This window comes from Ptychodera flava, chromosome 4, assembly GCF_041260155.1.
Source record: "Ptychodera flava strain L36383 chromosome 4, AS_Pfla_20210202, whole genome shotgun sequence".
In the NCBI taxonomy this organism is placed as follows: domain Eukaryota; kingdom Metazoa; phylum Hemichordata; class Enteropneusta; family Ptychoderidae; genus Ptychodera; species Ptychodera flava.
The window spans coordinates 44,023,503-44,311,860 of record NC_091931.1 but is presented as its reverse complement, the minus strand read 5'-3'; the positions used below and the strand labels follow the sequence as shown (position 1 = coordinate 44,311,860).

Below are 288,358 nucleotides of genomic sequence, written 5' to 3'. Positions count from 1 at the left end.
TGTATGTAGTATGTAGGTATGTATGTATGTATCTGAGGAAAGAAGCAAGCGTGTCTTTCCCGTTTATTTTCCAATGCCTGCAGTTAGCAAGCTGTGCGCACGCTATCCAAAAGTGTTCAAATGGAAGCTCCTCGGGAAACCTTTGAGAATTACCAAAACTGGTGAGGCTGTTGCAGATCAGTTTAAGACTTTATTTTGTAAAATTAGAACGGAAAGCATTTCTAAGGGCGAGATTTCCTGTTTCTTGATAACTTGATAACTTTAATCGTTACACTAGGATTTAATGTGGCAACGGATTTTCAGAAGAACTTAAAGTCTGCTTTTTAATTATTCTAAAGCTAAACCATTTTGAAATGACAAGAAAGAAGGGATCCATTGTTCGTTTTTGTAGAAATTCACCAATTCTCTTTTCCACGAGGTCATACAAAGAATAAATGGCGGTTGGATCTCAAGTAGGGGTAATATAAATACGGAGAATACTTTTAAACAAATATTTGAGCGGCTTATCCCAATTTGTTTTCTTTATTTTCAGGAAGAATTACATTTTTCCTGCGTTGAGTACCACGCGCATGTGTTTAACTCATTCCTTTGCGGAGGCACGTATTACAGGAGTTAACGGTTGCTTTATGCATGTAGAATTCGAGAATGCGAGAGAGTACATGCACAGCTCAAAGTTGTGACAAGGCCTGTTTAGCTATCTTACAAACCTGTCAGTTGGTCCTGACTCGTCTTTGTGTTTGTTTGTTTCGCCAACAGGGAAAGGAAAACAACGGAATCTTGAAAATTTGTTCAGTGCAGGTTGTTGACCTGCACACGGTCCTCTGACGTCAAAACTAGACCTATGGCCAGGTGAATGACACGCGTTTTCGCTAGGCATCAATCCCATGGTCTCCCAATTCGTACTCAAGTAAAAACTCGTGCCGTTACCACTTATGGACTTCAATCGATCATTCAATCTGCTTGTTCGCTGTCAGGGTCCGGTCAGACAACATGATGACCTATCGAGGCTAATCCTAGTATTCGTCAGGAGTGACAGCCACTTGTTTGCTCATCACCATTAATAAATGCATGCGGTCACAAGGTAGCTTAGATTGGAACAATATTGCTCATCAATATTTATGGTTGAGCTCTAATTGAGATTTGACGCGCGCAGAATTTGGCAGTATATAAATGTTAACTTGAATGAGCAGGGTTTTTTTGCTGTTCGAACCAAATGATCATTCCTTCAGAGGTTTTATTTTATAGTGTAGTGTATTCACACTCAAACAATGATTGAGATATGGTCTGGTGGATTCTCTCATAGTTGGCGCTTGAGATAACGTGGTTAAGGTTGAAATTTCTGACCTCGTCAAGATGTGCAAACAGATCATTGTGTCATCCCATAGAAGTCATGTTCACCGGATTGAATAGCCGAGACCAGCAAAAAGAGAATCGCGCTTATCATGGTCCTTCCAAGTTGACAGGGAATCCGGGTTTGGTGGTTATACGAGACGGACTTGTCTACACGCTGAAAAGGTTTGCCACTCCGACGATTGGGAGTTACGATATTTACCGAATGCGTCCATTTATGGACATACTACAAGACATGGAAGTACCACAAGACTTCATTAACAGTCAAATATCACCTTCCTGTAACGCCATAAGCATGTTAAAACGCCCGCCATTCGTTTTTTGCACACGACCCGCAATTTAAAACCGCTATGTATTTCAATTCCTTGCACCTTCAAGGGAGAAAAATATACTTTTAAATTTTTTTCTGTAGAATGACGTACCTTATGCTATGATCGACGAACTAAAACAATAACAAGGGGTCCGCTAAAAAGTAAAGTTTACTATGCTTTTCGCCGAGGGTTATAGTTGGTTGAAGCAGTAATTACATCACCTATGTCTCATGCTCAGTCTGTAAAATTGAATTGTCAACATAAGGAGCCAAAGGGTTTATTTGGTGGCGAATCTTTCAACCTGTTTCAAGATTATGACATTTTGGATGATGACTTCAAAATAAAACAAACCTTTACACAAATATAGTCTAAGAAAACGCATAATAGACTCTTTTTTCCATAAAACATAAGATAAACACACTAATACACATAATTGTGACCAATACAATCATAGGAACAATACAGGAAAACATAACCGTGCGAGATAACAAGTTTATCTAATTTATTTCATCTCCGATGAAGTTAGGAAAATACTTGTAGCGCATTCGGTTTGTCAAGACTATATTCTCTCCACCTCTACTTTCTATGATAAAAACTCTTTAGAATGCAGACGGCTAGGTTAAATTATAGACAGTACCCCTCTATGTCTATGGTTAAAAAAGCTTGAAAAAATTCTACACGTTAGCTAGTGGCTCTCTTTACATCACGTGGCCATTACCCTTAACCGAAAAAAAGATTATTTTGGTGCATGTGTGAACACAAATCAACCGCACCTTTTTCATCGGAGCGTGACTACACTGCATTTCATTTTTTGATAAGTTGACCTTCAAACGACAGGACAAGCTTGTCTGGACTTGATGTTGAACACTTCACAGGGCCATGCATGGACTCGCTAAACGCTTTCCAAAGGCATAGACGTGGCAAACTGAACGTTTATATATCTGATAGGTGAATTAAGATAGTATGCACCTCGAAAGTGAAAGACTTAAACTTTCGCTGAAACTTTCCTCAAGGAATCTTTCAACCATTCTATTTCAAAATCAAGAATAAAAATTGAGGGCCATCGTGCAAATTTTGGTACTACAGGAACAGATAAGCCAAGATTTACCGATATTTAAAATTCAAAATGACAGCCATCACTGTTTTAACTTCATGAAAAAAAAAAAAAATTCTGAATTTCGCAAAACTAAGCAGGTGAAAAGTTTTCTTACACGAAGAGCTTTAAAATGAACCCCCACAAGTGGTAGATCAGAAAAGAATGGTAAAAGTTTGAGAGTCCGAATATCTGTCCCCTAGGCACGTTCTACCCTGATATTATCGTCGAACGAGTACACCTTACACTGATCCATGGGCAGATGAGATATATCGTCCGGCTTAAACACTTTCCTCACAAAGAGAACTTTTGAGTTCATCGATCGTGAGACCAGAAATTCCATCAACTTAATGAGTTGGGTACGTATATAGAAAGACCCGACTCTTGTTAAATCTATAATATTTTTTAAAACATGGGGGGGGGGGCAACAACGGCCCATCTGTTATAATACTAATCACAGAAAATGCTATAGCCACTGTACTGTATAGCTTACACCGTTCTCACTCTATTATAGGCACACAAAAAAGACTAGAGCAACCTTTACCGTACTACCGCTATTTCTTGCGCATAATGTAACTTTTTGCCACTCTCACCACTAGCACTGATATTTTTACGCTCATTTCCCTTTTATGTTCTCCTACTAACATAGTACGCACCTCGAAATTGGGAGTCTTAAGCTTTTGCCCAGTCTTTCAGTAAAGAAACATTATAAACCATTTCCATGAATAAAAATCAGTGGTCACCGAGCAAAATATGGTACTAGGGAAACAAAGTACCCAATACTTACCGACACTTTAATTCACAATGGCTGCCATCCCTGTGTTAACAATATGGGTAAAAATAAAAATGTTCGCTTTTCACAAAAATAAGCTGGTGAAAATTTTATCCACTCCATGAGCGTCAAAATACGCCCAATCAAGTGATAGACCAAAAAGTGTTCTAAGGTTTGAGTGTCGGAATATCCGTGCCCGAGGCGCATTCTATCATATTTATTTGTTTACTGTGACCTTCTATATAATGCCATCATATACTATTAAATCGAATAAATTAAATCAAATGATTTGAATACATTTTTAACATTTCCTGCTTTATAATAAATATTATGAGCTACTCTCAACCCAGTTGATATACACGTACAGCGCGGCATATGCGACCATCCACTCGTGACGTCATCAATCCATGTAGGAGACCTTAAGTCCAATGGACAGAGGTAACCCACATAGTGTTACACTGTCCTGACGTTAACCCGGGCGTCTCTTCACAGAGAGATAGCACAAAGAGTTTGGAATTTTATTTGCCGCAAAGTAAATTACTCGGGGTATTTGAACGGGTCATTCTTGACATAAGTTTTTCACCTTAGAAAGGGCGTTAGCCGTTCAATGTTCTGATCGGTTTACTTTTTATGTACTTTTTATGTACTTTTTTACTTCAAAGGAACATAGAATCAGTGTGTTTCATGCAGTCGAATTCTATCCATGAATTGCAAATAACCCGGGGCCATAACAGGGATATTTGTCGTTCTGTTGTTCGTTTCTAAAAAGGGACATCTGGTTTAAAAAGATTGCATGTACGATTGTGTCCACTGTATGTCCCCTAAAAGTCCATTGACTACTCACCTAGGCCCCAAATAAGAAAATGTTGACATATCTATAAAAACCGAAACGGCAATCTTTTACATAGATATGCTTTCCCTTCAGAAATTTGAGATAAAGTTTATAATGAATTATAGTATACAAACTAAGCATTAATGGACGTGTATAAATAAAGTCTAACTTCGAATAAATACAAAGAATTCGAAAAGTTCTCTTAGCTCGACCACTATACAGCCAATCCAGATACATTGAATCTCTGATCTCCAAATCTCGACATCATGTAATTTCTTTTCACATTGTCAGGCTGAGAGTATTGGTTCAATTCATCCAATCCTCACCCTTAATGTTACTCTATACCTGTGGTGTTCGGCTCATTAACTCTTCATCTCTACATATCTATTTCACAGTTTCAGTATTGGCGAATAAAATGACGAATCTCGAGGCCAACATCGTGACATCTATTCTTAGCAATATGTGAGGTTTGTTGGGTGGACAGTACCGTGGACTTGTGTCGCTACTCCCATATTTGGAGCAAACTCTTTGGTTTGTGTTGGAACCAATCCAAATGAGTGAGATTTTTGGTTAGCCGTAGACTAAAACTATAGAAAATCAATTGTATTCTGCTTGAACAGTTATGTATATTATGGATATTGCTTGACAAAACGATTTTATCAGCCTACTTTGTCATTCCATGCCATGAATATACCAAAGATGCTGTAATGACCGTCAGTGGCATTGATGATTTGGTTCGGAATACTTTTTTCTACCCCTCCCCCTCCACACACCCCTTAACATACACCCGGCTACAATCTAACCTCCCTCCCAAATCAACCAATTCAAATAGTTGTTTTGATTAAATGCCTGAACTATTAGCGTCTGATTGACGTTAGCCGTACATCCAAAATTCCATGCTCATTGTATTTTCAGTGACAGTTAGCCACGGTAATTGAGATGAATTTTCTCAATACTTTGCTAGTCTACTGTTTGATTCTTAAATTTAATGTTCCCCAATAGCGTTAACTCAAGGAACTGGGGCTACTTTGGATTTGAAATATTGGTAAATTCGGCCAATTTGTTTCTGTAATACCAACATTTTGATGACGCCTAATTTCAGCTAAATATTCTCGATCATCAAAGAATACAGTTCAAAGTTTCCTTTGGGAAAGTTTTAAGGACAAGTTCAATGCCTTTACTTTCAGGGAGCGTGTCCTACCTTAATCAGACATTCACACTGGCAGCTACAGATACTTTTGGGTCATAGAAACTTTTGTACACTGCTTTTGTAAATGCATGCTATTGACACTTGTTCGAATTAACCACTGTTAGAAACCATGGCAGGTTTCAGAGTTAAAACAGTGCTCTTCCTAGCGTAACACTTTGCTCCTTTCATTCTGTCTACAATAATCGCAGTTTTTTCAACATAACGCCAGGTAAGACAGATAAACAGACACCTCTCCAATATATTCGAGGTTTTTTCCGTCAAATACGGTTTCCTTTGGAAATTGACGCTAAAAAACTTACATACATGAAAATCGATGTTAAAATTCGCAGTACACTACCGAGTCCTTGTATTAGATGTGCAGGATGGATATTTCATAACTGTGTTCAAAACATGATTTCTATGACGGTGTGTAGTGTAACAAAGACATGTAAAAAATGTCCGTGCTTTCTCTGGAGAAAATTGAGGATGGATACTGAAGGAGTAATTATTATTAATATCATGTCTGTGAAGATTCCATTGAAGTGTTGACCCCTCCCTTTTTGTGTCCTGGAAGTTCCCTGTCCCTCCCTTTTGTGTCTTGGAAGTTCCCTGTTTTCAATCCCCTGCACTGTTCCGCTTTCACAGTTATCAATAATTTTCGTTCTCTCTCTCTTCTCTCTCTCTCTCTCTCTCTCTCTCTCTCTCTCTCTCTCTCTCTCTCTCTCTCTCTCTCTCTCTCTCTCACTCTCTCTCTCTCTCTCTCTCCATAATTGCCAAGCCCCGCTTTAGTCTCCCCTACATGTCCACATCATGTCATTCGAATAATATGATTCATTGATTGACTGGCGCTTCTGTAACGCATATACTGAAAGTCAATGGCCCTGTCGTTTCAACTCTCGTTTAGTCAACTTGTAAATTGATCAGCAAACTTTACGGCGGTAGCAGTCTAACACCTAAAAAATTCCGACCACAACGTATTCTGTTGAAGTAAGGGTTGGAATCATAGTGCGCCGGACCGCCGATACCAAGAGCAACGATATTAGCGATCTGGAACTTGTCTCTAGTGGCGGGCGGTGACTCGCAGAGCTATTCGTGACCTCGATCGAGGTAACCTTTTATAACGGCGAGCAGCTCTCTGAAAAGGCGATGAACTATGGACTACTCGAAGAAGAAAAGAAGCCCGATTTCTGTGTATAGAAGGGATTGAAAGGCCAGAAAAACAACACAGCGCATATATGGTCTCTTTCTATGGAGCAGCCATTATTTTTTTGCGACCTGTCTCCAAACAAGGGGATTAAATAATCGCTTTAATGCTGCAAGGAGTGCCAGAGATAAGTCCTTGAAAACCATGACAACGTTAATTACAGCTCCGTTAGAGGGCCATCACATTGTTTTTCGCTGTTATTGTGAGAGCAATATTTCTTTGCCACGAATTAAAGAATTGATGTGCAATCATTGTTTTGCGCAACATGACCGTACTCCCTCCTTTGTTCTGGAATGCCTCAGCGGCGACACGGTTCCCTTGTGAACGTCTCGTAGTCAGGTTTCCACCTTTTCTGACGGCCGATATTTCCTGCCCGAGAGAAAATTTTACCGTCTGTACTTTTACACCTTCCGAACTTTTACCTACGCAATGAAACGCGAACACATTTTCAAGAGTTTTAAGGTCATGCGCTTTCTCTCAAAATGCATCCCTATGCCTTTTGTAATACGCACATTTTAGCCGTGATTAAGTACACTGTGTGTGACAATGCTCTCGTCAGTACACCAACACGTCATCTTCAGAACATTGCCAGTGCCAATAACCTCCATTGACACACAAGCCATAAAAACACATACACTCCTCGGAAGCTTTCCTTTTACAGACACTTTGAAATATGAACAGTGCGCCGACGGTAGAAGTTACACAAATTAGAAAAAAATGCTTAGGGTGACTTTAGCTTTGTTGGCTTAACAATTCAATTTGTCATTGCAGGTGACTTTCTCGGTTACCGTATAATTGGCAAATAGAATACCCGCAGGTTGCCATATTAAAGGATCAGACACCTGTAGGAGTAGTGCCTCCGCCAGGAATCCGTGGACGATCTATCTCACCAATGTTCAGAATTAATGGGTCCAGTAAGATGAAATTGATGCATAATCTGGTCCTTTTGACCAAGGTAATGCTATTCTAAACACACTCTACTCCAATGAAAAGATGTCAACGATGAACACTGAATTGACAAGCCAAGCGAAGACTGTATTCATCCGCGTCCTCCCTCGTTTTGTTAAACTATAGACCGTTATGTCAACGTTAAGCGTTCAATCACGTCCCCTGCTGATCACCTTTTGAAGATGTCTGGACCTGTACCGTCACCGAAAACCCTTTCCCATCGACAACTAGACAACGGCACATCATCCATCCTCATGAAAAAAAAACATGATGTCACAAGTTCTGAAAAATCCACTTTGCCAATCAATGGAGCAAGAGGACGTGATCTGCGATACGTCACAACTCACCCCGGCGAACTAAGGTTGTCATCTCTCAAACCGTAACTGAATATCTCAAACAAACATTGCCCCACATGACGAAGATATTACATTTTACTGATGTTTTCTTCCATAAGCTATTCTGATCATTATGTTTATATCATTCTTTACTTCATCATTTCCACCAACAGATGTAACAACACATTTGTCTCAGATGATGCTGTAGAAAACATCATATATTGGGGAATCACGTTATTCTTTGTGACAATTCTAAGACAGAACTGATGGTCAAATTATTCTGTTTTCACATGTGATGAAACTCAGAGCTCCCTTGCCTGAAAGAAGTTACCAAGTACCAACATTAGGTTGAATATTTGTCTTTACTAGTTTTTGTCGTATTCGTACCTGCATGCAGACTTGGTTGGGTCATTAGTGTGATATGTTCATCAGAGCGTCAAGGGTGGTGTTTATGGGACAGTCACAATAAATGGGACTTTGAAAAACCTGGATTTGGAGCAGTCCTAACGATTCTCATCAATCTTTGTGCGAAATGGATGGGTCGAAGGTCTTCCTTCATGTCTTGTCACTTATGCAACGCTCTATTATAAATGATAATATGGTGAGCGCTTCAAGGAGTCCATTTTGTCTTATGAAGGCCAGATAACAGGGCACCTGGAGCTAAGTTTCTTGAAATGTCTATACCGTTATGACAAGCACAGGACCAAACGTGCCTGGCATCATTGATGCCACCTTGCACGTTCTCCATTGAACAAATGGTTATATTCCCGCCTTACAGTTAACAAAGTTACCAAACTAGATTTCACTCCCCCCACCTTCCTCCTCCTCCTCCTGCCATCCCCGAACCAAGTCGATGTTCGCACGTTTGGTTTAATCTCGGTCGAGCCGCTCAGTTGTATTTTCTAATTCTGCATTCAAAATAAGAACCACCATAGCAGTAACTTTAATACTTTAATTTCAGTATCTATTCTCGCCTTGTGTGCTTAAATTATCCCCTGCTTTTCAAAGTACAGCGTTGAAAGGCTTATTATACAGCTTTACAGCATGCACTACCTGTCTGTACAGGCCATACAAGTTGTCGACAACTCGGCTCGCATAATTTGAAGTACAGACTTCGGATTGCCGACAAGTTGATGTGTATACTCTGTGTACTATTTACAGTAATCACCATCGTATTGTAGCTAGATTAAGGAACTTTACTGGATTCTGATATAACCACTACCTCTTCGACACAGTCGCCATTTTGGTCTTTCTCTGTCAATATTCGCAGATTGTCAATGATTTGTATCATTTGTCGTATCAAAATATAGAGGACTGATGAAATCCACGAAGGGCACGTTTCTTTATTGTCTATCTGAACCTCAATCGACATCTGTTTCTTGTCATCATGCACTACCGTACAACACCGTGCGCTTCAGACACCGTATTCAACTTTACGTCATGAATGCATGCGTCCTAAAAGGGATAGCGTTGGAGCTTGTCAGAGACTATTCGAACTAACCACGACAGACTACTCTGAACATTACAGACTTTGACAATTTTTCACCCCTTCAAACTACCTCACAACACCATACTAGCAAACATCCTTTCATACAAGAAGAACGGTCGCATTTCATGTCATCGGCATCACACTGCAATCAAATGGCGCCAAATCGCTCTCGACCACACCACGTATTATACACCAATAGCTACATGTACTTTACACAGATAATTGTACGTAGTAACACTGTACTATCTTTAGATGCAACACTTGTGAAGAAGAGAAAAAAATACAAAATTAAAGTATTTCACTTTTGTAGAGAGACCGTGAAAAACCAAACTCTTTCTTTAAAAAACACGTTTTCGTTGTCACTGCTTTCGCTGGTGGAGGGAATATCGCAGAGGTCGGCTAGCGGGGAAAAAAGGAAAAAGGTTTTATAATCGCGGGTTTTGAATGATAACCTCCCGCTTCGATGATCCGTCAAGCGTTTCCCCTCCAAATAGAAGATTGCATAATGACGCGCCAAATTTTACAAAGCCTACTACAGACACACTAACTTAAACGTTGGTTACGTTTGAGTGATTCTGTAATATGTAACATCATATATCATTTATTTTGAGTCATAACGGATATGTATCGTGAAGAGTCGCCCTATTCTCGAATATTTTTTTGTAATTTGGTGCACTAGTATATAGTCACCATCTCAACATGTCAGAACTCAGTGAAACGTTTTCTCCCATAAATTCAGGTACTTCGTACAAAGGCATCATATCGAGACAGTGTTATCACAGGGGACCCAGAAGTCTGGGTGTTGTTGTTGTTGTTGTTGTTGTTGTTTGTATTGTTGTTTATGATTATTAGTCAGCCAAATTCAACGAGCACAACCATTGTGTTGTTGTTTCAAACGTAATGCCGATGTCCTAAGAAGCACTACGAGGACGCTATCATTATTTGATCCGATGCAACTCTTTCCAAATGTTCACTCTCTTCATATAGTGTATAAGTAAAGGTAGAACGCGTACCTTGGGAGAGAGTTGCATCTGGTCAAATAATGATATCCTTGTAGTGCCTCTCAGGACATCTACATTACGTTTGAAACAACAACAACACAATAGTTATGTTAGCTGAATTTTATTGGTCAACAACAACAACAACAACAACAACAACAACAAACAACAACAACAACATGACTAATAAACATAGACAATAATACAAACAACAACAACCATATTTCTGGGTTCCCTGTGGTGTTATAACCATCCATCGACATTTATGGGTAGTTCGCCTGTCGGAGGCAGTTAGTTTCAGCTGTTTGTTTTGCGCGTGACAATTTAGATGATACGGTTGATACTGAGCACTTCGGCAACTTCATAACTACATTTAGCGGTGTTTTTTGTTTTCACATCTTACGCCAAAAGTTTTGAAAAATTCGGGTAAAGTTGCCATTTGTAACCCTCTTGGACAACGTGGTATGAGAGTGTAATTCTGTACTTGGGAAAAATACAGCTATCGAGAGACGTCATGGGTGAAAACTCCCATGAATGGGAAAGAACAGGTCGAACGCCTGCAGTGAACGGAGTGAAACTTGTTTCTACAACTTTTCTCTTGGGCAAACAAAAACGCACGGAGACTGGTCTGTTTACGTTGTCGGTAATGGGATTAATGGCCAAATAAAGATCACTTAAAATATGCTGACTGCCCCGAGGGCCGCGTTTTATTAACTACCTGCCTGAGTAGTGATCCTGTTCAAACCTGTGGCCTTCGCATGTCCATTCGAACGATGCATGGTCGCTTTGTTATGACTGTCGTCTGATCGGTTTGATGTTAAAATAATTGGGTCCCTCCCCCACATCTTGTCTTTCGTAGCTAGCTGCCAAGAATAAAGTTGGCGAAGCAACGATTGTTTAACTGTTCAAAATCGAGAATTTTGTTTACACTGACGTCATCAAAATTTTAGCATTGAAACCTAAACAAGTTACGGCGATAATAAAAAATCTTCAGAAACACCGCTTTAAAACATTAAATTTGTCAGTTGTAGACCAATCATGTCGGTGGTTTAATTCTAAAGAAGAAGCATGCGTAAAATAATGGTCCGGATTATTCGCGACGTATTAGGAAAACGACCGACTTTGACTGTCGGCACTACACCCAGTATATCTAACATCAGTGATAATTTTGACTTGCTTGTATTGAAATATTAAAGTTGTAGTAAGGTAGCACGTCCGTGTAACTAGTTTCAACATTTAAAATGTAGAGGTACCAATGGCCACATTGGAAACTCAACGCAATAGTCACAACGTTTAACTCATCCATAACGTGATGTCTTCTAGGAAAGTTTGGAATATTATCAGTCTAAGCACAGACAAGGAAAGAATTTTTTTTTTGTCTGTGGTCGAAGCATGTCCGAATAATAAGCCCGAAGACGTCAAGAAATGCAGACAAAATGCCGCCACAGTCTGCGTAATTGGTATGTCGATGAATGTAACTGATGCTTGTATCGAGTCAAGTGATGATGATATGTTTTGCAGATACATGTAATTACCTAAACGCTAATCTGTACAAATATCGCAAAGTACAATGGCTTTGGGTTAAACGGCCCACTATAGACGCCACTGGGGGCAAATGAGCATGCAGTCAAGCAAATATTTCATTTTAATGGCCATAGCGATATGATTAACCATACTTGGTCGTATCACGACATGAATTAATGTGAATTACGAAGCACTAGTTTATTGTGGTTGTCAAGTTTAAGAGGATTATTTTGTGTATGTTTTAACCATGATTATCATTTTTATTTGGCGATCATTTTGACTGTATCATGAAATAAATTGACGCGCACATTGTGTGCTCCGCGGTACTATCCTTATTATACACAACATCAGAAGATAGCGCTAGTGGAATGTCAGGCTCCTGGTTGCCAACCATGTACAATTATGACGTCACTCTCTTTGAGCTCATATTGGATCATATGGCAAAATAAGCGGCTCATTAATGTGTTTGCAGGTGCTTATTACTTGACGATGCTTGTTCGTTTTTCTTACCATTTCCTGCGTACATACAAGTTCGTAAATTCTTTCAAAAGTCGATACGTACAAGTAAATTAGCTTAGTAATACTAAGATCGATCAAATTGGTCATTGTGTGCCTTTTAATTTTTTGTAAGGATCCAACTTCAAGTTTGATGACATTCTCTGACACGTCTCGATTTAATAGTTTACCAGCTTCACCTGCCTTGTAAGGCAGCTTCATTATGTATTCACTTACATATTGAGCAATATGCAGAATTCGTGCACATTTGGTAAGGAGCACAGACATTCACAGAAATCGCACTCGTAAAGATTCCCGCACAGAATCAACGTTGATAATTGTTGTCCGCTTACATGACGGGTTCCGCTTTCTCTGTTTTTCTGTAGCAGGACAATTCTGCCTCCAAGGGTTTGGCAAGTAGCCACATAACTTCAGGCAGTTGGTAGTCATGTGAAGCCGATAAGAGTATTTTTGGACGTTTTTGTGCCAAAAGGCATGAAAGTTAAATATACTGTACCTAAATGCGGGACGTAGTACCTTGCCACAGAAAGAACATCGTCTCTTGTTGGAGGTGATGAGAAATGTTGCTCATTTAACATCCCTATTATTGTTCCGGTTTGTTTTTTCTCTTCATCCATTCTCGAAGGGATCATTTTCCACAACATGTCCAGGCAAATAAAGTTTGCATAAGTTTGGGATTTTCTGTGCACGTGATCCTGAATAAACGGGCTATTAGGAACCATTGTTTTGGTATAACCCACCTTGAAAATTGAATTTTTATATTCTTGCTCAAAGTTTACCAAGGGAACTTGAAAGCTTTCATTTCATAACCAAGAAAATGGGTCTTGGATCACATCTGTGCGGTTATGCTATGATCAAAATATGTAAATTACGTCATATTTTCTGGTATTTGAAATTCACACCCCGATGAGCGAAGGATTGTAACTGTGAAGTTTACAAAACTCTTAAACTTGAGGCATTTTCAATGAGATTCAAAGATAATTGGACTTTTTCTGACGATCTGTATTTAGTTGCTTTATAGCGTTCTGCATGCAAGCCATGGTGGGTAAGAGTTTCAGGTGATTGACCCATAATATCAAAAGGGGGAAACATAAAATATGCAAAGACCTTCCAACGACGGCCTATTGGCAGCCAATTCACATCAATGATGCTTGAATGCATGCAATGCAGCCAGAATTTCTCGTTCATTTCTCAGTCATCGTTCGTTCAACAGTCCTTTTCAACGGCATCCTTGAAGTTCGATGACGTCAATCGTCGGGTGTTCTACGTGAGACCGCAGAAAGGAAGAATGCACGTTTTACACCCTGCCTTTGCTAAACGCTCTCTAAGGAGCCACTTGAATACATCTTCTGGTTTTTGTGATTTCCCTCAAGTGACCCTTGCCCATTATCGTTTCTGCAATCTCAGACATTGTAGTCAATCTTGTCGATTTGGGGAGAAGCTAATTACAGAAATTTAAAGGGGAAGTTGTACTTGGTGTCCGTTCAAAAACAAACATTTTGACGATTTAGAACTCTGCTGATGGACGGTGTAGTTCAATGGGTGTAACGACCGTCCTAAAGAGATGTATTGTGCATTTGTGCGGGGTCCTCAGAATTTCAATCGGTGACGCGCGTTGGCGAAATTAGCCATCTGTCTCACGGGAAGGAGCCTTTACCTGTCAGCGTATTCATCGACACGTTGGCAAGCTGATTTTACAATCACGGGGTTACATCTTATCGCATGGCCTCAATTAAGCGGTTTTTTCTCCCCGCCGACTGTGGATTTTCACACGTTCCATGACCGTCACTAATCGCCTAGTGGTCGAGTGACTCATCAAAAAATAATTCTCTCGCAAAGCAGAAAAGTGCAGCCATCCGAAGAGAGTACAGCATTTCATAAAGGCCCCTTGAATCCACTCAGTTATCACCTAAGCAACAGGGTCGACTGTCAGAAATTATTGTTTGATGGATGTGTGTGTAACACAGTTATCCGACCTCGTTTCAACTCTCACTTTGCTTTCATTTACTTTGCGTGAGTTGTCAGTCACCGTCCACACCACTCCTTGAAATGGTCAGGGCCTTGGCGAATGTCTCACATCTTCCACCATTCCTCAGAGCATGTGAATCATTCTTTGTGCAAGTGACTGATTAAAAACAATAGACTTTTATTCGTTCAAACATGCAGATCGGAGTCTGACACACAAGACATACAAAAGTGGGCAAAGAGACAGCCAGATATACGTCGCTACACAGATAGACACATCTGTAGACAGAACTTAGAATAGGGTAAGAAAAAATGGGAAGGTGGGGACAGGTTTGGATGGACATAATATCATTGATCTACAAAGTGGGAGCATGAGATGGATCGATTGAGCAAAAGGACAAAGCCTCGGAAGGGTATACAGTATTGTGACAGTACTCTGAGAAATGAATGCAAACATTCAGACTCAGGGAGCGCCCCGTTATTATGGCATGGGTGGGCTGGCAAGTTCTTCTTGTGCCTATTTCAAAATAAGTTAACACCAAATTCGATAAAAACAAATTGATGACTCTCTCAGAATATGAAATAAGTTTCATAAAGCCCAGCGCTCTGCCTTGCTAGATTAAATTAATACTTCGTCATCATTTTTGTTATTTGTGTTGTTCACAGATATGTTGTTATATGAGCAGTATTTAGCGTGGAGTAACTGTCTGTCCTTGCGTTTGAAATAAATTGAAGTCTGAAATTGAATTGAATTTTCAACAATACAATTGGTGCACCAATGCGCATAAACTCTGCTGATTATACCATCAGCGGAAAAGACTCTGTTGTTCTTCCTGGTTTAGTTAAATATGCTGTATCTTTTGGCTATTTTTTAGAACTTTTGTTTTGTGGTTTCCCTACACTTTCTGCATTGAATCCCTAAACTGTAATTTAATGCCAAGTATTTAGCATATTAACACAACCTATATGAGTATAATCTACATTGTTATTGTTGAAAATTGTATTCAAGTCCGGACTAGAATTCATTTGTAAACAATAAACAATGATCACTACACACATACAAGCTGTGTTGACAAAAAGAATACTCGAAATTTCAGCATGACAAACGGATTAGGGTCAGACACGGTAGTTGATATACAGAAGCAGAATACTGAAAAACTTGCCACAAGTTACAGCTTATGTCCCTTTAATTCCATTTTACGTTATCTCGGTAGGTCCAAAAGTTCTTCATTTAACATTTGTGCTGCAGCCAATTTCATCGAAAACGGTATCATCATAGTTTTCATCAGAGTATATCCCTGACTCTGATACATTGTGTTGCAGAGTTTTCTCTTTGCTTCCCACTTTTCCTGAGTACATCATCGCATGGCAATCTTTGGGAGAGAGAGAGAGAGAGAGAGAGAGAGAGAGAGAGAGAGAGAGAGAGAGAGAGAGAGAGAGAGAGAGAGAGAGAGAGAGAGAGAGAGAGAGAGAGAGAGAGAGAGAGAGAGAGCTATGTCAAAGTATCAAGCTCCCTACTGATGGTGGGAGGGAGAGTACTCTGATCTCAGCATTGTGACGTCAGAGGAATTCAGTTTACAATGTATTTACGTATTTACTGTTTATTTAAAAAGAGTTGCGGTTGAAAAACATGTACCTCAGATCTATAATTCTTATATTTCAATACTTATGCTGACAGTAGAAACAATGAGAAAGATACTTTCATCTATATATTTCAGTTTAAGTTCTTGAAGTTAAGAGGTCTGCATTGACCACATAACATACTTCAGCCAAAGGCTGCCAAGAGACCTTTATTTCGATGCTACTGACACGGTTTATGGCAAGACCCATCCTTATAGATTAGGCAAGCTGTCAACAAGATCGGTAATACTCGTATCCAGAGTAACGTTATATGACGTCAGAGGACAACGTGCGGTGCGGTCCGAAAATTATCTCATTGTCTCGGAATATTCTGTACCAGAAACAAGGCTTTTTGGCAGAATAAATATTTTTTGAAAAAACGAGTGACTACCCTTTGTTTGTTTTTGAAAGAAGTGACATTCTTTTTTCGTTTTGTTTTTAATTTTCAGGTGAACACCCCCCCAAAAAACAAACAAACAACAACAACAAATAAAACAGCCTGAGCGATTTGGATGCGGTCCATCGCCAGACATAATAACTGAAGCCCCCTTATTAAGGACAACTGGCCAATAGCTTACTGCGGTGGATCATTTGAAGCATTGGTAAGAACAGTAAGGAAACTGTCATTCCTGTGGATAATAGGATCTACGAATTTCGGAAACCTCATCCGGAAATATTTATTTTCACTGTAGTAAGGTTAGAAAGGAGACAAAGCACGCTAAGTAAGCAGATTTGCTGACGTGATATTGTTAATGTTTAACTTCTTTAAAGCATAATCGTCTCTATGATTTTTTAAAATCCTCTGCACGGTAGTTATTCTGTATTCTTGTTGAGTTATGGAGGGGCTATTCTGTAACGTACTTCCTGTAATTTAGGTTGTGCTCTTGCCGTTTTTAGCAAAACATTTCCCTTTTTCATTTCCCTTAGTAATTTGGTAAAATATTTCCCTGTTTAATTTGGGTTAACATATATCTTTTCATCGGGTAAAACATTTCCCTTTCTCATTGAGCAAAATAATTCCCTTTTAATTGAGTAAACATTTCTCCTTTTACACTTCCCCGTGTTTTTGTATAAGAAATTACGTTACGGCAGTAAAATAAACACACTCAGCCAGTCTTCCCTCTTTGCCTATGTCTCGATGTAAGTTTGTTTTTCTGCCTATTTTTCTGTCCTCTTCCCTATCTCAGCCCCTTGCAATCCCTTTGCATCTGTCTACCTGTACTTCCGTCCGCCTCCGTCTGTCTGTTTGTCAGACGATCCGTCCGTTCGTCCATCTTTATGTCTGCCTTTTGTATGTCTGTCTATCTATCTCTATCTCTCTCTCCTCTCCCCCCCCTCTCTCCTCTCTCTCTCTCTCTCCTCTCTCTCTCTCTCTCTCTCTCTCTCTCTCTCTCTCTCTCTCTCTCTCTCTCTCTCTCTCTCTCTCTCTCTTCTCTCTCTCTCTCTCTCTCTCTCTCTCTCTCTCTCTCTCTCAGATCATTCACATTCACAATACAACCTGACACGCCATTAAACCTTCCAGGTGTCAAAAACTCCCACGATGACACACTGGTCCTTGTTTTGAATCTTGTACCACTATAAAGTAAATTAATCAAGCAATTGAATTTCGACTTCAATTAACACCTACTCGCTCTAAAAAAGACGCCCTGATCCCTTTATTGAAACCTCAATTTAGAATCAAACAGGTGTCATAAAGTAGTGCTCTCAAAGAATCGCCATTCAAACAAAAACAACAAAACCGACATGTCTGTACACCCCAATACCATGGTAACCATCAAACCACACTTGCCAACGTTTTCGCTTTTAATTAATATAAAAGCACGAATTCACTGAATTCGCCGAATACCGTCGTCTAACTGATTTTATATTACTTTCAAATGGAGGACTCGTCTCTTTGATGTTTCAAGTCTTATCGCGTGTGGTTGGTTTGCCGGGCGGCGGCTGTCGCCTTTAGACATCCGCCAGCTTTGACACGAACGATCGCGGCGACCCGAACACACCGAACCTTCGGGCAGGACACCCGCCTCACCGTACGGCACGACCACACGACGACACCCGGTGCGAGCGTCACGTTTCCAAGGTGACAGTTCAAACATCAGCCTGCCTGGAGCAACGTAAATCTCATAACCACTATTACGGCAACGCTTTCAGATACAACAAAGAGCGAGAGTAATAAAAGTGGACGGGTCAAATTCGACATGATCGTCTCTGCTCTGATAGCGCGCGCTTTTGACAGGCATTATCGTAGCTGAATTGACGTCGCTACGACACCACGGTAAGCACGCATACCACAGTTAGCCTCCTCTCTGTTCGACTTCACTCGGGAAACGTTCAGTGTGGTACCACTCTCTACAAAAATACCGCCCGAACTTAGTCGAGGCCCCCTTCTTGCAATACCAATTTACATTTAATCTTCAGGAGTGCAGGGTCAACGTTAATCCTGTATATTTTGGCTAAACAAAGTGGCAGAACGCATCAAATTAGTTGGGTCAACAGACTGTTTGTCCTTCTCACCGTACAGCTCCATCCACCGGAACAGACTATTTTCATTCTCATTTAACGATGAAAGACCGGTAAAACCGGCTTAGAACATACGGAATTTCGCGGTTTGCGTCATTGCATGCCGGTTGACAAGTTCGGAACCTGGTAGGCCAATATGTCATTGTGCATTCACCCGCGACAATCCGATCGCTAAGATACTTCGCCGACTTTCATGTTACGTTGTCGCCAAAAACAAACTGGCAAAATTAGTACAGTTATGTTTAGTTTCATATATTTACCTCATAACTGGGAGAATAGGTCTATAATATGATATAAAGTGTAACGCAGGTGCAGGGTGGCGTAATTGACATAGACTTACGAGTGGATTAGAGACCTACAGTGAATGCCTTTCAGGGTTAATTTGTTCGGATTAAGCTGTGTGATGACCCTAAACATTCCCTCGTTTATTGACTGTTGTTTTGCTCCATCGGCTGATGACACACATAAACCTTTCGTATTCATTTTCCCTTACATGCAGTACAAAGAGTACCAATGTGATAATATTTTGATATTCTTGGTCATCCTATACTACGAAATCGTCCCAAAGGCAAACCGGTTTCAAAAGTTAAATTGAAGAAATTGGGGAGAGCGAGAGAGAGAGAGAGAGAGAGAGAGAGAGAGAGAGAGAGAGAGGAGAGAGAGAGAGGAGAGAGAAGAGAGAGAGAGAGAGAGAGAGAGAGAGAGAGAGGAGGGGGGCAGAAAGACAACTTCAACTTCTGTGTTCACACCTCCCTTCCAGCATGTTGAAACACTCACTAGTCAGTTTGTAAACACAGTGTGCATAACTGTGATGTACCCTGTTATTGTTGACATTTGACTTGCATTAACATATCGGACTACAATTCACTTGTCAACAATAACAAATTGTAGTTTATACATGTACAGGTTGAGTTGACAAGCTGAATACTGTGTATCTCAACATGTTGTGGAGAGTAGAACAAGTAACTTTAATAACATACATAACAAAAATGGTGAAAAAGTCAAAAGTTACAGTTACTGTCCCTTTAAGCTAAAGATTAGACTTTGACTGCACAAACAGTGTATAATGTTTTTCTCAATGACTAAATGATTTCCCAACGTCCGGCCATCTTATTGTGATCGTAACTGAATCCAGTATTCTGGTATAGTCTTATGAAGCTTACGCATCTAGACCGTTCTATTCGGCAACTACTTCATTACATGACGTGCCATAGATACATATATATCTATGAAACCACCGGAAGATTTAAACTGAACATGCCTAGAGTCCGAGCGAAGATCCGCAGCCGCCCTTCATTAAACGGCCCGGTTTGAGTCATGCAGGCGCACCCGAAATTGAATTTTTAAAAGCTGAGAAAAAACAGGAATAAGTAGCAATAAGACGTTACAAGCGTAGGAAAGGTATAATTAGTGATGCACACTTTTTTAATATTGCATGAAGTCGTAACATCGACTAGATGAGTATTTCGGAAGAAAACGGTATTATAAGTAATATTTTTTCCGAAGTGTTATAGTTACATTTTTGACGAGAGCCTCTTTAGTACTTCACTGGCCATTAAGCACCAGATTTGCCATAAAATAGCAGAGCGTTTGCTAGGTTCGGTCATCGGAGCCGACATCAAGAGAGAATAAGCGGCCGCTGTTATTGAATGACTAAAACTTTCCGTTCAATGTCGGTCGTTTTCCCCTATCAATTCTGTCCAAAGTGCTCGAGGCACAATGTCTCTGATAACTATACACTGGTAATAGTCGTCAGGATTACAACGGGTTGACCTTTCTGAAGATTGTAGCATAGCTCACTTATGTGACGTCATCAAAAAGCTAATGATCAGTACTCGAACTTTTTAACTTTGAAAGATGAGTTTTCAGAACAGTCAACATGCATTCCTAAATTCTTTATTATGTTCTTTGTCGCACCGTATTAGATACGTTGCAGTGGTAAATGAATAAAGGCATTACATGAGCATGCGCAACAAACGGCGTGACCATGTCAAAGTATATCTTTTTCTATTTTTAATGACATGAAGGAGTTTGTTTGAAAAGTCTTGAGACATTTGTATACTTGGTAAGTGTGCAGAATAACATCTCAATTATCAATTATTTCATTAGCTTTGCAACAGAGCGTCGACTCTCTTGCAACTGTTAACACAACTTTGTTGTTATCTGTTGAGAGATACCAATCCTTGGCCTACTTATCGAGAACCATTTATTCCAGAGTGATGAAAACTATCAGCGATAGCCGGCACGGAAACAAAACGAGTTAACTCCTCCATTGTCAGATGCCCCTTTTTCATTTAATCAGCGCTGGTGTCGGCGGATTAAGTGTATCAGTATTACAAGGATGGTGACTCGGATTGCAGGTTCCTCTGTCGATGTAATTCTAGATGTGCACGGTCTTCCACACACCTAAAGCACCTTTAATAAGGTGAAATTCTATTAAGTTCCAAAGCCCGGTGATTCAGTGACAAAAGTCGCATCATACACCCGAGCGAACCAATCTGTCTCCACTTCAGCGTGAAATGGTTTGTCTTCCCCACGGTATTACAGAGCCTTGGGCGGAGGGTTCGAAATCTGTGGACCGTACATTCGATGACCGTTCTACCTTGATTGACGGGTGCACATAACGGTACAAAGTAGCACGGGAGAAATCGCTGTCTTTTTGTGTAGGACCTATGTGACTGATATTTTTCTTTAAAAGAACAAAGGAAGACAAACTTTGCATATTTCATCCTAAGAAATCTACCCACCTAATCTTGTTGTGAACTGTATCAATAGTTACTAGTGACGAGATAGTGTAGACCTTGTTGAAGCTGCGAGATTTAACTTTGAAAAGCGAAACCTGCAAAATTAGCCTCCTTGCAATTTTTTCGCGATTCTCATTATGTTCGTATGATCACTCATTTTCTAATCCCCTTGGCATTGACAGAAGTTTAAATTTACAATCAAAAGTGAAAGTGTGAAAGTTCAAAATTGATCTCGTCCTTCGAGGAATCCTTTCCCATCGTGCATTGCTTTGTACCGCGCTCGTTCAACGATGACCTCGAATACTCAGCACAGACGGTCAAAACCCTGGCGTCTGGAAAATCAACAGGTGGTTGACGCTGATCAGCGGCGAGGCTTGTTTGAGGAAGGGAAACAGTAAGTTTACAAGTAATCAAAAGTGACTAGTCCGCTACAGCGCTCAGATCAACATGTCGTCAAGTTTGTTGAACATTGCCGATGAAGGGCGAAGCGAATCCTTTCAAAATTACACAAGCGAAAAATTTGGAGAGTCCTCTGTTCACTCTTGTAAGCCAAACATACTTTATTCTAATCAATATTTACGGTGGCGTTCCTGTCTGCACTCAAATTTCACGGTCTGCAATTCAATGTCCAGGAGTAGAATGCCCTTGGAGTGTAGAAAAATATACCTTGATGAACAAAATCTGGAGTGAAATTAATTTATTGGAACTTACGGAACGTTTAAAAGAGATAGTAGCGGATCATTGTGAAGTCATGTGTGCCCCACAGACTGAGAAGCATCGAACTTTCAAGGCAGTATATACCATGAGCTAGACTTTTGGTTCAAGGATACACTCTGTACAGCTAGGTTATGCCGATTTGACAAAGCAACCTTTGAGATAGACTCGCAGCTTAGTGGTAATATACTAGATTTGGAGTTTATGTTGTTGTCGCGGCGAGAACAAGTCGGGTCCCGTTATCTCGCAATATGAGTGATGACGTTATGATAAGTTAATGACTGTTGTTTATTCATACCGGACTACTAAGTGTTCCCAATAACTGCACGTTAAAATGCTTCGGAACAAACGCATGTGTTGCCTTCCTTGATAAATATTATCAGTTTGCAGTGAAGTTACAACAATAGAGGTCTAACGTATAGTCAATATCGCTTTCATCGCGTACATTTAGAATATATGGGCATATAACTGAAACATTAAAGGCAAATACAAACATACATAACTCCCCTCTTTCCTGACAAAGACCAGGCAAGTAAACTCCGAATTAAGAACATTGACGTCAGATGAATTGTTTGACGTTAAGTGAGTTTAAAACGATGAGAAAACAGAAGTTTACTTCAGAAGAATTCAACTGAGGGAGGGAGCGTACTTGGACGCAATACGTTGTGGAGCATATCACTCCGTATAAGGGTCAGCGCTGTTTGTGATTGCATTACGGTAGATACATCTTTGGCGTTATTGAATGAGTTGAATCTTGCACACTAGACCAATGTCGATTTTCTCCATCAAAGGCATATGCACGGGACATTTCGGACTTTGGGACCTGCGCAGTCGAAGTTTGTTTTTGCCTTCAATTTCGAACCCATGTTAGGAATAAGGTATCATCGTCAAAAAAATTCAATGCTACAATCGCAATACTCCGTTCGTTGTAGTAAAAGTAAACAGCGAAGAAAAGAGTAAACAAATATTGAAGCGATGTTCTTTCTAAAAGAATGATGGATAAACCGCAGTCCCTCCACCACTACAGACTTAAAAACTAGACTTATCAGCGCTACCGTTCCAATCAGTCGAATCGTTCCATATTTTCTTTTGAACAATGATGAAGGTTAAAGCTTGCGGTGGACATCATACTAAGCGTGATCTAAATATTGAATGAACCGATATGAAACTATCGACGCGACTTTTACGCAAAATAATCGTACTGAGGTTTCCCTATAAACGCCTAAATGGCCACGGACCTGATCCGATGTGTCGTCTAGCCTCCACAAATACATAGCGTGCCTAGAGAGCTAATATGAGATCGATGGACGGAGACTTCTCCTTTCTTAAAGATTTCCCTCCGATCATAAACAGCTGAGTAACTGCACTGTGTCAGGCAAAGATGAACACTGCGAACACATAAAAACTGCAGATTGGGGTTCAGTATACGGCTCGCTGCGTGCCAACAAATCAAGGTGGGTCCTTAATTTTTTTTTATCCGCTGGTTTTATTGGAACCCGTTGGTGCACAGCTGACGCGCGGCGTGAAAACGACAAAACCTCTGGACACCTTCTTCGGAGATAATGAAGGATATCTTCGGTAATATATTTGTTGAACGGTCCGGCGAACATTTCCAATAAAGACGTCTGGTGGCATACAGCAAAAACTTGGGATTCATTAACAGTGCTCTATGTCGACTTCTTATTTCAATGAATTCAGTACCGACGCCATGGAGATACGGACAGTCTGTCACGCCAAAATGAGCAATGTTTTCGTCAGTTTTGAAATCGTTTGGATGTATCTACAAAAGTTTACATCAACAAACTTGAGATCGCTTGAAAGCAACAGAAGGGAATCCTAGCGCGTATATGTCCAAATCATATTGACGGTATCTTTCTTGCTCGGGCTAAATTCGATGCGACTTTTGTATAATGTGCTCGTTTCATTGTCGGTAATATGCTAAACATATATCTCCAGATGGTCTGGATGGAAAAACGTGAATCAAAAGGACGGTAAATTTATTGATGGTATGTCTAGATCACCATGGCATGAAGCGGCCAGAAATCTTTTTTCCATAAAATCTAGATCTAATCGACATCGTCTGGGAACACTTTGTATCTGTGCGTATTTCGACCCTGATTACCAAAATTTAAATCGGGATTTGAACAATTACATTTAGTTTTGGGATAAAGCTGTCCAAGTGAATGCGGCACGCTTTGTGCTGTGTCGACGTTTGTCCCTCCTTTTCATCTGCCGGCATATCACTTTGAAGTCGAAAGCACGCCAAAAGTTTGGCTTCCAAGAATGCTGCCTCAATTTCTACCCACGTTGCGGGTCCTACGGCAGCAGCTTTCGTCGGTTGTAATATACATATACGCATTCGCACTTGCGCGTCAATTAGTAAATTTGCATGTGTTGTTTTCTCGCTGCCGGCGACCTCTTTGAAGTTGACATGCAAGTAGCAACTGACACAATGCAATTTCTCTCATCCCTGGTTTCGTATCCCAGGGACTGGTGTCCTCTGGTTTGTTTCTGTATGGAAATATTTGTACTTGGGTATTTCGCAAGTGAGGTTTAAGTACACAATTAGCATCGGTGTGACAATTAATACAGACATCAACATATCGGTAGGGCGAACAGATGCTGACACCGATGCATGTAACAATCCGTTCGTCAGTAATTCGAAGGCTTACATATCAAGACATGTCTTTGTGGTAATCTTATACTTCTTGTCTATTGTTGAACCCAGGTAGACATTGTCTCGCTGATTGTCATTCTCAAAGACGAAACATTGTTGATTCATGGGGTGTTGTTTTGGAAACATGGCCCAAACAAAGCAACCTGTGAAAATCACGGCTTTCAGAAAGTTAATTGAATTTAAAATCTGCCTGTACATGTTTTAGTTGTGTGTGAGTGTGAGATGGGAATATCTTCAAATTAACCGATCCATATTTTAATACAAGACTGCAACCTCTCACGTCAACGTAGTGGGTAGAGGGACACAGAAGTTTCACAAGAGAAAGTGGAATCTGTTTTAAGACTTGCCACTTGGAAAGGAACAAAGCATCGCCTCTGTTGTAAAATTGGAAAACAAAGCCAAACACACTTGAAATCTTGAGATTTAATTCTGCTCTGTTTCCACCGACGTCGACACAATGAACGGATATACAGATTTCCCGGGAGCGGTATTAAAAAAACTCGCTCACCATGCTCCACTCCACTAAGGGATTGGTTAAATGGGAAATATATGAAACTGTGCCTCTAAAATGCACTCTTGGCAGCTTGAATTACGACAATTTGCAATCAGCAATGCTGGAAGCACAACGAACGCATATCGCATTTTGTCCTGAAAGTGCAAATCTTTCGATCATGTTGTGAAAATCCAGTAGTTAGGTTTCCAGTCAGCACCGTACCCGCATGGTTCAGATTTGTACATTTATGAACATTGAATAAAGTTTTCCTTACGAGTAAATCGGTGTTAATTGCTAGGGAAAATATTATCATTGATTTGACTTTTAATAACGGGGTACACTTCAGTTCTTTTATAACCGAAAGTGCCGGCACTAAATTTGCAATATATTCGGTACAGAGTTTATTAAGAATCCCGCGACCTCGAGGTATGCGTGCGGGTGTTTATGGATCGGGAAAATTTCAGGTCACGGTGTTTGTACCCCGTGTAGCGTCCTTTGTGTCTGGCTGAAATCCGCCGATCAGAGAAAGGGTGGAAAAATTACAACCTCAGCGACAAGACTTGAAAATAGGCACTAATGACTGCAGAAAACTCTTGGATGATAAATCAATTTTCTTACGAAAGTCAGTCAATAAAGTTACAATTACATCAAAACGAGTACTTTGTTCCAGTTTTGGAGCTAACTGCAAAGGTACGCTTGTCGTTGTCGGGTTACCCGACATTGGGAATTAATATATTGTAGCTAATCTAGCGACGTTTTAGTCCAAAGTTTCATCGAAATTATACAATTATCTAACTTCTTCGCTTTGTAGTAGCATTGCACACACTATTTAGGATTCGAAATATGAATCGACCCTCAAAAGTCTACTGGCCACTTTTTGTACGACGTGTATTCGTAGACACTATTGGGAAACTGTCCTTTTTCATGGCTCAAGTCACAGGGTGTTTTGGCAGACCGAACGCCCCAGAATCAGCGTATGTCTGGTCCTTGGTCATTGACGACATAATATATAAGTGTATAACTTTACAGACACTCACAACAAATCGGTATCATCTTGTAAAGTACACGTCACGTGATCATAGCAAACGATGTCAAAGTAAATATCCGCATTAAGCAAATGTTTGTTATTTTTCGGTTCACTGTCAGGGGAAAACCATTCAATCTTCCTCGTCTTGTTAGTGGTGTCTGGTCACTGCCTTGGGCTAATCTGTTACCGAAGAAACCGTGGAAAATGATTGGATTTTCCTTAATTTGTTTGACGTCAGCATGTTTCGTCATGCTGCCGATGCCAATGATAACACCGACTGTTGCACAGACAACGGGAATGCCATAAAATTCGCTTCAGTTTAGTTTGAAACCTTTGAATGTTCTCAGGCTGTAGACAGTGACGCAGAGAGAAAGAAACTACTGCTTCGAAAACCATACAGATGTGAAAATAAAACCGTCAGTCACATCGTTTGACATGTTTGAAAACTGAACGGGTTGAATTGACTAGTTCTCCTTAATTGAATATTCCTGTCTACCAATCAACTTACTTATACAATAAGTTGTCTAAGAACCACAAACAGGACAGGTGGTGGTACCGCCGTCTATTGAACGGCCAAGCCAAGGGACTGTGAAACGCATCTTTTCGCGCGAGACCTACACCTGCCTGTGAAAGATTGTGTATAATAATTTACCCTGATTAAGTTTAAGATGACCGTTATTAAAGAAAGGTAATTAATTTGAAAACACACAGAGAACTACAACATGAAATAGATTAATTTGATTCACCGGACTTCGTCGATTTCTCACGGGTCTTCATAAACACACTCTCCTTTCATCCAAAACCACGAAATAGGGCCATTACGCTGCGCGGTAAACATTGGTGACGACAACCCGTACTCTTTAAAAATCGCACAGAGGCCACCCTTGTTTTGTCGTACATTCCAGGCTTTAAAATAAGGTATTTGGCAGGGACGTCAAAACTTGCTCAATTAGCACGACTTCGCCACGTCATGCAGCAGACACAAAGGAAAAGTAATAAACGCGTGCAAGGTAGCGGGTGGCTTGGCCCTCATGTAGACGGACACCCATGTACATGGGCGGAAAGATAATAAAACTAAGCTATTTTTGAGTCTGAAAACAACTTTCGCCTTTTCTTCGATGTCTGTCCAATTCATTCCTTTGTTTTTTCCCAAACTTGATTGATCAAGAAAATAACAAAAGTTATAGACCTTCCAGCTTGCATATTGAGATATTTTACAACCGTGTTAGAAAAACATACAAAGGTTACAGACATTTGATTGCAGTCAGGAATTTATGTAATGAAAATTGAACACAAAGCCATGTGTTTTTTCGGCGTTGTTAGAGGCGAGCCAGACAATTATTTATGATAAATGAACCTCTCCAGTATTCTAGTTAATAACAGGTGATGTCATGTTGGAATCCGAACACACACATCGCTTCATGGCCACATGACAAAGCCAACGTCACAGACTGATTGTGTGACGTCATGCACATTTATATCCACTGAAGCAATTTTATGATCTGAGTCAAAGAAAAGAAAATTCCGTTTGTTGTTCGTTTCTCTGCCTCTCTACTGCATGTTTCAAAAACAGCACTATTTGTGTCGCAGTTTAATGAAAGCATATTACAATGTAAAAGAAGGCAAATACGTAAGGCGGCAAATTAGCAACGAAATGTTAACGAACGTAATCCGGGGGCAATCAATTGAAGTTCGCATACATACGACAGTTGTCGACGTGTGGTGTCATGTCGGTGAGCGACAGCTTACAAGGAGAATAATCCCGTCGATGATCTTAGGGGAGACAAACGCACAAACACATGCAGATGGATATCTACCCATAAATGTTAGTAACACACGTCATAATATACATTAGATGATGTAAGAATTTCATTACTTCTGATTTTTTCGATTTCTTCGGAAGACTGTTTTAAAGGATGAAAAACAAAAAATCCAATCCAATTAATTATTTTTTTTCACGTATTTATAAATCCATCCTGTACCTAGCAGCAATTCTAATGTTAAAAACTGTTTCTCATCTGCCTAGAAATATATGCCAAATACGATATGAATTTATAGACAGCTGCAAGAGAGTTCACTTAAACTTCAAAAATTTGCATGTGTAATTCCAATCATGAAGTAATCAGAATTGCGAGTTAAGATGGTGTTCTGGTTGTATCATAACCGGATTTTGTATCCATTTGTTCGCTTTTTTTTCAAAAACTTGAAATCAGTCTATTTGTTCTGGCTGAATTAAATATCACAACTCTGCCTAGATTTCTCTTTAATAGAAACAGCCTCCACCGCAATAACGTTAAAGTCGAACGCGGTTTGAGGGCAGATATATTCAGACAATTTCTTGACAATACTTTGATAATATGCTGCTTGTGTGGATTCGTTTAACGCCTGTGGAGGAAATAAAGTTTGCACTGTGTTGTTGTTTTGTTTCTTTTGGTGAAAATCGAAAAAGAAATTTTCCCCGTAGAGTTAACACAGGGTATAGCGGCCTTTTTGAATTTTCAAATGTCGGGTAAATTTCGAAAATCATACTTTCTAATCCCAAAATTTGCATGATGACCTCTGATTTTCATTCTTGATTATGATAGACAAAATTTTAGTTTTCCTTGTAAAAGGATTTGCAAAAGCTTTAAACGCTTTCTTTAGAGAAACATGTTTGCTTTAAAGGAGTTGTGTAGGAAAGTTGAAAACTAGCATCGCATTCGGTGACGAAATCGCATCGAGGGGAACCACCACACTGCTAAAACAGTCAAACCCAACGGGAAACCAACACTGATTGTAAAGAAGCTTTTCAGATCATCAGTAAACTATGATATGTTCAAACAAGTTCAAGCACATACATTTTGTCCAATCTAAACCGTAGCGCTGTGAATTCATTACCTTTAAACATGGCAAATGATCTGAAAATGGACAGCCAGGGTGTTGAGTGTTGTGCAAACTAATCATTGTTCGTCACAAAAGACTTCAGTTTTTCGAGGCATGGCGTTTCCATTTTTCCCAGTCACAACTAAAGGTTTCATTTCTTTGGCGTGCAGTCACCGAAAAACTTTGCATCTGTTCATAGGGGAAAAGATCGACAGTTTCACCATCTTATTTTGAATTTGCTCGGGATGAACACAGGCCTACGAATGCTAACGCCAGTACGGTGTGAGCAGGAGAGTATAGCCTCACTTATAGCAAAACTCAAACATTTTGATTTTGGATTTGTTCGCCGAACCCTTTGTCAGAAAGAAGGTCGCTTAGTTTACCGTCGTCAAAGGGAGTGCTAACTTTCATACCAACATTTCTTGATTTTGTCGTGAACCTGTTGAATCTGATCATAATTTAATGATAAATTTCTTTCTAATATTGTGCAACTTCGTCGGTTTTTTCTTGCCAATGTCGATTTCTGATTTCTTTCTTTATGCGGGAAGAAGTACAGCTTTATTTTAGAAAAACTACAACTTTGAAAACAAAAGCTAGTGATCATATTATTATACGTTGTTTAGTATGTCTCAAAATTCTTCAAAATTACTCTGTTAAATCTCGGTTTTTTTTCTTTGAAGTCTTGAGTTATAGATCTCAGTGCTTTCATTTGTGATGAATAAAAAATGTGTGATTTCAGAATACTCTATTTACATACATTCAACGTAGGTTTTTCACAAAAAAAATAACTGCTCTAACTCCAAACAAAATTTTAGTACAACATTTTACCAATCTTTATAAATTTTTCAGCAATTGTTTTGATAATTTTGGACCAAATGGACATCACATTTCATTGGCTAAGGTTTTTTATCAAAATTTTGGCAAAAATGTGAAAAAAATAACTGGGGTGTATGTAACAAAGGCCATAAAATTTGACTTTGGCGCCAAAAGGGATAAAATCTCCACGACACAATATTTACATAGCTAGTAAGGTAGTTTAAGGATTTTTGCGAAGTGTGCCATCGCAGCAAAATATTCTCCAAAAGACTGTCTGTTCATCAAATGTGTGCACACACCCTCCCTCTCTGCCTTTTCAGTGTGTCAGGGAGATCGGAATGCGCATGGGGAATCCTGCTTTTTAACATCGCCGTGACAAAGGCATTCTCCCTTACGCACAGAAAGAATGCCCCCTTGTACTGTACGTGGGTATCTGTGGTTTCATCAACGACGGCAAGGGAGAATGTACACACTTTACTTAACAGAGTATGAAATCGGGCGAAAAAATAACGAAAATGGTATGTCACGTTGGAAACAAATATGTAAATCTGGCAACAGCGTCTATACTGGAAATGAAAAATTATTGTACGGCAATAAATCACCCTGTCTTGTAATTTGTTTTGCCGCTCTTTTCAACCCAATGATTAAGATACATGCAGACGTAATACAGGGCAAGCAACCTAGGCGGGAGATAATAGAGAGTGACAATTTTACGGGAAATGTTTACCCGCTGATTTCATCTCAGGTCAAATGCGTACGCATTGAATGAAATGGAAAATGTCGATAATGTCCATGATTCTAAATTTGCTGTTTGGCAGCTTTATGACATTCAGGTGATGAATTTTTTGCGAAGGTCGTCATTAAAACTATAATAAATCGACGTCTGCATTGACAGAGGGCGTCGCTGGTTGGGGATCCGAGAAACCATGGCGTTCGGTTTCTTATCGAGGATGTAGACGGAGACAGCTCTTTCCCGATTAATTTCGAGACAGCGAAAGATTTATCATTTAATAATGTTTGAATCGCTTTTGTTGTAGAAAATAAGTACAATAATGCTCCTTCCTAAAGTATGTTCAGATACAAAGTACTGTCTTCCTAAACACAACTGATTTGTGTACACTATGCGATGTCGTTGTTGATAAATGAATTCTGGTCCGGACTAAATGCACTTGTCAACAAAACCGTCACACACACACACACACACACACACACACACACAACACACACACATACATACATACGGCTTGAACGCCGGACATTTCGACATGATTTTGAGAATAGAGCCGAAACTGTGTTTTTAAAATAAAAAAAATGCTGACACATACACCAAATATCACTGTTACCGTTTTTTTGGTGTTTTTTTAGATTTGAGCTCGACACCCGATTGACTAATGGAGTCTGGCGCGCCACTCCAAAGACATTGAGTTTCGGAACTGCCATTCAACGACAGTTACTGCGGAGCATGTTTTGTGGTTTCAATGTTTAGAATAGCAAAGACTAGGGCACAGGGTGAAATGTGAAGCAATAAAAAGCCTTGCATGTGTACGTAACTTACGATGACAAGAAAATTAAACCGAAGCATACCATAGAATCAAACCACTTCACAAAACCACACACAAACATATTGTAGTGTTCATAAAAGATAATTGAATTGCTTTCTTATTTCAAAAACACAGCATGACTGTGAGAAATTGTCGGTGATACAAATAAAAAAACAGGCTATCAGAACAATTTGTTGAGGAGGAAACATAACAGTGTTCGAATACTGAGTCCCTCCCTTTCTCAATTCCACAAACAATTAGATTTAATTGCGACCACTTTGTGATATTGTTGTAAGGGAAATTCACATTTGCATCGGCAAAGTCCCTCGAGTCAGTGTCTGTATCTTGTTACATTTCAGCGCTGCCCCCTTTCTAAGTTTGTATGATGACACAATAGCTCTGTCCCTGGCGACCCGTGTCCACAGAGAATCTACATTCAACTACGGTTCCACTCGGGTTCTTGAGAAACCTCATTACAAACGTTTAACTAAAGGTCTACGCCTCGACAAATAATTTATGTAAACGCAGCGCGCCCCGCTGCCGTGGTAACCAGTGACACGTCGCCTTGACAACTCCGTGGCCACTCTTTGCCCTATTGCACCATTAGAGCCGTGACAATCATGTTTGATAACTTGCGTGAAGACGCCTATTCTATATGAACGGGCTTCATCCTAACTAATCTGAGTAAGTATAACTTATAAATCTAAATCGCAAATCGTTTTATCAAACTAAGTAAAATCATGAACACCAAATCTATTTAACACCTTAGAAATAATATCTGCAAGAATATACTAAAGTTAAAATAATTGACTGTATGATGAAATTAAATTTTATCTTTAAATCAATTGGCAATGTCTTATAGAAAATATTACCAGCATGTCAGCAGTAAGAGTGACTATGGGCACTCGATATTCCCGGCGACTTCAAATCCCCTGTCAGCACGTCCATTTACACGCAGATCAATCGACACAATTGACAACGATATTTGGAAATCGTGGTATAACAGTCAATTTTCATATACTGGAGTCGAACAACTTTATACTTCATTCATTCTGTGGTGACATCTTGTGTCAGAGTCCGGTTCGCTCTGGCATTTTGCCCGAAGGTTTTCGCTGGTAACTGTCCGATGTGTTTGTGAGCAACTAGTTGTGTGATTTTTGGTCATCAGAGACCACAGACTGGAAGAGTCCATTTCTGGTTAAAGTTTGTCCGTTTCGACCGTTGCCGTCTGGCCACTGACCGGCGTATTTCTGGGCGAATGCCTGTGGAAACGCTGGTAGACGCCCAGTCACTGAGGAACCGGTGCTGAGATCAAGAATATCGGTCGATGGTTCGCTACCCAGGCCATGTGAATAAAAGTTGGAGTTTTCGACCTGTCTCACACAAGAATTGTTATCGTTCAGTTGGCCGTTCTTTGGATAGACGAAATTTGACCCTTGTCGTGTTTCCATATCTCTGTCCGAAACTTGCTCTTGCTGTAGGTAACACGGACTCCAGGACGATGGTGACGGTGCAGACGGTGCCGCCCCCGTTATGTTCTCGTTGTTTTCGAATGTTTGGTGGTGGTGGTGGTGGTGGTGGGACGATATTTGTTCCTCATGCAGGATTACATTACTGTGGACCACAGAACCGTGGTCTTCCGTCCAGTTTGTGATCAAATCGCCAAAGTCCGGTACAAGATAGTCCAAGTTTTCAGGGATGGTTAGCTCCGGACAGCCTTCCTCACCCGAGTCGATCATTGCTGCGACGTGGATGTCCAACCCGCCAGCACCATCCCCGAAGCAGTCCCTCTTGGGTTCGTTGAAGAACGACATCGGGAGTTTTCGCTGCCTTAACGGCACTTTCTGTGTGTTCGCGTTTCGCCTGGCCCGCCGGTCCGTGCAGCAGTCCTGGTGCAAGGTTCTCGGATCGAAGAGCGCTGCTAAAGACTTATTTTGCAGACCTGCCATGGAAGCGTCCTTTCTCAAGTGTTTTGGTTTGTGCAATACATTCTTATACACGTCGCCTTTCAAAGCGCTCTGGGGGTTGATCTCTTTTGTATCGTGGTCCGTTACTTTAGTTTGCAGTGAGCATCGCTTGATTTGCTTCTGTAGGTACTTTCTGTGGTTCACCTTTCTTTTCGATTTAACTGGTTTGTCCAAGGCCAATTTGATATTGCTCGACGCCATGTCAACAAAGTTCAGGAGCGAGTTTGTCTTGGATTCATCGGTGGGCCATCCGTTAAGGGAAGCCGAGCGATGGAGCAGTCCCGTCACCGGGTAGCAAGGCAGATTGGCTACGAATGCCATCTCTCCTCCGGAATTCATTCCTCTTCTCTCCGATCAGTTAGAATGACACAAAGGTAATATAATACTGGAAGCCACAAAGCCAATTTAGTTTTGTCTAGCGTTTCGCATCATCGCATTCTCTCCAGTGAGCGATGTCTACCCTTCCTGGTCGCCTTGCTCTTGCGTACGCCACTTACGGTCAACCGGTTGCTGGTCTCAGGGAGAGCTCTTGTCCGTTATTGCTCACTGGCCAATCGATGGCCTTTATGTCCTAGAGTGGACGATACAAGTCCATTTGATGTATTAACGGACAAAAAAAACAGCGAGAGACCCTCGTTTGTCAGATAGCGGTGCGGTAGGCGGGGCTTATCCACCGAAAACCCAATCATCGAGTTGTCCCGGTAATGGGTTGCCGAACAAGTGGTGTCTAACCCGTGATTGCTTTGTGTCTATTGGTAGACAGTGCAAACATCGCCGCCACGCTGTCACTGGATCAAACGGACAAGTCCGTGCTGCCGAACACATGACCTCCGTTAATTAAGGAGATCATTGTGTCAGTTATATTAAATCCAGCACAAAAACCAACACAAGACAATGAGAAGTCCCCACCAAACACAGATTGAAAGGGGAGCCAAATGATAGCGGAATGCAGCGGATCACGTACCGAATCCGAATGAAGGAAAGAAAAGTGTCAGCCAGGGTATTTCTTCAAAGACCGATCTCTGACAATCTCGACTCGACAGATGGATTTCAACACATGTGCAAAACACCAGCGTATAGTACTACTACGAACTTCTGACAAAATTTTGAAATAAACGAAATGTCACCACACGTGAATACAGTGTACCCTGAGGTCCTGCTAGTGTCACTCGTTGAACAGCTACAAACACGAACTTTTGGCGTATTTCGTGGCGTGTGTGTTTTCATTTTATTCAACAATGGGCGACGCATGCTTCTCTATTAGCCAGAGACAATAGATCAATGTCGCGCTTTTCAGGTTCGGATATACAAGCTACCAACGTACTTCAGGCAATCTCGATCCAACAGGTTGTATGACGTGCAGAGGGAGACCAAATCGTCATTCCTGCAGGATGAGAGCGAAAACTGACCCGTGTCATCGCTAAAAATGATACTCCACCATCATCAAATCGATTTACGTAATCAATTCTGTACAGCACAGTTTACTTTCGCGGGACAGATTCACCGATTACGTCAGTCCTGTCGCGTTAACTTTTTTTGCTTTGACGCAATGTAAGGACCCACTTGGCAAACATTATAGGGATTAGCGAGTCAAATAGTTTCAATGTTGACTTAAAATTGACGTCACTGCTTGAATAAAATAGTCGTTTTAACTGACTCAAACACCCTTGGATATTCTGGGGGAGTTATCTCGCGAAAATGTGAGGTTTTTTTAATTATCGAGTACATGGTTGACCAACAAATTCAGAATGAAGTAATGATACGTCATCAGCGTTGATGATAAATGAAGGAGCCACTTCTGAACGCGGAATGAAAGGTCACGGTGGGCGCGGCGTTTTTATCAAAAAAGACTCTTGAAAAAGATCGTGGGAATTTCAATCAAACTTTGAGGTTTTGGATGAAGCAGACGCGTAGCAATTTAGCATTTTCATTCGGCATCCCTGCAGTTCATCATTTAACTGGTATTTAATGGTATTATATATTTTTAATTCGTCATTTTCCTGCACGATGATGTTTTAGAAAGAAACTGATCAAAATTTAAGATCATTCAGTGTGAAGTACGTTGTACGTATATCCCTTCACGAAAGGAACGAGATTAATTAATAAAATTGCCGGATTTTGTTTCCACGTTTACAAAACAATTTACAAAATTACACTTATATGCAGAAATCGTAGACATATGCTGTATAGCTTTTTATATTGGATTGATCAAAATCTAATGACCTTGCATGACCCAAGAACAACTGGCGACTGAGATAACATACGCACATTCGTATGCACTTGTGTCTTCTCTGTTGACGTCATCACTAACCTCAAGAAACCTTGAAGAAGAATCTTGTTTTTTTTTTTGTCGTCTCTTCTTGTTAATGACCAACCTGGATGAACACTGCTCACGTTTCTACATGCGTTCAAAGGGGGCAAAAACCTTTAAGAATGTCGACATCCACGAAGTTTTACAGTCAATGAAAGAATAAGAATAAAATGTGATTCGAAAAGGACAAATGCCACGTGCGGCTCACTGCACCTCTAACTTCTTATACTTGAAATGAAAATAGACTCCCTAGGGGTATAGTCGCGGATCCATGTTAATACTGCACATATCGAGATTTGCACGTACTTTGTGTATACACCACAACGAATGCTACACGTCATTGTTCACAGGACAATGACAGCAATCTTTTTATCGGCACACATACAATCCCTACAATTTCTTACGGCGACATAGAGTTGTTTCCTTCCTCCCATCTGCCGGAACCTGTGAAATTTTGTAGCTTGTAGGGTATTTAGAGCTGAATTTCAACCGATTATATATATGACCTAATAACGCCGGCATCAGAACCCCACTTCAATGGAGTCCCGTTTAATGGCACGTCTATTAGACGTATTTACGCCGTGTTTCTAACCACTTACGAAGCTCAACAGTCAAAGGTCGTAAATACGTCAATTGATTAAGGTGTTTCTCGGCCACCTTTACAGCGTCTAATTTCATCCAAATTGTCCATCCAGAGATATATAAAAAACCCATCACACTACATATCGAAGGTCTTCATAGTGAGCCATTAGTTTCGCTTCACAGATTTAACGAGTGTTATCACTTCTGTATCTCTAAGGTTGAACTTGTTCAGACTCGCATCTCCGTTGACTGGAAAATATAAACATCGCAGCCAAGACGCGAAGAGAGAGGGACACAAATATACACTGAGGATGAGACAAATTTACACTTAGGAAGAGATATAATGGTCACGGTTGAAATCTGTGTTACTGGATATTGAATAATTTGATCGTTGTGTTGAGTGGATGAGTTCTATTCAATTAAGAAGCGCACCATATGTTCTTGATGCGAAAGGGGGTATGAATTACGACCGGTACAATATTGTTGCGACACAGAAGGGAAAAAAGCAAACGACTGGTGTTTTCATGATTGATAAGCTCGTGGCATGGAAGAACCACGGAAAAAAGTTGTTTTGAAAACACGCGGGACCGTTGGATGAAAACGCCATCAATTGATCAATCGCTCTTCGGTCAGTTTTGCCCTACGTGTCGTTCGTCTGTATACTTGGCAAATACAACCAAATACAACCACCTTTAGCAGCAAACCGTTGCTTTCCCCTCGAAGTTTTTGCACATACTTCATTCAAAACTTCCGAGAGAAGGCTTACGACCAACTTCTTGTTTTTTAATAAATGGAAACGATGCAGTGAAGGCGTCTGATGCTTTTAAAACGAGTTATGCGGATCGGAGACAGCGTCAGGTTTAGGAATAAGTCCAACAAACGGAAGATGTCTTCTCCTGCAGTCTAGAAAAGTATTAGTGCTGTTGTCGAACTATCTTTTCTGGTTTATTCAAGGGTTTTGATGTAGTTGTTGATTTGTTGTTGTTGTTATAATTACAACCCTATTCGTGCTCATATATTTATTATTCTACTCTCTGTAGAGATTCTGTTGTTCTGCCTTCATTGTTATTACTGCAGCATGTGACGTCTATAGAACAAATATTTACAAGCACGGAAACACAGCCATGCATATCTGAAATATCAAAGCAGATTCACCAGTATTGTTTGTAGGTCATGACGTAATAACAGTAAAACACATTAAATAGACACGGTTTAAATGCGAAACGTGCGGTAAATAACATGTCCAAAATAATCTCACTTTTCCTAAATTTTAATACAAATAGAAATAAGTTCTATTCAGTTTACTCTGAAACATAAGTCTCCAGTGAAGTTTAATTCTAGAATCCTCAATTATTCTACGTGATGGACCCTACAAAATTGAAAGAGACTCTGTACATTTTATCATTTACATGGCCATATCAGACAAAAGTTTACAAAAGTAAAGAAAAATCATAATTTAATCGACAGGGAAAGAATGGAGCGCTGTGAAGCACGGGAATGATAAATGTAATGTCCAAAATGTCGAAATATCATATTAGCACTCAGCCAAACAATAATCAGTAAGTACATATAACAGGTGTAAACGTTACTAATATGGCGATATCTTTAAACTCTGTTGGTATGTAATCACCTTATAAAGCGGCCCAAGGTTAGCCCCATATTTTAAAATAGCGTTACTTATTGATATTTTCTTTCTGAAAGTTTGTTCTTAAGGTAGAACGCACCTCGGGGACAGACATTCGGACTCTCAAACTTTTACAATTCTCTTCTGATATACCAAATGTGGGGGTTCATTTTAAAGCTCTTGGTGAAAGAAAACTTTTCACCGGCTTAGTTTTTCGAAATTCGAAAATTTTATTTTTCTCCATAGAGTTAACACAGGGATGGCGGCCATTTTGAATTTCTAATATTGGTAAATCTTGGGAATTGAAAGATTCATTAAGGAAAGTTAGAGCAAAAGTTTAAGTCTTTCACTTTCGAGGTGCATACTACCTTAAGACCAGCTATCGGGGGTTTATCGTGTTTTACTTCATAAGGCATGTTGAACGCTTCACATCAAGATTATTGATAAGACACGTATGTTAATAATGTACATGGCAACCGTGGTGAAATAGCTCTATAGTTAATTCCGACACATTGATATGTATAGTATGACGATTTAATAAACTATGCGTATGGAGAGAGAGAGAGAGAGAGAGAGAGAGAGAGAGAGAGAGAGAGAGAGAGAGAGGAGAGAGAGAGAGAGAGAGAGAGAGAGAGAGAGAGAGAGAGAGAGAGAGAGAGACGCTCATAACAAAGTATCCCCACACACGTAGAAACTATGAAGATATATGTCGGGGATAGCCAACCTTCCTTCTTGCTTTGAAAGACGAAAGCTCGTCTCTAGGTCAAATGATCCACTCATCAGGGCAATTGAAGACACCGAAGGAGACAGTCAATGATCTTTCTATCAGTCAATAGAAAGGGGAAAAAACGCTGTGGACAATTTAGGATAATAAGGGTACAATAGGTGAAGAGATGACAATACCATCCAATTGTACTATCGTTGGTCATTTGATACGCCTAAGACATACACTGTGTTAAGTTGTACATTTTAAGTTCGTCGTAAATATCAGGTCGTACCCTGAAGGTGTTTTCTGAAGCAAGTTTGAACAGAGTCCGCTGTCTTTAGCCCTCAGGGCATGCCAAAGGGATATATAATAATTAATGATAAATCACCGTCTTCGACAAACTAACTGTTTGCAATAGGCGATCTTTTGAATTTCTATTTTTGGCAAAATGACAAGCTTTGAAAAGAGTTTCTCACATCCTCATGGCTTGTTCGGTTTCTTCAGTGAATGATCTTTTAGCGGAGGGGTCCCGACATCAGGTCAATTAGTAAGTTGGTAAAGTTACGGGGTTCTGACCGTAATAACGAAAATCCAACACTGATGTCAACCCGAAACAATGATTCTATTATCAGCGGGGTTTCTAGGGTAAGGCATTGCCCCCTTGCAGAGCGATTGTGGATAAGGACTGCACTATTTGTTGCCATTTCAGGGTGACGTGGAAACATTTTAATCGATAGTTGAAACTTATCGCTTAATTTTCAAGAATTTTGAATTATTCAACTGTTTTCTCGTTGTTTCATTGGTAGGAACAAGACAGGGAACGATGATGCAGCAAGTCGAAGCAACGAAATCGCCGGGAAGCATTAATATAGACACTGTCCTTAGGTTTGGTGACTTGTACAACATTATGGCGGAATCACATTACGGTATTTAATGTGTATTGTGTCTTTTTCAATCTTCTCTACGTGCCAAATATTTTCACTGAATAACATTGCAATTATCGGCCACTTATGCGAAAATATGGCTGCTTTCAACGATAGTGCTGATAAAAAGATGCAAGAAAATATGTTGATTTACCAATTTCTCGTCGTCTTTGATATTTTGATATCAACGATAATAAGGATTTTTAATATTTTGTCAAATTAAAATAATGTTTTCACAAATGCAATCATCCGAGGAAGTTCAAGTCATGATTTTTGTAGATTTGAAAGTGAAATACCTTTGTTTTATTTCCTTTCAGTGCAATTCGCGTTGTATAATTCAACATTTGAAAACGCATCGGCGTCATGTTGCGCGACGATACTGGATATTTTAATGAGAATTTTATCAATCACGAGTTTTATGCGAGAGCGAGCAATATGCTCTTCAATTTTCGCTTCGAGCGCCAAGGGCACAGATTCAAATATGGCGTTAATAAAAATGGGAAATAAAACAAAATATGACATCTATGTAACAGCTTGAGGTATTTTACAACAGCTTGGGACCCCGGAAATATATCGTAGCGCTGGAATAAAGCGACATTTTCGTATTATGAGGGAGAAGGAAGCTGCCGCTTTGATGTTTTCAGGGAATTTTTAAATGTACGCAAGCTTCTTACTCACAAATGGTATGTGTTACTTTTATCGAGGTATATTGAATGTAAACGGACCAAACAGGATTAAGTATCTGACGCATAGCGTGCAATATCATGTATCAACTCTAAAATTGGCGTGCGCATTGATTGCACACAAAACTGGCTCCAGGCATATGTAAGGCACATTTAAAGGGACACTAGAAATCTAATTGTTAAAATTAAAAAATCCAAACGCTTGAAGTTACGTTTAAAAACTGCCTCTACTCATTTTTACCTGTTTGCCGTATTTTTCCCCTGTCCTTCCTGTGTCTGTCTTTCTATGTCTGTCTCTCAATTTGTGTATGTCTGTCTGCTTGGCTCAAAATCTGCCTGTCTGTCTGTCTATAGCAGTTAGTCTGTTGGCCGGTCTATCTGTCTCAGCTTGCCTACCTGTCTGTCTGTCTGTGTCTGTCAGTTGCATTGCTTCGTATTTCGCTTACCGCTCTTTCTACCGCCTTAAAAAAATCCGCCTTGATTATAGTGTCAAGGACGATTAGGGCAAGCGATCAAGAACCCAGTGAACACGAATTAAAACGAATTCACTGAGTAGAACATTAACCTACTGACAATGTCTGGTCGTTGGAAGGCTCTTTAGGGATGAGTAGAGCCAGTCAGTGTCGGCTATAATCTTATTAAAATGAGATTTTGAGATGTATTCGCTCGTCACTTTTTACTCTGTTTTGAACTTTCACTTCAAGTCCTCGCCTCTCTTTGAGGCAACGACCGATCTAAGACAAATACCAAGGGTAAAACGAAGAGGAAGAAATAGAAACAGTCTCACCAACATCTGATTTCGAAAAGATCGCATTTGGAGCCCCTAAATGTCAGCACCAACATTAGTTTGGTTAGACTAAGTAATCCTGGTTGCCTATTGTTTGCAGATGCTGCACGCATTAAGTATAGTGCATTATTATTCCGTGGTCTATCAAACTTGTGAAAAAGGAAATGTTCGTTCTGCAAAAATAAAAACAAAATAGAGAAAAATAAAATAAAACTGAGATCCTGCACCAATACAAGGACCGCTGGGTTTACTCAACCCTGATATTAGAAAAGCGAGGTGAGTCAGTAACATGTAGCATACCACGGATGATAGGAAATAATTGCTCACAAAGAAAAAAATACTCCATTACTATCATCATTACACCGGGTTAATTTCCTTGATATGCGTATCCTAAGTTAAGTGACAACAGCGAAACTTCTTCATTTTGTATTGAAAGAATGAATGAGGGAAAACAACACTAGCACTCCGCTTCTTTAACAGTGTTCAGAAGCGCGAAGTCGTGGAGGCCTTTCAATTGAGAGACAGCAAGGACATCTCACCGTTTGACAGTAGAGGATCGAACCAAAACAATAGAAAACAAACAAAAGAAGTGTCTACGGAAGTAAACATCGTTCATCTTGAGTAAACGAGATAACAATGAAGATGTGACGTCCTGAAGAGCGTTACTTGCAAATAGAGCCTCAACAACAGCAAAATCTGATCAGCACTTAGTCATACCTGGATTTGAGTTCACCTCCATCAAATTAATAAGAGTTGCTGTTCCTTCTCATATATGAGATATGCTTATTTGCAATCAGTATCTTGTCAATTGGTAATTTTTCGGTGATGATTGAAAAAAGGCATCGTTGCATACACTACAATGCTGACACATTTTCCCTGTATAGCTATGGCGACCAAAGCAGCACGACTTAATTCAAAATCAGCTGGACGGCGCAGAAATAAACTGAAACTGCTATTTTATGTTTTGATTCATTTCTTCATCTTAGAGTCTGAGAATTGTTTGTTTTCAAATTTTTGTGCATGTACTTGACCGAATGTTCATTTGTACAGTTCCAGTGGGCATTACTTTGGAAATAATTATGTTTCTGCAAACTTGACGAGTGAACCCATTTCAAAAGTGATAACTATAAAATCTGCACTTCTCTCAGAAAGCTACATATCACGAAAATCTCGTGAAAAATAGTCAAAACTTCATGATTTAGCTTCATTAAAGGTCATGCGAGGTCATGTTAGCGCCTCATGTCGTTTCGATCTCACTGCTAATTGAAATTTAACAGAATATATGCCGATAATGTCGAATAGTGCTAGTGTAATTGCGTGTGCAATTTAATTGGTGTTTAAGAAAAACACCCCGAGGAGTTGTAGCGTCGACATCTGATGCTAATACAGTGGTAAATCCATTTCATGGTGACAGAGAAGCACATTGCTTGCCCAACACCCTGGGGGAATACCAGCTGTACCGCAGATATAGAACAAACAAGCGGACGCGGACTGACCAGCGCTCGGGCAAGTCGTGTACCTCATTAGGCCACTTCAAGTCCTCTACGGGGATGGTTCATTGGCAAGCGTTCAGTGACATTCATGGCTCACTGACATTCATGGATCACTGTTCAACTGCAAAAACATTTGACATCCACAGCGATGTCTAGACAGCCTTCGAAGGTTTTGCCAAAATGTTACATTTATAATAGTTAGCATAAAAATCTCCCCAAAATATTGGGTATCTACTGATTGCAGTGATCTGACCCAGCGTTTGCTGTCTTCTTCCAAACTTAGCGACTAAACAGTTATTTTTTTAGTCAGCTTTTATTAGAAAAGTTCTGCTGAACCATATTCATTGCGTTCACCGAGGTCTGTGATCCAAATTGCTTTGTCATAGCCTAGCTTGCCGGACACGTACGGTACGCTGGCCGCTGGGTGTACGCATTGCACATAAATACTGAACCGAGAATAGTTGTTCGTCCTGTGCTATCTCTGTGTAGATTTTACGAATTTCAAAGTAAACGTATAAGTTTTAGGTCTGAGTAAATTTGGAGAATGTGGCCAGTGAGTCTATCGTATCTGTGTTGAGCTCAGTTGAGCTTAGTAACTACGTTTACTATTCTCTTGTTAAGTTAAATTCTTGTCCCGTCGAAGACCCTCCACACAACCCTAGGGTATACTTTATAAACTGTGTTGTCAAACTAAGCATATCACAGGTCGTTAGACAATTTCTTTTAGCTGTGTGTTTATCTTTTTAGCCCTTAGGTATATGCCGACCGGTTTTGGTGATTACAGACAATTGAAGAACGTACTACGACAATGAAGCTATTCATAATATGTCAGTTAATATTTCTAGTTTCTAAAACTCGGCTAGTTATCGATGATCACAGAAGCGGGCATATAATTAAAAATTAATATACAATGTGCTGACTGTTAGATCTCTACGGAAACCTGAACTTTCTCAGCTGTACCTTGAAATAGAAAAAAAAACACGGTTGACAGATTCAGTTGAACCAATCAAGAACGAGGCAAGAAATAGCAACAGACAGGAAGAAAAACGACAGATCTGAAGGCAACAAAGCCTCGGGAAAGATTGCTTTATGGAGTGGACAAACCAACAGAGCGTGTTACTTTCGACGCATTCGGTTCGGTGGTAGCGATAGCGAACGACAGCAACATGGTTTTGTGTTTTTGTCAAGTCACAGATACGATCGCGTGGATTACATTCTTCTATAAAATGATCGACGATTGTTCACGGTATTGATGAGTGGATATATTTGTTGACGATTGGATTGATGGCTTGATTAACGATCGAAACACAGACGATGGTTTTGATGGTGGACGGCATTTGAACGAAGCAACCGCGGACACGAACAATTTACGAGGTAACTTTCGACACCACGTACACAGCAGAAAAATAAACTCATGTTTGCGAATTTTCGGTCAACACGGACGCCAGGACCGAGCCTGAGGAAGCAGAGATAAGTTAAGAAGGTGGGTATTTTCTATAAAAATAATTTCGTGCAATTGAACGGTCAGTTTTCACCTGCGGCGCGTGAACAATTTACATTCCATGGTGCGTTAGTTCTACTAGGACTCAGGTGTGTCAATATACCGATGACGTCAAACACAGCTACACGCACTTTCCTTAAGTAGAAACAGAATAAGCTTTATTTGAAAGATTTTCCAATAAATTCAAATTTGAAGGAACGACCCGAGTAGAAGTTCGACCACATTGGCATATAAAAGACAATACATAGTTTTGGAAGTAGCCGAAAACGCCTGATTTTGGTGTTTAGTTTTGAAATTATGCGAGACGGAGGTTAACGCAAGCACTTGTAAACTTTCATATTCTGTAGTACGATTATTTGCGTCTTAATGTGTAGAACTAGTTTCATTGTCTCAATAAATACATAATCGGTTTGATTTATAATGTTATACGTACATGTGAGTTGATGGAAGAAAGAAACAAGGAAACAGAGACAGAGAGGGTATTGAAATAGAGATCGTTTGCAATATTTTGCGTTATATTTCTTTCTCGAGTCTACAAGTTCACGTTCGTTTTGGACCTTGTTGCATCATGAAAAGTCAAGTCCTTGACTCAAATACCTCTACCAAATAACATACAATTTCACCCCAAAATAAAGAAAGGGTTGGCCAGACAAGACAAGACACAGAGCGTGCTGTTTTCTCATACGTCCCGTGATTCGTCGTTGGCAAGTTTGGATGACTGGACACTCCTGGGAACATTTTCGGCCAGTGGACTGACAATTTTCCGCATGACTGTAAACGGTGCCACGCTCCACAGAACGTCGGCGTCTCGCCCCGATATTTATGAGTTACCCTCGCAACCACTGACTGACATTAAGTAAACAAAAACTGAAAGTAAGGTTGTAATTACCGACTAGTGCAACAAACAAACATGTTTATATTTTGTGTTTTTTCTAAACTTTCCAATTTAAGCGATTGGATGGAAAAACCAGTGCACAGCTTGTTTCAGTAAAATTGGATTTGTTTTATTTTTCGAACAAAAATTGCATTTTGAGTATAGAAATCAACGTCAAGCAGAAAATATAATAGTAGTTTGCCTGATTATTTCATTTACACTTTGACAGCTGTCTTATAAGATCTTGGGAAAAGAGATCGATATTGTTCAAAGTTTTACAAGAGACAAAAGAAAAGAATGGCCGGTGTGGTACGGGAATGGAGGCGTTAAGTCGGCCAAAAATAATCAGCGGAAAGTTAAAATGTGCATGAAATGGACATAATTACGTGTGGTAAGAACGGTCAGGTGTTTCTTGGCGTCTGGGAACTTTTAAAGAAACCGAGGTGTTAATTTTCCGCTTGATCGTTGACCGATGATATGGGTGGGACCCCGTGACGCTCTCCCTCTGTTCGCGGCGAATTCAAAATGAGAGAGGTACACTTCACGCAAATAAATTGTGAATGGAAAAAGAGATTGTTTGGGGAGTGCGGGAGGAAAGAGAAAACAAAGAAGCAGCAAGACTTATGGAAAGACAGGAAGAGAAGACGACAGATGCAGTGGAAAGAATGCCTAAGGACAGATTGGTCTAACAAGTTGGGGAGCAACAGAGCGTTGCAGTAAAGTCCTCTGTGAGGTCTCAGAGAAAGCAGAATATCTTGTGATCGTTTTGTTTACCAGATGTACAGAATTTGTATTCTTATTAATCAAAATATCATCGGTAATCAGAAAAAGGGGATAGGAATCACAAGGAGGATGCTTCGAGAAGTTGGTGTTTGATGGATAGGGATTATCGAAGGAAAACATGTGAGAGATTGACATATTTATGAGAGGTTCAAGTAACGATTGTGATGATATTTGGCAGAGTAAATTGAACTTTTACACTTCAGTTTACCGCTAAATTCAAAAGCACACTTAAAATCCAAACATTTAAGTAGTGAAAGGCTATTTTGCGCATCTTTGTACGAATTCTCTCGAGCCTAACGCCATGTGAGTGGAATGTTGGCTCATAAAAAGGGCAGGCGCTTGACGGGGATATTAAATTGTTTATTTTGTGCTTTTAGGAAAACAAACTTATTTATGTGCAGATTCAAATCGTGGTCGCATTGGCCTGCTTCATGGACGACGATGTGGAAGCCTGACTCATCGCTGTTGCTAGGAGCAGCTGGCGACAACGATGGCGCGGGTGATCGGATCATCTCAAAGACGACTCTACAATGTTTTTCGGGTGTTCAATATACTGTGTACGAGTATCTTTTGTTATAAAGTGACATGGTAGTTCACTCTACCTCGTTTTGATTACCAAGGGACCAGAGTGATTTACTCCATATCACAGGCATCAAAATACCTCCACCGGCCAGCTATCGCATGACGTATGGTTGTGGCGTGCTCTACCCCGGTTACCAGGACGCCCGTCCATCATGTCGACTCCTATTATTCACTCGCAGTGTCACAATTCTCGTTTATTTTATGGATGACCGCTGTACTGTTTATGACCCTCTTTACTCGAGAACAGAATCGCCCATTTTTTCGATGGTTCCTGCCCACTGGGTCACGCGCCTGTAACGACAACCAAGTGGAAAATTGTAGACTCGTAAGTGATGAAAGTTCCCATACCTATCACTCCACATCACGTATACGTTAAAAACTTAAGCATTCTGTGATTTACCTTACAATAACAGCATTCTCCTGTAAGGAACCAATGGGGGTTAACTTTTTGTCAACGACAATACATCGGACGATCTCTTTAACCCCGTCTGCGTCGAAATTTCCCGCTTAAAAATAAAGAAAAAGTTCGTTATACACTTTTCGACAAAGTCTAACTTTTGTGGTTAAAATAGCAACAAACATTCTTACTACCGTGACTGTCATAAAAATCAGAATTTATTGAATTGAGAGAAATTTTGGAAATCGTTTGTAAGAAACGTCTGGAGATACATATTAGCAGGATGATTGATGGATTGCAGTCGGCGCGAAATATCACACATTTCTGGCAATATACGCACTCGTATATGCCTTCAAGTAAACTTACATGATTATTTCCCACTCGCAATAGTTTCATCGCAAAAAAGTGCCCTTCTTATCCTTAAATATCCTGAAGGATGAAACCTCAGTTCTTTTCAAATGTAACATGAAACCAGTTATTTCCTTTTTCGGCGGTGAAAAGAAAATGTAAATTATCTGACCCAAAACAGCAATGGTGAGTTTTCGGAAACAAAAGTGAGAGCAATCAATCTCCGAAAAAATTCAATAGGCCTTCAACAGTTGTACACTGTTGATGACAGCTATTTTAGGCGCGAATCACACCAACCTCTCAAACTTTTCACATTTCCCATAACATTTGAACTTTCTTCTCATATTTTGATATAATTCCCGCCAAGGGAGTTAAATTGCGCAGAGACGTGCAGACCGCGTAAAAAAATTGGCGCCCAACTCCGCCCTGCCATGAACACTCCGTCCTGGCACTCCCCATGAGTTTTATGTATTGTCATTTCGCAGCACCTAAAATTTTAACGTTCGTTTCTTGTACAATTTTATGCAACTTTCATGAAGAGATGCGGGTTACGACATCCGGTTTAGTCTATTGCAAAGAGGAGCGTCAAGACATTTAACGTTCGTTTTAAAGAATATAGCCTCAAAAGCGAAAGAAATATTCGTTTTGTTGAAATTCTTTCTTTACAGAAACTTCCCGATACATTTTACTGCCACGAAGACACGTCTTACATCTTGTAGCGGTAGACTTATACTTCCGGACGGTCGGTTTTTTGGAGTTTCCGCTTGAATGATAATTCTTTTGAGCTCATCATAGTCATCGGCAAGATTCGCAAAATGTTAACCGAACGGTGCAAATTTCTGAAATATGAACACTGTTTACGACGGAGGGTTACATGAAACTGTTTGACGCACGATTGTCATGCGTAGGAGTACACGACGACGGTGATTGAGGAAGCTTCAGACTTATAATTATCTATGGAGTAGCTTTGTTAAGTTTCTCGTCGCTCCCTCTCGCTCCTTCAGATCGAAATAACACGAAAGATTGACCGGAGAGACATCTTTTCTCCTGAATACGAGAGTAGCTGGCATAATCTTAGCTGAGTCGAAAAGATACAGGTAAGTCTACAGCAGAATTGGCGGCGTCGCTCAACGCAAACTACCACTGGGAAAATGGCCGATGATCGGCAATTGTGTCTCTACGCGTTGTGTGGATCAGAACGTAGCAGCAAACTTTGTAAAGTTCAGCTCTTATTTCACGTTAAAAACGTTCACAAATTTTTCAACAAATTCGGATCATAGATAGGGAGTGCGAATAACGTTCTAGTAGCAGCAAAATTTGTAAAATTCAGCCCTTATTTCACGTTAAAAAATTCACAAAATTTTCAAAAATTTCGGATCATAGATAGGGAGTGCGAATAACGTTCTCAGTTGCGGCCAGATTCGTTGAACCGGAGACGAAACTATATCGTTATCTCTGTGTTATAGGTCAGGAAGCGAACCGCGTCAAAAAATCGTAATTATCGGGCTTACTAGAATAACATCCTGTAAATCGGCTGTCATATGATCCTGAAAATTATCCTCAAGGTACGGACACACAAATGGTGAAACTCGTCCGTTAGGAACTCGGAGAAAGATAGTCAAATTATATCACCTATAAATGACATAATTATCTGAATAATGTACTGAGATGTTACTCATTGGAAGTAACGTTTGTACATCACATAGGAAGGATAAACGTGTAGTATACAGTGATGGAATTCGATAGAAAATGCAAAGTACTTCTTCATATGTGAATTTGAAGTCTAGAATCGGAAATGTTTTAAGTGGAAGTCGTCCATTACTTTATTTCAATTGTTGTCGTACCGCTTGATCTATCGATTATTAAGAGCTGTGCACACTTTAAAATGCGCGATATGTAAACCTTCTTTGTCGTCACATTGAGAATGTATATGGGATTATTATAACGAAATCTCGGTATTGAGTTAGACACGAGAATTGAGGTTCAGCATTACAGTGACTCACAGTGACATCCTGGCCCTGTCAATTTGCCCAGACACCAAGTGAAACTTCTAAACTCAAACGAAACGAGTCGTTATCTGCTTAAAACAACGAAATTCAGGTGTTAGCATGAATTTCAGCTTCTGTTTCTTGAAAACATCGTTAGATTTCAATCCAAAAGAAGGAAAATTTTGCTATTTTTGTCCGACTACAAAGAAAACTGGAATTTCTGGCCCAGGTCCTGTGCGATGACATAAACACCCAAGATGGCGTCATGACGTCAGTCCTTTCTCGGCCGCAAATATGTTTAAACTTCGAATGCAAAAATCCTTCTTGAATGTTTATCACTGCATAGTGTACACATGACAGAACTGGAACTCATCTAAATTCACAAATCAGCTAAGTTCATTGTCACAGAGGGAAATGATTCGCTTGGGTTGGCCAGATGTTCATCTGTCCATGGTTTTGGCAAGGCCATGCAATGCCATGCTATTTTGAACACCATCGAAAATTTCAGACGATATCAACGAATCTGGTGTGAGAGTTAAGATCAACTGCTCGTTCATGTAAACGGGAAATCTAACTCGCCAAATATTACTAACGATGACAACAAATGACCTTTCGTTAGAATAATCCGGACGTTTCGCCTAATGACGTGTCGGAGAGATGCTAAAATGACAAGGACCGAACAGAGTAAAGCTTTGCTTTTGTTTGGCTATTGAAAATTCCGCAGACCAAAAAGATTTATACGGCTTAAAACATAGTACCAAATTATTTGAAATCTTGTTAGTAACACGATTGGAACTAATTTGGGATAATTGGATGGCGAAGTAATGTCGATTTAATCTGCAAAATGTAAGCTCATCTGCTTTTCTTTTTAAGTTACACACTTATTTTTATGACCAACTTGTAAAATTGCAACATTCAGCTATAGGACACCTAACAGTTTTGAGAAATTTGAAAAATATGGAGACCCAATTATCCCAAATCGTGTTTAGTTTGATTAAGAATTTTGTCCTCGTGGTTGTGACTCAGACTTTCCGCCTGTTGAGAAATAAAACTCTACCCGTCTTCTTTCACACCGATAAACGATCGTTGTATTTTCAGTTTCACACATACAGTTGCTCGCACAAAACCTAAATCCACAATTCACAAAATGCTGACAGTTGAAGTCGATCTTAACGCTCGCCTTTAAACGAGACAAAATGATAAAATAATAGAATACGTTGACAATGATTGAAATATATTTTGGAAAATTTGCTCAGCCTGTTCAACAGTTTTTATAACATCATGCATTCAGAAAAAATACAATAAATATTCTTTGGTACTGTTGTTGTTCTATACATGGTCGAAAATTTTTGAAATCGGTATACGGTAGTTTGAATACATATATCTACTTTTTAATAAATGTGATCTTGCATTTTGATGTAGCATGACCTTGAATAATACTTTGTCCAAACCAACGAATTGAACAAACACACCGGATATACACGAGACGACATTTTGTGATCAATACCTGAGGTACGGTTTTTGCAGTTTCTGTAAAAAAAATGTTTATCATTTAGATGTCAAATTCTACATCCTCGCTTTGCCCTCGATATGAGCTCTTGATGATATTCATTTTACATCTCAGTATAAATTAGCTTACATACCTTGAACTGAACGGACACAACACGCGAATCTTTTTGAAGATTCTAACGAACCAGCCACTCAGTTTTCAAATAACAGACACCAGCAGCTCGCGATTAAACATCGTTTGCACTAGCGTGGACACCTGAGATCGTAGAAACTGGCTTCTTTCCCGCCCTGCTAATTAAACGTAAATGCACATCAGCACTATGCTAAAATGGTGGATTCTAAAATAATTCGCATATAGTGACCATAAACCTTGAAAATGGTGTAATTTTCTCCAGCACATGCTACGACACTGTTAATTCACCAACCTAGGTCATTGGGACAACACCCATTTTGTACAGGGAACACATTTCTACCCGCACTAGTAAGATGCTATTAGCGATTATTACTTTATTTCACATCCAAAACTTCAGCTTGCTAAGACTTTCTGTGCATTAATCCTAACATATCCCAAAGTTGGAAAATAGTTTTGCTAACTCGATCATTTAACCATTCATGAGTAAAGGAGTCCAACATGATCAAAATAGTTTACATACAGACGTTAACGCAAAGACTCTTCCCATATACGGTGTTTTCATCGGAATTCAAAACAAAACAAAACAAAAAAACAAGCTGTATTCGGCCGTATTTCGGAGAAATCATTTCTCGAGATTACGCTTAAAGGTCAGAAATCAGTGTACTACATGTACTTGTCACATTATGATTGATGTTTTTGACAACTGATCGATGATTTTTGACAATTACATAATTAAAGCAGGGGTCCGGTTGAGTGCGTTCTCGTTGGAAAGATGTGCAGTATCTGAAAAGACTTGCAGTATTGATCTCTCCCTATGTCACATAACTCACGCTCCATTTAACATATATATGAGCATTTTATCATTGAATAACTTTCTCTCGGCACAGGATATTTAGCAACGGTGGAAGTAAACCGTTTCACAACCTCGTTAAAGGAGTTCTGTTGGTTTACAACGTTAAATTATGTACTGAGAGTGGTGGTGACTTTGAAGAATTGTTCCGAACTGTTCAGCAGTCTCGTCTTACATAGATCAAGCGGCCACACGGTTCAATTTTGCTTTAAAAGAGATGAAATGAAATTCCCAAACCAATACCAGGCTGCAGCACTCTCACTTGTGCACTCTGCTGGGCTTTGTGATGCAATTTGCGAGTTTAAAATGTAATGCATGAGTTTTTAACTGCCTTGACTGAACAATTGCAGAGTAATGCGGTGCCGAGCACCATACATCACGATAAATTGTATATTCAATTGCCAGTTTGGATGGGAGACAATGCGATTGGCATTTTGAGGGGCGAGGTTCTTGACAAGAGCTATTCTGGATACGAAGTGGTATCCGATTAAATTTTAAATTGAAGACAAAGAGACCTCTGAATAGCAAAATCATAACGGTAAACTTGACAGACAATGAGAGAGCTGGCAGGAATGTTTGCCTGTCACCTTATGATGGCCGGAATGTTAATGTATTATCGTTTTGTCTTCTTTCTGGTTTACATAGAAATTTAGGCTGTTGTATCATGGAAGCAGAACAAATAGACTGACATAGAAATAAAATAAGTTGTGGTTGCGACTTTGTGTTTTCGTTTGCGATTAAAAATACCACAAGTTTGATATTCGGTCGAATTGGAGACGTGCGGCTTTTAATCTAAAATACGTCGTGTATTTTCCACAAAAGACGTTACGTTCTGTACTTTGAAGGGTATATGTGCAATGGGATACCACATCTTCGCCTGGCAGAACAGACTAGGGTAAGATGACAGGAGTCATTTTGTACTACGAAAGATCCGAGGAACGGTTATTGTGTGCCAATGTCATCTTACAATCGAACAGGCAGCCATGCACGGAGTGCCAACCGCGCCACACTAGCCCTGCATTGACACCTCTATATCGAAATTACTCCCAAAGCCCGTGCAACATCCATTGCTACATTTACGGTCATACTTTGAGCATTTGGTCGATAGTGGACGTCGGCTGCATTAACTTGTGAAAATATGAATGAGAATAATCGTAGTGGAAACGCGGCTACACGTTAATCAAAGAGGTTATAGCGACAGTCCGGTTAGTCCATAATTTGACTAATTCATTGCTGTGTGGTCCCAGCCAAGATGTCGGCCCTTACACGTCTAAAAATTGAACACCGAGTTGCCTCTTGGAAGTTGTAGGCTGGGAACGCGGATAATTCAAGGAACGGATTCTGAACGGGCATCCTTGGTTTGTCAATCAGAGGACCCAGGAATTCAGTAGGAAAGAATAAAGTCACTTTACAATAACGTAAAAAATCGAAAGTCAAACTTGCATTTTCGCACACACTCAAAAACTACTCCCAACAAACATGTCCGTTGCGTCTCCGTGAAAATTTAATATCGGACTTGAAAAATTAAATGTCGGCGTTGCAAAATTGCCAGTATATAAAATACCCATAAGATGTACATTTATATATAATATGTATATACAAACTTGAATAAAAATACGATAATAGAGATTAAAATATGAACAAAGCACACATCATGGTTTTTCAGGTAAACGAATAAATTGAAAATATACATGCCAAAAATGTTTACAGCACAAATATCATACAATGAAATACCAAATTGTTAAATCTTCTTATTACTTAAAATAATACAAATAAATGCTGGATTTTAGCACGTTATTTTCACGAAGAAAAGAAGAAACACCAAGCTGTGTTCAACGAAACGAGGTAAATATACGTGTTTGAAGTGAAATAGTGAAAGTGACAATTGAACGACTGATGCATGGTGAAAACAAGGGGAGTATTTCACCCTATCCGAAATCCAGTAAGTTCCACGACAAAATGAACAATATAGGGAATTTTTAGAGTGTTCAATTTCAGCGCGAAAGTTCAGACAGCGCATTCATCAGGTTGGAGGTTGTGTTGAAAACATGCCATGTTTTGCAGGCTATATTTCTATCACTCATGCTATACAGTACACAGTTTGCATTGACAAGATGGGCGTAAACACTGAAATCCTTAGAGCACCTTTTTTCACAGCGGGAGGTGGCGGTGACATCATCAAAACCACTTGCCTATTATGTTTTTTTTGGAATTGCAGAGACGTAAACCATAAATGCAACAGCCACTTCGATGAAAATTTCACTTGTCAGATCAATTTCACACTGTCTGGATGACTTTTTTCTCTCTTGTCAAATTTCACAACCACCGTGTGTTGTAATAATGATTGTGATAGAAAATGAAATCAACATGGTTTTCCGGCAACATTTGGTGAATAGGGAGAGTCCGTCCATCAGCTGGGACCGCCGACAAAAAATCCCAGCAAGTGCTGTCTTTAATGGCAATTGTATGCAGGCACATGAAACCTGCATTTAATGAATTACCCACACCCGCAAATAATCTAAGAACGAGTTTTAAAAACAGAGGGGCAGGGCGTTTTAGAGCCTTTTCTATGCGATGTGTAACTGCTATGAGAAGAGATGGGGACCTCTCGCCACCTTGGCAACATATTGTGCGGCAGTCATTGGCTGCATTGTGCGGTATATTGTATCTGATATTTGGACGTGAAGTGTCCACTCTTAAAGGTGGTTATAACTCCATACAGCAGCTGCCATCATTGATCACTATTAAACATCCATTACACTGCAACTAGCAAATCTGAATTTCCTTTTAGCAGTGCCTGCCTCAATCACTCTCCATTGTTAAACTTTGAGTGAGTCACCAATGGAAAGTAAAATACCTCTTGCCCGTGCCTAGCACCAACTCAGATGTCGCTGGCTTTCCAATCTCTCCCCTCAACTCCTCGACTCTCTACTTAATTGAGAACACTTTGGCTGGTTAGGAGATTACAAACATAGGTGACTGAGTGGCTAATAAATCTTACTCCGCAAGAAACTCACATGAGGACATGTCCAAACCAGCTGGGAAATGTAATATGGAGCTCGTATTCCGCTCAAGGCAGGTGTTACAGGGTAAACTATACATAAGGAAAATTAGGTGGTAATTAGAGGTTTAAAAATATTAAAATTCTGAAAACAACAAAAAACATGACATACAAAAATAATGCAGACAAAATTTGTTCCTTAGAATACGATAGAATATATTAAATTAGGATAAATATGGTTAAAAATAATATCGTTCATATTGTGTTGGGCGTACTATTGTGTCCAGTGGATAGAGAGACTACGGACACAGCTATTTCACTGACACTGATAATTAGCATTAAGTTTATTTGTAGGCAGGATAATGCTCCTCACCTTCTCTGAAAACTGTTTATCTTTTGAGCATGTCATGTCATGGTGTGTGTATGGGGGGGGGGGAAAGAGCAAGGAGGTGATCAAGGGAAAGTCTAGTGTGTGTTAGTGTTGGCTATGTATCTAATGGCCATGTTATGGTTAATATGAAATAATACTGTCACAGAACTGTTCTTTTGTTGGACAAGGTTTGCTTGAATCAATTCCTGCAAGGTCCTGTGGGTTGTGTTTAAACAAATTTCTCTCTTTCTCTCTTTCCATTTTTTGGACTTTGTAAAGCCAAGAAGGATTTTTTATCTTACAAATTGATATGCCATTTGTGTATCAAAATCTCATTGTGACAAATGAAAAAACATAGGGCCAAAGTCCCTGAAGCTACTATAGACATGGATACAAAATTAAGTATTTCCTGACTGTATGAAATTATCTCACTAAGGTCATCCTATGGACAAGTAAACTAAATATTAAAGCTGTCTGACCAGCGGTTTTGAAAGAACAAGCAACTCAACAGTTGACAGAGCTCTGTTGAGTTATGTAGAGAATAACCTTTTGTGACACATGTATTGATGAAGAAGGTGGATATCTTTGATTAACATCGTGAGTTCTGTTTAATAAGTTGAGACTGTACATACTCAGAGAAAGGACACTGAAGAGACAAAGGTTTGAAACTTAAGAAGTTCAAGGTCATCAAAAGCATTATAAGGAATCATGTTACACTTTCATTGCACTGTTTACACAGATTGCATAATGCTATAAATAGCACGAGGAATCTTTACAGCCCAGCTTTACCATAAAAACCTATCACTTTGACCACTCTTTAATTGACCACTCTATTTTTTTCCTCAAAAAGTAATTTTATTTTATCCTTACCAAGTCAACCATAAATGGAAATTAGAACTTTCTCTATCTCTATCTCTATCTCTATTGACTATTTTGAGCAATTTCTTTTAGATAACATACAGGGCACAATAAATGACGGTTCAGAATATGTCAAAGTTGGGATTCAGGAAAGTTGCCTTTCTATGTTTTAATCCTCCAAGATGGTAAGCATTTCACTATGAACTGTCAAAAAAAGTTGAACTTTCTGATAATTCTACACTAAAATTATTTTGGCTTTGATGATTTCCTAATTAATTCAATTATTTAAAATCATATTAATTATTTTTTTCTGGGTGAATTGATAGGGTTTATACAGTACAAGAATTACATACAATGTAAGTCAAATTTTGACCAAAAATGACAAAAAATTCCTTAAAAATACAGATTTGCATATTTCATCACAATTTGAACAAGTCTAAGTTGGGTTACCCCTAGGGACCTGTATACCAAATAACAAAGCTGTCTGACCAGCGGTTATGAAGAAGAAGATTTTTTACCAAAAACAACTTTTTTGGCATTAATTTGCCTATTTTCAACAATATCAAAAAATTAAAAAAAATAGTTTCTCAAAATCGTATTTTTCATCTACACAACAAATATCAAATCAGTAAGTACTGCGGTTCTCAAGATATTTGAGTGGACGGACGCCTCACAAACGGACATACATACATACATACATACATACATACATACATACATACAGACTGACGACGGACGCCGGACGGATACCCATCCCAATAGCTTCTATAGACTATAGTCTATAGTAGCTAAAAATGCACCATCAAAAATAAAATTAATGTATAAGAAATTGGTTTGAACTTTTCAACAAATCAAGGTGAGATATTGAGTTTGCTACACACAATACTGAAATCCTGTTAACAAATAGATATTCCATAATATATACACAGATATTCCATCTTGCTTTAGCTATACTAATGCTTTACCAAAACCTGTGAAAGTATTGTGGTTAGATTTTACACTAATTATTTCATGGTAAGTTCACTGTTAATGCTGTGTAACAAGCATGGACCATTTTGTCAAATTCCTAGAAAATTGAAAACCAAGGCAGATTCCAATGTAAACACAATAAATATTGTACAGTATGAGGCGCTATTGGCAAAATAGCATGATAGATTCATGTGATAAAAGTTTGTAATTTTTTCAAGATTCTTGAAAGGCATATTCTGTCCAGCAGAGGCAAGGTGAAGTGTTTTATCATCAACTTGATCAGTGTCTTCAATGCTGTCACCCCTATATCCTTATACTTGGGTCCAGCCACATCCCATTACAGACACTGGGGCTCCATGAAATCTTGGTGGCAATGGGGGTCAGCCTTTGGTAATTTTCAACCATTTTAAACAGACATTCATAGAGACTGCATAGGTGAGTACAACATACGACATAATGCAAATTATATCAGATGGTCGGCCAATCAAAAAGTTGATATGTAAATAGAATGTTGAAAAAGGTAAATATACTCTGATTGGTCAACACAAGTGTATCAAGATAAGGCAACCTTTGTTTCAAAGGATGATGGCTACCTATTTTGCAACATTCTCAATGTTCTCATCATGGCTGACAATATGGCCGCCATGTTCTGTGCTTCTTTCAGTAGTAACTTCATAGCCGGGTCACTCAAACTTTTCCCGCAGGCCTCTTCCGCCGCTTTCAGAGTTTCACCAAAATTATTGGCGACATCTTTGACCTGAAACAGAAGATACGGGATATGATTAAGAAAAAATGGCTTAGTTGAAACATTAAACACAGACCTCATCCAACGTTTCATTTTTCAAAAAACTGTGTGACATTTGACAGATTTTTTCCAAATTTGAAAGAAATGAAAATGTAAAAATAAATCAGCATTTTGTCTAAGTACATATCAAAGAATACTTTGTTTGATACTTTCAGGAATTTACAACAATACCTGTATAACAAGCAAGAGTAAGTCTAACCCTAATTGATACAATGTATTCCCTGGGGGGTATAGTAATATATTATATTACCCTCTACCGTTGAAACATGTATCTCTATGATGAGAGAAGGAGTCCATTTTGCTTGGTTTAGTTTCTGCTTGAACACACCGGGACAGTTGGCCAGCCAGGAGTCATACTGTAAATTTTCCCCGCCAAGACAATGGGCAGGCCTTAAATTGTGACATCATTGCAGCAGGGGGGCTGACACCAAGCACAAAGGTGGTACAGTTAATTTAGGTTTTAATTTACGCCCCTGACTGGCAAATGGGCCGTGTCCTAATCTTGCCACTTCTACTGTAATGTACTCAATGCAACCCGCCTGTTTTTTTTCTCTTGCCAGGTGGATTGTGGGAAGGCTGTCACAATATCTGTCATGGTCATTCTGTGTTTACTGTTCTCCATCTCTCTTTCAATCACAGGGTGATTTGAAATTTCCTCTGTCAGGCAGACTGCGCCTGATTGATTGAATTCCGTCGTCTGTGTCTATGAATTTCATCCGGGAATATCCACAGGAAAAGATGACACCGATTGCGGCATCACCCAGCAACGCGGTGATGGAAGAGGTATTCCGCTGAGTTATTTAATAAAAGGGGATCATTGTTGCTTACAGCTTGCTTAACTACAAAATAATAGCTATTTTTTGACCCGGGGACACAAGGCACTCTATAGAACCCAAACTGATAAAGGTGTCCTTGCAAAGCTTTTTTCTGAATGAAATATAAAAGGAGAGACAAGATAGAGCATGACAAGGGAAATGGTCAATGACACCTCCACGTCTTCAAGGTCGGAATGATCGACATTGTTGGAAAGAATTCAATGTTCACCATCATTGTCAAGTGGGGTAACTTTGAGATCCAATAAAGAATCGGTGATAAATTGATGGGAGGGATGGAATGGAAAGGGGCATGTCGGGAGGGGGGGGGGGCTGGTGATCAAATAGATAGACCTGGCTGGTTGGCTTGGTTTGTCAGACACTATAAGCAGTGAGTGAGGTGCTGAAAAAAAATTGTCCAACCATGGTGAGGAGCACTGAATATCCGGTAGATAATGTGTTTTTTCACTATTGCTCTAACCCTTTCACTTCTTTACATTAGTTTATCCCTGAACTTTTAAATGGAAAGATTGGACTTCCACATTGCAAAGTGGGGGTGGAAGGGTTAAAGAGACTCCAGACAGCTGACATGCAGCAACACACATCGGCATGGAAAGATTTGTACCTGAGCAAATGTGATTTGACTTCTTCCTAGACATTTTGAAATGAGTTCACTAATGTTGAGAGAATAAAGTCTGCCTTTTATGTCTACGTTTGCCAACAATATCTCAGATTTGAAAATTAACTTTCAACAGGCAGCCTTGAAATGTTTCAGTGAGAAATATTTATTTAAGAAACAGGCTTTCACTAGTTTGCTTTGTTGCTTGACCAATAGAATCATACATGAGTGCAACAGACTGGAATTTACACTCAAAGAAGTTGAACATGTGTGAGACAAAATGATGTCACTGTCATGGCTATTTTAGTTTCAGACACTGAATTTTGCTGACCTTTGTCTTTAGAAAAAGATACTTTTACCAAAGCAAACATATTTACCTGCAATACTTTAATCAGAAGTGATAATATTGAATCATGAGGTAGCAACCTTCTCTTGTTTAACTTTCTCATGCCAAGGTACACAACAATGGAATCCCTCCTCCCATTGTGCAATCAAAATATTTTCCAGAGCTTAAGGAAAGTTACATAAAAAGAAAGAAAGAGAGAACAAAAAAGAGATACAAGTTGTTGAGCAAACTGAAACGGCAAATATCAGTGCTCACTTCTCTGGGATTACGCTTTCTTTTGGTCATACTCACAAATGCCACAAAAGGCACAGCTTAGTGGATGGAATGTCAGTGCATTGTGATGGGTCGGGGTCACTAGGGTCGTTGCCCCTAGGGATCATTTTCACATAAGGCGGGTGTACATGTGTTAATTTAAGATAGACACTGATTCATATCAATATCTGTATTGTGACTGGTCAGTCACTACAACATGTTTAATTTCAATCACATGAAGCTGTAAAGTTTCATTAATTCAATCTCATCGGTTTTTTTCTCCGTCTTTTACAATTTATGTTTCAGTTTTTTTCTGTCACTTCCCAACATGATTATCACAGGCAGAATGAGATCAAGTAGAAAAATGTCCACACTGCAATTGCTGCATGCTAGTCAATGGTAGATCCCTACCTCCCGTACAACCCATGCAAAAAATAAAGAACATTGATTAGACAACTTGCTGAAAGTTTATCAATATGTGAAATAAAAGTGAATGGCTTTTTTCTGATATCTGTTCAGAGGGAAAACACAGATATGTTCATTAACAAGGAGAAAGAAACAAGGCCTAATATCATATTTGTTTTCAATAATCTATTACAAGCCGTAATAGCTAAAATTCTAATTCTTTTTTGAATTTTCATTTCCATTTGACCACCACCTAAACGTCTCACTGCCTCAGTGTTCTAAACCCATTTCTCTATTTGGAGCTTTAAACTTAGACAGCGTAGCTTCTGCTCTCATTGGTGTAACTTTGCTTTTAATGCGATAGAACTGGACCAAACCATTGTGGTGAAAGGATTATTAAAACTAAAACTGCTTGCTATGTTATGTTTCATAGATGTAGCAGTTGATAGTATATTATGGGTTGGCAGTGGCTATGTTGACATATTAAGGTTAGTTCAATGTGTAAATTGAACACAATTGGAACTAATTTGGAAGAATAGTATATAGTAGTAATGTTGAATTAATCAGCAAATTTAAACTCATCTAGTTTTCTTTCTTTGCAATTCACTTGTTCTTGTGATATTCCAACTTTCAGCTATAGGGCATCTAACACTTTTGATAAATTTGAACAAAATATCCTTTTCTCCCAAATTAGTTTCAATCGTGATATCGCTTCATTTTCTTATTTTTATGGCTGTAAGATAAGAGATTTGACACAGAGCAGCACAATAGGTTTTCCACCAACACATTCTAGTCCCTGAACTTTACACTTCATACACACAACAAACTGCTCAGCTGGTTTCTTGCCTATTTGCTAACTGATAGATGTTTGGGCTGTGACTCACTTCACCATAATCCTAGGTGTACCCTGCAAAAAGACTGTTATGCCTCCATATATAACTACCAATGCATGACGTGACACAACACCATTCTGCAGCACAGTATCACATGCACTGTACCAGACTGACATTGTTGATTGTACAGTACTGTTCAATATAAGTGTTGAGTATTTGTCGTTATATGCTGTAATGCAGCACCACTGAGCTTGCTCATCTCATATTCTACTGTAGTGTACTGTAGTGTGTGTCAGTCCCTTTCTCTATGTTACTTTAGATTATTGTACAAAGCATGCTGTCAAGTGTCATATTTGTGTGTGTATGTATGTATGTGTGTGTGTGTGTATGTATGTATGTATGTATGTATGTATGTATGTATGTATATTATATATATAATATATATATATATATATATATATATATATATATATATATATATATATATATATATAATATAATTGTATGTGTTCATGTATGAATATATAATTGTATATGTGCCTGATGTGTATACACAATTATACACACTTCCACCACACGCATATATACGTTTAGATATGTAGATAGATAGACAGATAGATATGAAAGATGCAGGGCTGTAATGCTTGAGAGTTCATGTTGTACAATAGCCAGCTAAGAGGCACCAGAGCACTGCATGAGTCCTAGGCTTCCTTACATTACACAGTACCATACTTTTATACTGGACATAATTGCCAAACTATAGTAAGTGGCTGCGGTTTTATCAAGCTGAGAGTATTATTAGCCTAGAAGTGGCTGCTCCTTTCTATAGAGAGATGTTTTGAAAAACCCACCCACTGAGATTGCTGCACAAAGATATCTTCAAAAGTGGAATCATCAAAAACTCGTTAGACTCCCCCGGACAAATTGAGGTGACTCTCATCTGAGCACGATGGACAAAACCTGCCTGGGTCCTTGTCGTGGCAAACATGTTTGGACCCTTGTCACGGCAAAACACGTTTGGCTTGAGACAAGTTGGGCGTTATTGTCACTTTGAAAGGGTCTTTCTGGACGTGGGGTCATGTGAGAGCACATAGAAACACTCTGAGGTGTAGACAGAGTGTCTCGAGATGCTGAGATCAACTTTGGGTTTTTCACAAAAGTTGCATAACTCCGTTCAAAATATGCTGTTGTCAACAGATCTATACCGGGGACAGCACAGAAGCTTTTCACAAAACATGTACACCATCCATCTTGGATATCGGCACGCATATACTTCGGGGATTATAGCAATATTTGATTTCAAAAATGTCCATGCACAACGTGCTCGCTAAATGGCAACCTTCGGGTTATCAACTTTTCTAGTGTTTGCCTTTGTCAAACTTGTTACTGGCCACTTAACATAGTATTTTGACAGCGTTGCTTTTCTGCTTGTTTGTTCGCAAACACAGACCAACCAAGGAACACCTTGCAAATTTCAACAAAGCAATGAAATTTAGACATTTTACTGGTCATTCCGGATAAATCATGAAAAAGTCCATGCACTGAAATTCTGTTTTGCCTTCTTTGACAAGATACAGGGGAAGAACTTGGCAAAATGGTGCGGAATGTTTTTCAAAGTATAATGCAGATTAATTTGAGTGTTGTATACACACACTGGCATTGTTGGCACATCAATGTGGGTTTACTGTACTTCTTTGGATGACGTCTTTCGGTCAGTACAGACTCATACCCACGGTCCACCACGATGAAACATGCCATGGAATCTATTGCAACTTGTAGGGGTGTATTGAAGAGCAATCACAGTGTTTGCTGACAATGTTTAGCTGTGTGTTTTGGATTCTCCTGTATTTCAAAACACAGTCCTTTACAGGCGGAAATCTGACAAGTCAAGGAGATAAAAACCCTGGTTTGCACACATCCCACAGCTGTCAAACAAAATATGCCCGTGTTCTGTCTTTTCATACGGCAATGAATGAAACTGACAGATTCAAACTGCACTGCATGTCTGCAACTAAAAAAACACCGTACAAACTGCTCCAAATACGCGTCCCTTTTCATGAAAGTCACTTGCGACACTTGGCATTCGTTTGCTTTGAACTCTAAAGAGCTGAAGTAGGGCACGTTTTAATCTGACAATCAATTTGTACGCTGCATCCGCCTTTCATCACATCTGTGAATTGAAAAATTTAGCAAGCCAGGATAATTTGCCAAATGCCCTCCCCCTTTTACACAAATGAACAAAAACTGCTGAAAGAATTTATCACACAAAGAAGTTGACATGAATTCTTTCAGTCCAAAAATTCAATCTGCTTTGCTAGTCTGGTTCATTCTTAATGAATAGGCTGTGGAACAGTAATCGAATGTTGAACCAGTAGAAAAAAAATGGTGATTTTTTTCTCCCATTCAATTCATTCGCTGGCCTATTCATCAACAATGCCACTGTAATTTCAAATACAAGAAAGCAAGTCCTTTGTTCTTGTGGCTTTTTTACATTTTTTCACATGTAAGTTTTCTTTTGACGATAAGACACATAAAGAATCTTGTTTCATAGACTTTCTTCTTTGTGGTTACACACTTGGTCTGAAGAGATACTAAAGACACCAGTGTTACACTTGAGCATTCCGACTGCAGTAGAATTGCATTCACTAATTGGCTTTTTTCCCTTTTATTTCGAGAGAACACTCTCAATAGCCAAGGAATGAAAAGTCTGTGACAAACATTCCGAAACCCTAACACTTTCTCTTTTGCTACACTTCATGAGTTGTAACCAGTCCTTGCCCTTTCATATTCATCATTGAAAAATGTGCCACCTAAAATCCAACAAAAGTTCAGAATAGTTGAAAAATTTGCCAAAATGGAATTTGATGACTAACAAAGACCTGTAAAAAGTATAAAGTGTTTGTATACAGAAAATGTTCTATACACGTATAAAATTTCTCTGTTTCTCAAAAAAAAAATGCAGAAAAAAATCAACACAAATATGAGACAGCCATATGACCTACGATGAAGATTTGTTCAAAAATGACAAATTGTCCCTGAATTGCAAATATGCATTCCCCCATCCTCACCCCCAAAATCACACTTTACATTGACTGGTATCATCCCTGGGATTATGTTCAAACCTAGTTTGAAAGCTGTCGGACAATTTGTATCATAGAAGATGACTTGAACTGAGAAATAAGAAATGATGACAGATGATGATGGACAGCCACCTGGCAATGAAATATCATGGTAATGTTTACTGATAATACCATTAGAATTATGTTGAGATGATTGCATGCGATGGAAAGTCTGTCTTTTTTTAGAGTGTTTAAACTACTTAGACATGAATAGAGTTATATATTTACATTTAATTATAATTTTCTTCCAGTCCTAAGAGATCTGATATGATGAAACATAACATTCATCCTTCATTGCCATGCAATTGTCACAAAAACATTCTACATTTGATTGCAGTAGACGTAATCTGATACTGAAATGTTTGCAAGTGAGTGTAGAAATAATATTATCAATATAGATTTGGAAAACTCAGCCTTTATTGTCCATGGTTGGTTGAACTTGACAGAAATAACTTAACTGGATAGAAGTGAGGAAAATACAGGATAATACTGGAAGATTATGCCAGAATTATCTTGATTTGGGTGTGGTATGGCCTGAATTGACAGTCACCGATCACAAAGCAAAATAGATTGTACATGTGTATTGATGGCATTAATGTCGGCTTTGATTTCTTGTTGCCTGGGAGAACTCTCAAAAATCCAAAACAGAACGACAAGCATGGCAACCTGGCAAGAATTCTTGTACTTTGTTGACCAAACACTGGGTCACAAGTAACTCCTCTTTACTTGTGACTGAGAAATGTAATTGCTTTTACATCAAATACCAACAATCCCTCCTTTTATATACGCTTGGTAAACCGCTTGTGTGTTTGTGTGCATATCGCGTTTCCAGTTGTTCCACAGGCTCCATGCCCAATTTTTTTTCAGTCACGGCAGCTTAGATAAACTTATTTTCCTTTGTTTGGGTGCACTGAAAGGGGGAAGGTAAACTTGTCCACTTGTTCTGTGGCTTTAGGTTTCGTTGGGTGCCACCCTCAAGAAGCCATTCACCATTTTCAGTGTGTGTGGGACTGCACTCTGAGTGGAGACATGGGACTGATATTGACACAAAGTTGTAGGGTCTGGTTGAATGATAACTGACCCTGAAACAGAGGTGACCATTGAACAAACTCCGTATTCCAAAGAGTGACTCAACAATAATGCAAGGTTGGCTGCAAACATGTTTTCTGATTCTCGTCAACTACCAGCAGTTTCACAGTATGCCACTGCTTTATGTTGAAAGTCCAAACTTGAGCGTATCACTTAAAAAGAACTTTAAATCTTAAAATGAAAATATCAAAAGTTCTCTCAACAAAAACAGTGTACACGCAATGTTTCAAATAATTTTTATAGAAACCCAAGCAACACACAGGTAGCTTTACAATGGCAATTTAGTGAGGCAACACTGCTGAAATGCGACTTGTACCTTATCTCTGCATACAGAATGTGTGCATTGAGAACAATACAGTTTCTCCATTATGATAGGGATGGAGAGTTTTAACATAATGTGTTCTGTCAGATCATAGACAGTAGAGAAACATTACTTTACTGTCTATGGTCAGATCTGCGAATCAGAGACAAAGCATTATCTTTCCAAAATTTTGTTTCTAGTTTTCTGTTTTCTCTCTTCCGACACCGTTCTTCATTTAATATCTGTGGTAGATATTTACATACACACTTAAGTACTGGAACAGAATTGAAATCTTAAGTTTCAGAATATTGTTTATCAGTCAGTGGAAAAGTGAAAGTGACAAATTATTTATTCTTTTGTAAATCTTTCTTCTTTCCACTATACACTTTATTAATTTCTATTTACATGTATGTGCCTCTTAACTTCAACATCAAGTCAAAACTTCCTGTAATCTGCACTTTTGTGATAATTTCTATCAAAAACTTATAAAATTTTGAAAGAAAGTAAAAGAAGGCAACAGTTTGCATGACATAATCTTTGAATTCACTTATCCACTTGTTAATTTTGACCTAGAGAAAAGTATCACTGACACAAAAAGCCAGACAAATGGTACCTTTTCTGGACAGAATGACATTTGTCTTTTAAGATTTCTAAAAATACAGACTCCTGGTTCTGAAGACTTTAAGAAGACGTTGACTCCCGGAGTTTGGAGACAGGAATTCACTTTGTACAGAAGTCGATGAAGGCACTCCATTCACTGCAAAGTCTGTCTATAGTGTACTGTCAGTTTATGAGACATTCATTGCAACTCTCCAGAGACACCTGCATGCCTGTACGCAACACAATTCTCACAGAGAACACTAAGGACTCAGCCATGACATTTTTGTGAAAGAAAATAAACAAGCAAGACCTACACACCTACTAAGTGATTTTCCTGACAATGCAAAGACTGTGTACTGAGTTGTCTAAATAGAATTACACGAACCAAAAACAACTCTGAAAATTTCTAAAGGGCTTGACAGTTACCGCTGACCAGGGACTTGTGTCACCTGTAACCAGCAGTTTAATTTCTACTATAAATGTCTTGACACTCAAGTTTCACGGAGGCATAAAAGAGCACTGTTTTTACATTTATTTTACTGTGCCCATAAACTTTTTTCAAACTTATGATGAAATTGCAAAAAATTATTATGTTGTGCACACAGTTTAAATTTACTCAAAACGAGCAGTGTCAAAATCTAAAGACACTGAGAAAAATTTATCCTCGTCATCTGCAACTTTAATAAATGAAAAATGTTTACATTGAATGATTTGACACAAGTGCAAAATTATTGGCGCTCAATGTCAAAAACAAAATTTTCTATTGTTTTTAGCTGGAACTGCAAGATAGTTCAAAGGTTAAAGTTCAACAAGTTTGGGGACATATAGGACTTGCTGACCTTAATGCAAGTTCATTCACTGGCCAGAATGTTCAATTTAATGTCCAATGCAGTCATTGTTACTCTTCTGTTTGTGTTTTGCACAATGAATTCACGATTGTCACCATGTTGTTTTTTTAAGAGTTCGATGTGCTCTTTGTGTTGCACAAGAAGAAAAGTTTAAACTTTTGAACTCAAAAAACAAACCAGCAGAATGTACTATGGATATGGACTTCCAAAACAACAAAAGTTTTTCTTTTAGAAAATCTGAGGGCGAGAAAGATCGAGAAAAGAGACTTGAGAAATACTGGCAGATTAGAACTTGACAGGCTGTTTTCTTTGAGAAAATTGAATTTTTCTCCCACTTATCTTTACAGAAATCTGTGACTGGTATTTACAGCATCACCGTTGGCACACCCAGCCCTTGGGAAATGGATTGACATGCCTTGACTGTAGGATTAGCTTTGTTGATTTCCTACGATGGTCATGTTAACACTGCTTCATTACTCCACAACAAATAACGGATGAAGACTGACACTGAGCCAATCAAATTCTGTGACTGTACGTCAGAGTTTTGAAGACCTGCTTCAGTCTAGCAAATCTTGAATAAATTCTTAATCTCCCTACGGGAAAACTGTAATTTATTCTGGTACACATATGCACACACTAGGTTAGTCAGACTTTTAGACACAGCTGATCAAACTGAGTCTTAATTACAGCATGTTGCAGAGTACATGTCTGCTACAGGGTCCTCAACATTTATTAGTTTGGAAAAAGGAACTCTTTTTTTTCAGAACAAACCGCTTCCCAAACAATAACCGAGAAAATAGCCGATTAAATGTGGACAGGTAGTCCAAAATTTAATAATATAATGAGAAAGTTTTGATAGAACGTGAAAGTGGTTAAAGGCCGTGTAAGGCGTCAAGGATTGTCTTGCCAGGAAATTTACTTAGATTACAATGTCAATGGAAAACAAACGGCTATGACACCTCCATAATCCTCTTACAGACTGGAACAAACTCGATCCCTAGGATTTCGTCCCCTACCTTTACCCAAGGACAGGTGGACCACTCAATAAATACAATGCTAATGGCCCTCGGAGGGCTGGCAGTCTAATGGGTCTGGTGGTGCAGGTGAAAGGTGAAGTCAACAGACTGGCAATTCTATGACAACAGAGGGAAATATCTGTCCCATCCTGTCAGCTCTTACGCTTTTCTGTCTTTATCATGGCTAAACGACAGCCTCAAGATCAGATTTGGTCAATTTACAGAAGGAAATCTAATGACTTTCACAAATATGTGTATGAGTCATGAATATATGTACACATATGGTGAAGGTCCATCAGAGATGGGATGTACACATCCAACTATGGTGTAAAACCCTGCAACACTGTCTCTTAAAGTTCTGTTTTCAAAATATTTTCTAAGTATGGGTATTATTGATAGAATACTCAGCTACCAAAAAAAAAGGATCCATTTCTGGTCCTTGACATTTTGGCAACAGTGATGCAGTGATGCAAATTTCTGTTTTTTTTAACCACTGTGGTATGAGATGAATGATTTCTGTTCCTTTCTTAGCATTTGATGTGTGTGAAGGAACGGCAGTTCACAACACAGTCTACCAATTTGATGATATGATCTTGTGAATTATTTACCTTGTATGTCAGACTTTTGTATGGCAACACTATAATTGTCAGGATTTTGTAAAATATCACCAATGAAGAAAAAAAAAACCAAGACATGATGCACAAGTCTTGAAAGGATATGGGTGATGACAAGAAACACAATCTAATTTGTTAAACTTACTGATATTTTTTCTACAATACGGGTGCTCAATTAAGATAGGAAACAATTTCTCATTTACCCACTTGGTGGAAATCTAATGTCAAGGGTGATAGCAGAAGTGTATGGCAAGGGGCCAGGGTATATGCACAGTGTACGTACGGAAGTGTAGATATATATGTCCTTCGTGTAGGAAAATATTTCCAGTAGAGGTGGCAAATTGTGATTGTTAGATGCCAAACAACAGGAAGAAAATCACTGATGGTGTATTCTGCTTTCATGGATTAGAAATTCTTGATGAGAAAATAGCGAGACAAAATATGTGAATAGCCTGTCAATTTGTTTAGTGTCAAGCTGAAAATGAACACACTGTGTGCGTGCCTGTCTCAGCACGGCTTGGAAAGAATGCTTTCAACGTTGCTTGCTTCCCTTACTTTGTGGACTGTGATTGTTAAGCCTTGCCATGTTCACTATCAAACTGGCATGGAATTTCCATGTGAATACCAGAGTTAAGTCGGTGAATGTTGTACATCAGCCATGGAAGTTGTTGGTCTCTGACGTCTAAACAATACAAGACTTAGTGTACTTACCTTGGACGCCAGATGATTTGCTTGACCGTGAGAGCTCATGATGGCCATGGTGTTGTGGCATTCCACAAACAGTCTGGCCAGAGTGTGCATACTCTTGTTGACAGCGTGAATGAGTTTCTCCTTGGAGTGGGCCGCGCTGCTCACAAGCATCTTGGCATTGGAGGCAAATTCCTTGGCTTGGTCCATTAGCAACTGTTTGTGTTCATTGAAAGATTCCGTGTCCGGTTCCTCTCGATCTGATTCCACATCCGTTGTGATGACGGCATCCAACATCATATCAAGGTCAGAGATCAGCACAGCCATATCTTGCTGGGCCCTCTCAACTGCATCCTCACTGGTGTACTCCCGGTTTTCAATCTCCTCAGCTGTGCTCTTTGGGGATTTTCCTTCAATTTGCGACTCACTTGCTAGGATGTATGAGCTGTTGTCCAGAGGCAGGCTATCTGAGTCTGAGTCAAGCGGAAGAAGGATGTCACCAGCGGAGTGTTTTGGGGAGTGAGGAGGGGAGCTATCAGGTAGAGGAGGAGGTGTACCTGGAGGTGAGATGTCTTTCTGTGGTGATGGGGGAGGTGAATCTCTCCGTTGTGGGGGAGTAGTTGGTGGTGGGGGAGGAGGAAATTTTGGTTTCATTGGCGCAATCCGTGGAAATATTACTGGTTTGGGAGGAGGTGGGGGTTTGTCGAATGAACGTCTCCGAGGCGGTGGTGGTGGTGGTTTGTCTTTTGGCCGTGTAGGTGATGATGGCGCCTTTTTCTCAGAAGTAGAAGTTGACGACACAAAGACAGGGTTGCTTATTGAGCGACGCAATGGCGGGTGGATAGGAGGAGGTTCCTGTTTAAGTTGTGGTTTTGGTGATGACTTCCCAGTGCTGCTATCTACAGATGCACTTCTCTCCACCTTCTCATACCTGTCATCAGAGTCCTGACCCACGTTTGCGCTGGTACATAGCTTGAATGCTTTCAGTGGGCCTGGTTTCTTCTCACTGCTAACACTTCCAGGCATAGTTCCACTTCCTTGCTGCTGTCCGCTCACTGGTCTAAGTGCACTCCTGGTGAATGGGAGGGTGGTCCGAACTGATGGAGATCCTTTGTTCGTTGGTTTTGCAGGTATTGGTGGTTTGATGGGTGAGGATGAAGAATTCTGTGAATCATCCTTCAATGACTTGGTTGGGGTTGTTGGTGCACTGGCAGGTGTATTATCAGGACTGACTTTTGAAGTCCCTGTGATCCCTGAAAACATGCTGCCAAATGTGCTACTCCTTAGCATGGGTCTTGGCGGCTTGTCACTGTTCAAACTGCTCTTGTCCTTTTCTTTGCCTTCGTTATCTGACTTCACCGTCGGGTTGTAAAACAGGGATGAGCTCCCGAACAGAGGATTACGATTCCCACTCCTCCGTGATGAATCGAAACTCCATCGTAGTGATGATGCTCTCCTGACAGGAAACAGATCATCTTCACCATCCTTGGCTTGTTTCTTATCACTTCTATCCAGTGTCTCTGAACTTCCATAACTGCGTTTGGATTTGATGAGCAGAGGTGGCGATGCTGGAACCTTAATACTGTCATCTGTTTTTGACTTTCTGCCGATATTATCGTCTGTTTTTGACTGTTTGCCCATGTTATCGTCTACTTTTGGCTGTCGGCTGAAATCAAAGGAGAAACTCTTCCTAGTGAAAGACGGTGATACATAGCCACGTTTCTTGGGTTTGGTTTCAGGCACAACTTGTCCTTTAGCTTTCAGTGTCTCACTGGATTCAGATTCTTGAGGTTTTGCAGTGTCTTTTTCTGAGCTAGTAACAAGTCCAGGTAGCACAACTTGAGTCTCTTCCTCACTTTTCAAAATAACATCTGCAGAATCATCGGCAACATTTGGTATGTTGACTGATTTCTCTGAGCTTTCAGCAACATGTGCGGAAGCATCTAATTTCATGTCATTTCCCATTTTGTCATCACTGACTGTTTCAGTGACTTCATGGTCAAGAGCATCGACCTCAGTTTCTTGGTCATGTGGGCTATCCAGAGAACTCTCGAACATAGGTGGTGGTGGAATGAATTCCCTGGATGCAGTGCATTCGTTAAAGTCAAACTCCATTGGAGGAGGTAGGACAACGCTGTCACTGATGTAATTGTCATTGTCTCGTGGTGAGAGGGGAGGTGGTAACTCCACTGAACTGAAGGCTGCATCATCGCTAGGCAACAATGGTGGTGGGATTACGATGCTGAGGAGTTCCTCATCAACAAACTCAGATTCCGGAGGAGGAGGGAGAACAATTGCTAATAAATCACTGTCCACTGTTCCTTCAGAATCCGGATGGGAGAGGTCTGGATCTGGCAGAACGGAATGCTCAGATGAAGAAATGGATATGCCATCTTTCCTTTCAAGCAGTTTAATAAAGTCAGAAGGGGAGTGACTTTGTTCAACTTGTTCATTGCTGTTGTTGATTTCAATAGTTTCTGAAGAGACAGTCTCATTCCCTGAGTCAGATTCCACATCATCATTGCTGTCTTTGCTATTAGCTTTTTCCAAAGCATCAATTGCAGCCAGCTGTGCACCGTGTTCCTCGTCCTGTTGCACTGCCGGAACATCCCCAGGCGGGGGTAAAATCAAATGCTGGATTTCAGAGTCAATCTGATTTTCTTCATCCAGCATTGGAGACGGCAAGTCAATGACAGACACTGGAATATCACTGGGATTGTCTTTGAAATCCACAGGTGGCGGGGACATTTCTGTGGTTTCTACAACACCTGCATTGTCTGGGAAAGGTGACGGGGATACTGTCAAATCAATAATGTCTGTATCAGTGCTTGTACTTTGGATACTCTCCTCAACGTCAAAGTTGTCAGTTTCACCCTCCTTCAAAGCGCTGAAATTCAGATTTATTTTTGGTCGAGGGAGAAGAAGCGAATCTCTGGTAAATAGAGCTGTCCTTCTGGGGCTGGAATGAGAATCTTCCCAGGAACTATCACTGTCTTCACTATCAGTCTCATCATCATTTTCATCATCATCATCATCATCATCATCATCATCATCATCATCATCATCACCATCCTCATTTCCTTTCACTTCCTTGTCCTCCTCATCATCATCGTCTGTGGTTTTCTCCCAGCCGCCAAATTCATCACTTGTATACTTGTAGCTAAGCAACTCAATCCCTTCCTTTGGAAGAACATTCTGCATCGTCTCCGTGGCAACGGAATCAGTGACGTCGTAATTCCTACCAAAGTCAAACTTGAAAATGTCGTCCCGGGATAGTCTATTTCTGGCAATGGAGACGTGAAGGTTGATTTTGTAGTTGTTTCTGTTCCATTTGAGTTGTCTGTGATATCATTGATAGAAGTGATAGGTATCTCTTCCACATGGGAGTCAGTAGTAGAAGCACCATCTCCAGCCTCTTTACCGGACAAGCTCATTTGCATACAACTGCAAAAAAAACATGGAAAATCATGAAGTGTTACAGACATGACATACATAAATCTCTCAAAGAATTGTGTAATAGTTGCCTTTCCTAAGCAATTCTCAACTTTGATACACCATTGAAACAAGGCAAAACTCTTTAAACAAGGCAAAACTCCCTTTTTCCTCTGTTTCACTCGACTAGTGCAAAAAATAAGTGGTTATAACAGAAGTTGAACCAGGGTCTACAAGATGTGTAGGTCTAAATGTGTTGTACATTCTGTAACCAAGTAAAGCCAAAAGTTGATAATAATTTTATTTTCAATCAAGTCTGTAATATGGAAACACAATTTAAATCCTGGGCTTCAGGTGTCTATTGGTCCAGCACATAGAGATATGTTTTGTATCATTTAATTGGCAATTCAAAGATTAGAGTACGAATAAAGTGAAACTTTATTTCATGAACTTTTTTACTTTAATTTTCACATTATGCAAAATCAGTCCAAAGCATGTTCAAAATACCTAGATATTAACATGGTTTGTGTTGACTAGTGATTTCAGAAAAAAATCTTCAAACTGGCCATTGTCCATGAAAGGAGAAACAAGAATATTTTTTTAAAAATACACAATGAAAAAGCTTTCTGTACATGCAGTAAAATTATCATTTCTTATTATATTGCCAAAAAGATGTAAAATTCTTCTTTTTAAGGCCAATGATTTCAGCAAAATCTTTCAAAATGGAGGCGTTGTCATAAGCTTGAAAACTGGATGGTATAGAATCACTAAATTTATCTTTTGATATTTATTCTTAGGGGAGTTTAGATAACAAAATTAGTTCTGATGATCTTATGTAACCATAATACTATATTGTGGGGATTTTGGCCTAAATTTAGTCAATCAATCGATGTCAAACTTCATTCTTACACTCAAGTGTGTGATCATACTGTAGGTGTGAGAACTTTTACAACAAACACTGTAGCAATTAGTTTTTTACACAAAGTCAACTACCAATGAATCTTGATAACAAAATCTGATTAGATCGTACCAACACTATAAAGTACAAATGCATAAACTTAAATTCTTCCACTATGATGATAAAATTATTACATGGAGAAACTTAAACTAATTAAAATGTTTTCTTTAAACATTTCTATTTTCTAACATTAGGACAAACTTAACAAAAAACAGAATTATTGCATCTGAACACAATTTTAATTCAATTCTTTTCTTACTGTCCATGACCTTACATGACCTGTCATTATAACAAACCTGTCAGCTGAATTTGGCACAACCTTGCAGAATTTTCAGTTTTAAAAATCAACATGTTTCAAACCAAAAACAAATGAATATATAAAATTCAAAATTTTGCGAAAAAAATTCAGTGTTATTGGGATAGTCAGAACCACTGATGCAAAAACCTGTCTCTAAAAATAGATTTTTGAATGAAATTGGCGGCTTGGTTCATAGTCAGATATATATTAACATTCACTGATTTCAATAAACTTCTAAAACTTATGATGCATACATCAAATGAAATACTAAAGAAAATCAATCAAAACCTTGGAAATCACATCATTAAAAAACAATTCTAGATTTTCAACAATATCGTTTTAATGTCTGTAGAAAGGAAGCAGCTTTCCTTCTTATTATTCTCAATGAGCAGATGATCATAAAAAGATAGAAACAGCCTGTGAACAAAATTGAAAAATATTTTTCAACTCATTAAAAAAAACTGCTGACGGCAGAGAAGAAAGACTTGAAATGAAATGTTTGGGGTGTGCCGGTGATGAGTTGGGTCATCTGACAAAAAGATGGATGGGAGTGAACATATGGACATCCTTGCAACAGTGATACGTCATAATTCATATCCAACGGACACACAAAAAACAGCAAAATGGAGACTGTGGATGGTGACAGGGTCTATTCAAGCCAGCCGATGATTGATTCAGTCTTAATATGGTTGGGGGATCTCAAAAGGAGCCTGGCCTTCCGTTCATGATTCTGAAAATCAGAGGTTCTGATCTGCCTTTCATTTTTGGATTCCGGTGATGCCACTTTTCAAAGAGGCCAACATTTGCCGTCCTTTTGTGATTTATTGGAAATTTAATTGCTCATTTTGCCCAGCATATGATCTTTGAAAACAACGTTTCGCAGGGAAAAAAGAGAAACATGTAGTCTTTGAATGCTTTCTGATTGATGGAAACCGTATGTGAAGGTTGCAGTCTGACTGATACTACGTAGTGAATTCAGAAATATTATCAATATGGCCTCTGAACACATCTCTGCTTGGAGTGGTAGATTCCCTAAACTTGAGGAAAGAATGCATTTACATGACAAATGTCTCGCCAAGGTCTGGAATTGAGGGAGGCGTGCAAAATACCAGAGTTTTGTAGCAGTCACAACACCAAGCATGAACCAACTGTGACTTTTGTTGGTGGAAATAATTAAAAGAAAGATCCGCTTTAAAAGTGGGCATAGAGGGCGCCAATCAAATTTCCAGTTAAACAATGACCCAAACACATGAATACAAGGATCTCTGAAACCGGAAAAGTGCAGGTAAAAGAATGCAAGAAATACCACAACAAAAGATAAACAGAAGTATAGAAGTCATTTAGTAAAGTGAGTCAAACAGGTAAGCAAAAGAATTGCAGAGAGAGATAGAGAGAGAGATAGAGAGAGAGAGAGAGCCGACAACAGTCAGAGAGAGAGCGAGAGAGAGAGATAGGTTGGGTCAAACAGTCTTGCAAGTCTGCCCAAATTATCAAGTAACATAAAAGCATTTAATTTCAAACATGCAATATAAGAAACTGACAAAATTTAGAAATACGTTACTGAAATGAAGATAATAAATTTCACACCAACCTGTTGAGGAAAGAAGTGTCATCTTGATACTGCGGTGGTCCCATTGTAAAGTCTGCTGTGTGTTCTCTTTCCTGAGTTTTTCTAAATTTGGGTGCCTTGACCTCCTCGTTGTCTGAGTACATGTCATGATTCCGCAGTATCAGCTGTGAGACCAGGTCAGCGGGATAGCTCCACTCAGCCGACTGCACTTTGTGTTTCCCGAAGAAAACTGGCGCTGTGATGGAATATAACAAAAGATATGCTTTTACAGCCTTTAACTAATTGTGAATGATTTACCTGCATTTTAAAAATAAGCAGGCATTTGTGGGTGGATGTTATGTGTGTACAGCCATGCAGCTGAGGAATTTTATTCAGATTGTCTGCTGACTGCAAATTGTCTGAAGTCTCTCCCTCTCTTCAACATTCCTCTATCTGTCTTGGCACTGTAACAAAACCATAATTATATTAAGGTAGAATGCACCTCGGGGACAGATATTTGGACTCTCAAACTTTCACAATATTTTTCTGATCTACCACTTGTGGGGCTTCATTTTAAAGCTCCTGATGTAAGAAAACTTTTTACCATTTTAGTTTTTTGATAACCGAAAATTTTATTTTTCTCCATAGAGCTAACACAGGGATGGCCGCCATTTTGAATTTCAAATATTGGTAAATCTTGGGTAATTTGGATCTCTAGTACCAAAATCTGCATGGTGACCCCTGATTTTTATTCTTGATTTTGAAAGAGAATGATTGGAATATTCCATGAGGAAAGTTTAAGTCGTTCACTTTTGAGGCGCATATTACCTTAAAACAATGTCTTACATCTAATAACATAGAAATCCCACTTGAATGTTACACATCATTTTATACTGAACAGAAAACAACTTCTGAAATTTGAAGTTTCTGTTCTACTCATGAATATACACAAATTGTGGGAAAAGAGCCACAAACATGTTGCCATGACAACAGAGGTAACTGCAATGTGTTCTTTTGTATATCTATTTGAATAAATGAGCATCACTGAGGATGACTGTAATTCTGCAGATACATTTACTACACTATAAACTTGTAGTTGTATACATCACTGACACAATGGGACTATTAAAGTGTACAAAGAAAAAATATGTTCTCATTTCACAAAGACGGTGTACTCATACAGAATTGAAGATAGCAAAACCTGACCAGCCTAGTAATATGCTTTTAAGATTTTAAGCACTATGGAATATGAATTTAAATGCAATTTCATTCATTTTATAATTGTTTTGTGTTTCAATGGAGAATAATATTCAGAGTATAGACTCATAATTGTATATGCAAGAGTGCTTTGACTTGCAGTAAGAAAATGTAGCAACAGAAATGGTAAGAGAGACAACATTATGCAGTTGCATTACGGTAGCTAAATACTTTCAAGGCATTCAGTGAATCCAAACTTTCATAGCTTTATTAAAATTTACTTGCATCAGCATTGCTTCTCTCAGGACAAAATATGAAAATACCTGATGTAAGAGAGAATTGAATGTTGAACAATTAAAAGACATTTTTGTGATTGCAGGATAATTTCATCAAATTCCTTTCCCTGCCAATTGATAATGTTTTCACAAATCCTATGTGGTAGCCGTAATGGCTTCTTTTCATAATGAAAAGAAAAAAAATTGCTTTGCTCTATCTAAATTAAAATTTTTTACGACAAATTTTAAAAAAGAGACACATAGGCACCAGATGCAATTTACGGTTGCCATGACAACATTAATTGATACAGAGAAATGGCCTAATCATGGCATGTTCATGTAGATTGCAGCTGCAATTGAATAATTCAATGAAAGTCTCAAAACACAGGTGAAAGCCATGACAAATACATATTTATTATCCTGACTTAAGTATGTCTAGCAGTCTCTAGTGTTCATCAAATGTCAATTTCATCACAATTTTGCCCATTTCCTCTTTCTTCGATCAATAATATTTCTTAACTTTGAAGCTATCTCGAAGATTTTCTGAATCTCTGAAAATCAGAATCTAAGTGATGAGAATTACAGAATATATCATGGTCCCTCCGTGAATATACACATGAAATTGTTGATTTTAAGAACAGAGAGTCTCTACTGAAGGTAATATGCATGATGCATGTTGAAAAATAAATGATAAACCTTTGCCTATTCATTCATAAATGAAATTTTAAACCATTCTCTTTCCTAATCAAGAAGAATAATTATGCAAAAGTTTGGGATCAGAGAAACACACGACCTGAAATTTACTTATGTTTGAAATTCAAAATGCCCACTATAAGCTGTGTTCACTCTCTGCAGAAAAACTTAATTTTGATTTTCACACAAAAAGAATGGGGCCCCATCACAGTAAAAACTTCATTTATTCCAAAGGCATCAAAAGTCTAAAAGATGTCCCTGAGGCACTTTTACAATAAATTACATAAATCTTCACCGTAAAAAGAAAGCAGAACTTTTAATGTTAGCTTAATCCAGACTAAGTGTAAAATCCACTGACTCAATAGTTTCATTTCTTGATCACATAAATTCTTATGTGGCACCACCATTTTTACAAAAAACCCTGCAACTAAATAAATAGTTTACTGTAAATGACAAATTCCTAAATTGGAGACTCACTCACTGAGACACTGAAATCACGTACCATCTTGTTCTTTTGACAATTGTTTGTTTTCTGCAGAAGAGAGCAGAGATTTCTCCTTGTTGACAAAAAGTTTGTAGTAACCATCGATGAGACAGGCAAAGTCTTTGGCTTCATCCTCTTGCATAACTAACTGTACAGACTGGAAGTATAAATGAAAGAGAAAAATTCTAGTTGAAATTCTGGTCTACATTGTCCAGTCTACTGTTTAGTCCAGCAGTTACAGTCTAAAAATTCTTCATTGCAATAAGAAACTCAAAAATATACAAAACGATCTGCATGAAAATGTATAAAAAATCAAAGACCTTTTAAAATGTAAATAAAAACATACATATCGAACAATGACAATCTTAATTTTTACTGATAATTCTTAGAAAAACTAGTTCTCATTAAATATTAAACTAAAGAGTTTCTTTTTCCATTCTCTATTATCATCTCCTGATTTTCTTGCACCCCTATCAATATTTGGAATGACCCAACTGCCAATCTCACTGTACCTTCATTTCTTCTATATTAAGTTTTACACGCTTCTGATTATCTTCTGTTGGATATATGTTGAGTGATGTCACATGATCAAAATCAGCCAATAGGGAGACCACATTGTTCTTCACATTGATCACATGACTGATACCATTCTTTGGTCCAACCAGGAAGGTTACGTCAGATCTCTTAAGATCCTCAGACTACAAAATAAACAAAAAAATATGACATTTTACCAACTGGAAATAATGAGTATTCTTTGTTTGTATTACAGGTAATAGCAAAATGGTTTTGAAATGTTTCTGTTCTTAAATAATAGTAAACACAAACTCATTTGCTGCAATTTCATTGTCAGAATAAATCTTTTATTGCATTTCATCCCAAAATACGCATAGCTTTCCACAATTTGAAGCATTATATCAAGGTACTAAAAAACACCTTCTTGAATCAACGCATTTCAAAATAACTCAAATCAATGAAATATCATTTCTACTGTATCAAGGATTGATATCTTGGAATATAAGTTTCGTGGGTTTGTAGTCTACACTGGTTTTTTTAATTATTTTTCATCTGAACAGTTGAAAAAAAGAGCTGCATAAATTTATGTAACATGTTTAGTCTGTAAATACCTTGCTTTGAATAGAACATTTCATTCATGTCTTAATAATTTCAGTTTCGTGTTTTTAATATGGTCTTTATTGACAGACAGGAATCACATGATGAAGAGTGCTTTTTCTTGTGTTGTATGATAATGAGGATTTTGAACATGCAAAATTGTAATGAACATTTCAAACAATTTTTGCATTAACAAGCCATTAATCATAATGATCATGATGTACTCACAATAAGAGTTGCATTAAAGAATCGGCCTCCATATGTCCTTAGTTCACTCACTATCTTCATGTAGTGAAGTTTTGCTTGCATGGCGGTGAGATGCTGTTATGAAGGTCAAGTTCAGATATTTTAGTGTCATACAGAAGAGATCATCGTCACCACCATCACATCATCATCATCATCATCATCATCCTCATCATCATCATCATCATCATCATCATCATCATCAATATCTCCATCATCATCATCATCATCATCAATATCATCAACATTATTATTATCATCATCATCATCATCATCATCATCATCATCATCATCATCAATATCACGATCATCATCATCATCATCATCATCATCATCATCATCATCATCTCAATCATCATCATCATCATCATCATCATCATCATCATCTCCATCATCATCATCATCATCATCATCATCATCATCATCATCATCATCATCATCATCTAATCATCATCATCATCATCATCATCATCATCATCAATATCTCGATCATCATCATCATCATCATCATCATCATCAATATCTCGATCATCATCATCATCATCATCATCATCATCATCTAATCATCATCATCATCATCATCATCATCATCATCATCATCATCATCATTATCATCATAATCATCATCATCATCATCATCATCAATATCTCGATCATCATCATCATCATCATCATCATCATCATCATCAATATCTCAATCATCATCATCATCATCATCATCATCATCATCATTGTCAGCATCATTGTAATCATGATCACCACATTCTGATTGTCATTATTATTACCCCCTTGACCACTATTGCCAATGTTATGTACAAATCCTATTGCAAACACAACAAAGGATCTTGCCAGACTTTCCCTCACTCCAGATATACATGTATTGTAATTCGTTATGACACCAAGGTCGTCAGGGGGTTAACAAGAAACTACCCAAGTTGAGATAATCCGACCTTCATTGCTGTCTCAGTCCTTACCTTTTGTCCTGGAGCAGTAAGATTGTGATTCAACTTGATGTAATGATTAATAGTTCTTCTAACGTCTTTCCTCTTGACTCCTTGTAAGACAGACTCTGGCAGAAACCTCTCAAGACCTGATTCTTTTCTGGATAGGAGGAGAAATCACATCAGAAGTCAGTCTTATGAAATTTAATGATAAACGTTTGCAGTTTAACTTAATCTCCGCTGAAACTGACACTACTGAGCAACTTTCCTTTCCCTGATATTGTCTATGTTCAAACTCACATCATAGATCCTAAGTTCATTTGGCCAAACTCATCTGATTTCTGAGATAGCATTGAAACTTATGATACACTGTGTAGAGGGCCTGAAACAGTTATTTTTGAAAAGTATCATAAGGAATGTTCATTCAGTTTAGCATTTATACAAATTAATAGATGTGTTTTGTTTTCTCACGACCACTGAAATAAATTGTTGATATACCATACTTGAATACTGTTGTATAAAGTGTCAGTTTAGTTTGGTCTATGAATTATTTGACAAAATCAATCCTACACATTGTGTGGATTTTTGATTTTGAAGGCAATGCATCCTGGTCATAATATACATAGTAATCTTCCAAATAATAGATCATGGAGAGATTTATTGGTCATGGCGGAAATTAATTTCATTTCATTTTCTATAAAGTCTATGACATTCTTTTTAAAATGTCACCGATAGTTTTATGATCTCATTTACAACTTTCTCAAGGAGGGTTGCTAGATTTTATGTGAAAAATGCCATTAACTATTTCCTGACTGTTTTGCATATTTTTATAACGCCAGTGACATTTTCTCTTAAAGTGTCTCAGATTTTTTTCTGGTCACATTTCAACTTTCTCAAAGATGTTGCTAAGAGTATTTGTCAAATATTGCTGTTATGTTTTTGTGTGACGACTGCAAATTCTCAGCTTGTTGAATATATCCTTGGAAGGTAAGACATGCATGTCTTTTTCTGCATATGCATGTATGTTGGTGCGCTGTCTCACTTTTCTGAACTCTGTGAGTCAATTTCTGAACTACCTGAAATTTCCTTGAGTCTGTTATCAGTCCATGTAGTCTGCAATATTTTCATGCAAGGCTGAAAAACCACTGGGGCAATACTGAGCAATTTTACAAATCACCATAATCTTAGGGGGTCAAGTTGCTTCAAAGAGCTAGAGGGACCCCTAAGAATCTCTGATTTTTTGTGATAGAGATTGGGCCCAGTGTTCTTATGTTGGTAGTATCTTTTCATATTTAGTGACCCTTAAAAGAGCCATTTATTATGTGTATGACATCAAACAAATTTGACGACATATTTTGAACAAGGTGGCATACATCACACTTTTTCTGCATATATATGCCAGTGTTGCATCAAGATGGCACCCAACCCAAATTTCTAATGAAATTACATCTTCTGGACCCTGAATGCTTACACAAAAAAATATGATATTGACATGTATGGGTCTCTTATAGTGTGTGCTTATGTTTACTGGTCTTTGTGGACGTGTATGTATCTATATCTTACAATGATCAGCTTTACTTTACTTACTCTACCAACTTAATGGATACTTTGGCAGTCTGTTTGCTACTGAGGACATGTTCTTGTATTTGTAATGCTGCAAGTCGTATTGCTGTCTCATATTTCAGTTCAGAGCCAAATCTTCCCTCTACCACATCATTGCAACACTGGGAAGTAAAGCAACAAAAAATAGACAATTATATTATAAAACAAATACACAAATAGGACATACTTAGAAATTCCTTTGACAAATACAATACTATTTCCAACCATCATGTAATATTCTATCACTGACCAGAAAGTTGGTAAATGTTACAAGGGATATTGGCAGTAACTTTGGGTGATATTTTCACTATTTCATTCAAGTATTAATCACATACATTTTCTTTTTCTCCATAAAAGTATGTTAAAATACAAAGTACAAGCCTTCCCAACACAATGCATTGTTTACAATACTCAATGTTGTTGTCAACAAATGAATTCTGGCATGGAATTGAAATTCAGATGTCAACAATAACAGCGGACATCACATACACGTACAGACTGTATTGACAGGTTGAATATTAGGTATTTCAACGTGGCTTTTGTGGTTGAATAAAATACTAGATTTCATGAACAGAACCAAAAGTACTGTAAAATATCTTACACACTACTGTTATGGTCAATACATTTACATAAACTATATTTTTATTATCTTACATGCTTTTTACACACTGATTCTGCTAACCAGTGATTTCAGTCAAATCTTTTTTCTTACAAACAATTAATCTTGAAGTCTCTCGGTAGTTGACGAGTTTTAGTACTGAATTTTTTCCAAAAGTAGAAACACTGTGAATAGTCAGCAGGAAATATGGTCAATAAATATGATGGAACAAAGCTATTTTTACTGCTTTGTGAAGATTTTATGAGTAGAAATACAGTATCCTTCTATCCATCATGCATAAGAACAGCTATATTTGTATGGTATGCCATCTGTTTTTGATAGAACTGTACATGAAGAGAATACAACTGCTAATAAAAATGCTCAAGGCAATTGAAAAATTGTCTGTTTTAGATGCAAAGAATTACACTTACCTGTGTGTAAAGGTAATCAAAGGCCATGGGATCTGTCCGCAACAGATCAAAGGCATCTTTCGGAACGAAACTTACACGAAATAAACATTTCCACTGATGAGAGTGGGGTCTTGCTGAAATCTACAAGAAGATTGTTGGCAAAGATAACATTTCAGAAACTTGGGACTGCTCTACAAGTCAGGGAAGGGAGGAGATACTGAGACTGATAACAATACAGAAGACAATGACAAATACTCGTTGCAAATATTTCATCGTAAACAAATTCAAACTGTTTTCGATTGCATAAAAATGGACATCACGATGGTATTTTCTCTAAGAATCACATCAATTATTGACTGGAAACCTACCTTCTGTAAACATTCTTGCTCCTGGAGAAATGACATGTTTGATTTGGACGGAGAATTCATATCTTGTACAAGCAGAGAGAAATGTTCCATGCACTTGATTCCTAATTTTTGTTGAAGAATACTCAAAACATCCTGAAAAATAGACATCCGATAAAATTTTTTGATTTGTGTTTAGCATACAAGCTGTCACCTGAGAAGAGCTGGAACTTCATTTATGGCAGTGCGCCCTCTATGAAATTATACATTATTATTTTGTTTTTTGCACTTCTTTCTGGTTTGCTGGTGAATAGTGAAGTTCAAGCTAAACAGAAAGTTTACTCTAGTGGAAATGGCTAAAAACTTTCACCTTGTGAGACCAAATACAGGATGTTTGAGGATACTTACCCTGACTGTGGTTTTGCGATCATACTTGAAAGATTTTGTTTGATGATTCTCAAGATAAACCTTCAATACACTCGGAAGGTAGAGTAAACTTGGTTCTGATTTGCCCTGTTCAGGAATAGAAACAATACGTCGGTTAGAAATATATTCACAGAGGTTTCAATTGTGTCTCTGAGTTGACAGTATGCTGAGCTCCATTTGCTGAGTGAGATGCATTTTCCAGATATTTTTTATCTGTTTAACGCACACTTTTCTGACTTTGCTCCCAAAACCACTAAAAAAGCTTGGTCTTCAATTTGATAACACAGCATTTGCATGTGTAGTAGCTAATGTTATCGTTGAAAGCCAAGTTCAGGTCAAGATGATGATTAATATGTCAACAAAGTAACATTGCATATTGCAAACATTTTGTTGTGTGCATAAGGTTTAATACGGTGTAATAATGTTTGTCCTTCCATGTACTTCACAGAAAAGAGGAAAAAAATATACTTGTTTTTTAGGACAAAGATGGATGAAAATATGATCAAACGTCCTTTACCCATCAACTCTGAAGAGATATGCTTGTGTGAAAATGTAGAACGCATTAATGACAGTTGTAACATGATTGGAACTAATTTGGGATAATTGGATAGTATAGTAATGTTGGTTTTAATCTGTATAATGTAAGTGTATGTTATGTAAGACTTGGTGTAAATGTAAATGTAAGCTCATCTGCTTTTCCTTTTTTGCAATACACTTGTTTTTTATGGGTAATATTGCAACATTCAGCTATAGGGCACCTAACACTTTTGATAAATTTGAACAATTAAAAGATATCTTATTTTCCAAAATTAGTTCCAATCATATTTTTTTTAGAAATGGTGATGGGTTGCTTTAAAATGATGGATGGGTCTTTGAGATATATTTGATTTTTGTTGTTGATTTTGTTTACATCATTATCTTTACTCGTTTTTGCATCTGTCATGTTTCAGACGGTACCTATACTTTTTATGGCTGAAAACTCAACCTCATACACAGTGGAATGTGTGATTTGAGGCAAACAGGCACCATCAACAGAAATGTACTTGATTAAATCCATTCTTGCATGGATGGATAAGAGTATATAGAGACCGTGGAGTCTAGACATTAAATTACGGTCCATTAACAAAATGCTGCTCTCAATTGAGAGTTTTGTATAACCACAGAGTACTGCCGTTAGTACTTCAACAATATCAATGTACACACACTCAGTCAAGATTCAGTTCTCTTCTGTATGCTGGGCTGACAAATGATTGCACTATTGCACAAAGTGCCAAAGCTTGAATATCCAATAAACATGGCAAACCTAACATTTAGTCATCAACCATTATATATAAGCTAAAAAAACGGACTGAACTTGTAAATGTTTTGTTTTTTTTCCAACAGGCTCACGAGCAAAGCTCTGGGGAATGCCCTGCGTTTAAAATAACTGCAGAGGCGTAATCTCACATTGCCGATGAGATTGTTGGACTTCTGACTCACAGTGAAAGCTGAAAGAAGAGCAAAGAACTCTCAAGAGTGGCCAGTCTCTGGTGAAATAGTAGATGATTTAAACCTGGAGAGTTCTTTGATGGGAATATAAAGTTTTATTGATGAAACATTGCACACACTCACACACACTGATCTCTTATTTCTATTCCTTTGTCAACATTGAATCTTAATGGCTCTCTGTGTCAGTGTTCTGTCGAGTGATTTGTCAAACTATCTAGTATAATTAATCCCTCCCACATTGTAATATGTCCACTTTCTCTATATTAGTCTGACCTTTGAAAATCTCCTGGGTTTTGCTAACTTTCAGATTACGAGAAGACAGAATTCCCGTACAAAATACTTGGATGACATCAAGAACAATTTCAAAACTGGAAGATCAATATTCTATTCTACAAATGTTAGCAAAAAACAAGCAAACAAACAAATAAATATTTCAAATAAATAAATAAATAAATAAATAAATAAATGTATGAATTAGTAAATACATGAATAAATGTATTAATTCATTACTTCATTAATCAATAACACAAAAAACGCTCAAGGATGAATTACCAGTCAGTGGTTAATTACGTCTTTAAAAAATTATGCATGCTGATGTGCTGTAGCTCATTTTTAACTCAAAATAGAAAATGCTGTTTATTGACTTGGAATTTTTGAACTTTTTGAGGGGATAAATGTCTTTTGTTAGTGATCACAAGAATTATTAATTGTGAATTTTTGATTAATCACAGCAATTTTATTTTAGTTATTGAGGCTGCATTAGATGACTGTCATTTCAGATTATCAAATGATTATTATGACCAATTCTCTCTTTGCAAGTTCAAGCTAGACTGTGATGTATTGAGATATTGGGAAAATAATTATGTATTTCACGATGACAAATCTAATTTGTAAAACTTTTCCATAATCCAATCATAATCTGAGTATTCTATTAATATCTCTTTGTAGCTTTCTACTTCAGCTGACAATTTCAGAGGCAATGAATGAATTTTGCTTATACTTATTTTTAATACACTTTTGTAATTTAGCATATGTGCAGGAGAAACAGATTGGCTCTTTGAATATTGTTCTGATGCATGTGTACTGTACCTGTATATTCCAATAATATTTCTTTCCTGAAGTAAAATTACATACACTTCTTTAACATTAACGTTAGAGAGGACTGAAACTTCTTATTCATTTCTTAAGACTTTTTAAACACAATGTAGATAGGAGATTCACCAGTATTATACTTTTTGACCAATTTTTTTCGGAGGAAAACAAGGTTTTGGGATTCACAAATAACTGATAGTGAAATGAACTGTATCCTATAAGTTGGAGCCAATCTTGATCAGTGTAATGCTATTTTGTTGGTTCTATTATTGCTAAAACTTGCAGTATTGTATTGTTCACTTGTAATAGGCAATAAACAAGACTTTGAGTATAGCCTAGGAACTGTATCTGCAGAGTATTTCAGCAAGGCCTGGAGATTTATTTGTATTATGGATGACAGATCAGGAACAGCACTTTGCAAATGAATGCAAACATGGACAGCAATCAGACTGTGGAACCAAAATAAATGGATTAAAAGTCAGGCTGTTTTCTACTGGAAAAGATTAATCAGGAAATGGCAGGGTTTTCCATTTGTATATCAAGAATTGATTCTGTCAAATCACATGTGGCAGTTTCTTAAACCAAACAGAGGAGAAAAGTTTCCCCAATGGAGCCGCTGATTGTAAGACTTTTAATCAAGATGATGTGATCTATTCGTTGAGAAATTCTTGAACTAATCTACATGATCAACGCATCAATTGTGGAAGTCACTACATTCACGGCACTACAACGCCATAACATTCCTTTTATCATGCCCTGGTCTACCTAATCAATCTAAGCTAATAAAGTTTATTTTACCAATGCACTAGAGTTTTTCTAATTGGATATTTCACCAACGTGCTAGACTGTTTCTTATCTGTTACTCCACTGATGCATTAAGCCAAGAAAAATAAAAAGTTTGTTTCTCATCCTTGCACGTGTCAATTCCGACCTGCCGCATCAACCTTGTTTTCTGCTCATGAGGAAATACAATGAAAAAAAACCTCAAAAATATGCAACGATAGTGCATAACACAGTGCACACAGTATACAAAAATACTAAAGCAACACTGCTGTGTATTTATCTTTGCGTGCATTCCTATGTTGTTTTCATGTTTTTTTTGTGCGTTCTTGATCGTTGAAGAATAAAAAATAAATTGAGAGAAAAAAAACGCGTCACCGCATCATTTTTGCAATATGTCTAGGATGAGAAACAAACTTCTTATTTTTCTTGGCCTTAGACTTTTCTTATCTGTTATTCCACTGATGCGTTAGACTTTTTCTTATCGGTCGGTTATTACACTGGTGTGCTAGACTATTACTGCTCTGTCAGTTAGACATGAAAGCATCTTGTCCATCTCAATGATGGCTTTTGACAGCTCTGACATTGGAAATCAAAACATATCTGATAAACACCTCTAATGATCCATGCGTGCAATGGGTATAGGCAGCATATAATGCTTCTACGGACTAATATTTCTTCAATAAATAATTCCACATTTCCGTGACAAATACTGATGTTGTGATTTGCTGCTGTATGGTACTCTAAGCTTTAACAAACACACTGTCCTTGTTCATTGATTTTTCAGCACTTTTGACAGTAATGTCAAAATAACATGACTACAGGATGCTGTAGATGAATAGACACAACGGAACACTGTCTGATATTTTTGAAACCTCAGTGATTTTCTGCCCACGTTTCTCTTTTAAATGAATAGCAGAGTAGGCATACTGCAATAATGAGTGACTGAGCAATTTCATTTTAAATGGTGTTCTGACATTTGAATCTCGCCATGGGAAAACTGCAAAATGCATGTTTTGTTATATTTCATGATGATGATAAAACACGGTTGAACAAAGTGATATGCTCTGGTGCATACGTCCATTCTGCCATTATTGTTTAGTTATTTATTATTTTAAATTTTCAATTTTAATTAAATTTTAATTTAATTTTATTGATTTATTTACTTTCTTTTTAGCTTCCACACATTTAACTACCAGTATTGGCCTTACTTTGCCATAATGTTTAACTGTTGGTTTGGTTTTGTATTGGTGTGTGTTGTGGTAGGTCTGTCTTTTGTTGTATGGTATCAAGGTGTTTTGATGTTTTGTCTTGGAAGAAGTACAAAATAATAACAAAATTATTTACTGACAAAATTATTCACCAGAACTGAACGAGAACACAGTTTTAATGTGGCCAACCTTTCAACAATGTAGACAGAAGTTAACTTTCCATCATGTGTCCAGAATAAACCTTGACTTGATTTTATTTCAGGTTCTGATGAGACAAATTTAGCTTTCCTACATACACAGATGTACACCACTGCTGGCATTACTCAGGCAGTCCACATGATTCATGCACACTGCTCAAGGTCAGCTTTAAATTTCAGAAAAAAAACAGCTGTTTGCTGTATGTTAAATGTCAGAACCCTGAAAACTGGCAAAAATTCACCGTGTGTAAATATGGCATTGCATATTTAGAATACAAATATGTATATTCTGTGATTGATTTGCAGAGATACCTAACACATCAAATTTTGACTGCAACTTTACCATATGGCTATGAAGGTAGTGAACAGGTACACAGGGTAGTTTCTTTTTCAAATGGCATTAAGCTAGTGAAATGTTGTCATGGTTACTCGTTCCCCTGAGTATGCAGCAGTGTTTTATAAAGAGCAGTAAACGAGTAAATGTGCCAGGTCCCCTCAATCATTTTTACTTTGGTTTCACAAGGAATATGAATGTTTTTATCAAGGATGGTCAGTATACCATGTAAATGATGCCAGCGTTATGACTGTCAGAGATGATTAGCAGGTATACCAGTATGTGTACCAGGGTTCCTGTTATAATTTTTATTACGGTAGAACGCGCCTTGGGGTTAGATCATCAGACTCTAAAGTTTCTACGATTCTTTTCTGATCTACTACTTGTGGGGGCTCATTTTAAAGCTCTTGGAGAAAGAAAATTTTCACCGGATTGTTTCTGGAAAAATCAAAAATTTAATTCCCCCCCCCCCCCTCCCCCGAGTTAACACAGTAATGGCGGCTATTTTGAATTTCAATATTGCTAAATGTTGGTAATTTTTTTCACTAGTTCCAAACTTTTTTATTGTTGATATGGTAAGAGAATGGTTTAAAGTTTCATTTAGGAAAGTTTGAGCAAAAGTTTAAGTTTTTCACTTTTGAGGTGGTAAGCTGGTAATGGTTACCATGCTTCCTGAAAAGTTACTACAGTTCCTTTATATATGTAAACATGTTGTTTTTAAGGATGGTAAGCTGATAAAGCTGGCCGAGGTTTCTAAATTATTTTATAGGGCTTCCTTTAGGTATATGAACATGTTTTTGTTAAGGAACTATGCGTCTTGAAATTGACAAACAAAAACTTTTGCTCCAACTTCATTTCCTTTTTGAAATCACGAATAAAAACCTGGGGGTCACTTGGTAACTTAAATACTATGGAAACAAATTACCCATATTTACTGACTCTTGAAACTCAAAATGGCGGCAACCTGTGTAACTCTACTGGGAAAAATTAAAACTATTGATTTTGACAAAAACAAGCCGTGAAAACCTTTATTTATTACATGAGCTCTCATAAGTGGTTGGCCAAAAAGGTGTTACAAAAGTTTGAAAGTCTGAATATATGTAAGCCAAACGCGCACCTCCAATTAGCTGTAACTATTGAAGACTTCTTTAACTATTTTTTTCTCTATGTCAATTGCAAATTCCTGTCCCACTCCCCAAAGTCCATTGAAACAGGTACTATTTAGAATGTCAACACAGCATTTATATCTGTAAAATGCATTGTTATTATTGACATTTGTATTCTAGTCCGGAGCAGATATTACTTGTCAACAATAATAAATTAAATATAGTCAACACATGTACAGGCTGAGTTGAAATACTGTGTATCTAAACATGCTTTTGGGAGTAGAACAAGAAATTGTAGTTGACATACAAAAACAAAATGGTGAAAAAGGGGCAAGGTTTAACAGCTACTGGCCTTCTGAGGGTGTTATATGCTTTTTCTGTTTCAAGGGTTTCCTAAGATATACCAGGTCACCCTCAGATATATAATCACAGTCATGCATTGTTGTAGAGTATACGGAACCTTTCAGTGTAGCTTCCAACCCAATCATGTCCATAGACTACCCTTGAGAAAAATGTTTGGCTTGATTGATTATTTCACATCTGATGAATGACAGCTAGAAAAGTATAAAGTCTGAAACATTAATATTTGAAGATAATAACTGAGATACAATTGTTTCACCAGTGCTTACTCCATGAAATTATGATATCTCAGATTTTTTGCAGCAGGTTTCTTTCATTGGCGGCTGACTGAAATTGGTGACTGCATCAGTCAATAAAATGACAAAAAATATTATTTCAATTTGAATTCTTGCATTGGCAACTAGGTTGGGATGAAAATGCATCAAATAATTTTGAATTTAAAGCCTTTTAAATTAAATTAAATTACATTTAAATTAAATTTTACGCCATATTTGAATTGTTAAATCAATTTTGAAAATATCAATTTCTTCTAGTACTTTTCTTGCTAGTTCATGTAGCATCAATTTTGGCAATTCAGTCAATTCACTATGACATCTTTCCTGGTAAATGCAATTCTTGATTACATCATAGAAAATGGTAATCTCGCAACCATGGTTACAATGGAGATCTGAAAACACCAATTTATACAGAGCATTTCCGACTTCATGATGTGTGTTTATTTCACAGCTTTTTGACTATTCAGAAATGTCTACTTGCCATTTTCCAAGAATTCTCTTCAACCTCTTCAGTAAACCGCACCCGTGACGGATTGTTTTTAAGTTTCAACTTCTTGGAAACACTAAGCAATGAAGATTTCCTTCCACTTGTCTTGTCTTTATCCATGGATGGCTGAGCTACAGTCAGATAAATGAACTCCTTGCATGACCTGTACATAGACAAGACAAGAAACAAGTCAGAATTTTGGCAGATATTGCTTGCCTAATTATTTTGTCAAATTTTATGCTTTCCTGTCTGACTCCAAGAACTGCATATGCTGTAACTTTAATGATGCATTTTCCTTTATCTCTGTTGTTTATAAAATAAAGTTTCCAATTCTACTCCACGAATCATGTAGAAACGTCTGGTATTCAACGTGTGCATATACTCTCTGTATGTTTGTACGGTCCAATGTCAATGTAAACCACTGAATTTATTCCAGACTAGACTTCAATTGTCAACAGTAAGCACATTGTACACTACGCCTTGTGTCTGCAAGGCTAATGCTTTGTATCTTGACATACTTCAGGGAGAAAAACACAACAAAGTATCTCTTTTATTGAACAAAAATAATGAAAGTACATGTATCATCAAAAGTTGCTGCTATTTGTCCCTTTATTTGTCTAATTGCAATATTCTTATACTGGAGTGAGGAGAAACAAAAGAAAACAAAAGAATTTACATGCTGATCCCTGATTTTGTCAATAAACAATTTCAGGAGAATGAGGACTACTTCTGGATATCAACCTATGATAATACAAAATATGAAATACGAATCTAAATGTAGCAGTAGGCCTGGCTTTGTCTTTGTATGTTTGTTGGTTTGGCGGGTGAGTGTGTTTGGGTTTTGGTTCCTCTCACCTGACTTTACCAATGATATAGTCCCTATGTAGCATCTTCACGTCTTCGTCATTTATTTTCAAGATTTCATCGCCGGCAAACAGCTTACCATCACATGGTCCATCTAGTGAAATTATTAATAGACATTAAAAAATACCGAAATTGCTAAATAGACAACTGATGGCTGAACAGGCTCCGAATCACAAAATGTGATCAATTTTGACGACAAAGTTTCTAATAACTACTCATGCAAATGGTTTTGTGCCCCAGCAGCTCTTCTATTCTGACAATCAGAGGCAAAACAGGGTATTTTTCTACTGATTTCAAGTTATACAACAAAAGTACATGCTACACAAAAAATAGTAAAAGTTTTAACTCCTCACAGAGTGTTGCAAGAAATTATGTGTTCCTAGTAATCTTGCAACTGTGTATTTTGTTAGAAATTTTCTTCATATGTGTCTATTCAGAAAGATGGTAAATATGCAAATTAAGCTACACAGTATGCAAATTACTAATTAATATGCAAGTCAAACAGACAAACTTTACAACTACTTATTTATTGTCAGTATAACAACATATATACAATATTTAGCACAATTAAATGAGAACGCTTCCAACTTTTGTTGTTATGAGTAATTACCTACACAACAAAACATATCAGTATTAAGCTTCCTTTACTACAATAAAAGAACATGGAAGTAATTTCTCTTTACAACTTGATGGAACTTTTAAAACTACCTTTTTATTTCCACATATTGCTTAGTAAAGTATGTACCTTTCCCTCAAAGCTAGGAATTTATTACGTCTTCTGAATCTCAGATCCTTTACTTTTACATGCAAAGCTACCTGCTGATAAACACGTTTACAGTAATCCTCCAAGTCCTATTACAAAATAGATGAGATCACCCACACATTCAAATTAAGGCCCCGCCTACACCTACCTTCCGTAACTGATCTGACTATGACAGGCTTTTCACTTCCCGCAACAAATCCGAAACCAAGGATTGGATCTCGCATCAATTTCACGGATCTTTGGACAAGGAAGAGGTCTTCGTCCTCCCTTGGATCATCTCTGGTTGTACTGTACGTGAGGTGGCTACAATAAAAAAATCGAAATGATTTAATAACTGCTAGAGAAACAATTCATCGTGTTCCTGTTGTGATGTTCACTTTCACAGTTTGCTCCAAGAGCTTAATTTGAATGCCTTTCATCACAAAAAATGAATTTTCTTGCTTTAAATACCATTTTAAACATCCACTGATGTCCCCTGACATTTTGTAAACTTTTTCTCTCCAAGTTTTCAAGTACATCAAAGTTGAAATATTAACCTTGATGTTGTCAAACTTTATTTAGCCGAAAGCTTCAACCCTGAAACTTTTGGGCATGGTAAAACTGGGAGTGTCATCACTGAAGGAGTCGGAAAAAGATGAAAGAACAAACATTTCTGACATTTTACCTATAACACAGGAAAGCTACTCCCGGCAAGGTTATTGTTAATATACTATTACAAACACAGAGAATGTCTCAATGTCTCGGTTTCCATGGATATGCAGAGCAAATGGGAGGAGGATTTTGAGAGTGATAAATCTTTACAAAAAGCCATGATGTAAGCCATGTTTTAAATAGGGTATTTGTTAATCTGATAGGATATTAAAAAAAATATTTTCAGAACCCATTTGATGCAAACTGAAGTTATTGGCAACAGAAATGAAGCAAAAGTGATGAATGTGGCTTGAGTATTTTGAAAGTAGAAGTGTATAACTGCTTTGTGTTGAATGACAATGTGGTCAAAAATAGGTTATGATCATTATAAATCACAGATAACAACTGAAAACCTAAGATATTGTGAATTAAAAGAACTTTTTTAAACTGAGTCTCACCCTATTTATAAGAAACACTGTTTGGTTTGATTTTATTTTTCAGCTATTTAAATTTATGTTTTCCCGATGTGCTTGCAAGGGTCCACCATATTGGTCAAATGTTGTTTGTTATGCAATGGATGTTACTATGGTTAGCAGATATTGTGAAATATATCATTCCAAATGAAGACAAAGTGGTCTAACCTATAATCCTAGAATGTTATGTTATGTACCACTGATTGACATTACTGCAGAAGTGACATCAAACTCCTTATTTAGTAATGTTGATGAAAACTTCAATACTTGTGCACCAGTCACAGTTAAAGTAAAGTGTGTTTTGCAGTTCAGACACAAACCGTAAATCTTGCTTGCCTCAACTGAAATAGATATGGTAAACACAACCTGATTTCATATATTATATCCTTCTTGCAGTATATTGGTCAGGCAGTTTATCAGTATAAATCGCCCTGTTTCTGTCCAGAAGTCTCTTTGACGTAAGGTACAGACCTGTGTGATGCTTTCCATTAGACTTGAATGATACGGAAAGAAAACTCCTTCATGTAAACAGGATTTCCATTATGTCCCCGTGATTATTAAACTCAAACTGACAATATTTTAGTGACAGATGAGCTGAGTGAAATTCTCAGCAGGATTCCTCACTTTCTTTCACTTCGCTGTTTTAATAGAACATCAGACGTCAATTACTGTATGTCATCTTTTCTGTCTGCTAACAGATGATTGATTGTTAAAACCATGCACCATATCAGAACATGCCAAGTAATTCACTTTTGTCATTGCCAAACAAACCTTTATACCTTAAGGCTCATAATTTGTCACAAAGTTATGTTTTATGTTGCAGTCTGAAACAAGGGAAAGCGCCTCAGGGACAGCTACCTATTCAGACTCTGAAATTTTTTCAATTAATTGCGGATCTACCACTTATGGGGGACTCATTTCAAAGCTCACGGAGCAAGAAAAATTTTCATGGACTTAGTGTTTTGAAAATCAAAAATTTTATATGCCATAGAGTTAACGTTGGGATGGTGGAAATTTCGAATTTCAAATATCAGTAAATGTTAGGTAATTTGTTTCTCTAGTACCAAAGTTTGCACGGAAACCTCTGATTTTTAGTCCCCATGGACAAAAGTCCAGGGGACTTATAGATTTGGTCATGTGTATATGTCCATGCATACATCCGTGCACACAAATTTCTCAGAGATGCCTATTGATTAATTTCTTTTAAACTTGATAAAAGGTCTCCCTATGTCATCCATACACACACTGATTTGTTTTGTGTTGCAATCCAATATGGCCGTATGACCGCCATTTTGTTTCCTGTATTTGATGTCTACAGCCAATACTCAAACACTAAAGGTTTAACCAATGTCACTCTAGATGCCACAGACATGCGCATGCTTCTTTGTTGTGATTGCACAAAGAGGTGGGGTACTTGTTCGTTAGCATTGGGGTTAGAATTGAGTCAGGATCAATTAGCCATGGATGTTTATTCAGTCAGACACCTTAGTTCCCTCAAAATAACACAACATATTGACGGGTTATCACGTTGACCTAACCAAGCTGTGTAGATAGGAAGATGAGGTAGGGTCTAAAATCTATGATTACAAGTATTTGCTGAACTTTTTTCAGACATTATAATCAGACCCAATTGTGTTCACCCTCATTAAAGTCACAGACTCTGAGGTAGTCTCGAAATAATGAAAAATGACTGATATCCAGGGCTCGAAATTAGCGGTAGTCCCCGCGCCCACAGACTACCAACTTTTCTCCGGGCTACCAAAATCCATGAAATGGTAGCCCACATGGACTACCAAAGCCTGGGACCTGAAATTCAGTCAGTACCTCGCATGCAAAGTCTGGTCCGCCACTTTGGGACAAGCTAAATGCAGTCAAACCCAGCTTGACACAGAAAGGCCATGCTTTGACTTTGTATGCAAATTACGAAGACGACCGGCCCTGCCGTGGAACTTTGCAACAAAAATTAAATATCTGAACTGACGTACTTGAATGACAGGCACAGGAAATGATGGCCGATGAAAACGCATTTTCGTTGCATTTTGATCATAATGTATCAACCACAGAATCCAAAGGGTCATTGTTTTAGCCCTGCTACAGTACTCTCAGTACTGAGAAGGTCGTGTTGTTGTCATGACGATTATCAAACTTGCATACACCTCTGACAGCGAAACGGGTTGTCAATAGGTCACCAAAACTTTTGAGTATCACTATCGTCCATTATACCTGTTTCCTTTGGCATTAATGGTGTGCAAGTATTCACATCAAATGACTAGAAAATTCACTTCATGGGCAGAATCTTGAAAAGAGCCCTTTCTTGTCTAGTTAACGAAAAACGATACCCCTGAACTAAAATATGCATGGCTACCAGCCTATGTCACAGGGCTACCAACTTCAGAAAATGGTAGCCCAAATGGACTACCAGGGAAAAAAAGTAATTTCGAGCCCTGATATCATAACAGGGTTGACATATTTTGAAAGGGCACTTCATGACAAAACCAAAATTACGGCACAAGTCAAAAGTAATTTTGGGATGAGACATTTTAAAATATACTTGTTACATCCAGTTGTATTTTTTTTTTTGCAGTCCATAATGTGATAGCATAACCCATCTCTACATCAAATTTTAATCAGATTGTGTCAATGGGTACTGGCAAGTGTCTAAACACATGCAATGTTCAGGAAATTCATGATAGACAAGCCATTGTAGAAAGCTATTACTTTCCTCTTCAGTATTTGACAGGCAATGCTTGACTTGCTGAATTACTTTAATTGCTCTGAAACCACGCATTCTGGCTGAAACCCTGGATCTAAAATAAGCTTTCAATCCAATTTGTAACCTGTTCAACCCTAATTCCCTGTAAACACTTTAGCAATCACCACTGCTAACAACGGGGCTGGGCTAAACCATTGTGATAAAAGAGTTATATTGCACTTGATGCTTTCTGAAGTTCAAGTTTCTAACTCTTTCATATCTAATTCTTAGATCATACTAATTACTTTATATACAAGTACAATAGAATTTGATTTTGGCCAAATCAATCTCTCTAGTTAAAATTTGATTTCAAGTCCACATAGTCAACTGTCAAATTGTTGGTAGTCTTAATAAATCAGTTGGTGGCAATTTTATAATGCGACTGATGCGACTTGATTATTGCATATTTCTTATGCATAACGTAATATTGCAATTTCATTTGTTGTCCTGAAAAAATTAGCTGCTGCTGGAAAGCTACAAGACAGGGAAAGTCATAGACAAGTTTATAGTTCCATGCAAGTTTGTCTATTGTGCTATTATGGGTAAAGAGTTGAATCTATGAATGCATATTGCACACCAACTGACAATGACACTTGCTTGAATCGCTTTTGATTGAAATAATAAATCATCCGTATTGCTGATAACCTGCTTGATGAGTGCTTCAGGGAACATAAATCAGTGAAATTCATGATTCTCAGAGACACCCAGGGTTCTCTAGGGGATTATAATAGTTTGGCCAACCATAACACAGCTATTTGCAAATTATGTATTGTTATGCAAATTGGTGGTCCTCTGAATTTCCCAGGCTGCAGAAACACTAACACTCCTGTAAGCATGCATTAAATTCTACACATTCATGGTGATGATAGGATATCATTTTGATCTTGGTCTACTTTACTGGAATGCCAAAATAAATGTGCGAACTCCTTACTAAACCACCGTTACCCAGTAATTCAAAAATAACGGAAAATTTCTTTTCCTCAATTACAAATGCCCAAGGAAATGTATCATGACACAAGGTATGACGGAAAAGAGGGAGAATGAACTACACAAGCAGGCATTGTAGCGGACAATCTCATGATACAGCCAACCTTGTGGGACCGCATCACACCATGAAATGCATGGTACCTGATTCTTGCCTGCCAACAGCAGTGTCTATAATGAGTGGGCGTCACAGAAGGTATTGCCATGACGATAGCTGGTGATATCTGATTCACAATGCCATAAGCGGAAGACATCATGGTACCAATTTACTCAATGAACCCTGTGGTGACAACATATGTCACCTCCCTGTTACTGTGTTTATTTTGTAAATCATTAGAAAAACAATGCACTGATGAAATTGACAAAATCAAGCAGCATTGCAAGTGGGCTATAGCTGGCACACGGGCCAATGAAAGGAGAAACAGCACATGAGCGGGAGGGAAATTAGAATGAATGAATGAATGCAGGTGGTGTGAAAGTCAGAGTTCGAGGAGGTGTACCATTAAGTAAGAGATCGGGAGGTGTGAAAGTGAGGGGGGTGTGTGCTGAGGCACGTGGAAAGATGACTTGGAACAACTTGAAAACAAAGGACGCAGATATGTAAATGACATGATCCATTTCTAGGCATTAACACAGGTTATGGAATTCATAACCACATTATTACAGCAACAGAGGCACTATTAGGTTCAAGCTGTACAGGACTTTCAATATTTCTGTGTTAGTTCCAAAAAACCCTCACAGTAACCAAATTGGGACAGGTGTGCAACAGGGCCACCCATTACATTCATAGATTTTAAGTTGGCGATTTCAACTTAAAATCTGTTGTTTGGACTCAAAAAGTAAATTTATTTTGAATACCACCTGTTTACATTTTTTAAGTCACAGGGTTTTACATGACGCGCATTTCTGCGTCCTTTACGCATAAAACCGGACGCAGGACCCCTCAAAAACTAAACCACGCGTCCCTTGGGACGCAGCATATCTGTTGCTGGTGTACACCTTGCGAAGCTGCTGAACACGTAAAACACATCCCAGTAAACCTTACCGACCCCGTACTTTACCCTTAAAGTGCCGCGTCGGTTTATAAACCGACACGGCATTCTCGCTCTCAGCGCCACGTCGGTATATAAACCGACAGTGATTGCGTTCTATGCTTATGCCTAACTTAGCTATGCATTGCCGAACTCAGCCAGAAGGAGGGTATTCCTGACCCTTTGAACCCAGTTTAGTACCATATAAGGACTAAAATAATGACATCATGCAGCCTAACAATCGAAAATTCCAGTAATTTATGCGAACTTTCTTCAAAAGAGGTCAGCGGTTTTCATGAATATTTAATCAGGTCTGCAGTTTCACCCGTATGCGGATACGGCCACAGTGCATTGAACGAAACACGTACGTACGTTTTGAAAGCTTTACCATGCCGTAGACACGGAAGACAACTATATTATGCCAAACTACTGCCCTCTGGGTGATAGAAATGATAGATTTTACAGTTTTTTGAGAATATTTTATGGAAAAATGACGCGATTTGGTGACCAAATCGATCGCGATAGTGAACTTCGAACGTATCGGCGGCCAAGATGGCGGCACTGTGTGATGCCTAACTCTCGACATGGAACCCGAGGTTAAGGTTTTCGAAGTCCAAAACATGCAAGATTGAGAAATTTGTAAGGATTCGGTTAAATTGAAGTGTATTTTGTGAATTTTCAAGCGTTTGACTGCCAAAAGCCCCTTTAAACTGTTGATATTTGACCTCCGGCCGTCCTGAAGCGAGACGGCCATAACAGTCGACCCGGTTTGTAAATGAAATGTAGTTGTTCTGAACTGTTGACATTGCGAGACATTTCCTACGTGTTACGCATTTTTTTAACTGAAATAAACCGGACATGAAACTTTTTTCTCGATACTTAGTGGTTTCTTTCCATTTTGTGGCGGATTTTGTGGCGTGCTTGTCAAAAAATGTGATCAAACTTGGCGAACGGATTGACTAGTATGTATGGTAGTACGAGTCCGTGACTCGATAAGCCACAGATAGTTACACACGCGTACGTGAATTAAACTAATGTAAGTTGGGTCAAACACCAAAATTAATCGATAAAAAGGTTAGTGAAATGTGTTTTTGTCTTCAACTCTTCATTATAGTTATACAGGCGGTTCAAACTATACAGAGTCAGTTGAATATGCCCTATAGTTGTGTGCATGTGTTGCACAATAGTTACCCCTCCATGTACAATATGGAACCTTGTTGTCTCTGTGTATGCAAATTAATACTAATTGAACACAGTGAAGACCATGGCATTGATAAACTATAAAACATTTTTGTGAAATAAATTGGGACCCCCATATTTTGATGTAGGACTCCCATTTTCTAACACCAGGAGTCCCAGGGACTCTCAAAAGTTAAAAGTGATGTAAAACCCTTAAGTCATTACTGTCATATGGGTCAAAAATAGTGCAATCTATAGGATCAAAACTTTGACTGCATCAATAGTGAAATTTAGTGCTCTGAAAAAACAAAGTGCGGGCCAGCATCCTTTGAATGATATGTACATGCATCAGAATTACTCACTTGATGTAATAAGGTGTTTCATTCTTGTCAATTCCTACTTCCCATCCATACGGTAATGCATGTCTACTTGTCCAGTTCACCTCAGGCAGCAACCAGTTTGATGTTTTGTCATTGTGACTGCAAGAGAGAGAGAGAGAAGAAACAAAATGTTTTGAATGGTTTCAGAGATTTGCATGTTGATAAAATATTTGATATTTAGAAGGAGTCTTTGTCAGGAACCTCATTAATGTCAATAATCATAATGTTCAGGGATAAAACAATATTTTGATCTCAAGTATATTTGAATATATTAGGTATATGTGATGCTGGCCTAGTGCACTGCTATAACGGTTGTACAACTGGTATGGTTAGAATAAGCCTGACCACAGGTGATGCAATTAAAACCACCTTTTGTCATTGGAAACAGATTGGAAAACCATTGATTCCACAGGGACTTTCACTAAGTTCCATTCTGAAAGCAATATTTGTAACTTAGGAAAAGCAATTATTATCAGCGCTGACTTGTTAAAGCATGTACAGTAATTACATTGAACTGTATAATAAAACAAGTCAAACAAATTCATCATGAAGTATTTGAAAAAAAATTATGCTATACAGTTGCAGGTGTTCAGCACGTGATTCTACCTAAAAATTTCAGCATTTGTCACAAAATGCACTGAAGGATGATAGCACACCATTGTACTCAACATATGACCTGGGGTTTTCAAGTTTCAGTTTGTCATTAACTTGGGATTTTCACTGACGACATTAACATCCCACATCAAAGGGAAGAGTAGACCACAGGCATTAGCATTTAATAGTAAGGGCTCTTTGCTAGCTGTATGTTCGTGAAGTGATCATTACTGCTACAGTTGTCGAAACTAAATATAACTTTTTGCAGAGGCACTGGTTTGATTGTGGCTAGCTGACGCTCAGTTTTTAGGGTGAAGAAACGCAAGTTTGCGTCAGCTGCGTGTGTTGCTGAATTTTTCATGCGGAATGAGAGTTCTAACATCAAGGATATTGTCAGTCTGCCAGAGTGCAATATTTCAACAGATTGAATTATTTCAGAGACATTCAAAATGAATAAATATGAACTACAATCTAATTTTCTGGAGGAAGATTTAAATACTTACTGGTATTAAGTCAATTATTTAAATGAATAACAATTATTAGACAATTTATTGAAAATACAACCAACATCTTATATTAGTATCATTTGACCATGGTTGTGCACATTATGGTTTCCACAAAATTCTTCATTTTTACTTGAATGTGTTTTCTTGTGTACAAATTGACTTTTTAAACTAAAATGTTTGCTTGTATGTTGATCACTATTTTCAATCGAGACTCAACCGAACAGACCCTTTTATGTAATCCATTATATATATTTTGTAATTTAAATGTAATTATATCAATGTAGTCGTCACTTCGTCGTCATTTCCGTTGTTTTTGTTATGGGATATTCTTGACACGCCAAGCAGTTCCAAAATACTTTCTGCTTTCCAAATATTTTAGCTATGGACAGGTAATTTTCTGTTTTTCAGTTAAGTCAATTTATGATATTTTTATGTGATTAATAATGACCGCTGTCTCAAAGAAAATGATGTCAAGGCAAGCAGGTAAACATAGAAAGTAACCACTGTTGATTCAGTTCACTTCCTGTTAAACAATTAGTGATTTGTGAGCAAATAAAAGTTGAAATTATAATGATGTTTGCTTCAATGTTAGCTGAATCAGATTAAGTAAAGTGGAAGGGTTCAACGAACTCAATCTGAAACAATGCCGCATTCAAACAGTCAATTACTAAACTTAATGGAGCAGGTAAAATTTTGAATTATTGATACCTATACTTATTACAGACACTTAATGAATGTGATATATCTGTCCTTATCAATGCTTTACATTTATTGGATGTTTGGATAGAGGATTCCTCAATTACTTTGCATCAGTTAAAAATTGGACCCTTCTGGGCAGGATGAAATGCAGACATTTTGGAATTAAAATCTCAATTTAGTAAATTCAAACACTGACGTTTTCGGCATTTGGATATATTAATGCTCACTATGTTAAAAACTGTAGGTAAGCCAATCTTGTCGAGCAAGTACACTTTTCAAAAAGTTTGTTTACTGATTTCAGCACGAAAAGAGAATCTGTATCTCTTTTGAGCCACTACATCTAAACACCAAATCATCCATTTAGCACTGTAGGTGCATTTAAAAAATTCCTAGAATTAATTTATACACTTAAAAGTGTCATGATAGAAACATCTTATCACCACTTAATGTATTGCATCAGATGTACTTTGCTGATTGGTGGACAGCAGTCGCATGATCATCTTTGGAAGCAGTCATTTGATAATGTGGCACATTCTGCAAAATTAATACATGAAGCAAAGAAAACAAATCACATGATAAAAACACTTCATGCTATGATTAAATTTACATCATTTCAAAACTTGCAAACTTAAATTTAAAATACCACAGGCAGCACAAAATGATTTATTTAGACCATCAAAGGAAACTAGTCCACAGAGCAAAGATAACGTTCATATTTAATCTAGTCTTGAGGTTAGGCAATTCATAATTTTTTTACCATCCTACCAAGGCAGCAAAGATGTATGCAAGAACAATATCAAACGACATTGTGTAGGTGTACATTCAGTCCATAGCATCGTTATACTTGTCCCTGCTGAAGGTTTGACAGTTGTGACCCCTTAAAAAGTGAATAGGTTCTTCTGAGGGTATTATTTAAATTAATGTGTATTCATTACTGTTTGCTAATAGGGAAAAGCTTTCAACTTTTGTAGTACACCGGTATATGTGATTGCTTCTACACAAAAATTGCCTTGTTCTTGGCTTGAGATATTATTATTTCAGATCAACTTTATGACATATATTGCACAATGAAAATAAATAGATATGATAAAATTAGCCTAAGGATAATGATAGGAAGCACTTTTAACAGACGTGAATTTCAGAAGAAAGATTGAGACACTTAAGGGAGCCGAATAAAAATTTAGCTGGATCCAATCTCTTTCTATGAAAATCTGTTTCCCACTGATCTCAAAACTGGTATACATGTATCACTACCACCTTTTGAAGTCAATATTGAATGATATCAAACCATGCAATATAGTATAATTCTACTTGAACCACACAATTAAGACAGTTTTCGGTGCCAGCCTGTACTAAGAAGTGATCTATGCACATGCTTATACACGTGACAAGATTCCAACGTTTATATCTTTACTTTGGCAGCATTGTCAATGAGGCTTTTATCACCCTCAATCAGTCAGCGTGCTCATCTGATTTGCTGGTCAGTATACGTCCACTTACATGCACCACATACACACAGGTACCAAGGATTATAATTTGACAAGAAGGGTTGAAATACACTGAATTGCATGTTGTAAAGGTCCTTAGATTGACCTTCAAGTGTTTATAACATTCCACAATTACCCCAAGTATTGCTGAATTTTTCTAGAAATAAATAAAGTTTTGATCATTGGCAGACTAATTCTGTTCTCTTCTGTCATGCGAAACAAATTTGTTTTCATTAAAACATTATAAATATTGCATAGGCAGAACACAGTTCATTTTCTATGACACAAGGCTGTTTGATTACCTAAATTATTTAAGATCCTCATTGGCAGACCAGCTGAATATATCATAATGAAAACTGTCAGGAAGACGTACAGGTTTCATTGTGATGTATTATATGCTGCTCTTAGACTAGTTTTTCATCAATCCAAGAGTGATTTTTTCCTCTTGGATTGCAAATTAATTTCACTATCTCAACATTGCAAATGATTCAGGCAAGATTGTGTCAACTACAGAGCTATCTTCTATGGCTGTTATCATAGAGTAAATAATTATTAGGTCAAAATATTATGTATGAAAATATTGTTGGTTGTCATTCTACTGTACTAATGGACTGACCGTGGTTCAAACTCTTCAGTTGTTTGTCAACACCTCAATTTTCACTACAGACTACAGTGACAGTTCATAATCCTTCTGATGTAAACTGGCTACTTGTAAACAGCTTGTCCTTGACTAGGGTATCCATTTTACTGTGGTGGAATTGCACTCAGGATGCCTGATAGGTGTAGTTTAGCCACGGACAAACCCATATGCTTTCTTAAGATGTGTTATATCACTGAGGTATTGTAATGTGCTTTCTATCTGCACAGTGCAGTGTATGCCTTGTCTGTGGCAATCCCATTCATTTCTGTAGATGGAAAAAACAGCCTCACAAGAACATTGAAAATTAATATTCTGAAAAATACAAGAATACTTAAAAACTTTATGATTTATGATCAAAAAGTGTTACCATCAACAACATCCATTTAAAATCACTGATGCCATTTACGTCATTCATCATCATTATCATTATCATCATCAATATCATCATCATAATCATCAATTATTAAATTTATGTGCCATAAAAGACAAAACGATGAAGATGATTGCTACCTAGTTTTAATATTTGCAAGCATTACTTTTTTTCTGTCCCATTTCTACACTGTCCTAAATTAAGGGATTTAATACACTCAACTTCAAAGAAATGTCAAAATACATTTCATAATTATCCTAAGAGATTATTGTAAGTTTGTTTCTTCAGAAAGACTTGAAGTAAAATTATTTTTCTTACACAATGATGATAAGAAAAGCAATGCTACAACCAGAAAAGATCTGATGCAGTCATCTGTTTACATTTTGATAGTGAAGAGATTTCTGTTCAGTGACAGAAGAAGTGAACAGAACATTGTGAAAAGTACAATGTTCAATACAATGTACAATGTTCTACATCATTTCTGATGTTATACACTCATGCAGAAAGGCCAGGGGACACATTTTCAGAAAAATGATACCTCGTACCATTTTTCATTTCCCTATCAAAAAGAGTGTCATTCAAAAATCTTCTGGTGTGTCAATATAGGTATGTATAGTCTCAGTTTTCAAGTGAGTTAGTAATTGAGTTTTATTCAAGGAACACCAACAAAGGTGATGAAGACATCTGATTCGGTTTGTTATCAATAATTTGTGATTTGCTGTCCAGAGTTTTTGCTCTTAGACTTTAAAAGGGATTAATGGAGGATGCAATATATTAGCCAATAAAGTTAAGGATTTCATCTAGGTTCAGAGCATGAACACCCTGCATGAAAAATCTGATTCCAACAGCTAGAGAGGAGTCACATTATTAATGATGTTTGGCATATCATTAAGGCAGTATGCGCCTCAAAAATTTAAAGACAAGCTTTTGCTCAAAACTTTCTCAAATGAAACTTTCAACCATTCTCTCAATAAAAGAAGAATCAAAATCAGGGTTCACCAAGCAAAATTTTGTTTACTGAAACAAATTATCTAAACTTTACCAACTTTTGAAACTCAGCATGGCTGCTATGGCAAAACAGCTTTGATTTTCACAACTAAGATTGTGAAAACTTAACTCACTTATAGAGCTTCAAAATGAGCCCCTACAAGCTGTGGACCAGGAAAGATTGTAAAAATTTGAGTGTCTGAATATATGTTACCCCTCAAGTGCATTTTACCTTTGATAGGCACACCTCTTCCTCCTAATCTTGGTGTATCATTGTTTGACTGAGGGTACCTTGCATGGTAAATAAATACAACCATACCCCCTAAGATAACATTAAAATGTGCTACAGCTCAGAAGGGGCCCAGTTGTTCTTGAGTCTTGGCAATTAATAATTAAACAACAAATATATATGATGGAAACTACAGTCAAACTTTTGTAAGTATTGTATGCGCCTGAAGGTAAACTGTATCAAAGGGACATAGACGCTATAAATTCACATTTTTTTTTCATTTTTTTCTATTTGTGAAATGCATGTATAGTGCATCTTACTGCAGGATGTCAGATATCAAGAATAGATCAAAAGCTCACCGGAATAGTATGTCCAATACCTATTGCAAAATTTGCAGTAATTTAGTATTGATGTATTATATCTACACCCTGGGTGGGCATTCAGCAATGAAGAGAATTTCACAACTGAGGTCTCAGAGTTGCTCTGCAGGATACATCAAACACGATGAAAAAAGAAGAAAAAATGCCGCAAAAATATTATGAATCAGTGCCTTTCTTTGTAAGGCCACTTAAGAAAAATTCTTTGTTTGCTGTCCTTGGATTTTCGAAAAACCTACCAGCCAGCAAGGGACAAAAACAAACACAGACAAAAAACACAAGTGTATTGACATAAGCTCAGTTTTAATTTGTTTTTTAGAAAAATAATAATTTTGTTTGCAATAGTGTTAATATAGTGATTGTTTTCTTAATTTTCTCTGAAAAGCTGTCGGCACGTGGACGGCAAACAAAGAATTTTATGTAACGCGCCTAAGGTGTGTTTTTTGTAAAATACTATTTCTAATCAAAGAGGTGATAGTGAATTATTTGCGGCTGAGAACAACCAGGGTAACAATCACCTGGTAAGAAAAACCATTCATTTATGCTTCCTTATTCATTTCCTGTTTGCTTCGTGCCTACCTTACAAAGCTTACATCACTACCCCCTACCCTGGATTTTGTATTGAAAACTGTAGCATTGAAGCATAAACATCATCCAGTGTCACATCCTGGTGTGACGCTGTTACTGATGTTTGAATTTACTGAATGACATTATATTTTCACCATAAATAACTTGAATGCATACCCCATGAAGATCTTGTACAACACTGCTTTGAAAGGACTGTCAGTTCCTAGTAACTACTGTACCTCATGCCAAGATGATCTTTTTATAGATTTCTCTGTTCAACTTTTACTTGAAAGTCATGATGTACGGGACATTAATGCCGTTCTGTCAGACAGTGGGATAAGTTTACTTTAACTTTATTGATAGTTTTGCACTGTTGATAAACTATCTTTGCCACTCACTATAGAAATATCATACAGGCTACATCTTTCATCAAACCTTTTAACATTTTTGTATTTGCTTGTGATTTGCTTTGATTAAACAGCTTTTGTACATTTACCAATATTTGTATTTATATTTGTTATGTACTTTTCACTCATCTCTGATTGTACCTTTCATGTGGATTTTGACACTTTGTAAATAATCAAATTATTATTATTATTATCATTATTGTGTGTATATGTATTAATGTCAGAATTTCTCATGGACTGATTTACTTACCATGTCATTAGATATGTCATTAGATAATGTCATTACATATGATTGACATTTTGTGTTAAATTAGCTGATATACATTCATTAAGTAGAAGGACAGCGGTATGGTGTAAAACTTACACACAATAGTGGATAACCTAGCTCATAAAAATTCTGTAATACTAATTAATTAACTTGGACAAGAGTAGCAGCTTTTTTTCATTAACTTAAGTGGTGTCCTTGCAGCGTTCTATCAGTTGTTTGGAAGAAAACCTGCCAAAAATTGCAAAAGGCCAGGCTTGGCATCTGAAGATAAACAACAGTAATAGCTACTTTCAAAATGTAGCAGTGTATTTATGCAGATGTAATACACAATGATTTTAATAAGAACCTGGAAATTTGCATAAACATGGCAACTATCTGTTCACAAAGTAGACAGATTGACAAGTTTTCCCAGATACTGGGACAGGATAAAATCTAAATACCACTTAATATGTTTCAATAGATCAAGTGGGTTTGTACCATTACATTTTTTACAGTTGCATCTTAAAGACACTATTACATTGACATTGATTTTATTTGTTATTGGACGCAAGCTATCACCTTTCTTATAATATTCCTTGGATGATTTCAAGAGACTAAAGCCATAACTACATTTTCATCATTTTTGTTCTTCAAAATTAATGAACGACATTTTTTCTTTAAAACATTTCTTCAAGTTTATTGGTATCTTGTAATTCTTAACATCAATACTTACCACTACATTACACCATAAAGTCAAAGCATTGGGATTTAACTGCTTCCTTGAGGTGACTTTTGAAATCATATTTTAGCACTTTTTGATAGAATCTTTTTTATGTAAAATCACATCACGAGAGATGCCCCACTTTTATCATTGGAAGAATATACAGTAAAGCTTTTTATCATTGGAAGAATACATGGAAATAAACTCAATTTAACCATGACAAATATTGATTTCATGTTGTAAGAGCTGTGGAGTCTGGGTCAAACACTGACTTCTATCAAGATGTTTCACTGTATAATTTATTGGCATAAAATTTAGGTCAACTTGATCAATGGACATGATGATATACTTTCCTCAGATACAAGTATTTTACCTTGCCTATTCATATTGACAGAAAAATATTATAGTTATTTTTTTAAGTTTAGCTCTAAGACATGTAACACTTCAGGATAAAAGTCAGCTATGTTAGGAATCTCTTAATCTTTCCAAATTCAGAACACCTGCCCGGCGGGCAATCAATACCTTGTATTGTACGCTTTAGTGAACCAATGCACTGGTTTGCCTTGGAAATAAAGAAGAAAATCCATTGCCCGTACTGTGGTGTATTGTTCAAAAGTAAAGTTGACTTGCCCATCGTCCATGGATGGACATAATAGCAGTGAAGACACAAGAAGAAGAAATCAATATTCCTGTTCTGGAATATACTGTATCCTGATCTGTTTTGTTGCGTGTTTTGAAGACTGAAAAAGTCAAAATTATAGTATTTACCTATCCATCACGGGATCATGATAGTGACATTACTAATCCTCCATGGTACACCTGATGATGGCTCAGTTGGATCATTGCTTCACATGGATCAATGCAAACTTGTGGCAAGTGGCATCTCTGTTTATCAAACAACACTATCCTTGCTAGAAAGCGATCACTCTACTGGTTTAAAGGCCTATTCACGGTCCATCGTGGCCTATTGTACGAGGCAAAATTATGCAAATCAAATACAAATTAGCGAACGTGAATGGGTCTTGCATTCTGGGTATAACTACTTCATCAGGAAGGAGGTGAGAATGAACTTGTGGTACAATCTTCAACTGGGTATTAACAAGCAGGTCTATGCCAATTAGGCAAATCATGTGCAGATAACTTTTATAAAGGCAAAAAGACAGGATCAATGTCCCAGAAGATAATAGTTGAACTCACTTCAGTAAATTGTAGCATTGCTCCCACTGTATTTGTTGCAGCGTAGTCTGAGTTAGTAGTTAGTATATGCACCTTTATGTCTACATGTTTGATCAGAACTTGCTTTTCACACAAGAGGTAATGTAATGCACTGACATTTTTGACATGTAGATGTGGCTGCATGTGGTTTGCATGCATACATGAATACTTGTTTGCTAGGTTACTGTTGAGTTGCTGGTTCAAATCTGATTCAACAATCAAAATACATACCACACAATGGCAATCTCATAGAGTCCTATGAACGGATTTCCCGTCCCTGATTTTGTTGTTAACTATATTGGGAATTGAACAAATGTTTTGAGAGATGGACATCACATTCATTCTGGTTAGGGAAACTAGCATATGACTTCAACATCACTTAGGACTTGTATACAGTATTTGCTATGGTTACAGTGTTCTTGTGCATAGAGAAATATGAATTACTGTCTGCAGAAATATTGAAATTTCTAATGTGGGTTGAACATCAACTTTTACAAAATGTAAATCTGAAGTGCAACATGAATTTTAACTTTTCATGTTTGATATTGAGGTAAATGTTATATGGCCTAGCTGTTGAACACTGAGTCAGCAGGATTGTCAGCGAAGTTTGTACATTTATACTGATCGACACTGGAATTCAACGTTCATACCTATTGCTATGGGCATTTATCTGTCAAAGTATTTACAGTGTTGGGTTATAAATCCATAGTTGAGGAGCGCAGTCATCACCAATGTGTCATTCTGCACTTTTAAGACATATAGAGTGTGGACTGACAGAGACTATTACATACATATAGCGATGCAAATATAGTGTTGTCACTTGAATTCTAGGAGATTGTGAAGTTTATCTTCCACAATTTTCAAAAAAATGTACTAAACCAGTGTTAAATCAATGTGGGTGTCTCCTGTAGAAAGTTCAGAAAACAAAAGTTGTCTGGTTCACTTTGTCAAACCTATAAACCCACAAGAAAGATTTCACATTACGGAACAAAATAATTGACATGGGCTGCTGATTTCTTTTGATATCATGTCACGATGCATCTATGATGTGAGTGATAATTTTTGAAGAATCAATATTGATTGTAAAGCTCGACAGGAAGGCGTGATGGGAACAAGCTTACATTGCTCTATTTGCGGATGTTGTTTTCTTTTGAAATGACATGTAGAAAATTGGGCAAGATGATGAAGTCAATTTCGACTTCTCAGGTCATTATCTCTCACGAGTCCATCTTGTAGAAGATAGTAATTGGTCCAATGGGTAGTCCATTTCTTTGTATGATCATGCTAATTTCATGCATGACTGGTTTCATTTCTACCAAATCGATATTGATTTCAAGCTTCACTGGAAAACACCCTCAAAGCAACAACTATAGAGCTAGCGTAAGAAGTCAAAATTTGCATCAAGGCCACACATATATGTCTGTGATTTTGAATTAGGCTAACTTGAAGGATGTGGACTTCATATTTAAAAAAAAAAAGACTTCCAAGACAATCTATCTGGCAATCATTATGCCATATATGTGAATGAATTCACGGACCTAATATCAGTAAACAGTGTACAGATAAATTCTGGCACTGCACATTGGACTATACATAGTCCACACAGCTGTAAAGAAGTTCTAGATAGCAGTGTGTAACACTCAGCCAAAGTTTTCACATGAAAGCAAGTGTGCTTATCTTGTAACAACATACATCAACCCACTCAGCAGATGCTGGAGCGTATTTTTCATTGTGCTACATGGTAGTGAATTTTTCTGCACAGCATTTACACTGTAAAGTAATGCACAAAAAATCCTGGATTTACATATGAGTACAATTAAGTATGTATTGTGCAAGACACAGGCATCAAGCATAAACTACTGTACAGTGTATGCATTGGACACAAGGAAAGATATACTAAATCCTGGTATTTTGTGAATAATCTGGCCTATCATTATACACTAGCAAGTTGTAAAGTTAAGCGAAGTAAAAACTGTCAAAAGTGCTTTTAAGAGTGCCAATCAGGTATGTAAAATTGCTCACTCCATTACAAGAACACTATACCGGTAGTTATGAGTCTAGCAATTGTCAGCTAGTGTACAGAACGAAAACTCAGCCTGCGCGGAGAAAGTCTAGTTCAGCAGAATATTTCACGCGAGTCACATGTTTAGGACCAGGTCTTGGTTCATTGTGTGACTCAGTGTTGGTCAGATGTACATTTCTGACATATCATCTTGTTTTCCCAGTGTTTCTATGATAGCCGCTATGAGTTGAAAGGTCAAATAGTGTCCACAAACGCCCAAAGTTGCTTTGGTCTGTAATGCGTCAGTTTTCTACTCTGCATGTACTGCGTACAGAGACACAGGTGCACAATGATGGAATAACTGATGCTATAGACAAAAGTGAGCTTTTCCTTCAGTGAAACATATACCTGGTATTCCACAAAGCCCCCTTAGCTTATAGTCTAATAGTGTGTTGTGCATAAAAGCTTTTTGATGGGCATGACTTGAGAATGGAAGTTATATAGATCTAAAGACTGAATTCCTGGAAGATGTGGAACTGATGGCTATCCACACAGATATCATACACTCGCGGAAGCAGATGTAAGATGGAAATCGAGTCAAGTACATCATCTTGAGAACAAAAGGAGATTTTCATGGAAAATATCTTGACCTTGCTTGGATATGCTACAAATAATCTTGTCATATGAATATTTGCCCTTTTGGCAGACTGCAGATGTGCACCCAACACAGATCGCACTCTGAATAATTCACCTGTGTGATCAAGAAGTCTGACACTCTCTGGGAAATAAAAATTGTTGACGATATTAATATTTGCTTTGAAATGCCAGTAGTGTTGAAAAGCAGAGATTTTGCAAGAATCAAGCAATATTATACAGTGTGGGATATATATTCACATGGTTCAGCAAATCTTTATGAGATGATCCTGTCTATATCAACTGATCCTGTCTATATCAACTTGAATAGGTCTTCTTCATGTAGAATGTAGGATTAATGTAGGTCCAGATAACCTGATGCAAATTGCTAATTGGTTTTGTCAGGTTTCGGGAGGAAATGTATAATTATCCTGAAAATAAATATACTATGTAATGTACACACATACATGTATCAACAAATTGTGTTGAAAAATTAATCAACTACCGAGAGTGAGTGGGCTGGCAGTGTACCTGGAAAAACTCATTGTTATAATGAGTTGGTCTCCGTGGACAATTATCAGTATGGGGAAATTAAAAAGGAACTGCTGTAGAACTAGTTCTTGTGTGCCGCATAAAGTATAATCACAAAGTAAGCATTTTTCAATATTGGAAACTGCTGATTTGACAATTTGTATACCTTATACTGTAGTCATTGGGAAATATTATGGTGTAGATAAAATATAAGTAGAAGATATTAGACTCATTTCCTTTCTAATTTTTGAAACAATACCACTAAATTGCATTGTAATAGGACACAACAACTGATGGAAGAGGCACATGGTGATAGGCTTGAAGCACTTTTGTGTCAGTCATTGCTGCATATTGCTGCTAAAGATAGAAACCAGATCTACGTCTAAGTTGGGGACGGCAGATATCAGTCGGGGACTCTCAAATTTTTACTATACAGAAAAACTTGGAATTCAAATGGACCATTATATGGTACAAACAAAAGCATGTGCAAAAACGCGCACAGAAATATGTGTATTTGAATTTCCATACTGTGTTGATACACATGTTGGTTGGTTTGTACTGCCATTACGTGATCTCTTGGGCATACTGATCTGTATGTAGATATCACTTCCTTTTTATTCTGGAGTAGAACTATTCTTTCATCGTCTACAACTTTTGGGGGTTCATTTTGAAGCTCTTGGAGTAAAAGTTTTCACCACCTCACTTTTGTGAAAATCAAAAATTTAATTTTTCCATACAGAGTTAATTACACAGGGGTGTGGGCAGCCATTTTGAATTTCAAATAGTTTTTATTCTTGATCTGTCAAGAGAATGTTAAAAAGTTTCTCTGAGGATAGTTTGAGATAAAGTTGAAGTCTTTCAATTTCAAGGTGTGTACTTCTAGAATGTGGCAATTAATGTCTACCGTGAGTAATGGCATTCTGATATTCCTGAACATGAGTTGCATACATGATATAGGCAGGCTCTGTCACTGATGTAAAAACCACTCTCTGAAGCACTCAAGTTCAAAGAAAACAGATAGAGAGGCTGATAATTGGTGTTATGATATGCCCATTCATGCAACCTGTGATAATAGATATGCCATAACTAGAAGTATAGCATCTCCTGATTTCATAATTTCAAGTCTCTTTATTTTGTTGTCAGTCTTCATGCATTTATTCCTGGAGATGTGACTGTGAATATGACATATAGTTGTTTCTAAATTTCACCATCAAATCTTAAAAATCCACGCTGGCTGATTCTAAATGTCATCGAAAGCGACAATCCATTTGCGGTGAGTACTTGCCCTAAGGCAAAAATGGTAGAGAAAATTTATCGGCTTTAACTACAAAAATATATTGAGTGGTCCATTAAATTGAAAAGCTGGTTTGCTCATGGTTGACTGCAGATCCTTGCATTATGGGAAATATAAACAGCTGTATAGCTGGGCTAGCTTCTGAAACATACCCTGTACTCATCATAGCTTTTGTTTGCAGATTGTATTCAAACAACCCAAATCGCAAGGCACCATGTACATAAATGTATAAATTGTGGATAATACAAACAGGTGACAAATATTTGAGATCTTGATCACAACCACTAGTAACACCACTTCAATGTAGGAAACTAAAGTCAACATTTCTTTTATCGATGATAACCTACAGGTAATATGAAATTAACTCAAAACCATCCTTTTCGTATCTTCATTCAAATTGGAACATTTCTCAGATAAATGTCGATTATTACAGGGAATCACCCTTCTTTGACATTAACAAACTCTTATTTTGCTGTTGCAGATTGCTCTAAGCGTAAAATTAATTTATGATATCAATTGCAGAAAAGTATTGGCTGGAAATTTCTGTATTTCTGGGTGATAGAGGGAAATCCAAATTTTGTAGTGGCTGTAATTATATGATTATCAAAAAATGCATTGCAGTCGATAAAAAACAAAACTATCCCGGCACAAAGCTTATACTTCTCAGTGAATATTCAGACTTCCTAATGAGGTCACTAAAATACAGAGATGGTTTTTCTATTCCCCAAAAAAATTATGGTCTTGTGGAGAAAAAAGTGCCCAGATATTTTTTTGATGGATAATGACGGTGTGTTTAGTCTCTTAAAAGATGACGAGAAAATCGTCGGCTTTTTTGTATGAGATTAAACTTTTAAAACAATCGCATAATTTGAATATTGCTCTTTTGCTATGGTGGTTTCACATCATTTAAGGGACAGCTGGCTCTCCTGTTCTGGGCAGGTTGTGTCCAGAAAAAAACGTTACCACCATAAATGTTAAAGGGAAATGGTAGTCGGAACTGTGCATGTGCAAGTTTCTTGTGTACATACAATGTATTTTGTGCATGATATCTAGATCATAGATGCACCTCATCATCGTAGCTGCAACATTTAAATTATAGGATGTAGATTATGACAGACATGTTTTAACTTTCATCAATCACCATCGTACCTTGGATACAGTGTTTTACATTGGTCATATGGGTTCTATACAATTTGAGCGCAGTTCTGATGACTGTATCCCTTTAAAGGATGATATTATGAGTGTCCAATAACACCTCGGTGTACTGTGCAGCAGAACAGCTCTTCAGACTGGGAGCTAATTACAAGCCTCTTCAAATGCAAAGTTACTGAACAATATCATGAACACAGTTTCCAGAAGCAACCAAGAATGTATGCAAGTTTCATGCAGTTGTCATGGTGATCAAAAGATGAATTATTTATTAGATTATCACCATGACAACACCATGAATCTTTAAGTAATGAACAATCTAGATTGCTACGTAAAAACACTTTTATCTTTTTAGCTGATATCGTTTACTTTTCACACTTCTTGATATAGGAGTGAAGTGATATTGTATCACACTTGAGTCCTTATGGCAAAATTAATCACCCTTGCTTTTAACCTAATACTAGTCTTTATCGTAAAAATATGGCTGCAATGTAGTTTTTCTGCCTAAATGGAAAAAAAAAACACATTGTCTTGAAACTGGCAGCCATGGATTCTATACGGTGTGTCAGATCACTTCTGATAGTAATACTGTAGGATATCCACTTGGCTATGAAAATGATATGACACTATCATACCAGTTTTAAAAGACATCTAGAATTACATAAAATTTGCATAAATTAATGAATGAGAATAACGCCACTCACAGTACAAATAAAAGACATGAAAGCAGAAAATTTGAAAATGTAAATTACACCAAACATTGCAACCGAGACATCACTGCATATGCCTATCTCACTCACACACCACTCAGAATATGATGACGTACATGTTACTAATAGATTTACACAGATCTGTGATAAACCCTGTGAAGTGTCAGTGCTGATAATGGAGTGAAGTATAAATGAATAAACTGACGGTTGAGATAAGATGACAAGATATGGCTCTCAGTATATCAATTACATGACATTCGATGAGCCAGGAAATGTAAGATACTATCTGTCTATACATTTACTTTAATAGCTGACAATACCTTCAATTCAATTCAATAGAACTTTATTTATCCCAAACACGGGCAATTAAAAAGCGTGGCTCAAATACAACATCAAAATATATAATACAAATTTACAAAATGGTAGGAGACGCAGGACTATACAAAAACAGTTTAGGAATCATTAAAAGCCGCACAGCGGTTGGAATGAATGACAACTTGCGCCGGTTTGACCTGCAAGCCGGGTATCTAAAACGCCGACCAGAGGAAGTGTGTCGAACTCTGCTGATAAAATGTGATCACTAGACAAAAGAATGAGCGGGCTTTCCTGAGTACTTGCTGATTATGAAACGTAGGAAGACTTCTCTGGGGTATACCAATTAATTTTGAGCTAAGTGAAACAATTCTATCAAGTGAAGTTTTGTTTTTAACAGAACAGATTAATTTTGATACCAACAAATGAATGAAAATGAGATAACGCTTTCAATGTAAGATTTAAATGATGGAAAATAACCACCTGCTGGCTGTATAGGAGTAAGCTTTGCCTTTTCTTTGCCATGTAATTTTATCAGTGATGGACATTAGTGAGAAATCTGATCGAATTCAGTTTTCTTCCTCTTATCATCTTGAAGATCACATTAATTGTAGCATTGTTTGCATATTTTAAAGCAAGGAATGTAACAAATAGACTGACAGCAATACCCGTAATTGCCATTGCATTCTTACTATCAGGGAAATCATGTTACCTCCACCCACTCTGTCTCATCAAGCTTAAATGCCCCATCCATAAAGTCCTTGTGATTGATGATAGCAATAGTTATCATTACAAACTACATCAAACAACAGCTTTTTCTTTACTTTGAATGTTGGTGTTCTCTGGGAAACTTGCATGCCTCTTGTGCTTTTGAATTTCAAATAAACTTCCTTTTGCCTTATGAATGTAGGATTTAACAAAAGGATCTCCGCTTTATTTTATTTCTTGTTAGATTGTAAATTTTCACCATGACAACCCTGAGTAATAGATACTTTTGAACAATTTTGACCTAGGTTTGTGGTACTCACACTCAGTATCAGCAAACTTTGGACTTGTTTAAAATCAGAGAGGAAAACTGTGACCAAAAGATTTAAAGTTCAATGTTTTTATGAGCCCCATCTGAGAAAAATGTCTGAAAATTAAATTTTGCAGAAGCTCATTTGAAAGAGACTGAAGAAGAAACTGTCTGTTTTTCTTGAACAGGTTTGGTATTTTCTTTTGAAAAATATTTCAAATATTGATATGTGATAAATTTGACATTTATCATCTACCAGATGGAAGTCTTTGGGATGACAAGTTATACATTCAAATACCCTCTTACTGACTGCATCCATTATATTGTTGTATTATCTGGGCCTCAGAGACATTTTGCAGAGAGTATTGAGTTACCTGTCATATACGTTGTAAGTCTGATGTATCCTGCGCCCACAACATTCAGAAGACATTACAAATTTATTGTCAACTTTTTTGAGACAAATATCTCTGTAATGGTTACATCACATATTAAAATTTGATTCACATTCTCCTTCTCATGGATACAGCCAGTGTATTTACAGCTATTAATAATTCACTGATTTTCCTATGCATTTATCTTTCAATACGGCGTCCAGTGATTTGAATCTATACTTAGATAAGCCATATACAATGGATTAACACACAGAACCATGGATGTATTTTGTATGGTTTATATCCTCTGGTCATTTTTCCATTATATATATCATTTCCTAAACTTTAAAAACTTTGGAGGGATATCATGAAAAATTTTCCCAGCAGACCTATAACACATGTGCTCCCAAGCACAAGATCTCATTCATTGTTGTATGAAATGGATAAGTTCATACAACTTCAATAAAAAGCTTTCTTCTCTTTTCTTTAAGTTTATCATGCAAATATTCAAAAGCCAGAGAACGATTTTCCTGCAGTTGTAACAAATAAACACTATTAAAAATCTCATCAAAATTTTTCATTGATAGTTCCTGGATTTCAATACAGTTCATGCATACTTTGACCCAATCACCAACTTTCTTTAATTGAGCAATTTTTCTGCCTTGTTTGCTGGTGCTCTGACATTCTCCGCAATAAATTATTCTTCATATATGCCCTTCATGCGTTCCAGGAAAACTGCATACATTGAACGCTACAGGCTGCATCAGACTGAGTTTCCGCTTACTGATCTTCAGTGCCTGCCTTTGAATAGCCATGGCAAGGCCAATGCCTGCAGTATATGAAGATTGAATGCTACAGGCTGGCTTTCAATGATCACATCTGAAATATCTTTGCTTTCTTTGATATCCTTTCCAGCGATACCAGCTGTACTGACAAAAATGACTCCATGCAAAGGGAACTCAGAATTCATGGCCTTCAATGCAGAAAGGTATTAGTTGCAGGAATAACATTATACCTGTTGCCCTGTGCAACATGTATAATTTCACTGAAGTTCCAATCTACAGGAAGGAGGAACCGGGCAACTTTGATTTGCTGTTCCATTCATTGGGTTCAATCGGTCATGGTTTGTACAGAACCATGCACAGCTCAAGGAGACACACATATCCAGAGCAAAACTTCCTCTTTGAAAAAGAGTAATACGGGAGAAAGAGCCCCAATTCACACAAGCTCATTACAGCTATCTTTACAATTACTTCATGTAAATTGTCATTCACATTTGTACCTTGGAAAGCAATTTACTTTGTCAATGAAGAAAAATTTCAAAGACAGTTTTTTTCAAACATTTTATTGTATTTAAGGTAGCTTGTGCCTTGAATTTGAAAGACTTAAACATTTGCTCAAACTTTTCTCAAGGTAATTTTCAGCCATTCTCTTTCAAAATCGGAAACAAAAATAAGAGTACCACAGAAAGAAACTACCGTACATTTACCAATATTTGAAATTCAAAATGGCTGTTTTACCTGTATTAACGCTACATGAAAAATTTGATTTTTCAATTTTTGCAAAACTAATCTTGTGAAAATCTTATTTACAGTCCAAGAGCTTCCAAATGAGTGCCTACAATTTGTAGATCAGAAAATATTTGTAAAAATTTGAGTCTGATTATCTGTCCCTGTGGCACATATCTAATTTTAATACGATCAATCAATGGTAAATCAGTCTGCATATAAAGTAGGTCTTTCTAGTTCATTGCTTAAAAAGCATTATGGTCGTCATGTATTTTAAAGATGGGTCATGGATAAAGAGAACACCATTAATTGCTATGGAATGGCATTTTATCAAATGAAAAAATCTTGGAAATTGAAATAATAATTATATAATGATTCTACCACTTGACTATCTATCACAATGCCAATCCTGTCCAAAAAATGTAAAAGCTAGAATAAGTCTGTGTGAATGTTTAGTAGAACAGTGCCTGTTGATTAAACAACCACCTGTTGATTCTATGTTACCTACAACACACACAGAGAAAAGCAATTTTCATTAAGATTTACGATTAAGAAATATATTATTTATGATAATTAATGGTGAAATCATGTGATCTTTTTCAGACAGCTGAGATATGTCTTCTATGAATCGCTAAATTATTGATTTGTTGATACATTTTTTTCAGCTTCCCCTTTTTCAAGTTGTCATATATTTTATCACTCTGTCACAGGCTTGCCACACAGATGTCATATATTTTATCATACCAGTATATTGAGGGCAGAAATACAGCAATCTGATTGTCGAGACGCGAAAAAAACGGTGGTATATTGGCGATATACCATGGCTGGCACACGCGTGAGCTCTCAGCTTGAGCAAAAATCTGTTTTTGACGTTCCGCGCCAGAATTTCAATATATGATATAAGAGCAATAAATCACACCCAGCGACAGTATACCACTCGCTCATGCATATATGTCGTGAACTGGTCAAAATCTCGTGGTATACCATCACTGGGTGTGCTTTATGTTAATTTTATCACTGTGTCACAGGTTTGACACACAGATGTCATATATTTTATCACTGTGTCACTGGCTTGCCACACAGATGTCATATATTTTATCACTGTGTCACTGGCTTGCCACACAGATGTCATATATTTTATCACTGTGTCACTGGCTTGCCACACAGATGTCATATATTTTATCACTGTGTCACTGGCTTGCCACACAGATGTCATATATTTTATCACTGTGTCACTGGCTTGCCACACAGATGTCATATATTTTATCACTGTGTCACAGGCTTGCCACACAGATGTCATATATTTTATCACTGTGTCACAGGTTTGCCACACAGATGTCATATATTTTATCACTGTGTCACAGGCTTGCCACACAGATGTCATATATTTTATCACTGTGTCACAGGTTTGCCACACAGATGTCATATATTTTATCACTGTGTCACAGGCTTGCCACACAGATGTCATATATTTTATCACTGTGTCACTGGCTTGCCACACAGATGTCATATATTTTATCACTGTGTCACTGGCTTGCCACACAGATGTCATATATTTTATCACTGTGTCACAGGCTTGCACACAGATGTCATATATTTTATCACTGTGTCACAGGTTTGCCACACAGATGTCATATATTTTATCACTGTGTCACAGGTTTGCCACACAGATGTCATATATTTTATCACTGTGTCACAGGCTTGCTACACAGATGTCATATATTTTAATCATTGTGTCACAGGTTTGCCACACAGACGAACTGTGCCTATCTCTCCTACCCAACCCCAAAATAGAAAGTGAGTGTGTACAGGTGACAAATTACAGGATGATTTATGTGAATGGGCACTATATGTTTGTAATTCCATATGTCAAGCCATGAATTCATTAACAACATTACACAGTAAAATATGTATACTCAGTGACACATAATTATGACTTCCAATTTATTTTTATACATGATGTAAAGATCTTGTGTATAAACATGAATAATTTATAACCCTTGCCTAGCAAAGGTTTGATACAAGCCTGTTAACCTGTTTACCCCAAATTCCCCTATTTACCCCAAATTAAAGGCACTGTTCGCGATCCCTGGGATCGCCTTTGTTTTAGTCTGTAAGAGGATTATGGAGGTGTGATAGTCTTTTGTTTTCCATTGAAATTGTAATCTGCTGGGTAAATTTTCTGATGAGACAATCTGGTGCCAACACAGGCCTTTAAACAGGTCTACTATCACTACCAGTGTGAATCAGTGTGGGTGAAATCATGGTGGTGAAAGGATTAAATTCAATCAACAACATGAAGCACTATAAAATACTGGATACAAGTAGCATTCCCTGTACAGAAACACCGCTAAAAATACATCATTTTTTTCAAGTTGCACATTCAGTTGCAAAGAAGGTCACCCAGTTTTAAATTAGTGCATGAAAGCAGAAACAGATTTCATTAAGGAGTCATTTTCTTTCGAATGTTAAAGACTGGAAGTACCTAACTGTATACAATTTAATACCTGGTAGTCCAGGTCACAGCTCACTAGAATGCCACCAGATTAATTTACAGAATTGAAATCTCAACTAGATCAGTAACTTTTAGCACACTACATGTAGTTGCAAGGCATGATCTTGGACAGAATTGCCTCAACAGCGTATGTCCTCATATGAAATGCAACTGATATTATATATTAATTATAAATTACTGTTTATTTTAAACACCTGTACTGACAATGAATTGTCCTCTAACCAGCCCGTCATCAAGGTCAAAATCATTGTTTGCACACTTTTCATACATAAATATACATTAAACAACATCAACATCAATAGTTATTTTCTGCCAGCATTTCACAAGCACACAGTGGCTAGCAATGGTCAGCCATGTGTAGTTAACAATGGCCAGCTTCTGAGGTCCTTTTTGTATTGATCAGATACTAGGATTACAAGGGTGGCCTATTGATTTCGATGGAGCGGCAAAACAAAAGACCTAAAGCTCACACTGACACATATCCATAACAAAGGTGACTGACTTTTTTTTGGAATTCACTGAACAATGGAGTATAATGGTTTGGTTTCCTGCGTGGGTCTGCCACCAATTCTGAATAAATTGAGAGCATTGCCTGTATGCATTGTACTTCTATACTGTCAATGGATAACTGTACAGGCATGATTCCTGTTGTGAAATTCTACACTGTGGAAGGGACATGGTTACGAAGTTTCCAGTCACTTGGCTAAAAACTGGCTGAGTTTCTTCCACCTTGAGGGGGAAAGTCCAGTATACAATTTCACTACTTCAGATCATGCAGATATCAAATTTTCAAGATTTTTCTTTCAACATACACTCTATGCTGTCTGCAATAGCTAAAAAGATCAAACTTGGACCATCAGATGTAAAGATGAAGCAAGGAAACCACATGGTTTAATACCAAAGCGAACAATCTAGTCTTGGTTGGTTCATAGACCCTCGAGAAAAACTTTCTCGAGGGTCTATGGTTGGTTCAACTTTTTATGTTTCCAGTGCATGGCTTGACCTTGATACAAGACAGTTGCATTAAAAAGATTGAAATTGAACTTTCAAATGTCTTATATCAAAGCATATTTTAACTCACTGTACATATTACTGAGCAGTAATATTGCACAATTCACTCAAAATGTCCATGTTGTTGATGTTTACATTTCTAGATCTGTCAAAGACATATCACATGTATTGGTAGTTTATTGTGATCAATCACTCGGACTTGATCGTGGAGTATTCTGAAAATCTACAGAAATCTAATATTTGAAACACTCTACATGGGTTATATATACACTCTAAAATAACAGACTTCAGTGACCAGAATCTGGTGAAAAAACAGGAAAAGCTGAGGTACAGTGGTGAAAGTTCAAAGGCTTATCTCATACTTAAAGTACTTAGGCTAGAACTCCCATGGGACATTACCCTACAGACCTTAACAGGTGGTTGCTGAATATTAAGTGTTGTTGGAACTCTTTGGAGTTGATTTCTCTCCATTTGTGTTTGTGAAAATCAAAAGACCAGAAAATCTACAAACAAAGACATTACAGCCATCACCTCATCATTTCTTTCCTCCTAAATTAGTAAAATACAAGAATTTCGACACCTTATCTGTCAAAACTGCAAATTATGTCATTGTAATGAATCACTTTCTCCTGTTGAATGGAGGAAATGCCATATAGATAGACAAATCTGACATGAAATTCCTTCCCAACTCTCTAATTGTCAGGTTCTCTTGGTTACCACATGATCAAACCAGGAATAAATCTGTAAAATAAATACCCTGTGAAAGCGGGACAACATTGAGGCAGCCTGGTTTGTTTATTCAGGGGGTTCACTGACATTCCACTGCTGGAGACTATGGAATGCAGCCTTGAATTACGGATAATGGCATTCCACTTTTCGTTTTATGGATTTGTTTCCGTTTTCACTGACGTTGATTTCCCGAGAACTTGAATAGAAGTCAAATATACGCATTGTTAGCATTCGATTTGTGGATGCAGATTCTGTGTAACAGACAGTAGTAATATTAGTATCATTCACCATGATTTTACAGCACTTCCATGGGGCTGATGTGCAGCATCTCGGAAGCTGACATCCTATTGGGTTCCTGAGTCTTACCGTCATAATTAAACAATACAAAAAACTCCTTAGTTGCTGTGAATGGTGACAATCGACCAATCACATATAACCTTCCCAGCAAGCTGCACATCAGGAGCTTCTATGCAGTGACTACTGATTCAAGATTGTAAAATAATATGTGCGAACATTTCTCAATCGATATACCACACCACCGGTACAGACTTTGAGAAATAGAAACTCCTTCTGTGGTACATTGTTGAATTTAAGTTTTGATGCAAAACTAACGTTGAACATTTACCGAAAACTGTACCATGGCTGATGTACCTCCACCATATCCCTAAATCACTTTTATTTTTAAAAAAATCTGGGGAATTTTCAGTTGCCCCTCCCACTTCTCCTAAATTTGCATAATTTGTGATTGACCTATATCCTCTGAGGATATACCTAAATCAAAACAGAAACCAAAGTACATTGTACTTCCAAGATGCCAGTACAACCATATACAGGGAATTTTTCTCTGAGATATATTTTTCCTCCTGTTGCTTATTGTCTCAGCTGTTGGATTATGGTAAAATCAATGATATCCAAAGTGTACCGGCTGGAATTTGTCATCTTGAGTTTATAGACCTTTAGTATAGTTTTATGATTACATGTTCATGTCACGGCAAGGGCAATGAGTATAGTGTCATGGAAAAATGGAAATTGCTGCAGTCTGGCTACCCGTCAATTTTTTAAACATAATTACGACACATATCGGACCATCAGTCTTTGTGGATATATATGAAGTACCTATTGACCTAGATTGATAACAAAAGAAACTGGCATACAAGAATACAAGTTCAGATCACACAGTCAGTCAGCCTACACTCTTGTTAAAGTGGCCAAAGCAGGTGAACAAATTGAAGAGCCAAGCTGACAAACACTTGACCCCATTAATTTTGATTTATGCCATTCCAGTCACAATCATTGGTTTCTTTGTTCAATGTTGACATTAACAGCATCTGTGATAGTTCTACCATGGTGAACCATATGGTTTAGATCATGGGAACTTATAGTGTACAGCAATATGATTTGTACAAACAGCAATGATGTTCATTATCACCACTTGTTAGTCTACCGGTAGGACAACACAGCATGGTTGACCCATCAGAAAGGTCTGTCCTTATTGGCTGATACGGACACACCTTGGAACTTTAAAGACTGCATCAGCCAATTAAATTACTGTACGTGGTCAAGTAAAACAGTACAGCCATCCATGAAATGAATACTTCATTGTTCTGACCTAGCCCTTATAGCATTTTATATCCTCTGGTTTTTCCTCTTCTAAGTTCTGAGTACGAAATGAAGTATCTTGATGTTAACAGAATTTTCTTCCTTGTATAAGTTGTAATAAAGTTTATGCTCTGAATATGAATTTCCTGATTTCAGTGGAAGGGAATAATTTTCAATGTTGAACCACACTTTCCTCAATACATGCATTACAGGTAAGCCAAAAACTATGCTTGGAATGTTCTTAGAGTGAATGGTCACACAGTCCATGACAAAAGATTCTCTCTTGTGTGTAACGCAGCCATGGCAAGATTTTGAATGCTAAACGTGAATGCAGATCTCAAGCTGCCATTTAATATCAAACACCAACATCACTCTTATTTTTTAAAGCATTTTTACGGCTTGTGGCAGTAAATTTCTGCTGTTAACATTTCTCTTCTCTGCCCAAGCTTCTTCAATGTATTGAAGTCTGCTGTTGAAAGTTTAATGTATACAGCCCATAAACATATGACATACATCAATCCGCATAGAAACTAATTCAGTTGAACCTATTATTCAGAAGCGGACACCTCAATCAAAGATGCAATATGCCTGTACAAATTGCATATTGGGCATATAATAAAATTGATTAGACATTCAAAGAATCGGTATTGATTTTGTGAATAAAAGATCAAGAAAAGCTATATGCTGACAGGATTTTGAAAAGATATTCATGATTAATCGGTGGCTTACAATTATCGTAGGAATCAGGTTGTATGTGGCAGTCTTAGATTTCTTGGTTGTGTAGTCTTGAGTATCATCATGAGAATAGCTTCAAAAGCGGAGTTTGGTCATAGCTTCACTAAATTGCATTCTTGTTTTCCTGTTGTCATTGCACTGGCTAATTAAAACATGGATTTTTTTGACTAAGTGGGCGTGTAAATAAAATAAAAATCTTTCATGGATTGGTTTGGACTTATCAGTCAACCTAAAAAAGATGGTACCTGAAAAAGATGAAAACTTCTACTGTGCATTTGTGCATTGTACCAAATTTTCACAGCAGTTTACCCAATAAACTTGGCACTGATACATCTTTACAAAAGAATCGACTGCTTATCTTGGTAAGATGCAAAAAGTACCTTTCTGACCCAAATGAAAGAAACTGTAAACAGTCAAGCCATTGAGCAACAAGACTTGGACTACCTGAATTGTCCATTATCGTTGATGTCACAACTACAAAGAAATGTACATGGCTATTGTCTGGAAGAACAAGCCATTGTCAATTGTACCAGCCTGGAGATCTGTGTACATGTCCCTTTGAAGAAAAGAATTCCCTAATGGATGGTACACAGTCACACAGAATTTAGGTCGGCCTTTTTTTAGCTAGCAAAACTAGTTTGCAACTAATTGGATGTGGATGTTTGGACAGAAACAGTATTAAGACTGAGACAACACATTCATTTCTTCATTTAAGAAACCCTACAGAAACAAGTGTTGCCATGGCCATTGTTGAGGGATTTCTTGGTAATTTTTACCACAGAATTGTCTTTACACAGAAACTGTCATGCAAACACACTTTGGGCTCCTTCCATATGATCAAAAATCAAAGCAAAGTCTTGTTAGAGAGAACCTTCAGTGAAATCTAAAACCAAAGATACTTGGTGAAGCTGTTTTGTATAGAATTAAAAAGATTTGAGGTGCCAGCAAAACTTGCAATTTTTACCACAGCAAAATTATAATATTTTACTACATTTTGATTATTTCAGAAATTCTAGAATTAGCAATATGGTGGCTTGTTCAAATTATCTATCAAAATTTGATGATATATCATACACCAATGATAGAACTGTGAAATACAGCCAAGTAGTCCATCAATCAATCAATATCTACCGGTAATCTCTTTTTTCAAAGAAATTTCATGTTCAATTTCTCATCAAAGAATGGTGCTCATAAATTTATGCATTTCATTCGTGTCAGGCAGAGCAGATTAAGACTTCCCATAAGACAGCAATATTCAATGACAAGGTAGTTTTATTGTAATGTATGTACAGGACATGGTAAAATCATTTTTACGTGTTTGTACCATTCTAGAATCTATGAAAACCACAAACTTACTCTTTGTTGACATTAATCAATGGGATGAATTGGTGGTCAGAGTGTCTGCAAATATTGAACAAATAGAGGCCATGTTTCAATGTCAAATACGTCAGCTCATATCAGAAATTGTGCATAAATCTCTTTTCTGTTTTGGTGTTACAGGTGAACTTGCAGCATGATTTAAAGTTTGAGTGATTTATTGAATCTGACAGCATTAAAGAACTGTAATGTCATGGCGATAAAATACTGATCTACGCTCCATTTGTACAATGCAGCCTTGACATATGAAAGCCACAAGGAAAAATCACACTTTTATGGCTGATATCCCAAGGGCCAATACCTCAGAGTGATTGTGATTAAACATGCTGTGTTGACGTATACCTGACTCTGCCAAACAGTCCTTCCTTTGCATATGATAATTACCTGCAACACAGGCTTAAATCCAGATTTCATTAAATCATGCACATAAAAATTTCAACACAGAGGCTGAAATCGCTTCAAGAATTGAGGTGACTTTGCAAAGTCAAACACAGTGGAAATAAGTCAGACAGAATTTTATTGCAATTATATACCTTCCAAGCAATGAAGTATGTCATTCTGGTGACCAGAAGAATGAATTCAGAAATTTGTGAAAAAAAAAAACAAAAAAACACCAGAAACACTGCAGTATCAAAAAGAACATAAGATGGAAATCGAAAAAAGAAATGAAAGTATTAGAGATAGAAAATACAATCAACAACACTGCATATATGCAGAAAAAATAGTAAAGAATCTGATAGCATCAGAGTATCAATATCATAATGACCAAAATTTTAAAATCGAATTTGTGGACAGTCAGGATTAACCAACACGGGAGTTTCCCAACAAAATCCATTTTATTATTCATTTTTTCTTGGAAGGCAATAATCAAGATTTGCAGACTAAGGAGGCGGGGTTTAAATTGATTTCATGAGGAAAAAAATTGAAGTAAATGTTGCATTTTGCATTCAACCTTTGGGTGCTGTCCACAAGTAGATGTATTATCAAAGGCAATTTTTTTCAGCCCTGTGTTATTCCTCCATACAGATACGTCATTGTCCTTGAGTGATTTGATTTTGTGGAGTGCTTCCAGGAAATGAAAAGTTGGGCACACCAATTTAATCTACTAAGCTTCCTTTCCATCACAATTTTATCATTCCCAGATAAATGACTTCAGTCTATCGGTTGCCATTCTGAGATACTGGTTATCAGAACACGGTAATCCAAAATATTCAATCTTTCAGTATCTTTACTCTAGCACTGAAATCAGAGATTTTTATTTATACCATTGCACTGGCTTGACTCGATCATTTTACCATGTCAGATATTTCAATCACCATGAAAGTAATGCATTGACAAGCAAATTGTGTATCTACAGGCATAGGCAAATTAGTGAATACATTTTATTTGTTTTTTTTCTTGGACTGTTTCACAATTTTTACTCCTCCAAAACTTTAATTTACTTGATTGAAAAAAATAGGCATGATTTCTAATGTTTGCACTGGCACTTTCCTCTATATGCATAAAACTTCCTATGTGGCCATCATTTTGTGAAGCAGCTATAATTTTGCCGAGTCTTTTTGATGGGGTTTGTTGGAGGCAGAATTTACCACAGAGTCTGGTTCTCAAAGTCTTTCAATTAATTGTTGGCTGTCCTGCAGTTTGTATGGAGTTATTTTGTGAAACCTGTAGAAACTGTTACACTTTCATTTTATTTCATGATAATAAAAAAATTAATTTTCCATCATTAATTTGACATACACAAGGGAAGTTACATTGAATTTAAAATATTGGTATAAAATTTGACTCAACTCTACTGTCATTTACATAACTATCAATATTCAACTCTCTCAACTAGTGAAATTCAAGGTGAATATAAAATTAGCTGTGAAACTTGACTCTTAAATGACCAAAATGTTGCTTTACCATATAAAGCAAGAGTAGACATTTAAAGAGGTAAACCTGCTAGCTTGAGGAGTCTCTTTGAGAAATAACACCAAACTAAGGAGCTTTATTTTGGGTGGAGGAGGGGGGAAGGTTTAAGAAAATCAAATATATGCAATGAAATGAAGTAACTGTCTCAGCATTTTAAAATATAATATTATAGAATACACTGACAGTATCTTACATCTCTGTATCATCAAAAAATATGCAGCTCAGGCATCTGCCCAGGGCTGGATGTTTTTCTAAATTTTAGTCATTCTGTATTTGTGGTACTTTTAATATTACTTACAAACTGCCTGGAAGCTCATATTCAACATATACTCATGGTAGCAGTAGAACACTGGTATTGCCCTAGACTCTCCACAGTCGCTGTGCCTGTTTTGTGCGCAACCACGACTGCCCGATGGCCCTGCATCGAAGGCTACCCTATGTAGCTGTGAGCACGCGCTGCCAGACACAGCGACTGTCGGTTTTTGCAAGTATATGAACATTCATAAGGGTAGTGTCGTCAAAAGAAACACCTATCTAACTGGGCGGAGAAAATTTTTACTAGTAGCTGGTAGACTTATATACGCGGTATGTTTTTATTTTTCATTTTTAATCTTATTGGCTATGGTACTTGTCATTTATTTCTGATTGACGGATGTGTGGAGTTCTATAAAGTACCCGGATCAGGCAGAAATCCGACCGGTCGCTTGCAAGAACGTCCAGACCCTGGGATTCGCGTCGTGTCTCTGAAGGGTGCGCGCGTGTTCCAACAGGGAAGAACGTGAATCGCAGGGTCTCTGCCAGACTAGTATTGCCCTAGTCATTGCTGTGGCAGCTGAGTCCAAATCATGATGAATGCAAGAAAGAAAATCCTAAACCTTCATATTTTATTCCAGACTTTGTATTTACATGAGAAATGGATCCTTCGGTATCCTTAAATGCCAACAAGGTGTAATCTCTGATAAAATAAATACCCTGGGAAGCAAAACATGAAGTTATCATGATCCCTGGAATAATGTTACAGGTGAGAAGCTCCATACATAATCAAATATAAACTATGATGTTTATGAATCCGAGCTAATATCAGCAAATATATCAAGCTTTTTCATGTGATAACTCACAGGTTTTACTCTCAAAGGTCTCCTTGTAACTACAATATCCTATAAAATATTGACGGCTTAGGGAATATTGTATTTCATGCAAATGTCATATTAACACTGAGGCAATGAGTACAGTTCCTCCCAGGGTTTAAAATCTGATGATAATAAACTAGAGCCTAAAAACTCATTTATATAAATCCCAAAAGAGCTTCTCCTGAGAGAAAGTTCTGAACACATTGTATGGCAATTCACAAATGGTGGCGTTTCCAAATGAAGCAAGAAATATCAAAGCTTCTCCATGATAAAAAAGGGCATCAGAAAGGTTATTCAGACACAAAACTAACATGCTCAATAAATGACATTGACCCATATAGAGGTCATGGGCAAAAAAATCCAAGCCATCATTTTCTTCAACAAGTAATTCCAGGTCACTGACATTCAAATGTCAAAGTCCATGATCAACACCAAGTACTTATTGGTGTTCAACTTGGCTTCATCAATGCTACCTAAGTGGGGTTTCATTTCTAATAGAAGTGAACTTTTTCTATTTTCTAGAAAACATTGCTATGAGAATCAGCATTCTACCCTTCTATTAACATGATGAAATTTCTTGGAAGCTCTACGAAGTTGGCAATGCAAAGAAATTCGCGTGGTTATTTATTTGTCATAGTTCCCTGAATCACAGTGAAGAACGTGTATTTTGTGAGAAGCTTGAAAAATGAAATAATATGAAATATGTATGGGTCAGGAGAAGTGGACAACTAGAAAATTCATCTCCTGACTGACATACTGCTAATACCTGAACATGACCCGAAATCTGCTTTAGAAATTTTTACAGTATACTGGTGTACGTCTCTGCTATGTATTAATGACTGAAACTAGCCAATCTGTGTTGAGCAAAGACAACCTCACAATTAGGTTTATGATGGAGTAAGTTTCACTTTTTAAAAACTAATAATATAGCAACAAGTCATCGTTGATGACACAGTCCCCACTTGTTAATGGGTACTTTGATTACATGTCCTAAGAGGATAGAGTCCTCTTCATTAATTAGGTCTGTGATAAAAATACTTTGATACAGATGGCGCTCAATGGCCAAGAATGAGTTCCATGGTGATGAAAACATAAAACCAATGTAGGCCACCATCCTAAAGTTCATAAAATGAGTCAACTAGGAATTAATCAACAGGATGTTGCAAAACATTTTGCATACAATTCTAACACTTGACAGATTATCACTGGTACCATATTTCATAAAGTTTGATGCAGTATTTACAACACTATGAGATCAACATCTGTATCAAGTTTCATCACATTTGACGCTGTATTAATTTGTGGCTATATCATCCTAATTAGGAAAGTTCATTACTTATGCAATTACAAATTAATTAAAATGACACTGATAAATGTCTTTTCAATGTTAAAGCAATGTGACCTTACATCAGTTAACATCTGTATAAAGTTTCATGAATTTGATGCAGTACGTATTTCTTGACATATCAGCCTACTTACGAAACTTCAATAATTGACATGTTGCTGCTACATGACGTGAAACAAATTGACGAGCATATGGTATGAAATAGGTCAATGTCCTTGTACCAACTTTGAATGATACTGGTGGAAAAATGTCTGAATTATGGCTCTGTACATCTGAAAATTGTAACAAAATCACCGCCATGCAGCGATATTTGATCTTACTGTTTAAAAAATCAACATGTATATGTATGACGTAAGTCAATGTACATGTACCAACTTTGAATAAGATCAGTTGAGACTTGCCAGAGTTATGGCTCTCGACATGAAACACCATAACAAAATTGCTACCATGTGGCCATATAGGACCATCTCGTGAAACCAATCGACATACATATGTATAAATAAGTCAATGTCCTTGTACCAACTTTGAATAAATTTGCTTGATACATGTCTGAGTTATGGTTCCGTACATGAAAAAATCGGAAAAAAAATGGCCACACGGCGGCCATATTGGATTGTATCATAAAACAAATCAATGTGCATATGTATGACATAGGTCAATGTCCTTGTACTAAGTTTGAATAAAATCGGTGAATAAAATTAGTTGAGACATGCCCAAATTTTGGCCAAGGACACGAAAAAAATTGTAACAAAATGGCTGCCATGCAGCCATATTGGATCATATCAAGAAACAAATTGACATACATATGTATGACATAGGTTAATGTCCTTGTACCAACTTTGAATAAAATCGGTTAAGATATGCCTTAGAGTATTATGGCCCTTGACATGAAAAAATCGTAACAAATGGCCGCAAGGCAGCCATATTGGATCGTATCACATAACACATTGACATGCATATTTATGACATTAGTCAATCTCCTTGTACCAACTTTGAATAAAATCCGTTGAAACATGTCTGAGTTATTGCTCTGTACATGAATCTAGCGGCCATATTGGATCGTATCACATAACAAATCGACGTACATATGTAAGACATAGGTCAATGTCCTTGTACCAACTTTGAATAAAATCGGTTGAGATATGCCTGAGTTATGCCTCTGCATATGAAAAAATCGTAACAAAATGGCCACACAGCAGCCATATTGGATCGTATCACAAAACAAATTGACATGCATATCTATGACATTGGTCAATGTCCTTGTACCAACTTTGAATAAAATCGGTTGAAACATGTCTGAGTTATGGCTCTGTACATGAAAAAATCGTAATAAAATGGCCGCCTGGCGGCCATATTGGATCGTATCACAAAACAAATCAACATGCATATCTATGACATTGGTCAATGTCCTTGTACCAACGCTTGATAAAATCGGTTGCAACATGTCTGAGTTATGGCTCTGTACATGAAAAAATCGTAATAAAATGGCCGCCTGGCGGCCATATTGGATCGTATCACAAAACAAATTAATGTGCATATCTATGACATTGGTCAATGTCCTTGTACCAACTTTGAATAAAATCGGTTGAAACATGTCTGAGTTATGGCTCTGTACATGAAAAAATCGTAATAAAATGGCCGCCTGGCGGCCATATTGGATCGTATCACAAAACAAAATGACGTGCATATCTATGACATTGGTCAATGTCCTTGTACCAACTTTGAATAAAATCGGTTGAAACATGTCTGAGTTATGGCTCTGTACATGAAAAAATCGTAATAAAATGGCCGCCTGGCGGCCATATTGGATCGTATCACAAAACACATTGATGTGCATCTGTATGACATATGAAGTAATCCTTGTACCAAGTTTGAATGAAATCGCTTCTTGCATCTCTGAGATATCTGCGTGAACGGACGGACGGACGCACGGACGCACACACGCACGGACGCACACACGCACGGACATGACCAAACCTATAAGTCCCCCTGGACGGTGTCCGTGGGGACTAACTACACATACAACAAGGTACAGGTATTATTGCTGTATTTGTTTCAACCCATTTTGAGTGATCATTTAAAATCCAAATGCACCATTTTCTGTGAACCCGAAGTAATTATTGAAAATCATACAGATGTTTATTTTCGACTCAAGGTTCTATTAAAGTGTTGCTCAAGGGCTCAGTACATCATGAGACAGAGCCTAATACAGGGTCAATGACATGCTGTTTGCTTCTGATAAAAAATTCAAACGTCATGAACCGGTCATCAAGTTGCTCCCCCTCTGGAAAAATATATCGGTATATATTCTTCAATCCAGGCATGGATACTTCAATTGCTGTATTTTGCACTTTGCTTATTTTACATGAGAACACTTCTCTGTCCCTGTGTTCAGGTTAACACTTGATCAATAAGATATCCCTCAGAGCAATGTCATAAAACAGGTATGTAATAAACAATATTTACTTTCAGTTGAACAATAACACATCATTGCCAGTAATTCAAATGACCTCAAACTAGCTTTCATTTGTGTTTTTTTGACCAAATATCTAAACCTTTACCTTTTTGAAAAAAACAGTTGCACTGCCATCAGCAAATTTATCATTGACCCATAATAAAATGTTGATACAAATACAGTATCAAGGCTATTATGAAAAGAAAAATATCTTTCAGGCAAAAACAGAGTAAACCTTATGAATATTCGTTAGACTTTTGCTTTTAGTTGAGAGCTCAAATGGCAAAATTTCATCATATTATGTTTGTCTGGTATATGCCGTACGTTTTAGAAAGAAAACATTTTAATGTATCACTGCAATATGGCACATATGTTGTACATTCATTCTATCTATGAACTTGAATGATGACAAGATGTTTGGAAGTCAATGAGTTCACAGACTCTTGAGTTGAGCTGTTATTGATTCTTAAAATATTCGTTTCAAATGCACAAGCACCCTGATGGTGTTTGTTGTACTATGGGATAACCTAGTGCCAAGGATTGTCTGTGTGTGGAAAAACCATTTCAAAACACTATACAATCTCATAAGTCTGAATGGTCAAAGTTGAAGTAATAATTAATACTGATCTGAATTATAAGCTGTTTCAAAGGTAGTGTGGCTGTAAACAATTGTTATATGTCCACTTTATCTTTCATTAATTACTAACTCAAACTCATATTCAAGCTGTCGGCTACTTCTTTGGTGGATCAGCTAGGCTAACCATGCATGCATCTCAATATGATATGAAATCCATGTCAACATTGATCCTTCTGTTCCTAACAGTTACAGTATCACAGCAACACTTTTTGGTCATGGAAATTTAAAATTCAATCCTTGCTCTGATTGGTGAAAGGGGGTAAAACAGTTAAGTAAAGTTTGTTTAGTAGCCTTTGTATTCTGATTCTGCATCCCTATCTTTCAAGTTCAAATTGTTGCAACACTGCCACATTTGTTTCTATTCTAATTGCAATGATGTGCTAATTAGTTGTAATCCCTTGTCACACTGGGCTGTCAATTAACTGATCACCTCAAGTAATTAAGTTGATGTTTTTGATTCAGCCGTGACATCTCCATGGATATCTACAAAACATACCTGCATCATTTGGGGGGGGGGGGGGGGGTGAAGCATAACCGGTATATTATATCGCTATTATAACAGCTGAAAGTATACTATCTCATACGAGAAATCTGGGCTCCCATGTGGGCACTACCTGACATGCATGCTGATGATATGCAGTTTTTATGAGCCTTGAGTTGTCAATCATAGCAATCTTGCATTGATGTACATTCCTTTGTGAAACTTTTGACTTGTGTTCATCGACGCTGCCTCAGCCTCTAAACAAAACATAGGTTGTTCAGTGGGTTTTACAGTAAATGCATTTTGTTCATTATTCATGAAGATAACTGTTACCTTGCAGATTTTTTGAAAGAATCAGTTACAATATTACGATAATCACTTTTACACAGCAAAAACTGTTTTCCACTAGTTTACAATTTCTTTATATATGCTTTGACAAGTTGTGGTCTGTTTTGTGCAGGCCATTATATCATATATCCTACATTGGGATTTTGGCAGATGGTCAAAAAGTCTGGTCTGACTCCGCCTGATATCTTCCATGTCAATAACCACTGACGTGGTTTATCACATGTCATTAGATAAATTTACCCAGTACGAGGCTGGCTCTGTTGCTCGGTAGCATAGGATGAAATTTACATGAGCATAAATTATCTAACTTGCCACTGTGGACTTTTATAGGTTAAACTGTAGTATGCAGGTCATTGATATTTTGAGCCTAATATCAGCTGATTGTATGGCAACAAAGGACTGCTACTGCGTATGTGTATACACACAATGGCTTCCTTCACATACTATGAGATAAACTTGTTACATAGCAAACACAGTATTTATTTGATAGTTCTAACACTGCAGTGTTATTGCTATTCAAAGTATTCATTACCAATTTGATAATGATTTGGTATTAACGTTTATATTTTGATTGCCGTACATAATGATCCACACTAAAGCTAGGCTACTGTGTGACGGGGCAGGATTTGATCATTTTGTTACTTTTATATATACAGGATCCACGACGCGCCATATGGTGATGGTATGGGAGCAACAGCCGAGAGCCTGCAGTTTGATCATGATAATAAACTTGAGTTTGTGGATCGTAAAAGTCCAAAATGCTTTCAAGCATCAATTCCTTTCATTCAGATGGTAAAACTTTAAGATTACAGAATTTCACTGTTGATTCATGAAGTTGAGAGGATTAACTGAATTTATACTCTTTGCATAGCCATGGCACTGCTTACCTCACCCCTATGATAGTAGCAATGCAATCTTTCTAGAAACAGATTCCTTTGTACTTCATGGGTTGCATGCTGTTACGACCCAAAGTAACTATTAAAGAGTATTGCACACACAGCTTTTGCCTCAGCTCGCAAATTTAGTGAATATATATGAGAAGATAAATTCTTCTAACTATCAAACTGTAAATCAACATACATCAAATCAGAGACTGATTGCTGTATTTTCTGGAGTCTCTCACAGACCCTTGCTGGCTACACGCACTCTGGATGGTTCAACTTGGTTCAGCTGGCTGGCATAGACAGTGACCTTGCCAGTTACACCAGCTCCCTGAGCCAGGCTGCCATCCACAGTGTGCAGCAAGCTGGGGTTGTGTGAGAGAAAGTTATTTTCCTGTTCGGCAGGTCCAAGTCCTGACATCTAGGAAAGACTGTGGGAGGTCTGACTACTGGTATTGAAACCAATTTGCCTGTAGGAAAATCTGGCGGTGAAAAGCTCAAACATATTTTAAAGAAAGTTATAAAGTCAAATTGATTAGAGAGAGTGGCTGTCAGTCTTGCCTTTACTGTTGTTTATGTTCAGATGAAACTAATATTTTCAGGATTTGCATGGTACCTGTTGATATAGCCTCCTGTTATATAGCCTTACAAAGAATGCATATTACCTTCATGTGATCCTTTTCATCAGTGAATGGTCGACAAAGTGGAAATTTGCATGTACCTATATGTTAAACAAGTGGATGGCAAGCCTTGGAATAAATATAGATAAGTGAACAATTAGACTAGACATATGTCAATGATCTGTCTAAGTTGGTCTGTTGGTGATATAATCCCTGACAGGGACTTTTAAATACCAGTGATGCTTTGTATTCAAGAAAATAAATTACAGATTATTTTTAGGAGCTGTAGCAGTGATTGGTTGTATACAAATTTGCAAATGTAAAAAAAGTTTGAAGTGTTTCTAATTATTAGGGGAAGTATGCACACAGATTAAACAAATACTTTTGAAGTGAGTACAATGTCTGCATATTTGTGGCACAGACAAGAACACTCAATATCATGACATATATACTAGATACCATGCATTTGCATGCATGTTGTTTCATACTCCAAGATGATTTCACATAAACTTCAGTGATGATGAGAGACGTGTGGTAAACTAGACTACTTTGAAGAAGATATTATTTTTAGACTAAATGCAAATGAGAATATCTAGTCTTTGATTACACTGTGCCTGTAAATTATATTGCATCAGTATTTGATGTCCTAGTATCATACATTTGTATGCTATGATCTTATCATGGCAATGGGTTTTTACCGCGGCCTGATTTCTTCTAGGCTACTTGATTTTCAAATTTCTGGCAAACTTTCAGTTGAGTACACTGCTTGTATTTTTTACATGTATTCTTGTCCTAGCTGGTCATAAAAATCAACAATTTGCAGTGAAAAATGGCATTTGGTTCTGTTGATATTATGAAAATATTCTGAATGTGGATCACTCAAGTACGCCACCTATTATCAAATGAAAATCTGTCAAAAATTTGAAATTTAAGTAAAATCTTGGATGGAAGTTCGTGTTTCTTTTCAAGGCCTCTAATTTATTCCTACAGGTAAGGATGACAGGTGTTCTTGAATAATTTACACCGCAGGAAAGAGCGTGGGAGGAAGTTTCTAGTCTGGGTGTACTTAAGGACATCATAGAAATCAAAATGATAAAATGCAAATTCCAGATTACACCAGCTCTTTATTTACATAGACTATCAAACAAACAGCTTACCTGCATTGTCACAGTCACAAAACTTACATGTAAGTCATACTTTTGAAGCATTTTTTTACCCATTACTCATCAATAAAAGGAAATTATTGCAGTCTGTTTATAAATATGGATACACTTTATAGCTGTGATTTGCTGTTTCTTTCAAATGGGGACGTATACGCTTTGAGCCACTGATTCAATTTAAGTGGCTTTTCAAGCTGAATACATTAAAGTTTAATGCTGTTACCATGCCTCTGTCCATACACCTGCACATAACAAATTGATGAACAAAATTTCAAAAATCCATACCTAAACATTTTCTTGAGCCAATTACTGACACCTGACACTTAAACGTCATGTTTTCATTTGTTTATTGTTATTTACTTGTTTTGGTGGGGTTGTCATGAACAATTAACGAAGTGCAAATAAAATGTACAAATTAATGTAAACATTGTACGAAAGTAATAACTTGGGAATATGGGAAGAGCAAAGTAATTTCACAAAATATTGGAATTAGTAAAATTGCATGCAATTGCCATATTGAGTTACCTACTATGAATGCTAATCTGTTAATATCTGCAAACACGCGCTGTTAATATCTATTCTATGATGACTCTGTACCATTGATGACAATTTTAAAGTGTGAAACAAATAAAGCAATCAATAAACTTTAATGCAGATTTTCTTCAATAATTAGCTACATCGAACAATAGCAAAAACAAAAGGTTGTAAAATGCAATATTAATGTCTGAGTGTTATTTTTAGTTTGCATTCATGCTATGCTGAACCGTTTTTTGTTAAAGTTGTTCTAGTTTGATGGTTAAAATCCGTTTTGTACAGTGTTCAGTGAACCAGAAAGCTAATGTTAGCTACCAATCCATCCATCCATCAATCAATCAACAGATATGTCTCGATTTGACTAACTTCATCATCGATGTTTTACTTTCATCTTTGTCCATTCATCTGTCATGCGCATTGATCAAACCATCTATCTAGTTTATACAAATTAAATACACCTCTAATTAGAAAGTTGGTGTACACTAGGCTTCTTCTTTGCATACGGGTTTAACATGTGTAAGTATTTTTACTGGTACTCTACATTGGGAGCTAATTGCTACCAGCAGGGCATTATTTCAAATACACATGAAGGCCATACATTGTAGTTGTGTAATTCTTTTTAGCATAGACTTTTAGCAATGCAGTAATAAATGGATTATTCCATCCCAGACTTATGCAAATTTAATGAACCAAAAATTTCAATGAGATTATAAAGGTCATGCGAAATTGGATCTTCTGTTTTTTGTTCATGTCGTCTCAATGTTGTTGATTGCATTGTGTTTGTAGCTAGCTTTTTTATGAATTCAACGATGTGCATACCCCCACTAACATGTTTTATTAGTCTAATGGATAGTGTCCAGGGTATGTGTGGATGTGTAGGGTGGTTGAAGTAAGCAGTATAAAGCTAAATTCCAAGAGCATGTTTCTACTTGCATTGCTGGGCAATTAAGATGTAAATTACAATTAAAGAGACCATGTATGAGAGGACAGTAAAACTTGCATGTTATGATAATTCCAATGCTTGGCAGATTTTTCAATGCATTATGCAGTTTTACTCAAGACATCCATACAAAAAAGTAAGTGAATTAGAATACAGCATCTCAGTAAAGACGCTGTGCAACATTTCAAAATTATTTCAAATGTAAAGTACAATCTCTGAAGTACAAACTATACTATATTCCACCCTGTGTTTAATGATAGTCTCAAGAACATAGACCAAGTGACAGTTTCTGGGAGATAGCACCTTTATGATTCAAAGCTCAGCTTTAAGAAAATCTTGTGAATTGGCTTTTTAAATATTGTTATTAAAATACTGTTATTTTGATGTTAAAAATTGTTTCCAGAACTTGATTTGAAGTACTGCATGACACTCCAAATTTTAAGCATTGCTGTATCCTTTTTGAGTTATCAGAGAAAGATTTATGATTCTGCATGAAACGGTTTAGTATTAGATTTCAAAGGGAAGCAAATTAACATTATCAAGTTGTAACTAATGTATGGTTTATGTTTTTATTGAAAGAAATCTTTCTTTGATATTTATAGTATTATCAGAAGTATGGGGATGTTAGTTAGAAATATTTGATGGAGTTAAAAAGGCACAACAATACTGGGAAGATTTCCTATGAAACATATTTATCAAGTATTGACAGTTTAGCTCAATCATGATAACAGTATTAATATTCAATAACTGCATCAGACAGCAACACTGTCTGGCCAAATCATGGATTGCTTGGTTAGCTGGAAGGTTTTCAGAGTGTTTGAAGTTTGCACAGCAGGTGTCAGAAAGCTACGGTGTAGAATTATTATTAAACTGACATTTACTTTCAAAATGTTCTTCCTGGAAAATGCTTGAACGTTCTTCCTCAACCTCGTGAAATACTTTGTCCGGAATAAAATAAAAAATGCATAGGCTCTAGCTCTTAATGACAGAGATACATTAGCTTGTCTGGTAGCCACGGTTACTGATTGAAAGCACTTCCACAGCAGCCTTCAACAGTGCAAGCGTCATTAAAGTCATCAAATGAAACAAAGCCAAGATATATTGCAAAACATGCTAATCACAGGGTTTGGCATTGTGATCAAAATGAATACAAATTATGAGATAGTAACCATTGTTGCTTAGAAGTCTTTCATTTCCTTGGTATTTTTCACATTGATGGGATATGAATACATGTTATTGAGGGCCAATCATAGTACCCAATGTCTGTCATTAATGACTGATTTTGTCACGGTTTGGTGAAATATGGTACAAATTCAATCATTTCGACTGATTTAAAATTTTGGGAGGATTTCCAAAACTGAACAATCATTATCAATACTGAAAGAATGATGGATAATGAAACCATCATCACATGAAGCCCTATGATATTCCCTGATAAAACAATTTTAGGTGATTTCATATATCCATAGTAATTGTGCACGGTGTTAATAGCTGGATGACTGATGAATTGACTAGCTATGCACTAAATTTGGCCAGTCATTTTCTCTCAAAATTATTTCAACCAGTGGGAAAATTACACCTGCAAACTCCTCCTCCTTCAGTGGCCACCCATTTATGACAACATTGGCAAAATCAACACCAGTATATTTATATTGAATGGAAATGGAGTTGTGCTAGCATATATCTGAAATTGGAATATGAATCATTTGATGGGAATGATTCAGGGTTGATTTCCACACACACCCTTTCACTTTGCTTTGATATAAATGTCAGTGCTTTCCTGGTATTGGGAATGTTAAAAAAAACACATTTGAATGTGAGACTCACACAGGCATAGCAACCATACAACAACCCTCTTTGCGTCGGTTTCCATGGAAACCGATTCTTAGCTATCGTTCACAAACGCCATTTACTCACTTTAAATAGTACAGTCGGCCCTCTGTTGTTAATTTGGCTTGCCATCCCGACTCCAGAGATCTGTTGATTTCCGCTAGAACGTTTTGCTTCCCCTCCATGGGAATCTCTGGGAATATTCCGTGGAGATGTGCCCGCGGTGTACTTGTAACACAGCCTGAACACTGGACACGTCGACGTTACATTTCCAAAAGAACAGGACGAATGTAGAGCTCAGAAAAATATCATATCTGCATCGGGTCGGATTTCTACCAATTAGATCACACGGGGCAGCAGCTGCGGGTGAAGAAAAGAGTCAGATGCTAACAGGTTGCTGTTTCGGTGTACGTGCGAAAAAATGGAAAGTATTCTCCCATGCACGATCAACCGCTGCCAGTGCCTATGCCTCGGGATTAGTATAGAAAAGCCGAGAAAGCCTGTACGGGAGAGAAAGAAAAAGCGTTGGTGTTGATTGTAATTGCAAGCACTTGTGAAACGTGGAGCAAGCTTCTCGATTGTATGTGGACGTCAAAAGAAATTAATTCGACACCTTGCCTCGTCTGTTATGACGAAAATGTTGCATGAATAAAGCAAGGTTCGTCTTTCAATGAGAAACTTTACCGGGCTTGTAATATTCTTGTATCGGCCCTGGAAAATAATGTTTAACCGTCATACTTGCATTCCAATGACAATCGCTACGTCATGTATTTGCGCTTTAATGATGTCCGCAGCTTGTGAAAATACCAAAAGCGTTGAAAAGTGCGCGATAAACAGCATAATCGGCAAGGGGGCTTGGCACAATACCGAGGAAACTATGACAGAATGCGAATGTGGCTTCTGAAGCCATAGAACTCCTCGCACCGCATACAGCGAAACAAAATACAGATTTATCACGCAGATTTTGCGGTTTTCAAAGTACCTCTAGCGCTTCAGTTGACTTATCGATAGCCTTACCTATTAAACACTTCACTTCAGAGTTATCAGACCTGTCAGCAGCTGTCAAAACTGCGGGAAACGCATCTCCCGGTTCCACTGTAAACGAAGTCCTATGTTTCCCAATACTAGAGTTTCGAATGTCAGGTGACCCCACTGTGCGCGATGCATTGTGGGCTGGGCCAAAGGTCAAGTGGGCATAAACCCAGTTGCGTAACCATAGCTGTTCACACAATAGAACGTAAACAATAATACGGAAGTTCAGTCGGCTCCGCTTCGCCAGGTAAGTTATCGATTATTTTCCAGATTTCCTTCACCATTTAACTTTGTAGCACTTATTCTCGACAGTGCAGTTCACTCATAACTTACAAAGCGATAATTTTCAGCTTAAAATAACAAAAAAATCTCCGATCCAAGCTGCCGATCGCCGTGGCGGGAATATTTGTAGTCTCCGCGGCACCAATTTATTGGTGGCCCTATAGTTACGTATTACCAAACGGGCATTTTAACGTTTATTTTGTTATACAGGAGGCCTATATACACCGTTTTACCTAATTTTTTTTACAATATTTAGCTGAAACTAAGTACGGCCGGCGTTATCTGCTATGGCAAATGACAAACTGACATTAAAACGCTCTCTCTCTCTCTCTCTCTCTCTCTCTCTCAGGAATAATGGATGAAATAACTTATGAAACCATCAGCATGTGGCGTGTTGACGCATTGAAGGACTTCCTCAGAAAACGAAACCTGAAAATAGCCGGACGGAAGGTTGAATTGGTTGCCCGTGTCTTTTCTGCTATTGAACAAAAACTTCCTATTGCTCCGACAGCCTCTGAACTGGCATCAGAAAATGACAAGTATGTGCAGTCACTCTTAACTCTTCCTGAATCAAGAGGCGTCTTGCCTGATCCTTTGACACTGTGTGATGGTTGGATTGGAGAAGCTGCTGGCATGGAAATGTGGCCTCCTATTTTCCTCAGTGATATCACCATGTATATAATGGCTGATCATCCAGGCAACGATGTCACTTTGCAAAAGCGCCTTTTAAATGAGTATAAAGAGGGCAAGGCTTATCGACTGTATGAAGGAGGTTGGCTAAAAGAAATTTATTTAAATAACATTTCTGAAGACTCAGAATACTGTTTCATGAAAGCAAAATGTTGCCACACGATGAAGATCAACGATACGCTTCATACTGTCTGGATATGCGCCCACAAGGACTCTGGTGACATTAAAAGTGCATACTGCTCCTGTACCGCAGGGTAAGCTACGCTAAAATATGTCATACCAGCAATTATATACATACATATATATATTAATATATAATATATATATATATATATATATATATATATATATATATATATATATATATATATATATATATATATATATATATATATATATAACACCCTATATATAATAAATAAACAGATTACTTCAAGTACACAAGTACAAAGTAATGAAATCTATTACTTAAGTTTCATGCACCTTGCAATCCTCAGATAGAGGATTGCTAGATGCAAACTTAAGTAATAGATTTCATTACTTTGTACTTGTGTACTTGAAGTAATCTGTTTATTTATTATATATATAGGGTATATATATATATATATATATATATATATATATATATATATATATATATATATATATATATATATATATATATATATATATATATATGTATGTATGTATGTATGTGTGTGTGTGTGTGTGTGTGTTCTTGTTCTCCTCTATTATTTATCTCATGAATCCATTCCTTTTGTCATTACAATTTAATATTAAGTTGTAGTAGTAGTTAATTTGTAACTTAAATTTTGGCACGACCTAATAATATAATGCATAAATTGATAACTAATGAAAAAACGTTGAGTGGACAGGCTCGGGCCTAATTAGACATACGAAATTGAAAATCATTTTATTTAAAATAAAGACATAGATATTGACCTTCACTTATTTTTCTGCAGAGTCTACTCTTCATGGTTTAATTGGGATAGCTTTAATATATAGTGTGAATAAAAAAACACTATGTTTGTTTTCCAGACTTGGTTGCTCGTGCATACACGTCACAGCTATGTTCTTTCGTATAGAAGCTGCAGTGAGAACTGGTCAAACCAACTTCGCCTGCACATCAAAACTATGCCAGTGGAACATACCACCCAAAGGGAAGACAAGATCAAGCCAATGCGAGTTCGGGATATGAACTTCAAGGCTGCTAAATTTAACAAGGTAATTTCCTGTATTGTAAGATCTACCATATAGTAGAGGGTCCCCCTCTACTGTCTATGGTTCTACTGAGATACTTGATTAGACTGCGAGACACAGTCGTGTCAATACCGCCAACCACCTTGCGGAGGTGTGGAGCATCCGCACATGACTGTCTCACAGTCACAGTCTGATGTATGATCAATTGATTAACTGTCAGAGAAAAATTCACGATATGATTAAAGTCAAGTGACTATTTTTATCTTTCTTGATACCTGTACATTATAGCGAGTCATGACTGTAAAATTCCCTGCATTGCTTAAAATTGTCGTTTTTCTTTGAAATATAGATGCAGTCAGACCCTCGTCGATGTCACGAGGAAACTCTTCGATCCGGTCAAGGAAAAGCACCGAGAGAACAACGATGAAAAAAGACGTAGACTTTTCAATGGTTACGAACTGTCGCTCCTAATGGATGCTACGAAGCACTGTTTGATAAATTGCCAGAGGATCAAAGCTCAGAATCCGACATCGTCATTGATACTTTAGCGATAGACGAGCCCCCTTGTACACTCATCGGTGACCCCCATCCACCAGATGAAAATATCATATTAAAGTTGGCAGAATCCAGTGCTACCAAGGAAGAGTTTCTGACAAATCTCGCCAGTACTTCGTTTAATGATTATGATGTGCAATCATTGAAGGGGGACGGTTGGTCAAGCTGAAAATACTACGTGGGTGAAACAACGCAAAGGACGAATCACTGCCTCTGTTTTCTATTCTGTGTACACGAAAATGAACACAGTTAAAAAAGAAACTCATTGTAACGTTGATAATCTCTTAAAATCTGTCATGGGAAATTCACCTTCCTTATCCAGTATACCAGCTATCAAACATGGCCTAAGTCTAGAACCAGAAGCAAAGAAAAAGTATATCGAAGTCATGAAAAGTCATGAGAGTTTTCGTCACAGGGAGTGTGGTTTATTCATAGACAAAGGGAGACCTTTCCTTGGTGCGTCACCTGATCTCGTTGTTAGCTGTAAGTGTTGTGGATCAGGTGTATTTGAATGCAAATGTCCCTATACGATTCGGCATGAATGTCCATCAGTTGCCAATGTTGATTACCTCGTTACAGGCGAAAATGGTACTGTCCAATTAAAGAAGAATCACCAATATTATGCTCAGATTCAAGGCCAGATGGCTTTGAGTAGTTCTCCATGGTGCGACTTCATGATATTCACTTACGTTGGATATCATTTACAACGTGTATATTTTGATCATGGATACTGGTGTGAGATATTGTTAAATTTAGAGTACTTTTTTTATAATTATATAGTTTTGGAGTTAGTTTGTAAAAAAGGCACATCGATCGCTGCACTGAAAAGGATCACTGATAGCGAGTAAGCCGGTATAAAATTGAGCAGGGGGAGTCTTTTATCTGAATAATATTTTTGATATCTATCTATGAGAACCACAATCCCAGCCGATCTAGAGGTTTAGTTACATGAAAATACGTTCTATCAGTATGAGTAGCGTCAGTGTCACGTGATAACCAGATGTCGAGTACGTGTACGAAAGCAGTAAAACTTAATTCTTTAGATGAAGCTCGTTTCTTTGAGGAAATAAGTTCACTTAAAATTATGCCATTTGATTTATTTCTAAATACTTTGTGTCCTGGATACTTCTAGCTAAAACTACAAATTTCATATAAGTCATCCAGGACAGCACCAGAATACCACACAAAAATAGCCATTGCCGTGCTCTATATCGGGTTTTAATCAGATTGATTTTACATTCATGTCTTTCTAAACTCTAATGATCGCGAAGGGAAAGCTTTCTCAGTTTGACCAATGCTGGAATAAGTTGGTGGAGAAAAACACGGACATCACATGTTTAGAAAGAGAGTATTTTGCAGTTTAATTCCATTCTTCGAGTCATATAGACTGATCTGTACATAGTAATAGTTGGTTAATGTTAAATAAAAGAAAGTAAACATTAATTAAACCAAATTCACATTCTGTTGAATTTTTTTTTCTGTTTATACATATATGGAAAACCTCCATATAATTACACAATAGCAGAATGCACGCTTTGTATCCAAGTGGCATTCCAACAAATACAAGTTCATGTACACAACTTTGGATAAAGATTACAGATAGCAGCACATATTACAACAACGTCATCGGCTTTATCTAGCAAAGTAATCGGCATTTCATTTTTTAATATCCGAAACGTTTTAAGTCTACGTATTGCTTTTTCAATAAATATACGCAAATTAGCAATTTCCTTTGTTTTTGTGATCTCTTGTTTGGTCATCTGAGAACTGCCGCGTTTCCCAGGGGGTATAGATAAACGACAGTTACGAACAAGGAGATCTTCTGCAATTGTAAACCCCCTATCTGCCATCACTTCGTCATTATATTCAAGCATATCGTAAAACCCTGACTCTCTTGTGAGGTGAACGTCCGATGTACGACCACCCCACGCCTGAGAGACAAAGTTAAACGTGCCACAAGGCATAATGGAAAGTAGAAATTTGATGGTTTGATGATGCTTGTACTCTGAAAATGTTGCAGCACGTGAGAGAGGGTCACTTGGGGTTTCAATGAAAACTTCAGTACAATCGATTATGTGTCTGATATTTTGTATTTAGGTGAATTGAATTTGATTGGTAAATGTTAAAGTGCAATTTTTTTAGAAGGATTGTAGATGTGAAATATAAGTTCCCTTGAAAAAATCTAACTCGAGTATAAATTATTTTGCTGAGACTTCCTATACTAATACCGAAACGTCAGCCAAATCAACATTGACACTACCAAGTTTCAGTCTCATGAGGGTTAATAGGAACTCGTCCCTTGGTTTCAATACACGATGTGGCCCTCATTTTTTCGGTTTACTACTTAATCTCTGAACTTTTGATGAACATATGCAAGGTCCATGCCAATATGTAATTTTTGAAACGTTCTCACCGAGAACCTCATCAAACAAAAAGTCAAATGTTTTGCGGTTTGGTAGACCTGTGAACGCCTTTACTTTAATATCGCTTTGTAAATTTGTGTGACTGAATGGGTGACGTTCTTTATATGAGAGTTTCTGTTTCAAAGTTTTGATTTCTTTTTTGAGAATACCATTACATTGTTTTAAAGTTTTTATTTGAATGTTCCTATTGTAAATGTCCTGCTTACAAATTTCGTTGTCACACCTAGTACTGTCGACATCTTCTGAATAGCAGTAGTCGTGTCCGTGCACTGTGTGTTGTTCAGGCAGTTGTTCACCGGCATTGTCTCGGTAGTTGGAATTTCGGCGCCGGTCACTGGAAATGCACTCGAGACGGGTAAGGTGGCTTCGTCAGAGGCAGGCTCGGGTTTCATAAAGTCCCTCGATAGTACATACCCGCAAAGTCTTGATCTCTTGGCAGGCAATGGCTCATTTATCCTTTGCATTGGAGGCTTTCTCATGGACTGTGGCTTTGCACTGATGTCGTATCCAAGATGTAATACTGGATCTGGGTTTTCATTTGTAGGTCTTTTATCGGGGAAGTGATTCGAACAAACTCTCGAATAGCGGTTTGGTGTCCAATTATTCCCCTTCTGATCCTGTCGATTTACTAGCTTTTGCCACCTGAGCCTTCCTGCCATGTCACCAACCTCTGTTGGAAATGGATAGAGGACAAATGGTGGCGGACAAACACAGCGGCTCTGACCCAGCTTGCATTGGTGTACGGTGCAAATTTCACGCATCCATTTCTCTAATTTAGCGCCGCTATTGGCGCAGCTGATGACAGCACAATTCCTGTGACCTGGCATTCTAAAAACAACAACAGAGAAATAAATAACATTAAAATAAAAATACACAATCACAATCAAGTCTTTGAAATTAATAATGACTCGTATATTTATAAAATAATTATCAAGGAATTCGTTTTTATTATCAAAGCACTGACCGTTAGTTTACAAACAACAAGTACCCCAGGGCCTTACTATCTCTCCTGCCTAGACCGCATTTGCTGCAAATCGTATGCGTTTGCCATGACCACGGTCCAGAGACTGTGCCATAGCAGATAACGCCGGCCGTACTTAGTTTCAGCTAAATATTGTAAAAAAATTAGGTAAAACGGTGTATATAGGCCTCCTGTATAACAAAATAAACGTTAAAATGCCCGTTTGGTAATACGGAACTATAGGGCCACCAATAAATTGTTGCCGCGGTGACTACAAATATTCCCGCCACGGCGATCGGCAGCCGCGGTCGGCTAATATTTTTGGATCGGAGATTTTTTTGTTATTTTTAGCTGAAAATTATCGCTTTGTAAGTTATGAGTGAAATGCCCTGTCGAGAATAAGTGCTACAAAGTTAAATGGTGAAGGAAATCTGGAAAATAATCGATAACTTACCTGGCGAAGCGGAGCCGACTGAACTTCCGTATTATTGTTTACGTTCTATTGTGTGAACAGCTATGGTTACGCAACTGGGTTTATGCCCACTTGACCTTTGGCCCAGCCCACAATGCATCGCGCACAGTGGGGTCACCTGACATTCGAAACTCTTGTATACTACTGCTGGATCGTCCACTGCACCTCAAAGTATTGAGTTCAGTCTCGTTATGGCGTCGGGAGATTTGCATAACAAAAGAGTGAAACCCGGAAGAGGCAGGTCAGGTCGAATTAAGTTGTGATCACATGTGTTACACCTGACACACTCGTCCTCCAGCTGTGACTGAGGCAAGACTGGCTAGTTGTGGACGTACGTGGAAAGTTTACGACGTCTTGCTGCAATAAACGTTTGAAGAAACCCAGTTTACAGGTAATGGGACATATGTATATATCGCTCAAATAAACATCATCACAATGATATATGATATGTGAACATCTTTTGTTTTTTTTTCCATCTGTGTTCCTAGGCACCAGAGGTATACTGCAAAGGAAGATATGACCGACTGCTATTTAGTCACAAATTTAATATTTTGGTTTTGGATCCTCCAAGTGATCTATCTGCCGTGCAATGTCTTTGCCGCAACATCTCCGACAAGACCTATCAAGCTGCACTTTCCACAACAAAACCGACCGAACTCAAATGGGTACACGTACAGAACAGAGTACTTCAAACAAAAGGTACAGTAATCGCAGACGTACATCCTGCAAATTTGGGGGCGTGATCAGCAATATGTGACCTTTCCTCGGTGTGGTATGATTTGTTCGTGAAAGTGCACAATGTTAAACTTTCTGGACGTCTTGTTGACTTCTTCAGAGACCATAACCAGGCAAAATCATGGCCCTCTTCACTAATAAACTATATCTGTACATATTATGACGAAATTACAAACTTTCGAGTTTACTAGGGTATAAATCACTTTATGTTATCACGGCAAATATCTTCTCAACGATGGTTTGACCAAATGCTTGTAAATTTGACGTGCAGGTCAGATTTGTATTTTTTACAAATTGATAATAATTTATGTATTGAGATTGTTTTTCGTTGTTGGTCGAAATAATCAAAACAGATTGTGTAATTGCTTGGACTTACTTTGAAGCCAGGGCCTGGGAGTGTTCTGTATAGTCAGGTTTTGTTCACATTATGTCAAGCCACTGTTGGTTTGATTATTCCACATTATGGCAATAGCTGTTATAAAGAACCATCATATTTTCCATATTCAGCACTATGTGTGAAATTGTAACCAGAGATGTTAGTTGAAGGTTTGAACAAAATTAGAATTTGGAGAGGGAAATGAAAAACTGTTCACAACTGTACTTCTTCAACGGATTACTCCAGCCCACTAGTTTTTTCCTATCCTTACTCCCCATCAAAAACCTCTCCACTTCTCTTCTCCCACTAAAAAACTCTCCACTACCCTCCACCCAACCTAGCTCTGCGTGGCAAGGCTGTGTGTTACCGGCGTTATATGGCCTCCCACCAGGGCCGTATATCGCCGGTAACACACAGCCCTGCCACGCAGAGCTATACACCCAACCATGATGGTACCCTCTGTACCATGTGCCAAACAAATAAATCATATACCCCTACCCTTCCACCAGGCTTTTTTTTCCAAGTTACTTTCTGAACAAAAGAATGAAGTGTCCCCATTACTAAGGAGAAAACTTGTTTATCACTCATTTCTGACCCAATTATGCAGGAATAAATTGCCCTCCTTCCCACCAAGAAATTCCTTGTGAATGCCTTTCTATTATGAACAGCTTTGTTGGTTGCCTCGATTGGCTGATGTGGGCCTTGAAATAAAATTAATATTTCTACATCCATCAATATCAATGAGCATTGTCATTATTCATGTCTTGCCAATTATGAGGTGACTGTAATATATGCTGATGATAATTTTTGTTTTGCTGATCAAAAAAAAAATTACAGTAAAATTTTGGTTTCAAATTCTTCAGTGTTCTCACAATACTGATTCTTACAAATGAATTCTTTCAGTTGAAATGCAGTGGTATTTTTTTGTGTTGTACCATTGTTGATTATGCAAATTAGCTCTATATGAATCATGGATTTTCTTGACACAAAAACATTTTCTGAAATTAAAGGACAAAATATTGGGGAAATTGACAAGCTTTTCATGCCAATTGATATTTCAGGTTGATCACTTTAACTTTGTCAATGAAGACATCTATTCTCAGAGATACTTGATATCTGATAAGTACTGGGATGCCAATGGCAGTGCTCCTATATTTTTCTACGCAGGAAATGAAGGAGACATTACCTGGTTCTGTAACAACACTGTATGTTAAGTTATATATTTCAAATATTATTATCCTAAGATCGGGAATTATATTTTTAAATCTCTTCATTTTGTGAGCATGGATATTTCCTTTCATTTCTGTATCCTGTTAGAAAAGAGAGACCTTGGACTATCAGATATGACCTCAAAAAATTTCCTGTTTAAAGGAATTACATGATGTTTTCCGGTTGGCAACAAAAGACTTAAGAACTTGAATGATAAAAATTCAACTGAGTTACTCAGGATGTCTGTTTCCCACACTCACCATCAGATAATTTGTTGATAATTTTTTTTAATGGCGAGCTCTCTACTTTTTCATAAATTGTCTTTCTAATGATCACTTGGGTTTGAAACTTTTGTAACCTCAGTGTTTGCTCTTGATGTATCTCCTATCTTTATACTGCAACACAGAACCTAATCAAAGGTGCAGTTTACTCAGCATTTGAATCGTATCAAGTTTTCAAACCAGATAAAATATTTTATCACTTTAACAAGTCTCTTATTTCTTTTTGTCTAAGGATGTGTTTTTTGTTTCCATTGGTATTATACATTATTTGAAGTATTAGTATATTCATTTGCAGAAAATCTCCACCATATATAAAAATTTTAATATTCCAGTTTGTTTTCAAAATTTGTCGATGAATAATGAACAATTTTGAAGTGAAAACTTTTTTGAAGAATCACATTACTCTGATAATGCTAATGATAAACAATTGTTATCATAACTTTGCTGCAGGCATTTGCTCAAGGTTAAGTAGCCATTGTGAAACGTTTCTTGTTACTGTAGGGATTTATGTGGGATATTGCCCCAGAATTCAAGGCTATGCTAGTATTTGCAGAGCACAGATATTATGGTGAGTCTCTGCCCTATGGTAACGACTCTTACAAGGTGAGTGTGAACTACATGTTGTGAAAATGGGCTGCCAGTGTAACAATTATCTCACAAGATTGTCCGTAATTGGTCAGTTTTTACCTCCCATTTGCCATACATATATGGCAGTTGGGAGGTTATATGGTTGAAAAAAGTCTGTATGTGAGATGTCTGTCTGTATGTATGTATGTATGTATGTATGTATGTTAGTATGTATGTATGGATGTCTGTCCGTCCAACGCAAAAACTCACGAACCGCTGCACGTATTAAGCTGATTTTTAGTGTAGTGATGCCATATATGGTGTAGATGTGCCGTTGTTAAAATGAACATTTTAGTCTCATAGATATGCAAATAAGGTAGAAAAAACGGCGAAAATGGTCAAAAATCAATAACTCAGGAATTACTCATCTGATCATTGTCATATTTGGGTTTTAGGTACCTTAGGCCCAACTCATTTAAACATATAGATTTGATGTCAATATTTGATGCTTTCTATTTTTAATGAATTTTTTCTTTCTTTTTTGCCATTTTAGTAAAAAATCTTTTGCTCTAATACCAATGGTCAGATCGCTTTAAAATTTGGCGCGCAGGTGCCTTGTGATAACTCAAAATAGAATTCATCAAAATTATGGCAAAATTTGCATATTTGTATTTTGGGGCAATTTTTGTCATTTTTGGTTAAAAAATCTTTGAAACTGTGTATGCCATTACTTTCTAATTGGGTGTGCAAGTTCCTAGGAGTGACCTGAAGATGACTCTGTGAACTCAAGCTGAAATTTGCAAATTTTGTGGTACTTTTTGCCATGCTTTCAAATTTGGTACATAGGTGAAATGTAGTAGGTCATTCATTCAAAGTCAAGTACTGCCTGTGTGAATGAGCAGATTATGATTGTGCTGTTCCAGGCTGAGGTGCTATTTATAGGAATGATGCAATGTTAGACGTTAATTGATGTTTTAACTGAATTTGACTTACATTGTATGTAACTCTTGTACTGTATAAACCCTATCAATTCACCCAGAAAAAAATAATTAATATGATTTTAAATATTGAATTAATTAGGAAATCAACAAAGCCAAAATAATTTTAGTGTAGAATTATTAGAAAGTTCTAATCTTATAGCACTTTTTTTATAGCAACTTTTTTGACAGTTCATAGTGAAATGCTTACCATCTTGGAGGATTAAAACATGTAAAGGCAACTTTCCTGAATCCCAACTTTGACACATTCTGAACCGTCATATATTGTGCTCTGTATGTTATCTAAAAGAAATTGCTCATAATAGTTTGTCATGATAGGTTGGTCAAATAAATAGAGATAGAGAAAGTTCCAATTTCCATTTATGGTTGACTTGGTAAGGATAAAATAAAATTACTTTTTGAGGAAAAAAATAGAGTGGTCAATTAAAAGAGTGGTTAAAGGGGTAGGGTTTTTATGGTAAAGCTGGGCTGTAAGATTCCTCATGTGCTATTTATAGCAATTATGCAATCTGTGTAAACAGTGCAATGAAAGTGTTACATGATTCCTTATAATGCTTTTGATGACCTTGAACTTCTTAAGTTGCAAACATTTGTCTCTTCTGTGTGCTTTCTCTGAGTACCTACAGGCTCAACTTATTCAACAGAACTTACTTGCAATGTTAATTTGAAAGTTAAAATGTGCTTGGTTAATAGGATGAAAATACTGATAAAGATATCCAGCTGAAGATTCTTTACAACCTGACAGATATGCTGTTTTTTTATGACATAAATCTTGATAAGCAAGTCTTGTTTACTTTAAGTAGAATGTAATTAATTCTTGTTTATATTATTATAAGCAGTAGTATCAAGTTGAACAAGCTGATATTGACAAGTTGGTCGACTGTTAGAGGTTAAAAGCTGTAAAAATAAATGTATGCATGTATGCATGTCTATCTGTTTGTCTGTCTGTCTGTCTGTCTGTCTGTATGTATGTATGTATGTTAGTTAGTATGTGCGGATGTATGTCCGTCCACATTAAAAACTCCTAAATCGCAGCACCTACCATCGTAGTATTTGGTGGACAGATGCATCCAGGGGTGGAGATGTGCATCTGTTGAAATAAACATGTCAAAGTCAAAAATATGCAAATGAAGGGGAAGAAAGGAAAAATCCTGCAAATTACTAAAACCCTGTAGCCACTGGCCAGATTTGGTTGAAACTTGGTATGCAGGCTCTTTATAGTGACTTAAGTTACATTTCTTCAAATTGTGGTGAAATTTTGAAAGTTGTATTTTTTGGGCGATTTTCCTGTTTTTTTTGTCAAAAAATCTTCTTTTCTGAAAGCGCTCATCCCATGCCCTTGATAACATGTATGTATGATCCTAGGGTTGGCCTTTGTCAGATTTGTTCAAATTGTGGTGAAATTTTCATATTTGTATTTTTGGGGCAATTTTTCCCATTTTTTGTCAAAAAATCATTTTCTCCCAAAGTATTTGTTGGATTGCTGTAAAAAATGATAGTCTTGATCCTAGGGTTGTTTTCTGTCAGATGTGTAAAAGTCATTGAGAGATAGAGCATTTCATATTGCTGGGGAATAAGATTAATTTGGACTTGCAATGGAAGATTAGTCAACCTGTAAGAATGCAATGTCATGTGTGTACTGGTACTTAGTATCTTTGTAAAATGGGAGGACAGTGTCATTGACACTATTTTTTATAATGCTAATCAGTGAATTTGTGTGACAGTTATGAGTATTTTATAGCCCAAATCAACGTATAATGTATTCCGAAGGACTGCAGATGAAGTCCAATTAGTGAAATCATTCAGTGATGCGTAAATTTATATTATGCACTAAGGTACCTCATCAGAAAATATTGGTGAGCAACCAACCAGGGCTCTGTTACTGTAAGTTGTGATGGAAAACTGTATACAAAAAAAACACAGAAAGAAGTCACGGCTTGTAAGCACAGTGTGACCAGCCCAAAGAGACTTACACATTTTGGTTTTTCTATTTTTTAATTTTCCCCTTTTCACACAACCGTCAATTACTTCCATTGAATAATTAGAGTAAAATTAACAAGATGTGTTGGGTTTGTCCTAGGGTGTGAAATATTCGTACGTCATTGGCAGTCATTTCAAAGAGGAAAATAGGTGAATTAACTGACAACTGACGTCATTCAAGTTATCTTAGTCACAGTGAGAGATTTTAAACCTGTGAATTGTGAGGCATACCTGATGTTGTCACAGTTCCACACCATCTTAATGTCATAAAAAAGAAAATCTGAAGATGTTGAATTATTTATATTACAATTTGTACGGGTGAATGACCTGCTGTCCTGAAATTAATGTATAGGTTAGTGGAGAATAGCCGTTACACGAAATGAATATTCAATATTTTTCATGACAGAGACCGATTTGCTGCTATTATTTACTTGCTAAGTAATATTTATTGTCCAGAATATAATAGCTGTGAAGTTTGTCAAAACCCAATTTGTATAATTCAGTTTATTTTCAAATTAGAATTTTCTGTGATGAAAATAAACATCTTCCTCCAAAAAATTGTACAGGCTCTTTAAATGAAATAGTAAAGTGTATAACAAACATAAGTATGAATATTGAAAATCATAAGTATTATCTAATTGTCAGAGACAAACATAAATACAAATTTTAAAAATCATGCATAGTAATTAATTGTTATAGTCATAATTAATTATAATTAATTTATTATCTGATTACTGCAAATGTCTCTATGAAAATCACAAGGAAACAAAATATTTTGAATTCAAAGTTTGTGCTCCTTTGTGGAAAGACAATGATGGATCTTTGCTTTAACTGTGGGCACTTTGGCAATTAATGTGCCCTTTGTGAAGGATTTCTGAATTTTTTTATTCAATTGAGGAATTTTTGAATTTTTTAAGAAGTCAGCCTTTTACTCCACAAGTAATGTGTAGCATTTTTTAGTGACAGAGACTTTGAGTCTTCAGTTAGGAATTGCCACAGTGGGTACACTGCACTTCAGGAAGACAGCGATCTATTTTATTGGTAATAACAAAGTGCATTTTAAATTTCTTGACAGGATCCTGCACATTTGGGATACTTGACTTCAGAGCAGGCATTGGCTGACTTTGCTACGTTGATAGTACACATGAAGGCAACTATCCCTGGTGCAGCTGAGAGTCCAGTCATAGCCTTTGGTGGTTCCTATGGTGGTATGTTGGCAGCCTGGTTCAGAATGAAATACCCAAACATTGTTGTAGGGTATGTAAGATACATCATTTCTCTCAACCATGGAATGTTTTTAACACTGCAGATGCCAAAATGTCTCTTGGTGAATTTGCATATTCATAGAGCTTGTTTTTTTAAACATTAACCTTTTTTTTGTTTTCTTTTCATCTAGTCACTGCCACTTGACCTTTTTCTTTCAATTTTAGGATATTACGAGTAAAGGTTTCAATTGTTTACTGCAAACAAATATTTAATTCACAAAGGGGAAAGTAACCATTATGTCTGTCACAGTAATAGCAACATTGAAACTTTCCTGATTCGGTAATGCTGTGCTCTTTGTATCAACAAACTGGCAATGTGCAAGTAAAGTGTAGTCAATACCAATCACACTTTTATAATTCATGTATTTCTCTACAATATACTAAATCTTTCTTAAAAAATTATGTGAGGATCATCATAAAAAATATGGACATCTTGTATATCTCTGTTTTTGCATATTCATAATGATAATTTTCCAACTCTCTTGAGTGTGAGTGTTTCCATTTATATTTCATTGTATCTTCATATTCAGAGCCCTGGCTGCATCCGCCCCAATATGGCAATTCCCTGGACTCGCACCATGCAACACCTTTGTTTCCAAAGTGACTCAGGATTTCAAAGCTGCAGGGAAGGAGTGTCCCAAGTCGATTCGCAGATCATGGGATGTGCTGAATAAAATGAAAGATTCAGGTACAATTTTAACATGATAATTGCGTATAATTATTATTGATAATTATTTATAATAATGCCCTGCTTTCATGCAACAGGAAATTGATCGAGCTGTTTCTTTACACCTTGCTAGGAAAGATGAAGGAAATAAACACTTTTACACAGAAAGTGGCTCTGTGGGAATTTGAGACACACAATGAACATTGCCATTGATGGATTACTTTCAGTTTATTATGAGATCTCATGAGGTTTTGATGTCCAATATAATGTACTTGTTAGTTTCCAAACAAATGAAACATTTTGGTCGATTTTCATATAATAGGATCACAACAGTATCTCTGTAGTTTTACCAAAAGTAACAACTTTTGTGTAAAACGCCCAGTTTGGCAAGATATCTAATGTCCCGGCCACACAAAATCTGCACAGAAAGATGTTGATAGAGAATCATTGTAAGGAAGTCTGACAAGCAGCACAGAATTCTCTGAATGTCTTGCTTGAAGTTAAGATTAATGTATCAGTGTACTGTATTGAAAATGATATTTTGCAAAATTAAGCGCTATTTGTGATGGAAACTGTGTGATATTAGCATGAACATCAATCCTTCTAAAGTTTGCTGTCTCTTCAGCTTGTTAATTTATAAGCACTAAGTGTCCAGCGGAGGGAACGGAATTGTTTAAAAAAGTTTACAACACAAATTGGATGTTGATGGTTAAAAAGAGTACTTTTTCGACATCTCTGAAAAAATGGAAAATATGAAAAAGATAATTAAATCTCAATGTAAAGATGAATGCTTGTGGAAAGTGCTTTTTAATTTGTTTTGTTGTTGTGCAGTAGGGTACTAGTACATTGGCAAAGGACATAGTAGGCTAATTAAACAATATCAGGGACATAGTAGGCTAATTAAACAATGTCATGTGCTCATCTTGACATTTAAGACTAGATAGGTCAAGTTAAATTAGACATGCTCAAACTGAAGGTGGATGATCTGATTTGTAGGTTTTTCATCTTTAGGGTTTCTTTAAAAGCTCTACTTCCATCAGGTTTCCTTTCATTCATATTGGAATTAGAAGAGTACGACTGTTTTAGAATTGCTTCACCAATTTACAAATCAGAAAGTACAAGTGGTGTGTGTGTTAAGGAAGCATTTGATGTATTTTGCTATCAGAGTACAGCTAACAGTTTCGAAGGAAGTCCTGATTTCCAAAAACGTAAATGGCAAACTTGACATGAAGATCACATGTAAAAAGTTAATTCCTACTGTAGCTTTGTGTGTGTGTGCACTTTTCTTTTTCAGAAAAAGATCGTGTATGGTTGACAGAGACTTTCAAAGTTTGTGATCCATTGAAGACTGCAGCAGATGTGGATGTGCTGGCAAGCTGGTTGTCCGAACTTGGGGAAATCTTGCCATGGTGGATTATCCGTATCCGCATCATTCTTGGAACCACTCCCGGCATGGCCTATCAATGTAAGTCTGTGAAATTTATCAACTTTATCAGCAGCACTTTCTAATTTCTAAATCGTACAGGGCCAATTTTCATTGATATACTGTACACATTGCATATTCACTATTCCTATGATTAATACTTTACGACTAGCAGGCAGTATTTGAAGCAATTTGACTACATTTTGAAACAAAGTATGTATGTGAAATTTATCAGGTAAGGTACACTGAAATTTGTCAGAGTATATTACACTGATTTTCATTAACATTGACAATTTCATGCGTTGTTTTCATCACAGGTCATATGCTCTCACCTGTCGGACAGCACCGTTCCTGATAAGGAGTTGCTAGGCAACATAGCCCAGGGAGTGAACATCTACTACAACTACACAGGTCAGGTGACCAAATGTTTCAACACTTCCCAAACGGCTGTCGGCAGTCTAGGTGACATGGGATGGTCGTATCAGGTATACTGTAGAATGTCAATTGCAATATTTAAGTTTACATCCTGTTATTGCAGGTTTTTAATCAAGTATCTTTGTACAGAACTAATTAGAATGGAGATGTTTCTATAATAAATAAAGACACTCTACCATCTGTTAATGTTCATGTTTTCTTCCCGGTTATACGAGAGTACGAGCTATAATAGCAGCACAGTTCTTTCTTTTTATTTGAAATTCCAAGATGAAATTTGTCATCATGAAAATTGGAAAACAGAAAATAGTTCTTGTACATGAATGAAGACCTGAACAAAGTAACCAATGAGGGTAGTTACCACTAAATGGACAGTTTTCTTGATACTCTGCTGTTATTGCTCTGATTCTCTGATGATGATACCCAAAATAGTATCAACTATTATGCCCTTTTTCATATCAATTTGAATGACAAGAAAAAAAAGATGCAGTAATTGTGCTCAGTTTGTTTGCAAAATTTTCTTGTCAGCTCCAGAACTCTCAATCTTCTTCCAATATTGCCATCTGCTGTGATTTTGTTTCAAAAGTAATCCTCTTGTGACTTGACGCATCCTAGACAATAATGTACTCTTACCCATTGCTTTATAGTCAAAGAATTATACTTGATAATTGTGTGTTGGTATCTATAACTGAAGTGGGCTGTTAAGTGCTCCAATGTAAAAGTCATGCTTCTTTTTTATCACGCCGTTTCTGTTTGCTTGTTTTACCACCACCAGTGCATCAATATATGTACCTCTGTGAAACAGGTCTGGGTACATCACCGTAAAAATCACAGCTTATGAATTGGTTCCCATGTTCTCTTTCATGTCTTTCAATTTGATAAGTTTGTTGGTTTCAACACCTCCAGTGCACTTATAAACCATCATCCAAAATGTAACCTTTGACCTCACAGGCCTGCTCTGAGATGGTGATGCCATATTGTGCTGATGGTATCAATGACATGTTTCCGCCATCACCATGGGACTTTGAAGCCTACGCCAAAAACTGTGAGCAGCAATGGGGTGTCAGACCAAGACAAAACTGGACAAAAATTATATATGGTGGGAAAGACATCAAAGCTGCAAGCAACATTATTTTCAGGTAAAGTTTCAAAGAGCTAGGTGTAAAATATTTATTATAAAGGAATAGAGCACATACATGTACTGTAGACTACTTCTTCCCAACCCAATATTCCTGTGTAGGTCTTACAGTTCATGAAAAAAAGGAATTTATTAGAATTTTCTGAAGAATGGCGTAATTTCCATTTGTTTTTGTCCTATTGGATGTACTTCTTCAATCTTGAGAAGTATATGAACTTGGCTATGTATAGTACATGCAATCGCAATGGACTTCTTGGTAACACATTAGCAATGTAACATTCCAGGTTTTCCGTTTGACTATGATCCATATTATAATCAAAGTTTACTGAGAGGAAACTATTCCCTCAAAAGAAAAACCATGGAAGATGATGAACAGCTGTTGGATGCCAGCAGCAAAACGTCCATGCGCATTGAACATTAGCTGGCTTTCAAATCCTTTAAATACAAATTACCATAGAGTTTCATGTTTCAAAATCTGATTGTACCGGCTTTACTATAACCTTCTTCTCATCCAGCAATGGTGAACTTGACCCATGGTCCGAAGGTGGAGTGCTGAAGTCTCTTTCTGAGTCCCTGGTTGCCATAGTGATCAAGGATGGTGCTCACCATCTTGATCTGAGATCTAGCAACAAGGATGATCCTCCATCAGTCGTGAAAGCCAGACAACAAGAGAAAAGATATTATGAGGGAATGGATCAAGAACACTAAGTAATATTTATGGTATTAAGGACACATATTTCTATCAACAGAGTATTTTTAAGAATTTTATGGAAAACTATATAACTATGCAGTTGAATTTTTAATAGCAACTTTGAATTGTACTGGTATGAATTTTACAATGTGCTTCATGATCAATATGCATGAAGCCAAGATTTCCATTTCATCAGAATATCCCTTCAAAGGTGTACGAATGCCAGTCTGAAGAATGCATTAAAATGCTGATGTCTATATGTACATGTACTACAGAAACAGCCTCAAATTCATAAGTGTTTGCCTTTAAAAGGAACTCAGGAAAATCATCATCAACGCTGGAACTATCTCTAATTTACAATTTTATGATTGCCTTAAAGCTGCATAATCCTCATTTGTGGTGCGTTTGCAATCAAGGGTCCTTTGCCTTTCATGCCAACATTTTACAGAGATTTTACACATGGTAAATCTATATTTGTTAGCCAATAATGTTTGTGGTATGTGTGCTGTGTAGTTTTGCCCAAATAAGCAATGAAATCTTCTTAATTTGAGTGGTATTACAATCTTTTTTCAATAATATCAATTCCAAGAAGGCACTAAAGGTAATAAACTCTGTGTCAGCACAGAGAGAAGACTCAGTAACCAGGTATATATGGGGGACCAACATCATTGGGGAAATTTGATTTGTTGTCAGTTCATTGTTAGGAATGTAATCCTTTTACTAACAGCTACCAAGAATCCTATAAACATTACTATTATTAAAATATTGTTAATTGAAATTATTTTCTACTTCAGTTTGTCAAGTAAGAGGCTGAAATGTTGTACCTGTAAAATCATGCTAAGCATTAACATGTTTTGTGTCACAACTTGTAGTACCTTGAAGAAAATGTTTGTTGACTTCTTCATTACTTAATGTAATTCAAGGCACCAGGAAGGTGTTTTTATCAAATTGTGCTATGTACTTTTGAGCCTGTACAGAATTTACAAAACCAGTAACAGAGGTAGGGAATCTAGAATGCAAAATTTACTGAGATCTGGTAACAAAGCATAACACAAAACTGTTGACTCTCCTGCAATTACTTCTCCAGGTACTGGGTAGAATTAATCATTGTTGGTCACTGGTGACCCAAAATTCCACATTTGTCAGAGTGAGTGAGAAATTATGACTGGTACTTGGAAAAGCTGCATCCCTGTGTACTGGCCATGCTACAGCAGCATTAAATAAATAAATAAATATTAAAATCCTGCAACATCCAATTTCTTGGTAACAGCTTGTTAATTTTTTCATGTCTGCAATTGTGACCTTGACTGAAAGACCTCAAGAAGGGATCTATATCCAATTTCAGAAAAAAAGCTATTTGACCTTGAGCATGGTGCACCTATCACTGGCACATTGAAGAGCAAAAAGGTAACATCATTACTGATGAACGCTGCACACAGCTGCTTTGAAATCTACTCCATTAAAGGTCACTTCTCTAAGGATGTTTAAAGCCTGCTTGTGATGTACCCATCTATCAAACTCCTTCAAAGAAATATCAAGGGAATTCCATTAGTCACAGCCAAGCTTACATGGTGCTCCTACAATTTTAAATGGCATGAAATCAGTCAACAACTAAGACAGGCAGATCGTCTATGTAGCCAACACGAACACAAACTGTCTGATACCGGCTACCAAATACTATGAAAAATAGTAAAGAATGAGCTACAAAGTCACTATCAGTTTTAAGTAGCAGGTAGAATGAGTCTGTGCCTTTGTATAAAATACTGTAAAAATAGTAGAAAGTGAGCAACCTTCTGAAAGTTAGTGGAGGAGACTTTAAACGCATATCATTAGCATCTCATTGTCGGCTACACGGACTGTGTGCCCTAACACAACACTAAGTTACGAAGTGTTCTCTTGGATATATTGTGATTTGTTAATGAAACTGCAGAATATGACGAGTACGAGGTACATACCAGAAGTTTTGACCCATACTTTCAATCATATTCTAGTAAACTACACACTGTTTTGTAAATGAAAATCACAGCATGCATCATTTGACATAATCAGCATATGAAACTCATGAAGATCATTGTCGTAATGTTAACTTCCATTCAATGTGCCTCAAGAAAACCAACTCAAGAGGGCGCTGTTTACCATCTGCAAAAATGTTAGCCTCAGAGGGCACTGGATAGGTACAGTACCTAGTATTGGTACCAGCAGTTCGCCAAGCTGTCTGAAAAGACTCAAGTCATGACATTTGTTGACTCTTTGAGCAATTTCTGGAATTTTTAGTGCATCAGTAAAGAAAATACCATATGAATTCATATACCAGTACCGGTATATGAATACAATATGTGTGAAATTTTCCTGCGTCATGGAGAACTTTCATAAAGTCCATAGTGCATCAGATGGCACACTGTATGGCATAATGCACGTAAGGTTTTACCCTAGTTCAACCTTTGGACCAAAAGCAAACTACTGTGCATTGATCACTGTAAAATTTCACCATTCATGTAAAACATGGGACCAGTATGAACAATGGCCATGAAATTTTCTGTCAGACTAATTGTTTTTGGCATAGTTTGGAAATTTAGATTCCCTTAAAAAGAAATAAAGACAATGGATACATCCATCTTGTTATCATGTATTAATTTATAACAAATGCCAGCATTTCCAGGAAATTGGAAACCTGTAATCTGTAAAGTGTGAACATGACCATATAAATGACAAATATTTCAAAGAAACACTTTTATAAATAAGTTATGAATGACTACACTAATAAACAACGCACTACAAAAATGATGTCATTGTAAATAAACATAGCGTTGATTGAAGCCTGAGATTACTTGAGTTGCCTGCTCATATAGAGTTGAATAAAATCAGGATAAAAGCAATACTTTCATTTCTGGTCTTTGAAAATAAGACAAACAAGGTTTGGCAATGACATTGACACAAACATGAAAGGGGCAGGACATAAAACTTATGTTTTTCAGCCTCAGTGCTCAAAATATGTCTTGTAAACTGAGACAGGGCAGTACTTTCAATTTCAAAACCACTGAGAATAACAATATCTGGTAACAATCGGTGTATCCGTAATATTTCAGTTTAATAAAAGTGTACTTTTAAAATTAAGTTTCTAAAAACTGGCAGGATAATGGGAACTGTTATATTTCAAAAGTTGCTGACACAAAACCTGTCAGCCTGAATTGAGGTCTCTTGATCTGATGTGCATACAAGAGTGAGTATCATGTCAATACAGAAAGTCTTGGAAATACTGACCAGCTGAAATGTCTGGGGCTATGCTACAACTTGTGAAATGTAAATTATTTTTCAGTACAGTTACTCATGAAATACTTGGATTCACCATTGGCAGAAAAAGGCAGCAGTTGTAAGATTCCAAATTCGTTCTTTGAAAGCAAGGCGTTACACATACTCAGAATAAAATGTGAAAATATTCAACATTGCTGCAAAAAGTTGTGACTTTTGTACACTTCCTGATGAAATGCTATCAAGTGACAGATGAAATTGGATAATTTTCTCTGATGCACAGGATCTGCTGCATATTGGCACTTTAAAACTGTAAATATATAATTTGCATTGCTGAGCCAGAGGTAGTCAAGTAGAAACTGGAAAAAAAATTGACATAATCAAAAGAACTTTGGTAAAGATTTGGAAAATCAATAGAGAAATCTTGTATGTTGCACCATTGAAATAATGTAAATAAGTGAAAAATCTTTAATAGACAGACACTCCCTTCATGGGTGTTAACAATATGTTTGCCATAGATGGGCAAAGTAGAGTTCAGTTTTCCTATGATGATTATATTTTCAGTTTCTTGATGCTGTTGTTATCATTATCAAAAGTCACGTTAGTGTCCTATTATTTTAGAGTTGCAATTTCACAATAGCCATTGTTGGCAACAAGTTCAAAAGATGTGATGATAATCTTTTTCAGATGTTGGATATTGCACAAATGATAAAATGTTCAATTAACACTAGTATCGCAAATATTAGTACACTGTAGTACTGATACACTACCATTTTCATTGAAATGTAGGAGTTCATGCTAAAACCTCTTAAAGTTTTCCTGCAGTTTGCCTGATGACACTTACATTCTTCAAAGGAAAACTAACGCCTCCATTCAGCATTCTATAGCATACTTCACAGGGTCTAGTATGTGTTATCTGACATTGCTTAACTTAACATACATCAATATTAGATAAACACATACAGCAGGAGAAAACCAAGACCATCAAGCATAATTTACAACTGTATGTATGGATTTTGGGTATGTTGGACTGTTCATAGAGATCGTAACTCGTGTTTTTGTGTTCTCAATAATTTCTTTCATAAGAACTTTGCATATACCAAAACAGTAAATAATAGTGCCCCTAAACAAACAAATTCTTATTTACTTTCCCGTATGATACTAAAACCAAATCAACTGTTATCCAAGTCCAAGTGCAACAATTCCTTCAGAATTAGCACAACTTTGGCACCCTGACAGATTCATGACTTGCACATCTAAGCCCTGGAGAAGAGATTTCTCAGCTCTTGATCACTCATATTACCGATCCACTGCTCACCGACATTGACCGACAGGTCAGACAGATCTTTCTTCTTGATTATCATCTGGTCTATCTTCTCCTCAAACGTCTTCTCTGTGATCATCCTATAGACAAAGACCGTCTTCTGCTGACCGATACGGAACGCACGGTCAGTGGCTTGGTTCTCCACGGCTGGATTGTACCACAGGTCATAGTGTATCACGTGGTTAGCCTCTGTCAGATTCAACCTATAAATGGAACAACACAAAGGTTCAGCTCTGACTGCTTGTTATCAGCTGATGCATAAGTATGACCATAGACCTATCAAAAGTTCATTATTAGACCTAATGTTTCATTTGTGATTTAGATCAATGGCATAGCCTCATCGCCATGTCCAGAATCTGACCAAACGTGAGCACAAATCACTGCTCGCTGACATTTCGTGTGCTATGTTTGTCAGAGAAATGTCACCATCAATTTGTACATTAACAAACTAAAGTAAACCAATTTTGAATTGAAAAATCAGGGTCTCTGTTTTATATTGTTTTTAAAAAAAATCAACAAACTGTTAACTAATCTATTACATGTGAATAACATTACATACAAGGAAAGTATATCATTCCCAGCACTGAAACTAATTTGAAATGTTAGTGCATCTACCATTTTGACTACTGGCAATTACTTTGTGAGGACACTGTGTGAAAAATGTACTTACCCTGTGCCTCCTGCTTTCAGTGAAATGATAAAGATCTGTCGGTGTGCTTTGGTCTTGAAGGCGTTGATTGCTTCGTCACGTTTTGCTTGAGACATTGAGCCCTGTGTGCAGATATGAAAAATGACAAACTGGTTACTAAAATTTTTCATCTAGTTTACCTTTCAATCTTTTAGATGTTATATTTTACTGACATAAAATTAGAGTCATCAATCTCTGAAAGTTGGTGAACTCCCTCATCCTTTCTGTTTACTTTTCAAAACAACTTTCCTTTCTTCAATATGCATGGCATCACTTAAGTGCTCTCTTTTTATGCTTTTACTAATGAAACCCAGAATGATACTAGCAACAAAGACTTGTTCACATAAGGTAAAACATCACATGTATGCACAGTGAAAATGCATTAAAATATAGGAGGGCTCTTTCACTTTCAGAGGGGAGCTACGAATAGTGCAATTGAATTTGGAGTTGACTGCCTACCTCCAATACCAGTGGTTTTACATGGAAGTGATTTTCCAACATCTGCACCATAAGATGGATCATCTGTACGTACTGTGTGAATATCAACACTTTCTCTCCTTGTTGAAGGATTGGCTCCAGCAATTCAACCAACATCTTCATCTGACATCAAAAAGGGAAAACATGCAGTCTTATAAGATGAAACTCTGCGGTTGCTGTGCCAGGCGACACTAGCTTTCTATACAACTGCCTGCACTTCCTGGGTAGAATTCACTGAGAGTTTGTGCTGCCCAACACTGTGCTGGTTTAGTTCTGCATTGCAAAGATACTAGCAAACATCTTTGGGATCCAAAAAGAATCTAATTATCAGAAGAGACTCTACAAGCAACTTGACTTGTATAAATTGTGTACACAGTAGTGAGCTCAGTGATGGTTTCTGTATATTTTCCAGGAGTGGCTTATGGATGTTCACTAATGGAAAGCCTAGCTACATGTGTATGTGTATTTTGGTGTCTTACCTTTCCAGAGCTGTCAATGGTGGCTTTCTTGCTGGATATGTAGTTGGCTGGATGGTTACAGATCTGCTTCAGATGAGTCAATACTTTGAAGATGTACTTGTTTCTTTCTTTCCTCTCTTTGCATTCCAGCACACTCTTCATCATTTCTTGAACCAAACTCTGAAAACACAAGCCAAGTAAAGATTAATATCAGCATCAGGGGCGATCAAATCCATTGGCCCAAGGTCAAGGACTGCCAAATTTCGAACATAATTTTCTTATTAAATTTTTTGCCATTCCAAAAGACTTGGACTGGTGAACACTACTTAACTGCACTTGTATGATTAAGGATGTATGCAGTGCCACTGGATTTAAACACTTAGTAATGGTCTGAGGACCGGAAAGTAGTAACTAAAAGTTCCTAGCTTTGACTGTATCATGAACATCAGTATCTTTGGGAATGAATATTTTTGAGGTCCTTTAGCTGACATCAATATAAATATTCATTAGAACTATTCATTCAACATTGATGTAGATTGACAGACTGGTTTACTTTGTAGACAAAGGCTAACATTTTATGAAAAGCCCAGCCACACAGTAATTGCCATATCTTTTTTCTCACTTTAGTATTCTCCTTAAGTAGGGATATGTGATAAAGGATGAAGAAAACTGGAGACCCAAATCATTACCAGCACAATGAATGGTCAAGGAACAAGTATACTGGGGTTTAATGTACACCAACGTTGAAACTGAATAGAGCTGCTGGTTTGTTAGTTCACTTTAAAAATATCAGTCAGAATTTACATGCAAAGAAAGTTAACCCTACTTTTGTTAGGTACTTGAATATGGTGAAAATTTAACCCATTCCCCACCATCACCATGGGATGGACTAAACCCATTGTTATCAATGGTGATTGTGGACCTGATTACAAGGAAATGGAAGGGGAAGAGAACAGGTTGAAATTGGTTGAGCAATATTGGTCACACATTCTTGAAAGGCTTTCTTCTAGCTACTTTCTCTTTTGAGACCTTGTATGCAGCTACTTCTGTCTGAATAGTATTTCAAAGAATATCAATTTGGGCAAGTAAAAAAGAACACAAAGGTTATAGAACTACTCTTACCTCATACAGGACTGCCTGTTCTGTGCTAAGATTCACATACTTATTATCAATCACTTTCTCTGGCAAGTCTTTGATCACATTCTTATCAGTTTTCAAACGTCTCATCAAGAACGGGGCAGAGATGGACTTCAGCTTGGCTAGCATCACTGGATCACGTTCAAGCTGCGGGGAAAGCAATAAATAATGTTTGCATGAGCACTCAATGACTTGTGACATGCAACTTCAAATGTGATTCAATAGTCATCATCGTACCCTTGCCATGATGAAAGATTTTTACCAGTTTTTCTTTCTTCTTATCACAACATTAAATGCAGACAACTGACTTGAAGGCACAAGAAATAAATAAAGCACTGGTGCTATGGTTCTCTGTTACCATTGGATTCCATATGAGTTTTGCATAAGTATTCACTAACTGGTTTGTGTATACGATGATTAAACATGATGTTATCTACAAGATGCAATGATAACCATCATGGCATTAATATTCACTGGGATTTTAATCTACTCTTTTTTGAGTGAATTCACATTTGCAATATCTTTAAATTCCATATTTCATCTGTAGATTTTGACTTAATGAAACTGTATTCCATTTAAAAATCTATTTCAAATAAATAATCTCACCTCGATTGGCTTGGCTATTTTTTCACTGAATTCTTTGATGCTACCAAGATACTTGGGTATGGCAAACTCGAAAACCGACCACAGTTCTGAGAGTTTATTCTCCACAGGTGTACCAGACAATGCAACTCGCATGGGTGCCTTGATCTTCTTCAGTGCCTTAAATGTCTGTGATTTGAAATTCTTGATGTGCTGAGCTTCATCAATCACAATCATACCTGTTGAATTAAACATGCAAAGTTATCAATGTATCCATCATTCTCTAATACACAACTTAAAAAAAAATACTGATTGTTAAAAAATTTTCTGTTCAGAGAAATGTAAGAAACAAAGTGTTTTCAAAGCCTTAACATCATTTGTGGCAAGTAAATCTGAGTGTCTTTTTCTGTACAAACTCCGACTGTGATTGAAAGACAATGTGCCACAGCATAATACACAAACCATTATTGAATATACAGTGGTGTAATATAACACTTTTTAACATAACATGTCATCATATTTAAAAACATTTCAAAAGCCTGAACTACACCCCTCCGCTCTCCAAAACCTACCGAACTTCATCTTCTGCAGCACATCCACATCTCTCCATAGCAACTGATAGGTCGTCATGATGATGTCACTGCTACCGCCGACAGCCGCAATCTTCCTACGTTTTGGTTTCGGAGTGCTAGTACCATCGTTGGCAGTGGAGCTGTTCAAATCACTAAGTACTGATGCACTCTGATCATCCACTGCAACAAATTAATGAGTCATATTATTATTATAAATGTTGTAAGCACTCCTACGTATGTGACACTATGTACCAGTTCAAGTTTGATCAGCAAGTTTTGGTGGTTACTGACACCAGCACCCATATACAGTTTAAATTTTTGTTTATCCTTTGAGAGCCACGGTCAATTTTTGTCACCTTTATAAAATATACCCTGTCAATTTTTTTTTCAATTTTTGCAAAATTTTGGTAAAAAAAACTAGAGTCATTGAATGTGATGTCCATTAAGTCCAAAATTATCAAAATAAAATGCAAAAAAAATAATCATAAAAATTGGTAAAATGTTGCAGTAAAATTTTGGTGGGAAAAATTAAAGGGTTAATCTATTATCTTTGGAATGAGAAACATCTGATCCTCTGGTTTTTTAAGAAATGTTAAAAGATGCCAATACATTCTCACCCCTATGTGTACATTTTATAGGCCATTATAAGCCCTTTTCTCTCAGCAAATTGCATTTTCTTCATGCCAGTAAGTTCATTTTCTTTTGCGCTTTTTGTTCAGCTATAAGTATAGACAAGTTAACATACTAAAGGAAGGGTACCTGCTTTGACAAAGCCTTGTTATTGATATTATTTTTATGCCAGACAAAAAAATCAATGAATGTTATTCAGAATATTATTGCTTTACCAGGCAGAGCTCTGGCAGATCCATAGTACTTTTCCGTGGTCAGTGATGGAGCAAATCTTCTGACTTCTCTCTCCCAGTTACTCATCACACTAGTCGGTACAACCAGTAACACTGGCTTTGTCAAGTGTCCTGTTGTCTTCAGATGTAACACTGTAGCTATGGTCTGGATGGTTTTACCAAGACCCATATCATCTGCCAGAATCACCTGCAAGAAACAATCATTTCTTGAAGTTTTCTTTGTCATTTTATCATAGGCCTCATTCATGAAATATTGTCTTGACAAGCATTTTGCCTGTGACTTTTTTATTAAATTGCACTGAACCAGACTGATAACATACCATTAGTGTGGTACATAAGAAAGACTAAAACACAAACATTCTGCTCAGAACTTGCAAAGAACTCCCTCTGCATAGCATTCATTGTAACTTTCAAAGAAATCTCTTTGTCAAAAAATACTGGTGTACATAATTCACGTGTTTACATGATACAATTTGTTGTGAAGAACCTTTCTACACTAAACTTCTGACAGGTGAAACTATCTACCTTGAATATTTTCTTTCTACTGGCATCACAATTAAGTTGTTGTTTGATTTGCAACAGTTTCTGCTTGGAAGTTTGTATGTGTCTAAACAGTCCTTCTCTAATTGTCAAATTTAAAAACAAATTTTGTCTTTTGACAATTAAATATATCAATTTTGGTTTCTTATAGTGGGTACTATCCATTAATGATTGAAAACTATAAGACATGGGCATGTCCTCAGATTCAAAACAGTTGACTCAATCATCTACAGTGTTGCTGAAGACATATTTCCACATTAAGTGTCATTCATTCTTCAAGGTACTTGTTACAAGTATCCTGTTTGTTAGGTCTCAGACAAGGCTCTGTATCAGATGTTAATGTACCATGAGATGTTACAGTGCACTCATACAAATAACTAGCTCACGTTAGAATTGCTGCAGAGAGTAGCAACTTCATGTCGAACCAGAAAGCGCATGAAAATCATATAATTTTTGACATTCACACATATTTTCATATGCTCATATGATAAGCAATCGAAACAAAAGTTCTCTTAACCTTTCACCACCATGGTTTGTCCCAAATCCATTGTTTTCTATGGTAAAGTTGGACCTGTATACAGGGAACTGGGGGTGAAAGGGTTAAAGTTATTTTATGCTTGGGTGGGTCTACGGATAGTTTACCACCATGGTTTTCGCCCAAACCAAATATTAGCAATGGTGTTTATGGACCTGTACTACAAGGAATTGGGGTGGACAGGTTCAATTCAAAGCTAGGCCAATCTTACCCCAAATCCATTCTGTAGATTGGAAACAATCCATCTGAAGCCATTGACTTGATAATCACGTAATGTAGCATTCAGATCCACTGGTATAGTGAAATCTGTAACACGTGTCATGCTCTTCAAGAATCCATTGATATCGGATGATACGTGGAAGTTGGAGTCATCAACCAATGACTGTAACAAGACAAGAACACATGTGCATATGTTAAAAAAGCTTTCAATTTGACATTTTACAGACAAAACATGTGCGCACATGATAAAAAGAATTCTGAAATTTTCTTTCAGGTGTAGCTTCAGTAACTCTTGAATGGATTCAGAAACATAGCAGAACTGAGCTGCTATCAGTTATCAAGTTCCCTTTGATGTCACTATGCTCTGAATGGATATAGTATCACTATTTTGGACATGTCTTATTGCTCAGACTGCTACAATGATGAAGAATAATAACTCTGCCACTTGGTTGTGTAACACTGGGAGTTCATAATGGTTTAGAACTGACATATTGCATTTTTAATATGGGAAAATGCATCGATTAACAAAAATTGACTCTAACATACTTGAGATATGTGTGGCTATATTGCTGACAAGTTGGATGCATAGCCAAAACAAACACATAGCCACAGAAAACATGCACACACACACCAAAGAAATGATATAACCATAAATTAGCTACATAATTCTCCAAACTGTAACTTTGGAGAAATATGAAATGGGGAGGTCACTTATACAAGATAACCTCACCTCTTTCAACAAATCCAGGGCAGAGACTTTCGGCAGAGGTTTCTCAACACTTGACAGAATATTTCTCATTTCTTCCGGGCTTATCATCATGAATTTATCCTTGAACTTCACCAGTCTTTTACTGCCTCTGACCATCTTCTCAAACTCTTCAGGTGAGACCAGTTCATCTCCGATGGATATCTGTGTGAGATGTTGCAGAAATTAGTTTCCAGACTTTGAGATAAGAATAATTCCCAGACCAAATGAAATCTCGCAATTTTCTCACAAAATATCAGCAATTTATACAATAGGAATATGACAAGATTTAATATAATCTTTGCAGGAGAATACTTAGGTAATTCTACATAAAAAAAAATTATTGTGTATTCAAATTTCTATTGACCTCAGTTTGAAGAAATCAATTTGAAGTATTTCAACTGGATTTTGTGCAATATATAGCACTTAATGATATCAAATAATTTATTTGATTTGTCTTTCTCTTGACCATCTGTGGGATAATCTGTTAAACTGATGCTTATGTTCTCAAAAACTTAACAAATCACTGCACACAGTATTTGATAAGATCTGTTTAACTTTGACTCACAGATTTATAGTAAGTAATAGAAAATCTTATATCATTAAAACACAATATGTGAAGTTTTAAGCAATATATTTTCCATTTATTTCAAGTTAACAGCCAATATATATGTAGCATAAAAGGTTCTCTCCAAAAAAAACCTTCAATGCCTGATGTTTTGCAATAAAAATCCAGCCAAACCAAAGATTTTGACAGGAAATGTTACAATAATAGTCACCTTCCAGTTGTAAGACAATAATTCATGCAGGTTGAAGAATGTTTGATGACTTTTCCCCGATAACTCTTCACGACTTTCTGCATGAACAACAGCTTTCGGTTTCAAAACTTTCCTGTGTGGAAGGGAAAAAAATGCCTGAATGTACAAGACAAATATAAATGGATCCATCTTCATACTCTTGACATTAAACTTATATTCAAGTTATCTCCAAAGAGGTCTTGACCATAAAAGTGTATGTATGTTTGCACTAAATTTGGTGGTGGGAAGGGTTTGACTAGTTTTTTCTCACTACGTGTGACAGTTCACAACTACCAGTGAATTTAGTTGAGAGTATGCCCAGTCTTCTGTAAACTTTCAAATCAAACTATCTTCTACTTTCAAATCAAACTATCTTCTACTTTCAAATCAAACTATCTTCCACAAGTTACATTAGATTTGATTTCAATATCCATTAATAGTCTAAGTATAGGTGTGTTTTTTTCAAATCAAGATTTCCCTGACACTAAAGTGCTTGTTATTTTACACTTGAATTGCTCACATTTTTGGAGATGTCAAGGCCACAAATAAAACCAATAAAATTCAACACTGGTTAAAAAGAAAGTTTAAATACTGTTTTCATGCCACTGGATCAAAAACTGATGAAGACAGAGTTTTAGAGGATTTATGATAACTATGATTTATGATTTCACCTGTCATGTATCATTGTTTTGTTTCTGAAATGTTTTGCAAATTGAGAACAAAATCTTTAAATTTATTGTACTGTGGAATGTACAGTTATGGTATTGTATTCAGGTAACATTCTAAGAAATCATAAGTGCTATACACATAAACTGTGTGACTGCTGCAGCTATATTTCATATATAACATCCTTTCCAAGGTTCTCAGATGTAAAAATGAAAAGTCTGCCTTCTGTGAAATTTTTGGTTCACCTGTCACCTCATCACCCTTATGACACCCCTCATCCATTTGACACCTTTTATCCCTCTCCCCATTTCCCTGTACAAAGGCAGACAGGTCCACCCAACCAATTGGAATAGATAAAGTTACAAGGTGAAAAGGTTGATGACTTCTCACTTACTTGAGTTCCTTAGGTAGTGCCACCTTGACACCCAAGTTGGTGAAGATCCTCACCGTCTCTAAGATGAATGTTTCAAGGTCACTGGTTGACATGGTAACACTATCCGAGATCATCAGCCTGTCCACATTATTCAAATATGGTGCCAGCGTGGACAGGAACTTTAAAACCTGAACAAAAATAGTAATCAAAACTTTTTTCAATTCAGATTTCAATGTTTATGAAATAGCAATGTTTTATTTATTCTCACTTATTTCTCTCTGCAGTGACATATATACACTTCACACTTTCCTTTGAAGCACAGATCCCCATGATTGCCTACACCTATTCCAGACACTAAACCAAAATGATGTATGTAGACAGAACTGACCTGGTTTCTACTGTTGGGGTACTGCTTCATGAAAGTTCTCACAGCTAGGCTGTCAGCATCTCCATCATCATCATCATCATCGTCATTATCACTTGTCTTTGGAGACATCCATAAACCCATGGTGTATGTATCAACTACACCCATACCAAGGTCTAGGTCATCATAACCCTGCAATATGCCAATACAATTTGACAGCATAAGGTCATGATGCTTGCCCAATGCAATGAAACAATATTTGAGTCATCAGGTCCTGTTGGCATTCTGCTATAGTGTGATGCAACGACTCTAGCTACAACAGTTTCAAGAGGAAATGCCTTTGTTAAATAGCAACCGTTCACTTTCTTGTTACTATAGCATAACTATGTCTGTCTGCATCTTTGCAGCAAAACATGCCTCAAAACATACTCTCCTTCAAACCATAATAGCTGTTTTCTCCTTTTCTACAAATACCAAAGTGAGTGTGACACACTGTACAATCAAAACAGAAATTCTTTTAGCTTCCCTTTCCCAGAGGCATTTATGCATTACAGTTCTCCATGCTTTTGTTACAAAAGCTATGATCACTGATACAATATTGTCATGCTCCATACAGAAACTTTTGACTCTTAGAATCAAGAATATTCAATTAATTTTCTAAAACACAATCTGAATTTTCTAAAATACAATCTGACAAAATGGGATCTTAACAGGTACCACAAACAAATAGTATTTATCTCTTTTTCTAATGTCTAAAATATATATATCATCAATATATATATTTAACTCTATACTAGATGATAGAAGCGCAAACCAAATACAACATTTGGTCAAAACACTTTGACAGAAAAGTGTTTAAGTCAAATAAGAGTTTATCAGCAACTATTTACAAACCTTCTTAGAGAATGATGATTCTTGGATCAGTTGATCGATATGCACAGAAACTTCAAAGTCTGTCTTCATCAAATTGAACACACCAAAATACTGAAATAAAATAAATCCATCGAATGCATTATCTTCAATGGAGTCCCTCTGTAATACTAGGATGACATCACCCTTGAAAGGGCTAAGATAATTGGTTAACTAAGATCAAATATCAATTGTAATGTAAACAGCCAAATACCAATCAAACACATTGTTCTATCTTGATAGAATCAAATGACAAATTGCTCAAAAACATATACTACAACAACAGTGACTAAGTTATTCTATGGTTAGCTGGCACTAGAATACTTTGCAATTTTTCAGTTAAGCTATAATATTGAGATACCTTGGAGATAGACTTTGGAATGCTTTGTTCAGCCAATGATATCACAGAAAAGGTAGCTCCTCCAAAGAAAGATCTGGACTCCTTAGGTGGGTTGTTCTTCAGTTTCTTGTGCATAAAGTTCATTTCCTTCACATATCGTGTCATTACAACAGATGTGAAGTGTAAACCTGCAGACTTTCCATCCAATGAGCAATCGTCTAAGGCTACGCAAGGTTCATCTGTCAAAATAACACAAAGTTGTCGGCATCATTACTCCACTCATCGTTATTGTACATAATCAACGATATACATGATATGTGATGAAAGTTACCATGCGAGCAATAACATGGTCTCTGGATTCGCTAGGTGAATACTAGAGGATTTAAACCAGCGTGACTTTGCTATTAGGAATACTGTCAACAGCTGGTAAAATGGTCCAAGCTGTCTGATGATTTTTCTTACTTATCTTCTTGGTATGGTAAATTTACTGGTTTGGATAAAAGGCTACATTATTGGGGTTAATAATGCAAATACATGCAAAGCATAATACATTCAAAGTAGCAGAAATTATGTTTTATATGGTAATTGATGAAAATTGTGAAAATGAATGACAGGTTTACAGGAACAACAAAGACGCCAAAACCAGTCATTTTAATGATTTATACACAAGGTCAAAAAGAAACCCAATATTGTAGTCTGCTGAAACAGCAGTCAGTGTTACCTGGATAGAGCCTTGCTAAATTCTTCAACTGCTCTTCAACAGTTCCACATGTATACAATGGTTTCCAGATTATCTGTACAGACAAATATTTTGGTTAAAAATACAATGCAAGACGCTGGTTTACTAAACTAGACAATCCTTATTCAAACGATGGCCTTACCATCAAATCCAAATCAGACTAAAATATTAATTGCTTCGTGAAAATATTACCATATATGTATGCAGGGCTCGAAATTAAATTTCAAATGTGGTGGTCCATGTGGACCACCTAACAAATATTTTGGTGGTCCAAATTAAAAATGTAGTGGTCCGTAATATAACAATTGTTTAAGATGGCGTGATAGGTTTGTGACGACATACATTCAAACGACAACTTCTCGCCCAAACTATGTTATATACGTAAAACGTGCATATCACCAGAAAGCTCTTTCTATGAATTTTAATGCTGTACCATTACATTTTGGTTTTTTGGGGATCTGAAAAGGCCGAATTTGGGATATTTCACCATGAAAATTATAACCATCACCTCACATAGCCGATTGTCATTTGAACAAAGCAATCTATAAGTTTATATACTGTCAGCATAACTGTGTCTTAAATTTTTGAAGACGACTTAGGTTTTTTGACAATCACCAGTCATGGTTTTGAATCATGTTTTGTTCATTACTTAGTTTATTTAACTACGAATATTAAAATTCTTAAATGTGTTTGGAAAAATCTGAGACATGGTTTGGAGACCATCTGTACGACTTTCACCTGTGAAAATTTGGTAGACTACCTGTCATCCCTTGTCGACTTACACTATTTAGACCAAGAGAATCATACTAAAATGGCAAGAAAAGAAAATGAAAAACACAAGAAGTTGTTTGCATTCCTTTGTTGGCATAATTTTCAAGAGCAAATAATTTTTTTCGGCATATCTGATGATACTATACTGAAAACTGACCACCTTCAAAGGCCATGTCCTTAGGAAGAAATGGCATGGAAAGGATAGTTTTCGGAGTTTTGAAGGAAAATACTCATACTAACCAATCATGCTACCTTAAGATGATTTTGAGTTGTCAGTTCACATACTCTTATGTTCAAAATTATTCCGCCAGGTATCGGCTGTTAACAATTATGATGACAAAAACCCACTATTTGCTCTATTGAACTTGAAATTCACAATATTACTTATTCTGAACTTTATTATCTTCTAAAGAGAGTCAAAATACTTCCACTCATAAAAACCAATAGCAACCAGTAACAGAACCCGATTTGAACACTGCCTGAACACGAATGGGCCTGGGCAGCGTTTCCGTTACAATTTCAAAACTTGCGTACGATTTTACGCAACTGAGCTTTATTTGCGTAAAATGTATTCAAAATGTGCACGATAGGAATCAGTATCTGAAGTGAGCTGGGCAGTCTTTTCTGTAGAACTTGGGGGTTTCCTGTAATGCGCATGCTCTATTAACAAAAAAAAACAACACTGGGGCTTCAAGGTGTAGCTGAACGTTTGCCATGCCGTGATGCATGTCCCGTATATGATCGTTGAGCAGCCCAATGAGATCATGTTCAAAGAAAATACCTTCTGACTACGAAATTAGTGTTTTCAAAGGGCCAACAAAAAGCAGATACTGTTCAAAGTCCAGCGGGACCTCTCAAGAATGCAACCCGACAGAGTCTAAATGGTCACCCGTAAACCACTTTCCAAATAACATGCGACGTAATGACCATTAACTGTATTGTGTTACCAACAACGTAGACTCGATCGATTCTCGAATTTTTTGCATCTGTAGTGCCATTGTCTGTACAGAACTGATTGACATGACGTTTTGTGATGATGAAATACAATGTTGCATAAAGTGCTGCGGTCTGCTAAAGTCTAAAATGTTGCAATATCATGATAAATGGGTGCCGATAAATGTCACTTGCAAGCAGGTGCATATGTTCTACTTTTGTCCTGGCATTGAACCACGTTCAGGCAATGTAGTGCGGGCCAAGTGCGGGATCGTCTTCAAAACTTTCTGACGTAAGTGGTGGTCCATTTGGACCACGAACATTTGAATTTTGGTGGTCCAAAATGAAAAAGTGGTGGTCTTTGGACGCAAGACCACCGTTAATTTCGAGCCCTGTAATGATTAATCATACAAAGAAACTGTCTCACAGCCTTTTGGGGGTTTAGGGGCACCAAAGTTGACCTCTGCAGCAGGAAAAAAGAACAGTCAAGGCAGCAATTTGAACCAATGAGGATAAACCATGATATGAGTCTCTTGCAGCTTTTTCTAAAGACCTCTTGGTCACCATTAAGCAGTAAGTGTCTGAGCAAGAAAGGATAGACTTGATAGATCAGTTATGACTTAAGGTAGATAAGTGCCACAGGGGACAGACCCATGAACTCTCAAATTTTTACAATACTTTCTGATCTACCTCTTGTTTGGGTTCATTTTTAAGCTCTTGGAGTCAATAAAGTTTTCAGTTTCAGTTTCAGTTTTGTGAAAATGGAATTTTATTTTTCCTAAAGAGTAAACACAGAGAAAACACTTTGAGTAAAGTTTGAGTTAAGGTTTTTGTCTTTAAATTTCAATATTCTTAAAATGCTCTCATCTGACATGATTTGGTATCAGGATAACACAGTAAATTCCATACCTTGAAGTTTGCTATTTTTCCATCATGACGTTTTGTTAGGGGCAAAACATCCGGGATAAATGCTTGGCCTGACATAATTTGTAAAGCAACCCTGCTTGCATAGAAGAAATAGTGATATGACGGACTTCCAAAGTCGTTGGTGATGTTAAGTAATAACTGCAAGCAGAGATAAGAAATAAACAAGAATACTATTACAACATAGCAGTAAATATAATATAGATTCTTTTTAGTGTCCTCTTCTAAAAGCAAAATGGAAATGTGAAAACAGAGATGGGAAGGTCTGATATGACCAGAGGAAAACATAGGAAGACATTATGGGAGATACATGTATTACGGTACTCTTGTTCAAAATTTGTTCAGTAATTATTATGAAATAGCTAATATCTCACAAAGTGACGACAAAGAAATCATTCTTTGGCTCAACTTCTATTGCTAATTAAAATGACTTCATTGAAGACACGCAGATGGGGAGAACATTTGAAAACTTTTCGTCAAAACCACAAAACGATTAGATTGCTTCCCATCCCAAGTCTGTGACAAAATAACACAGGAATGCTTGTTTATTTTAGTTCGTTTTTTTTGGGGAGCTTACAAGATCCAGTTACTAACCTGAAAACAACAAAACAGATACGTTTACATGGAGTGGTATTTCTGACACACAGCAGGTTGATTTTGATGACTTTACTGTTTGGAAGTGTGTTGAGGATACAGTCTACCTCTTTTGTTACCTTGTCATTTCATTATACATAATTTTTGAAGGGCTGACATAGCCAATCTGGATTGATGCATGCATAGATGACACACAAAATGAGCAGCATCTTAGAAGCTGGTAGCTTATTGGTTGGCTGAATATCAGTGACATTGATGAATCATTTTGAACCAGCCAATCAGTTGCATCATAGCCTTAGTTTAAGACTAGTTAACTTGCTGTTACAATCTACCAAAGTCCAAGCCACTGCACATTGACCCCAAACAAACCTATTTCTTTCTTCTGTCTGAAAGAAAAAAAGCAAATGTTTGCAAAAAACACCATGGTTACCTGCATTGCTGTCCAAATGTCCATTTTCACCCACTTTTTCATGCCTAGAAGATAAAATGTTTTCATTGATATTAAATTCAAATATATCAAAAGCAATAACATGCAGTGGAATCAACTAACCACTGGTTTCACTTCTCAGATGCAATCTTTGAGACAGAAAATTATTGCAATTCTCCTTGAAAAAGTTGTATTTTCTATGTTCACTTTGACCAGAGTGTCAGATTTGATGCAAAAAGTCATGTTATGCCTTTCAAAATACGGATGTTGTAGGAGATACAGTGCTGTAATCTTCAATCAGTGCAAACTGAAAAGTAACAAAATCAGAGAGTAGTGTTGTGTATGGCAAGCCAAGTGTTGCAAAATTCAAAAAACACATTTTTGTGTTCTAAGTTTTCATGTTTGTGTTCTAAAAATTTATGTTTATGTTCATAAAAACCATGTTTATGTTCTTAAAATGTATGTTTATATTCTTAAATTGTATGTTCATGTTCATAAAAACCATGTTTATGTTCTTAAAATGTATGTTTATATTCTTAAATTGTATGTTCATGTTCATAAAAACCATGTTTATGTTCTTAAAATGTATGTTTATATTCTTAAATTGTATGTTCATGTTCATAAAAACCATGTTTATGTTCTTAAAATGTATGTTTATATTCTTAAATTGTATGTTCATGTTCATAAAAACCATGTTTATGTTCTTAAAATGTATGTTTATATTCTTAAATTGTATGTTCATGTTCATAAAAACCATGTTTATGTTCTTAAAATGTATGTTTATATTCTTAAATTGTATGTTCATGTTCATAAAAACCATGTTTATGTTCTTAAAATGTATGTTTATATTCTTAAATTGTATGTTTATGTTCATAAAAACCATGTTTATGTTCTTAAAATGTATGTTTATATTCTTAAATTGTATGTTTATGTTCATAAAAACCATGTTCATGTTCTTAAAATGTATGTTTATATTCTTAAATTGTATGTTTATGTTCATTAAACCATGCTGTTATTCAAACTTTCATGCTTATGTTCATGAAGGTCATTTGTTTGTTCATTGAACTGCTTATGTCCATATCTCCCTGTTAACACTGAGGGCGCTCTGGAGTTAGCAGCACGAGACAGCTATGGCGGCGAACCAAACAGTTACACCGCATACAGCGAGAAAAGTGGGCTTTACGTGTGTTTAAAAGCAAAGCTTAGCACATCGTGGATCTAGACAAGTAGAGCGTGCTCGAAAACGGAGATCGATCACAAGTTTGTACTAAATATCGGCTGTTCTCGGCGGAGAAACTGCACGCTCTCATTCGGAGGCGCAACCAGCGGTTTAACGTTATAAAATGTCTACGCACTTTCGAAGTCCAAAGTCAAAGACTCGGGGCTGTGTGGTTACTAAATATCGGCTGTTCTCGGCGGAGAAACTGCACGCACACCTACAGTCACCTATGGTCGGTCTATTCCGCTCAGCGTCTATGCCCCCATAGACGTGTGTACATCTCCTTCTCAGGCATATGTACACACGTCTATGAGGGCATAGACGCCGAGTGGAATATTCCGACCAAAGGTGACTGTGCTGCACGCTCTCTGACTCGGAGCAAAACCAGCGGTTTGCCTATGGCATTTTGGCAGTCCAAAGTCAAAGACTTAGGGCTGTTGTGGCTGTGGGAGGCACTCTGATTAAAATCTGATGTAGAGAATGGTCCGTTACTAGTGAGAAGAGGACCGAACAAATACAGACCTATTAAATTGTGATAACATAAAAGACCGTACACAGCATGCATTGTGACCGGTCTTCTGGTCTTCACGACATGCGACCTGCGTCCTGAGTTTCAAAAATGAGCGACCCGCGACTTTTAGATGCAGTGAAATATGACCTGCGAGTTGTCAAATGGAAAACGTATCTTTGATAGGCTATCTGCATCGGGCAGTTCACAGTCCCTCCACATGGTGGAGGGACCGTGGGCAGTTGAAGGTATTTGGTCGATCTTTTACGTTATCGTATTAAGGTATTTTGTTGTGCGGTCCTCCCCTCACTAGTGACAGACCCATCTCTACATCGGATCAGAGTGCCTCCCACAGCCCTGAGTCTTTGACTTCGGACTTCGAAAGTGTGTAATATCATGGATGTAAAAAATAGAAGGATACAGGACACTCCTTTGATCCTTTGTTCAAGGGATAGTTGCCGCCGATTCGTTATCTCGTAATCCCGTAACGGGATTAGCGTGTTATTTTATTCATAGCGTGCCTTCGGGTTGTCATCGGTAAACGTCGAGTCTTTCCGTGCATTACCACAGACAGCGTCAAAAATAGCGTCTTTCGTGCCAGTAATGTTGTTGTCGCAATACTACGACCTTTTTCTCTCTTAACGATGATATGCGGCTCATCGAGGAGGAAACAATCGACTACATAGCTCCTGGCTCACTTTCTGTCTCTGTCTCTATTTTTTACATCCATGGTAATATACTGTATATGTACGCTGGTTGCGCCTCCGAATGAGAGCGTGCAGTTTCTCCGCCGAGAACAGCCGATATTTAGTTCAAACTTGTGATCGATCTCCGTTTTCGAGCACGCTCTACTTGTCTAGATCCACGATGTGCTAAGCTTTGCTTTTAAACACACGTAAAGCCCACTTTTCTCGCTGTATGCAGTGTAACTGTTTGGTCCGCCGCCATAGCTGTCTCGTGCTGCTAACTCCAGAGCGCCCTCAGTGTTAACAGGGAGATATGGACATAAGCAGTGTTTTAATGAACATAAAATTTGTTCAATGAACAAACAAATGACCTTCATGAACATAAGCATGAAAGGTTGAATAACAGCATGGTTTTATGAACATAAACATACAATTTAAGAATATAAACATACATTTTAAGAACATGAACATGGTTTTTATGAACATGAACATACAATTTAAGAACATAAACATGGTTTTTATGAACATAAACATACAATTTAAGAATATAAACATACATTTTAAGAACATAAACATGGTTTTTATGAACATGAACATACAATTTAAGAATATAAACATACATTTTAAGAACATGAACATGGTTTTTATGAACATGAACATACAATTTAAGAACATAAACATGGTTTTTATGAACATAAACATACAATTTAAGAATATAAACATACATTTTAAGAACATAAACATGGTTTTTATGAACATAAACATAAATTTTTAGAACACAAACATGAAAACTTAGAACACACAAATGTGTTTTTTGAATTTTGCAACACTTGGCTTGCCATAGTTGTGTGCAAAGGTGAAAACATGAGTTGGTATGATTGACCCAAAAACTTTCTAAGGGATAGATTCATTGATAATACAGCTTCTGCTTACATCCATTTTGGAATACAGATTCTTCAGTGAAGGGAACTTTCTTGAAGACAGAATTTGGATCCAACTTTTCGTTCCAGAGATCGTTATGAATCCATATGGTCCTCATGTTGAAGTTCTCATCAAGTGGCAGATTAAATTCGCTTTGAGAGAGGATACGCTGCAGGTCATCAAGGTCAAGGTCAGCCAGGAAACTGCTATCCTTTCTGCCACTCAGCCGGAGCAGAGTTTCTTGGCCTTTCTTGGCAACAAAACTGAAAACTAGACATATCAATCAATAAGATTTTTTTCCTTTTTGATCATGGTGACAATATGTGATGGATGAAATAAAGATTACAGAAAATCTGTATTTGCAACTTGAAAGTTGCAGCTTCAGCTATTTATCTTCCACGTCTCATCTTCTTTTATACATAAACATGGTTTATCAAATTCTAGTTTGTGTTTTACAATGCGCCCACACACCTTCCACATACTAACAGCAACAGCATAACTAAGGTATCTACAATAAATTAATAGAGTTTCCACAAGAATTTCAAATATAATCAGAACTTCATGGGAATAGTACTTCATGTGGCTGACTTTGTAAAAAGATTGTTATGTGATAGGATTCCTTTGTTTTACATAGTTTCTTCAACATTTATGTTGGATGAACACAAGGGCAAACATCTGTTCACACACACAGAGGAGTTAACAGTCAAACAAACAAAACTACAATACCCATAGAATTCAGTCATAACTTCTTTGAAGTCTAGCTGGGATGAGAATGGTGGATTACTGCTCAGACAGTCCAAGATGAACCCTGCCATGGATGGAATTTTCAAGAGGTCACACTTCTGAAGGTCAGTCGTTCCACTGCTTTCAACACTTTCAACAGTGACATCCTGAAACAAACAACAGTGACATCATTGAAGATATTTGTTCAATGACTAAATGTGATCATGACATATGTAAGTATTACTTCACCACTTCCGATTATAAAGATCTTCTTGTATGCTCCACTAGAACACTAAAATCATGCTCCATTAGACCATTAAACATCTGAACTACGTTAAATTTCACTGTTTACACTTAGATAATAGATCACTCTGGCTATTGGTCAGATACATAAATTTTCAGCAAACAGAAATTTAGCCCAAGACGTTACGATGAACTGCAGGGGTGGGGGTTGGTGCCTGCCAGAGTCTACTGGGTGGCTGACACAGGCCTCTTGTTGACAAGCATGGGAATTCTTAATATGTGTACTTTCGTGTTCTTCCCCTAGCTTGGATAGATTTCATGACAAAATTGCTACTTTTGATAGACATGTGTCTCTCTCAGTATGCAGACTGTTACTATCTACCGGTACAAACAAGTGTAACCATAGATACTGGAATGTAATCATTACCATGCCAACATCTGATGAAATCACCGGCAGAGGATACTTGGGTTCAGTTTCCGTCACTTTGATGTTGAAATGTTGTACCAAGTCCACTCCATGCAGAGCAAACAGAGTGAATGGGTTCTTGTCAATCTCTGACGTGATCAGAAAATACACGGCTGCCATGTGTTTGCAGGGATTGCCGTAGTCAGGACAACTACAGCGAGCATGCATGTCACTCCATCGTTGGGGAAACAATTTTATGTTTGCCTGTGAATTCGAGAATATGAAGTATTGTTAAAAAAAAAAATTGAAAGTCAAGAGTACAATCTCCTTCCATTTTGAAATTTTTTAATCAATACAATTGGTCAGTTATTCATTTATTTCTTGAACATTTCATTTTAATTAATTTTGTTTAAACAACTTTATCTGTTGAAATTCTTAACAAATCTTTGATTAGAAAATCAACTACTCTATGATAAATTTGATCATTCTGTAGAGTGAACTGCTGAACAAGTACAATTAACAGTGACCATGTGATTATTCCATAGTTGTGTTTCATTCCCAAACATGGTACTAGACTATTATATAAGCTACTCTGTGTAAGCATTAAAACTGATTCATACAAAACGGACAATGGGAAACGGCTTCAAACAAACCCAAACAGGCATTGACAGGAAGATATTGAGTAGATTTAGGCCAAAGAAAAACAGCATCAAGAGTGTTAATGACATCATCATTGATTTGTTTACCTTTTGAAGCAGACCAATGAGCTCAGGTGGAAGTTCTCCATTGATGATATGGCCGTACAGTAGTGGGTTCTTTTCTATGATGGAAAACACCATTTCTTTTTCTTCTGGCCTGAAATCTTGAAACAAGACAGCGACTTGGTATAGCATCTGTCCCTGAACCTTGGCTATAACCTGTTGACAGAGAAGTGTAACAGACCTGAATGAGGTTGACTTGGTTAATGGATCTGTGAATCAAGTATAAACGCAAACGCCCACATATTGTTTTCGGAAATTTCAGTTTATTAAACAAAGGGAATCTCTAATTCCACATGTTCTCACAACACCATCGGTACTTAGACACAGTCCATGTATTATTTTACAAAACATTTCTGTGTGCTTTCCGGCATTATAGTGGCTGATGAAGGAACTGACCTGAGATCCAGTAATTGATATTCTGATTACTTTCCCAGTGTTAGCATAGCTTTTCCCTCTGCCTAACCTGGCATCCATATCCATTCGTCTGAAATGAAAAGAAATGTTTTTAATAATATACATCTTTCTGACATGCATTGGTGATGATGAAGCAACTGAACAACCTCTTCTCAAGTGTTCCCACTCGTTGGGATCAAAACCTTCAAGAAGTTCAGGAACTGTGATTATTGTGCTGGTTTTTCAACTCTCACAAGCATTTCTCCCTGTTGAACAGGAACAACACTGGTAACCTTTTACATAACTTCAGCATGTTTCACTTCAAGACCCTATTGTTACAGTAACTGTACTATACGGATAATTTTTCATGTGGGTACAGTTTTTGGAAAAGAGAAATATCTAATAGAGAGTTCAGTGTTTTCCCTTCAGCCAAAATAATATAAATTTGAAATACAAATGTACACTGTGGTCTAAAAAACATCTAGTTTGAAGGACTGTTGCATTTTAAAAAGTTGGGCTGCAGAGGGCGCTATACAAGATATCTCATCACCAGCTCAATCTGCTCTGAGCAATTTTAAGTACTCTACATACCGTTAAAACTTGGTAGTGTTTTGATTAGCAAGTCATTAAAAATTAATGCAACCTCAAAGTTTACTATTCCTCTATGAAAGCTGCCCTTCTTGAAACAGAAAAGCTTGGCCATTCTAGATAAATACACCAGAAATCCTAGTGACACTCATGATAACAAAACTTTTTGCTGAAACTTTTCACCATGAGAAAGGAAGATCTGTCACGATCCTTTTAGAAAGAGATGATTTCATATATTTTTTGCTGTGATAAACATAAGCTTAATTGGTACAGTTTGCATAACAAATTGAATACAAAATTAAATCCAGCCATGGCTCAGTTGCAGGTTTGGCAACTTTCAGAAGCCCAAAAAGCATGGCCACATTTAAGTGATACCGAATCTAACAAAGCCTCAGATTGTCACCAAAAAGGATAAGGAAACATGACTTATCATCGTCAAAAGATTGGTGAATGTATCCATTGAATCTATAACTTACCCAAGTGCATCTAGAAATGCCTTCCCCCATGCAGTTTTACCATATGTATTTATCACCATCTTCTCTGAGTTGTGGAAACCTGGTACCTGAATCATATGAATGACATGAAAGAAAGAAATATGAAAAAGAATGAAATCATAGAAAATAATGCCATAAACCCATCAATCTCACCATACTTTACTTTAACAATCACAGACATTTGGCATCAAAATCAGGGTTCTGCCCAGAGTTCCAAGAGTGCTGGACGGCTCATTAATATTCATGAGCATTAATATTCATGAAAAACTGTAACATTTATATGCTTGTATTTTTACATTCTTAGGGCTCGATATACAAATAATAGCCAATTCCAATGTATCTTCAAAGTATTTTTTCAGTTTTAACTGAACAAAACAGAAAGAAAACAATCTTTAGTAGTTGTAAAGGAATCTTTTGAAGCTTCTGAAAAATAATGTACCACTTGCACTTTTTTGTAATCATTTTCCTGTGCTTATATCATCCCTCACCACTATGAAGTTTGGATTACCATTGCACTGTACCAGCATCCAGTGTTTTTTCAAATGACCTAGGTGGTCTTGTTACTGCTCATGCGCAGACTCTATAGAGTTTAAACCAAGAACTTAGGGGTTGGCTAATCGGCCATAGTTTTGAAAGTGGAGTTTCTCGATGTAAAATTCACTTCAATTGCTTCTTGATAGTCATTGTAGAATAAGAAAATTCACAAACAGAGAGGCTTGTTGCCACGGACAAGTAACTTTTGGCTTATTGACCTGAAAATAAGTGAGTGTTCATTGATAATTCAAAGACTGGATTCGTTGACACCAAACTTGCTCGTGACTTTCATTGCATGCAGTCTTTCCACGATGCCACTCATTGAGTTTGAACTGAACATTGAAGAGTACGTTTTAGTTAGAAGTCCTGTTTTTTGTGCTCATTTTCGCTTCCGTACTTCATTTTTGTGGTGTTATAAACCTTGATACAAAGCAAAAAAACTTCAGTTTTCTCCTTCTTTCGATCGTACAGAGATACTGTGTGACAGGAAAACCGTGTCTAGTTCATTAGGGCGATGATCTTGTGAACGTACGTTGAACAGCTTTTCATATGCAAAATCAGCGTACGGTAATCAACCAGTGGTATTGTTTAAATAGCATTTTATTGAAAGGCATTCTATAGTACCATTGTTTTCATCAACTCTTCATGCATTTTTATGAACTGCTTGACCTCAAAAGTGTCACTCATAGACATTCATGTTGATTGTTCAAAGCATTGAACTGCAAGTCAAGTGCCGGTCGGTCACTTGTCAATGCTGGTCGGAAATTCTGAGTGCCGGACGGGCCCGTCCAGCGCCGTCCGGCGTGGGCAGAACCCTGAAATAACAATCAGTGATGTCAAAGATCAAGGAAAATAGCCTGATAGCCAATCACTTCAAAACATGGATCCCAATGATCTATAATCAAAATGAATTTTTAAGCAGAGTCAATTGTAGGTTTTAAATTGTTCAAAAATACAATGCTTTGCAAATTATATATTATGAAGAGCAAATCTGCAAAACTTTCATTCAAACTATGTGTATTGGAAAGCAACCACCAAAGTAAACCTTGCTATGTGAAACATCTTCAGTTAATATTTTTGAGTTTAAGGTGGAGCTGCATGTTGCCAACACAGTTTTTTTCAAAGGAATTTTTCTCATCTAAGATGACAAGGAAACCCCCTCATACTATATATTTTCAAAAAGCAGAGAATCTAAAGTTTACTATGGTAGCAATAATTTACTCGAAGGATGAAAGGGTGTATATTTGGGGTAAAAATCCTCAATTTTGGTATTAATGATAAAAATCAATTTAAGTCAGAATTTGATACAATTTTCTGAAATGTAATATTTCAATTGAAACAAGAGTATAGTACAAAAAAATACTGAGATGGTAGCTTTGGCGGTATGGGAGCCTTTGTGTGTGACGGACATACATCCGCACATACCCACAAATATACAGACACAGACGCCACTCAGACTCATCATATAAGCTCTTTTTGGTATTTATATATAAAACCAAATATGAGCTAAAAACAACTAATTTATTTTCCATTATCTATCCTCATTCTGAAATGGCAGGGGTTAAAAGACCAACACTCAAAAAAGTGATTCAAAACATGATAAGCAAATCTAAAATGCCTCTTATTTAAAATCTTAGGTAAACATTTCTATCAGCATGAAGGTAGGAAGAGAAGGAGCCTGCAGGAGAAATAAATGGATTAACCACCATTGTATAATGCCCAGATAATCCTGTTATCTCCTTTCTTATCCTCGCTTTAGCCGGTCCTGCAAGGCCACCTTGTCACATAACTGTCAAATTTAATGAGTTCGAAATATTTTTTATCGTGGATTTGAATCGAATGCGTAGACTAACAAGTCATCGTTGATGACACAGTCCCCACTTGTTAATGGGTACTTTGATTACAGGTCCTCAGAGAGGATAGAGTCCTCTTCATTAGGTCTGTGATAACAATACTTTTGAATAAATTCGCTTGATACATGTCTGAGCTGTAGTTCAGGACATGAAAAAATCGTAATAAAATGGCCACATGGCGGCCTTATTGGATCGTATCACAGAACAAATCTATGGGCATATGTATGACAGACATCCAGCTCTATGGGTTTTCTCAGAATTAGATATACGCATAATTAATGAGGTACAGTATGAAGCATCATAAGGTCTCCCATCATACCATATATGAAAGGTGTACCACTTGTGGTTACTGAGTTATGGACAAATATGTATATTTGAGGTCAAAGGTCATCGAGGTCATGTGACATTTTGTCAAAATAATTGTATTGCTAAGTTATCCCTATATACCAAAAATCAGACCTCTAGCTCTATTGACTCGCTCAAAATTAGATATGCACATAATTAATGAGGTACAATATGTGGCGTCATAAGGTTTCCCATCATACCATACATGAAGGGTGTAGCACTTGTGGTTACTGAGTTATGGACAAATATGTATATTTGAGGTCAAAGGTCACCGAGGTCACGTGACATTTTGTCAAAAAAATTGTATTGCTAAGTTATCCCTATATACCAAAATCAGACCTCTAGCTCTATTGGCTCCCTCAAAATTAGATATGGGCTCAAAATTAGATATGCGCATAACTGATGAGGTACAATATGTGGCGTCATAAGCTGTCCCATCATACCATATATGAAGGGTGTAGCACTTGTGGTTACTGAGTTATGGACAAATATGTATATTTGAGGTCAAAGGTCACCAAGGTCACATGACATTTGTCAAAAAAAATTGTATTGCTAAGTTATCCCTTTAAACCAAAAATCAGACCTCTAGCTCTATTGGCTCGCTCAAAATTAGATATGCACATAATTAATGAGGTACAATATGTGGCATCATAAGGTGTCCCATCATACCATACATGAAGGGTGTAGTACTTGTGGTTACTGAGTTATGGACAAATATGTATATTTGAGGTCAAAGGTCACTGAGGTCACGTGACATTTTGTCAAAATATCTGAGATATTTGCGTGAACGGATGGACTCACGGACGGACATGACCCAATCTATAAGCCCCCTGGACTTCATCCGTGTGGACTAAAAACTGTGTCACTGCATCCTTTTTGCAATATGAATACGATGAGAAACTAAATTTTTATTTTTCTTGGCCTTATACATGGGAGTCTATGGACTGCCTTATACATGGGAGTCTATGGACTGCCTTATACATGGGAGTCTATGGACTGCCTTATACATGGGAGTCTATGGAGACTGCCTTATACATGGGAGTCTATGGAGGTGAAAACTAAAAAGTCCTCTAACACGGCCAAATTTGATCGCATTGTGAAACAAATCGACGTGCATCTGTATGGGGTAGGGTACTATCCTTGTGCAAAGTTTGAAAGAAATTGACCTGGGCATCTCTGAGATATCTGCGTGAACGGACGGACGGACGCACGCACGCACGGACGGACGGACATGACCAAACCTATAAGTCCCCCCGGACGGTGTCCGTGGGGACTAATTAAATACTGTGATGGCACATGCGCAGTTGATGCTTTTGAACACAAGAGGTTATGTAACTCGTCGGAGGACCAGATTCAGATCAGCCGGACGCATAAAAAATCGAGTACGGAAACATTTGTTCGTCTCTACAGCTTATTTACAAGTCACACTACTATACTCTTTTCGGGGGTTTCCGCAAATTTCCGCAAAAAACGTCGACATTGTTTTGAAAGAACGTAATCTTGGGTTGTTGATAGTCATATCAGGTTGACGTTGCGACGCGTTGCGTTTCTGTAATTGAAGTCAGAATTTCAGTCACTTTGCCGACCGGGTTCAGTGATTAGCATAATGTAGCATCGGGAGTCTGTGTTACGTCCATGCTGATAGTAAGTCGCTATGGTACCTATCTTAATTATCGTTTATTAAACATTGCAACTTTGTAGATACTACTACATCCATGTCGTATTGACGATAGGGTATTGTTATCAGTACATAATTTCTCCTTGCCGTCGAACCATGGATTGCTAAAAGTTCAAACTAGCTGTGTCCGTAGTCGAACTGGCCACTCTTGCTAATTTGTTTCCAGTGTTTCGTGTCATTTCCTTCAAATTCAGAATACTTAAAAGTTTAAAATTAAGAAAAATCGTCGATCAGATCGCCCACTTCACTGATTCAGTCATCACATGTCTGTTCGCGGAAGACGCTATACTTGTATTAGCGCATGCGTACTTTCTATCCGACTATTCCCGAAGAACATCGAACCGTATCCGAACCGGCATAATCCATTTATGGGATTACCCGGGCAGATGCGTCATTGTTTGCTTAGCAAACAAGCGGCATGTTTCATCTCCCTCAAAGGAGACAATAGACGTGCAGGCTCCTTCTCTTCCTACCTCCATGCTTTCAGTGACAGAGTACTTATTCCTCTATACTGCTATTTTTGCCTCTCACTCAAAAAGTGATTCAAACAATGATAAGCAAATCTACAATGCCTCTTATTTAAAATGTAAGTACTTAATTGCCAAACAAAATACTTCTTTTAATATATAGTATTTTCAGAAATTTCAGAAAATTTGACCAAGCCAGAGTGGAGTTAAATTCTTTAGAAATCTTGAAATTGGGATAAAAGAGAAGCTAGGAAATTGGGTGATTTACATATATTTGCATAAATTAACACTTCTTTAGCTGGCAATTTATGACAGCTTGACAAGCTAAAAGGTGAATTCACCAATATTTTACTCTTGGGTTAAAAAGTTAATTAAAATTGAATGAATATTTGCAAAAATAATGATTTTTGAGCAAACTATGCTGTGTTGGGTGCAGCACCCCCTGAACCTTATTTCAAATACCTATCACGCCGCCCTGGAAGATATCCTATAATGCATTGCTGTAAGGCCAACACCTAAACCGGAAATAGGCTCACTTGGCGTCAAGACACTGAGGCGAGCGGATTGCTTCGCTCATCCAATCTTGCCACATATGGCAAGCAATTGCGATAATAACGAATGCCTTATTTCCAAAAATCAGTAAATGACATGCTTTATCCATCCGTACTTCAGTGAGACAAGTATCAGAGTGTTCACAGCCCGGTGGATTGTTGTAGCGAAGCCGGCAGTTTTTCTGACAGAAACAAGTTGCATAATGTACTCAGTAAAACGTTGTCAGGTACATGTAACCATAGACCCTCGAGAAAAACGGGACAGGCAACTGCGATAGAGAACAAAGGGTCTATGGGATTAGCAGCTTGCAATCTATCTTTGAATAATTAAGAGGTGTTAATGGGTCGGGGACTGCACAAGGTCCGGTTCATAGACACGTGCATGCGGGTATACGGTAATAATGTTTTCGGATTACAAGTTATTTTCGGATTACCCGCAAGTCCATTTTTAGAAATAAAAGTGTTACAACTACTTGAGAAGGATTCGTCAAAATGGTTTTAAAGTACTTTTTACATATTGGTAGCGAGAGTCGACGCAACTAGAAATCTGCAGGGAGTCAGTATGTTGCTGTAAAGTGACAAAGTTTCGAATAGAAATCCGAAACACATACCGCTGCAGTTCCAGACTTGACAGCAGTTGACATCACAGAGTTGTTTACATTCCGTAATCATCCGTGTATCTTCGAATTTCCCCTCGTTTTTGCAGTTTTTTAACCGTCGGAATATTTTCTGTGCGAGGAGTGCTCCATGATTCGGTAAAGTATGTATGTTAACTACTGAAATGTTGTTGTTTGAAAACTGTGAACGGCCAAATTTACGAGGACAGCGTTCAGCTTTGTGTAAATGCATGTCTACCTAACTGCTTCTGAATCCATCAACCGATGGATAGTCCCGATTTATCACGAAGTTTCTCCTGACAGCGAAAGTCAGTGTTACAAATGTATTTTCTAGTACTTTGCGGATGTAAACACGTGTAGCTTATCCGAACTTTGGTGTTTCTTTAGGCTAAAACAGTACCAAAATGTTAGAGGTCGTGTATTTGAGCTCCGATGGAGTAGTCATTTTTGTGTTCCCTGATTTTCGTCAAATGTTGCGTGACAGATGAAATAAAGGTCAGATTTCGTTTCGCAGGACTGGGGAAGTGTAAACCTGTCTAACTTGTAAATGTTTCTTGTTATCGGTGATTTTTATGGTAGAGAATGTAAACTTATATTGTAGATATCTAGCAAGAGTTTTCTGTAGCGTCTATGGCTAAATGTACACAGTTTTTACCGTCTAGTTTTTTCCCGTTGGCTTCGGCTTGAATCCAAAATGTGATCTTCATCGTTACCAGAACATTCACCATGACTAGTATCAAAAAACCCTCAAAATTCTCTGTGTCATTACTCGGAACGTACCATGCAAGAGCAAAGTGTACATATTCAGAACGTCAGTTTGATCGTTAATGAGATTCAGTGTTAAGTACGAAGTATTGTTGTCAGGGACCGCTTGGCAAATAAACTTTAATGTATTCAAAGATAGATCGCACAAAGAAACCTCAGCAGTTGCCTGTCCCGTTTTTCTCGAGGGTCTATGATGTAACATGAAAAGTGACTGAGGTCGAAGTGACTATAAGGCACCGGGATTGTTTTGACCACAAACAACGACAAGAGGTGTAAATTACTTAGGTCGAAACGGACAGGGGTCGAGGTGACCTGCTGCCCGGTCCTCAACTGCAGGCCTGACGGCCTGGCTATGTTTACATAAGGCGTCCACATTTTAGAAAATCGCTAAAAGTAGGCAGAAAGAAAGCCCCCATTACGTGAAAACGCTAGGGGTCGATAGGGGTCGGATGACAGTTTGACACATTTGGTACCATTAAGAGTCGAATGATACTACATTGACCGGGTTGACCATATGACTTTCATCAAAAAAAGTCCGGGGAAAAGTGAATACATTTGGTGTTTGACAAAACTTTACAAAGCATCAATTTTTCGATCAAAAAATTCATGCGTAGAACTAATGAAAATTCGTAAAAAATACCACTGCCTTGTACATCAGGCAATAAAATGTCGTAGGCGTGAAAATGAATTTATTAGAAAATACACAGTGGCTCTTAAAATTAGTTTAAAATTTAGCGTCTTTACCGTGGTATCGCTAGATGGCCGTCATTTTTTGAAGCGAAGGCGAAGTGGTGGATTCTGGGATATCTTCCAGGGCGGCGTGAATACCTATTAAGGTACAAATCTTTAGGTAAACATTTCTATCAGTGACAGAGTACCTTTTCCTCTATACTGCTGAGAACCTGTCAAGTATGTTGTCATGGAACTACCCAGCGGACTGCCCAAGATTTATACATGGGCTTGGTTATGATTGACTAAATCAATACCTGAGAGATATCCTGCCAGGATAAGGCAAAGAATACTCCCCCTCCCTCCATGGAGGTAGTAGCAGAGAACTTCCTCCATGCTGTATTCAATTATGCAGGGGGGTTTTGTCAGCATTCTCTTTCCCGCATCTAGTTACGTGGGACTTTTCTTATTTTTGACAATGGAGTTGTGGAGTTTTTTCTTTTAGAATTTTCTCATCACATTTCAACACTGTCTGGGTGCAATCTGACTTTTTTTAAAAATACACAATCCTAAAAACTAATCATCTTTTGTTACATCACGGAGGGACCGTGGTTACATGTTCTTCCTGACTTTCATGTAGAGTATGTTGTTTTTCTGATCAGTACGATAAGAAAATCAGTATGAAGAACTTTAGCTTAGCATTAACCCTGAAACAAGAGGGTTTTCTCTCTGTCACTGGGGTGCTTTGGGTAAAGTCTTCCCTGCTCAACAAATTCGTATGCTGTATTCATAGGAGAACATCTGGAACTCTTCCTTAATTAAACATACAATGACTAGCCTTGTCTGATAAGTCTGATAAACAAATAGTGTCAACGAGTTAATCATGAACCTGGAAATACAGGAAGTTACTTGTTTGTTACCCTTTCAGCAGAGGTATTACTGGTATGCACGATTTAGAAAACTTAAAAAAATATCTGAAGGAGTGATCGTGTCCCATGAGCATAAAACAGTGTTACAAGTGAACCACGTATCCGGAGAATTCTTAGATTTTTTTATGGTGTAAACCACAGTCGCTTGTGAATCGACGACGGCCGCTGTGCGATGTGTGCAGCGGCCGTCATCAATCGATTCACGCGCGACTGTGGTGTAAACGTAGTAGACCCCGTCTTATTACTTTTTTCCGCTTATATCGCAAATATCTGGCCAGGTCATGTGGAGGGAAAGTGGAACAGTCACAAGGCAAAATGCAGGAGCGAAATATAATAGCGAGAGTGACACCTGCTTTGTTGGCGATGCATCTCCCATGACGTTGTACAGAATCCTCTTTTTGCTTTTGAAAATTTGAAGAAACACTGAAAAGGGGATTGATACGAGGGTCTTGGTTGACTTCATATGTGCTTGACCTGAGTATGACTACGACCGTGTTCCATCTTCTGGCAAGTTCTGCCGGTGGACTGTCTGTAAGCTCAACGTTGAAAGCAGTCCCTAGCGAAACTTGCAATTCATTTTAGTGTGTATTCGAAAACATTATTTCTGTATACATACCTTGGAAATTCTGCAAACAGGTTATGCTAGTTGGCGAGGTTCAAGTCGGTCGCCTGTTGGAAGAGCGCTCGCTTTGCGAATGCCGCGACTGGTGCTGTACGTGTCGCCCTCGACTAACTGGGGGTATGCCTCCACACGTTGTCTCAGCGCGCCAATTCTTGTGTTTATGTTTATATGGAGCATGTGACAGGAAACTCCCATGGTTCCATCGCGACTTGATGACATCATCACCAGAAGATGGCCGACTATTCCTAGGAAGGAGACTCCGATGAGCAGGTTTTTCGTACGACAGGACATTTAATCTTGAAATTTCATGCGTTTATCCGCAAGTATATTGAAATAAGGATTACTTGACCCGTCTCAGCCTTGAAATTTACGTTACGGATTTTGAGTGAATTTGTAGGGGTAGGATTGGAGAGTCGCAAGGAAAGTGCAGTATTTGGATAATCACAGGCAAGGGCGGAAGGTTTATCCAGAGCTGACCGAAAATATTGGCAGAGAGCTTTGTCGTGTTAGCTGATTCATAACGTTGATGTTATTCATTCTTCGTGCAAGGAGAGAATGAGTAGTGAAAACATGTATAACGTATCGCTGTCGGATGACGCCGACCATGGTAAGTAGCGTTAAAGCAAGGACACCAGTCAACCTACTGTACAATATACAATGTATACCTGTCAAATTGCTATAAATAATGAGAATGCTATTAATATGGTCGCAGTTTATGGGAAAAGATTGTCTGCTGACTATTATTTTGACCGCTGATTAACTGATTAAATATGAATATGCAAGTATTTAAACGTTGGCAGACGAAAACTTGCTGAGAAATAATCATGACAAAAGTTATACCTCAAACTAGTTGTAATATTATAATTTGATCACATCGGGAAATATACGCCTTCTTGCCTTTTTTTCAGATTTTCAAGCTATATATAATGTGATTTTGCATTTCTGTGTGTTAACTTGATAGCATAATTCAAGTATAACAAACACTTAATTATGCTGACCGGACTCCATGTACCTTGAATGCGCACATCAGTATGTATGTGTGTGTGTGTGTGTGTGTGTGTGTGTGTATATATATATATATATATATGTATGTGTATATATATATATATATATATATATATATATATATATATATATATATATATATATATATATATATATATATATATATTGGCAAAGGATGTTGAGATACAGTTTTCAGCTTGTCAACTCAGCCTGTACATGTACATGTATAGACTGCATTGTTTTTGTTGGCAAGTGACATTATGAAGTTCAGTCCATACAAATGTTAACAATAACAGGGCTTTTAACTTCATTCAAGGCCCTTGATAGAGGGACTGTGAGGTATTGCACGCTTTGTTGATAAGTGACCCTGTGAAATTTTATCCTTACAAATGTAAACAATAATAGGTCCTTTTACATGTATCATGGATGTAAAATCTATTTTTGTACATCCATGCATGTATTTACTCAGTTCCTCCACACACAGTCACTATTACAAACCGTGTTGATAAGCAGAATATTGTGTTTTGCAACATGCATTTGGGAGTAGAATTAAACTCCCAGTTGATATACAAAAAAATAATGAAAAAAATAAAAAGTTGACAATCACCAGACAGATATTGCATGACATTCATTACTATTTTGTCCTTTTGTTTTCATGTTGACACAACTAAGCTTTTTGCATCAAGCAGTATATTCAATGCAAGGGGACCTTTGATTACGTAAAAAAACCACCTCATGAAATACTATAAGTAGCCTTCTAACCCTTAATACTATCATCACTTTCATAAACACATTGCAAATATGTACAATTTCAAGGTCATTTTTGCTTGTATTTTGCAGGTGAAACTCAGACAATGAGACAGAGCATGAGCATGGGCAGTAGTCAGTTTGCAAGCACACCGAGCAGCATATGTAGTGATGACAAACTAACAGACGATGAAGCTGAGGAGAAGGCTCGTCTGATTTGTCAGGTGCTGGAACTACAAAACACCCTTGATGGTAAGTATGAGGAGAGTTTAGATATCAGTCATTGCTTTAACCCTTTCACCCCAGTTCCCTGTATACAGGTCCAACTTTACCATAGAAAACAATGGATTTGGGACAAACCATGGTGGTGAAAGGGTTAATATTAGTTCACAGAATAAAAGCATTGAACTATGACTCTTAGGACTCTAGAGAGAATGAAGAAGCCAAATGTGCATTCTCCTAATGCCACAATCTCAGTGAAAATCATAAAGGTCATCCTTGTTTTAGGATAGAGTGCCACTCGGGACATATTTGGGCTCTGAAATTTTTTAATTGTTTTCTGATTATTTTGAAGCTTGTAGGGTAAATGAAATTTTTGCCATCTCGTTTTTGTAAAAATTAAGGATTTAATTTTTCCAGAGCTAACATTGAGATAGCAGCCAGGTTGAACTTCAAATATCAGTAACTTTGAGGGAATTTGTTTCTTATACCCAAATTGTGTGGTGCCCCCTGATATATGTTCTTTATTTTGATACAGAATGGCTTAATACTTTCCTCAAGGAAAATTTCAGTGAAAGTTTAATCTTCCAGTTCGGAGAAGTGTACATGTAAAACATGAACGGTCTTTTAGCTCTGCTAAATAGCTGTTGATAAGGAATCCTGATCAGGAAATAAGTCAGAGGAAGGCTGTACAAATAGATTATTCTGGAATGAAAGTTGGATTCATTAAATTTAAAATTTCACTGAGTTATTCAGAGGGCAGAACAAAAGGTCACTTTCAGAATTTGGGTAAGAATAATTTTCATTTTCGATAGATAAAAAGAAGGCTAGTGTTGTGTCACAACTGTTGTCAAATGAACAGTACCATAATATATGCCAGAACATTAACATAGTTGTTTCCTGTAATACATATGATACCACCAGGAATGATGAAAGCAGGTGGTGTGTTCCGTTCTATTCTGACAATCATAATTATTCCATGAATGGTGAATGATGGCGGAGACACAGGTCAGGGCATGAGATTATATTAGTTTGTGGTGCAGACATATGGGACTTAATTATGGTATAGCATATGGAAGGATTTATTGCATTCATGTGCATTATAAATTTGAGCAAACACAAGCATATTTTTCTTGTCATAAAATTTTATCGGAGCTTTACATTCTGCAGACATGGCTCTGTCAAGACAACTCCTGAGTGTTTCTAGGCAAACTCAACTTCCTGAATGCAAACAATCCACAGTCATTTCTTTGCTGCGATCATAATCCTGATTTATGTTTATTCCCTGCAAAGATTTGTCTGCACGTGTTGATGCAGTGAAAGAGGAGAACCTAAAGCTAAAATCAGAAAATCAAGTACTTGGTCAGTACATTGAGAATCTAATGTCAGCATCCAGTGTGTTCCAGACAACGTCACCGAAAAGCAAGAAAAAGTGAGAAGGGTAAGTACCCGCTTTCATTATTACTTTCTTTATTATTATACTAATTATTTCTTTACTTATATTATTACTCATTATGTTCGTAGTATGGGTTGACACATTCACACACAGACAGGATTTTTTATCAGCAACTTTGCGTCTTTATAAAAAAGACAGGCATATTCTTTCCCATGGCAAAATGTTTCATATTACATGCAAATTCTCATTTCCACTTATTACACCAACTGTTACACAGATCAGAAATTTATATGGCTGATCATCGTTCATGTGAATGAAGTAATCATAAATGGGTCAAAATTTTTGCTTCATCTAGGTCATATGTACTTGGTTGCCCCATGTTCTGATCATTTGGAAATTTATGAATATCAAATGCAGTGCTAGTCAGCTGTTATCGTGATCACACTGTCACTGCACCAATCTTGTGAAAACGAGTTCTGTATTTTTGTGTTAAGCATATCCAACAATGTTACTGCATTACACTTTACTTAGGAAAGATATGGCATGCATCGTCAAATTTTTCCAGTAACATTGACATCATTATGAATACATTCCCCAATAACACAGTTTGATCTTTTTTACAGGACTGATGGTATAGCTGCCTAAGGCTTGTTATTTTCAATTCTACCATCATCAAAGTCCAGAATGAAATACATGAAGCATGAGAACATCACTGGAGTGATTTATTAAACTACTTATTATTAACACACAGCACCAAAACATGCACGTTGTGCTCCAATTACATGTTGTATGCTTCCATTTGATTTGATGTGCTTATCACTCATTACAAGTGTAAAATTTGACTTTGAGGAAGATGTGCAATATTTGTCCAAACATTTGTCTTCAGATGCCACTGTAAACTTAAATGTTTTTAAAATTTTATCCGATTTACTGTTGCTTGTCTGTGAACATTCAAGCTAAGTGTAGCGGCACATTTAGAATAGTGAAGTCCAATGAGATGGATTCAAATAGTTAAGGTTTCATAATTTGTGTAGCGTGCACAAATTTATACTTCACTGCATTGTATGTTAGATTAGGACTCTGATACTTTGACACGTTTCACCAGTACTCTTATTATGTTGTGTACTACATCTTATGAATAAACTGGTACACACTTACTGCTAGCATCAGTGCATGTGAACCAAATACACTGTTCATGGGTACAGAGTTAACCAGTAAGTGACGTTTCTCCAAAATGACTTCCTTGGCATTGCCCATCGATAGGAAAATGAAAAAAATTTCAATTTGTATATTTGACAATTTTCTTTTTATGTCAACGAACCCTTTCTTGTGTACTGTTAGATACATTTAGATATTGCTTTTATAACATAGGAAATTTAATAATTTACTTCAGAGTTTAAATTTTGATGACATTGTTGCAGCTTTGTTTTAGAGGAAAATTTTTTATGCAACATTTCTTACTTACATTGCCAGCGTAGCTGTAAACATATTGCTTTCGTGGTTTTGCAGGGGCTGATCAACTCAGTTTGACATACGGCCTTGACCCAGCAGAAACAATTCTTCCATGTTGCATGGGGAGGGGGGCAACTAAATCCAGACATTTATTGTAACATAGACGTTGACATTGCTTAATATTGGATGTGTGAGATCCTTACTTGTATGTCCTGTAGGGCTAATCATGGTGTATATCGGTAACATTCCACTCAGTCAGGCTGTAGCATTTGAAATTATGCTGTATTGTGAGTGAATTATTCCATTGTGAAGTTTTCCCTGGCTATCCATGAAAAAACAACTGCTGAATTTCAGTTGCAAACATACTCTGGCATCAAGATTTCTGATTGTCTCAATTCCCACCTTATGATTGAATTTTGTTTACTTACGGAGTACTCTATGGATTTGGGTATCACCGTGGTATTAAAGTTCTCACAGGAATTAGCCTGGCTTATAACTATTGGACATCACTGCCAATCATCATTTCCTTCACAGTAGGCCAGTTTGCAGCCTTCATGTCAGTTTCAATCTTTTGGTATATTTTGTCAAACGTCACACAATGAGCCTTTCTGAGCACTGAATAGTAGTAGCATGGTCATAGTAGAAATGTTACAGTATGTTATGATAGATCAAGCAAATGCAGTTTTATATGCCTTTATTTATTATGTACACTTTATGCAACAAATAAAATCATTAATGTTCCACTACTATCTTCTTCTGTTGCCTTTTTTCCAATCATGTATTCCCAACATAAATTTTGAAGATACTGTTGTTGATGCTCTTTCGATGTGTAAAATTCCTCAAAAAAGTATATAAAATATTCCCCGTTAATCCCAACTTAAAACTGTATTTTCTATTCATTACTTGGTCAAATGAATTTAAATATGAATTTCTCCATACCAACATCTCTCATGCTGTATAGCTAATTAACTTGCCTCCCAGCTTTGTTTCTACATTGCAATAGACAGTCAGCTTTATGCAGTCACCTGCCCTGGTATTCTGCAATTTTAAGTATTTTTGATTCCCTAACAAAATACATGCACAAGTGATTTTGATAAAATGCCTCTACTACGAAAAAGACACATATCCACATATATAAATAATTACAAACAATACTCTGTCTTCCCAGAATTCCACTGAACTTTTGGTTTCACCTGTTTGACATTGAATATGTGTGTGACTGCAGCTGGTTTACATATGGCACATGCACTCTTTGAACTTTTGCACAGACAACGTTAATAATGTCCCAAGTGGACACAGTTCAGTCCTATTCCTTCTGTTTGTCCTCAGTAGCGTCGCGTCCAACTACAGTACTCTGAATTCATAAAAGTCCATGAGTCCCCTACTCCAGTTCCAGCTCATTATCAACGACAACACATATATGCTGATAACAGCCAGCATGGAAGGATACAACAGGACCACGGTCTTTTTCAGAAATGGCAGAGCTGTGAAATCAAAAACAAAATTTCTGTCTAATCAACAATCAAAGGGGTGAGTATTTACTGACATGGTTTACACAAATATAAATGACTTCAAAATTTATCGTAATAGAATCCTGTGCATTTTCTTTTGGCTTGTATACGAACACTCTTTAAATTACCATACATCTTCAAACTTGTACCAATGGGTACTTCTGTCCTAATTACTGTATTGCTGTACAGACTAAGATTTCAATCATTATCCGATGATATTCAACACAGTGCATCCAAAATGCCAATAACACTGAGAATTAAGGACAAAGTCGACAGGTAAAAGAAATATTGAACTTTTTGAAAGTTTGTGATGACAAGTTTGGTATATCGTCTCTGTAGGCAGGAGAGTATGAACATTAAACAGCCTACACACTTCACAGTTGATGACTTGGTTTTTCTTCACCCACACGATTCTTCACAAATGAAAAGTTATATTCTTTTATCAGTTATTATTCTAAACTTATGAATTGTGTAATGAGGAAATTAATTCACATGTTTATCATGAACGTCATGTTTTCAAAAGTACTGATACACAAAACGTGCCACTGGGTAGTTTGTCAGTGTGAGCTGTCTGACTGATTTTAGCCCCCTTGAGTGGCAGCTTGACCAACAGCTTGTAAAAGATCTAAAAACATGAAGGAATGGACATTAATAGCAGCCTTTTGCCAAACACTTACCACTGTATCCAAGGAATGTGATGTAAATATAATAGCTGAGAGCAATGAGCCACAGGGTGTTGCCAAGGAAATATGAAATGAACCAATCATGGGCGATGACAGCTGCAGGAGAAAGCATATACACGATTGTAATCATGGTTCAATCAGGGATGTTTGTGGAGAGAATTCACTGATTTTGAGATTGTGTAAGTTTGTTCTGCAATGACTACAGTAAACTCTAAACAGACTCCGGGCGAGCCTTTGTGCTGCAAAGTTTTAAAATTGCACGCAATACTTGTTTTCCAGTTTCCTGCAGCTAAAAATTCATATTGTTGGTGCTGTTTGGAAGGTCATTCTGAGTTGGTGGGTAAAACCAAATGTATCTTTCTACCCTGTCTATGATGATATAAATATTCATGAGCTTTTATGTCATACCATGAATAACTTTTGAAAAGTTCTTGGATAAAAAAAAGTTATATCATGTAGTCTCGAAGCAAGACCATGGAGGAAAAGAGAAGCTGGCATTTGAAATGCATAAAGATATACGCAATTACAATATTTGCACAAATATTAGCATCTCTACTACATTTCTCCATAAGTCTTCTCTCGAAACTAAAGTGCCATTAGAGGGACTATGGCTGTAACTTTTGATAACACTTTCATTATTTTTGTTCTTAAAAAAATGACTACATTTTCTTTTCCTTCCTGGTACATTGAAACACATAGTATAAGCCTTGTGAACACAATGTATATTTTAGAATATGCAGTGTTTTTGTTGACAACTGAATTGTCAATAATGGACATTAAACATATACATTTTGGCATTATATTAAGAGTAGTACAAGCGACCATATTTTAACGTCAGATTAAAAGGTATGGAAAATATATAAAAGTTCTTGCTTCTCTTGCTTTACAGAACTTTTGTCTGACTGTTCCATATTAAATGTCATGGTGTCTGTAGAATCACACACACAATGACACAAAGACGATGAGGAGAATTTTTACTTACGCTTGAGTAAAAAGAGCTGCAGGAAGTGTAATATCATGAGTAAGGGAAAGAATGCATTCAAATGGACATCAAATGCATATCCCCATTCCACATCCTGTGGGGCTGCACTGCTGCTACTCCTCAGGTATTTGTTGGTCACAAACCTACAGGAGAAAGTTTACAATTGTACCACTGGGGTCTCATAATTTTCAAAGCCAGACTCATCATGTGCATTCATCTTCATGCATAGTCTGGGATGTACTGTACAAAGAGAAGAAACTTTTCGACAACAGCAAGATCACTTGCACAGTGTACTTTGCTAACAACTGTTCTCTTCTTCAGATATGATTTATCAGTCAAAAGGGGAAAATAAATTACCATGGTATACATAAACATCAACAATAATGGTTATGTCAATTGATGCAGATTCATTGCAGTGCATCTGTTGCCAATGGCTACAACATTGATACTTACTTACATGTAAAAATGTCCACCAGTAAATCATCAATATTACTGATTTCATGCTCTCAATAAATGTTTTTTTTTAACAGACCTTATCTATGTTATGGTAATTGAAATGGAATATTAAGTTAACAAAATGATAAAGAATGGCATTATCTCATCCTAAACATTCCACTTACAAACATAATGGCTTTATGTGAGTTCCTGTTCACTTCAAGAATGGAAGTGATGGATACAACATGTGATAGGCAACTTACCACAACAGACTGGCAATTAGCAGACCAACTCCAATGCAATCAACAAACACCACCCACAGTAAAAATTTAAAGAAAGCCAGGACGTGAAGTTTCAAGACGATGGCAAAGCCAATTGACGACACTGAAAACAAAAAATATAGATTACATTTAAGAACATGAAAGGCTGTATCAGAACGGTTACCCCATGGATATTTACTATCTAATTTCCCATCAACCAGTCAGGGCTTAGGTGAGGGACTGGGTTCAAATTAGTCTTCACAGAGATATGTCCATGGATCACTGTCATAGAACTAATGAGACAAATGAAGGATTTAAGTAGGTGGCTGTTTTAGAGAAATAGCAACAGAAATCAATAATAATCAACTTTCCAAAAATATAATTGGCAGAGAGAATTTCATGTATTGAAGGCGAAATTCTGAGGACTTCACATTAGACATGACTCTTATAGATATTCCCAGGCACAATTTTTTCTCATGGAAAGATGTCCTATAAAGTCTCACATTAGAGGGCGCTATACTTGAAACTGACTTGTATGTTCTTTTGCTATAAATCTTGCTTGAAGAATTTTTTACTTTAAACCAGGAATAACAACACAATGAAATACTGCTATGTGAGGATCAGTTTGACTTACAGCAAAGCTCTGGATAGTCATGAATAACAACTATGCTATGGCACTTACCACACAGGCAGATACTGAGGAGTACAAGAAAGGCAGGATCATCACGTGCCCACTGGTCTTTTGTCTCTGTGGATCAAAATCATTTGGTCTGAAGTCACAGCTTATAGATTCAACAATTTCATTGATCATGTTTATCATGTAATTATGTTTACTTTCAAACTTGTCTTTAAATGTATGTTAAAATGCTTGTTGTTAGCATGTATTGATCTCAGGTTAGGAAATTCTCTCTCTATTATGCATCATTCAACTTCCACAGCTCTTTCAGTGTATATGGCAGAGAGAAGAATACATGTATATGGAAAACTACACAGCATGTGGTGGTGACACTTACGTTTTCTGTACTGGAAATTTCTGTACCTGTAGATTTGAAAAAACATGACAATAGAGTAAACAACATACATAAAACTTTCTGGTTTATGTGCAATCTAAATTAAATCTGCCAGAAACAAAGATCCTTTCTTTCCAAAATATAGACTAGAATCTAAATTGATGTTCCTTCATTTTCAGCCCAGACTTCGCTGGCAGGCTGTGTGTCCACCTACCTGTATTCCCTATACTGAATGCTTCACTGGCTTGTTTCAGCTATACTCTTTGGGTTTATAGATGAGCTGCTGTGGTTGTTGAATGGCCGGAAGCAATAACTTTTGATGATTATATTTTCACCAGTTTGTTTGTGATGTCAACTGCAGTTTATTGTTCTACTCCCAAAAGCAAGGTAAGATACACAGCATTTAGCTTGTGAACTTTGCCTGTACACATACAAATGCATTCTTATCATCGAATAGTGAATTCTGGTCCAGACAAGAATTCAAATGTAAACAATAAGTGCATTTCACACATAAAGACACAGTGTTGACAAGCTAAATAGTTGGTGTTACAACATGCTTTTGCGAATAGAACAAGAAAACAAAGTTGATACAAAAAACACAAAATAGCGAAAAAAATCATCAGAAATTACAGCAACTGGCCCTTTACATGTTAAGGCATGTAATCAGATTTTTAATTATCTGTTGACAATTTTACACCATACTTATTTTACTATTACATGTAAATGAAAGGTAACCCAACTTCTACATAGTGCTTTGTGTCGCCCATCAGAATAACTTGCTCCGAAGGATCAGAAACAATCCTTTAAGTTTGTTTAAACCAATTCGCCATGGAAGCAATACTCCAAGATAGTTGCAGCAGTATCTTACACGAACAAGATATCAATCCTTACATATTCAATCCCTTTTAGGTTTCAGTGTGTTCTCTATTTTCTGACATACAACGCTTAATTCTGTATCTTTACATAACGCCTGTAAATAACTCAGACGAAACACTTACACTTTTTGAGGTGAAATAAATAAATATAACATTTGCCAAAGGGCGAACTCAAAGTCCATTTGCTGGAACTTGAATATCCTGCGGAGGTATTTCTGCCTTTTGGCTCCCGCCGTGTGCCTGGCTTGCAGTCTTGGATTATTCACACCAGTTGGACTGGGTGGCGGTGATGTTTCTACTTTGTGCAGCAACATTGAATTTGTCAGCATTCTTCAATGAAACAGAGAAAAAGTTGGCGTTACTGCATTTGTGCAGAAGTTGTGTGTGAGTCTTATGAACTGCACACATTCTTTACTGCTACTTCCTCAGCCTACTACACTTTATTTTGCTCTCGTGCATCAACATATGTTTGCTCATGGACAGAAGAAGTCTCATTTCTGTCTGATGGTTTGCTTGTTGGATGGATGTAAAGAACTGCCATCATAGGACTCCATGGTAGGATAATACCATAGTACGTTATTGGTAATTACCGTATATCATACCAGTATATTGATGGTGCAAATACAGCGATCTGATTGGTCGAGACGCGAAAAGAACCGTGGTATATTGGCGATATACCACGGCTGGCATACGCGCATGCTCTCAGCTTGAGCAAAAATTCGTTTATGACGTTGCATGCCAGAATTTCAATATACTGTTATGATATAATAGCAATAAATCACACCCAGCGACGGTATACCACTCGATTTTGACCAGTTCACTTCATATATGCACTCGCTATCGCTCGTGCATATATGTCGTGAACTGGTCAAAATCTCATGGTATATCAAACCTTTCACATCCATATATCTTTACAGAGGTCTAATTTTGCCACAGGAGATAACACGCATAAGTAAAGATTTGGTGATGAAAGGGTGATGACACCCTAAAAGACAAAATCATTACTCCTATATAGTAAAATCTTTTCCCGGTGCACGATTGTAATCTCGTTTCTTATTTTGCCCCGTTCTCACGCTATAGGTCGAAGAACGGCGTGATTTTGGGGCTCCAGGTTCTCTACGATTTCAGGAACATGGTGGTATACAAATTGTGTGATAAAAATCCCGAAATTTGACTAAAATGCGATTCTTTAAACTCCCGTTTCAGTCTCGCGAGAGAGATGAAAGTTTAAATATTCCATCAGTCGTCGGCACCCCCGTTGGAGGTTCCGGTGGTAAATGGTTAATTAAAGCGATTTTTGCAAAACAAAATTGGAGTCGGTAACCCCTAATTTGTATGTCATTAAATTTAGAATATTTTCGTGCGCTAATGTCTTCGATTTCGGCAGAAATTGCACTTTTCTGTACTTTTTACTCGGTCGGTCGAGCGCATGAGTGAAGCGCTTGCATTTTCTGCCTGACACCATTTTCAAACGCCATTGATACGTGACCCCCGTCGCTCACCCTATGCACTTCTGTGGTTTTGATGCTGAAGGAAAACAAATAAATGACTTAGAATTGGCACATTTTGATTGATTTAACCTCTAAGGTTTCTTGCAAATTTGTATGTTTATCATTATTTTGCACTTTGAATGAAGAATTACCTGCGCCTAACGACAAAACTATAAACTCGACATGTTAAGAGTGTATCAGTGTGCGCCCCCCCCCCCCCCCCCCCCCCCCCCCCGTAATATAACCATAGGAGTCATCAAACTCTCAAGTAGAGTTTACGCGCGGAAATGTATAAATTTGTAGACGGACAAGCAGGAAGTTTTCATATTCTGTGCGCCAAACATCACAAGTTTACAGACCCGGTGACCTGCTGAGGTCAGGTGTTCAGCGGCACAGCAGCGGAGGTGGGGCTGTGGTAGGGCGGGGATACATACACAGTTCTGACGTTGCGTGTTGGCTTTCATACGACTACTGAAGTTTTACAATTCTGACACAAAATGTGTTATTATCCAATGACAATAATATCTTTGCATTTTTCTAATGGAAAATACTTCTCTCCATAAATTCAATGAGTTTAACAGATTACACTTTTATGTACAGGACTGAGTTCTTCCATTCTACAGTGTTGTCAGACTGTTTCATGATAGGGAGATTAGTTTTTGAACAAAAATATTGAAATCTGTGAAAATCCTTTCATGATACTATAACTTTGCAAAGGGGCATATTTATGATGAGATTAGACAGTCTGCAAAAATGTACAATTCAGTAGAAAATGAACATTGCAAGAGTGAAATAAATAGTACATAAATAGAACAATGGATGTGCAAAGTCAAGAAATACATCCCTATCAGTGAAAGGAATATCCATGGAATGGATGAAGTCAATATTGTGATCTAATGGTATAAGTGAGTTTGTAATGACAGCCTTGAAAAATTACCGAATGTTGTTCAGAGGAATATTGAAGGATTCACACTGTTGGCAGAAATTAAGGAATTGATAATGATGCAAGTTTTGTTAAAATTCATTTGAAAGTGGACAATAAATGCCAGCAAAATCCAACTGATACACTGTTTCTGTCACTGGCAACGTGATGTCATGGAATACGGGTTCTGCTATTACAGTAGAGTACTACTGTACCCTAACACTGCGATATTGCCCTCTAAATTGCAAAATTTAAGGTTGGTCTGCTATTGAGCAAAGATATTATGAAATAAAAACATGTACATTTGTAACTTGGCATATTTTTCAAAGAGTTTTCTGCTCCATCCCCATGAAAATCAAAATTTTATGAGCCATGTTTTTAAGTAAAAACAGTGTTGGTAAAAAGACACCTTGTTTTGAAATCCTGTCGACGCAGTGAAATAGCACAAGTGTACACAGTTCCACGGATTAAGTTGACGTATTACAGCAGCCCTGACCCAGAGAGCGTGATGATTCACAAAATCAATGCAGGAATGATGCATGTAATAATCTATCATCAAATTATTAACATTTACCACTCTGATCTGAGTGATTTAATTGCACCAAAATCACACATAAAATCGTTCGTTCGCTCAACATTCATAATTCTAAGGCATTCTCTGCAAGTAGCTCAGGTCGATAATATCTTAATTTTATTTCACACATAATCTAGAAATTTATGTATCCATTAATTGGTAACTTAACATTTTTGATTCTGAGTGAACTGTAGAGATGTACATCCATGGTTGAGTCCAATGAAGTCAGACAGAACACTCCGTGCCCTTGCATACAGTAACCTACCTCTTAACGTTTCCCTTTAATTACTGTTCTCACACGAACCCTCAATTGCATTTGAATGAAAGGTAATGTGGAGAACGCCCGAAAGTTTTGTGTAGTGTCTCACTCCAAAATGAAAACTGTGGCATAGACGAGACCAGAGATCCGCCTGAGTCTATGTTGACGTGTTGAATAAATATCAAACATCTGCGCAAAGTTTGACGCATTACCCAGTGTTCGTCACTCAAGATGTCTGCTTGCATGGATCGTCGCGACCATCGAGGTTTGTTTTGAAAATAAGCAATAATTCCGTTAGGCATTGACTTTAGATCAGCATTACTCGACAGCAAAGAAGTGCATTCATTGCAATACATTTTCCTTCTGATAATTCTAATTTGAAAAAAGTGTTTCACATGTTTCAGTGACCGCTGCGTGAACTGACAAATACATGCACGGACTCCGTGACGGAGCATTGGCTACTAGTATATCGTGCATGTGAACAGTAGAAAACCGGTTACGTATCACGAACAGTTGGCAACATGCCTAAGTATTGGGATGATAGACCAGAATTAGAAGACAAAAGACCATGTGCCGCTGTGAGAGAGGACTTCAAAAACTGTCTCCTGGCAAGTGACTGCGTAAGAAAGGTAAAGATGCTGGATCATGAGGAGTTTTGATTTGGTTGATTCGAAGCATCTCTCTTTTTTAACTCGTGGTGGCAGGATACAGGCGGGGGGGGGGGGGGGGGGGGGGGGGGGGCTCCTGTGATTTTCTGTTTAAATCATGTACTATTTACAAATTCCTGCGAACATTTTATTGTCAGAGAAATTTCCTTCGAATGTAAACCTTTGTGACCTCTTGGCCACCTTTTCATTTCAGGACGGCAAAACACCTAGGGAGTGCCTTAAAGCAGGTCTTATGGACGATGAGTGTAATGCTCTGCGTGTTGCTTTCTTTGAATGTAAGAGATCACTGGTAAGAGCCAACACACTATTTTACTTCATTTTACATTTCAGCATTGCTGTGCACAATATCAAGAACATAGATTATATAAAATCTGCAATCTACAAAAGTACTTTTTAAGACATCAGCCGCAAAAATTGCTTTCAAAGATGAAGTAAATTTGTTATTATCTTGCTTCTAAATTCATGTAATATTATGCCACAATAGTGACATTCAAATTTCATTCATATTTCAATATATGTTTGTTTTTGTTTTTCTAGCTTGACAATAGAACAAGATTCCGAGGACGTAAAGGATACTGAAGACATGAACATAGCAGATCGTTTATCATTGTAATAGCATTATAGTTTTTAGCAGATTGTCTTCTGTTGTTATGATTGAAAAATTTCTGTTGTGCAGAATGCAAATAAAAAGCCACCCATAGGTAATGTTGTTCTACCTGTTGTTGGGTTTCTACCTGGTGTTGCAATATTTCAATAGCATTTAAATTGTTCACAATGTAATTTTTGTTTTTGTACAGAAACCTTCTTTTTGGTGTTGAAGTTTTGAACATCCAACATTTTGAGACTTTCATATTCATATTTAGATTGTTTTTGTTCGTTTTAATCAAATGTTTCATTTTTGGAAGTAAATGAACCAGAATCTGGAAAATAGAAAATGCTTATATTTTAAAGCCAATATTTAAAGTATGAGACGTTACATTCTGTGATGCAATCTTCCAGCCCTACCAAACCCTCGGCTTTCTTTATCAGTATTTTGGAATCCCTACCTTGACATTCAATTTCTGTCTATTTGGCATCCCTATCTCAACATTCAATGTCTATTTGGCATCCCTATCTCAACATTCAATGTCTATTTGGCATCCCTATCTCAACATTCAATGTCTATTTGGCATCCCTATCTCAACATTCAGTGTCTATCAAGGTTCAATAGCTGGCAGAATGCAGAAAGGCAGTTAAATTGCCAGTTATACCTTTAACAGCCAGTTTCTCACATAAGCATCCCATCATTGTTATATGGGTATGCTAAAAAAATGAAATCAGTCACTAATAGTGTTTTCTCAGTACAGTTGTTCAGTTGCAAGAACTGCCCACAAACAATGAAGTTCACATGAAAGACAGGCTTGTATTTGCAAGTATTCAGCTCTGTGTGCTCAAAGTTGTACTGAGAATGGTATTTTCTGCTTGAGTGATGAAATTAAAACAGAGTTTTGAGAGGTATGTGGGTGTTGTCTTTGGTTCTTTACAATGCCATTGTTTTTAAGGTTAGACGTGGAGGTATGAAGTAAAAGAGTTTACAGCATAATCAAATCAACTCCTGTAAATGTAGTATACTGGACCTGTTTGTAAGTATGCAATCATTCAGAAAATGAGGAAATTTATTGAAGTATGACACATTTTTTTTGCTTTTTAACTCAGCAGAGCTGTCAGTGTTTTCATGAAATCTGATATCTGACAACTATTTTGGTCAAAAATGGTGAAACTGAACATCCATCCACAGAATATTTATCCAAGTACGTCTATTTCAATGATGCTTTGCCATACCATATGTACAAAACTTTCAGATTGGTTGGCAGTTTAAAACAATTTTAGCCAATCTTGAGTGTTGAAATGCACATCTTACCTATAGTTTGTCACTACTTTAATTTGTATATCGTAAAGTAGTAGCTAAAAGAATTCTTATTTTATGAAAATTCTGCAATATGTAATGCAGTCAGGACTTTGGCAGAGAAATGTTGGCCGTGCAGACTGGAAAATTTGTCTAAAAGTTTGACATGCTTGCTACAATTTGTTCAATAATTGATAGTACTGATATGTCCATTAAACAAGAGGTTCAGACATTACCAATCAACTCATTGAAGCATAGGGCAATGCCTACGTGTCCGTCCCCAGGGGTGGGTAGGTGTTTCGTTGCATTGCTAATAAAGATATATTCTACCAACCTTTAGTGTTTTGGTCTTAAACTTGGCACTGCCCTTGACAATCTTGCGTTAACGTTTTATCAACATGCTGTATCTATTATCTGATGAGTTTGAGTGCCTAATTGGCCAAAGTAAGCAAGGGTAAATTACTAATCTGTGGACGCTGTCATGAGATTATCACCGGATTAAATTTGACAAAGTCAACGAATGCGCCAGCAAGGTATAACTGAAGATATACTTGCTGGCGCGTTTGTTGTTGACTTTGGGTGGAGGGACGGTGGTTGGGTAGAATATATCTTTATTAGCAATGCAAACAAAACACCTACCCACCCCTGGGACGGACACGTAGGCATCGCCGTATGGGTGAACTGTGGGAGTGAGTGGTACACATATCAAGGTGAATTCTATGGGAGTGAGTGGTACACATATCAAGGTGAATTCTATGACAGTGAGTGGTACACATATCAAGGTGAACTATGGGAGTGAGTGGTACACATATCAAGGTGAATTCTATGGGAGTGAGTGGTTCACATATCAAGGTGAACTGTGGGAGTGAGTGGTACACATATCAAGGTGAATTCTATGGGAGTGAGTGGTACACATATCAAGGTGAACTATTGGAGTGAGTGGTACACATATCAAGGTGAATTCTATGGGAGTGAGTGGTTCACATATCAAGGTGAACTGTGGGAGTGAGTGGTACACATATCAAGGTGAATTCTAGGGCAGTGAGTGGTACACATATCAAGGTGAATTCTATGGAATGAGTGGTACACATATCAAGGTGAATTCTATGGGAGTGAGTGGTACACATATGAAGGTGAATTCTATGACAGTGAGTGGTACACATATCAAGGTGAACTATGGGGTGAGTGGTACACATATCAAGGTGAATTCTATTGGAGTGAGTGGTTCACATATCAAGGTGAACTGTGGGAGTGAGTGGTACACATATCAAGGTGAATTCTATGGAAGTGAGTGGTACACATATCAAGGTGAACTATGGGAGTGAGTGGTACACATATCAAGGTGAATTCTATGGGAGTGAGTGGTTCACATATCAAGGTGAACTGTGGGAGTGAGTGGTACACATATCAAGGTGAATTCTATGGAAGTGAGTGGTACACATATCAAGGTGAATTCTATGACAGTGAGTGGTACACATATCAAGGTGAACTATGGGAGTGAGTGGTACACATATCAAGGTGAATTCTATGGGAGTGAGTGGTACACATATCAAGGTGAACTATGGGAGTGAGTGGTACACATATCAAGGTGAATTCTATGGGAGTGAGTGGTACACATATCAAGGTGAATTCTATGGGAAGTGAGTGGTACACATATCAAGGTGAACTATGGGAGTGAGTGGTACACATATCAAGGTGAACTGTGGGAGTGAGTGGTACACATATCAAGGTGAATTCTATGGAAGTGAGTGGTACACATATCAAGGTGAACTATGGGAGTGAGTGGTACACATATCAAGGTGAATTCTAGGGCAGTGAGTGGTACACATATCAATGTGAATTCTATGGAAATGAGTGGTACACATATCAAGGTGAACTGTGGGAGTGAGTGGTACACATATCAAGGTGAATTCTAGGGCAGTGAGTGGTACACATATCAATGTGAATTCTATGGAAATGAGTGGTTCACATATCAAGGTGAACTGTGGGAGTGAGTGGTACACATATCAAGGTGAATTCTAGGGCAGTGAGTGGTACACATATCAATGTGAATTCTATGGAAATGAGTGGTACACATATCAAGGTGAATTCTATGGGAGTGAGTGGTACACATATCAAGGTGAACTATGGAGTGAGTGGTACACATATCAGGTGAACTATGGGAGTGAGTGGTACACATATCAAGGTGAATTCTACGGGAGTGAGTGGTACACATATCAAGGTGAATCTACGGGAGTGAGTGGTACACATATCAAGGTGAATTCTACGGGAGTGAGTGGTGTTGTTGTTGTTGTATTTATTTATTTAAGTGTCCTATGTGGACTTATTCACCATTTAAATAAATTACAATGAAGTGTTTTCTATTGCCACATCCAGCCCGCTGGGCTTATAAGAAACGTTAATAATAATGAATACCACATTGAAGACAAAAAAGGATACATTATTTGTAAAGTGTGCTTTTCCTTCTCGAAAATGCCCTATAAATGTAGTCTGCTACATTATTACAGAATTTTGTCATAAGTATACATAACTTGTTATCGTTGCTTAAGTCATTAAAATCTGGCATATCAGTCAATATCTTGTCTAAAAGTGACTTACGGTAATCTTCATACAGAGTACACATTGAAACAAAAAAAATGAAATTCATCTTCAACATGAAGAGGACAGAATTCGCATAACCTCTGTTCCACTGCAAGATTACTGAATCTCCCCGTTTCTATTTTAAGTGGGAGTATGCCCGTCCTAAACTGGGCCATGAGAGACCGCTTCGCACGAGACATACAACCTGTCAAATACATTTCTTTTCCGTATTCCTTTTTAAAATTACAATACGTCCTTAATTTTGACTTTTGTTGCACTCTAGTTCCCATTTCTAGCATGAAAAATTCTTAACAATTCACGAGCTTCTTCTAATTTATCATTTCTCGGTCACAAATCTATTTTGAAAGTCAATTTCTGAGAGAACACTTTTTATATCGTTCGACCAATTTTTTGTTTGCAAAGCATAATCCCACAGAAAAACTGATTTCGTTATTCTGTTGTCTGGTGTTTTCAACAGTCTATTCCAGAAACGTAACATATCAAGCTTTCGATGAAAACTTGGGTTATCCCACCCATGTCTCCATTTAGAGCCAACTTTGGGCATATTTATGTACACCCATGAAATATCTCAATGCTCGATCTTGTATTGTGTCACAGTTTTTAAACTGACCAAATCCCCATATCCCCGCACAGTAGTCCAAAATTGGAACAACACAGGAATTATACAAGGTAGAAAAGTATTGTAATGGAAATCCTTAAATCTATGGATTTTAGAAATAACAGCTCCTAAAGCCCTTCCTGCTGAATTGCATAAGATTTTTGCCGTTACTTCGTAGTCTAAAAACTCATTGAAAACCAAACCTAGATATTTATACTGAGACACTGTTTCTAAATTCCGTCCTTCATATTTAAAAACAAAATTTGACAGCCTGACATTTTTATTTCTAAAATGAACAACTTGTGTTTTGTTTTCGTTTACTACCATACGCCATTTCTTACACCAATTTTCTAGACACTCAACAGCCTTTTGGAGATTTTCTTCATTTTCAGCAAGAATGACTATATCATCTGCGTACAGCAGAATTGCAACCTCTCGGTCACCAACTGGAACTCCAATATGGAGGTTGTTAACCTCTTTAGCAAAATCATTCAGATAAATAGAAAAGAGTGTAGGAGACAGTACATCTCCCTGTCTAACACCAGAATCTGTTGAAAACCAAGGGGAAAGCAAACCATTTACATTAACACAAGAAAGTGGGTTCTCATAGAAACTCTTAATTGCTTTGTACAATTTGCCGTAAACACCATTTTCAAGTAACTTAAAAAACAATATATCTCTGTTTACCCAATCAAATGCTTTTTTCATATCTATAAAAGCTGCAAATGTGGACAAACCTGACGCTTTTCTATTTCTGATAATACTTGTCATAACATAAATGTGGTCGATACAGGCCCTACCTTTCCTAAAACCATTTTGCTCATTGACTAAAATATTTTCTGCGTCAAAATATTGAACAAGTACTATTTATAATCCCAGAATACAATTTACTCACAGTTGACAGAAGGCTTACTCCTCGATAATTTAAAGGAACTCGGGGATTATTCAATGCATTTTTGGGTATTGATTTGATTATAGCTTTTCTCCACATACTAGGTATTTTTCCAAAATTAAAATAAAGTTGAAATAACTTGTGAAGCAATTTAATTGCAGTTGGGTTTTGAAAATCTCATAAGGAAGTTTGTCAACGCCAACTGCTTTATTGAGTTTTGACTTATTTACTACATTCGTTACCTCTTTAAGTGAAATATCACAATTCAATAGGGGGTTAACATGATTACTGTCTAACTGCCTTACCAACTCAAAATATGTTGGTAAAAGTCCTCATCGAATCCAGTGTCTCCCGTGACAGAAAGCCTATAGAGATCTTCAAAGTCAGATTTCCATTTATTTAAAACTGAATTAACATCTGTTGTGACGCTATTGTTTTCTGCGTAAACCTCCCATGGAATATCATTTTTTGTTCTAGGACCCAATTTATTAATGTGACTCCAAAACTCAGTTGGATTCTGTGTGTTCAAATTTTCAATATCCATCATAACCTGTCTTTGGTATGATCTCTTCAGCTTCAGTGGTACACAATATCAAGGTGAACTGTGGGAGTGATGGTACACATATCAAGGTAAATCTATGGGAGTGAGTGGTACACATATCAAGGTGAATTCTATGACAGTGAGTGGTACACATATCAAGGTGAACTATGGGAGTGAGTGGTACACATATCAAGGTGAATTCTATGAGATTGGGTGGTACTCATATCAAGGTGAATTCTATGGGAGTGAGTGGTTCACATATCAAGGTGAACTGTGGGAGTGAGTGGTACACATATCAAGGTGAATTCTACAGGAGTGAGTGGTACACATATCAAGGTAAATTCTAGGGGAGTGAGTGGTACACATATCAAGGTGAATTCTACAGAGTGAGTGGTACTCATATCAAGGTGAATTCTATGGGAGTGAGTGGTACACATATCAATGTGAATTCTACGGGAGTGAGTGGTACACATATCAAGGTGAACTGTGGGAGTGAGTGGTACACATATCAAGGTGAATTCTACAGGAGTGAGTGGTACACATATCAAGGTGAATTCTACGGGAGTGAGTGGTACACATATCAAGGTGAATTCTATTGGAGTGAGTGGTACACATATCAATGTGAATTCTACGGGAGTGAGTGGTACACATATCAAGGTGAATTCTACGGGGAGTGAGTGGTACACATATCAAGTGAATTCTACGGGAGTGAGTGGTACACATATCAAGGTGAATTCTATTGGAGTGAGTGGTACACATATCAATGTGAATTCTATTGGAGTGAGTGGTACACATATCATGTGAATTCTACGGGAGTGAGTGGTACACATATCAAGGTGAATTCTACGGGAGTGAGTGGTACACATATCAATGTGAATTCTCCGGCAGTGAGTGGTACACATATCAAGGTGAATTCTATGGGAGTGAGTGGTTACACATATCAAGGAGGTATGTAATTGTCTCACAACTGACATTGTACGAGCAGAAGTACGGCCTCGTACTTTCACAGAACGAGTGACGTAATGTACCATATTTTCAAAATACGAGTGACGTACAATGCTGGTTATCATACACAGCAAGATTTTGACGTAAGGCCGTAAAATTCATAAGTGAAGCTGCGGTTTGTATAGGAACTATTTTTAGACCCCCTCCAATCTTGAACTCCAAAATCCGGCGCGGCTTTTATACGCACATTTGTCTGGACTCAACTACGTCACGTTGAAAATTGCCAGCAAGGAGACTATTATTATGCAAATGACCACAGCTGCATTCTCTGCAGTAGGGAGACTAAGTTATACATTTTCTCAGCTTTTCTCCTCTTTCTTTCGAATAAAGATGATAAACCCTTGCACTTCCAAGCCTTAAATAATTGTACACGCCGCTGTCCCACACAAGCGCGGTGCTGTCGACTCCAAGCTATGTTTCACACGCTGCATGCCTGCCAGCTAATTTATGCATACGTTTGCAATAACCTCAGGAACAGCTGTGCGGGCCTGCTCATGTTCCGTCGATCGATATTTTTAGAAATCTGGAGACATGGCACATCACATTTTTATTTTAATAGTTTACAAAAGATGTAAGAAGTCTCTTGTACGGTGAAATTGCAGCACATTACGTCACTCGTAATTTGCTCGTACGAGCTCGTACGTCTGCTCGTAGTTCGTCCGTTTTGAGACGATTAGATAAATGTATCAAGGTAAATTCTATGGAGTGAGTGGTACACATCAAGGTGAATTCTATGGCAGTGAGTGGTACACATATCAAGGTGAATTCTATGGGCGTGAGTGGTACACATATCAAGGTGAACTGTGGGAGTGAGTGGTACACATATCAAGGTGAATTCTACGGGAGTTATTAGTACATGTATGAAGCTGAGATAAGTAAAATACATAGGTCTGTGCTCCATTCTAATGCAAAAGTTGGTAAAGCCCTTGTATTTCAGAATGCATGCACACCTGAAACATCTTACATTCAAATGATTGCCTGTCATATACAAAGCACACTAGACTCCCAATGAAAATTCAAAGTTGCTCTTTTATTCACAGTGTGGAATATCAGGTTTGACCACTGTCCCTCCACAAATAGAGGGACCGTGGTTTGACATAGCAAATCCAGGATTTGTAACATAATTCTGGAATATTGCACATCATTTCACATATCAAAATAAAAGGTCATAGATCAGAACTTACAACCAATTCAGATGACAGGTGGTGTCCTAGTTTCCCCAACATATTCACAAAAAATTAACAAAATCATTTATGTACTATCCATTTAAAATATTACTTTCATTATTCACAAAGCTAGGATCTTTCAGACACTGAAAGGCGGCTTTTAGCTGACAGCTTTCACCTATAATGACACCGCCAAATTATGCATCATGTGATGTGGGCTTCAATGGTGTGCCTTCTGTACACTGTGAGGGCACAATTTTACAAGTGGTATCGCCACAAACTGATGACGTCAAATTGCTGTACACAAAATACAGACGCCTTGTAATAATGGCACTGTGTATTGTGTATGGCATACGGCGTTTTGATGTCATCAGTTTGTGGCTATACCACTTGTAAAATGATGCCCATGTGAGCCCAATTCAGCAAAAGTGAATGAAAACAGAACCCCATGGCCGTATAACTTGTGTTATGAATACAATATACTGTAGATATGGCCATTGGGGATCGCTTGAAACTTCTTTTATAAGAGTGCCCTCTCATGGCAGCATGTAGAAATGGCAAGAGAAATGTCTGGTTTTGTTGATATGTAAAGTATCATTTTGATCCCTGCATAATTATACACTTGACTTTTCAGCTGCTTTCAGTTGGTAAAATTTGGAACATCCATCGCATTGCATATGTAACTCTGGTACATAAAATGCCAAATCATGGATTTTGTTAAGTTTAATGATATTCACTTTGAGATAGATAGGACAGCTTAATCTTCTCAGGTTTGAACCCGTCTATATAAGGGTAATTCAGATGTGTTACGCAAAAGTTTGGCCTGGAAAGGTTTGGAACAGAAAAAATACTGTAAAAAAAGATTAACGGTCAATCAATGATTAAAAAGATGATTTCCAAATCTAATACTGTACTTTAAATAATTGTTCTTAAATACGTGCAGAAAATGTAGGCTGGCTACCCAAAAGATGATGAATTTGGTAGTGAGTGAGAAAGTGCAAAGAAATACAAAATTGTAACCTATTAACAGGATAATCTTCCCATCAACATAGAATGTCTCAAGGACAACATACAAGTACACCACAAGCATGGCAAACATTAAATTATTTAGCAATTCTGAGACACATGACTGAATTCAATAAAAACTCATTTGACACAAAGCACACCAGACACTTGGGAAATTAAACTCAACCCGATATTGAAATTTCACACATTAACATTTGACCACATCTCGATCAACATTAAAATGTTATGACAAAGCAGGCAAAAGCATCTACATAAATGCAATATACAACAATATCATACACACTCATTTCAAAATAGGATTACTTTATGCTAAAGGCTTGGTGTAATTAATTAAAGAATATAAATACTTATATACCTTTTAGTTTATAAAACAGTCAAAAAGTATCTGTAATCTGGCACATGAAAGGAAACTTAAACTTCTTCTCACATTTTTGTTAAGTTTGAAGAAAGAGACTGCAATACTGGCTTCGAACACAAAATGTAAACCAGCATGACAAGATAATATATTATTGAGGCCCTAAATACCCACAAAATGTTGTATATATCAGTGAATTATATTAGATTGAATTTTATGATCAATTCACCTTTGACTGAAGAATCTGGGTATGTGTATTAGCATTTAGTTTTGCTAATGTCTATGATCAGATGAAAAAAAACAATATTTGCAGAGATGCTGGGGCAAGAATCAAATAGATCAAATCCAATACATCCGCAGCAGAGAGAGATACTACATACAGATTAAACAGAGTAAATATCTGCTCTTGTTGCTTCAAGGAAATTGCTAAAAACTGAAAAAGTTACAGCACAAAAATTTGCCTCACAACAATACTTATATTGTCAGGAACATAAAAGAGAATCGGCAAGATTTCATTCTTGTGACCTTAGAAAATGACAGGTCAAATAAAATACTATAATGCTGATAAACCTTCTCATCATTGTTTCTTGTGAGTTTTCTTCACTCAAGCAGTGGATGTAACGATTTTAATTGGTGAACTTTGGATTTGTGGGAGTACTTTTTCAATACCTCTACTTTCTTAAGATTAGAAACCATTACTAGGATGATAATCCATATCTAGAATTTGAAAAGTAAAAACAACAGAGCTCATGAAACAGCTCCATGTGTACTAACTGAATTGGCTTTCAAAACCTATTCAAAATTGCAGAACCACTGGAAACTACAATCTCTATTTACACAGTTTAAACAGTGATAATGAATATTAGTCTCAATGAGCTATAGCGATTGATGATGGATCCTGCAGGGTGGTGTTTTCATCCCAAGTTGATTGCCCGCATTCAACAAAGGGCCAGCCTCAATGCAAAGTTTCACCCATATTCTCATGGCCACCTACTTTGACCTCTCTATCAACTTTGCATCTGATTGTTTTCAACTCACATGGAAATCTCTGTTTTAAACTCACTGGGTGAAGCTCTCCTATACACACATGGGGTAACAGTTTTCCTGAATTTGACGAATACTGATGATCAGTGAATTCCCAACTCCTCCACTCCAGTGTATTTATCATCATGATATTGGTGAGCAGTCAATCAATTGGTATTCCTCTAATGCAGTTCTGCGGCAATACATCAAGAAGACATTCTCCGCCCGACACAGGATATCATCCAGTGGTGACGTTAGAAACACCCTGGTAAAAATAAAAATGTGTCTTATGATTTTCTTTCAGTTCAAGGTCAACTTATCAGAATAATAACAAATCTTTGTGTTTTTTCTGCTTTGTATGATTCTGTTTTAATTTCCAATGCCATATTTACAGGTTGCACTTCAGAAAGAAATGCCAGGATTAAATTCTATATAATGTGAGTCATTCTGTGCTTGATGTGGGACACTGTGCCTAGAGTGGTTTTGTCAAGGTTTGTGTAAATAGCCAAACAGCTTACGGATTACAGTAACATTCCTGCTGTACCCACTGCTTGTTTCCATATGGCAAAGTAAACTCAGGTAAAATATAAAACTACAAGTATCAGGAAAACTGCCCCTAACAAAAAACTGTTCAGTGAATATCATCCCAATAATTTGTCATGACATAACCCATGCATTATGGAGTATGAATATTATTCAAACAAAATCCTTCTGTATTCATCCTCTGGGTCTAATTGCTGTGCAAAATGATATTTCTCAAAAGCGACCATAAGAAAGGGGGAAAATTTGTCCTGAAATGTAAAGATCTGGCAAACATAAAAAGTGAATTAGTTTCAGAGAATACATACTAACTGTGCACACAGTATCTGATGATAAATGCAGTATAATGGCAAATCAAATTTGCATAAAGTTACTGACCCTGGTTTCTAATTTGAATATAAATAGTATGAAAAATTCTTCTACTATAATACTGGTATGCATTTATGTCTACGAAGTTAAAAATGACAGGTGTAATGTTTGTAAAGGTTGTGATAACATGAATACCTTTGCTTGTGATATAAATTTTATATTTTTTATATGATTAAAATTATGACTGAATTGACAGCAATGTACCGGTAACAGTTACTTTTGTTAGTTGTATCTATGCAAATATGCAAACAGTTGTAAATCGTGTGACTCAACTTACCCATTGACGGTCTGAAACACATCTGCTGTGTCCTGACAATGCAGTAATATTGGCCTAATCTCTATCAAAAATGCCAGCGCAATAAATAAGTCAAATGAGAGATCAGACACTGTTCGTACTTCAGTCATTCTGATTTTGCCTCCTTCTGTTAAATCAGAATATAACGAAATTTTCATTAATGTTATAAACACGGGACAGATGACCAACCTTGGGCCCATGTCAGGCCGAATCAATGCTCTAAAGACGCTGAAGGTTCTCCATGGGGACATTTACAGGGTTGCATTACCCATTATTTTTGGTGACGCATCCTTCTATTCAGGTGTAAATAATCTGAGAAAAGATTTTAAATACGACTAAATAGAATATATGAATTTTGTATTTATTTTTCATTGAAGCTTCTGAAAACACTGATTAGGTGTCTGTTAAAATTGACAATGGAATGTCCTACAGTATTGGCATCCCTAAGATTAAAATCAGTATTTCTCAAGAGAACTTGATAAATGAGTACACTGCTACAGGATAAATGATCATCGTGATACAGAAATGATAACCCTTCAATAATTATTCTTTTCACCATCCAAGAGTTGGGAATCTACAGCTTGACGGAATGTCTTACTTCAAACACAAATTTTGCAACTGAAAGTATTTCTTCCTTTATTTCATCATATGGCAAGTAATAACATACACATTATCAATGTTGTACAAGTAGTAACTGGCAGTGGTGAAAATTTGAAATCAAAACATGCTCTTTACCTGCTCTTTCAAAATCCCTTGCCCTTTCCATATCTCTCTCCCTCTCTGCTAACACTGAATGGAATTCCATGTAATTTGAACTTATCACTTCAAAGACAAGTAAAGCGTCGTCAAACGGAAACTCTCTCTTGAATGACAACATCAGCCACCTGTGGAATACAGCAGCAAAGATATAGGCTATCATAAATACTATTTCTTTCAATATCAGTTTTCTATCGCAGTATGCGAACCAACACAATGTAAATACATGTATAATGTAGCATTTTTATGCATGACTATCAAAATTAACAAGAATTCATTGTTTTGAATGACAAGAATACGAATGTGGCCAGGTTGGAGATAGAGATTTTGAGCTAACTTCCATGGTATGAATCACTACACATGTCAAAAAATCATTTCAAATTATTTACCATGAATATACACTTGTACTACAGAGTTTCAAGGCAGAGTGAGTCTCAGTGGAAAGCAATTGTTGTACAAGTGAGGATTACTTTACTTAAAAACACATTCCAAGAAATGCTAATATTAGTGTTATGCCAACATTCACAAAAGAGTTATTAATCAAAAGTAATCAGTTTACAGAACATTTTTGTCACACTTTATCACAGTGTGGAATGCATTTGATCCATGCAAGAGTTGCATGTAGTGCCTGATTTCCAAACACCTAAAGTGTTCTTGTATGTAGCCTGTGTACTGATACATATTTAACATTTAAGAATACATGTACATTGAAATAATGAATTTGCATGATTTGAAAATTGAGTTCATTGTACTGGTGCTTACCTGTGAGCAAACAATAGATCAGACACACAGCATTCTTCTAGGTGGTTATACAGTCGCCTGTCTAACTGTCGCAGTAGGTCTTGTAAAAGTGCTGAAGTGAGAAAAGGGGAAGTTTTGGTAAATCTGAATTAACCCTTTGAGTGCCCAAGTCGATTTTGTTGCCTTTATACAATATAATGCCAACAATTTCTTTCAGATCCAGACAATTATTTGTTGATTTTTCTCAAACTTTTGGTCAAAAAGTGTAGCCAATGAACATTTTTGTCTATTTGGTACAAAATCATGGGGAAAACTGCAGACAAAATTCATAAAATTGGTAAAATGTTGCCCTAACATTTGTTTGGGAAAAATTACAGTGCTCAAAGGGTTACGGTAAAATGCGCCTCGAAAGTGAAAGAAACTTTTTCTCAAGTTTCCTCAATGAAACTTTCGACCATTCTCTTATTTACCAAAGCAAGAATAATCAAAGTGAGACTTGAGTGGACACCGTGGGTCATCAGTATGTATTAGGGAGATGGTGCAGTGGCAAAGAATGTGAAATTTTCAGAAGAGTTACTTTCAGAATGTGCTTAGGAATACAATTCAGAATAACATTCAGACACTCACTATGTGAGATAATATTCTGTATATTCCAGAAGAGTCCTTTCAGAATGTGCTTTGGAATACAATTCAGAATAATATTCAGACACTCACTATGTGAGATAATATTCTGTATATTCTAGAAGTAACAAGTCATTGACAATGACATAGTCCCCACTTGTAATAGGAGTATTAGTCTTGATGGGGCAGGGAAATGAGGTCATTAAGAAGTATCACTGGAGTGTATATGTTCAGATCTATGGACACATAGGTCTATGTCATTGTTCCCATTTTGAAACAAGAGGCATGTCTAAGTTATGGTTCTAAATCAGGAAAAAGATCAGACCTCTAGCTGTATTGGCCTGCCAAGAATACATATGTGCATAATAAATGAGGTACAAGATGTGACATCTTAAGGTCTACTATCCTATCAAATTGAAGCGTAAAGAACTTGTGGTTACTGAGTTATGCATATATATGCATATTCAAGGTCAAAGGTCATCAAGGTCACCTAACATTTTGAAAAAAACCCCATTGTATTGCTAATTAATCCATATATGCCAAAATTCAGACCTCTAGCTCTATTGGCTTGCCCACAATTATATATGGGCATAATTAACGAGGTAAAGCATGTGTTGTCATAAGGTCTCCCATCCTACTAAATATAAAGGACATAGCACTTGTGGTTACTTATTTATTGACATAATCGTGTATTTTAGGTAAAGGTTATCGAGGTCACATGACATTTTGTCAAAAATTTCTATCCTATAGTCTGTCCCTATATACTAAAAATCATACATTTACCTCTATTGGCTTGCTCAAATTAGATATGCACATAATTAATGAGGTACAATTGTGGCGTCATAAGGTGTCCCATCATACCAAATATGAAGGGTGTAGAACTTGTGGTTCCTAAGTTATGGACAAATATGTATATTTGAGGTCAAAGGTCATTGAGGTCACATGACATTTTTTCAAAAAAATTGTATTGCTAAGTTATCCCTACATACCAAAAATCACACCTCTAGCTCTATTGGCTCGCTCAAAATTAGATATGTGCATAATTAATGAGGTACAATATGTGGCGTCATAAGGTGTCCCATCATACCAAATATGAAGGGTGTAGCACTTGTGGTTACTGAGTTTTGGACAAACATGTGACCAAGGTCATGTGACATTTTGTCAAAATAATTGTATTGCTAAGTTATCCCTATATACCAAAAATCAGACCTCTAGCTCTATTGGCTCGCTCAAAATAGATATGTGCATAATTAATGAGGAACAATATGTGTCGTCATAAGGTGTCCCATCATACCAAATATGAAGGGTGTAGCACTTGTGGTTACTGAGTTATGGACAAATATGTATATTTGAGGTCAAAGGTCACCGAGGTCACATGACATTTTGTCAAAAAAATTGTATTGCTAAGTTATCCCTATATACCAAAAATCAGACCTCTAGCTCTATTGGCTCGCTCAAAATTAGACATGTGCATAATTAATGAGGAACAATATGTGGCGTCATAAGGTGTCCCATCATACCAAATATGAAGGGTGTAGCACTTGTGGTTACTGAGTTATGGACAAATATGTATATTTGAGGTCAAAGGTAATTGAGGTCACGTGACATTTTGTCAAAAAAATAGCATTGCTAAGTTATCCGTACATACCAAAAATCAGACCTCTGGCTCTATTGGCTCGCTCAAAATTAGATATGCACATAATTAATGAGGAACAATATGTGGCGTCATAAGGTGTCCCATCATACCATATATGAAAGGTTTAGCACTTGTGGTTACCGAGTTATGGACAAATATGTATATTTGAGGTCAAAGGTCACATGACATTTTGTCAAAGCGTCTGAGATATCTGCGTGAATGGATGGACTCGCATGGATGGACTAACGGACTGACATGACCCAATCTATGAGCCCCCTGGACTTTATCTGTGGGGACTAAAAACTGTCACTGCATCCTTTTTGCAATATGAATACGATGAGAAACTAAATTTTTATTTTTCTTGGCCTTATACATGGGAGTCTATGGACTGCCTTATACATGGGAGTCTATGGACTGCCTTATACATGGGAGTCTATGGACTGCCTTATACATGGGAGTCTATGGACTGCCTTATACATGGGAGTCTACGGACTTCCTTATACATGGGAGTCTATGGACTGCCTTAAACATGGGAGTCTATGGACTGCCTTATACATGGGAGTCTATGGAGGTGAAAACTAAAAAGTCCTCTAACACGGCCAAATTTGATCGCATTGTGAAACAATCAACATGCATCTGTATGAGGTAGAGTACTATCCTTTTACCAAGTTTGAACGAAATCGCTCCAGGCGTCTCTGAGATATCTGCGTGAACGAAAAAAGTCATAAAATATGCAAATGAGCAATTAATTAATAAGCCACACCCACCAAAATCTAATCAGATCTAAGTCTCATCATGATAATACCAAATACCAAATTGCATGACATTGGACCTAAGGGTTCTTAAGTTATGAGTGGAACAAAATCTGTCTACGGACGGACGGACAGACGGACGGACGGACAGACGGACACACACACAGACATTGTGGCGACATAGGACACCTTTGGTGCTTCGCACCACGGTGTCCAAAAATCAAGGGTCACTCTGCAAAATTTGGTACCAGAGAGACAAATTACCTAGGATTTCCCGATATTTGCGATTCAAAATGGCCGCTATCCCTGTGTTAACTTGAAAAATAAAATCTTTGATTTTCGAAAAACTAAGATGGTGAAAAGTTTCTTAACCAAGAGCTTTAAAATGAACCCCCCCCCCCTTAAAGTGGTAGATCAGAAGAGAATTGATAAAATTTGAAAGCCCAAAATTTCAGTTCTCGAGGCGCGTTCTACACAGGAGTTTGAGAGTTGTTAAGTCCTAAATACCTCTGTGCTACAAAGTAACACACACATTTATAGTGATTTGTTTCACCTGAACTGATGCACACCAATCAGATGAATTTTACATCACTATAACAGAATATGGAATATTTATTTTTGGGAAAGTCTGGTTGAATAGTTATACTTTTAAGCAGCACTATCCTTTATGTAATGGTATAGACACAATGCATGTCATCTAGAAAGCCGGCTATCGATTTTGAGCCACTTTGTAAGGTAATAGATGGCTGGCCAGTCACCAAGGTTGACCAATGGGGTCTGTAGTACACTGAAATAAACGACGCAGAGATTCTCCTGAAAGTTTGTTTGTGTCTTTTTCCTCAACTTACTGAGTTTCCTGAGCATTCCAGATTCTATGAAGTCGGAGTAAACATCATCCATAAATTTCACAAAACACCAATAAGCCTCAACCTCGGAATCCAACACAACAAGAAATCTGCTTAGGACGTCATTCATCCCCTGAGCATATCCCACATCTGAGAAAAAAAAATTGGAGCAAGCTTAAAAAGAAGGAAACAACCATGGCGATCAAGATCTCTGAAGAAGGAAAGTATATGTATTAGTTTCATAGTGTTATCTGTCACAGACATACCAAGAATGGTACAAAAGCCAAACTTACCGGGATGAAAAGTTGCAAATGTGATGAGAATATCTCTGAGAACACCAAGGTTGGGATTTTCATCTCCTCTGAAAAATGAACACAAAAGTGAAGATATTTTTTCAAAAATGACAAATCTTTGAAGACAAAGTTAAAAAGTGATGACCACTCTATTTTTACCGCAAAATAGAGTCAAATAGCTCATTCCCCTTGTTACATCCTGCCATGGTCAATTGGTGAAAAGATCAAGAAGAATTGCACTGATTAAATCACCTTCTGACCCTGTGACCTTCAAGAAACACAAAAGATCAATTCATTAACAAACTCATTCAACTTCAGGAATGACACACAGGAAATGAGATTTTTACTGGTTTCATATTGAAATGCTGTATTTCCACCATAGCCGTGGGCTAACTGTAGACCATATGAAGGTTGCAACAATGTAAACAAATCTGTTGTATGCAGGAACACATGTCTTCCCATTGTCTTTTCAATCACAAATCTCAGGTCCACAAACAAACCACTGTACACACAAGTCCTGGAAATTCCAAGTATGGACTTACATGAAATATTTGTGATCTCTGTCCGTCCTTGGCACATCTTTGTCAATAACTTTTATTGCTGTGCGTATCACACTCATTTCATATGGCTGACGACCGGCGTATACCTGAAATGTTATGACAACAGTGTTATTTAAAACAATGGTCTCCACAAATAGATCAGTCCACTTTGTTATGTAGGTCATTTCCCCACACTCATCATGACCTGAGTTCAATTAGTCTAGAACATTCTCAAGGTCACTGCCCTTGATGACCTCACAACCTTGAATTCAATTAGTCATGTTTGGAATGTTCTGGAAAGTTGATTAGTTGTGTAAGGGAGATAATTTTAGAACAGTAATTAGCATGTCAATAAAGTTCTAGATTGTTCTTATATGCCTTTATAAAAGGGACGTGCTCAGCTTCCAGTCAGACTTTTGGGATCGTGTCTCTTGTGTGTTACTAAACTCCAGCAGTAGTCATTCTCAAGACTTTTCAAGACCTTCACTGCCAACGCTGGATTTATACTGTGGACTTTGTGCAGCTTCAAGCCTGCAAGGACTGTTCATTCATCCAACTGACTGTTACAACTCTGAGACTGGAGCTTTGCCGTCCCAGCTGAGATAAGTAGTCTGTACACTTTTAAAGCTTGTATTTTATCCCTGACTTAGCAATTAGTTTTATTTTTGTAATAAATTTTGTTTAAACGTAAACTGCTGAGTTCACCCTTTTGTTCGTTTTCTCTGCACGTAACAAAATTGGGGGCTCGTCCGGGATACGAATATTTTGAGCCGTTTGACAACATTTTGACAGCCTTTTCAAAACTACTGTATACTGTGAACTCAGCAAAATTCAATCATGGCGGAATTCAAGCCAGACGAATTTATGGATGACCTTGATCAGGACACATTTAATTCCCTCAGAAAAGACAACCTCATAGCACTGGCCAATTTCCTTAAAGTAGATGTCAAAAGATCTATGCGCAAGCGAGAAATTCAATTCAAGATTGCAAAACATTTAGTTAATCTGGCCATTTTGAAGAGTCTGCCTTAAAAGATTATGAGCCTGAGTCTTCCTTCGAACTCAAAAATTAGAATTGGAAATTCAGGCAGATTTGGAGCTTAAAAATTGGCATTAGAAAAAGAAAAAATACAAATGCAATTACAAATGAAAGAAAAGAATTGCAAATGGAAGAAAGACAGAAAGAGAAAGAAAGGCAGAAAGATTAGAAATGAAGAAAAAGACAGAAAGAGAGAAATGGAAAAAGAAAGAAAAGAGATTGGAAATGAAAGAAAAAGAATTGCAAATGGAAGAAAGACAAAGGGAGAAAGAAAGAGAGGAAAAGAAAAGGAAAGAGAATTAGCAGAACACCGACTGCAGTTAGAATAGACGTTTAGAGCTTGGAAAGTCAGGAAATTCTTCCCTTCAGACAATTTTGACATCACTAAGCATTTCAGGTTAGTTCCCCCTTTCCAAGAAAAGGATGTTGATAAATATTTTCCTCCATTTGAGAAAATTGCTCAGAGTCTGAATTGGCCTAAGGAGTCCTGGTCTATGCTTTTGCAGAGTGCTTTGGTGGGTAAAGCCAGAGAAATTTACATTCAGTTGTCAGTAGAGCAGGCTTCAGATTATGATTCTGTGAAGGAATTAATTCTCAAGGGTTATGAGTTGGTGCCTGAAGCTTACCGTCAGAAATTTAGGGATTGTGAGAAGGTGAAAGATCAAACTTACGTTGAATTTGCTCGAACAAAGAACAATTGTTTGACCGTTGGTGCTCTTCGGAAAAGGTCAGTCAGAATTATGACAAATTACGACAACTTGTTTTGATTGAGGAATTTAAAAGGTGCATCCGGAGTGACATCAAGACGTTTATCAATGAACAAAAGGCAGATACATTGGAGGTCGCTGCACGTTTGGCCGATGATTATTCATTGACCCACAAATCTTCCTTTCTCAACAAACCATCCCAGTCCTTTTCCTACAGAAACAATGCAGGTAAATTTAACTCTCCTTTTCATCCAAGAATTTTTCAAAGGAGAGTAGAAAATCAAATGACAACAGTTCACAGAATTCAAGTAACACTCCCACATCATCAGATCCCAAGTCTCAATCTCCTTCTGACAAACAGTTCGGTACACTTTCTTGTAATTATTGTAAGAAAGACGGCCATTTAATGTCAGAGTGTTTCAAATTGAAAGAAAACGTGAAGGTCAAAGTGGTCAAAGTGGATCTAAGCCCACCGGCTTTATTTCTTCATCAACTCAATTAGAGTCTAATAATGTGTGCAACACATTTTCTGAGGTTAAACCCTCTTATCCCCAATTAATGAGGTCAAGGTCAATTCTTCACAAGATAGCATTATGGGTATTTTCGAACCATTTATTCATGATGGTTTTATATCACTTTCTAGTGATTTTTCTTCTGCTACCCCTGTCAAAATTTTAAGAGATACCGGGGCTTCCCAGTCTCTTTTGTTGGCAGATACCCTGCCGTTTTCTGAAAAGTCATTTTCAGGTTCTAAAGTTCTTATTAAGGGGGTAGATTGTAATGACTACATTCCTGTTCCTCTCCATAATGTCTATTTGTCTTCGGACTTTGTTTCTGGACCTGTGACTTTGGGTATTAGGCCTTTTTTGCCTTTTGAAGGGATTCACCTTCTTCTTGGAAACGACCTTGCTGGGGACAAGGTCATTACTAATCCACTTGTGACTGATAATCCTAGTTTAGATCAAAATCCAGAGCCAATAGAGGAAGACATCCCGGCCTTTTCCCATCATGTGCCATTACTCGAGCCATGTCAAAGAAAACTTCTGAGAATCAAAATACTCTCAAAAATATGTCACAGACGTTGACTTAAATGACACTTTTCTCAGTCAGGTGTTTGACACGGATCATTCCGTTATCCCTCGAGGATTTGAAACTTCCAGTAAAACTCTGCTGACCAAAGTCAGACATTTTCTAGATCAAATCTCATTGCAGAACAACACAAAGACCCAGATATTTTGTCTTTGTTTGACAGGGTAGATGATGAAGGTAAAACTTCAGATAGCTCTGTTTCCTATTATACAAAATCTGGTATTCTCATGCGTAAATGGAGACCTCCAGACGTTTTGGTTGATGACGATTGGGCTATAAAACATCAAATTGTGGTTCCAAAGCCCTACCGTGCTGAAATATTGCGTCTGGCCCATGAAACGCCCTGGGCTGGTCATTTGGGAGTAAGGAAAACTTATCATAAAATTCTCAGTCACTTTTATTGGCCTAATCTCAGGCAGGATGTAGCACATTTCTGTAAAACTTGTCACACATGTCAAATGGTAGGAAAGCCAAATCAGACCATTCCAAAGGCCCCTTTACAACCAATTCCTGCATTTCAAGAACCATTTAGTAGGATACTAATAGACTGTGTTGGGCCCCTACCAAAAACAAGATCAGGAAATGAGTACATGTTGACAATTATGTGTACATCAACTCGGTTCCCAGAAGCCTACCACTGAGAAATATAAAGACAAAGACTATAGTGAAAGCTTTAGTCAAATTTTTCACTTTATTTGGCCTCCCTAAATGTGTCCAGTCCGATCAAGGCTCCAACTTTATGTCTGGAATTTTTCAACAAGTAATGGATCAGCTAGGCATTAAACAGTATAGGTCATCCGCCTATCATCCAGAAAGTCAGGGTGCTCTTGAGCGATTTCATCAAACTTTGAAAAACATGATTAGGACCTACTGTTTTGACACAGAGAAGCAGTGGGATGAAGGAATTCATTTTCTGCTCTTTGCTGTTAGAGAGTCAATTCAGGAGTCTCTTGGTTTTAGCCCATTTGAGCTTGTATTTGGACATACAGTCCGTGGCCCACTTAAGCTCGTTAAAGAGAAATTCCTATCAGACGATGATGATTGTCTGAATATTTTGCAATATGTGTCAGATTTTCGTACAAAACTCTCTAAAGCATGTGAATTAGCCAGAGAAAATCTTGAGTCATCTCAACAGTCAATGAAAACCAAATACGATAAAAAACACCTCAAAACGGAAGTTTGGACCAGGTCAAAAGGTTCTTGTTCTACTTCCAATTCCTGGCAAACCACTCCATGCTCGTTACTTTGGGCCATACCTAATTGATAAGAAATTGAGTGATTTAAATTACATCATAATAACACCTGACAGGCGAAAACAAAAACAGCTATGTCACATAAATGCTTAAGCCATATTTGGATAGGGATAATCCTACTATAACACAGCCTGTCAGTGCAGTCAGTTCAAACCATTATGAAGATAGTGATACTGAAACTTACTTGAGTGAAAATACTCTAAACTCAAAGCTGGGCTCGGTCAAGCTTCAGAACTCAGAAATCCTGGAGAAGCTGGAGTCTACAAAGTTGGCACACCTCCAGCCAGAACAACAACAACAGGTGAAAGAACTGCTCCACGAATATAAACACCTGTTTCAAGATGTTCCAACGAGGACAAACGTCATCTATCACGACGTTGATGTTGGGGACAGTAAGCCTGTAAAACAACATCCATACAGACTGAATCCAACAAAAGCGAAATATCTCCAGGAAGAAGTCAAATACCTGCTGGACAATGACTTTATTGAACCCAGTAAAAGTAACTGGAGTTCGCCGTGCATACTTGTTCCCAAATCAGACCACAGTTATCGTATGTGCACGGACTTTAGGAAGGTCAACACTTTAACAAAGACAGACACTTTCCCAATCCCGAGGATTGATGACTGCATCGACCGAGTGGGAAAAGCCAAGTATGTGACAAAATTTGACCTACTGAAGGGATTTTGGCAAGTCCCTCTGACGGATCGTGCTCGTGAAATATCCGCCTTTGTTACACCAGACGGATTGTTCCAGTACAAGGTGATGCCATTCGGAATGAAGAACTCTCCGGCAACGTTCCAATGGATGATCAACGACGTCATATCCGGGCTAGACGGATGTGCAGCTTACGTTGACGACGTCATCCTGTATAGTGACACCTGGGAGGAACACATCAAGCTCATGCGGAAGTTCTTGAGAGACTGAGCAAAGCAATGTTGACTGTCAACCTTGCCAAATCTGAGTTTGGTTGGGCAGGGTAACTTACCTCGGACATACTGTAGGACAGGGTGAGGTAAAACCTGTTGATGCCAAAATCAGTGCCATTTCAAGTTTTCCCATACCAAACTGCAAACGACAACTGATGCGCTTTCTCGGTATGGCTGGTTACTACAGAAAATTCTGTCCAAATTTCTCCACAATTACTGAGCCTTTGACTAACTTACTTAAAAAGAAAGTAAAGTTTGTTTGGTCAGAGCAATGCCAACAGGCATTTGATACACTTAAAGCCATACTGCAAAGTGCTCCAGTGTTGTCTGCACCAGATTTCACTTTGCCATTCAAATTAGCTGTGGATGCTAGTGATACGGCTGCTGGTGCTGTTTTATTGCAAGAGGATAGTCATGGTATAGATCATCCTGTTTGCTATTTTTCACGCAAATTTAACAAATCCCAGAGAACTACTCTACAATTGAAAAGAGTGTTTATCTTTGATATTAGCTTTACAGCATTTTGAAGTTTATGTTACTTCTTCAAATCAGCCAATAGTGGTTTATATTGATCACAACCCTCTTGTTTTCTGCAGAATTTAAAGGCAAAAATCAGAGATTGCTAAGATGGAGTTTAATGTTACAGGAGTTTAATCTTAATATTAGACATATCAAAGGCAGAGACAATTTAATTGCAGACTGTCTCTCTCGTATTTAGAGTTTATTGTTGTTCACTTTCAAGAAATTTTACTTTAGAGTAAAACAATTTGAGTACTTAAATCCTTTTCAAGATTACATTTGTAAAAGAAAGATTTTTCTTTGAAAAATTTTCTTTTTTTTGAAGAGGGGGTGTGTTATGTAGGTCATTTCCCCCACACTCATCATGACCTGAGTTCAGTTAGTCTAGAACATTCTCAAGGTCACTGCCCTTGATGACCTCACAACCTTGAATTCAATTAGTCATGTTTGGAATGTTCTGGAAAGTTGATTAGTTGTGTAAGGGAGATAATTTTAGAACAGTAATTAGCATGTCAATAAAAGTTCTAGATTGTTCTTATATGCCTTTATAAAAGGGACGTGCTCAGCTTCCAGTCAGACTTTTGGGATCGTGTCTCTTGTGTGTTACTAAACTCCAGCAGTAGTCATTCTCAAGACTTTTCAAGACCTTCACTGCCAACGCTGGATTTATACTGTGGACTTTGTGCAGCTTCAAGCCTGCAAGGACTGTTCATTCATCCAACTGACTGTTACAACTCTGAGACTGGAGCTTTGCCGTCCCAGCTGAGATAAGTAGTCTGTACACTTTTAAAGCTTGTATTTTATCCCTGACTTAGCAATTAGTTTTATTTTTGTAATAAATTTTGTTTAAACGTAAACTGCTGAGTTCACCCTTTTGTTCGTTTTCTCCTGCACGTAACAACTTAGTATTTGCCTGTCCAAAGACAAGTATTACTGTAGGCCCAGCAGTCCTGCAGTCTAGTTTGTTATTCTCACAGTCTAGTTTAATTGTAATAGCAGGTAGTAGTTCCCAGTCCTACAGTCTAGTTAGCTAGTCCTGCAGTCTAGTTTGCTCATTCTACATTCTTTATGATACACATGCATCAGCATTTAGTGGTCCAGCAGACCAGTGAAATGGCAAATTCAATAGTACTAGACTGGCGCATTTGTTCAATCCCCTACCAATGTGTAGTGTCTAGAAGCAGGCTTTAAGTTTAGTATTTACATCATAAGTGCACTTTAATTTTTGTTAAAATAAATAAATCATAGCTTAAATTATATAAAATTGCCTATACCTAGATTATCTAAAATATGATGTTGAGAATTTCCAATGGTACACTGTCATTTCATACAGTAAGCAACTCATGGTTTCATTTTCTTAATTTGACCAAAGGAAACATGTCTTAAATACTCTTGAAAATTTCCAATGTTGTTCAATCACTTTGCTTAGCGGGTGAACAAATATCAGAACAAATGGCACATTAATAATAAAGGCCTTGTTTATGTGTACTTGTAGCAAAAAATTTCTCATTTTCAACAGGGATATCACCAGTAATGAATAAAGAAATTCTATGAATACACTTGTAGTTTTATTCAAGCAATTATGTTTTCTGCCCAGAATGATGTTGATACTGGAGAGTACAAGTTCTGTTATCCCTTGGCCTGATCTGATCATAGTTGCAAATTCTGCATAATCTCACCTGTGCTTGTATATCTGTGAACTGCTTTTGTTGTTTGACTTCTTCACTCAGCTTTTCATCACCACTTACTGTTATCTTGTCAATGACAACAAAGTCGTCTTCTACTTTGTCATCATCTAGATACAATACAAATCATTTACCTGGGTTAGAAAAATCAACTTTTCCTGCAAAAAAGTATTAATAAATTTGAATAAACCACACTAGATCCTTGGGTGTGTAACTCTTGGATTCATAACACTTGAAAATACTTTTCATTACATATATTATGGCTATTTACAGTGACAGTACATTGTTACATGTACATTTGTATCAGGCCATTGTCAACTTTTAGAAACCAAGACTCCTTCCATTTGTTTTCTTCTCTCCTGAACAGCTTAAACCATCCACAGTGCCTTGGTGTTCTGCCATCCCAGTCTGGCATTCACAGTTAAGTGTTTAAAATTTTTCTGCACTGCCATTCTGTTAATTTCCAACCCATCATGCGATTCACAGTGAACTCAGAACAGAAAAATTGAGGCACAAGGAGCCACATTGCAAGAGATCAATATCCCATGTGCTTGAGACACCACTACCATTGCCACCTTTACATACCACATCACCAAAAACCTCACAAATGTGATCAACACTTCAATGACACCTAACTTCAAAAGCTCTACATAAAATTTTACAAAGTTTTATTGGATGCTTCAAATTGTATATATTTGCTGAAATCATGCATGGTAAAAATTTTTCCAAGTCCCCGGTGTCACCGTAGACCCTAGAGAAACATTTTCTCTACAGTCTATGGTGTCACCAAGGACTCCATACACTCTCAAAATCAAAACTTTTGCCTTAGGTCTGAGATTAAAGGAAATTCAGCCAAGCTTACATCACTCAAAAAAGTTGCATATGATTTGAGAAACTTACAAACATACTTTAAGTTTTGGCCTGTAATTTGCCTGTGTACTTCCCCTTTCACAACTATGTCTGTAGGCCCAACCACACAATTGAACAAAAAGAAGACCCAGTTGGTGACAAAAAAGGAGTTTAAGCATACGCATGCAGGATACCAATCAGGTGTTATAGAAATTCCCAGAAATCCAAACTGATCACAACCCTGCCAATAGCAACACCATCAGAAAGAGCCAAAATAAGAAATTTTCACACAAGAGAAAGAAACCACTGCAGGTTAAAAAACAAAATGAGAGCTATTGCCTGTATCTTCTGTCTCTTCAAAACCAAACCGGACAGCCCTTTTGAGAACCAACAACACATCTTCCAAAAGAGAACTACCTACGGAAAAACACATCATTGAGAAACAATAGTAATAAATAAGAATAATTCAATATAAGGGGAATTCTGACACAATTAAAGAAGAAAGCAGAGGGCATCAGTGTGATGAACTCAAAACCAACCGACAAAAGATTTAAATTCATTGGAAATTCACAACAAACTTTAAAGAACACAACTTATCAAACCACCAATATAAGCATGACATATGCCTTCCCAATTCATAGCCCAAGCTGACTGGGTGTGGGCCCCTATCTGTTTCACTCAAGTTTCTCTTCCTCTTCTTCTACCAGTTGTCTGTTGACCTGGAACTCAAAAGCCCTGCATGTGGGCTTCTAAAGCAGAGCATAAGCCTTTGAGAACTTGTGCACTTGGCTCTTTGAAATTTTAGACAGAATGACCTTGTATGACCTTTGACCTACTTTCATGTATCTCAGCAACTACAAAAGGTAGAGCTCTGCTCTGGTATCCAGGGAGGTCAGGCACCTTGCGGAGGCTTTTTCTTTCACTACCAACTTAACTCAATTACTGTGTGTATATTTAATTCTAGGCTAGCAAATTGGGCTAAAGGTGTAATTTATGATATGGACCAGTGTGGGGACAAAATCTGTTCTCAATTATTGGATGACCTTGAACGACCTTTGGCCATTCTTTCCCATCTCAGCAAATACAACAAGCAGAGCTCAGGTATTACCAACAACTGATATGAAGCACCTTGTGGAGGCTTTTCCTTTCACAACTGACTTACTTCATTTATTATACGCATAGCTATATAATTCCAGGCAAGAGAATGATTTGGTTTATGTTGGATATGGACCAGCATGGGAACTAAAGTTTGTTCCTAAATTATTGGATGACCTTTGACAACCTGTGATCTACTTTCATGTATTTTGGTGACTAAAATACATACAGTTCTGGTATTTAGAAGCTTGGGTAACCCTGTCCACACTGAGGCTCAGGTTTCCACTAGAATTTATCTTCATTAAATATGTGTATATCTCATTGTAGGCTAACCAATAGGGCAAAGTGGTTTTGTTTTTCTTGATACAAACCACTTTTTTCCAAATTCCAGATGACTTTGATGATCTTTGGCATAATTTCACATATTTGTGCACCTGCAACTTGCACAGCCCCTGAGCTCACTTATCCTTTATTGATATTCAAGCAAAGGATCAAATGAGAAATTATCATACTGCAAGCACATTATTTCATTGATTGGCATTTTAATATGCTCTAAGTTGCTTGGGCCCTGTCAATGCTGCCTGCAGCTGTGATCCTTTTTCCCTACAACATCACAGGAAATTATATAAATTGCAGTTCTAACTGCTTAAATGCAAATAACCGGTTTCTATCAAATCCAATATCAGTCTATCAACCCTTTCACCACCATGGTTTTGCCTAAAGCCATTGTTATCAGTTATGATCGTGGACCTGTACATACGGAATTGGGTATGAACAGGTTAATGTATTTTCATGTTCCTCAGTGTTCCCTCTAAGGTTTTGAGTGGGTTGCGCAACTTAAGCTTTGCTGCCTTAAAGGTACACCGACCACAGAGGCAACCACGTTGCATCTTCTGTGTATATGCTAATTATTTGAGTTACATAAATCAGGTCACATAGTCACAACGTACCCTGAACGCATATGCATACCCTGCGTTGGTAGCACAGCCAATGAGCGCGAAAACTTAAAACACAGAAGTAAAGTAGGCACTGAGATCGCACATTTTGCCCGAAGTTTTGATGCTTATTGTTACCAAAACTAATACCGATCGAATTGACTGAAACTAAATTTGCAAAGACATGAAATTTAGCTGTGAGGGCAGTCAGAGGCACTGCGCCAATTGCATGCAAATAAGCCTTAGCGGGAACAACTGATGCTCTTCCAATCCTGCTTACAGACAATTTTCAAAAAAAAAATGTTTCATAACTTTTACCATCAACAGCGCAAACTAGATATTAAAGTCCTTTATACATGAGGTATACAGCTGTTACGTGTGGAATATGGAAGGTTATGAATACTTTCAACAACGGCCTTTGTTACTGTAAGTCATAATACATTGTATTTCTATTTGCAGGTTATTCATTCTACATGCATATTCTTTCTGAATGTCAATGTGGGTGTAAACAACTTTGTGTTTCTAAAGCACTGGTACATGAACAAATGGACATTCCATGACTTGATCTGTCTATGGCCAGAGTATTCACACTCATGTGAAATTGACAAGTCAGTGATAAATGCTGTATAGGAACTGTTTACGTTGGTCATGTGTTGTATAAATGCATATTCACAAAGTTTCTTATAACAGAATTCAATCTTTCAGGTAAACCACATATAATTGTTTATCAACTAAAATGCATACAATTATAAGTCTGTATATATACTCAAACACACACATTACCAATGCTCTTGTATGAGTATATGAGGAACTATATTTTAAATAACTTTGCAACATTTATACAGTACTTGTTTCACATTAAGTATGCCATATAAATTAAAAAAACTTGTTGTTTCCAAAATTTAGCTTCAAACACGGTCCCTCCACAAGGACCGTGCTTCAAATTAGCCCTACTTAGCATGACATGTACTTACTGTCATTCTGATACATGAATTCCTGTCATGGTATTCATAGAGACATAAATATAACTGATTTATGTTCTGAAATTATTTCATTTAATGAGTTGACTGTGCTATCAAATTGATGTATATTATTAAATACATACCTCTCTGTTTGCTGGGGTCAGGTAAATAGCTTGGGTGGAGTAAATTTTCATTTTCATCGGCCGGTTTGATTTTTGCCAGCACACTTTTCCATCTGCTTTTCAGTGCCTGGTATCTACAGTGATACTCCAATGCAAGAATTTCTCTTTCACTGGATGTTGGGGAAAAAGCTTGGAGTCAGGGTTTTCAACTGTTTCATCGCAATCAACTTATCAATGTTAGTGTACATGATAGTCAAAAAGCATACATTATCATTCTATTATGAAAATATCTCAATATGACAGTTTTGTATTTACAGTGACATGAAGACAGTTTATGTGAAAATGCCATAAAAAGCCACTTTATGACAAGATCATTGAGACTAATAATAAAGCATCTTCCTTGCTACACCTTCAGAAAGGCTTCTCATAAACTTATGATAAAATTTGATGTCATTCCATTGATTTGGTTAAAATCTTGATTCCTACCTGGCAGTGGATGAGAATGGGTACAATCCGAAGAGGAATTTCCAAGCATCTGGTCTAACATCCGGGGATACGCCACCTGTGGAATTTACAGAAATATTAAAATTATGGAATAAATCTGAAGCATGTTTGTAAATAAATGACTTATTCATGCGTTCATCAAGTTGGTTTTCAATTTAACTTCACTGAAAATCAGACTCTGGGTGCAACAATAAATTTGAGTTTTGTTGTGTACCTGTTCATCTTTCCAACCAATGACATCTCCAGAATATTGCAAATTCAAATTTGAAACAAGTATAAATTGGCATTGAAGAGATGACTTATTAAATCAAATGACAGTTTGATCAACACGTTATTGAAAATTGTGCATGCTGTTTACACAGAATTTTTTGTGAATGGGAACTCCTCGGAAAAGAAAGGATCAATTTGATCAGTCATTGATCATAATTTACTGGGACTGTTTCTTTATGTAAATTATGTCTTTATACGCGTATGTTTACCATTTCATCCCCGATTGCTTGTTTGTGTCAAATCATGCCAGTATAACAATGATGTCATGAGGTCTATCCCAGCACTCAAAATTTACAACAATGTAAACATGAATGAGTCAACACGGTTAAGACAAGGTCACAGGTGTCATCTTTTAGACATCTTATCATTCAATCATAAACCCTATCCAAGGTTACACAGTCAGAGTTAGTCACTGACTAGTTGTGACTGTGTCTCAGATGAACATGAGTATAACTCTAAGGTTCAAGCACAGACTCTAGAGAGGGTCTAAAGTTCAAGTTATTGTAGGTGGAGCTTTTTGCAGGTAGGCAAATCGACAGATTTGGCAAGGCACACATCCCTGCCAAGTCTGCATTTGCAAATTGTAGAGTACACGTACAATTTGCAAACAATCACGGTTGGCCTTGCATTAATGTATCATCGAGTAATGATGTCAGTGGTATTGATACAAATATGCTACTCACGGATGTAACACACTCTCATGGTGTTAATTTAATGACTTTAAGTATGAGATTTTCACATCTGTGAAGGATGTAAATTGATGGGACATTTGATGTCATTCTAAATCAAGGGTATTAGTAATCAAAATACCGCTATTCTATTGAGAGATCAATGTAGCCTCATTATTTAGTTTAACGTCATAAAACACTGGTGACATATTTTTACCCTTGTAACAGCCATGACATTACCAGATTATTTCATTTTTCAAAAATAATCAAACCATAACAATAATGTATATTCTTAATGACCTTCAAATCAAGGACAGAAAATTCACTGATTGCATCAACGCTATTCTTTTGAGAGACCGATGTAGCCTTGTTCTCTTGTAATATCATCAACAGTGGTATCATATTCATCCTGCTAACTGCTGTGACATTACGTGTAAATTTGTTTTCTCTTTTCACAAATATTTGAACCACACCAACATACACTACATAACCTAATTTACTTCGTCATAAGGACACACTGATCTTGAACTGAACAAAGGACAACATGAATGTCAATAGTAAGTGTTCGGACAACATGAATGTCAATAGTAGTGTTCTATACAACAGACATCCACTTCTATAATATATGCTAATGACTAATTAGGCCAGAGAAATTAAATTTTTTGTTTTGCAACCACTCAAAATTTTGAAAGGTATTAGCGGGTAAGCAGGTCAAAAACACGTACAGAAAACTTTTGCACATGCTGGTTCTGTTTTTACCTGATTACTTCCAGGTAATGTGTTTTCATTCAAGAATTAAGAAATTCCATAATTTACACTATAGTGTGACATTCTATAACAATGCAAAAATTTCAAACATATTTTACAACATTTGTAAACAAAGATTTGTAGGCAGAAAAGCTATGTAAGTAAGTTCTACTCAAATAAACTACATCGTTTTTTCAAGAAACCTCTACACATGCCACGATGCAAAACAGATTATTTAATTACTACGGCCTTGTTGAATACCCTGGCTCGGCTAAAGACAGACCCTGCCTCCTTTGTTTCAGAAAACAGATGTTACAACTGTCAAATTTTCCAGTACAGCAGAAAATGACAAAAAGGAATTGACTGAAATAAATACCACTAAGACAATATTTTAAGTTCAATTTTAGTTTAAATGTTAACCAGTAATTGAGTCATTAGAGAATTAGCATAATTCTTACTTATATCCATATCCTGTCTGCCCTTATGTGATGAAATTTATGCAAATGAACTAACTTTGTAACAATTATGGTAGAGAAAAACAAATGTAACCTAGTAATTTAAACCTTTAAACAAATACATGCGCACAACCAGATTCAATACTGAATTACAAATTCAAATTATTGAAATTAATGTAATTTTAGGGATACATGGTTTCTTTGCATTTTGGCATTCGGTACACATACCAATTTGTCATAACAATATGAATTGACTTGCATTACAAACTACCCTTGACTAGCCATTATGTTGTTACAATGAATGTTTGTCTACAATTGGAGATTTGTCGTGCCTTATGGTTCAAATGATTTACATCCCCACAGAGTTATTTACCACTTGTATGTAGCCTGTGACACTAAAATGTGTGTTGATAACCAAATGACGTCCCCTGAGCAACATATTGAACTTGATAATGAATTTGATATGGCGCAGTTTGAATTATATATGCGAACTGTGGATATCTGTGGATATACCCTTATGTACTGTGTATACTACTGGGTCTACTGTGCAACTGCACTGGTATGAACTATGATACTACCATGGAGCATATGAAGATTTGGGCTCATGGGTCTGTAGGATATGTTTTGCCAGGATGTTTCGGGTCTCTATAGTCTCACACTGTAAGTTATAATATCAGTGACTGGAAACACTAGACTAGTACATTGTCAAAAAGATGTTATAAATGGTATGTATGTTGATTGACATTGGCTATATTAAAAGATCAGTATTTAAAATTCATGGACAAGAACACAAATTTGGCAACAGAATGGGAATACTTTATTATGAACCCATCATACGTGGCTGAACATAGACAGAAACTGTCTATAGGCTGAAGAAAGGGACTTCCATGAATTTTTTTTTCATGTGTAAGCTTATGTGGAAATGGAAATGAAAGTTGGGACAGTTTCTGAAAGAACATTCTCAAATTTATCGTATATTGCTGGTACACATTTACAGTAACACATGGAGGTAGAAGCAAGATCCCTGCATCTACCTCAATAGTCTGACCATTTCCGCCAAGTAAATGTTCATGCGATTATTTACCTTTGAAAACTGCTTCCCTGAAAGACTGCTCATCGACTAGTCTTCCGTCAGCATCGAAGAGCTTGTTGAAATTTTCTCGGTTGAGGGGTTTCTCTCTTACAATGTTGTGTTCGCTTTGGTCTAGCCACGGGTCAGAGTAGTCGACCTGTATGGAGGAAGAACGACACATATAGGCAGGTCGGACCATGGAAATCTCGTTGTACTTCCATGGATGGACTCAGTACAAGTAGCGATCACGGACAGTATGTACACGAAAGCGGAACAGTGTTGATCGTATATACGTATCGTATGTTTACAAATACCAACTGATTACATAGCACAGAGGACAAGTAAATCGGCTTTAGAGAGAATATCAAAATCCATGGCAATAGCCTAAAAGCCTTTTATTATCACAGAGAATGCATAAACTCAATTCGTGAGCCACAATTTTGAGAGGTATTAACTCTACCTGTTCAAATGATTCGTCCCAACTACATGTTCTCGTCAGCGGAACGCTCGCCATCATTGACTCAACTGAATTGACAGATTTTGTAGCTACTATATGACTTACTTCATAGGGGCGTCGGTCTTCCATCATCGCCCACAGTCCTTGTTGTACTAACAGTTATGCATTCGAGATCTACAATACTATTGTGCCCAGAGCATTGCGTCAAAAGGATTGAACAATAGTAAAGCAATTAACGAAATCTGTTTTATGTTAGGACACGTTTTAACCTTGTATTCAAATCACCTGTCATTGCCATTCTCTAAAAATAATGGTTGCATCCAGGATGATGTCAAAGTTGACTTTTGCTTCGTCATAAGGTCACCTGACTCCGACGCCGCTTCCAGCAGACGGATGACCTAATGCCCAGTGACGCCAATTTCCTAAAAAATCAGGCGCTTTTGCGTAACTGAACGGAAATTTGCAGGCGAATCAAAGCAAGCATGTCATCCTTCTACCTTTCTACGGTCTATCTGACATAACGGAAGAGGCCTGTAACGTGCAATAGTTTTGAAAATGGCCGTGGAAGAACGACAGCGACTGTCGCTGGCATTTCAAGAGCTGACAGACCTTCCACCCAAATGCATCCGACAGTATGCAGATACTCTGGAAGAGTTGGACCTCAGTCACAACCAATTTTCGTATCCTTATTTACGCCTCGTCTGAAAACTGTAAAGCACATAATTGCACAACCATAATGCATGTGCATCAGTGTAATTCTCCGCAATCTCTCGATTTGTATTTTGTTTGTTTTTTTGCTGACCCACAGATTATGCCAAGAACCTTTTCTGAAGTACAGAGTCAGAGGCCTGTCCTGTAGGATAGCTGTGGTGGAGTTAAAAGTCGTAAAAGTCAAAACCAGCCCGTAAAAGGCAGGAATCCCGTCTGAAAACACCACAGCTATGGACCCACAGCTACCTGTAGGCGTGTTAAGTATCGCTGGCCAGGTTCTTGCACACTGAAAACTTCCGCTTCTTTATTATACAAGTTCAAAACCCCGCTTTCTAAACCCTCGGAAGATGCTTGGCATGGAATGACGTTGATACGTGATATATGGTTCACCACGGTCCCTCCTCACCCCCTAGAATTTCTAGAGAGTTTTTGACATTCTGCTCACCCCACACAAAATGGCAACAAAATTGTACTCAAAATTAATACGGAAGACATGCAAGCCAAAAGTATGTAGGAATAAACTAATTAAAACAAAAACAGTGAGATGTAACTACTATATTTTCACCCAATGAAAATATACTGTTTCAGTAATGCAGAATGATCACAAGTTCAGATTTGGAGCTCCTGTGGTCTCTGCACCCAAAAGATACGGATTTTACATATTTTATTTCTGCTCTGGTCAATTTATTGCCATTGTAAATTTCAATTTGTAATTTGGTTTTGGTGGAAAACGATTACCTTTGAAAATTGAACGAACATTAAATAAATTAATACATAAATAAATAAATACATAATATTAATAAATTAAATACACTTATCGGATTCAAGAAAGAAATAGACCCCCTGCAATGGACTATCCGTATTAATTTTTCAACTGTGGTTCATAAGCAGATATGTTAGATGGTACATTTAGGGTTATGAAATGGTTTTGACCTTTTTGACAGTGTCTAGGTCAGAAAGCGGTAAACAAACAGGTGACACTGGAAGAGGATACTCTGAATGGAGGGACTGAGCACGCTCATTAACTTGTTCCCATCCTTTTAACAATAAACATAATAGACCCCTTTGTCTGTTTGTGTACACAGCTGGATCATTCTGATGTCACTAGAGGTCATCACAACCTCCATTGTTTACTACAAGTTGCAATTACCAAATTCTACCATAGACCTTAGGGTCTATGATTTTACACAGAAAACTTTTCCTCAACCTGAACACAGTTCACAGGTATATCCACAGTAAAATGCTGTGCTGACTTCTGCTCACTGTACGTCCATAAAATTCAGAGTACATGGCAGGCGGAAACTAAACTTCCTGTTATGGTGTTGCCTCTTTGTTGTAATAAAAATTTACTGTGAAAATGAACATTCCAGTTGTTTTTGTTTACACATCAGACAATGGAAAGGAAGCTCTTCCACTCCACATAGTTATGTGTTTACACTCACCACCTCCATGCACTCATTCATCTTTGAAACGAGGAAGCGTGGTCAAATACATCTTATTCATATGTTGTGAGAGAACTGAATTTGCTAAAATTGTCAGATGCATTCAATATGAGAACCATTGCCCTCTGTGATAATTTGAGAAGAAAAAATAAATGCTCTGTTTTATTTGAGAAGAAGATAGTGAATCTACGTTTCAGATTTCACAATGTCCCTATTCAAGCTTTAATCTGCTAGAGAGTGATAGGAATTAGACAGCTTTTACTATTGCCAGCAGTCCACAAAGTGTGACTGCATCATGGAGACAGCCAAGGGGTCAAAACTTTCATTGTACATAAATGTAGCAATCCTTGACAAAATGTACAGTGAAATGCGGTGCCTTGAAAACTTCAAGCGGCTTGACACACTTATTCTGGACAACAACAATGTTAAATCTCACACCAAGTTTCCACCTCTAAACAGTCTAACAACTCTCTGGGTGAACCACAACAAAATAGCAAACCTGACAGTTTTTGTGGACAATCTTGTGAAATCATTTCCAAAGCTGCGGTATCTTTGTATGATGAACAATCCAGCAGCACCAAGTTACTTCAATGGTGGAACGTATCAACAGTATCGGGATTACAGGTAAGAAACAGTTCTCGTTAATTAATGATTTTATAAAAGTCCATTTGTGACCTTTGTCCTCTTGTTTTTATCCCAGATATTTAGTTTAATATGACTAACAGTATAGTGGAATGTATAATTTCCCGACAGCTACACTTGAAAACTTTCAATGAAGAAAGTTTCTATGAATACAGGCAATGCCGAAAGGAAACATGGAACCTTACTTTATAGAAGAAATTCAGCTATTGTCATTTGCTTATAGTGCATGCATTTAGCTTGTCAGAATGCAAACCGAGTAGTCCTCAAGTGCACCATTTTGCTATTTTGTAAACTTCCAAACTTGAAAGTGCCTGTTCCATGTGACTCAAACAGAATGGACAAGAAAGGAATTTGTGTAACAATGAGCCTACCACACGTAGGTTCATGATGTGACAGCTATTTCTCTTCTCTGAATCTGACATCTAACGAACCTCACACAGTACAACAGTTTTCCTTGTAAATTTTTCTCCCTTTCCAGACAGTATGTCATCAGTCAGCTACCTCATCTTCAAGCTTTAGACGATAATAAAATTGACGTTGATGAGAGACGAGAAGCAGAAAGAATTTACAGACAACTTCCTGCACCAAGTCCAAGTTCTACAAATCCAGCTAGAAAAAAGGTTCAAAATATTTCATCAAATTTCTCATGAGTTATTACACCGAGTGAATAAGAATATTTTTTTTATTTTTTCTTGTACTCGTCCTCTTTTAGTTTTTTTGTGAACTCACTAACTGCACTAAAAGTTACATGTAACACAAATGTGATAAGATGGAATACAAAAGTACTTTTATTAATTAATAGTTTGAGATCCAATGTCCAAAGTAATTGCTCAACTTGTAAACTAAAAGTTTGAGGTATAAACAGCCTGTACAAAGTGTTACTGTACGTACACTTATTTGTGCAACGACCTGCATTGGAAAAACGACCCAACCTTTTCCATCTTCTTCATTAGCCAATGCATTGTATTAGACACAACTGTTTTCATAGAAAGTAGTGCGTCGACTGCCGTTAGTTCAAGAAAAGCCTGGAAACTGAGTTTTCCAGGATTCTAAGGCAACAACTGAGTTTAATGTATGATCATCACACTCTGCAATTTGTTAGTCTCAGTGCATGTGAAATCTCCCCTCTGCATAATTGTTGCCAATGAACTGCCTGTCAGTGCATCATAAATTTGATCAAAGTTAATAATTTGAGTAAAATGTACGGTAATAAAACATTTCTAATTGAATTTGGAAATATGAATGCTGCTAGTACCCCTATGTACCGGACTTCTTCATGTTGTCTTTAAAACATCTGTGCAGTGTAATCATAGACAGCAGAGGGGGCCCCTACTACTATCTATAGTATAATACACCAAAGTTTTGCAACATTATATTAGCAAGTATAAACTATATGCCATACAGGATATGTGTACCACAGTATCAATATATATGCAGGTAGGCTATTGTGTAAATGAATGCTGTGGAAAACATTACAAAGGATAGCTGTGAATGTGTATTTCACAGAAAAATCTGCAAAATTGTAATCAAGCATACTTGGAAGTACCACTTCCTTTATGTTACATAACACACAGGGCTTCCTTCCGCACTGACCTAGATCAAATCAATCAAGGTTTGATCAGGGGATCCAGATTTCTGATTGAAAAAGGTACACCAAATGTGTAAAAGGTAAAATGATGCTGATCATGCCCTCATTCAACTTAATGAGGTTTCTCATCACATAAAGATGTTTGAATGCAAGCACTGATGGACAACTTTAGATACTGCACTCAGAAAGCAGTTTGGAAAAATTTGTGCAAGATAAGTTCTGTATGTACTAGAAAAGCATGGTCTTTCATATTCCACTTTGATTATAAAGGTTATCACTTCAGATGTACAAAATTGCCAAGAATTGCCAACTACATAGTGACAGTGTTCAATAAATGTCCATGAAAATATGAAAATAATAAAGTCGCATAGCCATAAACAATCATTTTATACAGTGTCCCTTTAGGTTGAACTATTAGTACAGTACTACTTCTTTTTGCCCCACCAACTCTCATCTGTCTTTTTCTTCTTGGGCCCACCCTCAAATATGCCATGATATCACATTTCACAGCTATTTGCCTTGTCCTCACCATTGAACTTCATTTCATCTTTCAAGTTTCTCACTTTAGGGATAATAAAGTTTAATAATAAGTCTAGCAACTAGAGCTCAGTTAGATCAGGCTGGTTATAGCTCTTTGGCTGGTATAATTATTATTGATGTTCAGTTGTAAAGTTGAAAGAAAGCCTTTATGGCAGATATACCATAAATTGCATGATTACTACAGCAACGATAATACTGTCCTTTCTTCAAAGATGTAAATGTTAGTGCACTAGATAACTTAAATGTCCAATTTCATTTTCAAGATACTGCTTTATATAGGGTTACCATATTTTGCCCTTCTTTTACAGAAATCTAAAAGGAGAAAATCAAAGATGGCTGACAACCTTGAAGCTACCTGATAATCATGTGATAGTATCCTCACAGATGGCTCCCTTGTCAAGAATCAGATACTAGCATTTTATGGTGATTCCTCAATTTTGTTATAAAGACTTTACTGAAAATTTTCTTACATAAGCAGCTATGAGCTGATGTGTTGATATCAACTTTGGATGCTATTGATAATGAATATTTTTACTCAGAGTGCAGCTGTGATCATGTGCATAGATCACTTCTGCATGTGTTGAACAAACTTTACATAGGATTGTCACTTGATCACCACGGGAAATCAACTTGACACACCTTGTTCTATCAGAGGTATGTCAGGTTGAGTGTGCAAGGATCAGACATACTACTGAGCAGGGCTTCTGAAGGTATAGAATTTGTATTTCTGACAAGTATTAGCAAGTATTTACAGTCCTTCCCTATGGTACTAAATGTTTTGATGTGTTATGATCATTCAGAGGGATAGATAAATTGGTTTTTTTGAGAAAATACTGTGAATATACTATTTTTGTGTCATTTTGGCATGGAACATAATGTGCACCATTCAGGTGTTGAAATGTAATTTCTTAACTTAATATGCTAACAATTATGTCAATAGTGGGAATATACAATTATAAATATATCTAACATGTAAATTTGTGATGAAAAAAACTCTTCAAAATTGTCTATATGGTATTTTTTTGAAAAATATCATGTCATAAAAAATGTTTATACAACAGAGAATATGCAAATTGGTGGCAGACTTCAGCATAGCTGATAATGCCCAATTGATGAAGGTACATGAAATGTCCAAAATCATATTAAGGTACAATGAGCAACATTTAAAAGAATATTTGAATTTAGGAATGAACACTAGAAGTAGCTGGATTTTTGCAAGGAAACATATGCTCCACTGCTTCAAGGAAAGATAGAATTTAAAAACAAAAGTGTTTGTGAAGTGTTATGTGGTACTGAGCAAATGTAAAGTGCTTGCATTAAATTGCTACCATGGCTATACTGTCAACAGAGTATCAATGCTTCTCAGAGGGTGTTTCTTTTTATGTTGATGACAGACAGAAGGTCAATCAACTTTTGACAAGTCATGTTGTTGAACAGGGTTACTTATTCAACATTTCCTTATTCTATGGGGCGTATAATCTTTCAGAGCTTGCATGGGTAATATTGTCAGTGGTTATCAATAGGAAATACATCAATCAGGGTTGAGCAAGCTCAGTGTTCTGAGGCGCTAAATCATGTAGCTAAATGAATGGACCTGTGAAATTTGCCATTTAAAGGGACACAGTCGTCGGAACTACGCTCAAAGGTCGTATGGGACCCATATGACCCATGGCAACAATGTATCCAAGGCACAATGGTGATTGATGACAGTTACAACATGTGTGTCATAATCTATCATCGTATAATTTAAATGTTGCAGCTATGGTGATGAGGAGCATCTTGATATCGTGCACGAAATACATTGTTTGTAAACAAGAAACTCGCACAGGCGCAGTTCCGACGACTATATCCCTTTAACTGACAGGCACGTGATAAAGAATATGTGCATGACTAGCAAACTATAGTGCAGGACAAGCAAGCCAGACTCAGCTTGAAACAAGAAAACTAGACTAGCAAATTAGGTTGCTGGACTACAATGATCAAAAAACCAAATAATGAATAGACTTCCTTTAAAAAATACCCTAAATCAACTTTCTAACAGTTCAATTCAGAAATTATCACCTGCTTCTCATTTGGTCTATGAGACTAAAGTGAAACAGAATATTTGCAATTCATTTTCAGGAGTGTTGCATCCATAAGTATTTTGAAAACTGACAGCATTAGTTTGAAAGTTAGTAAACCTTGACTTATAAATTCACCAACATTTACTTTGAAAGTTGCTTCTTTTCTGCAACACAACTAACAAAAATATTAAAATAAGTTACAGCTATTGTTCCTTTCATCATCCATGTGTATAGGGATTACAGAGCTGAAGATTCGCATTTGTTGGTTCGGATGTCAGATTGCTTGACAGTTTTTGATACAATTTTATAAAATGACTAGTTTGTATGCATATTATAGTACCATACATATAGAACGTAACATTGTGAGCGTTTACAGCTGCTACCTGTATACAGCATGACAGTAAGGGAAAAGGGAAAGGGTTAAAAAAAGAGGCTCCAGGTCAGAGGTCAGCGATGATGTCAGAATGGCGATCACCTCCTGACCAATGCTGTGTGTGACCCCAGTGCTTGACATCAGTCTGTAACGAGCCATCTCTTACAGTTATTGCATTACAAACCATATGAGCTAGGCAATTTAGTCAGCTTGTATGAGCATTCAGGGAGAGTTTGAAAGCAAGGCACAAACCACCGATGATGTACATAGATTTTGAAATTTATTCACATTGCTAATTAGAAACATTCTAATTACAAAATAAAGGACTGTTCTTTAACATTCCCTTTGGAACATGGAGTCTTATTTTTAAAACACAGGGTTATGCTGTTATGCTATCTCATACTCTTTTCCATGAGTAAATCAACCATAAGTAATCTCATACTGGTCTTTGTATGAAAAAGAGCAAAATTATTCTCAAGCGAAAAATTAAGAATGAATATATCCAGTGTAAAAGCTTTATACAGGCCAATTGAAAATGGAAAGGTGTTGTGATACTTTCTTAATGGATACGAGGTGCTGAGGGACAATACTGGTCATGAGAAAAAGATGTATGAAATATTAAACAAGTACTTTCCATTACAGTTGAGGAAAATGACATTGCATGTAAGAGAAACTACACAGTTTTCTGTCAGTGCAAAACAATCCAAAGTAAATACCATTATCATGACCAAATATGGTAATGAATCATATTGACAACAGTCTACATGCCAGTTTGAATTTCAAAACATTTCATAGACCCAGCTTCAATGAAATGCAGAGAATGACATACAAAGTATGACAATCTTGTGATACAGATGATGACTAAGTTGTTGCAAGCAGGTATTATTTTTATCTTGATGCAGACACTGGAACTGTTATCTTCACAAGGGACAATCATACACATGTATTGCTCTATCATCTGACACTGATACTATCTTGGCTCCATTACCATTGTATTTAGCCTGCCACACCTGCAAAAGAAACAAAGAATTTGTGAACTGTTTCGGAAACAGGTATGCTCTTGCTTCTCAAATTCTCTGCTTCTGAAATTTCACAGAGTACAAGGGGACAAGGATATATTCAATGGTTCATACTTCTTGCTATGACCTCTGCCATCTTGGCCAATCAAATTTCAATAAAACCATGGGTAAAACAGTATGACGAAATATTTAGCAGCAATACTACTCATATGGAATACTAAAATAGAACAGAGAGGTAATGTCATTGAGTCTCACAGCCAGGTCTGAGTTGGCTGAACACACATTACTGCTCAACATTCTGTTCAACATCCAGGATGTCAAGATAATTGCTGAAAGCTTACCTGTTCATAATGGTCATAAAATGTTGCTACACACTGCCTGGTTCCTGCATCCCACACTTTGACTGATTTGTCTGATGAACTGTCAAAAGAAATACAAATCATGAAATTTAATTTATGAAACACTTTTCAAACAAAATGTATCACAACCATACCCAGTGTGTAATCACAGAATATTACTTACCATGAAACAAAATGTGTGTTATCTGGACTGAAATTTACACTGAGAACCCATGATCCATGTCCTGATAGTGTGCCTGCCAAGTTTGCGTGTTGTCTGTAAAACAAGAATGGACAAAATGAAATGTTAAAACAGCATTCCAAATGAACAATTAAAGATACTGAACATGATAAATAAACATATTTCAGCCGTCTTCTCTCTGTCAATATGTAGAATCCACTTAAACAGGAACTTACAGGACCGGGGCGCACAATAGAGCGATTATTCATGACGCTCATAATTTACATACACTGGGCGGGATTTTCGAAGTCACGTGTGCACGATGGTTAATGGAGGGGTAAACACTATCTGTTACCGATTAAGAGGGATTTCAATTATCACCTTCTGTCTAAATGTAATGGAAACCTGAACAAGGAATTTGTCTCCACGGGTAAAATAAACTGAACGCGATCATTTTATGGCCGCTGTAACCCCGTCTAACTTGAGGTCCCGGGCTTGAGGTCTGCCTAACTGCAGTCAGAGTGAACGTCGACTAAAACTTCGTTGTATACTACAGCATGATGACATCTTATGTATAACTAATTCAGTTGTTATAAGGAATGAATCAAAGGCAACATTTTCGCCTTCTATTTAAAACATAAACAGCGCTGGCAGCGTCCGACAACGTCCGCAAATTCACAAACAATGGAACACAACACCGACCATAACGAAGTGAAGCGTGAATGTCACTGGCAGGATTTTGACCCGGGGTGACGTAATTGAGGTGAAATGTACGTTGAGGTAACGTAAACTTTGACTGCACACGATACGATATGCCTACAGGAATTCGCACGATGCATAAATTTTGTGACAAACAGAACTTAAAGTTTTCCATTGACATTGAAACTTAGACTTGTAATACTGTAAATCCGAGCGTTGATATTTCAATTTTCATGACGCTGTGGTGTAGTTCGCCGCGATCGCGCGAGTAAGCTTGTTCGGATCGGATACATCGCCGTCAAGAGTTGTCTATACTCGCGAATGACGCTTGTCTGTCCATGCAGTTTTTGCATTTTTCGTTTATCTGGTGACTTAAGTTCCGACGCCTGATAACGTTTCGACACTGTCGAAAATGAAAGACAGATGCGTCTTTGCCCGCTTTTCGTCAATCACTAGTAACATTTGTCGACACGGATCGACTGGCATTGGTATCAAGTTTGATAAACGGTACAAAGAAGCACGGTCCCTCCAAGTTGGCAATCTATAGGCGCAAGCTGAATGTGTGAATCGTTTCTGGAACATGTCCTGTGTCACGAGTAGGGTATCCAAAGCTCACATGTTTATATCTGTGTCTTGATTAGGGTACACAGGTGTAATTTGTTGTCTCAGACTAATAGACCGTAAGAAAATTGGACGTGAACGGAAAGCCGAATGCCCAATAGCATCAGCTGGCAATGTCCTCCATAATTTCAAGTTATGGTACGAGAATACAGTGAAGTAGCATTTATATATTGTTTTTTTCTTTTTTCTAATTTTCTAGGCCTTACGTTTTTGTCATGCTATACCTCTATAACTTTTATCTAGTAACGACATGGTAAGACTTGCTGTCACATCTTGCAATAAAACGTGTGCAATCTAAACGCTGATGAACAGCGAGCATGGAGCAACAAAGACTGATGTGGAGCCATGATTTCTCATTTTCCGCTAGCCGGACAATTTTTCCTGAATGTTTATTCTGATGAATGAACGACAACTGGAGTAAACTGAGGCGACTCCAACCAATTTGAAAAGATGGTCTACATTTTACTGTCACTGGCGTTTTCTACAGACAAAACACACAGACAAATGTCATGATGATACTGCAGTATGATGACGTTACCGGGACTGACTTTTTTTGAACGTGTTGATTTCATCATGGACGTGTAAGACAAAGATATCCAGATATTATTTGATTACAATGTCGGATCATCGGATGTATACCTGACTGAGACCTAAATAGGGTCATAACTTTGACCCTGAGATCACATTTTATCGACCATTTAGGGTGATTTCGGTGACATCGTCTAAGACTCGAGACTTGCAACTTTTAGGTCAAGCCCTGACGTCACATACTCTCAAATAGGCAATTTTTGTTCATTTCGATATTATCTACGCTATCATCAAGCTTACACTGTAAAACTCCGTGTGACAAGAAGCCGTGACACGACCTCTGCTAGGATAATGTCCTATCATTTTGAACATATGATCTTAGACAGAACTAAGACTGTACACTTGTTTCGCACTTGCCATTGGTGGATGGAAATGACGAGAGTGATATCAGAACACATTTCAAGCCTTTTAGCACCCAAATGTCTTGTCACAGGAAGAAGCATAGAAAAGTTGCGCAGTACATTATCTCCCTTTGATGTCCGTTAGTGTGAAAAAAAAACGGACGACATTCTGGTGGGGTCCTGGGACCGTCGTCCAAGGACGAAAATTTTCCGCATTGTTCGCGAAAAAAAACGGCCCTTCTCAGGACCAAATGCCAAACGGTCCTTTTCAGGACCACTACATGCTCCAAAAAGAGAAAACCGTGTATCGTTGACTCCTTCCCTGGATGTATGTATGCGTGTTAGTATTTGTTGTTTGTAATCTTTATCTAATTGCATTGCTCTGATAAGTCGGTGCGTTATATTTGTCTCGGCCAGTGGGGTAAACATCGCTCTGACCACGTGATAAATTTGAATACTCATGATTGACAGTGTCGTGACATTTGCAAATAGGGGTCAAATGCTCGTTCCGGAACACGCTGTTGAAAATATATGCCGGCGCTGACAAAAATTACGACATTTTCAAAGTTTATTTTCGACCTGACTGCATTTGCTGTATATTCATAGACAATATATGCGACATTTGGTGACATCAAACAGCTTGATCACGGTAAAATGACACGATTCTTGGACCAAACACGGCACGTCCGATCAGTAGCGTGGCTTTTTGAACATTTGCATAGAATTACTGTAATCCGGCATTTATAGGGGAAGTTCCTGTTTAACGCCTTTTGCGTAAACCAAAGCATAGCAATCATGTACATCAAGCACTTGCACCTTAACCACCAACAAAATTAAACACCAAAATGCCTTTATAAAAAATATTTTCCTCATTCAAAATGCAAATCAATGCAACTTAAACTTACACATCATAAATCTTGATATGTCCATCATCTGATGCCGTGACTAATAGCTGTGAGTCTGGTGAGAAACAAAGAGACCTGATGGGCATAGCATGACCTGTCAGAGAGAAAATGGAATAGTCAATGTCACTTTTCAAAAATGCTTTCTGTCATTCAGGCAGGTATCTTAAGGTACTGTGTCGATGATACAACTACATTATCATAATTGTTAAACATTTTTTTCAGCAATGACACTTAGCAATACTTCTTAAGTATGTCTATACTGATACTTGGATTAAATATTTTCTCTATTTTTACAACCTCACTCCATCAGGTTGATTATATCTAAATGTTTAAATGGAATGATTGGACCTGTGTAAAAGATGCTAGGCTAAATGGATCACGCAGAGCTGCAATTCATTGAAGCTTTCCTAAATCTTTCACAGAACAGGACAGTGTGCTTTGTATCTAACCTGACAGTGACAAAGATTTTTGGACACAGGATGCATCTAGTGCATCTGCACTGATTTCTACATACCTTCCAATGTATGGAGAAGTTTACCAGTGTGAATATCAAATATATTTACAATACCATCAATGGCACCACTTGCTATGTACTTGCCATCAGGGCTCTGAAATAAATAGACAACAAGGGGCAGATGAAAAGACATAATCATCATTTTGGGAAAAAGGAAATAAGCTGGCTGAATCCAAACCCAAATCCTAACTTGGTCATAAACAGCGAAAATGTTAAATTCCCTTGATTGCACTAGCTCGTCAGACTCAACTTAAAGTCGTGTTTGATAGCCATGACTGTAATGTTCTTTATATCAAGTTGACAAAATACATATTTTGATATCAAAACAAGTAAGTGATATTGACATTAGCTTATACATATGAGGCAAGTTCTCTCATTCATAACACTCAGCTGTAAATAACAGTCGAGTTGTAACATATTTGTCACAACCTGTGCCTATTATGTATGATCTAAAACTCACATATGCTATACTAAGAGTAAATTTTCCTCGGGTATCTAATTCATTTTCCTTCTTTCCACTCTCGACACCAAACAGATTAATTTTTCCAGTATGACTGCCAGTGGCTAACATTCTGTTGTCTGGTGAAAATGCTATGGTCCATGCATCCACAGGACCTGCATCCATGATTCTCATCTGTTTTCCACTTTCTAAATCCCATAGTCTGATATGACTGTCCAGGGAGCTGGATCCAGCAACTGGAAGAGTCTATGTTAAGGAAATTTTTGAATGTTTCATGTAGTCAGTTCCACAGAACCCCTTATTTCCGGTACCATTGTATCATGGGTAATTTGGGCCAAAATGGCGTTCTCTGCGAGACTCGCCGATCAGTGGAAAACAACAACTCTCTCAACTTGGCATTTCAACACGAATTCGCGATGCTCCGTGTTTATTTCTATTCCGACGTTATGGCCCAAGTTCGAAAGAATACCATCAAAGCCATATGTCACAAAATTACCCAGTTTTATTGCCATGATCATTTTTCTAAAATCCGGTAGCTAAAAATAGCTTATTTTGCAATAAACAACTATAAAAACGTGTACTTTTGTGTCCAAAGAACGATACGCGAAGACACGTGTACGATTACGATCAATACCTTTCTGACTAATGGTGAATGGGTCAGCTCGGTGATCGAATGCGTCATTGTCTCGTAAGACCGCCAGAAACCACAGGTGGTAAATTGGTCAAAATCGTTGATTTTACGGATTTTTAAGAGGTCGTACAGATCACAGCGTCTATTTAGTTTTGAACCAGAGAGTTGAATCATGTACAGTAACATGCCGCCATCGGAAGGAACTTGTTGGTGGTCATGCTTGCATAGTTTTACTGGCCTGTCAATAGTAGAATCCAACATGCACTATTTCCGGGGGTTGGAGCAGTACATTTTCGCGAGCGTGTACTTTTGTGTCCAAAAATGAAATACGCACAATATTGTCATCAGCGTGTAATACCGTTGACATTAAAAACCTACGTTGTAAAATTGGGTGGAATTCTGACGCGACGACTGGTTTGAAGACACTTGAATTTCGAGTAAAAACGTAAAATTCTGTACAATTTCAACCACTTCAACACACCACTGAAATACGAACCACACACACCGCGATGCGTTGAATTGCCAATGGGTTAGTCCGGACAACATGCTCTTTCAAGCTGCCCATCAATACACTCAGTGTGACAGTTTTCGGACGACCTCAGTTTTCGGACATTTAGTGACATGCTGTTAGTTACACTCACTTCGCTCCGTATCGATAGCGTTTTACAGGTCGTGTGACCTCATATTAAGTCAGGTGACACTGTTGTCCCGTTTTCGATAGTTTTTTTGGTAGAAGCCATCGAGCTCGCTACGAGCGGCGGTCACAAATTGTCGTCTGATACCGCGTCAGTGATACTGTCAACATACTGCCGTCAGGTCAAAGTAACTGAAATTTTGACTAAAGTCCTGATTTAGCATTGAATTTTGAATGTGGGGCAGAATAATGATTTTGAAAATATTCTTTCCATTGTTCGCTATGATTGCATGTAGTTTTAACGAAAACTGCGCAGTTGTTTCGAGTAAAAAAGTACATTTAATGAACGTAAGAAGTGTACAAGTTTTCGGACAGACAATATTTAGCATAATTGTGTAAACGTAGTAAGTGACTTACCGCATAAAAACTTGACAGGTAAATAATGCCATACGATGAAATATACTCGCTATTTTTATTAAATAATGCCTGTGCGATTCTAATACAAACAAAATATGCAATGGAAACAATTATAAGTAATACTCACTGAACAAACTTAGCGAAGTTAGCCACACCGTACGATACAAGGTGCTGAAAGCAACACACACGGAGACAGCCCGTGTCCGATATCTAAGCGCTATACACGTCGAAATATAGTTGAGTCGTCCATGGATTAAACATAACTAATTATCATGAAATATTCTTATATACAGTTTTCTAAACACATCGAAATTAAAAATCGGTGGTTTGAAGTTTCAAATTATCAATACTTAGCTCCTAATCACATTCCAAACACGACGTCCGATTTCTGGGATTGCAGTCCGATTACTACGCCATCGACATGGGGTCAAAACTTTGGTAACTTTGACCCCGAAATACCACTCCCGTCGTGTCAACTGAGTTTGAGGATAACCACAATAAAGTTTCGAAAGGTATGGTAATAAGATTTCGTATTGCTGGTCATTTACGAAACGACTTTGGGCGAAATTTACTACCCTGTCCGAAAAATGTCACACTGAGTGTATTAAGGCTGTACCCTAGTCAAACTTTAGAACGTCATCGGATCGTGATGACAGTCATAGAATCGTAAAGTGACACATGTCAGATTCCTCAAATTGAGGGCAGTAAACACCATTCTATCCAATCATAGCATATGCAACACAGTCTGGTCTCCTCCTACTTGAAAGTAGAAGATGCTCTGTATTTCTCTCAATTTGTGTGTATGGTTGGCTGAGTAGTGGTAGTACTTATAAATACTATTCAAAATCTCTTGATAACTACCCAGATATACAACTTTATCAGCAGCTTGGCTACTGGCTAGTGCCAGTCTGTGTGCTACACAGTGAACAGCTATCACATACTTATTTACATCTTTCACTCTTTTTGTTACTCCTGACTTTGCCCCAGTCATCACTGAGGCTCCATCAGTGCCAAGCCCTAGCATCTTATTCATATCAATATTTTGTGATGCAAGAATATCAACAATTGCCTGATATACAATCTCTGCAGTGCCACCAGGCAAACCATGCAGTTTAATAAAATGTGTTTCCAGTGCACCAGCATGTACAAACCTGATGTAAGCTACAATGCATTTTTCCACTGAAACATCCGTCGATTCATCACAAATGAAACCAAAAACAAAAGATTCCTTTAACTTTGAAATGATCTCACATTCAAGCACATTAACTATTGCTTGTAATATGCCATAAAAAGAACTACTGTGTTGATAGTTAGTGCGTTCATCAACATTTAACCTTCCTAGGTCTTGACACCCCTGCAATTTACAGAGTTCAATAAGGCGGCTATACTTCACGTTGCTCACGTTTTCTTTGGCTTGCCAGTACGCAATTCGAATGGCCGGCAATACGTAAGCTACAATGCATTTTTCCACTGAAACATTCCGTCGATTCATCACAAATGAAACCAAAACAAAGATTCCTTTAACTTTGAAATGATCTCACATTCAAGCACATTAACTATTGCTTGTAATATGCCATAAAAAGAACTACTGTGTTGATAGTTAGTGCGTTCATCAACATTTAACCTTCCTAGGTCTTGACACCCCTGCAATTTACAGAGTTCAATAAGGCTGCTATACTTCACGTTGCTCACGTTTTCTTTGGCTTGCCAGTAAGCAATTCGAATGGCCGGAAATACGGCTTTCGCTGCCTTCGATGCTTGTTTCATCAATGATGCTTCGATCCCTACACTGTCACTCCGTACGGTTTGACCAACATCGCGGGCGTGTCTACTTTGTCGATCCATTGAAAATTTATGATCTTGTGTTTCCTCGTGTTTTTTTAATCCGTCTTTTCTGAAATACGTGCACCCTAAATCAATAAAATGAAGGAGATATAACAAACACCTTTATTGATAATTCCCAATCACTCGACGCAAAAACGTACGTACATATTCACGCACTAACTTCAAGTTCCTCGACCCAGTGGCCAGATCACAATATACAATGAAGAAACATTTCGGCATTGTTTCCTCCGTTGACTCAGAAATCCAATCTCTTAGCAGTTGTCATTGAAAAGCAAACTACTCTAAGACCTGGGAAATGTTGGCAGATATTCAGATTTTGGAGTTCAGTTGATTAATTTTAAACGCGAACACTACAGCTGCGATGTACGCTGAGCTGTCCTCGATCCACGCTCAGGTCAGGGGTCATCACCACAAACCAATTAAAGCACAGCGAGCGCTGCGTGAATCGCGCCACTGATATCGAAAATTTCAAGTCTATTACGAAAACAGAACAATAAAATATTACATATACACCTTTTTGATGTGGAGAAATAACTTTCTGTTTCACTGACGGTCAAGCTAAATGCTCAAAGTATGAAATACCGTGACAAGGGTCGTGTATATTTGCACAATTCTTACTTCATTTTTGCGTCACAGCGCCGTGAAAACAAATAATTGAAGTTCGGATTTTTCAACCATCAAACCAATATTCAAAGTTTTAATATACATAAATGATATAAATTTTAGTTCTGCTTTTTTTCCCACACAATTTCTGCGTATGATCTCTCATTCACCTCGCTCGGATCGTATGCGTGACGTCACTCCGCGGTCGAGAATATGAATGTGGAAATATGCCGTCTCTGACAGACGACCGCTTCCCTGATGAAATTGTCTATGACGTCACGTCGCAATACACTGGCAAATTCTCGCGATTTTTACTTTCAGGAGGCCAATAAACACAAGTTTCTAACCCTTACCATCAGTAAAGATATTCTTCTTGTTTGAAGCAATGCACCACAGACATTTTAGATGTCCAGGAGTACCTTCCTCACTAGCACTCGGATTCTGACTACGTTCTAAACTATTAAGCCATGCGTATTCTTTGGACCATGCCGCTACTTTCCTTTCTAGGTCGACTCCCCTACTCTGATCATAATCCTTTTTCCATTTCTTAGCTTTTGTTGCGCCTGGAACCTGTGTTGGGGGAGGTTTCTCCCCCGTTTTGCTAGAGCAGCCGAAGTCAAAGAGGGAAGCTTGCCGTTTTTTCTTAGTTTCAGAATCACTATGGCCCTTCATGTTCACTGTCGACATCGTGACTGCCGCTATACAATGAGTAGGGCATAGCCGAGCCACAGGCACGCTCGCCTCAGCTGAGCTCAGGGCCGTCGTCCGAACTTTGTAACATTTTAGTCAACTAGTTACCGTATGCATGTGAGCTACTTTGTTACTATTTTATTCATTACTGTATGTTAAACAAATGGACTATCACAGGACCCCAAACAGCTGGCACAGTCACAGAAACTTAGCATCGCGTCTGAAGGTGCATGCGCATGCACGACAGCGTGCGGACAAAAGATATGACGTCATGGTTCAGTTTTTGATTCGCAAGTTTGGCTAATTGATGCTAAAATCTTCTCGCCAAACGCTACTTTTTTCTCGCATTTGCGATTTGGCGAGCGGGCAGCGGAAACACTGCGTATGGTACATGATTCAGACTTTGCACTGACAAATTAGTAAGGATACTTGTCCCTGCTGGGTTGATATCAACTGACACCACTCCAAGCTGGTGGCCTTCAAGTGTGTACTTCAACTCTAAGTGATCATTTTCCCTGCAAAGAGAAAATGAAGAGATTGATGTAAAGAATTTGGCTTATGTACAACCATTTCGGGGTCAAGACACTTCGCACCAAAACCAGTTCGCCCCACACAACTTCGTCCCAAAGCCACTTCGCACCAAAACCACCTCGTCCCAAGTACTACCTCGTCCAATGCCACTTCGCCCCAAGTACCACATTGTACTAAAACCACTTCGCCCAAAGTATAGTACCATCAACTCGTCCTAAAACAATGATGCCACGATGTATCATAACGTTGTTTTTGCATTCATGTGTCAGGACATTTTGGCTACCATGAACCATTTATTCTTGCACGAAACCATAAACGGTATATTTGAAAAAAGAAACACGCAAATTACTAAATGCTACAACTCAGGTGCCGTGCGCGGAATTGCATGATGCCTTTTCTCGAAATGTGTACAATTTCAAGATTTCAGTCCTGGGATGATAGAAAGGTGATTAAAACTTTGATGGCAGTGGTTCAGCTTTTAACAGTTAGCAATAAGTTGGGGGGCGAAGTGCCATTGTTTTTGGGCGAAATGATTTGGGCGACATGACTTGGGGCGGAGAGGTTTTGGTACGAGGTTGTTTTGGTGTGAAGTGGTTTTTGTGCACGATAGTATGGGACGAGATGGTATGGTGCGAACTGGTTTTGGTGCGAAGTGTCTGGGAACCACAATTTCCATTCATTGCTGATTTATGACCAAGAGATACATTAGTCAACAACCAGAATGACATGTTCTATTAAACTAGTTCTGTCAAACACATTTCCTACTGTGCACAGACAGCTATGTCCAGTGAATGCAGTGGACATGTTTATCAAAGCTACTGAAAAGCATCACAGTAGAAGATACTCTCATTTATAAAAACATTCACCCGGCATCTGTTACAGAAAATTAATACAGACTTATTATGAAACATCACCTACAGTATGAGGGGCCTGGTTTTCTAGATTAAATGAGATTTTAAAACTTGATTGTATCAGAAACTAAACAATATTCAGGAAAGAAAATTTAACTTTTCATGACTTTAAAGTAAAATACATGCATTTGCATACCTATCATACCAATTTTTTTTCTGTAAATTATCTAAGGACTTAGCATACAAATGATGACTCTGCTCACCATTTCCAAATTTTCACCAGGTCATCCACAGATCCTGTAGCTATGTAATCTGTCCCATCAGTCTCACTCCTTGCCCAGGCTACACTCCAAATGCTGTCCTCATGGGCTTGCTCTTGCTTGAATTGGACTGTGTACTGTGAAATGATGAAACCAAATGAACTTAGTTTTCATTTCTAGTGATACATGTACCAATTGTCACCTTGTGAAATTCATGACAGACTTCAATCTTCAAACACGGCATAGGGAAGCAATTGACAAACCTTCAGGAAATCTTGACAACACATCGACAAGTACTAGTGATAGATTTTGCCTGTCTTTCAAATGAAAGCTAGTAAAAGTTTGCTCAAATGCAAAAATAATTATTTCACAGTTTTTTCCATAGAGTCAAATGATACTGTTTGCACTTGATCAAACTTTTTAACCATTGGCCATGAATTTCCATGAACATGAAGTCATGCAATGCCCTAAAGGGAGAATGATTCTTTCTTTAACACAGCAATAAACTACTTCCATAAATTTCTTTTCATTTGATATTATTACTGAGAGAGTCACACTATAACTCAATCAATCAATATCTAAGATTGCTTTGCCATCTCTCTATACACTAAACAACGTCAACTTAGCAAGTCAGAATGAACAGGTTACTACGTTAACATAGAACAGAAATGAAAGTCATAAAGATTATCTTGTGTGTATAGTGCCTAACAGAAGGCCATGCATAGTACCTATCATTGTTATCATTGTAACACAGTTAAAAATTACACAATAACAACTTTGAAAGTCAATTAAAATGTGAAGAATACATGCACAAAGATTTTGAGTATAATTCATGCATCAATATATCATCAATAGTACTGCATCTGCATTGATAAAGCTGTGGCCATATTTGGGCATGCACTGTATCCAAAGTCATCAAGAACCATTAAGAAATACCCTCATGCATAGACTATTCATACACATAGTGTTTATCAATTTCCCCAGCATGCATCATTCGTGACATTGACTACTCACCAGGTGTGCCATGATTGTGATTTGAGATATATTTGTTACTTGCAATAGGTTATTGACATCTCTGTGCAGTTTGGATGCAAAATAGAAATTAAAACTAGCAACTGAATGTTTACAATTGAAGTGCACAATGTTGCTATCATCATGCTTGCCAGGAAAAATCCCAGAATCCAAGTCACAGACTTTGAATAGAGGACTGTGCTTTGCATGAACAAAACACAAATAGAGAGCCTCAACTGTGTTGCAAATGCAATGGAAAGGAGACATCTGATATGAATGTCGACAGATTAATGTAATTAAACATGTTACAGCAGATAAAGCATTATTGGCATGTCATATGCAAATCATTAATATAAACAACTTAGGAAAAGTCTTAGACTCTTTACATTTTGACACTATCTGCAGCAATGATTACATTTTAAACCAATATTAATGTGGTAAATGTCATAAAACCAAAGGTACAACATAAAATGACATTTCAAATAAAAAATCATCTAATTTCACAAATAACTGTGATCAAGAACTTTTTCGTGGACAGTTTTGTATTTAGTACAAAGAAAAAGTGCTACAGTGCTATGTTTGTCACTACATCGAGTGAACGCACGTGTGCAGCCGTGTACACTGCTGTGTTGTACTGCAGAAGTCAAAACAAACCCTACCAGCACTAAAACCGGAAGTAGAAGTAATTCTGCATCTAAATCGGGGAAGAGGATGAATCCTGTGAACGTACTTGATGGCGAAAGAGCTCAATTATTGAAAGCGACCCTGAGAATGATGTGTAACAAGTCATAAACGCAACGAGATTTGCAAAATGTACACAGGGTTGTAAACGTAAATCACCAAGATACCCACCATTTTGAATTTGTAATGGTGCCCCTCTCACCCTCGTTACAAGGAGTACTCTCGTGGCATTATAAATTTCTTTATTGGGGGAAACTAAAAATGTTTCTGATTACATACTTTGAATTTTATATTAAGAGACAATTTTAAAATAAGAGAATAGTACTACTCGAAAAGTTCCAGATATTTCGGTCAAAAGACTCGGTACAATTTTGTTAACTATGAACGAGGATGAGTGCGAAGATTCAAGATGGCGATAGAAATTGAGTCAGCTGAGTAAGCTCTAGTTCTCTTGGTTTTCTTTGTTTATGTTGATTCCTAGCACCTTACAACCCATGTTTTCGTCGTGTGCATTATTTGATTACGTGCTACTCACACTCACACTGTAAATGAACCCAGTCCGTTTTCGTCACAGCAAGGTATTTGGGGCTGCTGCAGCTCAAACACTGACGCACGACCATTACACATGTGCGTGTGTCTTTGACTTTGCATTGTGTTCAGTGTTTTTGTAACGCTTCTGTACATACAGGACGGCTTGGCATAAATATTGCAGATCATGAGCGCGACCTTTTGACACTACCGACAAGCAATATAATTTGATTACATTTGTTGCGCCTCTAAAACAAACGATGCAGCACTCAGCAGGACCTGTGCGTCGCTGTGATCCGTTTTTAAGCCCAATCATTTTCTCGATTCAGGTTGTGTCACAGCCTAGAGAACGGTACGAGTATAGCCCTACAAGGGGGTCCAGACACTTCGCACCAAAACCAGTTCGCCCCACACAACTTCGTCCCAAAACCATTTCGCACCAAACCACCTTGTCCCAGTACTACCTTATCCAACGCCACTTCGCCCAAGTACCACCTCGTACAAAAACCACTTCACTAAAGTATACTTCCGTGGGGTCCAGACACTTCGCACCAAAACCAGTTCGCCCACACAACTTCGTCCCAAAACCATTTCGTACCAAAACCACCTCGTCCCAAGTACTACATCGCCCAACCCCACTTCGCCCCAAGTACCACATCGTACTAAAACCACTTCGACCAAAGTATAGTACCGTCAACTCGTCCTGAAACAACGATGTTACGACGTATAATAAGGTTGTTTTTACTTGCAACTTGGAAGCATTAATGTGTTAGGACATTTTGGCTACCACAAACCATTTATTGTTGCATCATGGTTGCATGAAACCATAAGCGATAGAATAAGAAAATAGAGACACGCAAATGCTACAACTCAGGTGCCTTGCGCCGAATTGCACGATGTCAATTTCGCGAAATGCGTACACTTTCAAGATTTCAGTCCCAGGATGACAGAAAGGTGGTTATTTTCATCAGCTTTACCAGTTAGCGATAAGTTTCGGGCAAAGTGGTTTGGGGACATGACTTTTGGGGCGAAGTGGTTTTGGTACGAGGTTGTTTTGGTGCGAAGTGGTTTTGGTGCGAAATGGTATGGGACGAGATGGTATGGTGCGAAGTGGTTTTGGTGCGAAGTGTCTGGGAACCGACTTCCGTCAAGTCGTCCTAAAACAGGTTAAAACGTCGATGCCACGAATCATAACGTTGTTTTACCTACAACTTGGCTACCACGAACCATTGATTCTTCCATGAAACCATACGGTATATTAGAAAAAAAAGAACGCAAACTACTAAATGGTACATTTCAGGTACCGTGCGCGGTATTGCATGATGCGGTGTCATTTTCTCGAAATGTGTACAATTTCAAGATTTCAGTCCTGGGATGATAGAAAGGTGATTATAACTTCACTGGCAGTGGTTGGTTGGTTTCAGCTTTTAACGGTTAGCGATAAATTGGGGAGTGAAGTGGCATTGTTTTTGGGGTGCAATGGTTTTGGGCGACGTAATTTTTGGGGCGAAGTGGTTTTGGTACGAGGTTGTTTTGGTGCGAAGTGGTTTTGGTGCGAAATGGTATGGGACGAGATGGTATGGTGCGAAGTGGTTTTGGTGCGAAGTGTCTGGGAACCCCCTACGAGTATGGCGAGAGTGTCCGGCTTTGGCTAGGCGGCGTAGCCAAAGCCGGACACTCTCGCCATACTCGTAGGGCTAGGTACGAGTACAGATCGCAACAATGCATTCCCTAATAATGCAATTTGCCCTGGATATTTCTAGCCAACCAGTTGGGGAGGGGGGGGTGTGCGCACAGGGGAGGGACTACTGCCTTGCAGCTCCCCATAGACAAAAGTTGCTGTCCTGCATCTGGATTGCTACAGCAAAAAGAACAAGGACATGAAACAACCAGCATGCAAATGATGATCTTTGAAACTTTGCAGCATGTAATTTACATTATGTCAACCAACAATTGAATTTACTTCTAAAGTAGCAGTAGTAGTAGTAATTAAAACATTTAGAGTATGGCTGCCATGGCACCACCACATTGGTACCACAGGGCGTTGTCTACATGTCCGTCCCCAGGGGTGGGTAGGTGTTTCGTTGTATCGCTAATAAAGATATATTCTACCAACCTTTGGTGTTTCGGTATTAACTTAGCACTGCCCTTGACAATCTTGCGTATACGTTTTATCAACATGCTGCGTCTATTATCTGATGAGTTTGAGTGCCTAATTAGCCAAAGTAATCAAGGGTAAATTACTAATCTGTGGACGCTCTCACCAGATTATCACTGGATAAATTTGACAAAGTCAACAACGAACGCACCAGCAAGGTATCTTCAGTATACCTTGCTGGTGCGTTTGTTGTTGACTTTGTCAAATTTAATCCGGTGATAATCTGGTGAGAGCGTCCACAGATTAGTAATTTACCCTTGATTACTTTGGCTAATTAGGCACTCAAACTCATCAGATAATAGACGCAGCATGTTGATAAAGCGTACACGCAAGATTGTTAAGGGCAGTGCTAAGTTAAGACCGAAACACCAAAGTTTGGTAGAATATATCTTTATTAGCGATACAACGAAACACCTACCCACCCCCGGGGACGGACATTTAGACAACGCCCTGTGTTGGTACTGGGTACAGAGTCATTTTGGGTGGACACTGTGCGGTGTTTTCTTCACCTTCAGAGATGTGGACAGTGTTCATTTTGGTGCATCGTCTTTCCATACTTGCTGTGCTAATATCTAATATTAATAATAATTCATTTCCACTTGTATTAAATATACAATGGAAATTGATTTTTCACTTGTGCATCAATAAAAGAATTAAAAATAGAGTAAAATAGGGTAAAAATACTAAAAATAAAAACATGTTAAAATACAAAGAATAAAAATACGAAATGTATCTACCACCAATAAGCACCAAAACTTGTCTGTGGATAACTCCAAGAGAATCACCAAAAGTGTCCTTAGTAGAGGTGTCCTTTATTGAAATACATTACTATTCCATCTGTAATTCCTGGTTGTTAAAGTCAGATGTTACTAAATAGAGGTGTCCACTGCTTGTTACTCTTAGCCGATGTTATCAATTTGATGTGATGTCTTAGGTTTTGTATAAGACTGGCACAGAAATGTTCTTCTTATGGCAAAGAAATTTTATAATACGCATCATGTAGGTGTGAAGCAGATTCAAGAGATTTTCAGTAGATTCAAACGCCTAGAAATGATGTCAGTAGCAAGGCATACAGATAACAAGACAACCTAGTGATGGAAATGAGTTTGACTCCATCTGATCCGCTTCATCCTGTTCTTGCAGTGTGGTTCGTCTCATTCAACAGTACCTGAAAGAAAACAACTTGCATCGAACACTGTCAGCATTGCAAGAAGAAACAAGCATATCCTTGAACACAGTAGACAGTATCGATGGCTTTGTATCAGATATCAACAGTGGACACTGGGATACAGTATTGCAAGCTATACAGTCACTCAAACTGCCTGACAAGACTTTGATAGATCTGTATGAACAAGTAAGTCAGAGTCCAGCTTCGCTGTATATTGTACATCAGGCACAGATTTTCAGGAAAGTGAACAGTTTCCCGATATCTCTATCCCATAGTTCAATCCAAGTTATCCTATCAATCGTTTTGAAAACTGAAGTGGAATTCAGTATTCACCATCTCATCCACATAAAAATCAAAATTCTGTTTTTCCCTTTCCAATTATTATCAAAGTACACTTTTAACGTTACAATTGATATAGTCCGAATTTGTTGTTATTTTATTTAAGTGTCAACATATGCACTCAATATATACAAATAAATGTCCAGATGTACAGATCACTGCAAGTAGAGATAATTTTACCAAATACTACCGGTATATGTGTATTGATTCAGTGTGCTCACACTCATCTTCTTCACAACAGATTGTCCTGGAGCTGATAGAATTGAGAGAGTTGGGAGCAGCTCGTTCTTTACTCAGACAGACTGACCCTATGATAATGTTAAAACAGCAGCAACCTGACAGATATGTTCATCTAGAAAACCTACTTGCAAGGTCCTACTTTGATCCCAGAGAGGTAGGTATTACTTTCCCATCGCTTTGCCATTCTTCAAGTTTCACCATGTGCTGTTCATCACGCATTAGCTCACTGGTGTTTTCTTCCAGTGTATATGTAAAAAGACTATATGTCTCTCTCTGTGACATTGAAATATTATTTCACTTTCCATCCACTCTCCAGCATACATATACAATTATTTTTAGATTAGCAACGAGGCAAGCCCATGAAAAGCAGTGAAAATTCAGACATACATAACATACCAAATATATGGGTTACTATATTGGTAGTATGTGATTAACCATTGATGTGAATTTTGATATCTCCCAGGCCTACCCTGATGGCAGTAGCAAAGAACGTAGAAGAGCTGCCATAGCCAATGCATTGTCAGGTGAAGTCAGTGTGGTGCCTCCTTCTCGTCTCCTAGCTCTGCTCGGTCAAGCGTTGAAATGGCAGCAGCACCAGGGACTGTTACCTCCAGGTACCAGCATTGATTTGTTCCGTGGCAAAGCTGCAGTCAAAGATGAAGAAGAGGAGAAATACCCAACACAGCTTAGTAAAACCATCAAGGTAGGTGAAATATTGCAGATCATGCATTGTTAACTGTCACAAAGCCAAGACATCAAAACTTGACGATGATAAACATGATAAAACTGCTTGCTGCATCATATCCCAATAATTTTCATTGCCATTCAAATATGTATGTACCGTAATACATATTTACTCAATAGCAGCCATATAGATACCAGTTAGATAAAACATACAAATTATTCTGTTGCATCTTCTACTATTGTCAACCAAAAGCTGGAAGAAAAAGTTAAAACTCATTGGTGTGGTATTTATATTACAAGTGCAGGGGTGTCCATTTAGGTCGTATCACTGTAATGTCCCCAGTGTTTGATTTGTGATACTTATCATTATTTGAGAACAAAATATTTTTTTGTGATTGTCCAGCAAGCAAATACAAGATAAAAAACCCATTTTGATACGTAAAATTCTGTGTGTTGTTGTTTCAAAATGTTTTGGCATCCTGTATTTTGTTCTACAGTTTGGTCAGAAATCCCATGTGGAATGCTCAGCTTTCTCACCTGACGGTCAATATCTAGTCACTGGCAGTGTTGATGGTTTCATTGAAGTCTGGAATTTCACTACTGGCAAGATCAGAAAAGATCTGAAGTACCAAGCTCAGGTAGGTTATTTGCAAGTGAAATAGAAGATTTAGTTTTGTGATTCAAAAGGTGAGGCTGTTAGTTTCATGACTGTGTCACCTTACTTACACCCAATATGCATAGGTTTGATACCATGTCCGATGTATGGTTGTAGCATTACCACATCCAAAGGATAACCAGTAAGTTAGCTTACATTTCTTTTTTCCAAGCATACCATCTTTCAGAAATAAGTTTAAAAAATAACAGCAATATCTAACTTTGTTATTGAAACCAACTGGATAATCATACTTTGTTTGTCCCATGCACATTATTCCATTCATTATATTTTAACAGGATAACTTTATGATGATGGATGATGCAGTCTTGTGTATGTGTTTCAGCAGAGACAGTGAAATGTTGTCAACAGGAAGCCAAGATGGCAAGATCAAGGTGAATTTCAGGCTGCGTGCCCATATATTTCTGACTTTGTTTATGTCTTCAGATTTGCTTCTGTCTCTTTCCTAAAACTCACCACCAGACTTTCTCAGCATGACTCTGACTCATTCCAAAACTTTAATTTCTGTGTGGTCACTCAGAAGTTGGGGATCTAGTTGAACAAGTGAACTAAAACTTTTTTCTTCTGACCCCTACAGGCTTGGCCGTAATTTGTACCATCTTAACACCCAGAGTTTATGACATTTGATAACACGTTCCAAATAACTTCACTATTCTAAATGATTGCCCATCTATTTCATGTATTGTGTATATATGTTCATTCCTCAAATATGTACAGTGTTGCATCTTAGGATAAAAAATAGCTCAAGTCACAGAGTACTCCATTTTGTCTTGTAGGTGTGGAAGATACAGACGGGTCAGTGCCTCAGAAAGTTTGACAATGCACACAGCAAAGGTGTTACGTCAGTGAAATTCTCAAAAGACGGTAGTCAGCTTCTTAGCACATCATTTGACCAAACAATCAGGTAAGATAAGTCACTCGGTGCCATGAATTTATGTCAATGTTGGAATGCTGAACCCATGACAAAAACGACATTAAGAGATGTGAAGTTTCCTTTCAAAATGGATGCATAGTTTAGCATGAGCATGATGTTTCTATGAAAAATGAAAGGCACTTGTCTTTGAAACAAGTCATTCTCCCACTACCATTAGGTGTACTCAGAGGGGAAAATAGAAAGTTACATGAACATAAAAAATTTGACAGAAGATTTCTAGGTGTGTATAGGCAGATTGTTGTCAGAGCATTCTTGACTGCGAAATTGAAAAGATCAAATAGAATTCGCTGAATTTTTACAGAGTACATGGTTTGAAGTCTGGCAAGACGCTGAAGGAGTTCCGTGGTCACACTTCATTTGTCAATGATTCAGTCTTCACACCAGATGGCCATTACATAATCAGTGCTTCATCAGATGGCACTGTGAAGGTAAGAGTTGGAATGATAAAAATGATGGATTATAGAAATGATCTCGTCCTTTGTGAAACCAGGAGAATGGCTGAATAATTTGTCAAAAATATTGACAGAACAGGAGTGTTTCACTTCCTCATTATGTGTCATTGTGGTATAATTTCACATTAACCCGCTCACTACCACAGTGTAGCCCAAACCCACTGTTATCAATGGTAATTGTTAACCTATTTGTAATTGGGCATGATCAGGCTAAATATTTTCTTAGAATTGACTTTGCACAAGTTATGGAAATATTATGCAGACAAGACTCAGTTGTTCAACATAACAGAATGAACCAACTATTGTATTACAGGTGGAAATCAAGATCTTTACCACAATGACAGAACCAAACGCTTTTCTTGGCAAAGATATCACAGAGTCAGGGTTATCACTTCAGTTAAGAGCCATCACAATTTCATAATCATCATGTATAAATCAAGAATTGGCATACTATTTATCTTTCTCATCTTCCACTAGGTGTGGAACTTGAAGAGCACAGAATGTATCAACACTTTCAAGTCACTAGGTGGCACCTCTACAGCTGACATCACTGTCAATAGTGTTCACATACTGCCCCGTAACGTTGAACAGTTTGTTGTCTGCAATCGTAGTAACACTGTTGTCATCATGAACATGCAGGGACAGGTAAGTTTGGATTTTTTCAAGGACATTTTATCAAGGCAGAGTTTGTTCTCTTGACAAAATTATGGAAAACTGTATGGATTTCTTGATCTTTGAATTGTCATCAATATGATCAATTTTAATACTTAGACTGGTTGCAGCATTTGGCATAAATCTCTATATATGGATGATGTATGTAGAATATGAAATACTTCTTTTTCAGGTGCATAGTTCTAGGTGTACTCTTCAAAACAAATTGAAATAAGACTTTAAATGCGAGAAAGTCAAAATAATGTTTTCTTAGGCTATAACTGACTATTGTTATCTATTGTTTTGCTTGTTCAGTGTGATGGCAATGCTTTTCTTTCGGTTACACCTGTATTCCAAAATTTCTTAGAATGATGAACTAGAATAACATTTTTTTTTGATTCGATAGCATCAGATTTGCCCACTTTGAAATAAGTGTGTCTTCTCTGTCATCAGATTGTACGTAGTTTCAGCTCTGGTAAGAGAGAAGGTGGTGACTTTGTGTGTGCTACACTCTCACCCCGTGGTGAGTGGATCTACTGTGTTGGTGAAGATTTGGTGCTCTACTGTTTCTCAACTACCACAGGAAAACTGGAAAGAACTCTCAATGTAAGTCACCATCTGGATATTCAGTTGTATGAATGTATCTTGTTAAGCTTACCTTATGATTCTCACCTACCTTCAGGACAGAGTCGCAACAACTTTCCGAAATAGTACCACAGCAGTCCTTGCTTACAGAAAGCTGTGACAAATCATAAAGGAATGAGTGAAAGTTTTGAATGACCCTTTCATCACTAGACCAGATTCAGTACTTTTTGTCTTTCTTCTGTTATGAATGTTTGAATTCACATATGGTTGCTTTCCATTCAGGTCCATGAAAAAGATGTGATTGGCATAGTGCATCACCCCCACAACAATTTGATTGGCACATACAGTGAAGATGGACTTCTCAAACTTTGGAAACCTTAGAACTGCAGGATCTGCAACCAGAGGGCAGCTGGCAAATTAACCCTCCCAGAGACTTGAATGTGTTTCCATCTTTTTAGTCTAACTTCCTCATAGCATAAGATTGAATGTTTCATGGGGAAGTAACATAATTTGGATAAAGACGTTTTGACAACCATGCACATGGACCAATTATAAACCAGCGTGTCATTGACTTGACACAATCCACATTATCAAATTCAAAGGACAGCTAGAGTTTGCATTTGTTGATGACTTTACATTTTCTGCATAGTCTAAAACCAGGACCGGACTTTGAATTTAGAAAGTTGTCTCTGTTAGAATCTTTCCATGAAGGAATGAATAGGAACATGAATGTAAATAGAGTACTTGATTCACTTGTTACTTTATTGTGTGTATGTGGAAAACATGAAGATTATATTATCTTTCACAAGTATGCAAAGTTCTTCAGTATGTGTACTTTATAACTTGCCACATAAACTATAGTGAAGGTGATAGTACCAGTACCCCACAGGCATGCTTACACATATTGTTTGGGGGAAATTCAGTGCAAGTCTAGTTCATTGTCAAGTCAATAAATCCATTCTGAAGATCAAGTCCATGAATCTACTGGTGCCCACAGGGATTAATGTAAACCAAGGCAGTAAATTTCAACCAGAATTGCTTTCACAAAACTTTATGACAACTCTGTGCTGTATGATGAAATACCTCACATTATAGAATGGAAGGACTGACTGCACACAGTACCATTATACACCTACATGCATCATTACATGCATCATTGCGCAATGTATCCGTCATTAGGCAGTCCTATCTGATCATCCATTCATTGAAGGGTACCTAACCAGAGCTTATTTGCCATGTTAGAACAGCACAAGTGTTGTATTTATGCTAGACCACTTCATGTACTGAAGTTTTGCAGTAAGGCGTCAATAATGATGTCCCAAAAAATGATTTGCTAAATCCTGACAGAATGTGGCTGAACTAGACACAAACCTTAAAATTTTAGCAAGTCAAAATTTGAATTTATAGGATTTCGCTGTGTAAGCTTTGTGTATAACTGCAAGGGAATTTAATTACCATTATGCCCTTTGACAGTGGCGTCATTAGCCCAGTATATTGCAAGGATAATGTGCTCGGTAACATGTGGCTTGGGTTCACTTGTATGAAACATAAAGTATGAACTCCAAATTAAATTTGCATAATTCAGTGTAATTTGAAATCACGTTAGGCAGATAGTCATCAGCCAGTACGCATAACAAATGAATTACTGTGTTTTTGTGCTGTCCTTCATGTTGTGTCTGCAGGGCTTTCACTGGACATCAATCCCCAGACCGCTCTTGATGAATCAAGGCCATGAGTCCAGTCTGTGTTTTATGCGCTCTATTCACATCTATCCTTACTTTTGAAGTCATTGTTTTTTTGAAACTGCCCATAAACTGCTTTTTAAGATGGCTGTTAAAGTTCTGTGATTTTAATCATTACTCATTGGAGTGGAAAATTGTGTAAAAAATGGACAATGCCAAAGATGTCTCTTTTCATTCTTCAGCTCCGATCAGTCTGTTTAATCAGACAGAATTGTCAATTCTAGTCTGTCGCATAAAAACTTACCATTTGCTCAAGGAAAGTCTACTGTCTATACCTATCTCAAAGTAAGTAATAGCTTGCTTAAATTGAAGACATCTGATGCAGCTGTCGCCCAGGTTTTTCACACCATAAAAACATTGCCGGACACTTTACTTTTCTGATCTGAAGTATATGATGTACATATTGTAGCTGTTTTAATAAATATCCAGTCTCAGTAGTTTGTAGGTAAGAGGACAATTAATATTGTACAAGTATTCCACTGTTACACAGAGTTTTCTTTGAAAGCCAGGATTCATTCATTGCACCTTGGCTGTATTTTGTGTACATTGTTCTATTATGAAGTCACATAAACTCAAATAAAATATGCAAATGACAATGGAAAGGCCAACTTTCGTATCATTTCAGAAATCTTCCACTGATCGTTTGCCAAGAGGCAACTCTTAAACTTTTCAGTGTAAAGGTATACTGTCACCTGTTCCAACTTTGCCACAGTTACCATGGAAAGAGAAAATCTATCCAATCACAGATCACGGTTACTGAACCCCACAGATTTGAAGCGGGTGGCCACTTTTTAAAAACAGCGCCCTCACATGGACATTTTGAATACCAAGGAACGCCCCTTTGACCATATATGGGCATATTTAGATTACAGATGACTGTATACCTTTAACTGAATTCGGTTTTCCTGTTACATACCTCATATATTAAACATCACGTGTTGTTCACATCCTACAAGATGCAATAGTAACTTGCTGATGAACTATTTGGGATTATACGAAAACATCTGGATTTCAAAATGATCAAATTACAAAAATTTTCCAGATAACCGTCACATCATGTCATTCACCGTTATTGACATTGGTCATCTCATGTTTACAAAATTGTAAGAAAAGTTGATAAAGCACCTATTTCAAATGTTTGCATGGCATATTTTTATGGATTTTTTGTCCATCATGACTCAAATCAAGCGTATGTTTGTCTTTAACAAATCAAGCCAAAAATCTTTTATGAAAATTTTCTTAAAAAAGAGCTTGAAGCATTAGACCAATTGTTGCTTCAGGCACATAGTCTCTTGTTAAGGCTAAGTATAACGAAATTATTGTACACCTTGTACCTGGCCTGTGGGGTTCTGAAGTTCAAGGACTCTCTATATTTGCACAGTATGCAGAGTTCAAATATGGGTGATTGTGAATTTATCACAACAGCAGACGTGTTCATTCATGTCATGTCACAAGTCTTCAAATCCCTAAAGTAATAATCAATGATGTAAATTTGGTATTTATTTGGGGTAAGTGTATGATAATAGGTTTATCACAAAGTAGGGCTCTGCAAGTGTGTTTACTGTGAAAATGTTTCTCATAAACCAGAGTCCATACAGGGCCCTATTTTGCAAAATGACGCTTTAAAAATAAAATTCTGTATGTTTACATAACATGAGTATATATGACTTTTCATACACGGACTACCGTAGGGCACTTATCATACAGGTACATTTTTCATTAGACCAACAAATTTCCACGGCCCTATACATCATATTGGTTGTGTGCCCATTATAGCATATAACTGTTTCTGTACAGCTTTAGTGTCATTTGTGCTTCATCAGGGGAATATGTGTTTGATGTTCCTAAAATAACACCAACACTAATATGACACAAGGGGCATGCAGATGATGTTGAAAACATCTGGTTTACCACATACTGTACACATCCCATAATTTGACAAAAGAGTACATGTTCATCTTTGGGATCTATTCTTCCAAGAGCATTGATATACTTATTTTTGTAACACTAAAATATCATTAATGCACACAGAGAATATAATGCTGCCACAATACAACATATATTATAGCCCAAACATGGGACTATGTGCCCGAGGGTAGGTGACCATTTGCCGGACGTAAGCAGGCAAACGGTCTCCTGCCTCAAGGGTACATAGTCCTTTGTTTTGGCTATGCCTCTCTTACAGTTTCACTCCAAGGTATTAGGTTTATTGGCAAATGATAATCAAACTCTTTATTTCCATCTTAGAGGAAAATCTGTTAAAAACAATTTCATGATCAATTGGTGCATTGATATATTTAAACCACTGTTATGTGGTATATCAATTTTCTTTATGCAAAATTTTCCAAAACCAAATTCCTATGCAAAACATGTAATTTCAACATTTTTACATCCAAAAGAAGTAAAGTTGAAAATAGTTCAAGTTCACTTTCAGTAAAGTGATGACAATATACGGCCCACAACGTCATAGACGAGTTGTCATTGAACCCTATGGAGCACGCGATGTTCGATATAAAGGTATGTGATAAGTAAAATCTTGGAACCGAATAGACACAGTTAAAGCCCCTCTCCTGCCCCAAATTTGCCTGGCTCTACAAGCTGGGAGAGCCTGCGAAGTTAACAAGATACTTTCTGCCTTTTCCTGGCCCAGCCAGACTCTTGAGGACACTTCAGTGTAGAGCAAAGATTAGAGGCTGCATAGCAAACCGTTAACCATGGGCTGTTTCTTGCCAGCAAAATGTAGCTTTAATAGTGAGAATGATTTAGTCTGGTGTTATTATTTAAACAAAATGTCCAAATGGTCAAAATCCTTTCAATGTCAATATTTGCACATCACATGGCATCACACTTTTTGTTTTGATTTGGAGTTGTCATTTCTGATCAACAGGAGGCATGCATTGTTTACTTTCAATAGAAGTACCATGCTCCACATTTTCTACTTCTGCAGGTGTACTAAACCCTTCAGTGACTTCACCAGATCAGGCAAGAGTGAAAATTTACGGACATGGACAGGTTTTTGAATTAATCACAAGTAACCTAGGGAACTACCATAGTTTTAAGGGTTGGGGAGAGATCTTATAGGTAGAGGAAACTAGGAAGACTGTAGTTCATGTCTACAGGCTTGTGTTCACGTGTAATCTGTGCCCCAGATGAAATATACTGTTCCCTCAATATTCTACAACTTGATCAATATTCCACTTTGCAAATGTCAATTTCAGTAACACTCTTTATGTAATGACAGGATGCTAATTGACATAGAGTATTACGAGTGTAGTTCTGGAAAAGCTCAAATATTATGACATTTGACATGAATATTTCAAAGTTCATTTCAATATCACTGCTTACACTTTATAATGAATGTCACCAGGAAGTTGGCAATGTGTAAAAAATTTTTTCTAGTCCTTGACATTCAGCAAAAGTGATGCGACAATGTGATTTTCTAGTGTATTGACCTTTGTTTTTCTTGATTTTTTTTTATTCCTAACAATGCTGGTTTGGCATTATTGATACAATAGGGTCTTTTATCACTGGCTGCACATTAATTCCGTTTCCTTCTTAGCATTTTAGGACATGCAAGTAGGGATATCAAGGATAGCTGTATTGATGAGTATGTAAACAACAAAAAAGACATGACATACAGATTCTAATGATGCACGCGCAATGACCTGAAACAATATTTTTTTCTTGTCCCTATAGGGGTATGTCAATCAAAACGTCATTACCATCAGTTTTATCAAATCCAAATTCTGTCATTTGAGTAACTTGAGACATCAGATGTACATGTCACTTTATAACTGAATACCTTACTTTATTCAATTGAAAGCTGAACACATTAAAGTACATATACCAAAATGCTTCTTGAAGTTATCTATAAATAAAAGGCCAATGTGAACCAGCAAATATCCACATAGATATCTCAGCTCTAGTTGAAGATATGGTTTAATCACTGACATCCTGTCTGTAATGCATACGACACAAAATGCTTTAACAGAGTATCAAGTTTACTGAAATATCACTCTCATTTCAAAAAGCAACCAACTTCAAAAAAATTACATTGGTTTTGTCACAATTATTAACAATTGCAAAATCATGAAACCAGAAGGAAGCAACAGACAAAGCAGAAACTCGAAGTTCAAGATTGATTTATTTCCTTGTTTAAACCATAACACAAAGTCACAATTTAAAAGGGTCCAGCCCAATTATGGCAAGTTTATGTTTGCCGATTAGGATTGTGCGGAACACGGTCCTCTTTACGATGCTCATGTTGATGGTTTCTCTTGTTTGAATTACTTGCAAGCTTGTTTCCAAGGGTCAAGCGTCTCAGTTTTGCAGCTTTCTTCATCTTCAACCACATTGTCTTCAATCTTTATTCAATAAAAAATATTAGTTTATCCTCAGTATACAAGAATAACATTGTATCATCTGACTGTTTTGTCAAACAACAGGACTATTATTACCCATATGAAACATTGGAAAGCTTGAACACTGATATTCAGATGACATCAAGCGCTGTCAAAATCCACCCAATGCGTTTTGATGAATTCATGATTTGTGTTACACTGAGACCAAACCAAAACATGGATGTCAGAATTCTGCTCAGCGTAAGACTTTTGGTTTAACTTCCACATACAGCCTTTCAGTCTCTCATTTTATTGTCCATGTACCAGCTTGTTACCGGTATTAGGTGTAATTAAAAATGGGACTCAGAGAGCTTTTCATCATAATCCAGAATAATGTTTCACATTCTACATAGATACTGCATATGCCATGAAGGTCATACTAAATTCGTTGTCAGGTTTACCCTGATGTAAACTTACTTCTTTCTCATTGACACTGACTTTGACCTCCGTCCTACATTGACATTCACACACTTGTGGGATCCATCAGGCTGGGATTTGCACCCAAGACTGACTGAAGTACTGCAGCAGGCATCGTAGACACCAGTTGCACCTACTGGATTAGGAAGCTCGCACTATAAAATATGACAAAACAAACAAATTTTAAAATTACCACCCAATCATGTGATTCATTTACAATCACATGAAAGTCAAAGGTTGTACACAATTGAAACTGCCTCAGGTAATTCTACCATCTTAATCTAATCATTACAAATACATGAAGCAGAGCAAATACAGAGTATTTGATGTGGTGAAATGGTAAACCATTTCACCACATCAAAATACTCTGTATTTGCTCTGCTTCATGACTGTTAAATTAAGAAAAGTTCTGTCACTTTCATTACAACAAGGCTCAAAATTAGCAGTATATAGTCCCCGATCCATGATCCAATGACCTCGCCTTGGGAGTACTACTTTCTGGAAATGGTTGCCCCATCGCTTTGGCATCAGGACTACGTTTTATTCACTTGGAGACACTAAATGGGAATTCTTAGTACAACTGAATGGAATGTGTTGGATCCAACGTGGCTTGCAGACTTTCCAAACAAGGGTCACTTGTGATCCTGATTTAGAACAGTAATGATCAATTGAGCATCAGCTGTCATTTATGAATGCTATGAAAAAAGAGATGATATGGAGGATGGTGTAGCTTTTTGTCACATATTTACTTAATTAACTCTAATTGGCTTACATGAAAAGAAAATTTGTAAATTTTGTGGTATCGTTTTATCAATAGACCCGTCTTTTGGAGGGTCTATGGTTTTATACATAATTTCAGTTTCAAAGTTCTTTCATGCACTGTCACTGTGTTGTCTGGCTGGCTGACACTTAGCCCTGCGTACGATAACTGTGTGTTCCCGGCATCACAAAGACCGGCCGTGGCGGGAAGCCGTATAACGCCGGGAAAACACTGACCTGTGACAGGATGAAAATTAAAGTACGTGATGTAATTGATATTCATTTGTCTGTTGTATAGAAATAGTAATCATAGGGTTCAAAAGTAAGCCCAAATGATTGGGGTTAAAAGCGGGACTACCAAGTGCTTTATCTTGGGACTACCATTTTTTGGAAATTGTTGTCCACTTGGACGACCACGTAAAAACGTTAATTTCGAGTAATGATGACAGCATCTTACTTCTTGACCTGCAACGAATTCAACCTCACACTCATCGGCTATGTGTCCTCCTCTGATAAAATTAGATATCTTCTCGACGTACAGGTCGTGAGGGTGGTTCTCGGCTCGGTGATCAGGATTGATAGCCGAAGATAAAGCCTTTGTCTTCCTTCCCAGTGTTGGCTCAAGACACAAACAAATCAGCACTGTCACGCATCCCAGGAAGGCAATGGATTTCATGGTGTCTGCCCCTTTCACAGTCACAACTATGATGATTTCTGTGAACTTTTCGGACGAAATCGTTGCTGTCCTTTTCCCCCACACAAACGACGGAGATAGACTTCTTCGCCTCTCCACGCGTCCGTAACTGTCACGATCAATTCCAATTTGTTGCGTCACTGTGACGTAAAATGTCGTTAGAAGGGTTACGATTGGCCAGAAGTTTTACTAACAGCGCATGTGCAAAAGCATCGCGTGCGCACTTCGAAAGCCGAAAAAGTTCGATGCGAGTTACTATTACATGTAAAGTAATACCAACTCAATGCCGGCAGCATGTGTGTGGGCTCAGTATGTTTTCTGTGTAGGTTTACACCTACGTGTTATACGATGCGAGAAAAGGGAAAGTCACGGTCGTAAAACACCCTGGGGCACTTCTATAGGAAGGATTGGGGAAGGGTATACACAAAACCATGTAGGCTAACTTGATTGAAAATAATTCCCGACGTATAGTTTTTTTACGTTGGCGTCACTACCAGTTTTTCAGTGAAAATGGCTCATATGTAAATTTTCCAAAGATTGTAACTACAAAATACAAATGTTTTATTGGCCTACATGCAAACTAGAGAACACTGGCATAATAGGGCATAATCAGATGGCGGAGTAACCGCACAAAAACTCTGTCTTAATATTTCTGGAGTATTCCGTAGAACTTGACCGACAAGGAGTGATGACGTTTCGTGTCAAAACTTCAATTAGGAAGTACTAACAGTAGGCCTAATTGATAAAGCAAGTTGTAAAAGCTGACCATTTTATAACTAATTACAGCTTGCAGCATTTGCCTCAATAGATCATAGAAAGCACTTCACAATCAATATGTGACACACAAATATAACATTGAGAAACCTATGCATATCTGTTATTTGGTTGCATGGGTTTATGGAAATCTTTGATGAATCTTGATGAATCTTGCTAAAAATAGTTTTTTTCCCATTTTAACAAATTGTTTTCAAAAACACGGGAGCGTATTCAGTTCACTTCTGGTTATACCTTGATCTCTGTCATTGTGTCTTTCTTTCTTGATTGGTCTATTTCAACGGACAGCTAATTACTTGAGGTTTAGACAAGAAAGATTTCGGTCATCTCTCACACCAGGCAGTACCTTGCTCATTCTATGACTGGAAACCTACAATTAGCTTCTTCTCGCTATCGGCTTTTACAAAAGTAAAATTCTGAACGTCGGTAAAAATTCTTCGTAATGAGTGATTTGGTGTTAAATGTTTTCCCGAAAAATGTTTCCAATTTTATTTCTCCCCCTGGATATATTTTGCCCCTTTTTACAACCAGAAAATCTTTCCACAGAGGTGTTTGATTGGTTGGGATAAAAAGAGTAAATTGTTTATGTATGTGATAATTTCTAAATGTGAAACATTGCAAAGAAACAAAAAAAGAAAGCATTTCTGTCATCTCATTATCATTTACATCAGCAAAGTCACAACTCTGCAGCTGAAATTCTGAAATAAAATATATTCCAAATAGGTTCACCAAAATGTTCAGTTTATGAATATGTAAGTTAATCGACATACATAACATACATAAATAACATAAACACATTAAACATTTATTATATACGCCTTAAAACCGCGTATTGAAAAAAAATCACATTCAGCTTGGTACGAAAAATGAGCTTACAAGTCTACATACAGATTCTTTCTCACACCTGAGATTCCGTGATTTTTGGATCATTGCAAGACTTGGACAGCTTATCAGTGTTCAAAATGAGTCTGTATCTTTAAAAGCAGTTACATCTATTGAAATTTATTTCAATTTCTAAAAGTTTTTTTTGTTTTTTGTTTTGCACATTTGATGGTTGTGTGAGGCAGCGTACAGTCCAATCATGGCCATGCCTAGACCTGCTTGGCCGGCTGGCCCAGGACCAGAGCTATACTCCTAGGCCCGGGCCTGCACGCCGTACCACAGGGGGAAGGAGCAGTCCCCTGAGGTGGGGGAGGGGTGGGGGTCTTTGTGCACAGATTTGTTTTATTTTATTAATTTTGACCGTGATATTTCAAGTCAAGATTGCGACTGCCGTCTGACTGCTTTGTTTATTTCTAGTAAGCTTATTAGGGGACTGAACACCCCACCCCTAACCCCCACCCCAGTGGCCGTAGTATGCCAGCATGTGCCAGCATGGCCAGCATCCAGCGTCCGGTTGGTATCGCGCGCCCTCTCTTGGTTGTATTCAGCAACGCTAGACAATAGCGCCATCTGCAGGTGAACTTTATAAACAGGAAGAAGAATAATACACGTTGCTTTAGCGAGTAAGGGAGAAGTCCTATATAATCTGTTGCTTTCTTCAAGATGAATACGTTTCTATCGCGTTTGAACACAATATTTGCTTTCACATTAAGTGTGATGGCAGCTTTGACGTTTTGTTGCTTCTTAACAACGGCATTCAACCCAATCATCGCTCAGGTAGAAATAGGAACAACAAAAGCTGTCGTGTAAGTTTTGAACGTATGGTTTGTATTTTTGCTGCATTTCCTTACATATCTATGCCAACATTTTAGGTGAACGACCCTCAATGTTGTATGTTTTAGGTGTTAGATCGTAAGATCACTTTCTTGAGCGAGCACGATTATCAAGTGTGTAGCATACGGCATTAGCTGATAGTCTCAACAGCCAACAAGCATTAGGAAGCAATGGGCTTTATATCATGCATCACCATATTGAACAGTATCGTTCTATCATGGAGGTAGCAGAGATTCTATCAATGAGAAATATGTTAGAGTAATCATGAACGTACTACAATGCAATTCTTCACACTGATCCAGGTCTGTGTATACTTCAGTGCTGTTTAGCCTCTGGAAACAGACAGGGACAGACTTGTGTTTATTTTATATGCACACCACCACTTAGTGTATGTATTACTACACTGTGAAGTAAATCTTGATTTAGGAAGATTTTGTGTCAGTATACAAATTATGATTCAATTCTTGTACGGAAACCCAGCTGCAATGGTGTTGTCCCATGGTTTTTCCCAGTGTTTTTTCACCATGTAACTGTTAGAACTACTTCTTGGTTCTTATTTTCCTCAGTCAAAGGTGTAGAGTCATCATGTCAAAGTCTTGGATACTTTAGACACCATGAAGATCTCCCTAAAGAATCCCACAAATTGTTCATTTTAGAAACAAACCACAAAGCTGCTGGGTAATTACTTAATATGGTGTTCTGGGTATACCCACATCAGTAAGAATCAGTGCACTGCACTTTGCAACCGTGCGGACGGTGCGGTTTATGTTGGGAACCACGGAAAAATATGTCATGGGCTGCGATCACTTACAGCTGTAAAGAGAAGAAGGGTAAAACTTGTCCAAATTTGTGTCAGAAGCACTCAGCAAATGTAGAGTGCACAATGCTGTATTTTGAGTAACAGACCTACAATTGTGACCTGCATAATTTTCATGTGCACCATACTAACAGATGCTGTCTTTCCATTTCTTGCCATCAGAAAAAATGTTGCCAACTTTGCTGCGTCATCACGGGAAAAAAATGACCTGGCTCAGATAGCATTTGATCTCCATGTTGACCTTGCACCTCTTTTTAATTGGAATACGAAACAGTTATTCTTGTATCTTACAGCAGAGTATGAAACGAAAAATAATGTGAGTATTAGTAAGACAGAGAAATCATTATCATTGAAATATTGTGAACTTTAAGACAACAAAGTACAAATATGTGTGAATTGTACTTTGTTTTTAGTAATAAGCAAGCATACATGAAGCTTAAAATGGCTCAAATAATTTACATAACACATACGAAAACAACCACAACGTACTGCTGGTCTTCCATAGACTTTTCAACTTCATGGGGAAAAAAACAGACCTTAACACAGTATTTTTACCAATGGTAGGCAAACTATCATTGCATGATTGAAGAAAAGTTATGAAAAAGCTGTATGTCTTGAGGGTATATTTTGCACTCATTCCCAGCCCAGCCAAGAACAAATGAAATTGATGTTAGGGGCTGCAGATAATTAAAACATGCTCACGGTAAACAAAACTAAGTGCATTTGTCCTCAACCCCCTTCCCCCCTTCCCTTAATGAAAGTTTGTAAGTGTAAAAATCCAACCAAACCATTCTGTATCTGCATCCAACAATCCATGATTAAGTCACTATGAAATCACGCATACGGTAACAACCTCCCCCTCCCCCCGCATACCACCTCTAAAATCAACCTCTGTTCAGTGCCAACTCAACAATGACGCAACCCATAGAATGAAATGAAAAAGTGTATCCAAAATGATTGTTATGTTATTTTACCCGTGCACTGATTCACATGTATGTCAAATAGATGCTGGTGTAGCGCTGGTGCTTTACTGGTCTGGTACACGCCAAACAATGTAGCGATATTTTGCGATAGAAAAACTTCTTGTGTGATTTTTGCACACAGTAATCGAAATACAGCCAAACCCCCTCCCCCTAAACACAGAAGTTGCATTTACCATGCACGTGTTTTAAATATCCACGGCCCCTTAATGTTCTCACACTAATGTTACTATTTACATCAGGAAAATCACAATTTGTACACATCCTGAAGTACATCTCTGAATACTTTTGTGAAGTTACAGCAATTAGCTGATGTAAAAATGTGATATCCCAGCAAAAGTAACAAGATTACAGAAAGTATTGTGGTGGATATTCCCAATATAGTACTACAGTGGTAAACCAAATATTTTGAACTTTTCTTCAACAGAAACTCAACCAGGTTGTGCTCTGGGATAAAATTGTTAAAAGAGGTGAAAATACCAAGTTAGATTTCAAGAGTATGAATACAAAATATTACTTTTTTGATGATGGAAACGGACTTAAGTAAGTAACCTTGTGCCCTTCCTTATGGTCAAATTTCTTATGAGTTATAGCTGTATTAGATATGCCATGGCATTAGAAATATCAACAAAAAAAAGAATGATTCATTTTGACATGTTCAACTTGCAGTTACTGTATGGAAGTATGTTTTGAAGTACTGTACATTGTTGGTTTTCTTTTTGCATTACCAGTAGTACAGAACTAGCAGAAAGTCTAATACAGAATATACAGGACTTGCTAGAGTAAATTTGAAAAGTGTTTGAAAACTGTAATCTATCAAGGTAGCATTCGTGTATGAAGTGAATGCTAAGCTCAGACTCTAGTAACCCTGTCACCACCAGACTGTGGCACAACCCTTATTGTTTTCAATAGAGTGGGCAGACCTATACACAGGATAAAGGGGATGGATAGGTACCCAGTAATTTCCTGACACATTTATATCTTCAAATTTTATGTCAGTGATTGTTTAATGACATTATGCAAGTGGGTCTGACAGCATGATTCATAATTTGGTGTATGAGTTTGACTCTGTAATATTGCAACCAGAGCAAGGTTGGCGAATGAGAATTTGGCAACAGACCTTTTCTGTTGATATGATCCTACAGATAGATGCAGTGTAGAATCCAATCCAGCCATTAATATTTGTATTATTGTTAAATGTATTTGTTTTATCTGCAGGGGTCATGAGAATGTGACAATGACATTGGCATGGAATGTAATACCCAATGCTGGAACTCTGCCAAGGCTAAGAGGAGAAGGGGAACATATCCTTCAACTGCCCAATGAATATAGACAATAAATTATTCAAATGAAAATAATTTGGGGAATGGGGGGATTTTTTCAAAGAAAGAAAATTTAAAAAAAAAGAAACTTACCGCGTCATTTTTTCTTCAAGTTGAATTTGCTATGAGCACTTGATTCACTTGTTTATAGAATTTATAGTAGAGATATTAAGTACATTTAAATATGTTTGTGTTAAGGTAGAATGTGCCCCGGGGACAGATAATCGGACTCTCAAACTTTTCCGATTCTTTCCTGATCTACTACCACTTGTGAGAGCTTGTTTTGAAGCCCATGGAGAAAGGAAAACTTTCACCATCTTAGTTTTTTGAAAATCGAAAATTTTATTTTTCTCCATGGAGTTAACACAGGGATGGCGGCCATTTTGAATCACAAATTTTGGTAAATCTTGGATAATTTGTTTCTATAGTACTAAAATTTGCACGATGACCCCTGATTTTCATTCTGGATTTTGAAAGAGAATGGTTGAAAGATTTATTCAGGAAAGTTTGAGCAAAAGTTTAAGTCTTTCACTTTCGCGGCGCATACTACCTTAAACATACCATCATCAGAATATCATTTTAACAAGAGAATAGATCCTATACTTCTGCAATGAACAGCACACCAATTCATTTGAGGAAGATTTTGTACACTGTTGAATTATAACTCTTCACATTTTCAAAATTTTCTGTATTTTTGCTGGAATCCACTCCATAATAGGAAGAAATAAAACGCAAAATCTACATAGTCATGTCATGAATTGTTCATTTTTCATCCCGTACAGTTGTGAGCCCAAATCAGACTTGTAATTCAGGTCAGACAAATAGACAAAGCGACTTGGATGTTATCAGATTTCGATGCATCAACTGTTGAAGTTAATTTCATGAATAATAATACATATTACAGCTGAGGTAAAGTATTGCCAATGTTTTAATGAAGGGTCACAAGTCTGCAAATGTAAGTGAAATTTCCCTCTGCAGTATATCAGTGCATAGAAGGGGACAGCAGTGTGTAACCTGCAATTGAGTGCATTCCAAGTATGCCATAGTGAACTGTTTTTTGATTGTTCAGGGCTTTCCCTTGTAGGTGGTAGTGTCCTGTGGACAAAGTACCAGTTGTAGTACCCTGAAATTGTAGTACAAATTTAGTGTCTGCCTGAAAATGCCATCTCTGAAGTTTGGGGCTTTGTGATTCTGCTTCAAATGACCAAATGGAGAACCGCCCGTCTGATCACTAACCATGATTGAAGGACTGCTTTGACAAGTATACAGAGCAGGGTAATTGAGTTGATAGGGTCTGATGAATGTAAACAATTAGCTTGTGCCATAAACAACAAAACCAGGTATTTTTTACCTTCCCATAGGAAAA

General features: G+C 37.4%; 12 protein-coding genes and 1 long non-coding RNA gene across 22 annotated transcripts; 7 read left to right on the top strand and 6 right to left on the bottom strand.

Moving 5' to 3' along the window:
* Positions 1-21,687: 21,687 nt before the first annotated feature.
* Positions 21,688-44,511, top strand: LOC139131902 (uncharacterized). The gene is made up of 3 exons (XR_011552210.1): positions 21,688-21,804; positions 39,537-39,656; positions 43,364-44,511. It is a non-coding gene; the product is annotated as an uncharacterized lncRNA (long non-coding RNA).
* An 8,552-nt stretch (positions 44,512-53,063) lies between these two features.
* LOC139131901 (FERM and PDZ domain-containing protein 4-like) lies at positions 53,064-142,010 on the bottom strand. Of its 3 annotated transcripts, none has more exons than XM_070698211.1 (18): positions 141,901-142,010; positions 140,971-141,383; positions 100,054-100,170; positions 92,791-92,945; positions 91,871-91,973; positions 91,010-91,178; positions 83,668-83,772; positions 83,284-83,415; positions 82,937-83,056; positions 81,893-82,029; positions 80,339-80,465; positions 79,350-79,442; positions 78,524-78,709; positions 78,030-78,168; positions 75,405-75,618; positions 69,150-72,569; positions 56,611-57,536; positions 53,064-55,321 (listed from the first exon to the last, which is right to left on the bottom strand). In XM_070698211.1, the coding sequence occupies exons 16-17, from the start codon at positions 72,324-72,326 to the stop codon at positions 57,369-57,371; spliced, it is 3,345 nt and encodes a 1,114-aa protein (XP_070554312.1). In that variant the 5' UTR covers positions 72,327-72,569; positions 75,405-75,618; positions 78,030-78,168; positions 78,524-78,709; positions 79,350-79,442; positions 80,339-80,465; positions 81,893-82,029; positions 82,937-83,056; positions 83,284-83,415; positions 83,668-83,772; positions 91,010-91,178; positions 91,871-91,973; positions 92,791-92,945; positions 100,054-100,170; positions 140,971-141,383; positions 141,901-142,010; the 3' UTR covers positions 53,064-55,321; positions 56,611-57,368. The 3 variants fall into 3 exon arrangements, with proteins under 3 accessions (XP_070554312.1, XP_070554313.1, XP_070554314.1); XM_070698212.1 differs by having other exon boundaries at positions 140,971-141,243; XM_070698213.1 differs by lacking the exons at positions 53,064-55,321; positions 56,611-57,536; positions 140,971-141,383; positions 141,901-142,010 and adding an exon at positions 108,671-108,810 and having other exon boundaries at positions 72,058-72,569.
* Positions 142,011-148,754: 6,744 nt separating this feature from the next.
* LOC139131897 (lysosomal Pro-X carboxypeptidase-like) lies at positions 148,755-161,516 on the top strand. The gene is given in 12 exon segments (XM_070698206.1): positions 148,755-148,889; positions 148,987-149,197; positions 150,671-150,814; positions 151,601-151,702; positions 155,720-155,901; positions 156,440-156,597; positions 157,871-157,960; positions 157,963-157,998; positions 158,001-158,041; positions 158,317-158,484; positions 159,383-159,570; positions 160,085-161,516. Coding segments are annotated over 11 exon segments (1,485 nt in total). The 5' UTR covers positions 148,755-148,889; positions 148,987-149,014; the 3' UTR covers positions 160,278-161,516.
* A 1,362-nt stretch (positions 161,517-162,878) lies between these two features.
* On the bottom strand, positions 162,879-195,558 carry LOC139131895 (uncharacterized ATP-dependent helicase YwqA-like). Of its 3 annotated transcripts, none has more exons than XM_070698203.1 (25): positions 195,453-195,558; positions 186,411-186,489; positions 185,350-185,437; positions 184,939-185,109; positions 184,214-184,456; positions 183,547-183,710; positions 182,833-183,083; positions 179,490-179,533; positions 178,451-178,606; positions 175,820-175,892; positions 175,120-175,337; positions 174,744-174,833; positions 173,874-174,041; positions 173,507-173,673; positions 172,429-172,540; positions 171,635-171,814; positions 170,897-171,067; positions 169,593-169,797; positions 168,748-168,927; positions 168,200-168,414; positions 167,579-167,740; positions 166,478-166,636; positions 165,981-166,121; positions 165,504-165,604; positions 162,879-165,036 (listed from the first exon to the last, which is right to left on the bottom strand). In XM_070698203.1, the coding sequence occupies exons 2-25, from the start codon at positions 186,467-186,469 to the stop codon at positions 164,766-164,768; spliced, it is 3,789 nt and encodes a 1,262-aa protein (XP_070554304.1). In that variant the 5' UTR covers positions 186,470-186,489; positions 195,453-195,558; the 3' UTR covers positions 162,879-164,765. The 3 variants fall into 3 exon arrangements, with proteins under 3 accessions (XP_070554304.1, XP_070554305.1, XP_070554306.1); XM_070698204.1 differs by having other exon boundaries at positions 186,411-186,496; positions 195,453-195,537; XM_070698205.1 differs by lacking the exon at positions 178,451-178,606 and having other exon boundaries at positions 162,882-165,036.
* A 104-nt stretch (positions 195,559-195,662) lies between these two features.
* On the top strand, positions 195,663-201,023 carry LOC139131899 (short coiled-coil protein B-like). The gene is made up of 4 exons (XM_070698209.1): positions 195,663-196,065; positions 197,304-197,462; positions 198,723-198,870; positions 199,449-201,023. Exons 1-3 carry the CDS (start codon positions 196,014-196,016, stop codon positions 198,863-198,865), a joined length of 354 nt encoding a protein of 117 aa, XP_070554310.1. The 5' UTR covers positions 195,663-196,013; the 3' UTR covers positions 198,866-198,870; positions 199,449-201,023.
* LOC139131898 (protein unc-50 homolog A-like) lies at positions 200,957-209,471 on the bottom strand. Its single transcript, XM_070698207.1, has 8 exons — positions 209,285-209,471; positions 206,157-206,363; positions 205,162-205,187; positions 204,831-204,896; positions 204,152-204,272; positions 203,454-203,596; positions 202,466-202,567; positions 200,957-201,761 (listed from the first exon to the last, which is right to left on the bottom strand). The coding sequence occupies exons 2-8, from the start codon at positions 206,360-206,362 to the stop codon at positions 201,622-201,624; spliced, it is 804 nt and encodes a 267-aa protein (XP_070554308.1). The 5' UTR covers position 206,363; positions 209,285-209,471; the 3' UTR covers positions 200,957-201,621.
* A 12-nt stretch (positions 209,472-209,483) lies between these two features.
* Positions 209,484-211,443, top strand: LOC139131900 (cytochrome c oxidase assembly factor 5-like). Its single transcript, XM_070698210.1, has 4 exons — positions 209,484-209,543; positions 209,683-209,907; positions 210,140-210,235; positions 210,484-211,443. Exons 2-4 carry the CDS (start codon positions 209,800-209,802, stop codon positions 210,523-210,525), a joined length of 246 nt encoding a protein of 81 aa, XP_070554311.1. The 5' UTR covers positions 209,484-209,543; positions 209,683-209,799; the 3' UTR covers positions 210,526-211,443.
* A 7,034-nt stretch (positions 211,444-218,477) lies between these two features.
* LOC139131892 (TBC1 domain family member 15-like) lies at positions 218,478-244,083 on the bottom strand. Of its 4 annotated transcripts, none has more exons than XM_070698197.1 (13): positions 243,886-244,049; positions 243,336-243,480; positions 240,094-240,169; positions 239,629-239,777; positions 236,833-236,910; positions 235,639-235,754; positions 228,429-228,532; positions 227,887-227,954; positions 227,597-227,743; positions 223,761-223,851; positions 222,978-223,126; positions 222,225-222,369; positions 218,478-221,303 (listed from the first exon to the last, which is right to left on the bottom strand). In XM_070698197.1, exons 1-13 carry the CDS (start codon positions 243,910-243,912, stop codon positions 221,183-221,185), a joined length of 1,416 nt encoding a protein of 471 aa, XP_070554298.1. In that variant the 5' UTR covers positions 243,913-244,049; the 3' UTR covers positions 218,478-221,182. The 4 variants fall into 4 exon arrangements, with proteins under 4 accessions (XP_070554298.1, XP_070554295.1, XP_070554299.1 ...); XM_070698194.1 differs by having other exon boundaries at positions 243,784-243,943; XM_070698198.1 differs by lacking the exon at positions 236,833-236,910 and having other exon boundaries at positions 243,886-244,083.
* A 59-nt stretch (positions 244,084-244,142) lies between these two features.
* Positions 244,143-250,055, top strand: LOC139131894 (leucine-rich melanocyte differentiation-associated protein-like). The gene is made up of 4 exons (XM_070698202.1): positions 244,143-244,460; positions 246,297-246,557; positions 247,054-247,195; positions 249,012-250,055. The coding sequence occupies exons 1-4, from the start codon at positions 244,336-244,338 to the stop codon at positions 249,060-249,062; spliced, it is 579 nt and encodes a 192-aa protein (XP_070554303.1). The 5' UTR covers positions 244,143-244,335; the 3' UTR covers positions 249,063-250,055.
* A 1,347-nt stretch (positions 250,056-251,402) lies between these two features.
* LOC139131893 (superkiller complex protein 8-like) lies at positions 251,403-265,157 on the bottom strand. 3 transcript variants are annotated; one of them, XM_070698200.1, is made up of 10 exons: positions 264,938-265,058; positions 264,282-264,342; positions 263,271-263,404; positions 262,055-262,140; positions 256,806-257,041; positions 256,346-256,439; positions 255,832-255,925; positions 252,681-252,773; positions 252,500-252,578; positions 251,403-252,149 (listed from the first exon to the last, which is right to left on the bottom strand). In XM_070698200.1, exons 2-10 carry the CDS (start codon positions 264,291-264,293, stop codon positions 252,060-252,062), a joined length of 918 nt encoding a protein of 305 aa, XP_070554301.1. In that variant the 5' UTR covers positions 264,294-264,342; positions 264,938-265,058; the 3' UTR covers positions 251,403-252,059. The 3 variants fall into 3 exon arrangements, with proteins under 3 accessions (XP_070554301.1, XP_070554302.1, XP_070554300.1); XM_070698201.1 differs by lacking the exons at positions 264,282-264,342; positions 264,938-265,058 and adding an exon at positions 265,131-265,157; XM_070698199.1 differs by lacking the exon at positions 264,938-265,058 and having other exon boundaries at positions 264,282-264,603.
* Positions 265,158-265,264: 107 nt separating this feature from the next.
* LOC139131891 (WD40 repeat-containing protein SMU1) lies at positions 265,265-275,721 on the top strand. The gene is made up of 11 exons (XM_070698193.1): positions 265,265-265,394; positions 268,789-268,999; positions 269,394-269,546; positions 269,856-270,095; positions 270,574-270,714; positions 271,028-271,123; positions 271,526-271,653; positions 271,985-272,111; positions 272,613-272,780; positions 273,240-273,392; positions 273,654-275,721. The coding sequence occupies exons 1-11, from the start codon at positions 265,369-265,371 to the stop codon at positions 273,750-273,752; spliced, it is 1,542 nt and encodes a 513-aa protein (XP_070554294.1). The 5' UTR covers positions 265,265-265,368; the 3' UTR covers positions 273,753-275,721.
* A 3,218-nt stretch (positions 275,722-278,939) lies between these two features.
* Positions 278,940-281,535, bottom strand: LOC139130533 (uncharacterized). The gene is made up of 3 exons (XM_070696294.1): positions 281,147-281,535; positions 279,931-280,085; positions 278,940-279,477 (listed from the first exon to the last, which is right to left on the bottom strand). The coding sequence occupies exons 1-3, from the start codon at positions 281,363-281,365 to the stop codon at positions 279,324-279,326; spliced, it is 528 nt and encodes a 175-aa protein (XP_070552395.1). The 5' UTR covers positions 281,366-281,535; the 3' UTR covers positions 278,940-279,323.
* Positions 281,536-283,617: 2,082 nt separating this feature from the next.
* LOC139131890 (signal peptidase complex subunit 3-like) lies at positions 283,618-287,733 on the top strand. The gene is made up of 4 exons (XM_070698192.1): positions 283,618-283,845; positions 284,853-285,006; positions 286,098-286,213; positions 286,889-287,733. Exons 1-4 carry the CDS (start codon positions 283,703-283,705, stop codon positions 287,007-287,009), a joined length of 534 nt encoding a protein of 177 aa, XP_070554293.1. The 5' UTR covers positions 283,618-283,702; the 3' UTR covers positions 287,010-287,733.
* Positions 287,734-288,358: the final 625 nt, after the last annotated feature.

Coding starts and splice junctions, on each gene's coding strand:
- LOC139131901 (XM_070698211.1), bottom strand. CDS start 72,326: ATGCAGAATGTTCTTCCAAAGGAAGGGATTGAGTTGCTTAGCTACAAG. Junction 57,537..69,149: donor CAAATCATCTGGCGTCCAAG/GTAAGTACACTA, acceptor CTTCTGTTTCAG/GTCAAAGATGTCGCCAATAA.
- LOC139131895 (XM_070698203.1), bottom strand. CDS start 186,469: ATGGTGATAAATACATATGGTAAAACTGCATGGGGGAAGGCATTTCTA. Junction 183,711..184,213: donor TTTCATCAGATGTTGGCATG/GTAATGATTACA, acceptor TGTTTGTTTCAG/GATGTCACTGTTGAAAGTGT. Junction 174,042..174,743: donor AATCATCATTCTCTAAGAAG/GTTTGTAAATAG, acceptor GGCATATTGCAG/GGTTATGATGACCTAGACCT.
- LOC139131899 (XM_070698209.1), top strand. CDS start 196,014: ATGAGTAGTGAAAACATGTATAACGTATCGCTGTCGGATGACGCCGAC. Junction 196,066..197,303: donor GTCGGATGACGCCGACCATG/GTAAGTAGCGTT, acceptor TGTATTTTGCAG/GTGAAACTCAGACAATGAGA. Junction 197,463..198,722: donor ACTACAAAACACCCTTGATG/GTAAGTATGAGG, acceptor TTCCCTGCAAAG/ATTTGTCTGCACGTGTTGAT.
- LOC139131898 (XM_070698207.1), bottom strand. CDS start 206,362: ATGCTGACAAATTCAATGTTGCTGCACAAAGTAGAAACATCACCGCCA. Junction 204,273..204,830: donor CCTCAGTATCTGCCTGTGTG/GTAAGTGCCATA, acceptor TTTTGTTTTCAG/TGTCGTCAATTGGCTTTGCC. Junction 203,597..204,151: donor CTAATTGCCAGTCTGTTGTG/GTAAGTTGCCTA, acceptor TTTCTCCTGTAG/GTTTGTGACCAACAAATACC.
- LOC139131900 (XM_070698210.1), top strand. CDS start 209,800: ATGCCTAAGTATTGGGATGATAGACCAGAATTAGAAGACAAAAGACCA. Junction 209,908..210,139: donor CAAGTGACTGCGTAAGAAAG/GTAAAGATGCTG, acceptor TTTTCATTTCAG/GACGGCAAAACACCTAGGGA. Junction 210,236..210,483: donor TTGAATGTAAGAGATCACTG/GTAAGAGCCAAC, acceptor TTGTTTTTCTAG/CTTGACAATAGAACAAGATT.
- LOC139131892 (XM_070698194.1), bottom strand. CDS start 243,912: ATGATGGAAGACCGACGCCCCTATGAAGTAAGTCATATAGTAGCTACA. Junction 239,778..240,093: donor CCATTCTCATCCACTGCCAG/GTAGGAATCAAG, acceptor CCCAACATCCAG/TGAAAGAGAAATTCTTGCAT. Junction 236,911..239,628: donor TGACCCCAGCAAACAGAGAG/GTATGTATTTAA, acceptor GTTTTTCCGTAG/GTAGTTCTCTTTTGGAAGAT.
- LOC139131894 (XM_070698202.1), top strand. CDS start 244,336: ATGGCCGTGGAAGAACGACAGCGACTGTCGCTGGCATTTCAAGAGCTG. Junction 244,461..246,296: donor CTCAGTCACAACCAATTTTC/GTATCCTTATTT, acceptor CAAAATGTACAG/TGAAATGCGGTGCCTTGAAA. Junction 246,558..247,053: donor CAACAGTATCGGGATTACAG/GTAAGAAACAGT, acceptor CTCCCTTTCCAG/ACAGTATGTCATCAGTCAGC.
- LOC139131893 (XM_070698199.1), bottom strand. CDS start 264,545: ATGTCTCCTTTCCATTGCATTTGCAACACAGTTGAGGCTCTCTATTTG. Junction 263,405..264,281: donor TCACAATCATGGCACACCTG/GTGAGTAGTCAA, acceptor ATCATTTCACAG/TACACAGTCCAATTCAAGCA. Junction 256,440..256,805: donor TTACTCTTAGTATAGCATAT/GTGAGTTTTAGA, acceptor TATTTATTTCAG/AGCCCTGATGGCAAGTACAT.
- LOC139131891 (XM_070698193.1), top strand. CDS start 265,369: ATGGCGATAGAAATTGAGTCAGCTGA. Junction 270,096..270,573: donor AGCTTAGTAAAACCATCAAG/GTAGGTGAAATA, acceptor TTTGTTCTACAG/TTTGGTCAGAAATCCCATGT. Junction 273,393..273,653: donor AACTGGAAAGAACTCTCAAT/GTAAGTCACCAT, acceptor CTTTCCATTCAG/GTCCATGAAAAAGATGTGAT.
- LOC139130533 (XM_070696294.1), bottom strand. CDS start 281,365: ATGAAATCCATTGCCTTCCTGGGATGCGTGACAGTGCTGATTTGTTTG. Junction 280,086..281,146: donor AATTCGTTGCAGGTCAAGAA/GTAAGATGCTGT, acceptor CATATTTTATAG/TGCGAGCTTCCTAATCCAGT. Junction 279,478..279,930: donor TCAGTGTCAATGAGAAAGAA/GTAAGTTTACAT, acceptor TATTGAATAAAG/ATTGAAGACAATGTGGTTGA.
- LOC139131890 (XM_070698192.1), top strand. CDS start 283,703: ATGAATACGTTTCTATCGCGTTTGAACACAATATTTGCTTTCACATTA. Junction 283,846..284,852: donor GGAACAACAAAAGCTGTCGT/GTAAGTTTTGAA, acceptor TCTTGCCATCAG/AAAAAATGTTGCCAACTTTG. Junction 285,007..286,097: donor AGTATGAAACGAAAAATAAT/GTGAGTATTAGT, acceptor TTTCTTCAACAG/AAACTCAACCAGGTTGTGCT.